Genomic DNA, 288358 nt, shown 5'->3' with positions numbered 1-288358 from the left:
CCCATGCATATAGAGTAAGTAATGTGTTACATTTTGAAATGTTTTCCAACCAGTGATACCCTAGAAAACATACCAAAATGTAAAATAATACATACAATATCACATTATGATTCAACTAAATCCTCTAGGCTACTGATGCTTTCCTGTGTAGTCTCCATTGCATTGACATCTACAGAATATGTTTGCTGCACAACAGTCGATGCTATAGTGAGTGTCTGATCAGTGTTTCCCCTAGTAACAGTTGTTGTACTTGGAACAAATAATGATGCAGTTGTTTGAGCAGATGGAAGACCAAGTGTAGGTGGTACATATTTATGTGTTGGAAGAGGCTGAGTATGTGTGTATGTGAAGTTAGTTGGGTAAGTCTGATGTTGAAAGTACTGTTGTTGTGGAACATTAGAATATTAAGAACATGGTAGGATGTTGGTTGTTGAAACATTTGAGGTAGTCTATGAACATTACTAACAATACTAGGATAGTTAACAGAGGTTTGCATCGGTGTCTGTTGGGGTACTTGTGGGACAAATGATGGCTGTTGAGATGGCCTTTGTGTCATTAATGTACCTGTTTGGTGTGGGACAATTCTTGGCCTAATTTGTACATCACTTCCCATAGAAGAAGATGGACACTGTATATGTGTTTGTTGCACTACAGGATTTAGTTGAAAATTTGAGTAATGTTCATCAGTTTGGGTTTCCACAGTTTGTTGGGTTGTGTTTGTGTGTGGACCACGTGGATTAGCTCTCCATTGCTCTATCACTTCAAAACAATATATGGGTTCTGGCTCACGTTGGGTAGCAGATATTAGTGTTATTAAGGACACCCTCAATCTGTCCTGCCTATCAGGTGCAACCAATGCAAGAGAGGGAGAAAGGGAGCAGCAAAATCTCTCTCCATCACTCTCTGGTATCAGTGAATTCATCATGTGTATTATTCTGGTATCAATGATATCTGGCAGGGAACGTAAATCTTCATAACGCCTATGTCTGCGACCACGGATAGATTGGGCTACTGTGCGCATGGTATTAGTTGTTATTCTTGGCTGTGTGCCTGCATGTTGCTGTGGACTACTCTCTGCAAGAACTGGTGAAGGGCCACTTTGTTGCCCTGTAGACTGGCCTGGAATTACATTAGTGGATTGACTTGTTCCCAAACCCAAATCAGAGGACATTTCTTCTGCGTCTGGCTGGCTGGTGTTGGGGATTGTTGGTGGTTGATATGAGGTAGGCTCTATCTCAGAAGCAGAGGTCGCTGTTAATACTGCTGACTGGGCTTCCTCACTATCTTCCAGGTTATCCTCTGTACTTTGAAGAAAAAAAAAAAAAATTGTGTGCATTAAAAAAAAAAAAAAAAAAAAAAAGCCATGTGATGTAATGGTTTAAACTTACTTTGGTACTTCCATAATGGGCATGAGGAAGCTGAGTCTTTCATAATGGACATATTTTTTCTTTCTGGCTGCGGCAGCTGTGGTTGCCACTGGGTTCTATTCTCTTCTGAACTGGTCACGTGCTGAGCGCCATCGCCGTTTAACAAGATCCACTGTTTAAAATAAAAAATTGTATACTAAGGTCACAAATTATAACAATTGAACAATTAAAGCCTTTCCATCAAGCTTGATGGTTGCTCACTCACCCCAGTCTCACAAGCTCGTTGCCTTGGAGTGACCCTCGACTCTGCTCTATCCTTCAAGCCACACATCCAAGCCCTCTTCAACTCATGCCGATTACAACTCAAAAATATCTCCCGGATCCGTGCTTTCCTTAACCAAGACTCTGCAAAAACATTAGTGCATGCCCTCATCATCTCCCGCCTCGACTACTGCAACCTCCTGCTCTCTGGCCTACCTTCCAACACTCTTGCACCCCTCCAATCTATCCTAAACTCTGCAGCCCGCTTAATCCACCTCTCCCCTCGCTACTCCCCAGCCTTGCCACTCTGCCAATCCCTTCACTGGCTTCCCATCGCCCAACGACTCCAGTTCAAAACATTAACCATGACATACAAAGCCATGCACAACCTGTCTCCTCCCTACATCTGTGACCTAGTCTACCGGTATCTACCTGCACGCAACCTTAGATCCTCACAAGATCTCCTTCTCTGCTCCTCTCTTATCTCCTCTTCCCACAATCGTGTACAAGATTTCTCCCGTGCATCCCCCATACTCTGGAACGCTCTACCTCAGCACATCAGACTCTCCACTACCGTGGAAAGCTTCAAGAGGAACCTCAAGACCCACCTTTTCCAACAAGCCTACAACCTACAATAGCCCTCAGTCCAGTAGACCACTGCACAACCAGCTCTGTCCTCACCTATTGTACCATCACCCATTCCCTGTAGACTGTGAGCCCTCGCGGGCAGGGTCCTCTCTCCTCCTATACCAGTCTGTCTTGTACTGTTAATGATTGTTGTACGTATACCCTCTTTCACTTGTAAAGCGCCATGGAATAAATGGCGCTATAATAATAAATAATAATAATAATTAAAAAAAACAAAAAACATTACTCTTGTATTGCAGCAATTTAAATACATTGGAACACACATCCATGTGTATGGAAACTAAAACCCATAACACTCATATAGTGACATAATAACACAATAAGCATGACAAAGTAAACAAGATCTCCAGTAAAAAGATGAAACCACTGTATAATCATTTATCTCCTTTTTTACTTACAAAAATAATAAAAAAAAACCTTCAGTAAGCCATGAGAAACAAAATGTCTATAAACCCATGAAGTGCCATATGTTCCTCAAAGATTTTCCATTATACACTACACATTACTGTTACCATTCCACACATGGTGACACCAAGGGACATGCATAATAAACCAAACATGAAAATACAACTCAAAATGTATAGACATTTCACAGCACATTTACAATAGAAAAAGCACAAAATTGAACACAAAAATCTAAATCAAACATGTTTAATTGTTGCTTGACCACTCTGAAATGCCTTTTGTACATGCATACAATATTTTGCAGCCCATATATACACATGCTGACATTACTAGAAAACTGCAATGAATAGTTCAAAAGGGCAGAAAACTACACTCTCCTGTTTGTGAGTCTCCAGTGTAGCTCAAAATGAGTCAGGTCCATTAATACATGCCAAACAAACTATACAAATATAGATATAATCTGCCTACAGAATGAGCACATGTAGGTAAAGACAGAAGCAATGCAAATATCTGTACTCACCATATTTATTTTTCTTTCCAGGGGTACATTGAGACCATCCATTCCTAGGGTAGACTATCTCTGCCACAGCCATCCATGCTCGTTCCACCATTAACCTGTCATGGTAGCTATCAACACGTGTGTCCCACAGCTCTGGATGCCTCTCCACTTCTCCAATCAGCCTCTCTGTATCGATTCTGGGCGCCATGCTCAGTACCTGTGTTGTTCTCTGTGCACAAAGTTCCCCTGCAGTGAGAGGACAGGTGCCAGCTGCTGTCTGGCGTGCAAATGAGACAGGAAATGTATGTTTGGCGCCAGAATTAATGGCCTACAATTGACCTAATAGATTGGTAACAAGTGTTTCAGATTTTGTGATAAAAAACGGACATGGACGATACGTGCAGAACACGGAGATATTCCGTGTGCGGTCCGTGCAGGCACGGACCCATAGACTAAAGCGGGTCCGTGCCTGCATGCTGCCGGCAAAAACGGACATGTCGTCCGGGTAGAAAAGCGCACACACGTACTTACCACACGGACACACGCTCCGTGTGATTTTACGTGTGTGTGCCATCTACCATTGAATAACATGGGTCTCCGTGTCTACGTGTCTCCCAATTGAGAGACGCTCATTGTGCATGCGCACAGCGTCTTCCGGGACGCCGGCTGCGGTGGATGACGCGGCTTCCGCCCTGCGACGCGCGCCATGGAGAACATCAGGTGGGCCTTGCACTATATAAGAATGACCATCTGACTGCCCCAGCACCTCCTGATGAAGCGGAAGCGAAACGCGTCGAGGTGCTGGGCAGTGTGGTCTGATCTCTGGGCTTCTCGGACTTTGCTGTAATTATTACCCGCTGGATTATAGGTGGCTGGTTGCAATCATTGATCCCGGTTTTTCTTTGTCGCTCCATTGGGAGACCCAGACAATTGGGTGTATAGCTTCTGCCTCCGGAGGCCACACAAAGTATTACACTTTAAAAAGTGTAACCCCTTCCCTCTGCCTATACACCCTCCCGTGCATCACGGGCCCATCAGTTTTTATGCTTTGTGTTGAAGGAGGCACACATTCAAACAATGCTCCACATTTTAGTCAGCAGCAGCTGCTGATTATATCGGATGGAAGAAAAGAGGGCCCCTAACAGGGCCCCCGGCATGCTCCCTTCTCACCCCACTGAGTCGGCGGTGTTGTTAAGGTTGAGGTACCCATTGCGGGTACAAAGGCAGGAGCCACATGCCGCTTTCCTTCCCCATCCCTTAGGGGCTCTGGGTGAAGTGGGATCCATAACCGGTCATCCAGGCACTGGGACCAGGCTCCCTCCGCAGCCCCTGGGGGAATCTGCTGGACAGGAGACGGAGTATCGTCAGGGACAGGGCCCTGCATCTACAGGTACTCTGTGTCCCCTTTGGGACGGTGCATGAAGCACCTGGGCCTCAGATGCTGCAGCGACTGCGGTGTTGATTTTTCACCGGGACTACCGCGCCGACCGTGCCTGCTTGCCGGCCGCGGTTTTTACTTTAGTCCCCGGCTTTTGCGGCCTAGTGCATTAAACTCCCGCCCCCGGGCCTGCCAGTCAGGGGAAAGGGCGGGACGGTCGGTCTGACGCCAACAGTGAGGGCTGGAGCACACATAGCTGTCCTCCTCCCCCCTCACTAATCCCTATGGGGCACCAGATTCCCGCACTTTTGTAAGTTACGCCCACGGCTCCCTCCTCCCCTGTGAACGCCGACAGCCATGTTTTAATACATTCTGCCGGTGGAGGACTTCTGGCAGCAGCTCTGGGAGACCCGAGGCAGGGAATCTGGTGGCCACACACCGCTGGAGCGGTCGGTAAGCCACAACGGTTACCCGGTGCTGGTCCCCCTAGGGTGCTGAACTGTATATAGATACATTATATTTGTATACATTTTCCGGTTCGGCTGTACCATTAGCTTGTGGCTATATACCCTCAGTGATCACGCTCCTGGGAGACAACAGCATGTCGTTCACAAGGAGCAAGGGTGCCAAGGCACAGGGTTATTTTGCTACCTGTACCTCTTGTGCGGCTATGCTACCTGCAGGTTCCACCTACCCTCACTGTGAGCAATGCTCGGGCACTGGGGCACTCGCTCAGCCGGAGCCTGAGACACTAGGGGGTCCCTCGGCCCAGGTAGAACCGCCGGCTCCCCCTGTCCAGATAGCAGGGACAGAGTTTGCTGTTTTAGCTGACAAACTCTCTGAGTCGCTTTCACATTCCATGACTCAGTCTATGGATAAATGGTCTGCTAAGTTTCTAGAGGCTTTGCAGTCCAGACCGGCCCTTACACAGGCCCCGGGCACTGCGGGATCACCCCCAGGCCCCTCTCGGTCTGCGACGAAGCGTGCTCCTGGTGTGGCCTCTAGTTATTACATGGAGGACTCCGGCACGGACCGCAGTCCCAGACCAGCTAAGCGGGCTCGCTTAGAATCTTCCCCGACTTCATCACGCTGTTCGGGGTCTCAGTTTGAGGATTCCATAGAGGATGAGACGGAGGTCGCAGCCCAGGACTCTGACCCTGACGTTGCCCTCAATCTTGATACACCTGAAGGGGACGCCATAGTAAATGACCTTATAGCGTCCATCAACCAGGTGCTAGATCTTTCTCCTCCAACTCCGCTTGTAGAGGAGTCGGCTTCACAACAGGAGAAACACCAGTTTAGGTTTCCTAAACGTACACAGAGTGCTTTCTTCGATCACTCTAACTTTAGAGATGCTGTCCAGAAGCACAGGGCTTTCCCGGACAAGCGCTTTACTAAACGCCTTAATGACACACGTTACCCCTTCCCCTCTGACGTGGTTAAGGGTTGGGCTCAGTGTCCCAAGGTGGATCCTCCAGTCTCTAGACTGGCGGCTAGATCCGTAGTAGCAGTGGCTGACGGTGCATCGCTCAAGGATGCCACGGACAGGCAGATAGAGCTCCTACTCAAATCCATCTATGAAGCCATAGGCGCGTCTTTTGCCCCAGCCTTTGCAGCAGTGTGGGCACTCCAGGCTATCTCAGCTTGTCTGTCTGAGATTAATGCGGTCACCCGTACCGCTGCGCCACAAGTAGCATCTTTGACTTCTCAGGCGTCAGTATTTGCATCCTACGCTATGAATGCTGTCCTGGACTCGGCTAGCCGCACAGGGGTAGCATCCGCCAATTCTGTGGCAGTCCGCAGGGCCATGTGGCTACGCGAATGGAAGGCAGACTCTGCTTCCAAAAAGTTCTTGACCGGTTTGCCGTTTTCTGGCGACCGACAGGTTTGGCGAGCGATTGGATGAAATTATTAAGCAATCCAAGGGAAAGGACTCGTCCTTACCCCAGCCCAAACCGAACAGACCTCAGCAACGGAAAGTTCAAGCGAGGTTTCGGTCCTTTTGGCCCTCAGCCAGATCCCAATCCTCCTCGTCCAACAGGCCACAGAAGAGCCAGAGAAACTCTTCTGCATGGCGGTCTAAGTCACGTCCTCCAAAGACCGCCAGAGGCACCGTCTCCAAGGCGGCCTCCTCATGACTTTTGGCTGCCCCAAACCGCATTCTCGGTCGGTGGCAGGCTCTCCCGCTTTTGCGACGCCTGGTGGCCACATGTCCAAGACCGATGGGTGAGAGACATTCTGTCTCACGGTTACAGGATAGAGTTCAGCGCTCGTCCTCTGACTCGCTTTTTCAGAACATCTCCGCCCCCGAGCGAACCGTTGCGCTTTTTCAGGCGGTGGACACTCTGAAGTCAGAAGGAGTGGTGATCCCCGTTCCCCTTCAGGAACGCGGTCGCGGTTTTTACTCCAACCTGTTCGTGGTGCCAAAAAAGGACGGCTCATTCCGTCCCGTTTTGGACCTCAAATTGCTCAACAGACATGTGAAAACCAGGCGGTTTCGCATGGAATCCCTCCGATCTGTCATCGCTTCGATGTCCCAAGGAGACTTCCTAGCATCAATCGACATCAAAGATGCCTATCTCCATGTGCCGATTGCTCCAGAGCATCAACGCTTCCTGCGTTTCGCCATTGGGGACGAACACCTTCAGTTTGTGGCACTGCCTTTCGGCCTGGCGACAGCCCCACGGGTCTTCACCAAGGTCATGGCATCCGTTGTAGCGGTCCTACATTCTCAGGGCCACTCGGTGATCCCTTACCTAGACGATCTCCTAGTCAAGGCACCCTCCCGGGTGGCTTGTCAACACAGTCTGACCGTTGCTCTGGAGACTCTCCAGAGGTTCGGGTGGATCATCAATTTTCCAAAGTCAAAGTTGACTCCGACCCAGTCACTGACTTACCTCGGGATGGAGTTTCATACTCTCTCAGCGATAGTCAAGCTGCCGCTGGACAAACAGCGGTCGCTGCAAACAGGGGTGCAATCCCTTCTTCGGGCCCAGTCGCACCCCTTGAGGCGCCTCATGCACTTCCTGGGGAAGATGGTGGCAGCAATGGAGGCAGTTCCATTTGCGCAATTTCATCTGCGTCCACTCCAATGGGACATTCTCCGCAAATGGGACAAGAGATCGGCGTCCTTGGACAGGAACGTCTCTCTTTCTCTGGCAGCCAAGACCTCTCGTCAGTGGTGGCTTCTCCCCACTTCTCTGTCGAAAGGAAAATCCTTTCTGCCCCCATCCTGGGCTGTGGTCACGACGGACGCGAGCCTGTCAGGATGGGGAGCGGTTTTTCTCCACCACAAGGCTCAGGGAACCTGGACTCCGACAGAGTCCTCCCTTCAGATCAATGTTCTGGAGATAAGGGCAGTGTATCTAGCACTCAAGGCGTTCCATCGGCGGCTGGAGGGCAGGCAGATACGCGTACAGTCGGACAACGCCACGGCGGTTGCGTACATCAACCACCAGGGCGGCACTCGCAGTCGTCAAGCCTTCCAAGAAGTCCGGCGGATTCTGCTGTGGGCGGAGGCCACAGCCTCCACCATCTCCGCGGTTCACATCCCGGGCGTAGAAAACTGGGAAGCAGACTTTCTCAGTCGCCAGGGCATGGACGCGGGGGAATGGTCTCTCCACCCGGACGTGTTTCAAGAGATCTGTTGCCGCTGGGGAACGCCGGACGTCGATCTCATGGCGTCTCGGCACAACAACAAGGTCCCGGCCTTCATGGCACGGTCTCAGGATCACAGAGCTCTGGCGGCGGACGCCTTAGTTCAGGATTGGTCGCAGTTTCAACTGCCTTATGTATTCCCTCCTCTGGCAATGCTGCCCAGAGTGTTGCGCAAGATCAGGTCCGACTGCCGCCGCGCCATCCTCGTCGCTCCGGATTGGCCGAGGCGGTCGTGGTACCCGGATCTGTGGCACCTCACGGTGGGTCAACCGTGGGCGCTCCCAGACCGACCAGACTTGCTGTCTCAAGGGCCATTTTTCCATCTGAATTCTGCGGCCCTCAACCTGACTGTGTGGCCATTGAGTCCTGGCTCCTAGCATCTTCAGGGTTATCTCAAGATGTCATTGCCACTATGAGACAGGCCAGGAAACCAACGTCAGCCAAGATCTATCACAGAACTTGGAGGATCTTCTTAGCCTGGTGTTCTGAGAAGGGGTTTACCCCCTGGCCGTTTGCATTACCCAGGTTTCTTTCCTTCCTTCAAGCTGGATTGGACAAGGGTTTGTCTCTCGGCTCTCTCAAGGGACAAGTATCGGCGCTTTCCGTATTTTTTCAAAAGCGTCTAGCCAGGCTTCCGCAGGTCCGCACGTTCCTGCAGGGAGTTTGCCACATAGTCCCACCTTACAAGCGTCCGCTGGAACCCTGGGATCTCAACACGGTTCTACGGGCTCTTCAAAAACCACCTTTTGAGCCGCTGCGGGATGTCTCTCTATCACGTCTTTCGCAGAAGGTGGCATTTCTAGTGGCGGTTACATCACTCCGAAGAGTGTCAGAGCTTGCAGCGCTGTCATGCAAAGCCCCTTTCCTGGTATTTCACCAGGATAAGGTGGTTCTGCGTCCGGTCCCGGACTTTCTCCCTAAGGTGGTGTCCACTTTTCATCTCAATCAGGATATCTCCTTACCTTCATTTTGCCCTCATCCAATTCACCAATGTGAAAAGGATTTGCATTTGTTAGATCTAGTGAGAGCTCTCCGGATTTACGTGTCTCGCACGGCGCCACTGCGCCGTTCTGATGCGCTTTTTGTCCTTGTCGCTGGCCAGCGTAAGGGGTCGCAGGCTTCCAAGTCAACCTTGGCTCGGTGGATCAAGGAACCGATTTTTGAAGCCTACCGTTCTTCTGGGCTTCCGATTCCTTCAGGGCTGAAAGCCCATTTTACCAGAGCCGTGGGTGCATCCTGGGCATTGCGGCACCAGGCTACGGCTCAGCAGGTGTGTCAGGCGGCTACCTGGTCGAGTCTGCACACTTTCACAAAACACTATCAGGTGCATGCCTATGCTTCGGCAGATGCCAGCCTAGGTAGGCGAGTCCTTCAGGCGGCGGTTGCCCACCTGTAAGAGGGGGCCGTTGTTTCGGCTCTTTTTATCGAGGTATTCTTTTACCCACCCAGGGACTGCTTTTGGACGTCCCAATTGTCTGGGTCTCCCAATGGAGCGACAAAGAAGAAGGGAATTTTGTTTACTTACCGTAAATTCCTTTTCTTCTAGCTCCTATTGGGAGACCCAGCACCCGCCCCTGTTCCCTTCGGGCTGTTTGTTCTTTTGTGTACACATGTTGTTCATGTTGAATTGTTCTTTTGGTTCATGGTTTCAGTTCTCCGAACATCCTTCGGATTGAATTTACCTTAGACCAATTTATAAGTTTCCTCCTTCCTGCTTTGGCACCAAAACTGATGGGCCCGTGATGCACGGGAGGGTGTATAGGCAGAGGGGAAGGGTTACACTTTTTAAAGTGTAATACTTTGTGTGGCCTCCGGAGGCAGAAGCTATACACCCAATTGTCTGGGTCTCCCAATAGGAGCTAGAAGAAAAGGAATTTACGGTAAGTAAACAAAATTCCCTTCTTTTCCTTATAAATTTCACTGAAGAGGTATATATGCATACATTGTGTGTTTAGGACAGGTGATGATACTGTTCTTCTTGTGCCCTTAATTATGCCGGGTCAGCCACCCTATACCTTCTTTGCACTATGCACTTTATACCATTAATGGAGTGATCTGGACCAGCAGAAATGATATATGGTTGATTATGTATATAGCCAGAGTTTTAAAATGTGCAATATCTTTCTTTCTTTTTTTGAATAATTATAATCATTGTACCACACTGCACCAGTTTTTGTCTTATGGATGTTTTTATGGGGTAGGGAATTTTAAAATCTGTGGGTACCAGCACTTTATTTTGTATTTATGATATAATAAAGATATATAATATATGCAGAATTTCTGTTGATGATTTATACGGTGTTTGTGCAAACTCAATAATTTTGGCTCTTAGGTTTTGATATGGTGAGGTTGCCATAATTTATGGTGGTTTGATATGGAGTTCTATTTCCTGTTTTGGCTCAATAAAGCGGGTCCGTGCCTGCATGCTGCCGGCCAAAAACGGACATGTCGTCCGGGTAGAAAAGCGCACACACGTACTTACCACATGGACACACGCTCCGTGTGATTTTATGTGTGTGTGCCATCTACCATTGAATAACATGGGTCTCCGTGTCTACGTGTCTCCGGTACGTGCAAATACGTACCGCACGCGTACAAAAAAAAGGATGTGTGTTGCGGGTCTAATTCTGTATGCTGACTCCCATAGAGTGCTCTATCACTGTCACTTTAGAGCAGGGCCGACGTCAGTGTGACGCCCTGGGCAAGCCAGGGGTCACAGGTAATGACATCACCACACCCTACACCCCGGATAGGTACACCAAAGCTAAACCTTAAATCCTTGTTGCCTTCCTCCAGGAGCTGATGTCCACACCAGGGGGTGGGCCAGGTGGTTGGCTCCGCCCACCGAGGGGTTCACAGTCCTGGAGGCGGGAAAACCAGGCAGATTAGTTGGAGCTGAAGTTGAAGTGAGAGTGAAGTGGTAGAGGAGCAAGTGAGAGGAGTTGAGGTGAAGAAGAAAGTGACAGTTTGAAAGCCTGAAGTTGGTCCGAGTGTGTGCCCCGACTGAGACAGCAAGGTTAGCAGACGGTGGTGACCGTCTGCAGGAGAGGCTGATCGGAGGTTGCCGAAAGGACCATGGACGGGTGGTGGCCCGGCGGTACCGGAACGGTATACAAGGAGAAGCCAGCACCATTGGCAGGGGCCTTTCGGATCCCGGCAAGGCTAGGAGTCGCCGTGAATTTGCCAAATCCGTCAGTGAAGGGGACCTCCGGGTCTCCCAACAACTAAGTCCCGATTAAAGGCAACAGTCCAACCGTAGGAGAGAGACACCGCCACCGCCAAGGCACCAGTTTCTCAGGGCCAGCGCCTGCGGGCAAAGAGGGGCTCCTCCGGCCCATATCCAAGTCAGGGAGCGGGTTACCGGTGGGAACCCATCGCTACCAACATTACACTAGGTGCAGGGACAGAGACCGTCACCGCCAACTACCGGGGAAAAGCAACAGCAGCCGTCCGTGGGAACCGTCTTTCCAGCCGTGTGTTTTACCGAGAACTGTGTCAACGTCTCAGGCTGAGTGAGTACCACCGTGCCGTACTGCACAGCGCTGCCCCCGCGACCCTGCACCTGACCAAGCCCTACACCGGCCCTGCCATCCCTCATCCTCCACCTCATCACTGGGCCCCGGAACAACCACCCCCTACCCACGGAGGGGAGAATTAACAACTCTGCTGCTCCCTGTCACCGCTCCCGGGATCCCCATACAGAGCAGCGGTGGTGTTACCAAAAATCACCACAACCGTGGGTGGCGTCACGGACAATAAACAATCCCCAAAACCAATCCCCCTTTTCACTCACGGGCGAGGAGCGCCGCTCGAGTCCCCGGGATCTGGCCCATCGTGCGAGCCACCGAGCAGCAGAGGCCGCAGCAGCAGCCGGACCCGAGCAGTGGGAGAGCGCAGCGTCCCCTCCTCCGCCCACGACAACTTGGCGTCACGAACAGGATCTTACCGCTCTGCCGTCTGGTAGAGGTGCGCCTTGTTACCGCCGGAGGTGTCCGGCCGGAAAATTTCAGAAGCCGCCATCTTTGGCGCAAAGAGTTCCCGCTCGAGCGTCTCCTCGAGTAGTGGAGGCGCGAAGGCCAAAACCCCGCCCCGATAGAGGAGGGGCCGGAAAGAGGCTAAGGGGGACGCGGATGGAGAAATGGCGGCGTCCTCGAATTGGAGCGCGGGAGTGCCCGCTACCGGAGCGTCCAAACTCTGGGGGAGCCGAGGGGGAGTAGCCTTTGAAGACTGCGGCCCGGGTGAGCTCCCCGCCGGGACCGCTGCGTGGCTGGAGCGGGAGCTGGGCCGGTTCTGCTTGAAGGTGAGGGCGCAGAGCCTGCAGCAGCTGTTGGACTGGAAGGCGGAGATGCGCAGGATGGTTGCCGTAGTGGGGGCCCGTGAGCAAGGGGCCGCTGCGGCCATGCCGCGTCGCGACCAGTCCACCCAAACCCCAGAACCAGCCCTGATTGCATGGGAGCCGGGGGCCGGTACCGCAGCCGGAGGCCCAGAGAGAATGTCGCTGATGGAAGAGGGGGTTCCGACCACGCTGCCCCCGCCACCATTCTTAACGGCCGTCAGTGGTTCTGGGCTGAACTGCCTGTGGAAGGAGAACCCGATGTACCGACCGGTCCCCGAGTGGGCCGACCCTCTGCGGTGGTAGCCACTCCAGAGTCAGCGGAGCTCCGCTGCAAGTTGTCCCCGTTGGGACCATCAGAGTGCTGTTTACAGTTATGAGAAAATGAAAATGATCACCGAAGTCTCATCTGATTGTCTGCACCTGATTGAAACCGGTCGTTGCCGGCACCGTTGTCCCCGTGGGGACCATCCACAGTTTATGCATAGGGAACTCTCTATGAACAGGCCCGAGAACTTGCAGGGCAACCACAAACGTTAAGTGGCATGTAAATAAAAATGTTTTGTTGCAGCTAACCGTTACCGCCTCCAGAGAGGCAGGTTGGAGGGAGGGCCTGCAGTGGAGCAGGCTGGGGCCCAGCCACCACAGGAACCGGTGGCTACCCTCTGGAGGGGAAGGACAGATTCCGCTCGGGTGACTTGGTTCAGGGCTGGGGTCAAGGGGTGCTGCCTGTTTCTTAGGGGCAGCATCAGGGCCAGGTTACTTGGGTGGGAGAGAGCGGCAGCCGCAACCGTTACCGTAACGTTTAAGAAAAGTGCCTCCCGTTGTGGGATGATGTTCTTTTACTTGTATGTATGTTTTTATCTTTTTTCATAAAAATAAAACCGGTGTTGGACGGGCAGCCCGCGGACGGTCTGCATTTTGCTAAGGGGGAATGTGACGCCCTGGGCAAGCCAGGGGTCACAGGTAATGACATCACCACACCCTACACCCCGGATAGGTACACCAAAGCTAAACCTTAAATCCTTGTTGCCTTCCTCCAGGGGCTGATGTCCACACCAGGGGGTGGGCCAGGCGGTTGGCTCCGCCCACCGAGGAGTTCACAGTCCTGGAGGCGGGAAAACCAGGCAGATTAGTTGGAGCTGAAGTTGAAGTGAGTGTGAAGTGGTAGAGGAGCAAGTGAGAGGAGTTGAGGTGAAGGAGAAAGTGACAGTTTGAAAACCTGAAGTTGGTCCGGGTGTGTGCCCCGGACTGAGACAGCAAGGTTAGCAGACGGTGGTGACCGTCTGCAGGAGAGGCTGATCGGAGGTTGCCGAAAGGACCGTGGACGGGTGGTGGCCCGGCGGTACTGGACCGGTATACAAGGAGAAGCCAGCACCATTGGCAGGGGCCTTTCGGATCCCGGCAAGGCTAGGAGTCGCCGTGAATTTGCCAAATCCGTCAGTGAAGGGGACCTCCGGGTCTCCCAACAACTAAGTCCCGATTGAAGGCAACAGTCCAACCGTAGGAGAGAGACACCGCCACCGCCAAGGCACCAGTTTCTCAGGGCCAGCGCCTGTGGGCAAAGAGGGGCTCCTCCGGCCTATATCCAAGTCGGGGAGCGGGTTACCGGTGGGAACCCATCGCTACCAACATTACACTAGGTGCAGGGACAGAGACCGTCACCGCCAACTACCGGGGAAAATGAACAGCAGCCGTCCGTGGGAACCGTCTTTCCAGCCGTGTGTTTTACCGAGAACTGTGTTAATGTCTCAGGCTGAGTGAGTACCACCGTGCCGTACGGCACAGCGCTGCCCCCGCGACCCTGCACCTGACCAAGCCCTGCACCGGCCCTGCCATCCCTCATCCTCCCCCTCATCACTGGGCCCCGGGACAACCACCCCCTACCCACGGAGGGGAGAATTAACAACTCTGCTGCTCCCTGTCACCGCTCCCGGGATCCCCATACAGAGCAGCGGTGGTGTTACCAAAAATCACCACAACCGTGGGTGGCGTCACGGACAATAAACAATCCCCAAAACCAATCCCCCTTTTCACTCACGGGCGAGGAGCGCCGCTCGAGTCCCCAGGATCCGGCCCATCGCTCGAGCCACCAAGCAGCAGAGGCCGCAGCAGCAGCGGCAGCCGGACCCGAGCAGTGGGAGAGCGCAGCGTCCCCTCCTCCACCCGCGACATCAGTACCCGGCATACCCGGGCAAATGCCGGGGCCCTGGAGAGCCGGGGGGGCCCACTCGGCCTCGTCAGTTCTGATGTCCCTTGGCGGGGGCCCACTCACCTTAGTTCTGCTGCCCCCGGGCCGAGTTCCGGGGACCACAGTCCTCGGCAGGAATCTGCGGCGCCGTCCCTTTAAGGCGCGCAGACTTCCTGGTTTGAACTTCATCTGTGGGCGGAGCTACCGACTGGCGTCCTGCTCAGTCCCACAGCTGAAGGAGGCGCAGTGCCAGCCAGCGACCCCTAGCACAGCACTTCTTTCCGGCGCTGTGTGGGCCCCCTCTCCACCGTGATCGAGCAGTATGTGCCCTCCCTGCCCCCCCCCCCGATTTATGGGCCACGGTGAGCTGTATGGGCTTCTCCCCCCCTAGGTGTATGCCCTGCCCCCCGGTGCCGTATGTGCTGGCCCCCGGAGCTGTGTGTTTGGGCCCCGCAGAGCCACGTGTGTGGGGCCCCCCAGAGCCGCGTGTGTGTCTCTGTATGTATGCAGCAGAGCTATGTGTGTATGTATGTATGTAGCAGAGCTATGTGTGTATGTATGTAGCAGAGCTATGTGTGTATGTAGCAGAGCTATGTGTGTATGTATGTAGAAGAGCTATGTGTGTATGTATGTAGAAGAGCTATGTGTGTGTGTATGTATGTATGTATGCAGCAGAGCTATGAATGTACAGTTAGGTCCAGAAATATTTGGACAGTGACACAAGTTTTGTTATTTTAGCTGTTTACAAAAACATGTTCAGAAATACAATTATATATATAATATGGGCTGAAAGTGCACACTCCCAGCTGCAATATGAGAGTTTTCACATCCAAATCGGAGAAAGGGTTTAGGAATCATTGCTCTGTAATGCATAGCCTCCTCTTTTTCAAGGGACCAAAAGTAATTGGACAAGGGACTCTAAGGGCTGCAATTAACTCTGAAGGCGTCTCCCTCGTTAACCTGTAATCAATGAAGTAGTTAAAAGGTCTGGGGTTGATTACAGGTGTGTGGTTTTGCATTTGGAAGCTGTTGCTGTGACCAGACAACATGCGGTCTAAGGAACTCTCAATTGAGGTGAAGCAGAACATCCTGAGGCTGAAAAAAAAGAAAAAATCTATCAGAGAGATAGCAGACATGCTTGGATTAGCAAAATCAACAGTCGGGTACATTCTGAGAAAAAATGAATTGACTGGTGAGCTTGGGAACTCAAAAAGGCCTGGGCGTCCACGGATGACAACAGTGGTGGATGATCGCCGCATACTTTCTTTGGTGAAGAAGAACCCGTTCACAACATCAACTGAAGTCCAGAACACTCTCAGTGAAGTAGGTGTATCTGTCTCTAAGTCAACAGTAAAGAGAAGACTCCATGAAAGTAAATACAAAGGGTTCACATCTAGATGCAAACCATTCATCAATTCCAAAAATAGACAGGCCAGAGTTAAATTTGCTGAAAAACACCTCATGAAGCCAGCTCAGTTCTGGAAAGAAGGGAATTTTGTTTACTTACCGTAAATTCCTTTTCTTCTAGCTCCAATTGGGAGACCCAGACAATTGGGTGTATAGCTATTGCCTCCGGAGGCCACACAAAGTATTACACTCAAAAGTGTAAGGCCCCTCCCCTTCTGGCTATACACCCCCAGTGGGATCACTGGCTCATCAGTTTTAGTGCCAAAGCAAGAAGGAGGAAAGCCAATAACAGGTTTAAGGACCAATTCAATCCGAGGAACATCGGAGAACTGAAACCATTCCACATTAACAACATGTGTACCCGAAAAAACCGAAAAAACCCCCGAGAAAACAGGGCGGGTGCTGGGTCTCCCAATTGGAGCTAGAAGAAAAGGAATTTACGGTAAGTAAACAAAATTCCCTTCTTCTTTGTCGCTCCATTGGGAGACCCAGACAATTGGGATGTCCAAAAGCAATCCCTGGGTGAGTAAAAGAATACCTCATGATAGGGCCGTCAAACGGCCCTCTCCTACAGGTGGCCAACCGCCGCCTGAATGACTTATCTACCTAGGCTGGCGTCTGCCGAAGCGTAGGTATGCATCTGATAATGCCTGGTAAAAGTAAGTAGACTCGACCAGGTGGGTGCCTGACACACCTGCTGAGCCGTAGCCTGGTGCCGTAATGCCCAGGACGCACCCACGGCTCTGGTAGAATGGGCCTTCAGCCCTGAAGGAACCGGAAGCCCAGTAGAACTGTAGGTTTCAAGAATTGGTTCCTCGATCCTCCGAGCCAGGGTGGATCTGGAAGCTTGCGACTCTTTACGCCGACCAGCGACAAGGACAAGAGTGCATCCGTGTAGAACCTGAGTGCTCTCACCAGATCCAACAGCTGCAAATCTTTCTGAAGTTGGTGGACTGGATGAGGACACAAAGAAGGTGAGGTGATATCTTGATTGAGATGAGAGTGGGATACCACCTTATGGAGAAATCCCGGAATCGGGCGCAGAACTACCTTGTCCTGGTAAAGGACCAGGAAGTAAGATTTGTATGAGAGCGTTACTAGCTCGAAAACTTCTCCTAAGAGCCGTGACCGTACTAGAGAGGCCACTTCCCGTGAAAGGTGGGAAAGGGAAAATCTTTCCTAGGCTCGAAAGGCGGCTTCTTAAGAGCAATTAGAACCTTGTTCAGATCCCAGGGCTCTAACGGCCGCTTGTACGGAGTGCTGAGAAGACAAACTCCCTGCAGGAACGTGCGTACCTGCGGAAGTCGTGCTAGGCGTTTCTGAAAAAATACAGATAGCGCTGAGACTTGTCCCGAGAGGGAGCTGAGCGACAACCCATTTTCCAACCTAGATTGCAGGAAGGAAGGAAACATAGACGATGGAACCGGCTTGGGAGAAACCCCTTGAGCCGAGTACCCAGATAAGAATATCTTCCACATCCTGTGGTCAATCTTGGCGGACGTTGGTATCCTAGTCTGTCCCATGGTGGCAACCACGTCCTGAGATAATCCTGAAGACGCAAGGCTCCAGGACTCAATGCCACACCGTCAGGTTGAGGGTCGCAGAATTCAACTGGAAAAATGGAAAAATGGCCCTTGAGACAGCAAGTCTGATCGGTCTGGTAGTGCCTCCGGTTGGCCCACCGTGAGGTACCACCGATTCGAGTACCACGTCATCCTCGGCCAATGGAGCGACGAGGATGGCGCGGCGGCAGTCGGGCCTGAACTTGCGCAGCACTCTGGGCAACAATGCCAGCGGCGTGACCCATAAGGTAGCTAGAACTGCGACCAATGCTGAACTAAGGCGTTCGCCGCCAGAGATCGAAGATTGTGAGACCGTGCCATGAAGCCGGGACGATGTTGTTGTGCCGTGACGCCATTAGGTCGACGTCCGGCATCTGTCAGCGGCGACAGATCTTGAGGAGACCATACGCCTGCGTCCATACCCTGGCGACTGAGGAAGTCTGCTTCCCAGTCTTCCCCTGGGATGTGAACTGAGGATACGGTGAATGCCGTGCCTTCCACCTACGTCAGAATCTGCCGGATTTCCTGGAAGGCTTGCCGGCTGCGTGTTCTTCCTTGGTGGTAAATGTATGCCACCGCTGTGGAGTTGTCCGATTGAATTCGGATTTGCTTGCTTTCCAGCCACTGCTGGAAGGCTAGTCGAGCAAGATACACTGCTCTGTTTTCCAGAACATTGATCTGAAGGTTGGATTATTTCTGAGTCCAAGTACCTTGAGCCCTGTGGTGGAGAAAAACTGCTCCCCATCCTGATAGACTCACGTCTGTCGTAACTACCACCCAGGATGGGAGTAGGAAGGACCTTGGGAAGTACATGAGGCGTCTCAATGTGTGCGACTGGTCCTTAAAGGAGAGATTGTAGCCTTGTCTGTAGTGAACGCTGTTGATTTAGCGTAAGCTTCACTATCGCTGAGAGAGTATGAAACTCCATGCCTAGATATGGTAGCGATTGGGTCAGGGTCGGATCTGACATTGAAAGTCGATGATCCACCCAAAACTCTGGAGAGTCTCCAGCGCAACATACGGGCAGTGTTCCCTAAGAGGGTGCCTTGACCAGGAAATCGTCCAAATACGGGATCACAGAGTGACCTTGAGAGTGCAGAACTGTCACTACTGCTGCCATGAACTTGGCGAAGACCCGTGGGGCTGTCGCCAGCAGGAAGGAAGAGTTACGAACAGAAGGTGTTCGTTTCCTATAACGAAGCGCAGAAACGCTGGTGCTCTGGATCAATCTGCACGTGGAGATAAGCATCCTGTCTATTGATGCTAGGAAACCTCCTTGGGACATTGAGGCGATGACGGAGCGGAGTATTCCATCCAGAACCGCCTGGTGCTCACGAGCTTGTTGAGCCGTTTTAGATCCAGAACGGGACGGAACGACCCGTCCTATTTTGGCACCCGAAATAAATTGGGGCAAAAACCGTGACCTTGGTCCTGAAGAGAAACGTAGTCACCACTCCTTCTGCCTATAAAGTGCCTATCGTTTGCAGAAGCGCAACGGCTCGGCCGGGAGGTGGAGAAGTTCTGAAGAATCGAGTTGGAGGACGAACTAAACTCTATCCTGTACCCGTGAGACAGAATGTCTCTCCCCCAACGGCCATTGACCTATGGCAGTTAAATATCGCCAAGGCGGGAGAGCCTGCTACCGAGCGCGGATGCGAAGAGAGGAGGCTGCAAGTCCTGAGGAAGCCGCCTTGGAAGCGGGTTTTCAGACTGTCTGTTTTGGGCGTGACTGAGCCCGCCACGAATCTGAGCTCCTCTGATCTTTTTGAGTCCTTTTGGACGAGGGGACCCCTGCTCTGTTGGGGTTTGTTTGTCTGGGCTGAGGTAAGGATGAATCTTTACCCTTGGAGTGTTTAATGATTTCATCCAAACGCCCACCAAACAGTCGTTCCGCAGAAAAAAACAAACTGGTTAAGTACTTTTTTGGAAGCAAAATCTGCCTTCCATTCACTTAACGACCAGGGTCTGCGTAAAAACACGGAGTGAGCAGACGCCTCTGTCGTACGGCTCGTAGAGTGTAGGACAGGCGTGATCGCGTAAGACGCAAATGCAAACATTTGAGAGGTTAAGGATGCCACCTGCGGTACAGATGTACGTGTGACTGTGTCCATCTGTGTAAGACAAGCTGAAATGGCTTGGAGTGCCTCTATGGCTGCGAATGCTGGAGCCAACGGCGCGCCTACAGCCTCATAGGTGGATTTCGACCAGAGATCCATCTGTCTGTCAGCGGCATCTGTAAGTGGAACCCCATCTTCCACTGCAATTATGGATCTAGCCACAAGCCTGGAGAGTGGAGGATGTCCCTTGGGACACTGGGTCCAGCCCTTGACCACGTCAGGGGCAGGGATAACGTGTATCTTAAGCCGCTTGGAGAAGCGCTTATCTGGATAAGCGTGGTGTTTTTGGACTATCTCTCTGAAGGCAGAGTGGTCCAGAAAAATACCTAATTTACGCTTGGGATACCTGAAATAGAATTTCTCCTGCCGTACAGCTGGCTCCTTCACAGGAGGAGCTGAGGGAGAAATGACCAACATTCTATTGATGGACGCTATAAGATAATACACTATGGCGTCCCCATCAGGTGTACCGAGATTGAGAGCGGTCTCAGGATAAGACTCCTGAGCAGCTATCTCCGCTTCAGCACCCAGAGAGTCCACCTGCGGGACCCTGACCAGTGCGATGAAACTGAGGGCCGCTCAGCGAGCCCGCTTAGGCTGTCTGGGACTGTCGTCCGTGTCAGAGCCGTGACTCTGGGATGCACGTGACCCCCCCGGAGCTGTAATTGTTCACACTGAGGGGGACCATGGATCAATGATTCAACAGTGCTCATGGTGTGAGAGACTTGTCTGGACTGCAAGGCTTCTAGTATCACAGCCATAGTCTCAGAAAATCTGTCAGTAAACACTGCAGACTTCATCCCCAGCCTCTGGATCATTAGCAGAGACTCCGGCTGAGTTGCATACAATGGGGGTGTATGTAACCTGCCGGCCATATAGCCGTACCTGCTGTACCGGCTGCATGGAAAACATGTGCTTCTGCACCTCTGTTTTCCACAGACAGTATGCTGTAATCTCCTCCGCACAATAAGGAGGATATATACAAAAGTACGACCAAAACAGTGCAATGCATAGCGTAGAAGCATATATCTCAATGCACTTCGGCACTAGTGGGGTTAGCACCACAAGTGCTGATTAACGCCTGCTCACAGCGATTGTGTGAACCTCAGAATCCCTGTCAGGGTGTTCCCACACTTGTCTGTTTTATCGCTATAGAAAGAACTGACAATAATGGCTGCCGGCGTCCTGTGTTAGAGAAGGAAGCCGTGGGCGTGCTTGAGAAAGTGCGGGAATCCGGTTTCACAGTGCACACAGTGAGAGGGGTGGAGTATGCAAAACATACTCCAGCTCTCCGGGCTGCCGTGATGTGCAGCGTCACGCCCCTACCCTGACTGGCAGGCCTGTGGGCGTTAACGAACGAACTAGGCCGCAAAAGCCGGGGACTCGATTTATAAGCGCGGCCGCCGTAAAAGCGCGGCCAGCGCGGAAGTCCCCGGCGCACCACAAGTCCCAGCCGCGTCGCAGTCCCAGCGGCCGGCGCGACGGTTCTACATAAGTCTGCCCACTCAGCTAAGCTGAAGTGAGACAATGGCACAAGCGCAGCAGCGCTGATGTCCCCGGCGCACTAACACACCCAGCAATGCTGCGGTGTGCGTGCGAAATGCACGGGGACACAGAGTACCTTGAGGAAGCAGGGCCATGTCCCTGATGTACTCCGCTCCATATCCAGCGTCTTCTCCAGGGGCTGCAGATGGAGCACGGTCTCAGTGCCTGGAGACCGTTAAAATCCCACTTCGCCCAGAGCCCTGTAACAGGGATGGGGAAGGAATCAGCATGTGGGCTCCAGCCTCCGTACCCGCAATGGGTACCTCAACCTTAACAAACACCTCCGACATAAAGTGGGGTGAGAAGGGAGCATGCTGGGAGCCCTGTATGGGCCCTCTTTTCTTCCATCCGACATAGTCAGCAGCTGCTGCTGACTAAACAGTGGAGCTATGCGTGGATGTCTGACCTCCTTGCACAAAGCATGAAAACTGATGAGCCAGTGATCCCACTGGGGGTGTATAGCCAGAAGGGGAGGGGCCTTACACTTTTGAGTGTAATACTTTGTGTGGCCTCCGGAGGCAATAGCTATACACCCAATTGTCTGGGTCTCCCAATGGAGCGACAAAGAAAGTATTCTATGGACAGATGAGACCAAGATCAACCTGTACCAGAATGATGGGAAGAAAAAAGTTTGGAGAAGAAAGGGAACGGCACATGATCCAAGGCACACCACATCCTCTGTAAAACATGGTGGAGGCAACGTGATGGCATGGGCATGCATGGCTTTCAATGGCACTGGGTCACTTGTGTTTATTGATGACATAACAGCAGACAAGAGTAGCCGGATGAATTCTGAAGTGTACCGGGATATACTTTCAGCCCAGATTCAGCCAAATGCCGCAAAGTTGATCGGATGGCGCTTCATAGTACAGATGGACAATGACCCCAAGCATACAGCCAAAGCTACCCAGGAGTTCATGAGTGCAAAAAAGTGGAACATTCTGCAATGGCCAAGTCAATCACCAGATCTTAACCCAATTGAGCATGCATTTCACTTGCTCAAATCCAGACTTAAGACGGAAAGACCCACAAACAAGCAAGACCTGAAGGCTGCGGCTGTAAAGGCCTGGCAAAGCATTAAGAAGGAGGAAACCCAGCGTTTGGTGATGTCCATGGGTTCCAGACTTAAGGCAGTGATTGCCTCCAAAGGATTCGCAACAAAATATTGAAAATAAAAAAAAAATTTTTGGGTTTGATTTATTTGTCCAATTACTTTTGACCTCCTAAAATGTGGAGTGTTTGTAAAGAAATGTGTACAATTCCTACAATTTCTATCAGATATTTTTGTTCAAACCTTCAAATTAAACGTTACAATCTGCACTTGAATTCTGTTGTAGAGGTTTCATTTCAAATCCAATGTGGTGGCATGCAGAGCCCAACTCGCGAAAATTGTGTCACTGTCCAAATATTTCTGGACCTAACTGTATGTTGCAGAGATATGTATATCTGTATGTATGTAGCAGAGCTATGTGTGTCTGTATGTATGTATGTAGCAGAGCTATGTGTGTCTGCATGTATGTATGTATGCAGCAGAGTATCTGTGTGTGTCTGTCTGTATGCAGCAGAGCTGTGTCTGTATGTATGTATGTATGTATGTATATAGCATAGCTATGTGTGTCTGTCTATATGTATCCAGCAGAGCTGTGTGTGTCTGTATGCATGAATGATGTGCATCTATGTATGTCAGTGTATATGACTGTACAGATGTGTCAGTTCTATATGTATTTTTGTGAGTTTGTCTTTAAATATGTATATGTATGTGTACGTATGTGTGTGTCTATGTGTGGATGGGTAACCAGTCCAGTTAGCCCAGGCCAACACATCTAATGCACAAACAGGATGCAGACAAGCCTCTCAACATGATGGACACTTCACAGGTGCAAGATAAATTGCACACCAGTGGCGCGCATAGGGCACTGTTCACACTTGTATGCGCATGGTGTCCAGCCAGCAACCTATTACCACGCCCTTACTATTAGATTAGGCGGGTTACCCGGACACTACACACTGCAGCACGCAAGGGACAGAAATTCCACTATGCACGGCCGTATTAAGAGGCCCGGCTGCACCCCGCATAGTCAAAGTGCAAAAAATACACATAAAATATATGTGAGGTATTAGTTTGTAAATTGGCCAATGTACGTAAGCCCACAATCCTCATCACGGATCCTCACGCTTGCGGGTCCCTACACTGATAAATATCAAAAATAGCAACAAAAAGAGGAGCTAAAAACTCCCCCAAAAATGTATTATAAAATGTACTCACAGCAAAAAAGGGCAACCAGTCCAGTTAGCCCAGGCCAACACATCTAATGCACAAACAGGATGCAGACAAGCCTCTCAACATGATGGACACTTCACAGGTGCAAGATAAATTGCACACCAGTGGCGCGCATAGGGCACTGTTCACACTTGTATGCGCATGGTGTCCAGCCAGCAACCTATTACCACGCCCTTACTATTAGATTAGGCGGGTTACCCGGACACTACACACTGCAGCACGCAAGGGACAGAAATTCCACTATGCACGGCCGTATTAAGAGGCCCGGCTGCACCCCGCATAGTCAAAGTGCAAAAAATACACATAAAATATATGTGAGGTATTAGTTTGTAAATTGGCCAATGTACGTAAGCCCACAATCCTCATCACGGATCCTCACGCTTGCGGGTCCCTACACTGATAAATATCAAAAATAGCAACAAAAAGAGGAGCTAAAAACTCCCCCAAAAATGTATTATAAAATGTACTCACAGCAAAAAAGGGCAACCAGTCCAGTTAGCCCAGGCCAACACATCTAATGCACAAACAGGATGCAGACAAGCCTCTCAACATGATGGACACTTCACAGGTGCAAGATAAATTGCACACCAGTGGCGCGCATAGGGCACTGTTCACACTTGTATGCGCATGGTGTCCAGCCAGCAACCTATTACCACGCCCTTACTATTAGATTAGGCGGGTTACCCGGACACTACACACTGCAGCACGCAAGGGACAGAAATTCCACTATGCACGGCCGTATTAAGAGGCCCGGCTGCACCCCGCATAGTCAAAGTGCAAAAAATACACATAAAATATATGTGAGGTATTAGTTTGTAAATTGGCCAATGTACGTAAGCCCACAATCCTCATCACGGATCCTCACGCTTGCGGGTCCCTACACTGATAAATATCAAAAATAGCAACAAAAAGAGGAGCTAAAAACTCCCCCAAAAATGTATTATAAAATGTACTCACAGCAAAAAAGGGCAACCAGTCCAGTTAGCCCAGGCCAACACATCTAATGCACAAACAGGATGCAGACAAGCCTCTCAACATGATGGACACTTCACAGGTGCAAGATAAATTGCACACCAGTGGCGCGCATAGGGCACTGTTCACACTTGTATGCGCATGGTGTCCAGCCAGCAACCTATTACCACGCCCTTACTATTAGATTAGGCGGGTTACCCGGACACTACACACTGCAGCACGCAAGGGACAGAAATTCCACTATGCACGGCCGTATTAAGAGGCCCGGCTGCACCCCGCATAGTCAAAGTGCAAAAAATACACATAAAATATATGTGAGGTATTAGTTTGTAAATTGGCCAATGTACGTAAGCCCACAATCCTCATCACGGATCCTCACGCTTGCGGGTCCCTACACTGATAAATATCAAAAATAGCAACAAAAAGAGGAGCTAAAAACTCCCCCAAAAATGTATTATAAAATGTACTCACAGCAAAAAAGGGCAACCAGTCCAGTTAGCCCAGGCCAACACATCTAATGCACAAACAGGATGCAGACAAGCCTCTCAACATGATGGACACTTCACAGGTGCAAGATAAATTGCACACCAGTGGCGCGCATAGGGCACTGTTCACACTTGTATGCGCATGGTGTCCAGCCAGCAACCTATTACCACGCCCTTACTATTAGATTAGGCGGGTTACCCGGACACTACACACTGCAGCACGCAAGGGACAGAAATTCCACTATGCACGGCCGTATTAAGAGGCCCGGCTGCACCCCGCATAGTCAAAGTGCAAAAAATACACATAAAATATATGTGAGGTATTAGTTTGTAAATTGGCCAATGTACGTAAGCCCACAATCCTCATCACGGATCCTCACGCTTGCGGGTCCCTACACTGATAAATATCAAAAATAGCAACAAAAAGAGGAGCTAAAAACTCCCCCAAAAATGTATTATAAAATGTACTCACAGCAAAAAAGGGCAACCAGTCCAGTTAGCCCAGGCCAACACATCTAATGCACAAACAGGATGCAGACAAGCCTCTCAACATGATGGACACTTCACAGGTGCAAGATAAATTGCACACCAGTGGCGCGCATAGGGCACTGTTCACACCTGTATGCGCATGGTGTCCAGCCAGCAACCTATTACCACGCCCTTACTATTAGATTAGGCGGGTTACCCGGACACTACTCACTGCAGCACGCAAGGGACAGAAATTCCACTATGCACGGCCGTATTAAGAGGCCCGGCTGCACCCCGCATAGTCAAAGTGCAAAAAATACACATAAAATATATGTGAGGTATTAGTTTGTAAATTGGCCAATGTACGTAAGCCCACAATCCTCATCACGGATCCTCACGCTTGCGGGTCCCTACACTGATAAATATCAAAAATAGCAACAAAAAGAGGAGCTAAAAACTCCCCCAAAAATGTATTATAAAATGTACTCACAGCAAAAAAGGGCAACCAGTCCAGTTAGCCCAGGCCAACACATCTAATGCACAAACAGGATGCAGACAAGCCTCTCAACATGATGGACACTTCACAGGTGCAAGATAAATTGCACACCAGTGGCGCGCATAGGGCACTGTTCACACTTGTATGCGCATGGTGTCCAGCCAGCAACCTATTACCACGCCCTTACTATTAGATTAGGCGGGTTACCCGGACACTACACACTGCAGCACGCAAGGGACAGAAATTCCACTATGCACGGCCGTATTAAGAGGCCCGGCTGCACCCCGCATAGTCAAAGTGCAAAAAATACACATAAAATATATGTGAGGTATTAGTTTGTAAATTGGCCAATGTACGTAAGCCCACAATCCTCATCACGGATCCTCACGCTTGCGGGTCCCTACACTGATAAATATCAAAAATAGCAACAAAAAGAGGAGCTAAAAACTCCCCCAAAAATGTATTATAAAATGTACTCACAGCAAAAAAGGGCAACCAGTCCAGTTAGCCCAGGCCAACACATCTAATGCACAAACAGGATGCAGACAAGCCTCTCAACATGATGGACACTTCACAGGTGCAAGATAAATTGCACACCAGTGGCGCGCATAGGGCACTGTTCACACTTGTATGCGCATGGTGTCCAGCCAGCAACCTATTACCACGCCCTTACTATTAGATTAGGCGGGTTACCCGGACACTACACACTGCAGCACGCAAGGGACAGAAATTCCACTATGCACGGCCGTATTAAGAGGCCATCATGTTGAGAGGCTTGTCTGCATCCTGTTTGTGCATTAGATGTGTTGGCCTGGGCTAACTGGACTGGTTGCCCTTTTTTGCTGTGAGTACATTTTATAATACATTTTTGGGGGAGTTTTTAGCTCCTCTTTTTGTTGCTATTTTTGATATTTATCAGTGTAGGGACCCGCAAGCGTGAGGATCCGTGATGAGGATTGTGGGCTTACGTACATTGGCCAATTTACAAACTAATACCTCACATATATTTTATGTGTATTTTTTGCACTTTGACTATGCGGGGTGCAGCCGGGCCTCTTAATACGGCCGTGCATAGTGGAATTTCTGTCCCTTGCGTGCTGCAGTGTGTAGTGTCCGGGTAACCCGCCTAATCTAATAGTAAGGGCGTGGTAATAGGTTGCTGGCTGGACACCATGCGCATACAAGTGTGAACAGTGCCCTATGCGCGCCACTGGTGTGCAATTTATCTTGCACCTGTGAAGTGTCCATCATGTTGAGAGGCTTGTCTGCATCCTGTTTGTGCATTAGATGTGTTGGCCTGGGCTAACTGGACTGGTTGCCCTTTTTTGCTGTGAGTACATTTTATAATACATTTTTGGGGGAGTTTTTAGCTCCTCTTTTTGTTGCTATTTTTGATATGTGTGGATGGGGCCCACTGGGACTCTTCCGCCCGGGGCCCACAAAAATCTGGAGCCGGCCCTGCTTTAGAGAGCATGAAAATAAGCAAGTTTGCAATTCATATGCATTTTTCTATTTACTTTAATTCTCCTGCAATGAGAGTTTTTATCTTAAATAGTGTACAGCTTATTTCCAGGGAGATCACCATCAGAGCCTGGCCAAGTTTGTACAATAGTTGCATTCCAGGAGGGGAGTTAACTCTTAAGGCACCTTTACACACTGAGACTTTCTAGCGATTCCACCAGCGATTCTATCCTGGCCGGGATCGCTACAAAGTCTCTGGTGAGTCGCTGGTGAGCTGTCAAACAGTCAAACCTGGAAAACGACGCAACAGCGATACGGACCTGCACAACGACCTAGCTAGTCATTGGGGACGTTGTAAAGCAGCTTTTTGAAAGGGAAGTCGCTAACGAAGTCGCTGTAAAAGCCCCTTTACACACTGAGACTTTCTAGCGATCATGCTGCACAGCGGGAAACAAAGGACCAAAGAATGGTCCTGAGAGATGTGTAGTGATGAGCAACCTCACAGCAGGGGCCAGGTCGCTGATGTGTTTCACACACTGCAATGTCGCTGGGGAGGTCGCTATTACGTCACAAAACCGGTGACGTTACAGCGATGTCGTTTGCGATGTTGCAGTGTGTAAAGGGGCCTTTATTTTCCCAGGCACGTCTCTCCAGCCCACTGATTTCTAGACAGTAGCTAGCTGCTTAACCCCCTTTCACCTTCTGACAAGCTGCAGTTATATATCCTGCAAACTTTCCAGCCCCATCATCAGCAGTTTCATAAGCAGTTCTCCAAATTACAATTCTCACTTTCCTTATCTCTGTGCTTGTTCAAATACCCTGTTATCTCTGTATGCAAATATACTGTAATAACAATGTACACTATAGAACAAACCAGTGATAGCTGGATGTGTTAAGCTGGGTTCACACTAAACGACAGCGACAACGACGTCGCTGTTACGTCACCATTTTCGGTGACGTAACAGCGACTTTGTAAGTCGCTGTTATGATCGCTGCTTAGCTGTCAAACACAGCAGAAGCAGCGATCATAACGTCGCTGTGTTACATGTTCAGAGAGCAGGGAGCCGCGCTTAGCGCTGGCTCCTTGCTCTCCTAGGTACAGTACACATCGGGTTAATTAACCCGATGTGTGCTGCAGCTACATGTCACAGTGCAGAGAGCAGGGAGCCGCGCGAACTGCTTAGCGCTGGCTCCTTGCTCTCTTTGCTACAGTATACATCGGGTTAATTACCCGATGCATACTGCAGCCACATGTCACAGTGCAGGAGCCGGCGCTGGCAGCAAGAGCGGAGGCTGGTAACCAGCGTAAACATCGGGTAACCAGGGAAAGGACTTCCCTTGGTTACCCGATGTTTACGCTGGTTACAGCTTACCGCAGCTGCCAGTGCCGGCTCCTGCTCGCTTCATTTCGTCGCTCTCTCGCTGTCACACACAGCGATGTGTGTGTCACAGCGGGAGAGTGACGACGAAAAAATGAAGCTGGACATTCAGCAACGACCGGCGACCTCACAGCAGGGGCCAGGTCGTTGCTGGATGTCACACACAGCGACAGCGACGGGACGTCGCTGCAACGTCACCGAAAATGGTGACGTAGCAGCGACGTCGTTGTCGTTGTCGCTGTGTGTGACACCAGCTTTAAGGCCCCGTCACACTAAGCAACATCGCTAGCAACATCGCTGCTAACGAACAACTTTTGTGACGTTGCTAGCGATGTTGCTGTGTGTGACATCCAGCAACAACCTGGCCCCTGCTGTGAGGTCGTTGGTTGTTGCTGAATGTCCTGGGCCATTTTTTAGTTGTTGCTGTCCCGCTGTGAAGCACAGATCGCTGTGTGTAACAGCGAGACAGCAACAACTAAATGTGCAGGCAGCAGGAGCCGGCTTCTGCGGAGGCTGGTAACCACAGTAAACATCGGGTAACCAAGAAGCCCTGTCCTTGGTTACCCGATATTTACTTTTGTTACCAGCCTCCGCCGCTCTCACTGTCAGTGCCGACTCCTGCTCTGTGCACATGTAGCTGCAGGACACATCGGGTTAATTAACCCGATGTGTGCTGTAGCTAGGAGAGCAGGGAGCCAGCGCTAAGCATTGTGCACTTCTCCCTGCTCTGTGCACATTTAGCTGCAGCACACATCGGGTAATTAACCCGATGTGTGCTGTAACTAGGAGAGCAGGGAGCCAGCGCTCAGTGTGCGCTGCTCCCTGTTCTCTGCACGTGTAGCTCCGTGCGCTGGTAACCAAGGTAAATATCGGGTTGGTTACCCGATATTTACCTTAGTTACCAAGCGCAGCATCTTCCACGCGGCGCTGGGGGCTGGTCACTGGTTGCTGGTGAGCTCACCAGCAACTCGTGTCGCCACGCTCCAGCGATCCCTGCCAGGTCAGGTTGCTGGTGGGATCGCTGGAGCGTCGCAGTGTGACATCTCACCAGCAACCTCCTAGCAACTTACCAGCGATCCCTATCGTTGTTGGGATCGCTGGTAAGTTGCTTAGTGTGACTGGACCTTAACACAACTTGTGATGAGGTTTATAGGTTTATAGTTCTACTAATACTATAGATCTGCTACTCACCAGAACTGTTATTCAAGGAGCATTGCCTGCCCATGTCATGCCAGGATGGGATGAAACCTAGCATGTGGTGCAAATTAAAGGGAAACATGTACAAGGGGGCCCTGGCGATAGTGAGAGAGGGTATGAGTGACACCCAAAAACTCACGGCTGAACCTTACACTGCCTATCGTCTCTAGATGGATTTTTCCCCAGCGCACAATCACATAGCTAAGCTCTGGCTCACCCAGGACTAGCCCTGGCTAGATGGCTGGGCAGCAAGACATTAGTCTTACTACTGCAATAAGACAACACGGGGGGAAAGACAAAAAAATAGGAATAAAACAAGAAACAGATCTCCATAGCTTCCACAAGGACAACTTCCTTCTGAGAGGTTAGCATAGAAGAACTAGCATTGGCATATCGGAGAGCCAGGAGTGAGTTTAAAGCAATCGTTCACCCATATTCATTATTAGCCACATTGATATTATGTTGAGAAACAATGTTTCTCTCAAATACCTTGTGTTGACAATTGTGCTCCACTCACCACCTTCGCGTGACCCCCAGGCTCGTGGCTTCTGGCATCCAGTTATGTCACGTCAAGTGAGGCAGGACCCAGTCTCCCTGAGTAACTTGCCTGTGGGCGGTGTTTCACAGCTCATCACAGCCCAGCATCACAGCCCATTATCTCCCTTCCTCCACCTTCACTGCAGAGCGCGCAAGCAGGAGACACGCTGGGCTGTGACGAGCGGTGAAACTCCGCCCACAGCCCAGTGACTCACGGAGATTGGGGACGGCCGAGGTGATGTTAGGTGAACAGGAAGTTGACGTGAAATCACCGGATCCCCAAGGTCACGGAGCCCAGCGGTTCAGGCGATGGGGAAGAGCGGTCCGCAATAGCGCCGCTAACAGGCACTACTGGCAACATAAGGTATTTGAGAGAAACCTTGTTTTTCAACATAATAGTGATGTGGCGAAGAATATGGGTGAACCACTTCTTTAAATAATGAAGGGGAGTGGCATTAAGGTGCAGCAGCTATATGGAATCTCGCAGGATCAAAAAAGAACTCAATCCTTTCAACACCAAATGAAGTTAAGTCTGCTCTACTCATGTTAAATAGAACCTTCAATCTGCTAATCACTGTGACCTTCTAATCCTTACCTTCTAATTGCGGTAATCCCAAATACCGCAAAAGTCTCAGCCGAATGGACACACTTGTGACCGTACCCCCATTCTACAAGGGGCCTCTGGACCAGGTTTATTCAAATGAGATGCATTTATTTCAGATCCTGGTAGCCACATTGTTTCGTCAAGATCATAACCCTTCCAGTGCACCAGATACTGAAGAGAGCGGTGGACAAAACAAGAACCAACGATTCTTGCCACCTGAAACTCCAAGTTACCATCAACAATGACTGGAGGAGGTGGGAAAGGTGATGTTGAGTAGACCCTCTTTCAAAATAGGAACAGTGTCATCAGAACTTGATCCCCCAGTAGACTCTGGGGAGACAACCCTTGTGATACAGCACGGACCTTATAAGGGTCCATTCAAAAACCTGAAAACGACACCAAGTACTCCAAAAATTCCACCTCCTGTACAGAAAAAATGCATTTTTCAACTCTAGCATATTGTTTATTAGTTCATAATATCTGTAATTCCTGGCTGATTTGTACCCGATGCATCTCAAAATCAGATGAGTAAATGAAAATATCATCAAGGTAAACCACTACAAATCTGTCCAACAGATGACGAAAAATGTAATTGATGAAATGTTAAAAAATGGCGGAAGCATTAGTCAGACCAAATTTGCATGACCAGGTTTTCATAATGCCCTTCAGGTGTATTAAAGAACGTTTTCCACTCATATTATCACTGATTCTAATCAGATTAAAAGCTCACTTTAAGGTCCAACTTGGAGAACTATTTAGCACCAACAAAGAAATAATTCAGGAATGAGCGGAATCGGATAAGAGTCCTGAATGGTAATCAGATTTAATTTATGAAAGTCTAAACAAAGATGTAGGCCCCATTTTTCTCCTTAACAAAGAAGAACCCTGCAGCCAAGTTATAAGAGGAGGGTCTAATATGTCTCTTAGCAAGGTTTTCTGTGATATAATCTTTCTCGGCCTGCCCTTCAGGACCAGAAAGATTGCAAAAATCTGGTTTTGGGTAGTTTTGCAGGCAGCAAGTTAACAGGGCAATCATAAGCATGATGGAGGGGCAAATCTTGACATGCATTTTCTGAAAACATCTCCTGAAAACTGGACAGAGGGTAGGGTTCCGATGGAGATGGCAGAGAGAAAAGTATGCAGATAGTTACAGAAATCACCCCACCTAATAATCTCTCTGGATTGCCAATCAACCATCGGATTATGTCTAACCAGCCAGGGGAGGCCCAGTATGATAGGGGTAGGAAGGCCTTCGAGAACATGACAAGAAACAAGCTCATTGTGAAGGGCCCCTATATGGAGGTTTATGTACAATTTATCTATAACACCCCTGTCCAAGAGGTACAGAGTTTTTGTTTTTTATCAATTAATTTTTATTAAAGTTTTATGTATATATACACAGCAGCAATAATAAAGAGAATTTTGTTTACTTACCGTAAATTCTTTTTCTTGTAGTTCCGACATGGGAGACCCAAACCATGGGTGTATAGCTAGCGCCTCCGGAGGACACACAAAGTACTACACTCAAACGTGTAGCTCCTCCCTCCGGGCTATATACACTCCCTGGATGACAATCTACCCAGTTCAGTGCAAAAGCTGAAGGAGGACATCCACCCATAAGTAGAGATAGAGTAAAACTCGGCAAAACCAGAACTCTGTCTACTAACAACAGCCGGTGAAACACACGGAACAAAAAACTGCCAGCAGGCAACAGGGAGGGTGCTGGGTCTCCCATGTCGGAACTACAAGAAAAAGAATTTACGGTAAGTAAACAAAATTCTCTTTTTCTTTATCGTTCCTTCCATGGGAGACCCAAACCATGGGACGTTCCAAAGCAGTCCATGGGTGGGAAATAAACCAAACTGAGAAGTAGGCAAAACCTAACTTCACAAATGGGCGACAGCCGCCTGAAGGATGCGTCTGCCCAAGCTCGCATCTGCCGAAGCATGAGCATGCACTTGGTAGTGCTTCGAAAAAGTGTGCAGACTGGACCAAGTGGCAGCCTGACACACCTGCTGAGCCGTAGCCTGGTGCCTGAAAGCCCAGGAGGCACCGACAGCTCTGGTCGAGTGCGCCTTAATCCCCGGCGGGGGAGGCACCTTAGAACACTGGTAGGCATCGGCGATAGCCGACCTAACCCAACGAGCCAGGGTCGGTTTAGAAGCAGAGAGACCCTTGCGCTGACCCGTGGTTAGCACAAAAAGTGAGGTGCACCTTCGGCGGTGCGTGACACATAGATTCGGAGCGCCCGCACCAAATCCAAGGTGTGCAACGCCTTCTCAAAGCGATGCACAGGGGCCGGACAAAGAGAGGGCAATGAAATGTCCTGGTTAAGGTGGAAGGAAGACACCACCTTAGGCAGAAAGTCCGGAGTCGGACGAAGAACCACCTTGTCTTGGTGAAACACCAAAAAGGGGGATTCCGAAGAAAGCGCAGCCAAATCAGAAACTCTCCTGAGAGAGGTTATGGCTACTAGAAAGACAACTTTCTGTGAAAGTCTAGACAAAGGAACCTCCCTGAGAGGCTCAAAGGGGGGTTTCTGTAAGGCCGTGAGAACCAGATTAAGGTCCCAGGGATCCAAGGGCCGCCGGTAAGGAGGGATGATGTGAGATGCACCCTGCATGAAGGTGCGCACCTGAGCCAGTCGGGCGATACGCCGCTGGAACAATACCGACAAAGCCGACACCTGTCTCTTGAGGGAATTGAGGGACAGACCTAACTGTAGACCTGACTGTAGAAAAGACAGGATGGTCGGCAAGGAGAACGGCCAAGGAGCATGGCCGGAAGAGCGACACCAGGACAGGAAAATTCTCCAAGTCCTGTGGTAAATCTTGGCCGAGGAAGACTTCCGAGCCTGAGTCATGGTGGAGATGACCTCAGAGGGAATGCCTGAAGCCGTCAGGATCCAGGACTCAAGAGCCACGCCGTCAATCTGAGAGCCGCAGAATTCTGGCGGAAGAACGGACCTTGAGAGAGAAGGTCTGGGCGGTCCGGGAGATGCCACGGCACCTCTACGGACAGGCGTAGCAGGTCTGGGTACCAAGCTCGCCTGGGTCAGTCCGGAGCAATGAGTATGACTCGACGGCCCTCCGTTCCGATCTTGCGCAGAACCCTGGGCAAGAGCGCTAGAGGGGGAAACACATAGGCCAGACGGAACTGAGACCAATCTTGAACCAGTGCGTCTGCTGCGAAGGCTTGAGGATCGTGGGAGCGAGCCACGTAAACCGGAACCTTGTTGTTGTGCCGGGAAGCCATTAGATCCACTTCTGGAGTGCCCCACTTGCGGCAGATCGATCTGAACACTGACGGATGCAGGGCCCACTCGCCGCCGTCCACGGTTTGACGGCTGAGATAATCGGCCTCCCAGTTTTCCACGCCTGGGATGTGGACTGCAGATATGGTGGACTTGAAGTCCTCCGTCCACTGGAGGATTCGTTGAACCTCCAACATCGCCAGACGGCTGTGAGTTCCGCCCTGGTGATTGATGTAGGCAACCGCTGTCGCGTTGTCCGACTGAAAACCGAATGTGCTTGCCCGCCAACAGGTGGTGAAAGTCTAGGAGAGCTAGAAACACAGCTCTGATTTCCAGCACATTGATCGGGAGGGCTGATTCGGACGGAGTCCAAGTGCCCTGTGCTCGGTGATGGAGTAATACCGCTCCCCAACCGGAGAGGCTGGCATCCGTGGTGAGGATCACCCAGGACGGAGTCAGGAAGGAGCGTCCCTGTGACAGGGAGAGGGGCTGAAGCCACCACTGAAGGGAGTTCCTGGCCTGTGATGACAGAGCCACCAGCCTGTCCAAAGAAGAGATCCGCTTGTCCCAACAGCAGAGAATGTCCAGCTGCAAGGGACGCAGATGGAACTGGGCAAAGGGAACCGCTTCCATTGACGCCACCATCTGACCCAGCACCTGCATGAGGTGTCTGATGGAATGACGGCGGTGCCTCAGCAGAGAGCGCACCGCCAGACGAAGGGACTGCTGTTTGACTAAGGGCAACTTGACAAGTGCCGGCAGAGTCTCGAATTGCATCCCTAGGTACATAAGTACCTGGGTCGGGATCAGAGTGGACTTGGGCAGGTTGACAAGCCACCCGAACTGAACTAGCGTGGCGACAGTGAGAGAGACACTCCGCTGGCAGTCTACACTGGATGAGGCCTTGACTAGAAGGTCGTCCAGGTAAGGAATCACTGCCAATCCCTGGAGGTGCAGGACCACAACCACTGCTGCCATGACCTTGGTGAACACTCGAGGGGCCGTGGCTAAGCCAAAGGGAAGAGCCACGAACTGGAAATGTTCCTCTCTGATTGCAAAGCGTAGCCAACGCTGGTGTGAGACCGCAATAGGCACATGCAGATAGGCATCTCTGATGTCGATGGATGCCAGAAAATCTCCTTGGGTCATTGAGGCAATGACCGATCTCAGAGATTCCATGCGAAAGTGCCACACCTGAACATGCTTGTTGAGAAGCTTGAGATCCAGGATGGGCCGGGAGGAACCGTCCTTCTTGGGGACTAGAAAGAGGTTTGAGTAGAAACCGCTGAACCGTTCCCGGGCGGGAACCGGAACAATTACCCCGTTGGCCTGCAGGGATGCCACGGCCTGAGAGAAGGCGGCGGCCTTGGAGCAAGGGGGTGTGGACAGAAAAAATCTGTTTGGCGGGCTGGAAGAAAATTCTATCCTGTAGCCGTGGGAGATGATATCCCGCACCCACTAGTCGGCGACGTGTTGGAACCACACGTCTCCAAAGTGGGAGAGCCTGCCACCGACCAAGGACGTTGCTGGCGCAGCCAGATAGTCAAGAGGAGGCTGCCTTAATGGCAGCGGCTCCTCCAGTCTTTTGAGGACGCGGCTTTGCGCGCCAGTTCGATTTACGATCCTTGGCTGCGGTAGTGGACGCGGTCGAGGGCTTCGAGGATGACCAGTTAGAGGAACCAAAGGAACGAAACCTCGATTGGATCCTGCCCTGGACAGGTTTCCTGGCCTTAGTTTGAGGCAAGGAAGTACTCTTCCCGCCAGTAGCCTCCTTGATTATGTCATCCAGCTTTTCCCCAAACAGCCGGGACCCAGCAAAAGGGAGACTTGCAAGGTACTTTTTTGAGGAAGCGTCTGCTTTCCACTCTCGAAGCCACAAGATCCTGCGGATCGCGAGGGAGTTAGCGGAAGCCACCGCCGTGCGGTGAGAAGCCTCCAGGATGGCAGACATGGCGTAGGATGCAAAAGCCGAAGCTTGAGAAGTTAAGGCCTCCAGCTCAGGCATAGAGTCCCTGGTGAGGGAATGCATCTCCTCCAGAGAGGCAGAGACTGCCTTGAGAGCCCACACTGCCGCAAAAGACGGGGAGAACGAGGCTCCAGCCGCCTCATATACAGACTTGGCCAAAAGGTCAACCTGGCGGTCAGTGGGATCCTTAAGAGAAGTGCCATCAGCCACAGCTACGACTGTGCGGGCTGAGATTCTGGACACCGGAGGGTCTACCTTTGGGGACTGAGCCCATTCCTTAACCACCTCTGGTGGAAAAGGAAAACGGTCATCTGAACTACGCTTCGGAAAACGTTTGTCAGGACAGGCCCTGGGTTTGGTAACAGTGGTCTGAAAGCTGGAGTGGTTAAAAAACATACTTTTAGCTTTCTTAGGTGAGGTAAACTGGTGTATCTCTACCAGAGAGGCTTGTTCCTCAGACTCTGGTGGGTTGAGGTTCAGCACGGAGTTAATGGACGCAATCAAGTCACTAACATCCGCATCACCCTCAGACAAGTCAATGGGGTACATAGAGGTAGCGTCTGAGCCCACAGTAAACGAGTCCTCCTCGCCCTGTACCTCGGCACGTGAATCAGAGCTGTGGGAAGAGGAAGGAGAAGGGTCCCTGCGTCTCCGTTTAGGGGGACGGGGTCCTGGGACATGCTCTGGGAGCTCTGCAGAGCTAGGAGCAGCCGAAGAACCCTGAGAAGGGGGCTGATGCATGGATAGCAGTGTCCGGGACAGCTGCCCCATAGAGTCGGCAAAAGACTTGGAAATAGCTTGTGAAAAGGATGCTACCCAAGCCGGGGGTTCAGCCACCGGGGCCAAAGCAGCCGGAGGGACCCCTGCGGAGGCTCCAGGCTGAGACACAACCATGTTAGCACAGGCATCACAATGTGGGTATGTGCTTGGCTCTGGCAGAATGAGCTTACATGCAGTGCATATAGCGTACATGTTTGCAGCCTTGCTCCTAGTGACAGACATGCTGCTGAGGTGGAGGCTCTGCAGCCAGAATATACTCCTGTAGAATGCCTGAGAGTGTAATAAAAGTCCACAACCAGAGGTTGTGGCTTACCAGCCCGTGCTCTCTGTGTGCCCTCCGGATTCCACCGCTCCCCTGTGAAGCGTCAGCCTTCCTGATAGTATGCAGCTGCAGCATCCAGCGCCCTCCAGTGAGAACGCTGAGAAAATGGCGCTGGGAGAAAGAGGGGGGGGCGTGTATAAGCCCAAGAGCGGGAAAAACGGAGGGCAGAGAGAAACAGGGAGATATACAGGGGAGGGAACATCTCCCCAGAGAGGAGTGCCCTCCCCTCTGCTGGTCGGGCGGTGGGCGGCGCTGTATGCAAAACATGCAGAGAAGCCAAAACCGAAACTAGGCCCAAACAGAAGCCGGGGCCTAGATTTAAAAATGCGGCCGACGAGCAGGCACCTTCGGCGCGGTTCTCAGGGGAAATCCCCAGAATCGGCCGGAATTTACAGTAACGCTAAAACACATACTGTCCCCCTAATAAAAGTACCCGGGACCCCTGAAAAACGTCTCTATACTTAGCTTTGAGACGCAGGGCCATGTCCCTGGAGAGGGGGGTAAATGCTCCTTCCAGCAGGGACCAGACAGGGCTGCGGATGGAGACCGGTCTTCTGCAAGCAGAGAGGACCGTGGAGGCTCCCACTTCAACCCAGAGCCTCTTAGAGGATGTGAAGGAGCGCGGCATGTGAAGGCTCCAGCCTTATAAAGTCAACCTTAACAGCACCGCCGACAGAGTGGGGTGTGAAGGGACATGCCGGGAGTCCAGACTGGACCCGCTTTTCTTCCAAATCTTTAAAATTAAAATAAAAATGAGAAAAAAAAATATCAGAGAATGCAAGTGTGTGTATCCTCCTGAAACACAAAGCATTGAACTGGGTAGATTGTCATCCAGGGAGTGTATATAGCCCGGAGGGAGGAGCTACACGTTTGAGTGTAGTACTTTGTGTGTCCTCCGGAGGCGCTAGCTATACACCCATGGTTTGGGTCTCCCATGGAAGGAACGATAAAGAAAATAATAATAATAATATATTCACATAACAAAGAACACCACTATACAGATAACAACAACATATAGAAAGGGGGGGCTAGACTATCCCACTCAAGAGGTACAGAGTTGATAGCAAATATGGGTATAGGTTTCACCAGAATACTACAGGTGATACCATGAATCTGGGCAAACCAAGCGTTCACCATATTAGTCCCCCACTATCCAAAAGAACAGAAATTATTTCAGTTTTCATAGCTATAACAACCTCTGTAGATATGACAAACTGAGATGCACATGAGAAGGAGATACAAACTCCCAGGTTACAACCTTCCACACAACCTGAGGTGAGACGGTTTTGCAACGTTTTCAATTTAAAACCTAGGGAGTTCTACTGGAAAAGGGATGAACACATGGCTAAAGCCATATTGGCTTCTAAAGACTCCTGAGCTTTGTTACAGAGCCAGGGCATTTTTTTGCCTTTCAGACAGGCCCTGACAAAAATGGTTTATAAGGGCGGGGTCATTCCAGCTGGTGTCAGTGGCCCATCAGCAGAACTCTAACCGAAAATCTGTTGACCCCTCCCGTCAAAGCCTATGTAGCAATGGACTCAGCAAAGGAGACTTGGTCTGGATTATCAGAAATGAGGCTCAGGGCCACAAAAGACTCGTCTACCAACCAAAGGGACTGACAATCGGTCAGAAGGGAGAAGGTCCAGGACTGAGGATCCTCTTCAAGGAGTGAGACAACAATCTCCACCCGCTGTTCCTCACTCTCTGAGGAACGAGGACGAAGCCTGAAACAGACTTTACAAGCTTCTCTGAACACCACAAATTTACCCCTTCCTTCAAAAAGCCTCTCCGGGAGGATTACCTTGGGTTCAAGTTGAGTCTGACTGCAAGCCCAGACCACTAGACCTGCAGTCTGGAGCAAAACTTGTGAGCGCATATCCGTCACTTCCAGAGATAAACTGCATCTGTTTTGCAAGAGCAATGTCTGGATCCATATTTGAATCCTGGAAAACAATGGCCAGTGATAAGGTCATGCCAGGGCGGGATGACACCCAGAATGTAGCGTGAAGGAAAGGGAAAGTTACAAGGGTGCCCTTGTGATAGTTAGAGATGTTATGGATGTCTCGTAAAGACTCATCTGAGGCTAAACTGTTGAGGAGAGCCATTAGATCAAATACTTAATTAATCTCTGTATGCAGAGGATTGTGAGAAGTGTGTTCAATGAAATCGATTCTCTATACATAAGCCAGGTTTTCAGATATAACTAAGATGGCCACCGATGACATCACAGACCCTACCATCAGCATGGTTTCACCAGATGACGACAGACCCTCCCATCAGCATCACCATGGCTCCATCCAATGACGTCATAGACCCGCCTACAATGACGCCCACCAATCAGCTCATGGACTAACACATTGTTCAACCCACTGACCAATGAACACATCTGGACATGCCCTTTCCAAGGTTATATCAGAGCATGCTTCAGTTGAAATAAAGCAGAGTCTGGGCCGACTTTTGTCGAGGAAAGATGAATATCTCATTTTTCAAGCATGTACTCTATCCACACCAATTAGAATCAGGCAGTAGGCAACTTGTGGAATTTTGTAAGATTTCACCCTAACAGAACCTTGCACACCCTATCGTCGTCGCTAGACGGATCCTTCCTCTCGTGCATGATCAAGTGCCTAAACTCTGCCTGACAACACGGAGAGCGCGACAATAACACGGGAATAAAACAACAAATGGATCTCCACCGTTTCCACAAGGACAACTTCTCCTGAGAGGTCAGCATGGGAGAACTATCACTGGCATATGGGAGAGCCACGAGTCAGCTTAAATAATGAGAGGGAATGGTATTAAGTTACAGCAGCTCAGATTAGAGCTTACGGAATCTCAGTAGGATCAAAAATTAATAGCCCTACTACCCAGAACAGCTGTAGCATAGCTCTACTACCCAGACACAGCTCTTGTGCAGCCCTACTACCCAGGGACAGCTCTCATACTGTAATACTATCCAGGGACAGCTGTCGCATAGCTCTACTACCCAGACACAGCTCTTGTGCAGCCCTACTACCCAGGGACAGCTCTCATACTGTAATACTATCCAGGGACAGCTGTCGCATAGCTCTACTACCCAAGGACAGCTGTCGTATAGCCCTACTACCCAGGGACAGCTCTCATACTGTAATACTATCCAGGGACAGCTGTCGCATAGCTCTACTACCCAAGGACAGCTGTCGTATAGCCCTACTACCCAGGGACAGCTCTCATACTGTAATACTATCCAGGGACAGCTGTCACATAGCTCTACTACCCAAGGACAGCTGTCGTATAGCCCTACTACCCAAGGACAGCTCTCATACTGTAATACTACCCAAGGACAGCTGTCGTATAGCCCTACTACCCAGGGACAGCGCTCTTCTAGCCCCTGGCCAATTTATGAACTGCAGTCCATGCTTGTAACATAAGCACTTACAATTAGAAGCAGCTTTTTGAATGCAACCATAATGCTGATGTGGTCCTCTGTGATGTAGTGACTGGACTAGCACATGAGGACATTTACTACATCCACTGTAGGCACCTCTACAGACAGTGCTCATTAAACAACTTGTTTGCTCCTGGGAGCTCACACTATACTGCCTTTCTCATAGGTATTTCCCCTGTTGCCATGGCGGCTTTAGAACAAAAAAAAGAGCCTCTGTTCGGCTACTTTCACACTTGCGTTGGACGGCTTCCGTAGCATTGCGTTGTGTGACGGATGCGTTGCATATAGTGGCACAATGCAATGCTACGGATCGTACAAAACAACGGAAAGCTTTTTTTTTTTCTTCTTTACAGTTTTACCGGCAGCAGACTATTGTGAACGATCAGCTGATCTCTCTCAATAGCCGGCGGCCGGGCGCTCAGCTGATCGCTCTCAATAGCCGGCGGCCGGGCGCTCAGCTGATCGCTCTCAATAGCCGGCGGCCGGGCGCTCAGCTGATCTCTCTCAATAGCCGGCGGCCGGGCGCTCAGCTGATCGCTCTCAATAGCCGGCGGCCGGGCGCTCAGCTGATCGCTCTCAATAGCCGGCGGCCGGGCGCTCAGCTGATCTCTCTCAATAGCCGGCGGCCGGGCGCTCAGCTGATCGCTCTCAATAGCCGGCGGCCGGGCGCTCAGCTGATCGCTCTCAATAGCCGGCGGCCGGGCGCTCAGCTGATCTCTCTCAATAGCCGGCAGCCGGGCGCTCAGCTGATCGCTCTCAATAGCCGGCGGCCGGGCGCTCAGCTGATCGCTCACAATAGCCGGCGGCCGGGCGCTCAGCTGATCGCTCTCAATAGCCGGCGGCCGGGCGCTCAGCTGATCGCTCTCAATAGCCGGCGGCCGGGCGCTCAGCTGATCTCTCTCAATAGCCGGCGGCCGGGCGCTCAGCTGATCGCTCTCAATAGCCGGCGGCCGGGCGCTCAGCTGATCGCTCTCAATAGCCGGCGGCCGGGCGCTCAGCTGATCTCTCTCAATAGCCGGCGGCCGGGCGCTCAGCTGATCGCTCTCAATAGCCGGCGGCCGGGCGCTCAGCTGATCGCTCTCAATAGCCGGCGGCCGGGCGCTCAGCTGATCGCTCTCAATAGCCAGCGGCTGGGCGCTCAGCTGAGCACTCTCACATGCCGGCGGCCGGGCGCTCAGCTGATCTCTCTCAATAGCCAGCGGCTGGGCGCTCAGCTGTACGTTCGGCCACCGAGAAATAAAATAAAGTTTCTGTGATTTAAAAAAAAAAAAAAAAAAAAAAAAGCATGCGCAGTGAAAAATAAAGGTTTCCGCCGCTCAAAAAAACGTTACATGCAGCGTTCCCTCCGCCCGACGCTGCGTCAAAATAACGAAGCTGCGTCGTCCAGCGGATGCAACGCTGACACTTGCGTTACAGTGCGTTGTCCATACAAGTCTATGGAGAATAGCGCAGTGCGTTAACGGACTGCGCTATTCTCCATAGTGACGGACTGCGCTGAACGCAAGTGTGAAAGTACCCTATACATAGGAATCATCAGGTATAGTGCTCCCTCCGCTCCACAAGTCTCCGTACGGCTACTAATCGTCACGTGATGAAACGTATGAGAGCTATAAGACTACATTTCCCAGGCCGCCCAGCGGATGACACTCCCCTTTGCGCCTGCGCATTTCGTGGAGTCCTTGATCCTAGGAAGCTCAGACAGGGAGCGGAGTGGGTCACATTTACGAAAGTAAAATGCACAGTTGGAGCCGCGTGTATTGCACCTTAAGCAAGGTAAAGTCAGCGCGGAAAGAGGCGCTGCAGGGCGACCACCTCCGGACCGCAGGGCTGTGACAGCGCTCCCTGCAGCTGCGGCCAGTGTGTGACAGCTGGGCCTACAGCACCCGAGCTGCCTGTGCCCGGGCATTGGGCTCTGCTGACCTTCAATGCAGAGTCCCCCATACAGTCACCACAGACTAGCACTCGCCATTCACTGATGGATTTCTAGTAGGTGACATGTAGCGGTGGTGTCGGTGTGCTGCCCCGTGTGTGTGTGTGTGTGTGTGTGTGTGTGTATGTATATGTGTGTCTGTGTCTGTGTGTGTGTGTGTGTGTGTGTTCTAGTAGGTGACATGTAGCGGTGGTGTCGGTGTGCTGCCCCTCTGTGTTCTAGTAGGTGACATGTAGCGGTGGTGTCGGTGTGTGTGTGTGTGTGTGTGTATGTATGTATATGTGTGTGTGTGTGTATGTATATGTGTGTCTGTGTGTGTGTGTTCTAGTAGGTGACATGTAGCGGTGGTGCCGGTGTGCTGCCCCTCTGTGTTCTAGTAGGTGACATGTAGCGGTGGTGCCGGTGTGCTGCCCCTCTGTGTATGTGTTCTAGTAGGTGACATGTAGGTGTGGTGTCGGTGTGCTGCCCCTCTGTGTTCTAGTAGGTGACATGTAGCGGTGGTGTCGGTGTGCTGCCCCGGGTGTGTATGTGTTCTAGTAGGTGACATGTAGGTGTGGTGTCGGTGTGCTGCCCCGGGTGTGTATGTGTTCTAGTAGGTGACATGTAGCGGTGGTGTCGGTGTGCTGCCCCGGGTGTGTATGTGTTCTAGTAGGTGACATGTAGCGGTGGTGTCGGTGTGCTGCCCCGGGTGTGTATGTGTTCTAGTAGGTGACATGTAGCGGTGGTGTCGGTATGCTGCCCCGGGTGTGTGTGTTCTAGTAGGTGACATGTAGCGGTGGTGTCGGTGTGCTGCCCCGGGTGTGTGTGTTCTTGTAGGTGACATGTAGCGGTGGTGTCGGTGTGCTGCCTCGGGTGTGTATGTGTTCTAGTAGGTGACATGTAGCGGTGGTGTCGGTGTGCTGCCCCGGGTGTGTATGTGTTCTAGTAGGTGACATGTAGCGGTGGTGTCGGTGTGCTGCCCCGGGTGTGTATGTTCTAGTAGGTGACATGTAGCGGTGGTGTCGGTGTGCTGCCCCGGGTGTGTGTGTTCTAGTAGGTGACATGTAGCGGTGGTGTCGGTGTGCTGCCCCGGGTGTGTGTGTTCTTGTAGGTGACATGTAGCGGTGGTGTCGGTGTGCTGCCTCGGGTGTGTATGTGTTCTAGTAGGTGACATGTAGCGGTGGTGTCGGTGTGCTGCCCCGGCTGTGTGTGTTCTAGTAGGTGACATGTAGCGGTGGTGTTGGTGTGCTGCCCCGGGTGTGTATGTTCTAGTAGGTGACATGTAGCGGTGGTGTCGGTGTGCTGCCCCTCTGTGTGTGTGTTCTAGTAGGTGACATGTAGCGGTGGTATCGGTGTGCTGCCCCCTGTGTGTATGTGTTCTAGTAGGTGACATGTAGCGGTGGTATCGGTGTGCTGCCCCTCTGTGTGTGTGTTCTAGTAGGTGACATGTAGCGGTGGTGTCGGTGTGCTGCCCCGGGTGTGTGTGTTCTAGTAGGTGACATGTAGCGGTGGTGTCGGTGTGCTGCCCCGGGTGTGTGTGTGTTCTAGTAGGTGACATGTAGCGGTGGTGTCGGTGTGCTGCCCCGGGTGTGTGTGTTCTAGTAGGTGACATGTAGCGGTGGTATCGGTGTGCTGCCCCGGGTGTGTGTGTTCTAGTAGGTGACATGTAGCGGTGGTGTCGGTGTGCTGCCCCGGGTGTGTGTGTTCTAGTAGGTGACATGTAGCGGTGGTGTCGGTGTGCTGCCCCGGGTGTGTGTGTGTTCTAGTAGGTGACATGTAGCGGTGGTGTCGGTGTGCTTCCCCGGGTGTGTGTGTTCTAGTAGGTGACATGGAGCGGTGGTGTCGGTGTGCTGCCCCGGGTGTGTGTGTTCTAGTAGGTGACATGTAGCGGTGGTGTCGGTGTGCTGCCCCGGGTGTGTGTGTTCTTGTAGGTGACATGTAGCGGTGGTGTCGGTGTGCTGCCCCGGGTGTGTGTGTTCTAGTAGGTGACATGTAGCGGAGTCATGCGAGGACTCGCACTAATCCCAGTCTTGCCTCGGCCTAAAAAGAACCTCAGTGGCTGTTGTAAAATCTGCAAGATTATTATTCCAATAGATTGTGGTATGGGGAAAAATAACTTTGCCAACAATACTGGACCAGCAGCGGCTCTGAAGGAGTGTGTTTTTATTTTAATGGGGGGCAAGCAGTCTGAAACCCCACCCAGACATCCCACTTAACATCCTGGCACAGAGTTATGTGCCCCAGCACTGGCAGTTTATGGGGGATGCAAGTATGTAGTAAACAGGGCAGGGCTCGTGTATTAATGATGCATTGACATTCTTGTGTTTTTGTGTTTAGAAGACCCCCCTAAGTCACATCACCCCTGGGCTGAAGAGAATATGTGCAGTGCCCCTCCGAACATACTCCGACCAGCCACGTGAGTCCTGAATGGTGGAGCGTCCTGTAATCTATTAGTTTCTAGTGCACCGGCTTGTGAGAAATAATACGCTGCAGCTTCTGTCTTGAGTCAGTCCTTTTCCTTGGCTGGCAGATGTTAGTGGATATCTAGCTATATATTCATTGCCGTGCCTGTTTTATAGCTATAAAAGAGCTTCACTCCTCCTCCCCAGGTCCAGCGCTGTCTTCACTGCGGAGTCTTTGGTGTAAAGCACCACTCCAGCTTTTTTCACCTCTGGAATGGTATCATTAATGTATCATTAATAATATACGGTACTTCCAGGGCTGCAGTAGTGACATCATGAATACAGCGCTCCTGACCACTGCAGCTCGTGCGGTTTACATTGTCCGAGCCTCTGACCGCAGATAGGCTGAATCTGTGAAGCCATTGTTCCAGTCTGACAGCAGAGACTCATCGCTGGACCTGGGGAGGGTGATTTAGAAAGGCATATATTTAGAACACTTGAAAGCCAAAAAGTAAGGGGGGGTGTCAATAAAAACTGTCTATCGCCAATATCACTGCAGGGAAGCTCTTGTGTAGTTCACATAATGAATTGCTCGGGTATAAATGCCATTTCTGATTGGGGAATTAGCGCATTCACTTGCTGCACAGTGGGCGCTCAGAAGAGCTGCTTCTAGATAAATGGAGTACAGAGACTGCAGTTTCGGTGTCCTCGCTAGTGAAACAGCAAGTTTTCTAGTCCTCTAGTGATGTTATGTAGTCCTCCATATTGCTGAGTGCTGTATAATCCTGCTGTCACCCCTGATTAGCAGCTTTCTGCCTATTCACAGTGCACAATCAGTGATGCGGATGGGGTTATACAGAGCTCTGCATTTGGAGAACTGGTAGATCTGCAGCAGAGGACAGGAATTTTATTAAAATTGCAGCAAACAGCCCAATAAGCGATAGTCTGGATCACTGTCCTACATCCTGCTGCTCTCAGTTGGCGTATCAAAAACCTGCTGACAGATTCTTTTTAATGTATTATGATATTTATACCTAGTTCAGTAAAGATTAAAGGGGAATCTGACATCAAATATTTTGATCCCCATCTGAAAGCAACATAATGTAGAGAGAGAGACCCTGATTCCAGCGATGTGTCACTTACTGAGCTGTTTGCTGACATTTTGATAAAATCAATGTTTTCTCTGCTGCAGATCTAGCAGTTATACAGAGCTCATGAATATGCTGGACTAGCTGCAACACGCCAAGTAGTCCTGTAATGATGGTAAAATCACTGCTAACCCAGCAGATTATCAAAACTACACAAACCAACCCAGTAAGTGACACATCGCTGGAATCAGGATCTCTGCCCCTACGTTATGCTGCTCTCAGATTAGGTGACAAAACCTTGCTGACAGATTCCCTTTAATGAACTGTGGACTTGCCGCAATCTTAATATCGCTCAGTTTTCTCTTAGGTTTTATCTGACAATTTAAACCAATGTTTACACTGTGGAGGCTTTTAGTTGGATCCATCAGCAGTTCTGTAATGGTTGACAGTAGGAATAGCAGGAATACAGTGATATCCATACTGACTAAGTAAAAGTACTTGGCACTCCAAAGGAAAGTGCAGAATTTTATTGTAGGTATTCTAGAGGTTTCAATCCAAACAATCTGGCCCTTCATCTGATATGGATTGCTTTCAGGGTCCGTAAAGGCAGAGGTGTGCGTGCAGCTGCAATATTGGAGGCGCTGCTAGGACCCAAATGTAACAGACGTTCTTGATTGCCTACATTAGAAGTATCAATGTAAAGTGTATGGCCGTCGTTGTGTTATCCTGTAGGCTTACCCTTTCCTAGTGAGTATCCAAACCATAAATGATCTGTCATGCAAGTGAATATACGCTGCAGACATTCTCTGCAGCACCAAAATGATTGCAGAAAATGTCATCTACAATGCTGCAATATGTTGTGGCTTTTTTATTGGCAATTTCTGGGCTTTCCCTAAAAATTCCTGTAGGTTCAATTGAATTGTAGGCTTTAACAAATATATTCCCCCAAAAATACTTTTTTTTTTTTCTTTTTTTTCGTCTTCTTCTTAGGCTGCTTTCACACATCAGTTTTTTCCGTCAGGCACAATCCGGCAAAAAAACTGATGCAACGAATCTGGCGGAAAAAAGGATCCATCGCATCAGTTTTTTCCATGTGTTCCTTCCATTTTTTTGACGGATCCGTTGTGATACTGAGCATGCTCCGTTCAAAAACCCGGATCTGTTGTTGGATTCCGTCATATGCCAGATGACGACGGATCCGGCGCCCATAGGCTTCCATTATATAACACGCCGGACGGTTACGGATCCGGCGTGGTCTATTTTTTTTGCCGGAGACAAAAAAAAAACGCTGTATGCTCATGCTGCGTCCTTTCCGGCAGCCGGACGAAGACATTTCACCGGATCCCGAGGACGCTGCATGCAACGCAAGGCCATCCGGCACAGTCCGGTGCTAATACGAGTGACTGGGGAATAAAGTGTATCCAGCGCCGGATCAGTTTTATCCGCATTTCTCCGGATTGTGCCTGACGGATGTGTGAAAGCAGCCTTAGAAAATGACAAACTAACAGGTGTGTTACTATAGATGATATTAAATCAATGCTGCCAGTATTATCCATTTAGGGCTCACGCCAAGGAGAATAGTAATGCCAAGTTCACTACATTCTTTTCTTAGAGGAATATTATGCCTTTAAAATTGACTTATATTGTGCTCTGAACTAAATCCTTTGGTATAAATTTTTGTCTTGAAGTGGATGCAGATATCACAGTCATCGGCTCCGGTCCAGGAGGTTATGTTGCCGCAATCAAAGCTGCCCAACTGGGCTTCCAGGTGAGTGTTGGGCACCGACACACTTTCCATGGTACACAAGCTTATTCTGGGATGTGCATTCTGTCGAACCATGCTAAAATGTGGAAAACCACTTTATCAGCAAGATACCAGCTAGCAAATTAATAGGTGCTAATTGCTGCGGCTTCCAATCACAATGGGACTCTGAAGTGCTTCATTGGAATGAAGCAAGGGCCAACATTTCATTCCTGGTCCATGGGACTGATAGGCAGCCAAACACGTAGAGAATGATTACAGCAATAATGCGTAGCTTTTGGTACTGTATATTCAGGTTTGGCACCTATGAGCCCCATTTTCAGGATCTGTGGGAATTGCAGCAAAGAAAAAAAATAATAATAATTTGCTGTTAATATACAAAGTAATTTAGAGGTCTGACTTTCATGCAATGAAGGTTATTTTCTAAGCATCATTTCAGAGTATTTATTAAATGGGGTATTCTGCCCTTCTTCCAAACTTGCCAAAGGGAAGAGTTTTAGAAAGGTCAGTCATGCCCATGCCTCTGCCAGGAGTGATGTTGGCCCGTCACCGGTGGTTAGCATAAACAGTACTTTGTGGTGACTGCCATTGTAGCCTCAGGGGTGCGACAGGTGAGTACGTTGGTTCTTTATATTCAGTGATCACTTTCCTGTTGCAACTTTTAAAAAGGAGTTGGGAAACCTTGTCATTCAGTTCTGATAGTCATATAAGGATCAGGTGTAATAGAGATCAGTGATCATTTTCTGGCTCATCAGCCTGGCACATCATTGACTGGTATTTAATGCATCTATTCAATTTCTTTTTAGACTGTCTGTGTGGAGAAGAATGAAACTCTTGGCGGAACCTGTCTGAACGTTGGGTGCATTCCCTCTAAGGTATGTCTGAATGGCTCTGCTGGTTGTGCGATCGAACAAGTAACTCATACGGATTTTGGTGTAGACCTTGCAGTATTTAATTATCTGTCTATCCGGCAGTGTCCAAAGCTGCTCACTTCTGTATTGTACGTGAGTAGTGCCGATGCTGTTACAATCCCCACTGCTGCACATCACAATAGCAGGTGTGTGGGGTCAGTCACTGGCGCTGTTCACTTAGTGCAGAAGAGCGTCTCTGGTCAACGATGGATAATCCTTCAGATTCATGATACACTGAATACTTTGTCTTTTACTTGTGTTTGTACACAAAATATGAAAATTTATATACTCAAAAAAAAAAACCCCACCTATGCAACAGATGTAATGCTATGGATCTTTCTCATTGTCTGCCCCACATATTGCATATACTTCTACACTGGAAAAGGGCACTTACAAATTTTAATCAGGTGTAAAATATTAATGCAAAGTAATTTAAATACCGTATTTTTCGGACCATAAGACGCACTTTTTTCCCCCCAAATGTTGGGGGAAAGTGTGGGGTGCGTCTTATGGTCTGACTATAAGGCTGCGGGGAATGAGGGTGCCGCGGTGCAGCGGGTCATCGGCGGCACGAGCAGGCTGTAACAGCCTGCCGTGACCACGTGGGCCCGCTCATTACATATGCACGCCCATCCTCCCGCCCATCATCTCTCAGCGAAACCGGCGCTGACAGGTGGGCGGGGTGATAGGCGGGGGGTGGGGTGCGTGCATGATTAGCAGCCGGCCGTCATCACCCCTGGCAATTACAGCCTGGAGTGATCATGTGCGGCTGTATTCACTGCCCCCCGTGCATCATTATCAGTGTACTCACCCGTCACCGTGTGTGGAGCCGCCCCCCTGCAGCATCGCGTCTTCCTGTCTGTGCCGGCGGTCCGCTGATCTGGACACTAGCGGCGTGCACCGCGATGACGTCATCGCTGTGCGCGCCGCTAGTATCCACCAGAATCTATCAGCTTACCGCCGGCACAGACAGGAAGACGCGATGCTGCAGACACCGGTGACTGCTCCACACAGCGGCGCTGCAGCTGAGACAGAGATCGGTGCTTCAGGGAGTGAGGAAGGGTAAGTATAAACGTTTATTTTTTTTTCCTCTGCCACAGGATACACGCCATTTACCAGGATAGATGGGGGCATTTCATGAGCAGGATGGATGGGGGCATATCATGAGCAGGATGGATGGGGGCATTTCATGAGCAGGATGGATGGGGGCATTTCATGAGCAGGATGGATGGGGGCATTTCATGAGCAGGATGGATGGGGGCATTTCATGAGCAGGATGGATGGGGGCATTTCATGAGCAGGATGGATGGGGGCATTTCATGAGCCGGATGGATGGGGGCATTTCATGAGCAGGATGGATGGGGGCATTTCATGAGCAGGATGGATGGGGGCATTTCATGAGCAGGATGGATGGGGGCATTTCATGAGCAGGATGGATGGGGGCATTTCATGAGCAGGATGGATGGGGGCATTTCATGAGCCGGATGGATGGGGGCATTTCATGAGCAGGATGGATGGGGGCATTTCATGAGCAGGATGGATGGGGGCATTTCATGAGCAGGATGGATGGGGGCATTTCATGAGCAGGATGGATGGGGGCATTTCATGAGCAGGATGGATGGGGGCATTTCATGAGCAGGATGGATGGGGGCATTTCATGAGCAGGATGGATGGGGGCATTTCATGAGCAGGATGGATGGGGGCATTTCATGAGCAGGATGGATGGGGGCATTTCATGAGCAGGATGGATGGGGGCATTTCATGAGCAGGATGGATGGGGGCATTTCATGAGCAGGATGGATGGGGGCATTTCATGAGCAGGATGGATGGGGGCATTTCATGAGCAGGATGGATGGGGGCATATCATGAGCAGGATGGATGGGGGCATATCATGAGCAGGATGGATGGGGGCATATCATGAGCAGGATGGATGGGGGCATATCATGAGCAGGATGGATGGGGGCATATCATGAGCAGGATGGATGGGGGCATATCATGAGCAGGATGGATGGGGGGTATATTATTAGCAGGATGGGGGGTATATGAGCAGGATCATATACAAGGCAGGAGGATCCTTATCAGAATGGGGTACCTTAGTAGAGAATTTGGGGACATTACCCCCATAACAGTGTCAGCAGCAGATCCTTGCCCCATAACAGTGTGTCATGACCATATTTTTTGGTTAAAATTTTATTTTCCTATTTTCCTCCTCTAAAACCAGGGTGCGTCTTATGGTCAGGTGCGTCTTATAGTCCGAAAAATACGGTACACTATGACATTTTCTTGCCACAATATTAGAGTGATATTCATAACTTGGATAAATTATACACATGAACAAAGGGAATATCCACAACAGGAATGATCATGAGTATGATTTTATAGACATGCAGTTATAAAAGGTATATTGAATCTTTTTTTTTTTTTCTTTTTTTTTTTTCATAAAACATAAACACCCTATTTGTGTGTGTGTGTGTATCAATTAAATCATATTTCTGTTTTGGTTATTCACTTTCTTCATATGTCCATATTAATTAAAGAGGACCAGTCAGGTGCAATATGCACCCAGGACCACGAGCAGTTCTGGGTGAATATTTATAGTCCCTGCCTAATCATCCCTGTATCGAATGGCATACATAGAGATCTTTAGAAAATGTATTTTCCCGTCGCCACGACAGCGCCACCAGAGAGATAGGTCCGCCCCTCATTCTGGACAAGAAACCCACTAAAATAAAAGGGCAGCACCTCTCTCATGCATCAGTTCGGTTTCCTGTCCCAGGATGGGAGACCCAGAAGTGCTGTGGCGCTGCCATAGTGAAGGACTGCTGTTGGTTGGGGTCCTTGGTGTTCAAATCAGGGGCCTCAGCTTCCTTTTTTCTTTTACCATTATTTTGTTTTTTTTGGGACTGGGTCTGTGTCCTGCCGGGGTGTATAGCCCTGGTGGTTGTATATGCCGGTCATAAGCCAGGTCTGTATCCTGCTCGGGCTATGCCTCGGCGGTTGTATACGCTGGCCTCCGGGTCTGTGTCCTGCTGGGGTGGAGGTCTCGGCAGTTGCATACGCCGGTACTTTATGCCGGGTTTGTGTCCTGTGGGGCTGAGCAACCCTACAGTAGTATATGCCGGTCACATGCCAGGTCTGTTTCCTGCTCGGGCGTATGCCCCTGCAGTTTTATACGCTGGCCTCCGAGTGTGAGATCGCGGCAGTTGCATACACCGGTACTGTGTGGTCTACATCGGTACTGTATGGTACAGTCCAATGCCAGGTCTGTGTCCTGCTTGGGCATATGTCCCTGCAGTTGAATACGCTGGCCTCAGGGTCTGTGTCCTGCCAAGGTGGAGATCCCGGCAGCTGTATACGCCGGTACTGTGTGGTATACACTGGTTTGGTATTCAGTGACATGCTAGGCTGTGTCCTGCTTAAGGCGTATGCCCCTGCAGTTGTATTCACTGGCCTCCGGGTCTGTGTCCTGTTTGGGCCATCAGACTTCCGGCAGTTGACACGCCGGTTTTGCTTTTTTGACTGTGTCCCGTAGACCGGAGCGGCTGCGGTTGTTTCACTAGGGCCTATGACGCCAGTGGCTTACCAAGTCAGGGGTTCCAAGTTTGGAAGCGGCGATCTCTGGCCGTGCCGCGGACTTCCGGGTCCTGACGGGAGGTGTCGTTGGACCGGAAGCAGTCTCTGCACATGCGCAGGAACGGGCAAGATGGCGCTGCCCAGTGCCCACCGCTTCTGCATGGTGGTAGCGTTTTTTTTTTTCCCTGTACAAACTCTGGCCTTACCTGGTGGACAAACTCAAAGCAGTGCCTTTTCGCAGGTGCTCTCTGCCATTCCTCCCGCCTCAACTCGATGCGGTTTACTTCCCGGCTTCCTCTCGGTTTCTGGGCGGACTCGGCCTGCACGCCCTTCTACTGACCGGGGGCTTACTGGCTGTCTGGTTTCAGTTCTGGAAGCCAGCCCTTGTAAAGTTACGGGTGAATTTTGCCGCAAACGATGGCTCCTCCAGCTTCGATTAATGGCGGCATCCCAGACTCAGGCTGTCTACCTCCTTCTGGGGTGGGACAGGTGTTCGGGATATTACCATTCTTTGAAAATAGAAGCTACCCTTCAGTAGAGCCTCCTTAGGGGCCTTTTCTGACTTTCAGTAGTGGATTCTTCAGAGCCCACGGTTGCATGGCTACCATTGGCAGTCTGAGGCTTCTTCACTCCTCCAGCCTCATGGCCCTCACAATAGGGCTCAGACTGCTCGCCTCCCGGCTCTGTCCACTTGGCTCAGCTCTCCTGCACCGCTTGCCTCTGGTGGTTCAGTTAAGCCATACCATAAGAGGAATATAGACTCCTTTTTTTGCCTTTGGGACTGTGGGGCTTCCTATTCAGGGTGGATTGGTCTCATTGCTTCTTGGCTTTGCCCTCCCTACTCTCCCCCGGCTTCAAAACCTCCGGACCGCCTGGTGATTCTCAGCTTGGGCCTAGTGCTGCAGTTCGGTACCTGGTGCCTAGGCTGTGCCTAACGCACATGAGGTGACTAGTACCTATGATGGGCCTGGTGGATATGGTGGGCCTAGTACCGATAAGGGGCCTGGTGCTTCTGTTAGGGCTAGTGCCTCTGCTGTGCCTTGGTGCCTAGGTTCCTCTGCTGTGCATGGTGCCTATGTTGTGCCTAGAGTCTATGGTCTGCCTAGTGCCTGTGATGCACCTTGTGCCTCTAATGTGCCTATCGCCTATCTTGTGCTGTGACTAGCCTCGGTGTTGCGAGCTGTGTTGTGCTTGGTACCTTTTTACCAGTGCCTAGTTCTTCTGAGCTGGTGCCTCGTACTTCAGGCCGCTGTGCCTGGCGCCTAGGGCCGCTGTGCCTGTGGCCTCTGAGCCGGTGTCAAGCGCCCCTGAGCTGGGGCCTCAAGCCTCTGGACTTGGGCTAGCGCCTTTAGGAGGCCTGATTTCTTGAGCTGAGCCTGCCGCCTTGGGCTGCGGCCTAGGCGACTGAGTTTGTGCTTGACGGATCTCCGCTGGTGCTTGGTGACTGCGATACACCTGGCGCGTTTTGAGGTTTAATCCTGGCGCCTCCTGTGCTTGTTGCCTGGCGCCTCCTGGGCGTGTTGTCAGGCGCGTCCTGGCCTTGTGCCTGGCACCTTTGTGCTTGTATTCAGCGCCTCTGTGTTGTGGCCTAGTGTCGCTATTCTTGCTTGACGCCTCCCAGCCAGTGCCTTTTGGCATTCCTTGCATCGTTGGTAACGTTATACCTTAGCCATTGGTGGCTTCACGCGTCCAGGCAAAACAGTCTTAAAAAAAAAAAAAAAAAAAAAAAAATTTTGGACAGTTTCGGTTGGAATTCCTGTGGCACTCAGTTTTGGCTCTTATTGCAACCATTGCCAGCACACTCGGCAGCAGGATTCGTCTGTGGGCCATGTAGCCTGGGGGACTGGAGTCCCTTGTATCCGGGGTTCTTTCACATTCGTGGTACTGTGCCCAAGAGGATTAGCTCTTTTCGCTTTTCCTTGGTTAGCAGGCACCATGTTGGTTGAATCCTGTTAGGTGCCGGAGTAGGTGTTCCCCTTCTTTTACCAGGGGGGTATGTGGTCATTCACCCGAATGAAGATCATGGCCCTACACATAGGGGGCACGTCCAAGGGAAGGATTCATGCTATCCTGGTCGCAAACACCCCACCCCCCTCCCCTTGGCCCAGGCAACCTTGCTCCCCTTCTCGGGGTCTGTCGGGGCAGCTTCGGGAACAGTCTCTTTTCTCCCGGGGGCTCTCCTCCTCTGGGTTCAGGCCTCCATCTGACGGCCGGGATTTGGGGATTTGGTGGAGGGACGATTCGACATCATTGTTTTTCCTCACCCTGTTCCACTCTTTCGGTGGTGAACATCCTTCTACCCCTGGGTTCTCGGAGTATGGGGATCCTTCTGTCCTCTACGGGTAGAGCCTGTTTCAGGCAGTTCTGGCCTACCTCAGCACAGTCTGCCCTCGGGGTTGTCGGCAGTTCAAGGGGGCAAGTCATTATTGATGGCACTATACAGTGGCTGGTTGGTAGTATTGGATGGCTTCACAGTATCCTTCCTGCGGTCACCAGCTTCCCCTTCCCCTTCCTCTTCCCCCACCCCCCCACCCCTTTTGGCGGTTGGTTTGTGCATTGACTGCTCTTCATGCTCCTTCTGCCCTCTCCTCCATTCCCTACCCCTCAAGGTGGCTACTGCTTGCGCTGTCCTGGGGCCGGGGTGTTAGTGTCCTTCGGCTCTCTCACCACCAGGCTCTCGGATTGGGTTGATGGCACCAGCCTCATACAGCCATTGTCCCTTGCCGCATGTAGCATGTGACTTCCATGTTGGAGGAATTGTCCTTCTGTCCCTATCCTCCAGTCCCTGCGGAAGACTCATTCTTCCTTGGGTTTTAGGAGGGCTCTTCTCTGTATCTCCGGCTCCAGATTCTGGGAGATCGTATGTGGCCTTGTTGTCTCCACAATCCACGGTTGGGCTTTCGGCGTCCAGAGTGTCTTTCTAGTTGGTTCCGGGTGCCTCTTGGGGAGGCCTGTGTGACCCATGGTACATTGGTGTCTCGGGCTATTACGGAACGCTCTACTGGTTCTGTCGCCCTCCTGGGCTGCCCTTGCAGATATGCTTCGGCTCACTTGCGTGGGACCTGGTCTCTTTGACAGCCTTGTTTTTCTTTCTACCGGCTGGCTCTTCTGCCACGTCTCCTATGTTCGCTGGCAGGGTTCTGCAGGCTCTGGTCCCTCCCTAAAGGTGTTTTCTTTCGAATCTCTGCAGGGACTTCTGATCATCAGACACAGGTACGCGTGTCATTGCTAGGGATACTGAATTGAATAGCATATTAGCACACCCTTGTGGGCATGCTTAGGAGGTCGGAATGAGCTCAGGAACTAACGCCCTTACGACTAGTCCCTGCACTCATTAACATCTCCATAAAAGATCTTTAGAAACTTTTTTTTCTAAATTTTGTTTGCTACTAGATGCTGGGATTAGAAATCTGCACCTAGAGCTGCTCTTGGTTCTGGGTGCATATTGGACCTGACAGGTTTACTTTAATGTAAAGTAAGACAAACTAGATGCAACTAAAGAGAAGTGCCTGAAATGTCACTCACTATGCTTCAGATGTCTTGTACAACATGCACCATATATTTTGTGCGTCTTGTCTAAACATGACAATAACTGATCTTCTGTAATGGCTTCTCACAGGCTTTGCTGAATAACTCCTACCTGTATCATTTGGCTCATGGAAAAGATTTTGCGAGCAGAGGAATTGAAGGTAGTTTAAAATTGTATTATCAGTCATGGTATTAGCATGGTTTTTCTCCTAAACTCGTGTGTTGTCACCGGTACTTGTCTATGTTCTTTTAAATGGTAAGATTTTCTTTTTATAATTTATTTAGTTACTGGCATCAATTTAAATCTGGAGAAGATGATGGAACAGAAAAGTGGAGCGGTAAAGGCACTTACAGGGGGCATCGCTCATCTGTTCAAACAGAATAAGGTTTGCTTATTATACTTCTGTAGTGCCATAATACATACATTTAGGCTACTTTTACATTGCGCTTTTACTTACATTCAGTGGTCCCGTCGGGGCATCCGTCTGAACTGCCCCTCTCCCACCCCGCAAAATGTGTTTTGGACGCATGCACCGCCAGGGCCATTGACTATAATGGAGTAGGCTCCGTTAGCGTGTGCTCGGTCTTGCAAATATACGTTTTCTGCAGGCGGATATGCAGACGTAGACTACGTTCGGGTGTCCGCCTGCAGAAAACATATATGCCCGAAAATGGTGCAAGACAGCACACGCTAACTGAGTCTGCACCATTATAGTCAATGGCCTTGTCTGCACATGCATCCAAAACACGCTTTGCAGGATGGGGGAGGGGAGGATCGGACTGATGCCCCAATGGGACCACTGAACGTAAGTAAAAGCGCAATGTGAAAGGGGCCTTAGCCTTTGAAAATAGATTTAATATTGTCAACACACATTAAAGGGATTGTCCTGGCAGTTGATACTGCTGACCTATTGTTAGGCTAGGACATTAGTATTAGATCAGTGGGGGCCTGGTACCTCGCCAATCAGCTGTTTTCTGACAGATATAAACTCATTGACTGGAGGTTCGCTACACAGCTATGTCCCTTATGTAGCATACACCCAGAATGGTGCATATTCAATAGTCGTAACAGCTGATCGGTGGGCTGGCCCAGGTGTTGGACCCCCACCAATCTGATTTTTTTTTTTTTTTTGATAACCTAATAAGAGGATAAGTCATCAATACCACTCGACTGGAGATCTTTTAAAGGTGATGTCCACTACTTGTATTCTTCTTCTTTTTTTTTTTTTTTTTTTTTGTTATACTGCCCTTGGGTGTGGGAAAAAAAAAAAGCAAACCAACAAAATCTTAGTCTCTGTGCCATTCCTGGCCTTCTAGGGCTTGCGTGATGCTATGTGAGCTCTGCAGCCAATTAGCAGCCGCTTCAAGTTCACCGCATTTGGACATAACAGGCATCCAAAGGGGATGAGAGCGGCAGAGTGCCCTGTCGCCGCATATTTCCGAAACCTGCTTTTTTGCGGGGAGCTCGGACGGAAGCCCCGATGGGACCTCTGACGGTGATAAGAGCGCAGTGTTCAAGCTGCGTGTGAGTATGTGTGTTGTCGTGTCAGAATATAGAAGATTACCAATACTGGCTGACCTTTACCAGGCCAGTGCCCCACGTGGAATTCAGATGATCCAAGCGACTATACGAATTATGTGAAGACTAGAATCTCCATCAGTGGGGTGTTGGAGTTGTAATTGTATCGTGATTTTTTATTGATATATTTATTTTTTTATTTATTTTTTGATAACTGCTAATGAGAGGGAAAAGCTGCCCGATGAGTTGTCCAATGCTGGGTCAAAGGTTACATTTTAGGTCTCCACATAGCAGCACTATGCCCTTAAATTAATTAATTCTACATTTAAAACTAGGTACGGATCATTGTGGATTGGTCTCGACTTGGTGCCTAAGCATAGATTGTAAAACCTTTTTCACCATCAATAATTAATGGCTCATATTAACAGGATAGTTAGTGTATGTAGCCTGGGATAATGGTATAGTCGACAACTTGATATGTCAATTTATGGATCACAATGTTTACTTAAGGTCCCATCACACACAGATAAATCTTTGGCAGATCTGTGGTTGCAGTGAAATCATGGACATATTGTTCCATTTGTACACAGCCACAAACCTGGCACTGATTGTCCACAATTTCACTGCAACCACAGATCTGCCGCAGATTTATCTCTGTGTGTGACAGGGCCTATAGAGTGTGAGGTTGGGTTGTTGGCAAAGTGGAAGTTACGTAATGTTTAATTATTGGTTACTTTTTTCTTTATTTTTTTGCCTGCTGCTTGGAGAGTGAATTTATTGATTACAAAGAAATGAATACAGCCTGTTTGTTGGACATAGTTCATTACTGTCAGACGGGTGCAGGGGTTTGTGTGCTCGATCAGGGATCCTGGTTGGTGGCCAAAGAGCTATTAAAATAGACAGAAGAACAAAAGAGAGATCTGCTATGGTGGTTGACTCGGGGTCCAACCTGATGGTTCTTCCTCCTATCAATTTTTGTTCTCCAGAACATCTGTATATTGATGGAGTATGAATACATAGTCTGACATTGTACAGAATGTTTTTTGAGATTTCAAAGTGGCACTGGTAGTCTCCTGGGCCTGAGATGGCATGTCCACCCTAGTCATAACTGAAAAGTTCAATATGAAAATGGTCAATTTTTATTTATTTTTTTTTCTTTGTCGCTCCATTGGGAGACCCAGACAATTGGGTGTATAGCTATGCCTCCGCAGGCCACACAAAGTATTACACTAAAAGTGTAAAGCCCCTCCCCTTCTGCCTATACACCCCCCGTGCTCACGGGCTCCTCAGTTTTTATGCTTTGTGCGAAGGAGGCAGACATCCACGCATAGCTCCACAGCTTGGTCAGCAGCAGCTGCTGACTAGGTCGGATGGAAGAAAAGAGGGCCCATAACAGGGCCCACAGCATTCTCCCTTCTCACCCCACTTTGTCGGCGGTGTTGTTAAGGTTGAGGTACCCATTGCGGGTACACAGGCAGGAGCCACATGCTGTTTTCCTTCCCCATCCCTTAATGGGCTCTGGGTGAAGTGGGACCCGGATCGGTCTCCAGGCACTGGGACCGTGCTCCCTCCGCAGCCCCTGGGAATCTGCAAGATAGGAGCTGGGTATCGTCAGGGACAAGGCCCTGCTACTATGAGGTACTCTGTGTCCCCGTGGGGACCGCGCATGGAGCGCTGGTGCCATACACATTGCAGCTCCGCTGGGTGTGTTAGTGCGCCGGGGACTACCGCGCATGGAGCGCTTGTGCCATACACACTGCAGCACTGCTGGGTGTGTTAGTGCGCCGGGGACTACCGCGCGGCCGCGCTTATGGCCGGCCGCGCTTATAACTTTAGTCCCCGGCTTCTGCGGCCTAGTGTCGTATATTCCCGCCCACAGGCCTGCCAGTCAGGGGAAGGGCGGGACGCTGCACGGATCGTCAGCGGAGGGCTGGAGCATACATTAGTATCCTCCTCCCTCCTCACTCAGTACAGTGGGGCACTGGATTCCCGCACTTTTCTTGGGCACGCCCACGGTCTCCTCCTCCCCACAGAATGCCGGCAGCCATTCCGGTCAGCGATTCAGACGCTGGAGAGGAGAGACAACACAGGGAGACCCAGGCAGGGAATCTGGTGACCACACAACCGCTCTGAGCGGTCGGTAAGCAGCACCTGTGGTGCTGGCCCCACTGAGTACCGAAGTGTGTATATATATATATATATATATATATATATATATATATATATATATATATATATATATATATATATATATATATATATATATATATATATATATATATATATATATATATATATATATATATATATATATATATATATATATATATATATATATATATATATATATATATATATATATATATATATATATATATATATATATATATATATATATATATATATATATATATATATATATATATATATATATATATATATATCTATCTCTGTTGATTTTTGGCTATATACCCTCCTGGTTGTTCTCAGAGGAGACAACATGTCATCCGCAAAAAGCAAGGGTGCCAAAGCACAGGCGTACTTTGCAACCTGTACCTCATGTACAGCTGTATTACCGGCAGGTTCCACTGACCCTCATTGTGTGCAATGCTCAGCCCCTGTGGCACTTACTCAGCCGGAGCCTCTGCTACAGGTGGCCCAGGTGGAATCACCTGCTACCACTGTCCAGGTGACAGGGACGGAGTTTGCAGCCTTTGCTGACAAACTGTCGGAGACTATGGATAAATGGTCTGCTAAGATACTGGAAGCATTGCAGTCCAGACCGGTGATTCAGGCCCCGGGCTCTATCCAATCCTTGACCCCTGGTCCCCCTCAATTGGAACAGCAAAGTGCCCCGGGGGTAACCCATAGGTCCCAGGGTGAGGTCTCTGACACGGACCGCAGTCCCAGGCTGCCCAAGCGGGGTCGCTGGGAAATTCCCTCCACTTCATCACACTGTTCAGGGTCCCAGCAGGGGGACTCTCTGGAGGATGAAGCGGAGGTATCAGATCAGGATTCTGATCCTGAAGCCGCTCTCAACCTAGATACACCTGAAGGTGACGCAGTAGTGAATGACCTTATAGCGACCATCAATCAGGTGTTGGATATTTCTCCCCCAGCTCCTCCAATTGAGGAGTCTGCTTCTCAAGAGAAATTCCGTTTCAGGTTTCCAAAGAGTACATTAAATATGTTTCTGGATCACTCTGACTTCAGAGAGGCAATCCAGAAAAACCGAGACTGTCCAGACAAGCGTTTTTCCAAGCGCCTTAAGGACACACGTTATCCCTTCCCCCCCGAGGTTGTCAAGGGCTGGACTCAGTGTCCTAAGGTGGATCCTCCAATCTCCAGACTGGCGGCTAGATCCATAGTTGCAGTGGAAGATGGGGCTTCACTCAAAGATGCCACTGACAGACAGATGGAACTATGGTTGAAATCCATCTATGAAGCTATAGGCGCGTCTTTTGCTCCAGCATTCGCAGCCGTATGGGCGCTCCAAGCTATCTCAGCTTGTCAGGCGCAGATTCATGCAGTAACACGTACATCTGCCCCGCAAGTGGTGTCCTTAACCAATCAGGCGTCGGCGTTTGCGTCCTACGCCATTAATGCTATCCTGGACTCTGCGAGCCGTACGGCGGTGGCTTCCGCCAATTCGGTGGTACTCCGCAGGGCCATGTGGCTACGTGAATGGAAGGCAGACTCTGCTTCCAAAAAGTTCTTAACCGGTTTGCCATTGTCTGGCGACCGCTTGTTTGGTGAGCGATTGGATGAAATCATTAAACAATCCAAGGGAAAGGATTCATCCTTACCCCAGTCCAAACCAAACAGACCTCAACCACGGAGGTACAATCGAGGTTTCGGTCATTTCGGACCGCGGGCAGATCTCAATTTTCCTCGTCCAAAAGGCCTCAGAAAGATCAGAGGAACTCCGATGCATGGCGGTCTAAGTCACGTCCTAAAAAGACCGCCGGAGGAACCGCTCCCAAAGCGGCCTCCTCATGACTTTCGGCCTCCTCAAACCGCATCCTCGGTCGGTGGCAGGCTCTCCCGCTTTTGCGACGCCTGGCTGCCACAAGTAAAAGACCGATGGGTGAGAGACATTCTATCTCACGGTTACAGGATAGAGTTCAACTCTCGTCCTCCGACTCGTTTCTTCAGAACATCTCCACCCCCCGACAGAGCCGAGGCTCTTATGCAGGCGGTGGGCACCCTGAAGGCGGAAGGAGTGGTGATCCCGGTTCCTCTTCAGCAACGGGGTCACGGTTTTTACTCCAACTTGTTCGTGGTGCCAAAAAAGGACGGATCCTTCCGTCCCGTTCTGGACCTAAAGCTGCTCAACAAGCATGTGAAAACCAGGTGGTTCCGGATGGAATCGCTCCGCTCCGTCATCGCCTCAATGTCCCAAGGAGATTTCCTGGCATCAATAGACATCAAAGATGCTTATCTCCACGTACCGATTGCGCCAGAGCATCAGCGCTTCCTGCGCTTCGCCATAGGGGACGAACACCTTCAGTTCGTGGCACTACCTTTTGGCCTGGCAACAGCCCCACGGGTCTTCACCAAGGTCATGGCAGCAGTGGTGGCAATCCTACACTCTCAGGGACACTCGGTGATCCCTTACTTAGACGATCTACTTGTCAAGGCACCCTCTCAAGGGGCATGCCAACACAGCCTGAACATTGCTCTGGAAACTCTCCAGAGTTTCGGGTGTATCATCAATTTTCCAAAGTCAAATCTGACACCGGCCCAATCACTGACATATCTTGGCATGGAGTTTCATACTCTCTCAGCGATAGTGAAGCTTCCGCTGAACAAACAGCGTTCACTACAGACAGGGGTGCAATCTCTCCTTCATGGTCAGTCACACCCCCTGAGGCGCCTCATGCACTTCCTAGGGAAGATGGTGGCAGCAATGAAGGCAGTTCCTTTTGCGCAGTTTCATCTGCGCCCACTTCAATGGGACATTCTCCGCAAATGGGACAGGAAGTCGACGTCCCTCGACAGGAACGTCTCCCTTTCTCGGGCAGCCAAAGCTTCCTTTCAGTGGTGGCTTCTTCCCACTTCTCTGTCGAAGGGGAAATCCTTCCTGCCCCCATCCTGGGCTGTGGTCACGACGGACGCGAGCCTGTCAGGGTGGGGAGCGGGCTTTCTCCACCACAGGACTCAAGGGACTTGGACTCAGACAGAGTCCTCCCTTCAGATCAATGTTCTGGAGATAAGGGCAGTGTATCTTGCCCTAAAGGCGTTCCAGCCGTGGCTGGAAGGCAAACAGATCCGAATTCAGTCGGACAACTCCACAGCGGTGGCATACATCAACCACCAAGGCGGGACACGCAGTCGGCAAGCCTTCCAGGAAGTTCGGCGGATTCTGCTGTGGGTGGAAGCCACAGCCTCCACCATATCCGCAGTTCACATCCCGGGCGTAGAAAACTGGGAAGCAGACTTTCTCAGTCACCAGGGCATGGACGCAGGGGAATGGTCCCTTCACCCGGACGTGTTTCAGGAGATCTGTTGCCGCTGGGGCATGCCGGACGTCAACCTAATGGCGTCCCGGCACAACAACAAGGTCCCGACGTTCATGGCACGGTCTCAAGATCACAGAGCTCTGGCGGCAGACGCCTTAGTTCAGGATTGGTCGCAGTTTCAACTCCCTTATGTGTTTCCTCCTCTGGCACTGTTGCCCAGAGTGTTACGCAAGATCAGGGCCGACTGCCGCCGCGCCATCCTCGTCGCTCCAGACTGGCCGAGGAGGTCGTGGTACCCGGATCTGTGGCATCTCACGGTCGGCCAACCGTGGGCACTACCAGACCGACCAGACTTGCTGTCTCAAGGGCCGTTTTTCCATCTGAATTCTGCGGCCCTCAACCTGACTGTGTGGCCATTGAGTCCTGGATCCTAGCGTCTTCAGGATTATCTCAAGAGGTCATTGCCACCATGAGACAGGCTAGGAAACCAACGTCCGCCAAGATCTACCACAGGACGTGGAAAATATTCCTGTCGTGGTGCTCTGCTCAGGGTGTTTCTCCCTGGCCGTTTACTTTGCCCACTTTTCTGTCCTTCCTTCAATCCGGATTAGAAAAGGGTTTGTCACTAGGCTCCCTTAAGGGACAAGTCTCTGCGCTCTGTCTTTTTTCAGAAGCGCCTAGCCAGACTTCCACAGGTACGCACGTTCCTGCAGGGGGTTTGTCACATCGTCCCTCCTTACAAGCGTCCGTTAGAACCCTGGGATCTGAACAGGGTGCTGATGGTTCTTCAGAAACCACCGTTCGAGCCAATGAGGGATATCTCTCTCTCACGCCTTTCGCAGAAGGTGGTTTTCCTAGTAGCAGTCACTTCACTTCGGAGAGTGTCTGAGCTAGCAGCGCTGTCATGCAAAGCCCCCTTCCTGGTGTTTCACCAGGACAAGGTGGTTCTGCGTCCGGTTCCGGACTTTCTCCCTAAGGTGGTATCCCCCTTTCATCTCAATCAGGATATCTCCTTACCCTCTTTTTGTCCTCATCCAGTTCACCAATGTGAAAAGGATTTGCACTTGTTAGATCTGGTGAGAGCACTCAGATTCTACATTTCTCGTACGGCGCCCCTGCGCCGCTCGGATGCACTCTTTGTCCTTGTCGCTGGCCAGCGTAAAGGGACACAAGCTTCCAAATCAACCCTGGCTCGGTGGATCAAGGAACCAATTCTCGAGGCTTATCGTTCCTCCGGGCTTCCGGTTCCCTCAGGGCTGAAGGCCCATTCTACCAGGGCTGTGGGAGCGTCCTGGGCTTTGCGGCACCAGGCTACGGCTCAGCAGGTGTGTCAGGCCGCTACCTGGTCGAGCCTGCACACTTTCACGAAACACTATCAGGTGCATACCTATGCTTCGGCAGATGCCAGCCTAGGTAGGCGAGTCCTTCAGGCGGCGGTTGCCCACCTGTAGGACGGAGCCGGTTGCGGCTCTATTATGAGGTATTATTTACCCACCCAGGGACTGCTTTTGGACGTCCCAATTGTCTGGGTCTCCCAATGGAGCGACAAAGAAGGGAATTTTGTTTACTTACCGTAAATTCCTTTTCTTCTAGCTCCAATTGGGAGACCCAGCACCCGCCCCTGTTTTTTGTGTACACATGTTGTTCATGTTGAATGGTTTCAGTTCTCCGATATTCCTTCGGATTGAATTTACTTTAAACCAATTATAATTTTTTCCTCCTTCTTGCTTTTGCACCAAAACTGAGGAGCCCGTGAGCACGGGGGGTGTATAGGCAGAAGGGGAGGGGCTTTACACTTTTAGTGTAATACTTTGTGTGGCCTCCGGAGGCATAGCTATACACCCAATTGTCTGGGTCTCCCAATTGGAGCTAGAAGAAAAGGAATTTACGGTAAGTAAACAAAATTCCCTTCTTTATTTATTTTTTTTTATTCATTCAACCACTACCAGATTGGCTAGGACAGATATCAACTCTAGTGGGTTTAGATAGGCCATGTTAGTGGATCTAATGATTCTTATCAGGTAGAGGAGCACAGGGAAAACATGTCGTTGCACTGTCATGGCTAGCCACGACGCCACCCTCCCAGTTGTCCGTTTTTGTCCAAAGGAAATGAATGAAGCGGCCCAATTAGCAACTGCTGATTGGCTGCAGGGCTCGAGTGGCATAACATCATGCGAGACCAGGTGCCGATGTTGCAAGAACCACACCGGAGGGGAGTATAGCCTTTATAAAGGGAACTTACAGCCGCTGCTCACAGCTCCCTATGTCACGTAAATTGGGGAAGGGGTGCTCTGGTGGTCAGTCTTACATGACAGTTGAATATACATGCGTATTTTCATAATTCAATTCAAGCATGTCTTGCATAGGTTTCACATGTTCAAGGATTTGGAAAAATCACAGGGAAAAACCAAGTAACTGCAACAAAAGCAGACGGCAGCACACAGGTTATCAACACGAAGAACATCCTTGTAGCGACTGGATCCGAAGTCACTCCTTTTCCAGGAATTGAGGTATTGTATTAGTATAATGCAAATTAGATAAACAATTATTTACTGATGTATAAAACTTCTTAATCTAGTTCGGTTATGTTACAGATTGATGAAGAAACTGTAGTATCATCCACTGGTGCATTATCCCTGAAGAAAGTGCCTGAGAAGATGGTTGTTATTGGTGGTGGAGTAATTGGTGTTGAATTGGTAAGTTGCCATGCACATTTTATTTATTTTTATTTTTTTACATATTGACAAGAAGTCTTTTTAAAGGACACCCGTCACCAGGATTCTCCTATATAACCTAAAGCCAGTGCTATAATGGCACTATCAGGCTGATTCTATACATACCTGTAGTGGTCAGCTCGGATGTTTAGGTTTTGAAATCCAAGAAAGTAAAGTTAATAAAATCAGCTTCTTGAGTGACCGCAGCTGAGGATCAGATAATATCTGGGGGGTATTCATAGTTATCCCCCTGTTAGAATTAGCATAAGTATTATACCATCGATTACATTTTTTACTAGCAGGACCTGTGAGGTCATACCCATGTGACCAGAAGGGGCGGGGCCTCAGTCAACAAAGCTGATACCAGGAAGCAACATTTTTGTTTACTGAGGCCCCGCCCCTTTTGGTCACATGGGTATGACCTCACAGATCCTGCTAGTGAAAAGTTAAATCAATTGTATAATACTTATGCTAATTCTTACAGGGAGAGGAAATAAGTAATATTCACCCCAGATGTTCTCTGATCCTCAGCTGCTGTCACTTAAGAAGCTGATGATTTTATAAACTTTACTTTCTTGGATTTCAAAACCTATATATCTGAGCTGACCATTACAGGTATGTATAGAATCAGCCTGATAGTGCCAGTATAGCACTGGCTTCAGGTTATACGTGAAAATCCTGGTGATTGGTTCCCTTTCAAGCTTAGCACAGAATGGATTTTGAAAAGCTTTATTGAAACGGTTAGGCCACTCCGGTTTTGACTTGGGTAGCAAACTCGCCAAATACTAAACATGTACATGTGGTCTTACTGGTGTGCCAGGTCAACTTCATCCTATCTTGCAGTGCTGCAGAATAATGTAATGTAATAATGTAATTACTCTGCCTAATATTACTTCTACATGATATCTATTTTTTTGCTGCTTATCTTTTTCAAGGGATCTGTATGGCAACGATTGGGAGCAGATGTTACAGCAGTTGAATTTTTGGGACATGTTGGTGGAATAGGAATTGACATGGAGATCTCCAAAAACTTCCAGAGGATCCTTCAAAAGCAGGGTCTGAAATTTAAGCTGAACACAAAGGTCACTGGTGCGACGAGAAGAGCAGATGGGAAAATCGATGTTTCGTAAGTTTGGCTTTTTCCTGTAACACGCCATACCTACCTCAATAAAATGGGAACATTTATAATATGGGATCTGTGGTGTGATCCACAGCATGAAGGAGGGTGTCTGTATATTCAATGAAATGCAGAGAGAAAGCTTAACCTTATTTTTGCTCTATAACAAACTACATTCTTGTGTTGACAGCGTTGAAGCAGCAGCTGGTGGCAAGGCAGAAGTAATAACCTGCGATGTACTGCTTGTGTGCATTGGTCGACGTCCCTTCACGCAAAACCTTGGATTGCAGGAGCTTGGAATTGATCTGGATAACAGGGGGAGGATCCCAATCAACACAAGATTCCAGACCAAAATCCCAAAGTAAACCTTATCTCTATTTCTGGGTTCTATTACTTCCATGTAGTGGACACTGTGCACAGTAAATGATGATCATAGACTTGTGCTACATCCATCTGTACTTTGGCTATATATACACAAATCAGTGCTTCATTATTTGCTTTGATTATTACCTTTTTTAGTTTGCACCCAGTAAATAATTGAAAATTAAAAATGTTGGGTCAACAGTAGTGATTAGGGCCAGGGTGCTGCACATTGTCATATCAATGCGGTGTAGAATTAAAGCCAACAAGAATAGTAAGTGTGATTGATACTATGTTTAGTCTGCTCGTTTCCAATCTTCAGCTTCTACCAAATGGTACCAGAGATATAGTTTGTACTATTTACTGCTAGTTTTTCTGGCCTTTTAAAAAGGGGGTTGCTTTTTAAGTAAATCTTTTATAATTTTTACTTTTAGCCTCAGAAAACACCATTGTGAGCTTAGTTTTTACAGATTTTTAACCCGAAGCACAGGTTGTATTGAGCGATCTTACATTTCTGTGCCTCTGAAGTTTTCTTATTCTATTTTGCACAGTATTTATGCGATCGGGGATGTAGTAGCCGGACCAATGTTGGCCCATAAAGCTGAAGATGAAGGTATAATCTGTGTGGAAGGCATGGCCGGTGGAGCAGTCCACATTGACTACAACTGTGTGCCATCCGTGATCTATACTCACCCTGAGGTGGCTTGGGTTGGAAAATCAGAAGAGCAGTTAAAAGAAGAGGTATGGCTGTATAGTGTTGTTGGTGGGGGTTGTTTTTTTTGTTTGTTTGTTCAGGAGTGGCACTTTAACCCCTTCAGCCCCAGGGCACTTTCCGTTTTTGTTTTTTGCTCCCCTTTTTCCGAGAGCCGTAACTTTTTTTATTTTTCTGTCAATCTTGCCATATGAGGGCTTGTTTTTTGCGGGACAAGTTGTAATTTTAAATGAAACCATACGTTTTACCATATGGTGTACTGAAGGAATTTATATGCAAGCCAGTATGTATAATACAAAATGACGTCTTTATTAAGCATAAAAATACATATTACATATTAAAATGGATATGCCCAAGAGGACGGATGGAATAGAGGGATAACACTAGGCACTTGTCATAACTACTAATGGACACTGTTTTAGCAAAAAAAATATATGTATAACTATTTATCAAAAGTAACAAGGGTTAAATTTGTATCCACATTCCCACTCTCTGATATAGAGTATAATATACAATTATAATAACAGGGGAATGAATCTAGAAAATCGCCAGACAGATACAAAACATTATATTACCAAAGGTCCTAATCTGTAATGGTGCCACGGCCTCCCAAAACACACTGTGAATGTTTTATTCACTATATGATAAAACTGATGTGTGGGTATGATGCCTGAGGTCCGGTGCGAGTTTGTAGACACCAAACATGTATAGGTTTACTTGTATCTAAGGGGTTAAAAAAATTCACAAGTTTGTCCAATAAAAGTGGCGCACGTTTTGCGCCATTTTCCGAAACACGTAGCATTCTCATTTTTTGGGATCTATGGCTCAGTGACGGCTTATTTTTTGCGTCTCGCGCTAACATTTTTAATGGTACCATTTTTGCGCAGATGCTACGTTTTGATTGCCTGTTATTGCATTTTGCGTAAAACTTGTGGCGACCAAAAAACGTAATTTTGGCGTTTAGAATTTTTTTGCCACTACGCCGTTTACCAATCAGATTAATTGATTTTATATTTTGATCGGGCATTTCTGAACGCGGCGATACCAAATGTGTATATTTATTTATTTCTTTATCGTTCCTATGGGAGACCCAGACATTGGGTGTATAGCTTCTGCCTCCGGAAGACACACAAAGTACTACACTCAAAAGTGTAGCTCCTCCCTCTGAGCTTATACACCCCCTGGATAACCAGATCTAGCCAGTTTATCGCTTTGTGTTCAGGAGGCATACATTCACACATGCATTCTCATCTGATTTTTCATTTTTGGAAAGAGTTTGAAGAAAAGCGGGTCCAAGCTTGGACCCCCGGCATGTCCCTTCTCACCCCACTGTGTCGGCGGTGCTGTTAAGGTTGATTCCAAGGCTGGAGCCTTACATGCCGTGCTCCTTCACCATCCCTTTGGGCTCTGGCTTGAAGTGGGAGCCAGCACGGTTCTCCATGCTTGGCAGGAGACCGGTCTCCATCCACAGCCCTTCAGGATCCTGCTGGACCGGAGCACTCGCCCCCAGGGACTTGGAACCCTGCGTCTCAGCAAGCTAAGTACCTGAGACGTTTATATATGGGGGTCCCTTGTACTTTATTGTTGTGGGAGAGTGTGCTGAGTGATTTTTGTGACATTTCCGGCGGGTTCTCTGGCTGTCGCCTGAGAACCGCGCCGATGGTGCCTGCACGTCGGCCGCACCGCTCAAATTTAGGCCCCGGCTTCGCCGGAGACCTTACTTTCGGTTTCACTGCCCTCGCATGTCATTAATGCAGAGGGACAGTGCGGCTCCGCCCAGTGGCCGTTCTGCACAGGGGAGGGACACTCCTCACTGAGTATATGTCTCCTCCCCTGTAGGTCTCTATGGCCCTCCAGATCCCGCTCTCAGAGTGAGTCCCGCCCCCTCTCTTCGCTCCGGCGCCATTTTCTCAGCGTTCTTCCCTGCGATCAGCGCTGGCTGCAGCATCCCTGCTGAGGTGCTTGGGGGTCCGGGCTTTGGGATCTGGAGGGCACACAAACCGCTCCAGCGGTCTGGTAAGCCACAACCTCCGGTTGTGGACCTTCTGTATATACTCTCTGGGGGTCATTCTGGCAGAGCCCCCACTTCAGCAGCATGTCTCACACGAGGAGCAAGGCTCCAAAGCTGTATTCAGTATGCACTGCATGTAAGCTCCCACTGTCTGAACCGAGCACCTATCCACATTGTGATGCCTGCTCTAACCTGACGATGCCTCAGCCTGGAATTGCCCCCCCAGTGGTCTCTCAGGCTGCTCCGGTCCCTGTGGCTGAACCCCCGGCTTGGGTAGAATCCTTTTCTAGGTCTATCTCCCAGTCTTTTGCCGATTCCATGGGACAGCTGTCCAGGACTTTGCTGAGCATGCATCAGCCCCCTTCACAGGGTGCCTCTGCTGCTAGGGCTCTCTCAGCGGAGCTCACAGAGGATTCATCATCTGGTCCCAGACCCCGTCCTCCTAAAAGGAGACGCAGGGCTCCCTCTCCTTCCTCGTCCCGCGGCTCTGTTTCAGACGCTGACTCGCGGGACGAGGAGGATGCCTTTACAGGGGGCTCGGAGGCTAACTCCATGTGCCCCATTGATCTGTCCGAAAGTGACTCAGATGTTAGTGATTTGATTGCGTCCATTAATTCTGTACTGGATCTCAATCCGCCAGTATCAGAGGAGCAACCCTATCTGGAAGAAAAGCACCAGTTTACCTCGCCTAAAAAGACAGAGTGTGTTCTTTAACCACTCCAGTTTTCAGGCCGCTGTGTCCAAGCCTAGGGCCTGTCCTGACAAACGCTTCCCAAAGCGTGGTTCTGATGACCGGTTTCCATTTCCACCTGAGGTGGTCAAGGAGTGGGCTCATTCACCAAAGGTAGACCCTCCGGTGTCTAGGCTATCAGCCCGGACCGTTGTGTCAGTGGCTGATGGCACCTCTCTGAAGGATTCCACTGACCGCCAGGTCGACCTTCTGGCCAAATCTGTATATGAGGCGGCAGGGGCCTCGTTCTCCCCAACTTTTGCAGCAGTGTGGGCTCTCAAAGCCATCTCTGCTTCTCTAGAGGAGATGCATTCCCTCGCCAGGGAATCTATGCCTGAAATGGTTACCTTAACTTCCCAAGCTTCAGCTTTTTCATCCTATGCCATGTCTGCCATGCTGGAAGCTTCTCACCGCACTGCGGTGGCTTCGGCTAATTCCCTCGCTATCCGCAGGATCCTGTGGCTTCGAGAGTGGAAGGCAGATGCTTCCTCGAAGAAGTTCCTTGCTGGACTCCCTTTTGCTGGGTCCAGGCTGTTCGGTGAACAGCTGGATGAAATTATTAAGGAAGCTACTGGCGGGAAGAGTACTTCCATGCCACAAACCAAACCCAGGAAACCTGTCCAGGGTAGGAATCAGTCGAGGTTTTGTTCCTTTCGTTCCTCCAACTGGTCGTCCTCTAAGCCCTCGGCCTCGTCCACTAGCTCAGCCAAGGACCAAAAATCCAGCTGGCGCACAAAAGCGCGTCCACAGAAGACCGCAGGAGCTGCTGCCACTAAGGCAGCCTCCTCTTGACTGTCTGTCCGCGCCAGCAACGTCCTTAGTCGGTGGCAGGCTCTCCCACTGTGGCGACGTGTGGTTTCAACACGTCTCCGATCAGTGGGTGCGTGATATCATCTCCCACGGCTACAGGATAGAATTCTCTTCCAGCCCGCCAAACAGATTTTTTCTGTCAACTCCCCCCTGCTCCAAGGCCGCCGCCTTCTCACAGGCCGTGGCATCCTTGCAGGCCAACGGAGTAATTGTACCGGTTCCCGCCCGGGAACGGTTCAGAGGTTTCTACTCAAATCTCTTCCTAGTCCCCAAAAAGGACGGTTTCTTCCGGCCCATCCTGGATCTCAAGCTTCTCAACAAGCATGTTCAGGTGCGGCATTTTCGCATGGAGTCTCTGCGGTCAGTCATTGCCTCAATGACCCAAGGGAATTTCCTGGCATCCATCGACATCAGAGATGCCTATCTACATGTGCCAATTTCAGTTTCACACCAGCGTTGGCTACGTTTTGCAATCGGAGAGGAACATTTCCAATTTGTGGCTCTCCCCTTCGGGTTAGCCACGGCCTCTCGGGTATTCACCAAGGTCATGGCAGCAGTGGTTGCGGTTCTGCACCTCCAGGGGTTGGCAGTGATTCCTTACTTGGACGACCTTCTAGTCAAGGCTTCATCCAGCGCAGACTGTCAGCGGAGTGTCTCGCTCACTCTCGCCACTCTAGCCCAATTCGGGTGTCTTGTCAATCTGCCCAAATCCACTCTGACTCCGACCCAGAGGCTCACGTACCTAGGGATGCAGTTCGAGACTCTGCCGGCACTTGTGAAGCTGCCCTTAGTCAAACAGCAGTCCCTCCAACTGGCGGTGCGCTCTCTGCTGAGGTCCCACCGTTATTCCATCAGGCACCTGATGCAGGTGCTGGGTCAGATGGTGGCGTCAATGGAGGCTGTTCCCTTTGCCCAGTTCCATCTGCGTCCTCTGCAGCTGGACATTCTCCGCTGTTGGGACAAGCGGCCTTCCTCCTTGCACAGGCTAGTGGCTCTGTCGCCACAGACCAGGAGCTCTCTTCAGTGGTGGCTTCGGCCCCTCTCTCTGTCTCAGGGGCGCTCCTTCCTGGCCCCGTCCTGGGTGATCCTCACCACGGATGCCAGTCTATCCGACTGGGGAGCGGTATGTCTCCACCACCGAGCGCAGGGCACTTGGACTCCGTCCGAGTCAGCCCTCTCGATCAATGTGCTGGAAACCAAAGCTGTGTTTCTTTGTCGCTCCATTGGGAGACCCAGACAATTGGGTGTATAGGCTATGCCTCCGGAGGCCGCACAAAGTATTACACAAAAAGTGTAACGCCCCTCCCCTTCTGCCTATACACCCCCCGTGCTCCCACGGGCTCCTCAGTTTTTTGCTTTGTGCGAAGGAGGCAGACATGCACAGCACAGCTCCACAGATTAGTCAGCAGCAGCTGCTGACTATGTCGGATGGAAGAAAAGTGGGCCCATATAGGGCCCCCAGCATGCTCCCTTCTCACCCCACTCTTGTCGGCGGTGTTGTTAAGGTTGAGGTATCCATTGCGGGTACAGAGGCTGGAGCCCACATGCTGTTTTTCCTTCCCCATCCCCCTTAGGGCTCTGGGTGAAGTGGGATCCTATCGGTCTCCAGGCACTGAGACCGTGCTTCATCCACAACTCATGCGGAGCCTGCTGGATAGGAGCCGGGTATCGTTCAGGGACATGGCCCTGCTACTTGGAGGTACTCTTGTGTCCCCGTGGGGACCGTGCACAGCAACACTCCAGCATTGCTGGGTGTGCTAGTGCACCGGGGACCGCGGCGCTGACCGGGTTAAATGTGCCATTACACACTCAGCGTTGCTGAGTGTGTTTGTGTTTGGGGACGACCGCGCTGACCACCGCTGCCATGTTTAACACTGAGGCGCGGCTGGGACTTGTAGTGCGCCGGGGACTTCCGCGCGGCCGCGCTTTTACGGCGGCCGCGTTTATTACTCGAGTCCCCGGCTTCTGCGGCCTAGTCCCTTTTCCTCCCACCCCCAGCCCTGACAGGCAGGGAAAGGGCGGGACGCTGTTCGGGACGAGCAGCAATGAGGGCTGGAGCATGCTTTGCATACTCCACCCTCCTCACTGTGCACAGTGGGGCTCCAGTTCCCGCACTTTCTGGGTCACGCCCACGGCTCCCTCCTCTCCTCAGGACGCCGGCAGCCATTCCTGTCAGCTCCTCGGACGCTGCAGAGGGGGACATATTCTGGGAGACCCAGGCAGGGATTCTGGTGGCCTCACAACCGCTTTAAGCGGGTGGTAAGCAGCACCTGTGGTGCTAGCCCCATTGTGCAGAAGTGTAATTATAAATTATATGTTTATTTACACTGTATGGTGCACAGTTGATTTCTGGCTATATACCCTATTGTGTGCTCAGGGAAGACAATAGCATGGCGCCCACAAAAGACAGGGGTGCCAAAACACAGGCTTACTATGCTGCCTGCGCCGCATGTACGACGCCGCTACCGGCAGGTTCCACTGACCCTCACTGTGGGCACTGCTCGGCCCCTGCTGCACTTACTCAGCCAGAGCCTCTGCTAGGGGGGGCCCAGGGGGAACCACCTGCTAACACTATCCAGGTGACAGGGACGGAGTTTGCAGTCTTTACGGATAAACTCTCTGAGACTATGGCTAAGATACTAGAAGCCTTGCAGTCCAGACCGGTATCTCAGCACAGGGACACTGTTGAATCATTGTTCCCTGGCCCCCCTCAGTTGGACCAACAATGTCCCCCCGGGGATCCTCATAGATACCTGGCTGAGGGCTCTGACACAGACCCCAGCCCCAGACCGACTAAGCGACCTCGCTTGGCAATTCCCTCGGCATCTTCATATTGTTCAGGGTCTCTGCGGGGGGAATCTCTGGTGGATGATGCGGAGACAGCTGATCAGGATTCTGATCGTGAGGCCGCTCTCAACCTTGATACTCCTGATGGTGACGCCATAGTGAACTCTTATTGCGTCCATCAATCAAATGTTGGATATTCTCAGCAGGAGAAATTCCGTTTCAGGTTTCCCAAGCGTACACCGAGTATGTTTCTGGACCACTCTGATTTCAGAGAGGCAGTCCAGAATCACCATGATTGTCCAGATAAGCGTTTTTCTAAGCGCCTTAAGGATACACGTTATCCCTTTCCCCCTGACGTGGTCAAAGGTTAGACTCAGTGTCCCAAAGTGGATCCTCCAATCTCCAGACTGGCGGCTAGATCCATACTTGCAGTGGAAGATGGGGCTTCACTCAAAGATGCCACTGACAGGCAGATGGAGCTCTGGTTGAAATCCATCTATGAAGCTATCGGCGCTTCTTTTGCCCCAGCATTCGCAGCCGTATGGGCGCTACAAGCTATCACAGCAGGTCAAGCGAAAATTGACGCAGCCACGCGCACGTCCGCGCCGCAGGTGACGTCCATAACCACTCAGACGTCGGCATTTGCGGCTTACGCTATTAATGCTGTCCTGGACTCTGCGAGCCGTACGGCGGTTGCATCCGCCAATTCGGTGGTACTCCGCAGGGCCTTGTGGCTACGGGAATGGAAGGCAGATTCTGCTTCCAAAAAGCGCTTAACCAGTTTGCCAATTTCTGGCGACCGATTGTTTGGCGAGCGTTTGGATGAAATCATCAAACAATCCAAGGGGAAGGATACATCCTTACCCCAGCCCAAACCGAACATACCCCAACAGAGGAGGGGGCAGTCGAGGTTTCGGTCCTTTCGGGGCGCGGGCAGGTCCCAATTCTCCTCGTCCAAAAGGCCTCAGAAAGATCAAAGGAACTCTGATTCATGGCGGTCTAAGTCACGTCCTAAAAAGACCACCGGGGGTGCCGCTACCAAAGCGGCTTCCTCATGACTTTCGGCTTCCTCAATCCGCATCCTCGGTCGGTGGCAGGCTTTCCCGCTTTTGCGACACCTGGCTGCCACGGGTAAAAGACCGTTGGGTGAGAGACATTCTGTCTCACGGGTACAAGATAGAGTTCCCCTCTCGTCCCCCGACTCGATTCTTCAGGTCATCCCCGCCTCCCGAGCGAGCCGAGGCTCTTCTGCAGGCGCTGGGCACTCTGAAGGCAGAAGGAGTGGTGGTCCCTGTTCCTCTTCAGCAACAGGGTCACGGTTTTTACTCCAACCTGTTTGTGGTCCCAAAGAAGGACGGGTCTTTCCGTCCTGTCCTGGACCTGAAACTGCTCAACAAACACGTAAAGACCAGGCGGTTCCGGATGGAATTCCTCCGCTCCGTCATCGCCTCAATGTCCCAAGGAGATTTCCTTGCATCAATCGATATCAGAGATGCTTATCTCCACGTACCGATTGCGCCAGAGCACCAGCGCTTCTTGCGCTTCGCCATAGGAAGCGAACACCTGCAGTTCGTGGCACTGCCGTTCGGCCTGGCAACAGCCCCACGGGTTTTCACCACGGTTATAGCTACTGTAGTAGCGGTCCTCCACGCTCAGGGTCACTCGGTGATCCCTTACTTGGACGATCTGCTGATCAAGGCACCCTCTCAAGAGGCATGCCAACACAGCCTCGACGCTACTCTGGAGACTCTCCAGAGTTTCGGGTGGATCATCAATTTTCCAAAGTCAAATCTGACACCGGCCCAATCGCTGACATATCTTGGCATGGAGTTTCATACCCTCTCAGCGATAGTGAAGCTTCCGCTGATCAAGCAGCGTTCACTACAGAAAGGGGTGCAATCTCTCCTTCAAGGTCACGCACACCCCTTGAGGCGCCTCATGCACTTCCTGGGGAAGATGGTGGCAGCAATGGAGGCAGTCCCTTTCGCGCAGTTTCACCTGCGTCCTCTTCAATGGGACATCCTACGCAAATGGGACAGGAAGCCGACGTCCCTCGACAGGAACGTCTCCCTCTCTCAGGCGACCAAAGCTTCCCTTTGGTGGTGGCTTCTTCCCACTTCATTATCGAAGGGGAAATCCTTCCTACCCCCATCCTGGGAGGTGGTCACGACGGACGCGAGTCTGTCAGGGTGGGGAGCGGTTTTTCTCCACCACAGGGCTCAGGGTACGTGGACCCAGCAAGAGTCCTCACTTCAGATCAATGTTCTGGAAATACGGGCAGTGTATCTTGCCCTGAAAGCGTTCCAGCAGTGGCTGGAAGGCAAACAGATCCGAATTCAGTCGGACAATTCCACAGCGGTGGCATACATCAACCACCAAGGCGGCACACGCAGTCGGCAAGCCTTCCAGGAAGTCCGGCGGATTTTGATGTGGGTGGAAGCCACGGCCTCCACCATCTCTGCAGTTCACATCCCAGGCGTGGAAAACTGGGAAGCAGATTATCTCAGTCGCCAGGGCATGGACGCAGGGGAATGGTCCCTTCACCCGGACGTGTTTCAGGAGATCTGTTGCCGCTGGGGGGTGCCGGACGTCGACCTCATGGCGTCCTGGCACAACAACAAGGTACCGACGTTCATGGCACGGTCTCAAGATCCCAGAGCTATGGCGGCAGACGCCTTAGTTCAGGATTGGTCGCAGTTTCAGCTCCCTTATGTGTTTCCTCCGCTGGCACTGTTGCCCAGGGTGTTACGCAAGATCAGGGCCGACTGCCGCCGCGTCATCCTCGTCGCTCCAGACTGGCCGAGGAGATCGTGGTACCCGGATCTGTGGCATCTCACGGTCGGCCAACCGTGGGCACTACCAGACCGACCAGACTTGCTGTCTCAAGGGCCGTTTTTCCATCTGAATTCTGCGGCCCTCAACCTGACTGTGTGGCCATTGAGTCCTGGATCCTAGCGTCTTCAGGATTATCTCAAGAGGTCATTGCCACTATGAGACAGGCTAGGAAACCAACGTCCGCCAAGATCTACCACAGGACGTGGAAAATTTTCCTGTCGTGGTGCTCTGCTCAGGGTTTTTCTCCCTGGCCTTTTGCCTTGCCCACTTTTCTGTCCTTCCTTCAATCTGGACTGGGAAAGGGGTTTGTCGCTCGGCTCCCTTAAGGGACAAGTCTCAGCGCTCTCTGTGTTTTTCCAGAAGCGCCGAGCTAGACTTCCACAGGTACGCACGTTCCTGCAGGGGGTTTGTCACATCGTTCCTCCTTACAAGCGGCCGTTAGAACCCTGGGATCTGAACAGGGTGCTGATGGTTCTTCAGAAACCACCATTCGAGCCAATGAGGGATATTTTTCTCTCACGCCTTTCACAGAAAGTGGTTTTCCTAGTGGCAGTCACCTCTCTTCGGAGAGTGTCTGAGCTAGCAGCGTTGTCGTGCAAAGCCCCTTTCCTGGTGTTTCACCAGGACAAGGTGGTTCTGCGTCCGGTTCCGGAATTTCTCCCTAAGGTGGTATCCCCCTTTCATCTCAATCAGGATATCTCCTTACCTTCTTTTTGTCCTCATCCAGTTCACCAATGTGAAAAGGATTTGCACTTGTTAGATCTGGTGAGAGCACTCAGACTCTACATTTCTCGTACGGCGCCCCTGCGCCGCTCGGATGCACTCTTTGTCCTTGTCGCTGGCCAGCGTAAAGGGTCACAGGCTTCCAAATCAACCCTGGCTCGGTGGATCAAGGAGCCAATTCTCGAAGCTTACCGTTCTGCTGGGCTTCCGGTTCCCTCAGGGCTGAAAGCCCATTCTACCAGAGCCGTGGGCGCGTCCTGGGCTTTGAGGCACCAGGCTACGGCTCAGCAGGTGTGTCAGGCGGCTACCTGGTCGAGCCTGCACACTTTCACGAAACACTATCAGGTGCATACCTATGCTTCGGCGGATGCCAGCCTAGGTAGATGAGTCCTTCAGGCGGCGGTTGCCCACCTGTAGGAAGGGGCCGTTTGACGGCTCTATTACGAGGTATTATTTTACCCACCCAGGGACTGCTTTTGGACGTCCCAATTGTCTGGGTCTCCCAATGGAGCGACAAAGAAGAAGGGAATTTTGTTTACTTACCGTAAATTCCTTTTCTTCTAGCTCCAATTGGGAGACCCAGCACCCGCCCCTGTTTTTTTGTGTACACATGTTGTTCATGTTGAATGGTTTCAGTTCTCCGATATTCCTTCGGATTGAAGTTACTTTAAACCAGTTTATAATTTTTTTCCTCCTTCTTGCTTTTGCACCAAAACTGAGGAGCCCGTGGGAGCACGGGGGGTGTATAGGCAGAAGGGGAGGGGCGTTACACTTTTTGTGTAATACTTAGTGCGGCCTCCGGAGGCATAGCCTATACACCCAATTGTCTGGGTCTCCCAATTGGAGCTAGAAGAAAAGGAATTTACGGTAAGTAAACAAAATTCCCTTCTTCTAGCTCTCCTAGCCTTTCAGCACCTGTTGGCGGGCAAGCACATCAGAGTCCAGTCAGACAACGCGACAGCGGTTGCCTACATCAATCACCAAGGCGGGACACGCAGCCGCCTGGCAATGTTGGAGGTTCAACGCATCCTTCAATGGACGGAGGACTCCAAGTCCACCATATCTGCAGTCCACATCCCAGGCGTGAAAAACTGGGAAGCAGATTATCTCAGCCGTCAAACCGTGGACAGTGGCGAGTGGTCCCTGCATCCGGCAGTGTTGCAGTCAATCTGCCGCAAGTGGGGCACTCCGGAAGTGGACCTAATGGCATCCCGTCACAACAACAAGGTTCCGTTTTACGTGGCTCGCTCCCACGATCCTCAGGCCTTTGCAGCGGACGCTCTGGTTCAAGACTGGTCCCAGTTTCATCTGTCCTACGTGTTTCCCCCTCTAGCTCTCTTGCCCAGAGTCCTGCGCAAGATCAGAATGGAGGGCCGTCGAGTCATCCTCATTGCCCCGGACTGGCCCAGGCGAGCTTGGTATCCAGACCTGCTCCATCTGTCCGTAGAGGTGCCGTGGCATCTTCCGGACCGTCCAGACCTTCTCTCACAAGGTCCGTTTTTCCGCCAGAATTCTGCGGCTCTCAGATTGACGGCGTGGCTCTTGAGTCCTGGATCTTGACGACTTCTGGTATTCCCCCTGAAGTCATCTCCACTATGACTCTGGCCCGTAAGTCTTCCTCTGCCAAGATCTATCACAGGACTTGGAAGATTTTCCTGTCCTGGTGTCGCTCTTCCAGGAATTCTACTTGGCCTTTTTCCTTGCCGACCCTTCTGTCTTTTCTACAGTCCGGTCTGCAACTTGGACTGTCCCTCAACTCTCTGAAGGGACAAGTCTCAGCTTTGTCAGTTCTGTTCCAGCGGCGTATCGCCCGGCTGGCTCAGGTCCGCACCTTCATGCAAGGTGCGTCTCACATCATCCCGCCTTACCGGCGGCCCTTGGATCCCTGGGACCTCAATTTGGTTCTCACGGTTTTGCAGAAACCCCCCTTTGAGCCTCTTAGGGAGGTTTCTTTGTTTCGTCTTTCACAGAAGGTGGTCTTTCTAGTGGCCATAACTTCCCTCAGGAGAGTCTCTGATTTAGCTGCGCTCTCTTCGGAGTCACCTTTTTTTGGTTTTTCATCAAGACAAGGTGGTTCTCCGTCCGACTCCGGACTTTCTCCCTAAGGTGGTTTCTTTTTTCCACCTTAACCAGGACATTACCTTACCTTCCTTTTGTCCGGCTCCTGTTCATCGCTTTGAAAAAGCGTTGCATACTCTGGATCTGGTGCGGGCGCTCCGGATCTATGTGTCTCGCACCGCTGCTCTTAGGTGGTGCACCTCTCTTTTTGTGCTAACCACAGGTCGGCGTAAGGGCCTCTCTGCTTCTAAGCCGACCTTAGCCCGTTGGATTAGGTCAACCATTTCGGATGTCTACCAGTGTTCTCAAGTGCCTCTCCCGCCGGGGATCAAGGCACACTTGACCAGAGCTGTCGGTGCCTCTTGGGCTTTCAGGCACCAGGCTACGGCTCAGCAAGTCTGTCGGGCTGCCACTTGGACTAGCCTGCATACCTTTTCAAAGCACTACCAAGTGCATGCTCATGCTTCGGCAGATGCGAGCTTGGGCAGACGCATCCTTCAGGTGGCTGTCGCCCAATTGTGACGTTAGGCTCCGCCTACTTCTCAGTTTTTCTGTTTATTCCCACCCATGGACTGCTTTGAGACGTCCCAATGTCTGGGTCTCCCATAGGAACGATAAAGAAAAAGAGAATTTTGTTTACTTACCGTAAATTCTTTTTCTTATAGTTCCGTATTGGGAGACCCAGCACCCTCCCTGTTGCCTGTTGGCAGTTTCTTGTTCCGCGTGTTATCACCGGCTGTTGTCGTAGACAGAGGCTCCGGTTGTTCCGGTTCTTGCTCTGTTTTTACTTGTGGGTGGCTATTCTCCTTCAGCTTTTGCACTAAACTGGCTAGATCTGGTTCTCCAGGGGGTGTATAAGCTCAGAGGGAGGAGCTACACTTTTGAGTGTAGTACTTTGTGTGTCCTCCGGAGGCAGAAGCTATACACCCAATGTCTGGGTCTCCCAATACGGAACTATAAGAAAAATAATTTACAGTAAGTAAACAAAATTCTTTTTTATTAACCCTTTAATTTTCAATGAGGGGAAAGAGAGGTGATTTGAACTTTTAGGGGGTTTTTTTTTTTTTTTAAAACTTTTTTTTTTTTTTTTTTTTTTTATTTTACTAGTCCCCCTAGGGGGCTATAGCGATCAGCAATCCGATCGCTCTTATCTATCTGCTGATCACAGCTATACAGCTGTAAACAGCAGATTGTCACTTTCTGTTTCTCTCTGCTCGCGGCCGAGGGAAAACGAAAGTGAAACTTCATAGCTGCAGGCGTCATCACATGACCCTGTGCTATGATGGCAACCACCGAAAGTCACGTGATCACGCACGTGACTTCCAGTGGCGGCGGCGGTAAGTAAAAAAAAACATGGCCGCGCACATCTAGATCTTGCTGCCAGACTTTGGCAGCGAGATTCAAGGGGTTAATGGCCGCGGGTGGAAGCGATTCCACCCGCGGCTAGCAGGCACACATGTCAGCTGTTGAAAACAGATGATATGTTTGCCGACCGCTGCCGCCTGCCCGCGGCAGGGGGCGGGGCTTAACGGGACACTCTCCATGACGGATATATCCGTCCATGGTTGTGAAGGGGTTAAATGTAAGTCTCCTGTATTATACTAGCCCTCTGGTGACTTTAATTTTTTGGCTCTGGTCCCGCTGCGCCATCTTGTGCCCGTAACGTCTGACTGACCAGAAGTTAAAAGTTGCGTCACGAGTACTCAATTCAATCTGAGAGCCAGAACCAGACTCTCAGAGATGCATTGATTCTGACTTCCTGGCTCTCTCAATGGAAAACCTGGAGCTGCTGGCAGGTCACAAATCACTGGAGACACAGGAGTGAGGCTGGAAAAAGAACAAGACTGCCAGGTGAGTATAAAACGGGGGACTTGAATGTACTGCACCGCTGCAGCACTAAAAATAAAATGTAAAAAAATGCTGGAGTGGTGTTTTAATGTAGCCAATTAGAAATTCTTACTTGGAGGAGATGGTCACAGTATATGTTTTTGTAGCCTATCAAAAGAGCCTAAAGTGAACCTGCCATATGTAGAAATGCTATAGTATTTCCCTCCCTCTTCCCCCAAAAAAATCCATATCCTGGAAAATAAGCCCTAGCAGGATTTTCTGCTTTGTTGGAGTAGGCTTGAAATATAAGCCCTATTTGCGTACTCAAAATAAGTGTCCTGAAATAGGGCTTGTGCATTGTGCAGCGCTATTTCAGGATTCGTAACTTTTTATTGTCTGCTTCTGTTGCTCTAAGCCTTGCCTAATTAAGTGAATGAATAATCCCGCCCATCGCGCTGATCACACTATGCCTGTTGTACTGTATCACTGTACCAAGTTTGCAACACAATCCTTGTACAGTGACACAGTACAGCAGGCATAGAGTGTGAGTGCGGGTTTCAAGGTGGTGGGCGTCATTCTGGGTAGGGAAGAGGGTGAATGTGCATTCACTTAATTAGCCGTTGCCTGCTCACCGCAATAGTCCTGATCTCAGAGTGACGACTTGTATTTCTATGCAGCTGTCACTTTCAGCTCAGGAGAGATAACAAGGATTGTGGGGCAATCCTCGGGCCCTAATACAGCAAGTAATTAGAAGACACCCCCTGAAAAATGAGCCCTAGTGCATTTCTCAAAGCAAAAAAGAATATATACCCATCTTTTATTTTCAGAGAAACAATGTATTTACCTTCAGATATTGGGTTAATTTGCAGGTAAAGGTCTTTGAAATAATTTTAGGCAGCGGCTAAAGGGAGACCAACTTGTATACTCCCTGCAGCCGCTTGCTTTCAGTCTTCAGGTGTGCTGTAATCACTCTACATTGATTTGTGCAGCTTGTGTATGCATAGCAGGCTGTCAATCAATTATTACACTGTTAACTACACTTAGTGCACTTACTTTAACTACTCCCTTCACTACCACTATCATTGGAAGCCAGTAGCTGCAGTGATGATAGAAGTTGATTTTTCTCTCTGTAGCTGCTGTTCCAATAAAGCAGACTAGGATTTTAAAGATAACCAACCAGTAGGATTTTCATATATAAAGTAAAGCCAGTGCTGTACTGGCGCTAGGATACTGAATGGAAGCATAGCTTTTGTGCAAGTAAAGTTCCAGCAATACTCTATTTGATTGACAGGTGCAACAGGGGCGCGAATGTGGGTCAGGTCTTACTATCTATTCCCACCCCTGTCTCTCTGCCTGCGCCGGACTAAACATTGTGACTTGGAGGAAGGCCAGGCAGACCTACAGGGGCATTAATAGCAATACCTGACCCACATATTCCTTTCCTGTTGCACCTGTCAAATAGAAATGCATTGCTGGAACTTTACTTGCACATATTTCTGAAATAAAACCTCCAATCTCTGAAAAAAAGCTATGCTTACATTCAGCATGTTAGCGCCAGTATAGTACTGGCTTTACTTTATGTACAAATATCCTGACGGTTGGTTCTCTTTAATGCTATTTACCAATGTTTGCGGGTAAATGCCCTTTCTGGGCAGGGCTGGTTCCGAGTAATTTCCCTCTATTAAAGCTGCTGGTAAAGTCTCACAATATTGTCCCCCGCAAATCACATTTTATTAAACCAGAAGCTCGAACATCTTGTGATCCGCTTTTTATTTGGTACCCTTATCACATGAAGTCGGGGACCCCTTTAGAGTCTACCTGTATTTTCATTCAAAACGCAACAGTGTCTGACTAAACTTCTTCACTACAAAATAATGAATTGTTTTTTCATGTGAATTAAAACTATAGGGAGTACATTTGGCAAAAAATGATTGCAGGGTGTTTCATTGTCTAATAAAAGAAACCTCTTGTTGACTAAAGCGTTTCTCCACAGGGTGTGGAATACAGAGTTGGGAAGTTTCCATTTGCTGCCAACAGCCGGGCAAAAACAAACGCAGACACAGACGGTTTGGTGAAAATACTAAGTAACAAGACAACTGACAGAATGCTGGGAGCACATATTCTAGGATCCGTAAGTGTCCTGTAATCCGATCAGATTGGCTATGTTCACACTACCATATTTTCAGTAGAAGTGCTGGTCATAGGGTTGGTGTGGGAGGGGAGGGGGGATGAAAAAGGAAACCTATGGACAGCACTGGGACCAATGTTATTCAATCATGATGATCGGATTTATTTATTTTTTTTATACTTAAGACCAAATTTGCTTTTGTGTGTGTGTGTGTGTGTGTGTGTGTGTGTGTGTGTGTGTGTGTAGGGGGGGGGGTTGTAGCATACACTAGTTTCTTCTATATGTCAGATGAGACTTGTCTATTTCCCCCCAAAAAAATAAAAATCTTATCCCTTATGAAGACATTGCCATCAGTCTTGCAGCGCTGGGGTCCTGGGTACTAGTCCCACTAAGGACACAATCTGCAAGGAGTTTGTATGTTCTCCCTGTGTTTGCGTTTGTTTCCTCCGGGTACTCCGATTTCCTCTCACATATTGATAGGGACTTTAGATTGTGAGCCCCAATGGGGACAGTGTTGCCTTTGTATGTAAAGCGCTGTGGAAGTAATAGCGCTATATAAATAAAATTATTATTATTAAATTATTAACAAAGATCTATCACACAGACCTGAAAAGCACACAGATAATAGCATAGAGATGATAATATGGATAACAAAAATCCCCTTTTCTCTGACGCCTCATTGGGGGACACAGGACCATGGGTGTTATGCTGCCTATCCATAGGAGGACACTAAGTAGATGCAAAAGCATAGCTCCTCCTCTGCAGTATACACCCCCTGGCCGGGCCAGGCAAGCTCAGTTTTATCTTAGTGTCTGTAGGAGGCACTTCCTTTCAAGGTTTGTTATTTTTTGAGGGCGACGGTTTCCTTTTGGGACCGATCTCCCACTACCATCAACGGGCGGGAACGTGAAGCGTTGCCTACACGTACCCCCTCCCGCGACGCTGGATCCTGGGCTGGACGACTGGTTCCACGGACACCGATTTTCCAAAGCCCAGGTTAGAGGCCTGTGCCCTATAGCCCAATTCCTCAGCCCCTCTCTGCAGGCTCTGAGTTGAATATGACACCGACACAGCAAGCTGGCTCTGCTATTTTCACTGCCTGGAAAGCAGTGTTTTAAGGTGAGATCCCCCCTGACTGGTTTCCCAGACAAAGGGAGAAAAGACGCTGCAGGGAAGGCTTCCAGGCCATTTACAGTATTTATTATGTGCAAGGAGCAAGGATCCTGCACACAGTGTTAACTTTCTCTAGCTTGCTGGCTGGAGGAGGGGGAAGTTCTGCTGTTTGCAGAAAGTCTTGCAGATAATTTCCAGGTGGCAGGGGGAGGACCCATGGCTCAGGGACTCACGCTGTGTATTATCTGCTCTGTTTATTTGCTCCTTGCAAAAGCCGGCTGATAACCACGCTGACAAGCTGTGTGCTGACTGTAGGGAGAGGGAGAAAAACTCAGAAGCTCCCTTCCTGCCGTTTTTTACTACCCACAGCAGGGGGGCACACTGACTCATCTTCCCGCTCTTTTAGCGCTAAGCCCCGCCCCCCGCGGCTGCGATAAGCCCCCCCCCTTCCCCAGGGAAGCGTGCGAGATCTTCATAGAGCTTAAGCCTTCCTGAGGACAGGGCCATCTGCTGATTCTGGTGAGGTGCTTGCTATCAATTGTAGCTCTGCTGAGCATTGCTCCCCCTCCTGGCATACTCCTATTAGGAACATGCAGAAATCTACGGGCACTATAAGAGTACTAAGGCCCACATAGTCTATTATTCAGCCTGCACTGCCTGCCACGCTGAGCTACCACGTAAACACACCTCTTCTCTCTGTGAGTCCTGTGCCCCTATAGCCCCCCAAGACCCCCCTGCCACCACCACTGCCGCTACCGGCAGCCCAGAGCCTAGGGCTCACAGCGCACCGGAATGGGCACAGTTTCTGTCCCAATTCATGGAAAAACTGTCACAGAACCTGGTTCTGGCTATGCAATGTCATCCTCCACACCCTTCTGGGTCCCTGGACGGAACGCAGCCTGAGGATACCCCTATGGAGGATCCTTCTGAGGTAATCCGGGCACATGCTTCACCGGTTGCAGGGATCAGGAAAAGAGCACGGCCGGGTGTCTCCAGCGGGCTCTCCCTCGGGAGCACACAGGGCAGGCTCTCCCACACGCTCCACGGCTTCTGAAGAGCTGGAGGAGGGAGAATGCTGTTTGTGCCAGGAGGATTCCTTGGTTTCATCACCCCCAGATGATCAAACTGCAAAAGACTCCCTTACAGCAGCAATCAACCAAACTCTGCATGTGGAGGATCCCCCCATCCACTACCACTGACCATGCGGTCTCCTTTAAGAGGGCAAGGAAACCTCAAAAGGTTTTCACTGATCACCCAGAGTTTCAGAATATCCTCACAAAGCAAAGGGAGAAGCCTGACAGGCGCTTCGGTAACCGAAAACTCATGGAGTCCCAGTACCCTTTTGCCTCACCTGCCCCTAAGGGCTGGGCCGATCCGCCCTCGGTCAACCCCCCGGTCTCCCGCCTTACCACAAAGACGCTCCTGTCTTTACCCGATGTTTCTTCCATCAAGGACCCGACAGACAGGTGGAGCACCTCGCCCGCTCTGCTTTTGAGGCTGCGGGTTCCTCCCTCTCGCCCTCCTTTGCCTCTGTGTGGGTCGCAAAGGTGATCTCGGTCTGGGCAGAATCCCTTAACACTTCGCTTGAGGAATCCCAGTTTACTCAGACCTTCACAGAGGTAACAGCTCAAATTGCCGCTGCGGCGGAGTACCTCATCCAGGCCTCCATGGACGCTGCTACCTGCGCAGCGTTTGCCGCCTCAAATACCATAGCCATCCGTAGAGCTCTCTGGCTCCGACAATGGCGAGTGGACTCTGCCTCCAAAAAGTCTCTCACGGGCCTTCCTTTTTTTCCAGACCGATTGTTTGGCGAACGTCTGGACAAGCTCGTTTCTGACGCCACAGGAGGAAAGAGTACCTCCCCTCCCCCAGCTGAAGTCCAGGACGTCCTTCACCAGACGTCCACAGTCCTCGTTCCGATCCTTTCGGAACTCATTTGGTTGGTCGACATCCCGTGCTGTCCCCCGCCACCAGCTGCGGATTACGCAGGGACCGACCTTCTCAGCTCTCCCTGAAACCCACTTCGTCATGGCAGCCTAAACCGAAGCAGTCCAGGACTAGGGAGACTCGGCCACGACGTTTTCCCCCCTCATGACTCCTTCGGCGCCCCGGAAGACACACTCATTGTAGGAGGTCGACTGCTGCTCTTCCAACACATCTGGGCTGCCGCCTCAGATGACAAATGGGTGCGAGACCTTGTGTCTTCCGATTACCACATAAAATTTCGGACCCGACCCCCGAGTCGGTTCTTTCTCTCAAACCCCCCAAAGACTCGAAAACGACGCAAAGCTTTTTTCTCAGCAATCCACTCGCTCCAAACAGCAGGAGTGATAATACCTGTCCCAGACGTCGAGACGTTCGGGGGTTTTTATTCCAACCCCTTTGTGGTCCCCAAAAAGGATGGGTCAGTTCGACCCATCCTGGACCTCAAACACCTAAACAAACATGTGCACGTACGGAGATTCAGAATGGAGCCCCTAAGGTCCATTATTGCATCCATGGTCGAAGGGGAATTCATCGCCTCCATAGACATCAAGGACACGTACCTGCACATACCCATCGCCCCAGATCACCAAAGTTCCTCCGCTTCGCAATTCAGGACTCCCACTTTCAATTCGTAGCTCTACCCTTCGGCCTTGCCACTGCACCAAGGATCTTCACCAAAGTCATGTCGGCCGCCATGAGCGTCCTTCACGCCAGGGGAGTAGTCGTTCTCCCTTACTTGGATGACCTCCTCAAGGCCCCCTCCTTCAGCGACTGCTCAACCAGCATACAGATCACTGTGGACACCCTATCCCGCTTAGGGTGGCTAGTAAATCTGGACAAATCCTCCCCGATCCCATCACGATCCATCACCTACCTGGGCATGTCCCTGGACACCCGTCGGGGCTTGATCCTTCTCCCTCAGGACAAGGCGTTCGCTCTTCAACGAGCGGTACGCTGCCTTCTATGCCCTCCGTCTCGCTCCATTCGATTCAGCATGAAAGTGCTCGGCAGGATGGTGGCGGCTATGGAAGCAGTACCCTTTGCTCAACTGCAACTCCGCCCACTACAGCTAGTCCTTCTAGCGACCTGGGACAAGAGCCCCTTCTCCCTGGACAGACATCTTCACCTGACTCCTTCAGTCAGGTACGCACTCCGCTGGTGGCTTCGGTCCTCATCCCTATCGAAGGGGAGATCTTTTCTCCCAGTGAACTGGCTGGTCCTGACCACAGACGCCAGCCTCCTAGGCTGGGGAGCAGTGTACCGGCACCACACTGCTCAAGGACATTGAACGCCCCAGGAGTCTTTCCTTCCCATCAACATCCTGGAACTCCGCGCGATCTTCCTCGCGCTCAGAGCGTTCAGCCCTCTGCTAGCGGGTCGTCAGATTCGAGTCCAATCGGACAATGCGACAGCTGTAGCCTATATCAATCGGCAGGGGGGCACCCGCAGCAAAGCGGCTTATCTTGAGACCGACAAGATCCTCAGCTGGGCCGAATCGACGGGATCAGTGATATCAGCGGTACACATACTGGGGGTAGAGAACTGGGCAGCAGACTTTGAGTCGCCAAGGCCTGGCTGCCGGAGAATGGTCCCTCCACCCAGATGTGTTTCTACACATCTGCACTCGCTGGGGCACACCAGACGTGGACCTAATGGCCTCAAGGTTGAATGCAAAGGTAACCGCGTTCATAGCCAGGTCACGCGACCCGCAGTCCATCGGCGCGGATGCTCTAGTCTGCTCCTGGCACCACTTCCGCCTGCCTTACATATTTCCACCTCTACCCCTGCTGTTGCGGGTAATCAGGGAGATCAAGGCAGAGGGAGTCCCAGTGATACTGATAGCACCAGACTGGCCCAGGCACGCCTGGTACGCCGAATTAGTGCAAATGCTCACAGACGCACCGTGGCACCTTCCAGACATCCCAGACTTGCTGACCCAAGGGCCCATTTCCCATCAGAACTCCAGAGCCCTGAAGCTGATGGCATGGCCATTGAGACCTGGGTTTTAACAAGAGCGGGTTTCTCCCCCGCGGTTATTTCCACCATGATCAGCGCCCGAAAGCCTGCTTCATCCCGCATTTACCACCGTACGTGGAAAATCTTCCTTTCATGGTGCAGGGAAACTAACGTCCAGCCTATGCCTCTGGCCATCCCCAGAATTCTCGATTTTCTACAGTCTGGCTTGCAAGCGGGGTTGGCTCTCAGTTCCCTTAAAGGGCAGGGCTCAGCGCTCTCAATCTTCTACCAATGCCGCCTGGCTCAAAAACCGCAAGTCAAGACCTTCCTCCAGGGCGTTTCCCATCTAGTTCCCCCGTACAAACGGCCGCGGGACCTCAACCTCGTTCTGGACGGTCTCCAGAGGTCTCCCTTTGAACCTCTCAAGGAATCCTCCCTTGCTCTTCTGTCCTGGAAGGTAACATTCTTAGTGGCAATTACGTCCATCAGACTGGTTTCGGAGCTGGCAGCACTCTTGCTGCGAGCCTTTTCTGATCTTTCACCAGGACAAGGTGGTTCTGCGCCCTCTCCCGGATTTCCTTCCAAAGGTTGTTACCCCGTTTCATTTGAACGAGGACATTGTCCTGCCTTCCTTTTGTCCACACCCAGTTCATAGGGTGGAAAGGTCTCTGCATTCATTAGACCTCGTCAGAGCTCTCAGATATTACATATCCAGGACAGCCCCCTTTAGGAAAACGGACTCTTTGTTCGTCATTCCTGAGGGGCCTAAGAAGGGACAGGCAGCTTCAAAGGCGACGCTGGCTCGCTGGATTCGCTTTGCGATCCAGGAAGTCTACCGCTTGCAACTCAAGCCCATTCCTAGTGGGCTGCGGGCTCATTCCACGCGAGCAGTTGGCGCTTCGTGGGCCATTCGGCCTCAGGCTTCAGTGGAACAGGTGTGTAAGGCTGCGACCTGGTCTAGCCTACACACGTTTTCAAAGCATTACAGAGTCGATACCCAGGCTTCAACTGAGGCAAATCTGGGTAGGAAAATTCTGCAAACTGCAGTAGAGCACCTCTCTCAGTAGGCGCTCCAGGCTGTCCGGGACTGGTTCCTAGTCCTTGGGTTGTGTTGTCTTCTTTTATGTTTCCCACCCATGGACTGCTTTAGGACATCCCATGGTCCTGTGTCCCCCAATGAGGCGTCAGAGAAAAACGGATTTTTGTGTACTCACCGTAAAATCGTTTTCTCTTAGCCATCATTGGGGGACACAGCACCCACCCTGTTGCCCTGTTGGGTCTTGGTTCTCTCAGTACCTTATTTGGTTAAGACTCCTTTTTTTTCTCATGTTCCTCTGTTGACTAAAACTGAGCTTGCCTGGCCCGGCCAGGGGGTGTATACTGTAGAGGAGGAGCTATGCTTTTGCATCTACTTATTGTCCTCCTATGGATAGGCAGAATAACACCCATGGTCCTGTGTCCCCCAATGATGGCTAAGAGAAAACAATTTTACAGTGAGTACACAAAAATCCGTTTATTCTGGATAAAACACTCACACTAAGTTTACACAAGTGTATAAAACGAAGACTGTTCATATAATATTTGGCCTCCGTTTAACTCAGGGGTCTCAAACTCGGCTGGGTGTATGGGCCGCACAGAGAAAAAAAATTTGGGGAGGACGCATTCTTTGCAGGACAAAGTGACATTTTTATTGATACCATATTTAGTTTCTTGTTTTTTTTTTAACACACCTTTGCACCACTATTTTTAAACATTTTTCACTTGTTATAACAAACATGCAGTTTTTGTTTAAATATAATAAAAACATTTTTGATAAAGTTTCATGCCTTAATTTTTATTTTTTTTTCTATTGTGTGTGTGTGTGTGTGTGTGTGTGTGTGTGTGTATTTTTTTTTTACGTTTTATCCCTTTGTTGTAACTTGTAGTTTACATTTGGCACCATATAGTAATTTTGGCCAACTTCTTTTAGTAATGGTCCCCATCCTGTAGTGATGTCCTCAGCCTTAGGTTATGTGTGCATGTTGCGTAATTTCATGCGTTTACACAGCATATTGCACTGCAACATAAATGCATGCATCCTGCGTCCCCAGCACAATCTATGAATGTGCATAATCCATCCGCACGCAGAGATTTTCATGCTAAAATTTTGATCCAAATCGCTACGTTCAAAAAAGTAACGTCATTTATTTTGTGCGCTTTGGATGCAGCTCCCGCTCTGTCTATGGGAGAGGCTGCATCCAAAGCGCATGAAATCGCCATCTTTTCTGCAGACACACTGCATTCATTACGAAGTGTTCCTGCAGCGATTTGAAGCGCACATGCACTGCCAAATCACTGCAGATTTTTAAGCATGGACACGACGCAACGTGCGCACATAGCCTTATGCCCATCTTGTAGTAATCCGCCCGACCTTGTCCCATCCTGTAGTAATGTCCCTATCCTTGCCCTCATCCTGTAGTAATTGTGCCCCATCCTTGTCCCCTTTTACTAATCTGCCCATGCAGGTCCTCTCCTTGTAGCAATGTCCTCTTTCCTGATCCTCTTCTTGTAGTAATGTACCATCTTGGTTTCCTATTGTGCTGTTTTTCACATACTCAAAAAAAAAACATTCTTCTCATCTGTCTCCTATTCCCTTGCTGTCTCTTCTCTGCTTCTTGCTGCCCGCAGGCCCGTGCCTCTGTTGACTACCGACTATCGCAACCGTCGTGGGGGCCGCAGGCACTGTCGGCACTTTATTTTAGATGAACGTTTTGCCGGTGTTGTGCGCGCAGAGTCCAGCTCTCTCTGAACAACTTTTCCAATGCAGCTGTTCGACAATCAGAGTCAAGCAGCTGAGGTCATACACGATAGTCAATGGGGGCACGGGCCTGCGGGCAGCAAGAAGCAGCCTGAGGGGCCGCATGTTTGAAACCTCTGATTTACCCTATGTTCTGGATCATACACATCCATTCAGTGCCATTTGCCTCCATGTGTATAATGTAGGGTATATATATTATGCTGGCTAGTAACGTTCTGTACAATTAGTCTGGTCACATTCACAACACAACTATCTCTATTTCCCACTGGTTGCAGGGTGCCGGTGAAATGATTAATGAAGCCACACTTGCTATGGAATATGGTGCCTCCTGTGAAGATGTAGCCAGAGTATGCCATGCCCATCCAGTAAGTGTTCAGCTCTTGGGTTTTCTTCTTAAGTCTCATTAACTTCCCAAATAATACATAAATTGTCTCTTCCTTGCAGACTGTATCAGAAGCTTTCCGAGAAGCAAACCTAGCTGCATCGTTTGGAAAAGCCATTAATTTTTAAACGTCTGGAGAAAGTTGTGTGTACATAGTTTTCTTGTAAGGGTCAAAGGCAGGTGATGAGAGATCAGTCAATGTTTGATACTCGGTCCAACGGGCCCTTGTAAAATCCAAGTATTTAACGATGTTTGGAATTGGAAATGTACATGACTAAGGCCCGTGTATAAAGCACTTAATATAAATGTTGGTTTATACTGAAAACCTGAAACACTATTGTGGAAGCCATGTCTAAATTGAATGCTTGATGCGAAAGATCTGTGAATTAGTTCTCATCTGTCTAATGGAGATATATTCAAAATTCACGCTGCGTCTGTGTCTTTTATTCTTTTTAAAAGCATGATTTTTATTCTGTTCATTGAGGTTGAAACATACTCCACAGGACAGAGTGGGTGCAGAGAAGAAACACAAATTTGAAGGGGTTTTTTTTGGTTGTTTTTTCCCTAATATACAAATATTTGAGTGGGCAATACAGTGATCTTTCTAATGAGGTTTTTATACCTATGCCAGCATCAATGACACTGGATCATCATCTATGATTAGTGGAAAGTTTTTAATCATAAAATGGTGATTCTTTACGGTCTGTCATATGGAGTCGGGAAGACATTTTTTTCCCTTAACACCACGTTCAGTATTTGATCAGTATTTTACATCAGTTTTTGTAGGCCAAAATCTGAGAAACAATCAGGAAAAGTATAATCAAAATTTGGGCACCACTTCTGCATTATTTACCCAATCATAGTTTTGGTTTACAAATACTGAATGTGTTCTTGCCTTCCTTTGGATCCACATGTTAGTGTTATTCATTGAACTCCAATAGTTTTAAGGTTGAAATATTCAAGTCTGATGCAATCTGCATAATCATTACATAAACATTCTGTGCTGTGTAATATCACTTATCATATGCTAGATACAGGAGACAGCCTTGTCCTGCCCTTATAGTGACCACTCCTGCTTCTCTTGAGGCTGTGTGCATATTTCGCTGCGTTTTTGCGCGTTTATCGGGTGCGTTTTTGTCCTCAAAACTGCATGACTTTGCTTCCCCAGCAAAGTCTGAGTTTTCATTTTTGCTGTCCACACACAACTTTTTTTTGTAAGCTGCGTTTTTGAGCTTAAAAAAAAAGACATGTCAATTCTTTCCTGCGTTTTTCTGCGTTTCCCCCCATGCAATGTATTGGAAAAACGCAGAGATCAAAAACGCATGCGGGTTTTTTTTTTTTTTTTTTTTTTTTTTTTTTTTTTTTTTTTTGCTGCTTTTTTTGTTGCGGGTGCGTTCTGTGAGGTTTTTAGCGGTCAAAAAAATGCAGCGTGTGCACATAGCCTTATTCCAGTTGAGATGTGTGCAGAACGGTCACTGACCGCTGGCTGCTTATCTGCAGGGCCTTGTGGTGCCACTTTTTTTTTTTTTTTTTTTTTTTTTAAAGCCTGTGCTACCACTGCTGCTGTTCCTGACCGACAAAAGAATATCCTTTTTCGGTTCCTGTCCCCTACTTTTTTTTTTTTTTGTTTTTCTCTGAACTTCAATCACTCGCTCATTCTGGTTATTTAACCCACACACTAAAAATTAAAAATGTCCCGCTTGTCCGAAAGACTGTATTCAGCTGAGGAGGCATACACTGGTCCTTTCCTCTAACACTGATGGTGAGCGGTTAAACTCTATGATCAAGTTTCCAAGCCCTACAGTGCCATGAGAAAAGCTAAGGTGTGGCACAAGAAGCTAGTCATGAATATTGTACAGATGTCAATATATAACTGTTTTTATGTGCTAATGTGGCGCCCCAGGGTATTGCATCCAGTAACAGTTGCGGTGCTAAGCCCGGGGTCCTGGAAAACCAGTGCCGGTAAATACCATTCAAACACACACAATTCGGTCCTTTTTCCTAGACTGGGTAACAGGCTAGAGACGGATCTGATGGATGGCCACCTATTAGTCGGGACTTATCCAATCCTCTAGTCAGAAACCTGGGAGAAGGAGAGGCTAGTCAGTGCAGTTGACAGTAGACAGACATCTTGACAGAGTGTGAAGTGACTTGTTGGGCTAAAGGAGTACGGTTGCCAGGGAGAGTATGGTACGAGTACTCACTGGACCAGGCACCGGAGGGGTGCAGAGCCGTAGTTCAGGACACTTCAAGCTCACCTTATAAATCTGCCCGGTGAGGGAATCCTCAGGGTTCCTCACCAACGTTAGTGTCTGGGGCACAGTAGCAAAGAGGAAACCCGGGAACTGGGACAGAGGTCCAACCCAAGAGGGGTTCAAGCTGCATGCCATACGGGCCAGGACTGTGACAGCAGGAGGTGGTCCCAGAACTCTTTAGGCCATGGGGACCCACCAATTACAGGCGTGTGCATGAAAGTAAAGCTCGCCAAGTCACCACACCGGCATTGGAATCAAGGGAATACCGGATTACCAGAGGCCCAGATTGGTAGAGACCAGCACCAGCCGAGTTGCAGCTTCACAGAACCAGTGAGTAAAGAACAAGTTAAACTGCAGCCCCTGTGTTGTCTGAATTCTTCCTGCACATCTGCATCACCAACTTTCACCATACTACAACCACCATCATTCTCCCCTGGGGCTTAGCACTATTTGCGGAGGGCCATAATATCCAAGCTACTCAATACCACCAGCCCCAGACTTTGGAGCGGAGGCTTTCGCCACTTAGCCGCATACTGCAAGTGGCGTCATGAAAAACATTTTATTTTCTTTTTATTTCCTCCTTTTTTTTTTAATTTTTTTTTTTTTTAGGGCCCCCCCCCCCCCTTTACTCAGGGTCACGGAACCAGGCACCGGCCATCCGTGACACGTCCCCGTGATTCAAAGCCTGCGGCTATCACTATCATGATATGTTGCCTTCCTTCAGTTCCATGATTTAGTGATCAAGGCCCTTGTATTTGGAAGTTGGGAAGGAGTGGGCCACAGTACCTCTGAAGCTGAAGATGCTTGTGTTATAGCAGGTCAACATTTCCCAGGTAAGGTCCCTTGAACAACAAAGAAATGAAGGTTGCAAAAAAGTGCAGACTGTTTACAGAAGGAGTAAGGAACGAGAACATTTGGCAATGAGACACCTGTCCCAACAAACCTTGCCTGTGTATAACTCAATGCTTGAGTCTACCACAGACTACTAAATTCACATACGCCAACCTTATTTACTCTACACAACTTGCATATACCACCACATTTTTTTTTCTTTATTTAAAACTGTTTATTTCTTAAAGCATTTTTCATATAAACTTAAAACTGCAAAATTACATCATTTTAGTAAGCATAGACGACGCATCAGGTGGGGGAAAGATATTAGAAAAGATTGGGTAAGGGAAAACAGGGTGGTGGTGACAGACATGTAATGTGTCATTTGTCTGAGCGAGAGCTCAAGGCATACAAACTCCCGGCTATTGACTGTCCACAAAAAGGTTGCAGGGTGACCACATATGCTGAAATTTGTCCAGTCGATTGTTGATGTATGTTGTGATGTACGCCGTCAGCCTCGTTTCTCTGATCCTTGATTCTAGCTCCTGGAGATTAGGGGAAGGATTCGTTTCCAAAATCAGACATTTCGCTGAGGTCTATATGTGGAGAAGACGCCTGGCTGAGTCTTTTGTGATTCCTGGGGAGGGACATTAAGATGATTTAATGGGTCTAATGGGACCCTATATCCCAAAACTCTGGATTAGCTCACCCACTGCCCTCCAAAAGGGAGCAGGGGTTTCACAATCTCAGAAAATATGGGTCAGAGATCCCTTATTTTTCTCACATTACCAACATCGATCTGATGTGCCTGGGAAGAGCTTACCAAGGACCTCTGGAGTATGGTACCAATGCGTTATACTGGTTTTACTTTTGCGTAGTGCATAAAAAGGTCTTTGCTGTTCGTTCCCATATGGTCCGTCTCATCAGTTTCAGAAACTCCCCAAATATGTCTCCCACTTTGTCATGTACGAATGCTGTATTTCTGCATGAGATGTGAGTATGTCATATATATGTCAAATTAGCCCTCTCATTGAAGGCCCCTGCCGGCAGAGACTCTCAAACAAGATGAGTTTGGGGATGAAGTAGATCTAGTCAAAGACAAGACCAGGTGGCAAATTCGCATGGATGTGTAGAAAGCCTCCCCAGGATTGTTGAACTTTTCATGTAGAGAGCGAACGAGAGGATCATATTTGAGCATGGGTCGCCTATATATACGAAACTGAAAAGGCGAGCAGCAATCCATGGGGCAGCTACACGTTTAATGGAACGATCTTGTAGTGCAGGAGTATATAGAAATTATATCAATGGGGACTTAGCTAAGTGGCAATATTTTTAAGGCCATCCGCCAGCCATGCCTGGTGAACGCCATGGGTCCCAGGAGGGCCGTGTCTGGGGGGCCCCAGGGCATCCATCCATAACAGCAGCAGGGTGAGTGGGAGCCAACCAGGCTCTTGCCACTTCCATCCACTTACTCGTTGAGTCCAAACTGGTCCAAGCCAGGATACGCCTTAAATGAGTGGCTAGATAATACTTCCACATATCTGGAAAAGCTAGATGTCCATCCTCCTAGAGGCCAGCAGCATCAATTGGGCAATTCGGTGGTATTTGTAGGCCCAAACAAAGCTGTTCAGCCATTTCTGAAATTGCTGTATTACCAGTCTAGCGATCGGTATGGGGAGCGTCTCCCAACAAGTATAAATACCTTGTGAGAATCGTTATCTTAATGGAGGCCATCCTCCCAAAGGATAGGCGGAGTTTGTCCCATTTAGCCAGTGTCTTTTTGAGATCCTCAAAGAAAGATGGAAAGTTCTGTATAAAGTGATTTGTAATCTCTCTTTAAATGTATCCGCAGGTATTTTAGACAGTCTTTTTTCCACACTTATGCAAATGCCAATTGTAGTGAAGAGAGAACAGAAGGCATTAAATTTAAAGGTAGAGCTTCAGTTTTTGTGGAGTTTACTTTATAACCCGAAAGGCTTCTGTATTCAGCCAGGATGGTATGGAGATTAGCCAGAGATATCGGGATTTTGTATTGTTAATAGGACATCAGATGGGAAAAGTGACAATTTATATTCATGTCCTTTAACCTGGAACCCTTGCACATCTGGACTTTCCTGAATTTTCGCTGCCAGAGGTTCAATATATAGTACAAATAATAAGGGAGATGGTGTTACCCCTGTCAAGAGCCATTATAAATGGGGAAAAGTTGACGATGATGCGTGGGGATGGGTAAGTTTTACCAATGCCTCTGGACCTGTATATAAAGCACGTATAGCCTGCAGAAAACGCCCATCAATGCAAAATCTCTTAAGGGTGGTGAACAAAAGGGCCAACCCAGCCTATCAAGGGCCTTTTCTGTATCGAGGCTGAGGAGTAGTCCTTCCTCTTACTTATGGTTCAATACGTCAATAAGAGTTCTAGTTCTTCTGATATTGTACCCTGCTTGTCTATCTAAAACGAAAGCCACCTGGTCCCCGTGGATTAACTGTGGGAGAAGCACGGATAATCTGGTGACCAGTATTCTCACAAATATTTTTAAAACTGCATTAAGCAGGGATATTGGTCCTTAACTTGTGCAATCAGCAGGGTCCTTTCCTGGTTTAGGAATCACTATTATATAGGATCGCAACATCGAGGGAGGAATTGAGGCGCCATTTAGGAACGAGTTAAAGTTTGTATATGAGGGACAAGTATATTTTGAAATGTTTTGTAGTAAAGGTAAGAAAAAACATGGCCCATGTACTTTGCCTTGTGGCAGTTCTTTAATAGTGGAAACTAGCTCTTCAATAGTAATAGGGGCATTGAGTGTATTCAGGGCCTCCATACGTAGTTTTGGCAGAGATCGGGTAGTGAGAAAATCATTAAGCATGCGATTCCTTGCTTCTACATCCGGAAGAGCAGGGGGAAGTGAAAATAGTCTGGCATGGTAGTCCCTGAAGGCATTTGCATGTTTCTGGGGGTCATCATACATCAGCATCAGGTGCCCTTTTACATCTCTTATAGTCTCTTTAGTCTCATCTCTAGAGTTGAGCGCGGTTCTAGGTTCGAGGTTCTCCAGTTCTAGGCTCGAGTGATTTTGGGGCCTGTTCTAGATCGAACTAGAACTCGAGCTTTTTGCAAAAGCTCGATAGTTCTAGAAACGTTCGATAATGGTTCTAGCAGCAAAAAAACAGCTAATTCCTAGCTGGCTTTCCGCTGTAATAGTGTAAGTCAAATTTCAGTGTATAGTGTGCATGAACAGCGCCTTCAGATCACTGCTGTTTGTATAATGGCGATCGCCATTTTTTTTCTTTTCCTTGTCTTCCTTCCCTAAAGCGCGCGCGTCTTGTGGGGCGGGCCAGCATGTCAGCCAATCCCAGACACACACACAGCTAAGTGGACTTTTAGCCAGAGAAGCAACGGCATGTGTGATAGGATGTCCATGTCACATGTCCCTGCATTATAAAACCGGACATTTTCCTCCAGCACGCCATTATCTGCCTTCTGCGTCATTGGTGTCAGACATCACTGGCGCAGCTCCGTCCTTTGTCCTATCGCCGATACTGCTGTATGCGCTCCATCCACAGCGCTGGACAGCTTATGGATAGCACTTTCTATAAGTCCTTTTAAGAGCTCGTACGGGCAGGGTCAGAGCCATAGGTGACAGGTCCTGAAAACAGAGACAGCGTCTGTGTAGCTAAGGTCAGGGATTTCGTCGCTGCATTTCCCCATTAGGAGGGAATAGAAAGGCAGGCTTCCTTTCCTCTACCCAGAGCCCCACAACCCTGGCACTGTACCCTCCTGTCCTCTGCACACTCCAACTCATTATAACTAAGCCATTATACTAGCAAACACTCAGTGTACCTAGTGGCATCCTAAACGTGGCTATTGGACTTTTGTCTAGTCCCACTAGTGCAAAGACATTTGCAGCACGTCTGCCTGCATTGCACACTCCAACTCATTATAACTAAGCCATTATACTAGCAAATACTCAGTGTACGTAGTGGCCTCCTAAACGTGGCTATTGGACTTTTGTCTAGTCCCACTAGTGCAAAGACATTTGCAGCACGTCTGCCTGCATTGCACACTCCAACTCATTATAACTAAGCCATTATACTAGCAAACACTCAGTGTACCTAGTGGCATCCTAAACGTGGCTATTGGACTTTTGTCTAGTCCCACTAGTGCAAAGACATTTGCAGCACGTCTGCCTGCATTGCACACTCCAACTCATTATAACTAAACCATTATACTAGCAAACACTCAGTGTACCTAGTGGCATCCTAAACGTGGCTATTGGACTTTCTTCATCGTTCCTTATGGGAGACCCAGACCATGGGTGTATAGCTTCTGCCTCTGGAGGACACACAAAGTACTACACTAAAAAGTGTAGCTCCTCCCTCCGAGCATATACACCCCCTGGATGACCACATCTAGCCAGTTCAAAGCTTTGTGTTCAGGAGGTCACACACACATGCATTCTCATCTGATTTTTGATTTCAAAGAGTTGGACGAGCTGAATTGCAGGGCGAGGAGGATGCCTTTACTGTGGGCTCGGACGCTACCTCTATGTACCCCATTGATTTATCTGAGGGGGATGCGGATGTTAGTGACTTGATTGCGTCCATTAATTCCGTACTGGACCTCAATCCACCAGTGTCAGAGGAACAAGCCTCTCTGGTAGAAAAACACCAGTTTACCTCACCTAAGAGAGCAAGGAGTATGTTTTTTAACCACTCCAGTTTTCAGGCCACTGTGACCAAGGCCAGGGCCTGTCCTGACAAACGCTTCCCAAAGCGTAGTTCTGATGAACGTTTTCCCTTTCCACCAGAGGTGGTCAAGGAGTGGGCTCATTCACCAAAGGTAGATCCTCCGGTGTCTAGAATCTCAGCCCGGACAGTTGTATCTGTGGCCGATGGCACCTCACTTAAGGATCCCACTGACTGCCAGGTTGACCTTCTGGCCAAATCTGTATATGAGGCGGCAGGGGCCTCGTTCTCCCCGTCTTTTGCAGCGGTGTGGGCTCTTAAGGCCGTCTCTGCTTCTCTGGAGGCGATGCATTCCCTCACCAGGGACTCTATGCCCGAAATGGTTGCCTTAACTTCCCAGGCTTCGGCTTTTTCATCCTATGCCATGTCTGCCATTCTGGAGGCTTCTCACCGCACGGCGGTGGCTTCCGCTAATTCCCTCGCGATCCGCAGGATCTTGTGGCTTCGAGAGTGGAAAGCAGACGCTTCTTCTAAGAAGTATCTTGCTGGGCTCCCCTTTGCTGGGTCCCGGCTGTTAGGTGAACAACTAGATGAAATTATTAAGGAAGCTACTGGCGGGAAGAGTACTTCCTTGCCACAAACTAAAACCAGGAAACCTGTCCAGGGCAGGAACCAGTCGAGGTTTCGTTCCTTTCGTTCCTCTAACTGGTCATCCTCTAAGCCCTCAGCCTCGTCCACTAACTCTGCCAAGGATCGAAAACCCAGCTGCCGCACGAAGCCGCGTCCTCAGAAGAGCGGAGGAGCCGCTGCCACTAAGGCAGCCTCCTCTTGACTATCTGGCTGCGCCAGCAACGTCCTTGGTCGGTGGCAGGCTCTCCCACTTTGGAGACGTGTGGTTCCAACACGTCTCCGATCAGTGGGTGCGGGATATCATCTCCCACGGCTACAGGATAGAATTTTCTTCCAGCCCGCCAAACAGATTTTTTCTGTCCACTCCTCCCTGCTCCAAAGCCGCCGCCTTCTCTCAGGCCGTGGCTTCCTTGCAGGCCAACGGAGTAATTGTATCGGTTCCCGCCCGGGAACGGTTCATAGGTTTCTACTCAAACCTCTTCCTAGTCTCCAAGAAGGACGGTTCCTTCCGGCCCATCCTGGATCTCAAGCTTCTCAACAAGCATGTTCAGGTGCGGCACTTTCGCATGGAATCTCTGCGATCGGTCATTGCCTCAATGACCCAAGGAGATTTTCTAGCATCCATCGACATCAGAGATGCCTATCTGCATGTGCCAATTGCAGTTTCACACCAGCGTTGGCTACGTTTTGCAATCGGAGAGGATCATTTCCAATTCGTGGCTCTCCCCTTCGGGTTAGCCACGGCCCCTCGTGTATTCACCAAGGTCATGGCAACAGTGGTTGCGGTTCTGCACCTCCAGGGGTTGGCAGTGATTCCTTACCTGGACGACCTTCTAGTCAAGGCTTCATCCAGTGCAGACTGTCAGCGGAGTGTCTCGCTCACTCTCGCCACGCTTGTTCAATTCGGGTGGCTTGTCAATCTGCCCAAGTCCACTCTGACCCCGACCCAGGAACTTACGTACCTAGGGATGCAATTCGAGACTCTGCCGGCACTTGTGAAGCTGCCCTTAGTCAAACAGCAGTCCCTTCATCTGGCGGTACGCTCTCTGCTGAGGCTCCGCCGTCTTTCCATCAGGCACCTCATGCAGGTGCTGGGTCAGATAGTGGCGTCAATGGAAGCGGTTCCCTTTGCCCAGTTCCATCTGCGTCCCCTGCAGCTAGACATTCTCCGCTGTTGGGACAAGCGGACCTCTTCCTTGCACAGGCTAGTGGCTCTGTCGCCACAGACCAGGAGCTCTCTTCACTGGTGGCTTCGGCCCCTCTCTCTGTCACCACGGACGCCAGTCTATCCGGCTGGGGAGCAGTGTTTCTCCACCACCGAGCACAGGGCACTTGGACTCCGTCCGAATCAGCCCTCTCGATCAATGTGCTGGAAATCAGAGCTGTGCTCCTAGCTCTCGTAGCCTTTCACCACCTGTTGGCGGGCAAGCACATTCGAGTCCAGTCAGACAACGCGACAGCAGTTGCCTACATCAATCACCAGGGCGGGAGTCGCAGCCGCCTAGCAATGTTGGAAGTTCAACGTATCCTTCAGTGGACGGAGGACTCCAAGTCCACCATATCCGCAGTCCACATCCCAGGCGTAGAAAACTGGGAGGCCGATTATCTCAGCCGTCAAATCGTGGACAGCGGCGAGTGGGCCCTGCATCCGGCAGTGTTCCGGTCAATCTGCCGCAAGTGGGGCACTCCGGAAGTGGATCTAATGGCATCCCGGCACAACAACAAGGTCCCGGTTTACGTGGCTCGCTCCCACGATCCTCAGGCCTTGGCGGCGGACGCGCTGGTTCAGGATTGGTCCCAGTTCCGTCTGGCCTTTGTGTTTCCCCCTCTAGCTCTCTTGCCCAGAGTCCTGCGCAAGATCAGAATGGAGGGCCGTCGGGTCATAATCATTGCTCCAGACTGGCCCAGGCGAGCTTGGTACCCAGACCTGCTCCGTCTGTCCGTAGAGGTGCCGTGGCATCTCCCGGACCGCCCAGACCTTATCTCACAAGGTCCGTTTTTCCGCCAGAATTCTGCGGCTCTCAGATTGACGGCGTGGCTCTTGAGTCCTGGATCCTGACGGCTTCAGGCATTCCTTCCGAGGTCATCTCCACTATGACTCAGGCTCGGAAGTCTTCCTCGGCCAGGATTTACCACAGGACTTGGAGAATTTTCCTGTCCTGGTGTCGCTCTTCCGGCCATGCTCCCTGGCCGTTTTCCTTGCCGACCATCCTGTCCTTTCTACAGTCCGGTCTGCAGCTAGGACTATCCCTCAATTCCCTCAAGGGACAGGTCTCGGCTCTGTCAGTGTTGTTCCAGCGGCGTATCGCCCGACTGGCCCAGGTGCGCACCTTCATACAGGGCGCATCTCACATCATTCCGCCTTACCGGCGGCCTCTGGATCCCTGGGACCTCAATCTGGTCCTCACGGCCTTACAGAAACCCCCCTTTGAGCCTCTTAGGGAGGTTTCTTTGTTTCGTCTTTCACAGAAAGTGGTCTTTCTGGTGGCCATAACTTCTCTCAGGAGAGTCTCTGATTTGGCTGCGCTCTCTTCGGAGTCACCCTTTTTGGTTTTTCGACAAGGTGGTTCTCCGTCCGACTCCGGACTTTCTCCCTAAGGTGGTGTCTCCTTTCCACCTTAACCAGGTCATTTCATTGCCTTCCCTTTGTCCGGCCCCTGTGCATCGCTTTGAGAAAGCGTTGCATACTTTAGATTTGGTGCGGGCGCTCCGGATCTATGTGTCACGCACCGCTGCCCTTAGGCGGTGCACCTCTCTTTTTGTGCTGACCACAGGTCAGCGCAAGGGTCTCTCGGCTTCTAAACCGACCCTAGCTCGTTGGATTAGGTCGGCCATATCCGATGCCTACCAATGTTCTCAGGTGCCCCCCCCGCCGGGGATTAGGGCGCACTCGACCAGAGCTGTCGGTGCCTTTTGGGCTTTCAGGCACCAGGCTACGGCTCAGCAGGTCTGTCAGGCTGCCACTTGGTCTAGTCTGCACACCTTTTCGAAGCACTACCAAGTGCATGCTCATGCTTCGGCAGATGCGAGCTTGGGCAGACGCATCCTTCAGGCGGCTGTCGCCCATTTGTGAAGTTAGGTTTTGCCTACTTCTCAGTTTTCTGTTTATTTCCCACCCATGGACTGCTTTGAGATGTCCCATGGTCTGGGTCTCCCATAAGGAACGATGAAGAAAGAGAATTTTGTTTACTTACCGTAAATTCTTTTTCTTATAGTTCCGACATGGGAGACCCAGCACCCTCCCTGTTGCCTGTTGGCAGTTCTTGTTCCGTGTGTTTTCACCGGCTGTTGTTGTAGACAGAGGTTCCGGTTATTCCGGGTTTTACTCTATCTCTACTTGTGGGTGGATGTCCTCCTTCAGCTTTTGCACTAAACTGGCTAGATGTGGTCATCAAGGGGGTGTATATGCTCGGAGGGAGGAGCTACACTTTTTAGTGTAGTACTTTGTGTGTCCTCCGGAGGCAGAAGCTATACACCCATGGTCTGGGTCTCCCATGTCGGAACTATAAGAAAAAGAATTTATGGTAAGTAACAAAATTCTCTTTTTTGTCTAGTCCCACTAGTGCAAAGACATTTGCAGCACGTCTGCCTGCATTGCACACTCCAACTCATTATAACTAAGCCATTATACTAGCAAACACTCAGTGTACCTAGTGGCATCCTAAATGTGGCTATTGGACTTTTGTCTAGTCACACTAGTGCAAAGACATTTGCAGCACGTCTGTCTGCATTGCACACTCCAACTCATTATAACTAAGCCATTATACTAGCAAACACTCAGTGTACCCAGTGGCATCCTAAACGTGGCTATTGGACTTTTGTCTAGTCCCACTAGTGCAAAGACAGTTGCAGCACGTCTGCCTGCATTGCACACTCCAACTCATAGTTACTAATCCATTATACTAGCAATTTATGCTGCCAGTTTAAGGGCCGTAGTTGCATTGTCAGGGATATTTATTCTTTATTATTCTGCTGTTAATAAAGCTAGACCACCGCTGCAATCTACACCACCTCTCAATTTTTACTACCACATTTTCAGTGCACAATCTTGTCGCAATCAACATGAGTGGCAAAATGACAGATGCTGGTGGAAAGGGGAAGAGGCGTGGTGGAAAAGGCAAAAAAGGTTTCTTCAGCGCTCTATTGGGAGACCCAGACGATTGGGGTATAGCTACTGCCCTCCGGAGGCCACACAAAGCACTACACTAAAAAGTGCAAGGCCCCTCCCCTTCTGGCTATACCCCCCCGTGGTATCACGGGTTCTCCAGTTTTCAAGCTTTGTGCGAAGGAGGTCAGACATCCACGCATAGCTCCACAGATTTTAGTCAGCAGTAGCTGCTGACTATTTCGGATGGAAGAAAAGAGGGCCCATATAGGGCCCCCAGCATGCTCCCTTCTCACCCATTGATGGTGTTGTAAGGTTGAGGTACCTATTGCTGGTACGGAGGCTGGAGCCCACATGCTGCTTTCCTTCCACATCCCCCTGAGGGGCTCTGTGGAAGTGGGACCCTGCCGGCCTCAAAGCTCTGACGCCGGGCTCCATCCACAGACCCATTTGAACCTGCTGGATACGGAGCTGGAGTACCGTTCAGGGACATGGCCCTGCACCATTACAGGTACTCTGTGTCCCCGTACACACAGGCACAGCACACTCCAGACTTGCTGGGTGTGCTAGTGCGCCGGGGACAGTAATGGGTTACAGTCACTGCAGCTTTGCTGAGTGACTTTGTGTTTTGGGAACTACCGCGCCGGACGCTCCGGGAGCGGCGGCGCGGCTGGGACTTGTAGTTCGCCGGGGACTGGGCGCCGACCGCGCTTTTACGGCGGCGGCGCTTATAAATCCAGTCCCCGGCTTCTGCGGCCTAGTGCCGCTTCGTTCCCGCCCCCTCCCTGTCACTCAGGGAAGGGGACAGGCGCTGAGCAATCAGCAGCGCCGAGGGCTGGAGCCTTTTTACATGCTCCAGCCCTCTCACTGCACACTGTCGGACGCCGGATTCCCGCTCTGCCTTGGGGGCACGCCCACGGCCCGCCCCTCCTCACATGAGCTGGGGAAGAAGCCGGCAGCCATTACTGCAGTCCGAGCTCGGACTTTCGGCACCAAGGCAGGACGGTGGCGATCATACACCCGCTTATAGGCGGGCGGTAAGCGGCACACATAGTGCTGACCACGATATAACTGCAGTGTGTACATGTGTTGTTTTTAACTGCATAGGTCGCTATATGCCCGCTGGGGGAGCGACACATCAGCAGCAGGAAAGCAGGTGTGCTAAGGCACAGGCTTTCTAGGCTGCTTGGATTGCACGACTGAGGTGTTCATTTGTGTTTATGCTTGTATGCTATACACTGCACTGTACAGTCGCTAGTCTTAGCTATATTCTCATGAAATGGCTAGACTACAGCAGCAGAAAACCAAGGGTGCTGGGGCACATGTTTTTTTCTATGCTGCTTGTATTGCATGGGCTGCAGTGTGCATTTGTACTTGTGCTTGTATGCTATACATTGCACTGTATGGTCACTCTTCTGGGCCATATTCCCCGAGATGACTAGTCTACAGCAGCAGAAGAGCTGGGGTGCCAGGGCACAGGCTTCTATGCTGCTGGTATTGCATGTGCTGCAGTGTTCATTTGTACTTGTGCTTGTATGCTATACATTGCACTGTAGGGTCACTCTTCTGGGCTATATTCCCCTAGATGACTAGTATACAGCAGCAGAAGAGCAGGGGTGCCAGGGCACAGGCTTCTATGCTGCTTGTATTGCTTGTGCTGCAGTGGTCATTTGTACTTTATGCCTGTATGCTATACATTGCACTGTACGGTCACCAATCTTGGCTATATACTTCTAGATAGCTAGTCGGCAGCGGCAAAAAAGCAACACAGATTTCAGTGCTGTTTTTACTACATGGGATGCTGTTCATGACACCGTCCCATTGTGTGCATGCTCCCCTGTAGCACGTCGTCTGCCGGGGTCTCTAGCACTTCGTCTGCCGGGGCTCTACTAGTTGTGGCCAAAGAAACCTCCTGTCAACCCTGTCCATGGACAGGGACGGAGTAGTCATAATATAGAGACTTGCACCCATGGGCAATCTACTTGACCAAAAGGCAGCTCTTCAGGGCTTTGATACTCAGCCGTATTGGCAACCTAACCTTTTCAGCTGTTCTTGCGCAGCTGACCTTGAGCAGGGACATCTGTACCGCAGAGGCGTCCGTAACCCCGCAATGTCTGCACTGCGACTTACCCTGTTAATACTGTCCTAAAAGTACAGTCGAGGTTTCGGTCCTTCTCAAGCTCCGGCAGGTCCCAATTGTCCTCGTGCAAAAGGGCTACAAAACCTCAGACGGGCTCAGATTCCGGCCGGGCTCAATCTCGCCCAAGGAAGGCAGTCGGAGGAACCGCTACCAAGGCGGTCTCCTCAGGACTCTCAGCTCTCTCTCTCTCTCTCCGCATCCGCGGTTGATGGCAGACTCCCCCGCCTTTGGCGACATTTAGCTGCCACAGGTCACAGACCGGTGGGTGACGGACATTGTGCTCACGTGCACAGGACAGTGTTCTGTTCTCGTCCTCCGACTCCATTCTTCAGAACGGCCCCACCTCTCCACCGAGCAGATGCCCTGCTGCAGGCGGTGGACGCTCTAAGAGCAGAAGGAGTGGTGATCCCTGTCCCCCCTCAGGAACGAGGGCGAGGGTTTGTACTCCAATCTCTTTGTGGCTCCAAAAATGGACGGTTCCTTCCGTCCTGTTCTAGTCCTGAAACTGCTCAACGAGCATGCGAACGCCAGGCAGTTCCGGATGGGATCCCTCCGATCCGTCATTGCCTCAATGTCTCGAGGAGACTTCCTTGCCTCAACAGACATCAAAGATGCCTATCTCCACGTACCAATTGCTACGGAGCACCAACGTTGTCTACGTTTTGTGATAGGAGACGAACATCTTCAGTTCGTAGCTCTGCCATTCAGTCTGGCGACAGCCCCACGGGTGTTCACCAAGGTCATGGTAGCAGTGGTAGCAGTCTTGCACTCTCAGGGACACCCGGTGATCCCGTACTTGGACGATCTACTCGTCAAAGCACCCTCCCTCGAGGCATGCCAACGCAGCCTGAATGTTACGCTGGAGACTCTCCAGACTTTCGGGTGGATCATCAATTTGGCAAGGTCAAATCTGTCTCCGACTCAATCACTAACGTATCTCGGCATGGAGTTTCATACTCTATCAGCAATAGTGAAGCTTCCGCTGAACCAGCAGCGTTCACTGCAGACAGAGGTGCAGTCTCTCCGTCAAGGCCAGTCGCACCCCTTAAGGCGCCTCATGCACTTCCTAAGGAAGATGGTGGCAGCCATCGAGGCAGTTCTCTTTGCGCAGTTTCATCTGCGCCAACGGCAATGGGACATTCTCCGCCAAAGGGACGGGCAGTCAACCTCCCTGGACAGGGAAGTCTCCCTGTCCCTGACGGCCGAGGACTCTCTGCAATAGTGGCTTATTCCCACCTCATTGTCATAGCCCCCATCCTGGGCAGTGGTCACGACAGATACGAGTCTGTCAGGGTGGGGAGCAGCTTGTCTCCGCCACAGGGCTCAGGGGACGTGGACTCAGCAGGAGTCCACCCTTCAGATCAATGTTCTGGAAATCAGGGCAGGGTATCTTGCCTTACTAGCTTTCCAGCAGTGGCTAGAAAGAGAGCAGATCCGAATCCAGTCGGACAACTCCACAGCGGTGGCATACATCAACCACCAAGGAGGGACACGCAGTCGGCAAGCCTTCCAGGAAGTCCGGCGAATCCTCATGTGGGTGGAGGACACAGCATCCACCATATCCGCAGTTCACATCCCGGGCGTAGAAAACTGGGAAGCAGACTTCCTCAGTCGCCAGGGCATGGACGCGGGGGAATGGTCCCTTCACCCGGACGTGTTTCAGGAAATCTGTTGCCGCTGGAGGGTGCCGGACGTCGACCTAATGGCGTCTCGGCACACCAACAAGGTCCCGGCATTTATGGCACGATCGCGCGATCACAGAGCTCTGGCGGCAGACGCCTTAGTGCAAGATTGGTCGCAGTTCCGGCTCACATATGTGTTTCCACCTCTGGCACTCTTGCCCAGAGTACTGCGCAAAAATCAGATCCGATTGCAGCCGCGTCATACTCGTCGCACCAGACTGGCCGAGGAGATCGTGGTACCCGGATCTGTGGCATCTCACGGTCGGCCGACCGGGGTCACTACCAGACCGACCAGACTTACTGTCCCAAGGGCCGTTTTCTCCATCGGAATTCTGCGGCCCTGAACCTGACTGTGTGGCCTTTGTGTCCTGGATCCTAGCGTCTTCAGGATTATCCCAAGGGGTCGTTGCCACCATGAGACAGGCTAGGAAGCCCACGTCTGCTAAGATCTACCACAGAACGTGGAAGATTTTCTTAATCTGGTGCTCTACTCAGGGAGTGTCTCCCTGGCCATTTGCATTGCCTACTTTTCTTTCCTTCCTACAATAGGAGTTAGAAAAGGGCTTGTCGCTAGACTCCCTCAAAGGGCAAGTCTCAGCACTATCCGTGTTTTTTCAGAAGCGTCTAGCACGTCTTTCTAAGGTGCGCACGTTCCCGCAGGGGGTTTGTCATTTCGTACCCCCGTACAAGCGGCCGTTAGATCCATGGGATCTGAACAGGGTTCTAGTTGCTCTCCAGAAGCCGCCTTTCGAGCCTCTGAAGGAAGTTTCCTTTTCTCGCCTGTCACAGAAGGTGGCGTTTTCTCGTTGCGATCACATCGCTTCGGCGAGTGTCTGAGCTGGCAGCTCTGTCATCCAAGGCTCCCTTCCTGGTGTTTCACCAGGACAAGGTAGTGCTGCGCCTCATTCCGGAGTTTCTCCCTAAGGTCGTATCCTCGTTTCATCTTGATCAGGATATCTCCTTACCGTCCTTTTGCACTCATCCGGTTCACCGGTATGAGAATGATTTACGTTTGCTAGATCTGGTGAGAGCACTCAGTATCTACATTTCCCGCACGGCGCCCATACGCCGTTCCGATGCCCTTGTCGCTGGTACGCGCAAGAGGTTGCAGGCTTCTAAAGCCACCCTGGCTCGATGGTTCAAAGAACCAATTCTTGAAGCCTACCGTTCTGCAGGGCTTCCGGTTCTTTCAGGGCTGAAAGCCCATTCAACCAGAGCCGTGGGTGCGTCCTGGGCGCTACGACACCAGGCTTCGGCTCAACAGGTGTGCCAGGCAGCTACCTGGTCGAGTCTGCACACTTTCACCAAACATTATCAGGTGCATACCTATGCTTCGGCGGATGCCAGCTTAGGTAGAAGAGTCCTGCAGGCGGCAGTGACATCCCCGTAGGGGAGGGCTGTTTTGCAGCTCTAACATGAGGTATCTCTTTACCCACCCAGGGACAGCTTTTGGACGTCCCAATCGTCTGGGTCTCCCAATAGAGCGCTGAAGAAGAAGGGAATTTTGTTACTTACCGTAAATTCCTTTTCTTCTAGCTCTTATTGGGAGACCCAGCACCCGCCCTGTTGTCCTTCGGGATTTCTTGGGTGTTTGCGGGTACACATGTTGTTCATGTTGAACGGTTTTTCAGTTCTCCGACGTTATTCGGAGTTAATTTGTTTAAACCAGTTATTGGCTTCCTCCTTCTTGCTTTGGCACTAAAACTGGAGAACCCGTGATACCACGGGGGGGTATAGCCAGAAGGGGAGGGGCCTTGCACTTTTTAGTGTAGTGCTTTGTGTGGCCTCCGGAGGGCAGTAGCTATACCCCAATCGTCTGGGTCTCCCAATAAGAGCTAGAAGAAAAGGAATTTACGGTAAGTAACAAAATTCCCTTCTTTGTCCGTGGGGAAGGTGGCAAAGCTCCATTATCATCTGCTGAAGGTAGACCATCTACCAGCAAAAGTAAGATGTCTACTACTTACCGTGGACAATCCGATGTGCTCCCTTTTTTACGGACACGAACAACAGGAACAAAGGTAGATGATGGCCAAAAAAGGAAAATGCTTGAATGGATCTCAAGTGGTCCAACAAGTGCCCTCTCAGCCACTTCAAGTACCGCATCCAAAAAACACCAGTCCTCTGAGTTGTCATCCCAATCAAACTTGCTTTCTCCCAGCTCTGAAGTCTCCATCAGCCCTGCACAGTATGGTGGAACTGAGATGGCTGAGTCTGCAGAGCTGTTCAGTCACACTATAGCCTGGGAATCAGAGGTCTGCTCCCAAGCTACAGTGAGTACAGAACATGAAATGGTCTGCAGTGATGCCCAGAACCTTTGTGACTCTGATTCAGGCCGTGAGGACCAAGTTTCTGAGCATAATGTTGACCCTTTGTCACAAACTGTAACACCTGTGGTTATAGACAATGAGGAACATACTGATGAAGATGAGACGCAGATACCCGATTGGGATGACAACTTAAATATTCGGTCAGGGCAAGAAGAGGCTCGGTCTGAGGGGGAGGGGAGTGCAAACATAACAATTGATGATGAAGTTCTAGATCCCACCTACTGTCAACCCACAGTCAGGCACTCGAGGAGGTCAACAGAGGTGGTGGTGGAGGATGCAACTGATGACGAAGTTACCTTGCGCCTTCCTGGACAGAGTCGGAGTACTGGTAGCACGTCTACAACTGCATCCTCAGCCACCACTCTGCCTCTGAGCACTAGTCGGGGTGGATCAACAGGTCGCATGCCCTCTAAGCCTTGCCTAGCCTGGTCCTTTTTTGACATAGCTAAAGATCGCCCAAATTATGTGATCTGTAAAATTTGTCATGGTTCTATTAGTAGAGGTCAAAACCTCAGCAGTTTGACAACTTCTTCCATGAATCGTCACATGAATAAATATCATATGTCCCGGTGGGAAGCTCACCTTGCTGCAATGCGGCCTAGCGGAGCGAACCATCCACCGCCTGCCCCTTCCAGTGCATCCGCGCGCTCTTCATCTTCTAGGACTGTGGGGACAGCTGTCACACCTGTTTTTCCACGCACAACTTCCACCACTGTAACCGCAACAGGCACTTTGCTTGGTAGGTCGTCAGTTGGTTTGGAAGGGGAAACAAATGAGTGTGTACAGCTCTCTCAGACATCGATAGCACCAACGTTGGATGAAGGCAACATCAGGTCTCCGCCTGCACTTTCCTCACAAACCTGCATTTTTCCAGGGACACCCTACTAAACACCGTCTACACACAGCAGCCAGATCTCTGTCCCTCAGATGTGGTCAAATAAAAGGCCACTTCCTGCGACCCATGACAAAGCTAAGAGGTTGACTCTATCCCTCTGTAAGCTCTTGGCTACCGAAATGCTGCCTTTCCGCCTGGTGGACACACAGGATTTTAGAGACCTTATGTCTGTCGCTGTGCCCCAGTACCAGATGCCTAGTCGCCACTACTTCTCTAAGAAAGGTGTGCCCGCGCTACACCAGCATGTCGCACACAACATCACCGCTTCCTTGAGAAACTCTGTGTGTGAACGGGTGCATTTCACCACCGATACTTGGACCAGTAAGCATGGACAGGGACGTTACATGTCGCTGACTGGGCACTGGGTAACTATGGTGATCGATGGTGAAGGGTCTGCTGCACAAGTCTTGCCGTCCCCACGACTTGTGTGTCAATCCTCTTTCTGTCCAAGTTCCGCCACTGCTTCTGCCTCCTCCACCTCATCTGGGTCCTCCACCTCCACCCCAAGCCTGCCTGGTCAGGCCACCAGCGTTCTCACTGCGCAGAAGGAATCACGCACGCCTCATTACTATGCTGGCAGCAGAGCGCAACGGCATCAGGCGGTCTTTAGCTTGACATGTCTTGGGAATAAGAATCACACAGCTGAGGAGTTGTGGTCAGCTCTGCGGTCCGAGTTTAATAAATGGTTGTCTCCGCTCAACCTGCAGCCTGGTAAGGCCGTGTGCGACAATGCTGCAAACCTGGGTGCGGCCCTTCCCCTGGGCAAGGTGACACACGTGCCTTGTATGGCTCACGTGTTGAACCTTGTTGTCCAGCAATTTTTAACACACTATCCCGGCCTAGATGGCCTTCTGAACAGGGCACGAAAACTGTCTGCTCACTTCCGCCGTTCAAGCACCGCAGCTGAGCGACTTGCATCACTCCAGAAGTCTTTCAGCCTGCCAGTTCATCGCCTGAAATGCGATGTGGCGACACGCTGGAATTCGACTCTCCACATGTTACAGCGACTGTGGCAGCACCGCCGAGCCCTGGTGCAATACGTCATGACGTATAGCCTGGGCCAACGAGATGCAGAGGTGGGGCAGATCACCCTGATGGAGTGGTCTCAGATCAAGGACCTATGCACCCTTCTGCACAGTTTCGACATGGCGACGAATATGTTTAGCGCTGACAATGCCATTATCAGCATGACAATTCCAGTCATTTACATGCTGGAGCACACGCTAAACACTATTCGGAGTCAGGTGGTGGGACAACAGGAAGGGGAGGAACTACAGGAGGATTCATATGCGCAAGGGACAACAACATTACCAAGGTCCAGACGTTCATCATCACCAACGTGGCAGGCATGGGACCATGGGGGACAGGGCTCAACAAGGGCACATGGTAGCAGGCTAAATGTTGAGGAAGGTGCAGGACAACATGAAGAAATGGAGGACGAACTGTCCATGGACATGGAAGACTCAGCGGATGAGGGAGACCTTGGTCAAATTTCTGTTGAAAGAGGTTGGGGAGAGATGTCAGAGGAAGAAAGAACGGTTACCACCTCTATGCCACAAACACAGCGTGGACTTGGTCCGCATGGCTGCGCAAGACACATGAGTGCCTTCTTGTTGCACTACCTCCAACATGACCCTCGTATTGTCAAAATTAGAAGTGATGATGACTACTGGATTGCCACACTATTAGATCCCCGGTACAAGTCCAAATTTTGTGACATAATTCCAGCCATAGAAAGGGACGCACGTATGCAGGAGTATCAGCAGAAGCTGTTACTCGATCTTAGCTCGGCTTTTCCACCAAACAACCGTGCAGGTGCAGGGAGTGATTCTCCCAGTTGTAACTTGCCAAACATGGGATGGTCTCGTCATCTTCAACAGTCTACCCGTACCAGTAGGACCGTATCTGGTGCTGGTAACAGCAATTTTATGGAATCTTTTCATAATTTTTTTAGACCCTCCTTTGCAAGGCAACCAGAGACAACAAGTCTGACACATAGTCAACGGCTGGAGAGGATGATACAGGAGTATCTCCAAATGAACATCGATGCCATGACTTTGCAAATGGAGCCTTGCTCATTTTGGGCTTCAAATCTAGAAAAATGGCCAGAGCTATCCAGTTACGCCTTGGAGATTTTGTCGTGTCCAGCTGCCAGCGTTGTCTCTGAACGTGTCTTCAGTGCTGCTGGGTGTGTGCTGACAGATAAGCGCACGCGTCTGTCCAGTGACAATGTGGACAGACTGACGTTCATCAAAATGAACAAGTCATGGATCCAGAAGGAATTTACTACCCCTGTATCATCCTGGGGAGAGTAAATGCTTGTGGATTTGGAATGTGCTTGATGCAAATCAAAACATCCTGTTTGCAACTAGGGCACAAGTGCTGCCACTGAAAGGGGTGGGTGTGTGTGGGGCCCAATTTTTGGAAAAAAGGGAGACTCCGCTTGGAGTAACCCTTGCTTGCTGTGTTTTTTAAAAGGAGCCAAGATGAACAAGTCATGGTTCAGCAAAGACTTTTACCTACCCCGGTGTCATCCTGGGGACGGTTAATTATGGCGTATTTTTGAATGTGCTTGATGCAAATCTAGCTGTGAAGTGTACAACTGCTGCCACTGAAGGGGTGGGTGTGTGTGGGGCCCAATTTTTGGAAAAAAGGGAGACTCCGCTTGGAGTAACCCTTGCTTGCTGTGTTTTTTAAAAGGAGCCAAGATGAACAGAGCTGGGATCAGGAAAGACTTTGCTACCTACCCCGGTGTCATCCTGGGGACGGTTAATTATGGCGTATTTTTGAATGTGCTCGATGCAAATCTAGCTGTGAAGTGTACAACTGGGGCACAACTGCTGCCACTGAAGGGGTGGGTGTGTGTGGGGCCCAATTTTTTTGAAAAAAGGGAGACTCCGCTTGGAGTAACCCTTGCTTGCTGTGTTTTTTAAAAGGAGACAAGATGAACAAGTCATGGTTCAGCAAAGACTTTTACCTACCCCGGTGTCATCCTGGGGACGGTTAATTATGGCGTATTTTTGAATGTGCTCGATGCAAATCTAGCTGTGAAGTGTACAACTGGGGCACAACTGCTGCCACTGAAGGGGTGGGTGTGTGTGGGGCCCAATTTTTGGAAAAAAGGGAGACTCCGCTTGGAGTAACCCTTGCTTGCTGTGTTTTTAAAAATGATCCTAGATGAACAGATCTGGGATCAGAAAAGACTTTGCTACCTAACCTGGGGTCATCCTGGAAACGGTTAAGTATGGCGTATTTTTGAATGTGCTTGATGCATATCTACCTGTGAAGTGTACAGCTGGGGCACAAGTGCTGCCACTGAAGGGGTGAGTGTCTGTGTGGCCCAATTTTTGGAAAAAAGGGAGACTCCGCTGGGAGTCACCTTGCGGTGTTTTACATGATTTTAGAAGGGCGTGCCATGCCTATATCTGTGTCTCCTCTTTTTCCTTGTCCTGCTCTTTTGTTTTCGCATGAGTATATGTCCTTGTCACTTTCCCATGTGTTTGTGTTGTGTTGTGAGTTGTTTGTCACCTTTTTGACACCTTTGAGGGTGTTTTCTAGGTGTTTTTTATGTGTTTGTGAATGCCTGCCATTGTTTCCTATGCGGTTCGAGTTCGGTTCGTCGAACGTTCGACGAACCAAACTCGAACGGGGCCTCCGTTCGGCGAACCGACCTCGAGCCGAACCGGGACCGGTTCGCTCATCTCTACTCATCTCTTACAGAGGTATAGACTGTGCAGTCCGGTCCCTAAGTTGTGTTGAAAGTATGGAGTGAGCTTTATTGTCTTTCTCATAGTACCGCTGCCTGGTGAACATCAACAACTTCTCTATCTTTTTGACAGATAGAGCCTTCAGCTTATTCCTCACATCCACTATGCGTTTCAGCCTAGCAGTAGAGGGATACGTGAGCATTTGTCACTCCTAAGCGCGTAAGTGAGGAGTCAGCTCCTGCTGCTGCTCATTAGCATCTGTCTTCAGGTAAGATGCCAGGGATCTACAATTCCCCCTCATAACTGAGTTATGTGCTTCCCATAGGGTCGACAGTGAAGAAACAGAGCCACTGTTTAACTGGAAAAAAATCTTCCAGCTGGCCCCCAAGCTTAGTTTGATGCATGGGGGCCTTTAAGACTGGAGTCACATTTGCAATTAACTCGCACGAGTGCAATGCGAGAAAATCTCGCATTGCACTCGGACCAATGTTAATCAATGAGGCAGCTCCGATCTGCTATTTTTTTTTCTCCGCTCAAATCGAACTGAGAAAAAAAATCGCAGCATGCTGCGATTTTTAGAGTTTCTCGCGCGAGTCTCTCCAATGCAAGTCTATGCGTGCGAGAAAAAAAACGGATGTCACACGACGGCACACAGACCATCCTAGTGACATGCGTTTTTCTAAATACAGTTATCGCATGTTGCAGAGAACACTGGAAATGAATGAGGTCTGGCGATGTCTGTTAATATCTCTCTCTCTCTCTCGGTCTCTCTCGGTCTCTCTCTCGGTCTCTCTCTCTCTCTCTCTGTCTCTCTCTCTCTCGGTCTCTCTCTCTCTCTCTGTCTCTCTCTCTCTCGGTCTCTCTCTCTCTCTCGGTCTCTCTCTCTCTCTCGGTCTCTCTCTCTCTCTCGGTCTCTCTCTCTCTCTCGGTCTCTCTCGGTCTCTCTCTCTCTCTCGGTCTCTCTCTCTCTCTCGGTCTCTCTCTCTCGGTCTCTCTCTCTCGGTCTCTCTGTCTCTCTCTCTCGGTCTCTCTGTCTCTCTCTCTCGGTCTCTCTGTCTCTCTCTCTCGGTCTCTCTGTCTCTCTCTCTCGGTCTCTCTGTCTCTCTCTCTCGGTCTCTCTCTCTCTCGGTCTCTCTGTCTCTCTCTCTCGGTCTCTCTCTCTCTCGGTCTCTCTCTCTCTCGGTCTCTCTCTCTCTCTCTCGGTCTCTCCCACCCCTTCTCTCATACTCACCGACGCCTATGATTGGTTGCAGTCAGACACGCCCACATGTTGAGTGACAGCTGTCTCACTGAAAACAAACACAGCCGCCGGTAGAAGGATCTATATCGTGCAGTAAAATAAATAATTTAAAAAAACGGCGTGCTGTCCCCCCCCTCCCCCAATTTTCATACCTGCCAGGGTAAAGCCATACGGCTGGAGGCTGGTATTGTCAGGATGGGGAGCCCCACGTTATGGGGAGCCCCCCACCCTAAAAATATCAGCCAGCAGCCGCCCGTAATTGCTGCATCCATTAGATGCAACAGTCCTGGGACTGTACCCGGCTCATCCCGAATTGCCCTGATGCGGTGGCAATCGAGGTAATATGGAGTTAATGGAAGCCCATAGCTGCCACTAAGTCCTAGGTTAATCATGGCAGGCATTTACCCGAGATACCTTCCATCATTAACATGTAAGTTAAAGGATTTTTGGGTGTATGTGTTTATTTTCTTTATTTGGAATAAATGACAAAAACAACCCCCACCCTCTTTCACCACTTTATTAAAGTCCCCAAATACCCTGCCGCGTCTGACGTAATCCACAGAGGTCCCAAGACGCTTTCAGCTCTGCTACATCGGAAGCTGACAGAGCGGCCACAGACCACGACCGCTCTCTGTGAGCTCCCCGCAGAAACTGAAGTGAGTCGCGCTATCAGCGATAACGTCAGGTTACCCGCGGCCACAGATCTCAGATGGAGGACTTTAGCTGTGGCCGCGGGTAACCTCAGTGACTGCACTGCTGAGCGCGCAGATCACTTCAGTCACTCAGGGGGATTTGCGGTCACCGGTGAGACCTTCACCGATGACCGAAAATCTGGCCGCGACACACAGACAGAGCCGCAGGATGACAATGAAGTTGGGTCAAGTTCATCCGAGTTCATTCTGATCATGTGGTTCTGTCTGTGTCTGCTGTCAGCGGGCATGTAGCAGAGCTGAATGGCAGATGACATAGCGGCTGAGAATAAAAACTGATTACAGATGGATTGCATACGGACTACAATCTAGAGAAAAATCACAGAATAGCATTTCAGTTGCATTGCACACGGATCAACACTCGGACAATGCTCATGCTACTTTCTAGCATGAGAATCTGTCCGATTTTCCAATCGCAAGTGTGACTCCAGCCTAAGAGGTAGTCGTTCAATCTCCAGTGGCACACCTTCCTAGAGGTAGCAATGCAAAACCGGGGTATGATCCGACCATGTAATATGGCCAATTTGAGTCTTTAGTAAGGTGCAAGGCTAGAAGATTGTTCAAAAAGGTGTCAATTCGTGTATGTGTACATTGAGGCTAAGAGTACAATGTGTACTGTTAAGAGGTAGGGTAAGGGGTGCTTCACACACAGCGAGCTCGCTGCCGAGATCGCTGCTGAGTCACGCTTTTTGTGACGCAGCAGTGACCTCATTAGCGATCTCGCTGTGTGTGACAATGAGCAGCGATCTGGCCCCTGCTGCGAGATCGCTGCTCGTTACACACAGCCCTGGTTCGTTTTCTTCAAAGCCGCTCTCCCGCTGTGACACACAGATCGCTGTGTGTGACAGCGAGAGAGCGACAAATGAAGCGAGCAGGAGCCGGCATCTGACAGCTGAGGTAAGCTGTATCCAAGATAAACATCGGGTAACCAAGGTGGTTACCCGATATTTACCTTAGTTACGAGCCTCTGCAGCTCTCACGCTGCCTGTGCTGCCGGCTCCGGCTCTCTGCACATGTAGCTGCTGTACACATCGGGTTAATTAACCCGATGTGTACAGCAGCTAGGAGAGCAAGGAGCCAGCGCTAAGCAGTGTGCGCGGCTCCCTGCTCTCTGAACATGTAGCTGCATTACACATCGGGTTAATTAACCCGATGTGTACTGTAGCTATGGTAGGAGAGCAAGGAGCCAGCGCTCAGTGTGCGCGGCTCCCTGCTCCCTGCACACACAGCTGTGCGCTGGTAACTAATGTAAACATCGGGTAACCATACCCGATGTTTACCTTAGTTACCAGTCTCCGCAGCTTCCAGACGGCAGCTCCGTGCAAGCGCAGCGTCGCTTGCACGTCGCTGCTGGCTGGGGGCTGTTCACTGGTCGCTGGTGAGATCTGCCTGTTTGACAGCTCACCAGCGACCATGTAGCGATGCAGCAGCGATCCTGACCAGGTCAGATCGCTGGTCGGATCGCTGCTGCATCGCTAAGTGTGAAGGTACCCTTAGTCACCCGCCACATATCAAAGAGCGCATACTTGTGGATCAGGGCCCGAAAAGCTTTTGATGTCTGATCAGGTTCACTCCTGGCTGTGCGTTACGCAGTGAACTCCTGTCTCTTATCTCCAAAAGTAGCATATTAAAATCGCCCCCTATAAACAATGTAGAGGGGAGCTCTTGCGCTACTTTAGATAAGACTTGCTCTACGAAAGGGATTTGTCCTGTGTTTGGTGCATATATATAACAGAGGATAATTGGAGTTCCCTTTAGCAGTCCCGCCAGGATAATATACTTGCCTTTTGAGTCTTTGATAAATTTAGTCATTTGAATTTGACAGCTACTAGCAATGAGAATGGCCACTCCACTCTCTTTTTATCGCAAGGCATATGCCGTGGCAAATTCTCCTCTTGTAAACTGGAATGAACCAGAGTCGTCATGGTGGGTCTCTTGCATGAAAGCTAGCCTCAATTTGATATTAGAGTTTAACCCCTTAATGTTTATGGATACTATACGAATGTTGATTTGGAGTGTAAAATAGTCGGACTCGCATAATCCCCAGAATTCTGGGCCTTGCCCAGTTTCAGCTGCTGCAGCACCTTCAGTCCCGACAGACGAAATTCAGCCAGATTACTCCAAAGCACTTTAAATGAGTCTGTACACATCATGACAATCAAACAGACACAGTACAGGGTAGGAAAACACAAAAGGGAAAGAGGGCCTCGAGGAACAGCCAACACTCATGCCGGCGTCACACAGGACGTTCTAGCGTGCGATCGCACGAGCGATCGTACCCGCCCCCGTCGTTTGTGCATCACGGGCAATTAGTTGCCCGTGGTGCACAAAGTCGTTAACCCCCCATCACACGTACTTACCTCCTGGATGATGTCGCTGTGGGTGGCGAACATCCTCTTCCTGAAGGGGGATGGACGTTTGGCGTCACAGCGACGTCACACAGCGGCAGTCCAATAGAGGTGGAGGGGCGGAGATGAGCGGGACGTAACATCCCGCCCACCTCCTTCCTTTTGCATTGCCGGCGGGATGCAGGTAAGCTGCAGTTCATCGTTCCTGGGGTGTCACACGGAGCGATGTGTGCTGCCTCGGGAACGATGAACAACCGGAGCACAGAAGGAGAACTGACATTTTGAAAATGAACGATGTGTCAATGATTAACGATGAGGTAAATATTTGTGCTCGTTCACATTCGTTCTGAGGTGTCACACGGTACGATATGTCAAACGATGACGGATGTGCATCACTAACGACGTGACCCTGACGACATATCGCCCAATATATCGTACCGTGTGACGCCGGCATTAGACTCAGTATGCACAAATATATCAACAATAACATCATAGGATTGTTTTTTCAAAACATTTTAAGAAGAGAAAGGAAAAACCTTGCTCGAGCATCTTCATGTAACTTCAAGGGGGAGATAGTTTTATCCATCTCTATAGCTGAGTCTACGCTAGGAATTGGAAGTACTCTAAGGGATTTACAATCCCAGGGGTGACACACACCTGAATCGTAGTGTAAAAAGAACCAGGAAAAATCACTCAACAGAAGAAAGAAAACTGTATTGGTATCTTAAACAAAAAAAAAAAAGTCTAATTCCTTGCACGTCTGCTCCCCGCAGCCATTTCTTACAATCATTGTTAAATGTGGTCATACTAGGTTATTCCGTAAGCTTGAGATGGCCAGGTATTCTGCATCTTATCTTTTATGCGCAGATCCTCCTTCTGATCTGGTGGATTTTGGAGATGGAGGGGATCTGTGTCTCTTGGAGGTGACTCGACGCCAGGTTGCTGGAGGTCGCGGTTGTGGGGGTGTTAATTTCTAATTTGGTATTTTTGGGATAGGAATCCCCAAGGTTTCGTAGACCTGAGGCACGTCAGATGCCACCTTGATTGTAGCTGTGTGACTATTTTTTTTCTGGCCGAAAGGCTAAAGGTGAATCCCCACCTGTATAGGATGTTTTTCTCTCAAAATGTCCAAGAGAGGTCTGAGTAGCCTCCTTTTTTGCAAAGTGACCCATGAGAGATCCGGGAGGAGTTGGATGGGATGATTCTCATATTTCATAGTGCGTAATCTTCTGGCTTGTGACATGAACTCATCTTTAAGTTTATTATCAGTGACACAGCATATAATGTCTCTGGGCATCTGGGAGGCACCTTTTGGTCTGAGGGCTCTGTGTGCTCTGTCTAGGCTTATCCTGTGGGAAGGAGAGCTCTTGGGATGTTGTTGAATATGCACTGCACGACCTTAAATAGATTTTCTTCTCCATATTGTTCCAGGAGGCCTCTGACCCTCACATTATGGCCTCGTCTGCTATTATCTAGGTTTTCCAGGTGTCTTTGAAACTTGCATAGGGCCTCATGCTGTGCTGTTACTGTAGATTGAAGATGGGCCACATAGTTCCTTGTTTCGTCATGGTCATCCTCTAAAGTTTCCACTCTTTGTGCGATATGCTGAATACTTGCCGGACGTTTGCGATTTCTGACCTGCACACTTCCTTAATTTCCAATACCAAGGACTGCAGATCATCTCTTGTAGGAAGCCTGGCCATATATGATTTCCAATCCTCTGCTGGCATGTCCTTTGTGTTATCTTCTGGTGGGTGGTGTGTCTTCAGGGAGGAATAAATGGTTACTGGTTGCGCATATCTGGACATTGATGGGGTGGCTGATATACGGAGGTCTTCCATGAGATCTAGGGTTTGTGATGAAACCTCAGCTCCTGCCTTTGCCCTAGGGGTCTGTCCCCTTGGTTCTCTGCAGTGCTTCTGATCTCTTCCCCTGTGCTTGTAAGCTATCTTCCTGTCCGGTGTCATCTCCCTCTCTCTCCCCTGCTGTGCTGCATGAGGGGTTCATAGCTCCCAGGCCCTCTTCCTCAATGCCTCCATCCAGCACCCTCTGTCTCCCTGAGCTTGTGGTGCGACCATGCTGCGTAGGTACCCCATCCCGCTCCAGCGCTCCAGCGCGATGTTCTGGGGCCTTCCTCCACACCGCCGCCATGTTACCTGAGCATGTCTGCACCGCGGTGGAGTGCAGGAATGCGTCCAGGGGTCCTGGTGTTGAGGTAAATGGCGGAGTGGGCACTGTTTCGGTTAGGGACTTCTGCTGTATCTTCCTGACCATCGCTGGATCGTCGGCGGTGAGTATAGTGGGCGCAAATGTAGCTATGGCCACGGGGAGTTCTCTGTTCTGCGTCTCACACTATGGACTTCTGGGACCGCCCCCCATATGCCACCACATTTAATAAAAACTCGCATATCAGGAAAACCCTAGATACATTCCAAAATAGGCTCACTTGTGGGAGGTTTCTACTATTTTTGCACCTAAAGGGTTCTCAAAACAAAACATCACTGCCCTAGACCATTCCATCAAAATCTGTGTTCCAAAATGTCACTTCTTCCTTTCAGAGCTTGACAGTGTATCCAAATAGTAGTTTCCCCACCACATATGGAGTATCGATGTACTTGGGAGAAATTGCACAACAAGATTTGGAGTCCATTTTCTGCTATCCTTGTGAAAGTGAGAAAATGTGCCGCTAAAGGAACATTTTTGTGGGAAAAATCACATTTTTTCAGTTTCACAGTTCTATATTGTAAAATTTTGGGAAGCACCTGGTTAATCAAGGTGCTCACCACGCATCTAGATAAATTCCTTGGGAAATCTAGTTTGCAGAATGGGGTCACTTTGGGGGGGTTTCCAATGTTTAGGCACATCAGGGGCTCTCCAAAAGTGACGTGAAGTCTGCTATCTATTCCAGCCAATTTTGTGTTCAAAAAGTCAAGTGGCGCTCCTTCACTGCCAAGACCTGCCATGCAGACAAATGGCAGTTTTCCACCCAATATTGGGAGGAGTATCTGTGTACTCAGGAGAAATTGCACAACAAATTGTACTGTGCAATTTCTCCTGTTATGCTTGTATAAATACAAAATTTTGGGCTAAAGAAAAAAAAAAGTTTCCTTCCAGATTGCTTTAGTTTCTGTGAAGGGTTAATAATACTTGTTGGAATTGATTTTCAGCAGCTTGAGGGGGTGCAGTGTTTTGGGGTATTTTCTGTCATATAGGCTTCTCAAAATCACTTCAAATATGATGTGGTCTGGAAAAATATGGTTTTGTGATTTTTTTTTTTTTAGCAAAGTTAGAAGGGTTTTTAAAGTTTGTTTCAACAATGGTGCTGATGTAAAGTGGACATTCACCCGGAGCCTGGTCTTCACCTAACAACTAGGCCATTTTTTTTAAATTCTGACCATTATCAAACACTAGAACACTTCAATGGATCCTGGTGATTCTGAGAGGTTTTTTTGGGGGGTGAAATATTGTACTTTTCCTATCGCCATGACAGCACCCACTGAGAGAGGGATCCGCCCTTCAGGACAGGAAACCAACAGATAAAAAGGGCAGTCCCTCTCCCTCATCAGTTGGTTTCCTGTTCTGTTGGATCGCAACCTATAGAGTACCTGGGCTTCAGTAGTGTCCGTGCGGTGTCTGTGGGAACGGCAGAGCTCTGGGTCTGGAAGTGCGGTCGGTGGAGCTCCCTTGTGGACGCCATCCTCCAGTGTCCTGTGTGGTTTGCTCTGGTCCGGGTGAGGCAGCCAGGGAAACCGCGTCTGCGGGAGGCTAAGTATTACGCCCGTCATGACTGCTCTGGCTGTGCCCCGGGGTCGGTGTGCGGTCGGGTGGATGTTATCCCTGCTGCGCTGCACAATGTGGTGGGCACTTCCAGGTCGTGGCTCGTGGCTGTGCATGCGCGGGGAGAGTGTTCAGGCATACCTGACCACGCATGCGCAGTGACCAGTCACCACAGCAATGCCCCGGAAATGCACAGGAGCACGTCCGGGTTCACGGATCCAGAGGAGGCGACGCTGGAGGGGGCTGTGGTGGTCCTCCACCGTTTAAAAAGTGGAGTTAACCCTGAGAGAGTGGTGCTTGCTCTGGCCCTCTCCAGTTATGCCAAACAAGAATGCCGCGGAGACACCATCACATGTTTCTCAACGCTGGCAAGAAACTAGCCAGGTCTTTCACCGGGAAGGAACAACCACGGGAAGGGCAGTCTCCAGTCAAGGAAACCGCCTATACCAAAAGCCAGTTTCCTACTCCACACTGATGAGGGGCAAATACCCCTAAACAGCTGTCTGTGGATGGATACCATGTTTTGGTATAGGCGGTTTCCTTGACTGGAGACTGCCCTTCCAGTGGTTGTTCCTTCCCGGTGAAAGCCCTGGCTAGTTTCCTGCCAGCGTTGAGAAACATGTGATGGTGTCTCTGCGGCATTCTTGTTTTGAATATTTTCCCAGGGGGCCTTGTTCTAGTGTCACTGCGTTGAGAAACATGTGATGGTGTGTCCGTGGTGTTGGATGTTGATCTCCCCGAGGTCAACCATCTTTACCTATGTCCTCTCCAGTTATGGACAACCCGCAGTCACCCCAATCCCGGGAGTCTTCTCAGAAGCCATCCCAGGATCTTTCCCAGGATCCCAAATGCAGAAAGAGCAGCAGTGCAGATAGTCGGTCGAGGAGTGACACTGCCGTTCGGAAGAGAAAGGAGGATCATGTCGGATCCAAACCCTATAAAGTCCGCCAGACGACCACCTCGTCTCCGCCTAAAGCTCCTGTATCCATCTTTTTCCCTTCCCCCATGACAGCACCACCAGAGAGAGAGAGAGAGGTCCAGTCATCTTAGGACAGGAATCCCACTGAACTTAAAGGGCAGTACCTCTCCACCGCATCAATTTGGTTTCCTGTCCCAAGATGGGAGAGCCAGTAGCAGGCTGTGTTCTCAGCAGCTGAAGATGGCGGTAGTATCTCAGGGTGAACTGGCGCTGGAAGTACGGCTTACCTGCCGTGGCGCCGGAACTCATCCTTGGAAGCATCCCCTCAGGTCTGGCTCCCCCTGTGGTGATGAGTGCGGGCATGGTAGGCTCCAGGAGATCCCTCTGCCAGTCGCTGTCTGGGTCTGCGCACCCGTTGGTGGCCTGCGGGCTTAGCTACGGTTCAAGCGCGCCGGACGAAGATCTGAGGATATTGTCCGGGTCTGCGCACCTGCCGCACTTCCATGTGACCGGCGGTTCGAGCGCGCCGGAGGAATTCCGGCTGCCTGTGCTGACGTCGGCAGTCGCGGCCATATGTAGTCATGCACAGGTGACCAGTATCAGCGTCTGCACATGCGCGGGGCCCGCAAGATGACGGCGCCTGTGCATAGAAACTGAAGGCAGGATTGCGGCTTAGATAAGCGGCGTATTTAATTTAAATTGAACATGGACAAAACATAATTCATAGTCTTTCCTACTCATCACTCAACTCCTCCACCTGACATATCAATCAATGTCAATGGCTGCTCACTTTCCCCAGTGCCACGTGCTCGCTGCCTGGGAGTAATCCTAGACTTTGATCTCTCTTTCAAGCCACACATCCAAGCCTTCTTCACCTCCTGCCGCCTCCAACTCAAAAATATTTCCCGGATCCATACATTCCTTTCCCAAGAAGCTGCAAAAACCCTAGTACTTGCTCTTATTATCTCCCACCTGGATTATTGCAACCTCCTGCTCTGTGGCCTCCCTTCTAACAGTCAGCACCCCTACAATCTATTCTAAACTATTCTGCCTGGCTAATCCACCTGTCCCCCCGCTACTCCCCGGCCTATCCTCTCTGCCAATCCCTTCACTGGCTTCCCAGTGCCCAACGACTCCAGTTTAAAACCCTAACCATGACCTACAAAGCCATGCACAACCTGTCTCCTCCCTACATCTCTGACCTGGTCTCCCGTTACTTACCTGCATGTAATTTTTGATCCTCACAAGATCTCCTTCTCTACTCCCCTCTCATCTCCTCTTCCCACCATCGCATCAAAGATTTCTCCCGTGCCTCCCCCATACTCTGGAATGCTCTGCCTCAACACATAAGACTCTCGCCTACCTTGATAAGCTTCAAAAGTAACCTGAAGATCCATCTCTTCAAGCAAGCGTACAACCTGCCCGTAACCCTCAGTCTGACACAGCACAGCACAATCAGCTGTACCCTAACCTACTGTATCCTCACCTATCCCTTGTAGACTGTGAGCCTTCGCAGGCAGGGACCTCTATCCTTCCTTACCTGTCTGTGTCTTGTATTGTTTATGATTATTGTACTTGTCCCTATTATGCATACCTCTTTCACATGTAAAGCGCCATGGAATTGATGGCGCTATAATAATAAATAATAATAATAACAATTTCCCCTCCTCCACCAATGGAGGACCAGCAGCAGAAGCAGGCAGCAAGTCGCCACCACCGCAGCTAAAACAGAAGAACCACAAGCAGCCGGGTAACCACTTTTCCAGTAGCCGGGCCAGGCAAGAACTCCAGAGATTCCAAAATGGAGGAATCCTGTGACTTGGTGCAGCCTCCGGATCCGATACCTTCCCTTTGTTTCTGCGGATGGTAAGTGGCGTTCGGTTCATCCTGCTAATGGGGATTTTCCTTATTGTCTTGTCTCCCCATATTTCGTAGGAGGTATCTCGGAATAGGTTGCCTAAGACAACAAATGGAATGTTTCTTCTGTGTAAGTCCTCGTTTCCACCTGGGGCACAGAAGAAGTTGTGCAGGACTTGTATTTGGAGACCCCGAACTTCGCCTCTAGTCATACAACTATAATAAAGGGCATTGGAAGGATCGTCCAGGCAGCATCTCTTTCTGAGGTAAGGAGTCCCTTAAGGCCTTGTCCCACTCTAAACCCAAGGGGTCAAAGAGGGTTGTGTCCCAGGATATAGTCTCGGGGGAATCTTCTGAGTCAGAGGGAGACTTGGCTTCTACCTGCTCTTCACTCCCATTGTCATCTTCTTCAGAGGGGCCCGAAGGAAGACCTTGTTTTCCAAACACGGAGGTTAACCGATTGATTAAAATGGTTAGATCCACAATAGGTCTAGTGGACACTAGTGAGTCTCAGTCCCTAGAGGACCTTATGTTTGAGGGACTAAAGCGTAAGAAGAGACGCTCCTTACCAGTCAATCACAGATTTAAACAGGTGGTAGAGGAACAGTGGAAAAAGCCCGATAGGAGGGCCGCGTTGTCCTCTGCCTTCAAGAGGAAGTACCCCTTTGAAGAATCAGAAGCACTGGCTGGGACAGAAGCCCAAGAATTAACGTGGCAGTAGCTAAGAAGGCAAAAATATCTTCCTTTCCATTTGAGGATCTCGGCTCCTTAAAAGATCATTTGGACAAGAAAGCAGATAGCTTTCTAAAAAGGCTCCTGGGAGGCATCCGCAGGCTCCCTGAGACCAGCGATTGCTGGAACCTGCGTGGCCAGATGTCTCATGGTGTGGCTGCAGCAGTCAGAGACCCAGGTGGAGAACAACACCCCCAAGGATAAAATTCTTCCTCCCTTCCTCTCATGCAGCGAGCAGCAGCCTTCCTGGCAGATGCGTCCGCCGACTCCATTAGACTAGCAGCGAAATCGGCAGCACTGTCCAATTCCACCAGGAGAGCGCTCTGCCTTAAGGGCTGGCCGGGAAATGCCAGTTTAAGACCAAACTCTATACCATTCCCTGTGGAGGACACTTCCCCTTGGGGACGCCTTGGATGAGAATTTGAAAAAGGCTGCTGATAGTAATCAAGGGTTTCCCAGGTTTTTTTCATGGCAATTCCAGCGTCATTCCTTTTGTAATAGAAGATACCCCAAGAGCTGGGCGGAGGAGAGATGCCTTGCACTACAGAAAGAGATGGCACTTACAGGTCAATAATAAATCTGAAGGGGTTAAACAAACACCTTGTTCATCATAGTTTCAAGATGGAGTCAATTATATCGGCTATAAAGATGCTTTTTCTGCATTGCTACATGGGAATATCAGATCTTAAGGACACATACTACCATGTCCCCATTCACACAGCACAATCAGCAGTTCCTGAAAGTGGCCCTCCCTTGGCAAGGAGGGATAGGTCATTTTTCAATTCAGGGCTCTTCACTTCGGACTAACCATGGCTCCGAAAATATTCACCAAGGTAATAGCAGAGGCGATGGCCTATTAAAAAAAAAAAAAAAAAAAGATTCTGGCAGATCTGGGGTAATGAATAGACCTGAAAGAATACAGACTGCAATCTTTTGCAGGTCCAACCCCTCTTGGGACTGATTCTAGATTCTCAGAACCAGTTGTGCTGTCTTCCTGTAGAAAAGATCTTTCATATCCAAGCCTTGGGATTCTCCAGGATACAGTAGCCACTCATGACCCTCAGGAAACTCATGTCTCTCCTAGGCACTTTCATATCCTGCATCCCAGCAGTATTGTAGGAACAGTTTGACACTTGGCCCCTACAGTGGGAGGTATTCAAAACTCAAAGGAGATTAGGGGGTCCTTAGAAGGGAAGGTAGAGCTCCCCCTCCCTGTCATAGATTCCCTTCAGTGGTGGTTGGATGCAGAGAATCTCTCAGCAGCAGTTCCTTGGGTGGTTCAGGTATTAGACACCATCACTACAGATGCAAGTGCCTTTGGTTAGGGGGCACACCTGAGAATGCAAAGAGCCTGGATGTCACATGTCCAGGCAGGGTGCCGTGTTCAACAGTAAAACTAAGCAGCAGTCCCAGCAGCTGAGACTGAATGGGAGACCACTGGAACCAAAGCCACCCTGGGCTCAGCTTCAGAACCAGAACCAACCCGACACCTAACAACAAGGTTGCAGCTCTAAAAAGAAAACCTTGCCCAAGGGAGGTGGAATCATCAGGAGAGTCGGAATTCCTCCTATCTAAGTGAGCTATGGGCAGTCGGATGAGCCTTAAAACAGTTTCTCCCTTACTTACAGGGCCGCCATGTCCGTCTTATGTTCAACAACAGGGTTGCAGTATCTTATGTGAACCACCAGGGGGGCACTCTGTCTCTCCCCTAATGGAACAGCTCAGGTGATTTTATCTTAGCAGAAGAATCTTTCCATCTCGCTTTCAGCTCTGCACATAAGATGAGTGGCGAACATAAATGCAGTTTTCTTGAGCCGACCTTCAATGCAATAGTGGGAGTTGTCTCTCAACCAGGAAATCTTCAATCAGACAGTGGCACTTGGGGGGATTCCAATAATAGACTTATCACCACCAGGGCCAACAAAAAAGTACACCAGTTCTGCTCCCTGAATCCTCGCGGGAGGGCCTGGGCAGTATATCCATTTCAGATTAATTGGGGCTCAGGCCTCTTGTACGCCTTCCCTCCACTCATTTTCATCCCCAAAAATGACTGTCTTTCAGACCCATGGGTTCTTCTAGAAATCCTGGACTCTCTCTCTCAGGGGTCGGTTGTTCTTCCTCATGTCCAGGTCTACATTTGACGGCCTTGAAATTGAAAGGGACCTGTCAGTGAGCCATAGATTTTCCGATAATCTGGTCTCTACGCTTTTAGATTACAGCCTATAACCACTTAAATTTACGGTAGGGTCTGAAACATGTTCCCCTCCTCCTTTGGAGAGCTTCCAGTGGAGGAGGTTCCTCTAGGTTCCATCCTCGAATTCTTACAGAAAGGGCTGGAGTTGGGCTTAGCAGTTAACACTCTTCAAGTTTCAGCTTTAGCGTTCCCTTACAACTGTGATTAGCAGGGAATAGTTGGGTCAGGAAATTTAGGAAGTTGGGTTAGGAAATTTACCTTAGGGTATGTGTGCACGTTGCATTCTGCCTTGACAAATATTCTGCAGCGTTTTGTCACTGCATGCTGCGTTTTGGATGCATTTTGAATGCAGAATGGATGCGTTCTGGATGCTTGCTCTACCATAGACAGAGGGAAAAGCATCCAAAACGCACAAAAGAAGTGACATGTTGCTTTTTAGAACACATCGATTTTGTAAAAAATTAGGCATCCAAAACGCTGCATTTCAAAATGCAAAGTGCGCATGGAATTTACTTAATTGTCATAGACTTTGCTGAGTAAGCAGAATGCATACGTTTACGCTGCAGTTTAAAACGCTGTGCAAACGCATGAAAATACGCAACGTGTGCACACAGCCTTGCAGTGCCTCCCTTTGAGCCCCTAGGTCAGGCTTCAATAAGAATACTCACTCTAAAAACAATTTTTAGTCGCAGTCACATCAGCCAGGAGGATAAGTTACCTACAAGCTCTAGCTTCCATCCCTCCTTAGACACTCATTTCAGATCACAGAATAACCTGGAAAACAGACCCAGCGTATTTAGGTAGCCGGATCATTTCATAAATCCCAGGAGATAGTCTTACCTTTCTTCTTTTACCTTCCCCAAAAATCAAAGGAAAAACTTCATACTCTGAATGTAGGAAATACGCTGATTCGGTGCTTAGAATCTACTAGGGGGTGGAGGAGGTGTCAGTCAGTTGTTTGCTTCCAGGGGGTCAGGAAAGGTTTAGCGGCCTCTAAAGGTATTTTAACTGGGTAGGTCAAGGAAGCGATTAGTCCAGCCTATATAGGCCGAGATGTTCCGGTTCCTAAGGGCATTGCAGCTCATACCACCACCAAAGTGGTATCAAGTTCCTGGGCTGAAAAGGCGTTGGTACCTATTAATCATGTATTGTAAAGCAAGAATTTGGTCGTCTCCTGGCACCTTTTATAAACTGTATAGACTGGATTGTCTTGCACGGTGGATTTATTGTTTGTTAGAAGGGTTCTACAGGTGGTTATCTCTCCCTAAGCTTTTTGGATCTATCATAATCTCTCTGGTGGTGCTGTCATGGGGGAAGGGAAAAATCAAAATTACTTACTGGTAATGTTTTTTTTCCAGAGCCCATGACAGCACCACTGCTTTCCTTCCTGCATACACTTGAGGTCCTAGTCCTAGTATTTGCTGTGTTGGTTTTTATTAATATTACTAGCTGTAGTACCCGGGCATTGCCCGGGATAGTAACTGTTTCTCTGTCTCTCTCCCAGTCTCTCTGTCTGTCTCTTTCCCTGTCTGCTTCTGTTTCTCTCTGTCTGTCCCTGTATGTCTTTTTGTCTGTCTCTCTGCCTGTCTCTTTCCCTGTCTGTTTCTCTTTGTCTGTCTGTCTGTGTCTTTCTCTGTCTGTCTCTATCAGTGTCTGTCTCTGCAGCAGTCTCTTTGTCTCTCTATCACTGTGTGTCTGTCTCTGTGTTTCTGTGTCTCTTTCCTTGTCTGTTTATTTCTCTATCTATCTGCCTGTTTGTCTCTTTCTGTCTGTCTCTTTCCATGTCTGCTTGTCTGTCTCTTTCCGTCTTTTTTCCTTTCTGCCTTTGTCTGTCTCTTTCTCTGTCTCTTTTTTCCCTGTCTGCCTCTGTCTGTCTTTTTCCCCGTGTGTCTTTCTGTATGTTTGGATTTTTTTCCTATCTTTCTCTGTTTGTCTCTGTCTCTTTCCCTGTGTGCCTCTTTCTCTGTCTGTGCCTGTCTGTCTCTGTCTCCCCACTGACATCTTATTACCTCACACATAAGCTTCTTATACTATCAATTTCCTTTGTTCCTATAGTAACTAATCACAGCGCTATCAATAGCCTGTAGCTCGCAGCTCCATACACTTTAATAGAGGCAGGTTTTTTGGAGAGTAACTGTAAAGTGCGGGGTTAAATTTTCCTGTCAAAACATAGTCTATGATGTTCCCTGAGTCACATGAGGCGTCTGTGCAAAATTTTGTGATTGTACATGCGACGGTGCAGATTTCTTTAGCGGACATACACACACACATACTGTACATACACACATACACTCAGCTTTATATATTAGATTGTTTTGTCTGGTATTCCTCTCTTGCTCTGTAACCGAACTGATGCGGTGGAGAGCTACTGCTTTTATTTCGAAACGCGTAGAACTATGGAATAAAAAGAAAGTTAATCATCATCAACATCTCTACATCTTCATTTTGCTGATGCATGGCGTTTAACCCCTTCTCTACTCCATTTTGTATACCCCTCAGAGCCAGGTATATCTAAACTATAAGACATCCCCGACTTTCCTCTAAAATGTTTGGGGGGGGGGGAAGTGTGTCTAATAGTACGCAAAATACAGTAATCCCCACCGATACCACTGAGCAATTTTGGTGTAATCATATTAGAAGTTATGGAGGATTTTTCTCCTTCCTTATAGACAGACAAATTAGTACTGTTTTTACAACACCTTTTTATGTTCTGGATCAACATTGCCAAAGACTAATTGGTTAGCCCTTTCACGACATCCGCCGCACATGTACGGTTCATGTCAGAAGAGGGTGTAGGGAGAGGGCTCATGGCGTGAGCTTTTCCCACGCGCCAACATGGGAGTGCACCATTGTAAGCGAACATCCGTGACTTGAACGCAAGTCACTGATGGGTCGCGCTCCTTTGAGACCCTTCCTGTAGCCTGGCTTCAATGGGGACTATGATTTTTGCTATATAAAGAAATGGTATGGCAATGCCATAGAGATGAAAAAAAACTAATTATTTTTTTTTTGGGTCGTTTCAATACCACAACAAAAATGCTGTAACAAGTAATCAAAACGTCATATGTATCCCAAAATGGTATCGATAACAATGGCTTATTTATTCTGGAACGAGACAGCATCACACAGCTCCATCAACCTCAAAATGGAAAGGTTATAGGTTTTGGAAAATGGCAACACAACCCATCCATTTTTTCCCGACTTAAATAAACTGGACGTGTTTGGTATCGCCGTAATCGTGCTGATGAGGATAATCATATTGCAAGGTACTTTTTATCACAAAATGTACACAGTAGCAACAATTCCCAAAAATAACCCCATCAATTGTATTTTTGCCACAATGTCTCCAAATTTGGAACCCTCCCTGTTTTTGCAGCACACGATGTGGAAAATGAATTGTGTCTTTCAAAAGTACAACTCGTGCGGCAAAAAAAACAAGCCTCATATGGCAATCAATGTGGACAGGGGAATAAAGTTTCTGGCTCCGAGAAGAAAGGGAGGAAAAAAGGAAAACACAAAACAAAAATTGTTCCCGTCATGGGGGGGCTAAAGTATTTCCTAATTTCTGTGTGATCGCATGATCAAGAATTGTATCTTTTTATACCATTAATATGATCTATATGGTATTGTGTAGCTGAATGTTCCTGACATTTTGATAAGGTTTCCATTTGAAGTGAACAGAGCCATTGTCATAGTTGTAATTGCTTTTGCTTTATTTAGGAGTGTATAAATGTGTACAGAACTTTGCCATCAGGATTGCGTACCAGTGCTCCTTGTACACAGAAGTGGTACAGTCACTCAGGGAACAGACTTACAGTGTTTGGATCCTTAAATATATGTTTCCTAAATGAATATAATGTTTCAGTGCAGATAATACACAATGGCGGACGTCAGCCAAAGACTTCACAGAGAACATGCGATATCAATGGGGCAAAATTAATTGTGTGAATCATTTTATGTAGGATATTGGTATCATTTACTTTCATAGTTAGACAATAAGAATTTGCTAATATAATTTCAGCGTGCACAAAGATTATATGTAGTGAAAACAACAATAGTAATAAAATACTAAATAGAAAATGTGAAAAATACTGCATTGGTTTCCAAATCATTACTTTATTCTCTATTTTATTGAATAAAAAAAAGATTCATGGGTATTTTCGTTGGTTCCGCTAAAATTCCAATAACTTAGAGAACCTGTGGTCCCAATTATGTGGTTTGTTTTGCCAAAATTTGGTTTACAAGCAGGTGCTGTATACTGCTGCTTTCTGGCTGATGCTTTGTAAGAGTTCCCTGACTTGTTCTTCCAAAGCCACAAGCGTTTTGGCTTTATCTTCCAATATTTTTTGGTTATCTTCGTAAGATTTTTCTAAATCTGGCAAAAACAAAATTCAGAACATTTAGATTTACGTAAATTATAATATAGACTAATGGTTGGCATACATATCTTATGACTATTTTATCATAAATAGAATGTACATCAGTCACCAGGATTTTCCTATATAACCTAAAGTCAGTGCTATACTGGCGCTATCATGCTGATTCTATATGTACCTTTAGTTGTCAGCTAGGGTGTATAGGTTTTGAAACACAAGCAAGTAAAGTTTGTAAAATGAAAAGCTTTTTGAATGAAAGCAGCTACTGAGCAGCTGATACCTGGGGTGGGTATTTATAGTGATTCCCACCCCTTGCCTGTCCATCCTCCCCATTATTTATGCTAATTCTATTATAGAATTCTTTTACTAAGTGTTAGCAGGACCTATGCTGATGTCAGAGCCATGTGACCAGAAGGGGGCGGGGCCTCAGCCAACATAGCTGATACCAGGAAGCAACATTTTTCTGTTTGTGATATACTGTACTATACCATGACGAATGCTGAAATCTGTGCAGCTATAAAGTAAATGTTAGGAAAGAATTACCTTTCAGTAAGTTAAGTTTTTTGTTTGCTTTTGATAACAATGCTTTTGCTTCGTTCTGAAGTTGCTCTGCTTTTCTTCTGGCTTCTGATGAATCTTCAGCTTTTTTCGTTATTAAGACTTCCACTTCCTTATATTTATTACTAAGTTCATCATCCAGAACCTGCAATATGAGAAATTACTGTTAAGTGTTGTGTGGTGTAAACAGGCAGGTGCCATGAATGGGCTATGCATTTTACTAGCTCTGAATATGCTCCACGACCTGATCTTATTGATTGAGCGGTTTGCTTGGAAAATAAGAGTTAAAAATTCCAAACCCTGAGAGCTGCTATTGGGATTTGTGCAGTATTGCAGCTAAACCCAATTCACATCAATGGAGCAAAGCTGAAATATCAGGAAATTCATGGACACTTGTGAATGAATGGTGAAAAAAAATTTCTAAACCTATACAGCCTCTTTCACATCAGGCATACATTTTCCGCAGATCTGTGCACTTATTGTATAGAGTAGGCTCAGGAGCTGCACTGCACAGCTACTACTGCTGTGGAGTCAGGCCTGATTGCAAGTGTTGAACCTCTCAAATGCCACTGACAACTATCACAATTGCATTTGTAGAGGTTAGGAACAGGGTTCCCCCTCCACCCCACATTGTTTTCCTGTATACAATGTTTGGGCACTACTGATTCAGTGAGGATACTACAGTGGTAATGGAAGTCCACCGAAACGTAGTAGAAAATAACTACGGCACTGCAGAAAAAGCTCCTTGGGACAGAAGGTTGGTGACCGAGGTCCATAGATGACCGAAACGCTGGCCATTATAACTATTGGAGCTTTATGTTGACATTTCATTGCATCTGTTGGAGTGCCCTGGTTGTGTAATCACTGATCTATGAAGTTCAGCCACAGCAAAACACAATGGACTGCATTGCTACAATATTGTAGGGTATTGTAACAGCAATCAAGTGATCACAAGTTCAGATCCCTTAAAATAAAAAAAAAAGTAATTTTTTTGTTATATTTGTATAATCACCCCCTTTTCCTGAAACTTAAATGGCAAAATATTTTGAACGGTCATGTGTATAATTGTCCAAAGTAGTAATGTACCAAACTATTTTCTCCATAAGGCTGGTTTCACATCAGCGTTTTTCTGCTGGTCGGTTAAAAAATAAAACAAGAAAAAAAAAACGCATGTTACCGGATCCTGTTGATTTTGACTTGAACGCATGCAAACGCAAGTGTTATTTACTGGATCCTGTGGGGTGGGGGGGTAAAGAGAGAGAGAGAGGGGGTGAGAGAGAGGGGGAGGGAGAGAGAGGGGGGGAGAGGGAGATAGAGAGAGAGAGAGAGAGAGAGAGGGAGAGAAAGAGAGAGAGGGGGATAGAGAGGGAGAGAGAGAGAGAGGGGGATAGAGAGGGGATAGAGAGGGGGAGAGAGGGAGGGAGAGGGAGAAATTGAACTGTACTGCACTTCGCTTGTGCCGCATCTGGCAGTACGGCAGGAAAACGCTGATGTAAAACCAGCGTTAAATGAGTGCTGAACACGGGAAACAAAATGGCAGAAGTCTGAGGTTTTTTTTGACATGTTACCTGTATATTTTTAAAAAAGAATTTGAATAAAAAAAGATCAGAAAATCATATGGACCCTAAAATGTTAATCATTAAAACTACAGCTTTGCCACACAAATAGAGCCCCCATTCTTTGTTGGCTGAAAATTAAAAGTTTTAACTCATGGCAAGCATAGAGGAAAACTAATTTGAAATAATGAAACCTGGTTGCATCACCAAGGGGTTAGGCCTCTGTCACACACCCGTGAAAATCACGCACGTGTTTCACGGGCGTGTCAAAGATGCGGATTGTCCTCTGTGTGCTGTGTGTATGACACACGTGTGTTCTCCGTGTGTTATCCATGATAACACACGGAGAACGGGAAATTTCTGCTCACCTGTCCCTGGCGTCGCTGTCCGTGGTGCTGATCTTCGGTCTCCGGTCCTGCCGACTCTCCGCTGCTGCTTCTTCTGGCCGCAGTGAAGTGCATATTAAATGAGCATAATGAGCGGCAGTTGGCAGCAAGTGATAGCAGCGGCAGGGACAGGAGGGCTGGAGAAGGTGAGTAAAGTTTTTTTTTTTTTTTTAAAAGACACGTCTTTTCTCCGGTGCGTGTCACACGGAACATGTCCGTGTGGTCTGTGTGTGTTACATGTGACACGTTTGCGTTCTGTGTGACACCCGTGATGCCGGAGAAAAACGGACATGTCGGCGTATGGAGCACACGGGCACACGTAAGTACGGAACGGACACACGTTCCGTACAAAAATACTTACGTGTGCCCGAAACTATAGGAAAACATATGTCAACGTGTGCCTGTGTCTCCAGTATGTGAGAAAACTGTCCATACACGTACCGGAGGCACGAACGTGTGACAGAGGCTTTAAAGAAATTCTCTGCCCCACAAACTGTAACCATTTTTTAATCTCCTCTAACCTTCTTTACACCATTAGCATTCGCTTTTGCATCCTCTGATGATTTCTCGATTGAATTTAAAGTTGCAGAATTGGCGGCTGACTTCTTCAATAGTTCTCCAAGACTTTTCTCAAGATTAAATATACGCTGGGTTGCATTGTTTAATGTTTCCTCTGATACCGCAGCTTCTGACTCAATCTGTGAACACAAAGTCATTATATTATAGAATATATACTATATATGTGAATTTTTGAAAACTATTAGATATCTAAAATCAGATCTCAAATATTAAATATGATGATTTATTGGTTTGAAACTTCATTAGTTGTGAAAACAAGTGATACGTCTGGTCAGTGCATTCTATTCATGTATTTTTAACTTACGGAAGTGAGTAGGTTATTTGTTCCTTTGATGTCGTCATCGGCCTGTTTAATGGCTTTCTCAGCTGCAGTTTGGGCTTTGCCTGCTTCCTCCAGAGCTTCTTTCACCATGTCCGCTGTAGCCTTAACATCTGATGCAGATTTGCTGTGATCAAAAAGTGGAGTAAAGTAAATTCAATGTTTTCATATGTTGGAAAACTCAGAAGAAAGACAAAACAGGAATCTACCAGACAATAGTTTGTTCACCCTTCAAAATGTCATTCACTTCTGATTCTACAATAGAAATTGGCAGGGTCTTTCTGGCGATGCTTAGGCTTCAATTAACTAAATAAGAGAAGGGATACTGGACCTCATACACTTCCTTCTGCCTACTGGAGTTTGTCCCTGACAAGCTTAGGCTATGTGCGCACGTTGCGTTCTGCCGTGACAAATATTCTGCAGTGTTTGGTCACAGCATATGCGTTTCAAAACGCAGCCGAAAAGCTGCGTTTTGGATGTATTTTGAATGCATTGTGCATGCAGAATTCATGTCTTCTGGATGCTTGCTCTGCCATAGACAGAGTGAGAAAAGCATCCAAAACGCACAGAAGAAGTGACATGTTGCTTTTTTGAACGTAGGGATTCGGCCACAAATTTCAGCATGAAAATCGCTGCATTCTAAAACGCAACGTACATGTGGAATTTGCACAAGTCACATAGACCATGCTGGGGACACAGAACGCATGCATTTACACTGCAGTCCAAAGCGCTGCGTAAACACATGCAAAATGCACATGTGCACACATGGCCTCATAGCTATACATCTTTATATGAGATAAACATTTTTTTTTTTTGTTCCCATGTCTGCTACTTTAGAAAACAAGTAATGAACAAGTTGAGTTGATTCCCCCCCCCCCCACTCAACAAATGGTACCATATTATTACCATATTATCTGACATCCCGGCATTTCCCTCTTTTTATTTGGCTATGATGAATACATGTTTATAGAAGAAGCTGAAGGCCAAATCATCTTTTAAAGTACATTTATCTCATGTTAAATCAAAGGGGTTTTCGTAGACAGGCAGCAATTTCAACAGTGACTGTACTATGCTGAATAGAAATGGTGTGCAGTATACACACTGTTAGGATTTTGGTTCCACCAGTTAGGATGAAATGGCCACTCATGGGATTTGCATATGTAACGTCCCTGCAACCGGGTCGTTACAGGGTATTAAATGTTACCCCATTTTTCCCGGGCAGGAGGCGAAGAGTCCACACACACACACTGGCAGGAAGGAGTTAAAAATTCTTCAGCATGTAGTCTGAGACTGCATGACTCATCCTGTCTCCTTAATGAGCAGGTGTACAGGTCCCCATGACAACCCAAGGGGAGGGGGCCCTGAATGAGTGAGTTCAGAGCAGACAGACGTTTTAGGCAGAAGGTCAGAGGCTGCCAAAGAGTGCAGACCTCCACAGAGCAGCTCCTGCTGAGCTGATGCCATGAGACCAGGGCTGATAGCATCTGAGGAAGGGAATGGAGCCGAAGACTGGGGATCTTCGAGAACGTTGTACCTGGTGGCGGTTAAGGTGTACGTTACCGGGCAAGAGAGAGAGAGACAGAATGGTGGCGGGTCCTCAAGATGCTCCATGCCACGGGGATAGCATTAACGCACCGAATGAGAGGGACCCCCAGATCACCTCATCGGACCCCTTCCTCCTACCTGCCGGGGACCGAGCAGAGGCTACAGGCGGCGAGGACCAGCACCCGGGTGTGATGTGGAATGGACTTTAAATAAAGAGAAACTGGAACCCGCACTCCGTGACTGGTGTGAGTAATGTTACCGCCCCGTGCCCCCGGTGTCCCTGAGGACTGTTGCCCTGGGTCTCATTAACCTCCCGGGGCTCCCGTGGGGAGCGATTCCATCTGGCTGCTTATAACACTTGCCCCGGAGAGAGACTGTGCAGCGGCGGCTGAACACCTGGCCGCATGCCACGGGTGGCGCTGCTAGCATCCCCCGTTCCCATCCCGTTTCCTGGGGGAGAGCTGCGGCAGAGGAGGCCAAGACCTCAATGGCCGCTGTGAGCGATGGCAAGCTCCCCAGGAACCCCTTCACCCTCCTTCCATCCCCCTTGTCACACCGGACTGACTGTCGGACTTTCCCTTTTATTGAAACCCGCTGGGGTCACGGAAGCCGGGTCGGGCCACTCACAGCCTGACCCAGAATACCACCGGCCCGATGTCCATGCGAGCCCTGCAAGCCCCCGCGTGGGCGTTTCACATACTAATGGTCACAAGTTGACTAGCTTCTGTTCCTGCTTTTCTCAATGTCCGATTAAGAGAATCAAGCACATGACTGCAAATATGCAATTCATCTGTGAGCGGTCACATGAGAACCACATGAATTGACAAACAGAGCAGATTCCTAATACTATATAAAATTTAGTGCTCTGCAGTCAATGCTGAACTTTCTGTCAGGCTTGGAAACTCATTTTAATTTAGAGGTGCACATTTTATAACTGTCCTTTTAAATTATTATTTGTACTACAGGTATTTCTTCCTTAAATGTGTGTTCATCAGCCCGAATAAATAGAGGGAAATAAACGGATGTCAAACAATTTGGCCCAACTTGTTTTGGGAGGGAAAACAGGATGCTGCCTGGCCCAGGTGGATATTTCAAACACTATCTGCAATAGTGTATTATATTGTTAAAATTGTGCTTAATAATTTACTAAAATGTCAAAAAACAAACAAAACAAAAACCTTTGCCATTGGTTTCAAAAAGACATACTGTTCCTACACTGGGGCAAAATGTTGGGTTTTTTTTATCGTTGGACATGCTACTTGCATATATATGAGGGGCGGACAAATCCTGTGAGGTGGAATTGTGCATTATGAGGAGTTGGTGGACTACAAAGAGCCCATATATATTCACGTATTTTAGTACGTGAATATATACACTCCCTGACAGAAGTTCTGTCGCTTATCCATGTTATGTAAATAAAAGCTTATAACCTGACTTTAAATTCATCCATTGGTTTTATAAATTACTCTTTTGAGCGCTGAAACCCTCCCAAATTTGGTTTAGGTTATGAAAATAAAGTTGCTGCAAAGCTGAAATATTGATCATTTAATGAACACAGAAAGGTCGGATTTTGACAAGACAAAAGTTTTGTCGCCTTGTCATAATGCACCCAATCCTAGTTTACATCTTTACCTGTGCTCACTAAATGATCGTTTAATTAGTGGGTGTGTATAAAAAGAAACCCAGCAGCCAAGACCTTCACTTGAACTGCAACTTGACTTTTGACAACATGCCAAAAATCCACCCTGCGACCAAAGCCTTGATTATCAAGAGTCTGAAGAAAAGATCCACTGCAGAGGTGGCTGGCACCTTTAATGTGTCTCAGTGTCAAGTGCAAAGATTAAAAAAAGATTTGAAGAGACTGGAGATATTTTAGACAAGCCCAGGTCCGGCAGACCCCTCAAGACAACTGCTCATTGGTTAGAAAGTCCAAAGCCAGACCCTCTTCCACTAGCAGAGCTCCAACAGGCCTTGTCACCTAAAGTCCCTGTGTCAACTAGAACAGTTTGTAGGATTCTGTCTCAGAATGGCCTCAATGGGTCGAATCAGTGCTCAGAAGCCAGCACTAAACAAAAGGCAATTAAAAAACAGTGTAGCATTTGCCAAGTCCCACAGCCTGCTAAACAGATGGACGCTGGAAAAGTGGCAGAAGGTGGATTTCTCAAATGAATCTTAAATTGAATTACACCACAGCCGCCGCAAATACTGCAGGAGACCTACTGGAGCCCGTCTAAATCCAAAATGCACCCAGAAAACAGTTAAGTTTGGTGGTGGAAAGATCATGGTCTGGGGTTACATTCAGTATGGGGGTGTGCAAAACATTTGCAAGGTGGAAGGCAATATCAATAGCCTAAAATATCAAGAAGTATTAGCTACCTCTTACATTCCCAATCATAAAAGGGAACAAATTCTGCAGCAGGATGATGCTCCATCTCATACATTAATCTCTACAACAAAGTTCCTCCTGGCAAAGAAGATCAAGGTGCTCATGGACTGGCGAGCCCAGTCACCAGACATGAACATCATTGAGCATGTTTGGGGAGGATGAAAGAGGGAGCTTGGAAGACAAAACCAATGAATCTAGATGAACTCTGGGCAGCATGTAACACTGCATTCTTTGCTATTCCTGATGACTTAAGCCTGCACATTGCAATTTTGCATACGATATCGTATGCGATTTGCAACGCCCCCATCGTATGTGTGGCACGTTCAATTTGTTGAACGTGCCGCACATACGAGTAATCCCCCGTCACACGTACTTACCTTCCATACGGCCTCGATGTGGGCGGCGAACGTCCACTTCCTGGAGTGGGAGGGACGTTCGGCGTCACATCGACGTCACGCGGCAGCCGGCCAATAGAAGCGGAGGGGCAGAGCTGAGCGGGATGTAAACATCCCGCCCACCTCCTTCCTTCCGCATTGTGGGCCGGGAGCCGCAGGACGTAGGTAAGATCTGTTCATCGTTCCCGGGGTGTCACACACTACGATGTGTGCTACCCCGGGAACGTTGAACAATCTGATGTGCAATTCTAGAGAAAGGTACGATGTGTATGCGATGAACGTTTTAACTTCACTTTTTCTCAGGTTTTCAAGGCAAGACCTTTAAATGTGGGTTATGCCAGGGGACCATGGGGACCAGTTGCCTGAGGCTGGAAGCAGATTAGCATTCAGAACAAACAATATGTTACTCTTGTATTGCAATGCACAAGGAGAAATTCTGAATCTATGAATGTTTGCATGTGTCCACCTGTATATTGAGTTTTCATACTTTTGGGGGAAAAACCGAGCATTTAGTGCACACCAATCATTTTGATGTTTTTAGGAAAGCCTCTTCTTTCCAGTGCCGCAAATAATTACAATTGATGTGAAATTTGGTAAACAAGATATTAGGTTAAACTCCCACCCATACACTTTAGATAGCTGTCTGCTGACCGCAATCGCACGCAACTCTCCAATACTGAGGAGCGCTCACTTGTGTCCTCTGAGAGCTGCTGCCACACTAACACTAGCAGAGGCTTATCTCAGAACAAATATTTTGGTGGTCTGAAGTTTGACACACCGGATCCTTATTTCCCATGACAATCATCTTTCAGGGGCTCCAATACACATTAGACTGTCCCCCGTACCCATTAATATCTGTGATGAAGTAGGCATAGCTTCCTAAAAAACCTAGTACAATAGATCCCTATTAATTATATTACCTGGACTGTTTGGCTTCTTCTAAGAGCGACTCTGCTCTGGCTATATCTCCAGCACTTTGTTGAAGAATAGTCTCCACTCCAGAAAGACTTTCCACACGTTCTCTTATATCATCAGTTAAAGCCTGTAATTGCTCAGGTGTGGTTGGCATCTCCATTTTCAAAACTTCATTGGCAACAGCTTCTATACTGTCTAAATCAGCTCCATCCTCTGTCAGTAAGAAAAAGACAAAAAAAAAATCCCATTCTTTAAGGTCAGCTACCGTGTTTCCCCGAAAGTAGGACCCCCCCGAAAGTAAGGCAGGGTGGGGGTTTCGGGGGGTCCGCCAATGTAGGGCACCCCCCGATTGTAAGGCAGGGTAGCGGGGGTGCCCGGGGAATGTAAGGCCGCCTATGGGTGGTGGTCGCGGCGTAATGTATACCTCCTCCGGTGAATGGCCCCCGCAATCTCGCCGGCCTGCGGCGCGTCCCGGGTCAACGCTCTTCCTGCTTGATGCTGATTGGCCGATCAGCCTGTTCGTCACAGGCTCCCTGCTGGCCATCAGCTCGAGCTGTGATTGGCCAGTCAGCCGGCTCGCAGCTGATTGGCCGAATCAGCCGCGACGTCACCGCCTGCAGGCTCGCTCCCATTGGTCCAGCGTCCCCGGCGTCCCCGGCAGAAGGAAAGTAACGGTAAGTTACTCTCTCTCTGTGTGTGTACGGTATGTGTATGGGGGCTGTATGTGTCAGAGTGTGTGTGTGTGTGTGTGTGTGTGTGTGTGTTTTACCGGTACGATATGTGTGTGTGTGCCGTGTGGGTCTGTACCGGTACCGTATGTGTCAGTGTGTGTGGTGGCAGAGTGGGGGGCAGAACCACTGTATGGGGAGGCTGCAGGGGGGAGGATGGGGTGGGTGGATTCCGGACTCTCAAACAATGGGGAGGCTGCAGGGGGGAGGATGGGGTGCATGCCGGACTCTCAAACAATGGGGAGGCTGCAGGGGGGAGGATGGGGTGGGTGGATTCCGGACTCTCAAACAATGGGGAGGCTGCAGGGGGGAGGATGGGGTGCATGCCGGACTCTCAAACAATGGGGAGGCTGCAGGGGGGAGGGGGAAATTGTTATTTTTTTTTTCCAATGTAAGGCCTCCCCCGAAAGTAAGGCAGGGTGGGACTTTTGGGGGTAAAATTAATGTAAGACAGGGCCTTACTTTCGGGGAAACACGGTAGCTTCTTCTGATGTTTTCATTGGGAACCCTACATGAAGCCCCCAAGAACAGATCTTTATGGTATCTATAAAGCTTTTCTGCAATTTGGCATTTTAGAATGACTGAATCAGCTGATGCAAGACCAACACCCTTGAAAGGTGAATGAGCCCTGGTCTCATGGTTAAGTTTGAAATCATAAAGACGACAACATATCATATATAACACATCTGTATCTTGGAGAAGGAATTCCAACCGCTTTAGAGATACATAAAATTAATCATCCCAGATTGGTTCAAGAGTGGACATGGCAAGCAAGCAATGCATCTAATAAGGAATTATACTTACGCATCAAGAAGTCTCTTATTTGTTTGATGAGATTCCTTAGATCTTCATTGCTTTTGTCTACTTTCTCCTTTGTTGCATTTGCCTTGATGAGAACATTTTGTGCACTTTGTTTTGCTTCTTCTGCTTTCAGCTTTGACTCAGCAACCTTAAAAAGGGAAAAATGCAGAAAGTTTTATTGCTCTTTTATACGTCAGATTTTTGGGGGGTAAATTTTACAAAGAAATTATGGACTGTTTCAATACAATCAATGTGCCATCAGACTCGGTAGTAAAAGTCAATGTTGCCAAGAAAAAATAAGAATAAAGGATAGTACACAAATGTCATCCAGATGCTTTCAGTATTTTTACTCTTTTACTTGGTAGGAGAAGCTAAGATTTTTTTTTTTCTTCTTCATACAAGAAAAACGGATGCAACAAGGATTGTAAAAACTAACACACAAGCCTGAAATGGGACCAGCACACTGAATAAAGACGGAGAGTTTTTCATGTCTAAGAAATAAAAAAAACTAAATTGTTAAATCGTCTTAACTTAATTTAAGATACACCGGCCTAAGGGCGGCTTTGCACACTACGAAATCGCAGGTGAGATGTCGGTGGGGTCAAATCGAAAGTGACGCACATCCGGCGTCACTTGCGATGTCGTAGTGTAAATCCTAGATGATACGATGAACGAGCGCAAAAGCGTCATTATCGTATCATCGGTGCAGGCTCCGACATTTCCATAATGCCGGTGCCACGACAGGTACGATGTAGTTCCTCGTTCCTGCGGCAGCACACATCGCTGTGTGTGAAGCCGCAGGAACGAGGAACATCTCCTTACCTGCTGCCAGCGGCTATACGGAAGGAAGGAGGTGGGCGGGATGTTTACATCCGGCTCATCTCCACCCTCTCCGCCGCCATTGGCCGCCAGCCCTGTGATGTCGCTGTGACGCCGCACGACCCGCCCCCTTAGGAAGGAGGCGGGTCGCCGGCCAGAGCGACGGTCGCAGGGCAGGTGAGTGCATGTGAAGCTGGCGTAGCGATAATTATCGCTACGCCAGCTATCACAAGATATCGTACCTGTGACAGGGGCAGGGACTATCGCGTGCGACATCGCAGCATCGGCTTGCGATGTCACAACGTGCAAAGCCCGCCTAACTTTGGAAAGGTTGATACAGTGTCAAGAGGGGTCGATATTAGCTACAGTCCAATTACACTGCTTGACGTGTTTCACAAAGAATACTTAGCCGGCCTCACATGGCTGTGACGGGATTTGGTCATCTCACGTACCAGTTTAGACAGTTCCTCCACTTCTGCCATAGCACTCAAAATCTCACTGTCTGAATTCATAGCCGTTTTCCATGCATTATGGGCCACGGTTACCAAGCCATCACAGCCTTCACCACCACATTTCCTCTTGCCATCTTTTGTTGTGCAACCAAGGCCTCCACATTGTGAATCTTCACATGATGCACCAACTGAGCTTCCGCAGGTCTAGAATACAAAAAAATAAAAATCAATACATTAATTAGAGCATGAGTTCTAGCAATGACTAATTAAAAAATGTCTCTACAAATACCATACATTATTACAAAATTTGCAACTTGGCAATATGAATTTCCCCTGTGTGCTTGGGAGCTAAAATAAAAACTGCATGGAAAGCGAACGATGCAGTATATCATATGCAACACTTCTGGGTTACAGTATGCATGATTTACAGTAGCCCAGGGCGGGCAAAAAATAGATTTCGGAAGAGCAACTCAAATTCTGCAGGAAGGTAGTGCTGTCAATTTGCTGAATACAGACTGCCACAAACTGCTGTCAAACTATTTCTGGAAGTTTTAGTTCAACTTTGCAGCTCTGTTGAATGTTTGGATCAATCTTGCTGACTTGATCTATTACATTAGTATGCTATCAAAATGTAAATAATTCCATATGATATTAACCCCTTCACGACCGCGGGGAGTAAAGATACGTCCTAGCGGTCATAGTGTTAATCCCCACCTGCTGCTGCAGGCGGGGATCTGCACACATCTCAGCTGATTTATACAGCCGACGTGTGCCTGCACGAGCAGAATCGCTATCTACCCATGCCTTTTAACCCCTTAAATGACGCTGTCAAGATGTGACAGTGCCATATTAACGGCGATGGCGGTAGATGCGTACTAACTGTCCGATACCGGAAGTCACGTGGATCTGGTGGTTGTCATCACAACTCAGGTCCTGTAAGAAACAGCCGAGTACTGCTTGTTACAAGAGATGATAATTTCTCCCAATCTGAGCGCTGTTGCTCTGATCGAGATAAACGATTGAGCGATTAGACTGCTGATCGTTATAGTCCCCTAGGGGACCTAGTAAAATTAAAAAAAAAAACCTAAAAGTTCAAATCACCTTCCTTTCACCCCATTGAAAATTAAAGCGTTAAAAAAAAATAAAAAAAATTACACATATATGGTATCACTGCACTCAGAAATGCCCGATCTATAAAAATATAAAATCAATTAGTCTATTGGTAAATGGCGTAGTGGCAACAAAATTCCAAACGCCAAAATAACATTTTTTGGTCGCCACATATTTTGCGCTAAATGCAATAACAGGCGATCAAAAGGTAGTATCTGCGCAAAAATGGTAGTTAAAAACGTCAGCTCGTAACACAAAAAATAAGTCATCACAGAGCCATAGATCCTGAAAAATGAGAACACTACGGGTCGCAGAAAATGGTGCAAATTATACACCACTTTTTTCGTACAAAATTCTGAATTTTTTTAATCCCTATATATGTATATATATATATAGAAACCTATACATATTTGGTGTCTACGATCTCGCACCGATCTCAGGCATTGCACTGACACATCAGTTTTACCATATAGGGAACAGTGAATAAAATATCTTAAAAACAATAGTGCACTTGCACTTTTTTTTGCAATTTTTCCACATTTTGATTTTTTTTGCCAATTTCCAGTACACTAATTTAAAAGTACAGCTCGTTTCACAAAAAAACGAGCCCTCACATGACCAGATTGACTGAAAAATAAAAAAGTTATGTCTCTAGGAAGAAGAATGGCGAAAAAAAACACCGAAAGCGTAAAATCGACTGATCATGAAGAGGTTAACCCGCTCATGACTGAACAATTTTTTTTAGTCTTTTCTTCCAAGAGCCATCATTTTTTTTCCACCAACATAGCCACATGAGGGCTTTTTTGCAGGACAGGGTTGTAGTTTTGAATTCTGCCATAATTTTTTGGGTTTGTTTGTACATTGTCCATTGTGTGATAAAAATGATTATCCATATCGATATGATTATGGCAATACCAAACATATACTGTAGGTGTTTTTTTAAATGAGACATTACAGTAAGCAGTTCTGTACCTTTGTGTTACCAATCAGTGGTCTCATCACTCATCATGCCCGCCTATAAAACTGCTGACCTGACTATGATGTGTGAGAAGTTCAAGATGATGATTATCTTTTAAATGGAATCTATCACCACGTTTTTGCCACCTAATCTGATGGCAGTATCATGTAGGGGCAGAGATACTGATACAAGCAATATATCACTTACTGGATTGCATGTTGTAGATGGTTAATTATCACTGTATTATCAGCAGGAGCTTATCACTAGAGGAACTAGTAAACCTGCTGCCATGTAGTCCTCCATATTCAGCAGCTCCATATAATCCTGCCCAAACCACTGATTGTCAGCTTTCTGCCTGTGCACAGTGCACACAGAAAGATGCCAATCAATCAGTGGTATGGATGGGGTTATACAGGCCTCAGCAGACAAGGAACTGGTAGATTTGCAGCAAAGAACAGGAATTTTGTCAAAACTGCAACAAGTAGCCCAGTAAGTGACATCCCTGGAATCAGGGTTACTGCCCCTACTTTATGCTACTCTCAGATGGTGTAGCAAAAATGTGATGACAGACTCCATTTTAAGGCCTCCATTGATCTACAGAGGAACACTCAATTCTAATCATTAGGTAATATAACATACCTTTTCGGATACAGACGATAGGTCCAAATTCTGGATCTCACCAGCAAGTTCATCTAAAATCCGCGACTGCTCATCTTGAATTTGCTTAAAAACGGTGTCCTTATCATCTATAAGATCTTCCACTTCCCTCCGTGTAGCCGCCGAGTGCTCCAGAATGCTATCTAGATTGACTGCCGAAGCATTGACCTTTTCTTCAGCTTCAAGAGACATCTGGAAATATTTATTGATGCTGTCCATGGCTCCTGTAAAACAGTATAGTATATGTGTGAGCTCTGCACTGACAACGCACACTGCAAACAATATGGCAGTGTTATCTATTAGCTGCTTCTTTGATATACAGTGGATGTACGCTCTGCTAAACTGAGTATGCATAGTCAGAAATATTCCATTGGAACAGCTATTTTATGTAATTGGCAAGCTTTAAGCTGGGTTCACACATAGCGACAACGACGTCGCTGTTACGTCACCATTTTTTGTGACGTAACAGCGACCTTGTAAGTCGCTGTTATGATCGCTGCTTAGCTGTCAAACACAGCAGAAGCAGCAGCGATCATAATGACACGCGTCGCTGTGCTACATGTGCAGAGAGCAGGGAGCCGCGCACACTGCTTAGCGCTGGCTCCCTGCATTCCTAGCTACAGTACACATCGGGTTAGTTACCCGATGTGTACTGCAGCTACATGTGCAGAGAGCAGGGAGCCGGCACTGGCAGCAAGAGCGGATGCTGGTAACGAAGGTAAATATCGGGTAACCAGGGAAAGGTCTTTCCTTGGTTACCTGATGTTTACCCTGGTTACAGCTTACCGCAGCTGCCAGACGCCGGCTCCTGCTCCCTGCTCGCTTCATTTCGTCGCTCTCTCGCTGTCACACACAGCGATGTGTGCGTCACAGCGGGAGAGCAACGACCAAAAAATGAAACTGGACATTCAGCAACGGCCGGCGACCTCACAGCAGGGGCCAGGTCGTTGCTGCATGTCACACACAGCGACAGCGACGGGACGTCGCTGCAACGTCACAGAAAATGGTGACGTAGCAGCGACGTCGTTGTCGTTGTCGCTGTGTGTGACACCACCCTAAGGCTTTGTTCACAACTGATGATGATAAAGAATACAATCAATAAGAATCTAAAAATCATATGACTGTCTCTACTACGCATAGTAAATATAAGGGTATGTGCGCACGTTGCTTTTTACCTGCTTTTTACCTGCTTTTTTGCTGCTTTTTCTTCTGCGCTGTTTAATGCCAAAATGGATGTGTTCTTCTATTCAAGCAAAGTCTATGGGAATTTGGGTTTCTTGTTCACACTATGTTGTTCAAAATGCTGCCTTTTTGTGGCAGAACTTTGGTCAAAAACTCAGCTTTTCAAAGAAGCAACATGTCAATTGTTTTTGCCATTTGGGTTTTGCACTGCAAAGCTGAGTTTTTGACCAAAGTTCTGCCACAAAAAGGCAGCATTTTGAACAACATAGTGTGAACAAGAAACCCAAATTCCCATAGACTTTGCTTGAATAGAAGAACACATCCATTTTGGCATTAAACAGCGCAGAAGAAAAAGCAGCAAAAAAGCAGGTAAAAAGCAGGTAAAAAGCAACGTGCGCACATACCCTAAGTATTCCCATAAATCTAACACAGCCAGGAATTATCTGTTTGTCTAGGAAATGAAATATCATGTTTTTGATTGAACTTTTTAGCTGTTTTGATATTCCAGCAAATTATTAAAAAGCAATTGAAGAAACCAACCTCGAACATTAGAAATCTTCATGTACTCCAGCTGTTCCCCAAGCTCTTTCAGTGCCTTATGGACACGATCGGCATCTGCCTGCAGCTCCGCTACCTCGTCTGAAGCATTGAGGTTGATCTTTGCAAGGTTTTTCTCTAATTCTGTAACTTTTTCCGAAAGCTCAGATTTCAGTTTCCTTATAAGATAACAGAAAATATAACTAGAAGTCAGCACAATTTAAGCAAATCAATGAAAGAACATGACAAATTAAGTATAAATGCTTTGATCAAATGAAACACTATAGAGAAAAGTTAAACTAGCCATATACATTACCTATGTAGACTCAAATTACTAATCAAAATATTATATATTTTTTAGCAGTTTGCAGGTGATATGGACATGATTATATGAAGAGATCCAAAATACTGAGACATTTAAAAGACATTTGTTCCTATGTTTTAGACTCTAGAGGAGGGGCAGTGTTTGCAAATGCCAATTCTAGCACATTTCTGGTTAAAGAGAACCCGTCATATGCAGACTGCATAATAACTCAGAGCAGGTGATTCCGAACAGATTTATACTTAGGCTGAATCTTTTCACGCAAATATAACTAGTGTTTTATTCATTCCTCCAATCCAAACTCATTGTGTTTTCAGTCCATGGAGCAGTCCTAATCATTGATGTACATACTTCCCTATATGAGTGTGCACACAGATAGTTATCACTCATGAATTAAAGGGTGCTTTACACGCTGCGACATCGCTAACGATATATCATCGGGGTCACGTCGTTAGTGACGCACATCCGGCGCCGTTAGCGACATCGCAGCGTGTGACACCAAGGAGCGACGATCAACGAGCGCAAAAACGTGAAAAATTGTTGCTCGTTGACACGTCGCTCCTTTTCAAAATATCGTTGCTGCTGCAGGTACAATGTTGTTCGTCGTTCCTGCGGCAGCACACATCACTATGTGTGACACCGCAGGAACGACAATCATCTCCTTACCTGCGTCCACCGGCAATGAGGAAGGAAGGAGGTGGGCGGCATGTTCCGGCCGCTCATCTCCGCCCCTCCTCTGCTATTGGACGGCTGCCATGTGACGTCACTGTGATGCCGCACAAACCACCCCCTTAGAAAGGAGGCGGTTCGCCGGCCAGAGCGACGTCGCAGGGAAGGCAAGTCCATGTGACAGGTGTTAGCGATGTTGTGCGCCACGGGCAACGATTTGTCCGTGATGCACAACCGACGGGGGCGGGTACGCTCGCTAGCGATATCGGTACTGATATCGCAGCGTGTAAAGTACCCTTAAGCGTGCCCCCATGACTCCTAAGCCTATTGTAAGCACAGTGCATAAAATACAAGTTATACTGAATCTTTTCCTAAAAACATATATCATTCTGCTTGGCTCCAACCCTTCTTTCAAGCTGACAAATTTTAATAGGTGTGCTTGCTTTTCTATAAATGTGTCTAATTATTTTAAATGTTTTGCTCTCATGACCCTTTTGTAACCCTGGGATTCATCAATCCTGTTCCTATTATCTCTATAATTCTGCTATATCTGTCAAATACTTACTCTGCCTCTTCGAAAAGATGGTCAATGTTTTTCAATGGCTGAGTAGCAGGATTATGAGAAATAATAGTTTGAATTTCCTCCAATTTTTCCTGAACTTTACTGATGGTTTTCTGGTATGGTCCAATAACACCAGTAACTTTCATATCATTGGCACGGTTTAAAAGTTTGTTTGTCCTGTTGGAGAGGTCGCTGATGATTATGTCCCAGAGGGCAAAGCATTTGTGACAGGGAACACAATTTGGGAAAATGCCCGAGTAACCACGAGCACACTTATCACAACGCACTCCTTCTATGCCTTCATTGCAAACGCAGTGACCACTGGATCGGTCACACTGTGGGGTCTGTATACCTCTGGAGTCACAGTCACAAGCTGCAAAAACAAAAACCCCAAAAATGTAAGGTTATGGAAAAAACTTGGGATATGTTTTGACATAAAGAACTGTACATCAAGGATAATCCTGTTTCTCATTTTTTCAATCATCAGAAATATGTCAGAATATTAACATTTCTTGTCGTTTTATTTGGGGAGATATTTAAGGACATAAAAGACACCATTTACAAAACTGATGCAAATGTATTGGAAAAACTTTGAAAATGTTACAGAGATGTGAGACAAGTCAATTCAGGAAAAAAAAAGTGGACAGTAAACATCCCATTCACTAAGTTTTTTTTTAAAAAAAACAATGTAAAAATATAATTTTTCTATTAAAAGGGGTTGTCCACTACTTGGACAACCCATTTTCAACCCCCATATGTTTATCCTTATTAAAATAGAAAAGCTTACATTCACCTCCCGTATCGTTGCCATTCTATCTGTGTCGCCTTCGCTCTAACGGAGCTCACGTGAGGTTGTTACGTCACGCTAGGTGCCATGCCTAATTATCACTAGCTCCTATGTCCCCACCTTCAGATGTGTGAGTATCAACAGGAAGGGAGTGGCCAGCCGCAGATCTCACTTCCTGTTTATTACTTAGATGTATGAAGGCGGGGAGAGAGAATCCGGAGGGGATCGGGTGCAGGGCTCAGATGACATAACAACCTCACGTGAGTTCCAGGAGAGTGAGGGCTGACACCACTGGAACCGCTCCAGCTCAGGAGGGGAGTATAAGCTTTTTTATTTTATGAAGAATGATAAATTGTTGTCCAAGTAGCGGACAACCCCTTTAATAAACATGTGTGTTAAATATCACAAATACACACTAAGGGCGGCTTTGCACACTACAACATCGCAGGTGCGATGTCGGTGGGGTCAAATCGAAAGTGACGCACATCCAGCGTCACTTGCGATGTCGTAGTGTGTAAATCCTAGATGATACGATGAACGAGCGCAAAAGCGTCGTTATCGTATCATCGGTGCAGGCTCCGACATTTCCATAATGCCGGTGCAGCGACAGGTACGATGTAGTTCCTCGTTCCTGCAGCAGCACACATCGCTGTGTATGAAGCCGCAGAAGCGAGGAACATCTCCTTACCTGCCGCCGGCGGCTATGCGGAAGGAGGTGGGCGGGATGTTTACATCCTGCTCATCTCCGCCCCTCCGCCGCCATTGGCCGCCTGCCGTGTGACGTCGCTGTGACGCCGCACGATCCGCCCCCTTAGGAAGGAGGCAGGTCGCTGGCCAGAGCGACGGTCGGAGGGCAAGTGAGTGCATGCGAAGCTGGCGTAGCGATTATCGCTACGCCAGCTATCACAAGATATTGTACCTGTGACAGGGGCGGGGACTATCGCGTGCAACATCGCAGCATCGGCTTGCGATGTCGCAACGTGCAAAGCCCGTCTAAATGAATGCATAATTAAAGTTTAATATCTCCCATTTATGTTTTATTTTTGTTTCTTTTTCATAAAAATGACAATTTTTAGAGACATCGGTCTCTAACACTTTTGACAGAAAATGAATAAAAGTATAATGTGAATTTAGTGAAGTTGCTCAAGCATAATAAAACTTTGAATATGTTAAAAAAAAAAAAAACAACTCATGGATACTGACATACTGGCATCCATGTGGATTTAGCTGCACCACAGTGTTCTCTATGGTCTGCAGTTACACAGGAAGGAGAAACATCACTTTATTAAATAAAACATCTGTGGTCATGTTACCTAACCGCTGCAGCCAATCAGCACTGCAGTAGGTTAGTGACTATTTAAATGGTGATGTCTCCATTTTCTGTGTTGACCCATTCATGAAGCAGCCTGTGCTGAAACCAGGTGGGTGCCAATATGTATTAAAGGAGTTGTCCTTTACTATAACAGCCCCTGCTCAATTCTTAGGTTTCCCCCCCTTGTAAAAAACTAAGACTTCTACTCCCCTCCAGTTCCATTCCAGCGATGCTGGCACTGCCTCTCCCAGGGCTCGTGTGACATTGCTGCAGGAATCACGTGACATAACAATCATCGGACACTTTGCTCTCTCGACTTCAGATGTATCATATACATCTGGAGAAAGCTGCAGCTCTCACTTCATTCGGATGTATGCGGTCTATCCAAAGTTAGGGAAAGCAAAGTGGCCGCTGATTGGCTATCGGGATCATGAGACATTATGTCACATGAGCCCTGGGAGAGGTAGTGCCAGGGGGAGTATAATTATTATTGTTTTACAAGGGGGAAACAGAGTAATTGAGATGGGGGTGTCCGAGTAGTGGAAAGCTAGTTTAATAAGTTTGGAATTTTTGTACACATCTAGTCCGCTTTGAATATAATGGGAATATTATGAAAAAGGTATACTTTACTAGGTAAGCATTTCCTTAAATGAAAATTAAGCAAGGAGCACGTATAATTTAGGTTTCTCTCTTGGACGAACAAAATCCTTCACTCTCAACATTAGATGGTTGAATAGACCTGCGTAAATTGGGAACCATTAAATTTGATATGTATAAAACCCTTAAGGCTCTGTTCACACCGTGTTTCCTTCAAAGGTATAAGTTGGAAGTAGACAAAATCTCAGCGCAACCACTTTGAATAGTTTTAAAAATAAAAAGTTCATTACAACATGTTAAAAATGCCCATGGTAAGCCTTACACATTTCTGGCGTACTTGGATGCTCTTAGTTATAGGCTATGACTAGGGGCATCCAAGTACGGCAGAAACGCGCAAGGTTTGCCATGGGCATTTTTAATATTATTCGAAATGGTTGTGCCAAGATTTTGTCTACTTTTTTCTGTTCTCTCTGCTTCACAGCAGCATCTTCGGCACCCATCTGCTTTGATATTGACATGAACAATGGATATGCAGCATGTCAGTTTTCTTTCTACATTCTCCATACAATGGAAGTATTCCTTTCTGTATTGGCTTACAGTGTGTGGTATACATTTTTTACTTTATCCATCGGAATAAGAAAATGTCACAGATTACTCAGATTATTCACTATACAGTAAAAAGAAATCTAACAATACATAGCGGCCCAGCACATCAGACACCAGGCATGCTCTGGGTGTATGGGGCACATATAAGTATTTTTGCTATCTGATCATATAAAAATGTTAGCAGTGCCTAAAGGCCCCTTTACACACTGAGACTTTCAGCGATCCCACCAGCGATCCCAACCTGGCCGGGATCGCTACAAAGTCTCTGGTGAGTCTCTGGTGAGCTGTCAAACAGGCAAACCTGGCCAACGACGCAACAGCGATCCGGACCTGCAGAACGACCTAGCTAGTCAAACACTGGAAACGAATGATGTGTCACAATATCTGTCAATCACTATTCTCTGTCAGTCGGTCTCTCCCTCTCGGTCTCTATTCTCTCTCTGTTGGTCCGTCACTATCTCTGTCCCTCTCTCACAGTCTGTCGGTCATTTTCCCCTCCTCTCTCATACTCACCGATCCCCGATGTGGCGCTGCACGGCATTCACACTGCTGCGGCGGCTTTTACTATTTTGAAAAAGCCGGCCGCTCATTAAACAATTTTGTATTCCCTACTTTCCCTGCCCACAGGCGCCTATGATTGGTTGCAGTGAGACACGCTCCCACGCTGAGTGACAGGTGTCTCACTGCACCCAATCACAGCAGCCGGTGGGCGGGTCTATACTGTGCAGTGAAATAAATAATTAAATAATTTAAAAAACCGGCGTGCGGTCCCCCCCAATTTTAATACCAGCCAGATAAAGCCATACGGCTGAAGGCTGGTATTCTCAGGATGGGGAGCCCCATGTTATGGGGAGCCCCCCAGCCTAACAATATCAGTCAGCAGCCGCCCAGAATTGCCGCATACATTATATGCGACAGTTCTGGGACTGTACCCGGCTCTTCCCGATTTGCCCTGGTGCGTTGGCAAATCGGGGTAATAAGGAGTTATTGGCAGCCCATAGCTGCCAATAAGTCCTAGATTAATCATGGCTGGCGTCTCCCCGAGAAACCTTCCATGATTAATCTGTAAATTACAGTAAATAAACACACACAACTGAAAAAATCATTTATTAGAAATAAAAAACACAAACACATTCCCTCATCACCAATTTAATCAGCCCCAAAAAGCCCTCCTTGTCCGGCGTAATCCACGGACCTCCTGCGTCGCTTCCAGCTCAGCTGCATGCAGGTGACAGGAGCTGCAGAAGACACCGCCGCTCCTGTCACCTCCACGCAGCTAATGAAGACAGCCGCGTGATCGGCTGAGCTGTCACTGTGGTTACCCGCTGTCACTGGATCCAGCGCCCACTGTGTGCTGGGAGCATTTATAAGTCTGCAGACTGGAAAATCCCTGTAATGATCGTTCTGTGTACATGGAGGTGTGGTCCGCACATTTATACAGGATTTTAACACTACATATATACATTCGGCGATCAGTTCACAGCAGCGACGACATAGCGTAAATGCACCTTTGGTTATTTCTCTGTACTTCACTGCAAATGCCAACACCATTAGATACAGGTTTGCTCATCTTGTGTCAAAAACTTTTGTAATAAAACTTTCTGATAAAGGTCTTAGTACCGCATATACAATGTGGTTTATATGCAAATATAATGAACAGTAAAATCAATTATTTTGGCCCCACAGATTTGACAATAAGCATCTTTTTGGTTCACAATAAAACCCCAAAGATCTATGCAGGATGCCCATAGTGATTAGGATCTCCTGCTGGGCCTTTCAAAGAGGCTAATTCCTCCAGTACACAACAAAGATCTGTGCAGTGAGAGTCACTTAAACCCTTTTTACATTGAGAGGAAAACTGGGAGGGAGACACCAAATACAAGAGCCATTAAGAGTCTGAATGAAAGGAATGTCAAACATAAGTGATCTTTTGATCTTCAGAAGACCCTAGAGTTATGTTCTGTTATTTACAATCTGACATCTGTTTGATAATCTCAGAAGAAAAGGACTTTTATTTAAAGAAAGAAAAATGTGATTTATTTTTAATAAATGGGAATATTATGTATATTCATAGAAAATTGTAGTTACAGTTTCCCTTTAGTGGCTATCAAGTACTGAGGTACATTATACATTTGGAGATAATCTCATATATATACACACACACATATATATATTTATTTTTACTATAGGGTTTCATTAAAAATATGGCATCATTTAGGTTTTACATGCAGTTTTGCGAAAGGAACTCAGAATAGAGAGATAAAAGAGCTACAAACTCTCCTGTCAGATCATTAGAGCAAATTCTTTGACGGATGCTCAGTTAACCCATTCTACAACCAGTAATAGGCTGCATGGAGGCTGTACGAGGTATTCTGTGCAACATTTTTAATAAAACTCATTAGCATAAATAGATTAACATTAATAACATTAAAAAGTAAAAAAAAATGGGAAATATTCAACTGCAAAGAGTACTATTCTTTTTTTATTCATCGATTATTAAAAGAACAGCTCTAAAGTCTTCTTTTTATTAAACTAAGCCAAGCATGTAAACATGATCTTTGGCATCCGACCTGGAAACAAGTCATCTTTGTAATACACGGTAAGTCATGATGAAATTAACTACTTTCCTAGGGAATGGTAATAGCAGAAGCAGAAATAAATGTAATAAGTTGCATAGAAAACATTCAATTGTGAAGAATTCACTTTCTATTTAACTGATATTGCAATTATTGCTTTTTTGGAAGCCCATGTAGCACCTTAAAGAAACGATTCTTATGAAATTGTTTCACTATTTTTTAACATGTCGTCAATGTATCCACCCACGCGTCACTTACTAAAATAAAATGACCCTATTTCTAAGTGAACAGTTAGGACTTTGTTCAGATTTGGCATGTCTTCATTGCTGAATAGATAATGCTTTGTAGCGAACAGCAATGTGTAGGCTATAAACAATACACAATGACTCCAATTATCAGCACTGCCTAAATTACTATAATTAATGAACATCAGATGAATATTATACTTTCACATCAGTGCCAAACATGAGAAAGCATACTCCAAGAATTAGATCAAATAGATGGGTGGATTAAAAATACTAATCAGTTGAGTGACATTTTCTTCCTGTTAAAAAAACTCATCACTCATGGGTTGTTTTAAAACACTGTGCACTTAGATGCATTTCTATGGAAGGGATTAATGATTTGTTTAGTTAGTGATTTTAGAAGACTTCTGTAGCTCGGGGCAAAGGGCTGAAACTTAAAGACTAATGAGCTTTTTCAGCTAAATAATGCAGCTTTGCATAAATAAAATTCAGTTTTCTGTTCTTCTAGTTAATCCTTAGTAACAATGACTTAATGTCCAACTAAATAACAATGTGATAAAAGCCTTTGATCTTATATCACTATTCCGATTCCCAAGATATGTGCATTACGCATGAACTCTGGCTACGTGTCTACAGCAGATTGTGATGATGGACTAAAAAATGGCAAAACAAAGTTCATTGGATTTCTTTTTTTTAAACTTTGAATTTTTATTGAGATTTTCAATTTACGTTTTTCATACATAAAATAAAACATAAAATTCACAATTCTTATCGAACCTAGACAAACAATGACAGGACAGGTGAGGAGGGTTAGGAGGGGAGAGGAGAAATAGGAAGGAAGAGGGAAGGGTTTCAAGAGTCCATGCTCCTTCCATAGGACCCATAGGCCTCAGTCTCACAGATCCTCCTGTCCCGCAAAGTAGTCCCATGGTGCCCACACGGCCTGGAAACGGTCAACTGTGTCATGCAATAGTGCCGTGAGATGTTCCATGCGTCTAACGTCCAGTAATCTATACTTGAGGCTCTGGAGTGAGGGTGTCCCTGGCTGCCTCCAATTCTTTGCAATTAAGCATCTGGCCGCCGTAAGGATGTGGGACAAAAGCTTAGAGGCCGTTTTTCCCAATCCCCCATTCCCAAGACCCAGAACATAGATCAGGGGATCAAGATCAACCTCTATATATAGTACTTTATGGATCAACCCTCTAACCCGCTCCCAGAAGGGGACTATCCCTGGACAGGACCAGAATATGTGCAGAATGGTGCCCCTGCCTCCCCCGCATCTCCAGCAACAAGCCGGTATGGAGGGGTCTATGCCATGAAGGAAATCTGGAGTGTGGTACCAAAATAGCAAAATTTTATAGATATTTTCCTTATATAGTGTGCATATTGACGTCTTGGCGGCGTTTCCCCAGATTGCTGCCCATTCCTGAGGAAGTATCCGCCTTCCCAATAGAGACTCCCATTTCCGCATGTATGGAAAAGACCCCTCGGGCCCCTCCCGTGACTCAGAAAGCAAAATGTAAATTTCCGAAATTAGTCCCTTAGTATCAGTGCCCCTTCTGCAAATTTTCTCAAAATCTGTGGGAATCGAGGCCCCTGCCCTGCCAAACAAGGAGCCAGCCAAGTCTCTGATCTGCAGATATTGGAAAAACTCTCGATTAGAGAGAGAGAATTTATCTCTAAGGTACTCAAAGGAATGGATCTGCATTGTACTTCCATCTATAATGTCTGCAAATCTGAATAGACCTGCCTTGAGCCAGGGGTGCACCATGTCCGACTCCAGACTGCTTGGGAGCAAGGGTTGGTATATGAAGGACACCAGAGGGGAGCAGGGGGATGCCAAAGGAAATCTTCTAATGCAAAATGCCCAGAGGTCCCTAGTGAACTGCATCGGTCCAAGAAGAGGGGGGGGCGAATCACACCGGGCCGGGGGCCACAGGAGCGTGTTTGGATGTATAGGCGCCAGCCAAAGTTTTTCAATCTCAGTCCACCTGTTGTATGCCCAAAGGGACACCCAACAGGGGATCCTCCTAAGATGGGCCGCCCAATAGTATTTTAGGATGTCCGGGACAGAAAGCCCCCCCCTGTTTCTCCGAGCCATCAACACCTCCCTGGCCACCCTATGACGTTTGTTACACCAAATAAATCTAAGGATAGCCGCCTGAAGGGACTTCAGCTCCTTTATTGGTACCTTAACTGGGAGGGTTTCAAAAAAATATAATAATTTTGGGAGCAAGCTCATTTTAACCGCAGCAATGCGCCCCATCCACGAAAGAGGGAGGGGCAACCACTTGCTCAAAAGATTTCTCAGCTCTCGGAAAAGGGGGGGGAAGTTAAGGTTATAGAGGGAATCATAAGTAGATGTGAGGTTAACCCCCAGGTACTTGACCGCATCTGTCTTCCAACGAAACTTAAAATTCAAACGCAGGTAATCCAGGGCCACCGGGTCGAGATTCAAGGGCATTGCCTCCGTTTTGCTAGAGTTGATCTTATACCCCGAAAGGCTCCCGTACCTACCCAAGGTGCACATTAAAATTGGAAGGGACACATGGATGTTAGTAAGTGTAATGAGCACATCGTCGGCAAAAAGCGAGATTTTAAACGGTTTATTCCTGACCAGGACCCCCGAGATGTCTGGGTTGCTCCTGACCGAGGCCGCGAGGGGCTCTATGCATAGCACAAAAAGGAGGGGGGACAGGGGGCACCCCTGCCTGGTGCCATTGGAGATGAGAAAAGGCTTAGAGATGTGGAGGGGGAGTTTGATAGAGGCCGTAGGAGCGCTATACAGGGACTTCAAGGCCCGCATAAAGCCACCCGAGATCCCAAAGACCTCCAGTGTCTTGAAGAGAAAAGGCCACGCAAGGCGGTCAAAAGCCTTCTCTGCATCTAGACTCAACACCAACGCCTGTTGCTTCGTCCGATTTGCCACATCCACCAGGTCTATGACCTTCCTGGTGTTGTCACCCCCCTGACGGCAAGGGACAAAACCCACCTGGTCTTTATACACGAGTTGGGGCAACCATCGATTAAGCCTGGCCGCCAAGAGCTTGGTGAACATCTTCAAATCGGAGTTCAAAAGGGCTATTGGTCTATAATTAGCACAGTCCAATGGGTCCCTGGGTGGCTTGGGCAGGAGGATTAAATGGGAGTGTAGCATGGATGGAGGGATAGGGTCACCCTGAAGGAAAGAGTTAAACAAGGCGGCCATGTGTGGGAGGAGCTCCGCCGCAAACACCTTGTAATAAAAATAAGTAAAGCCGTCCGGGCCCGGTGACTTCCCGCCAGGCAGGGCTTCCAGAACTTGCTCCAGTTCCTCTGTAGTAATCTCTTCATTCAAAGCCGCGGCTGCTCCGCAAGGCAGTGAAGGGAGCTCAAGGGCCGAAAAATAGTCCCCAAGTGCCCCAGCCCCGCGCGAAGCCATGCCCGGGGGAACCGGAAGGTTATAAAGCTTGTTGTAGTAATTGAAAAAAATGTCAGCTATTGAAGCGGGGTGATAGTGGATAGTGCCCTTTTCGTCGCGCAGAGCCTGAGGGCATGAGGATGTAGTGCGCTCCTTAAGCTGCCTGGCGAGTAAGGTATGAGCCTTATTACTCCTTTCATAGTATCTTTGTTTGGAAAAGGTTAGCAATTTTTCTGCTCTGCCAATTGCCAAGTCTCTCAACTTTTCCCTAAGGCTGATGACTCTCCTAAGAATAGTCAGTGATGGGGCAGCCGCCAGTCTCCCCTCCTGTAGCTTAAGATGGGCCGTTATAGAGTCCCGCTGACTTGTGGCATTCTTTTTAGCCCTGGCGCCCTCTCTAATGCATAGTCCCCTCATCACTGCCTTGTGAGCTTCCCAGAGTGTTGCCGGCGACGTGACCGTGCCCGTGTTCAACTGAAAGAATTCGACCAGTTGCTTATTTAAAAAGGCCCTAGTGTCGGGATTTTTGATCAGAGATTCATTAAGGCGCCAATGCTGAGGCCTAGGTCGAGGACCATCTTTCTTGAAGTCCATTATGAGTGGGGAATGGTCTGACCACGTAATGGATCCCATCTCCACCCGCTCAAGACGCCCCAGCAGCTGTGAGTCAATGAAAAAATAGTCTATTCTGGTGTGCGTCTGATGCGGATGCGAGTAGAAGGAAAAGGCCTTCTCTCCCGGGTGGTCCACCCTCCAAGCGTCGTATAAAGCGCCTGATCTAATGAGCCTACGAAAGTCCCGGGACAAATTTTTCAAAGCACCCGATGGAGGGTGTCCACCCACAGAGAGTCTGTCGGCCACCTCCGAAAAGGGGATGTTAAAGTCTCCCCCCATCACCGTAGAGGCCGGTGCCAGTCCGCCTATCAGATCGAGTATTTTCTTAAGAAAGCGTATCTGCCCTTCATTAGGTGCATAAATGTTGGCCAGTATGTGCGGGGATCCCCCCAGTTGGCCCTCCAGAATCACATATCTACCCTCTGGATCGCAGTGAGAACCCGTAATTTGTAGAGGACAACTGGAGGATATTAAAATAGCAACTCCCCCCCTCTTGGAGCCCGAGTAAGCCGAGTAATGGATGGGAAAGCGGTGGGACGCAAATTTGAAAGTGTTGGATTCCACAAAATGTGTTTCTTGGATAAAGGCTATGTCTGCACCTGATGTTTTCAGTTCCTGTAGCAGCAATTTCCTCTTACGGGGTGAATTCAGACCTTTTACGTTAAGAGAGATAATGCGGGTCATATCTAAAACTTAGAAGTAAGAAAAAGCTAATGGCACACCTATACCGTCGGGGGCATGACTTCCCCTGTGAAGCCGGCCAGAGGAGACGGTCCATACGACAAAGGGCCGCAGCTCCCAGGGACTCTAGAAGGGGTGGTACCTGAAAGGACACATAAGGAAAAAACATCGGGGAGGGGGGAAGACAAGGACAAACATAGAAATGAACATGAATTAAGAACATTAACCGAAATGCATAAACCTTAGGCATAGATTCCCGGGGGGTAAACCCGGAAGGGAGAGACCTAGAGGGAGGTTCCCCAACCCGTCTGGGCTGAGAGAGCCACCCACCTCACTCCCCAGTAGCCCTCCTACGGGGGTCAGTCCAGTGGGCACGGGCCCGTGCCTAAAGGAAACAAGGGAGAAAAAAAAACAAAAACCTCAACCACTAACTCCAAGTAAGGGGACCGGGCTCCCGCCAACCCCCCTACCCCCCACGGCATCATTGTGGCTACAGCCCCCCCCCCCTTATGCAGCTCAACAGACCCAGAGGGCCGCAGATGACACAATGGACAGTCAGAGGCTTGCTGTAGAGAGAGTCACAGTATCACAAAGCATGCTCAGCCACTGGAACTCAGAGGGTATAAGAAATAGGCACCAACCAGGTTAAGGAGTGTCTTCAACGGCGAGCCGGGGAGGGGAGCGACCCGCGGCCCCTACCTCCTCTCCCCCCCAAAGCCCCACGCCCTCCACCCCTCACCTTGGACCACACGGGAGGGGGCGGACCTTCCAACCTTTGCAAGTCCCAATCTGGGATACAGACCGCTGGAATGGCCAATGCTTCACAGAACAGAGTAGTATCTGCTGGAGTGCGAAGGGTCGCCGATTTACCCCCTCTGCGCGCTGTTAGTGCAAACGGGTAACCCCAGCGGTATGGAACCTGGTGCTCCTTCAGGCTCGTGAGGAGGGGTTTGAGGTGCCGCCTTTTCTGGAGTGTGATGCGAGAAAGATCCGGGAAAAGCTGGATTTCCTTGCCATTGAACACAGATGCCGTGCGCCTCATTCTAGCCTTAGCCATGATCAGTTCTTTGGTGGAGAAGTCGTGAATGCAACAAATGATGTCCCGGGGTTGGGTGGATAAATTCTTCGGCTGTAAAGCCCTGTGTGCCCTGTCCAGCTTGATGATGTTAGAAGGGGGAGCGTCCAACACTTCATTAAAGATGGATTGTAGTATGGAGTTTGTGTCCTCGGGCCCATCCGACTCTGGGACCCCCCTCACACGGACATTGCAACGGCGTCCTCTGTTGTCGAGATCCTCTATGTGAGACTGCATATCCTCCATAATTTTTTGTTGCGATGTTGCCAGTTTGTGTAATTCTGATACATGGGATCTGGTGATGTCATGCTCTTCCTCCAGGGATTCAATTCTGCCAGACAATTGCTGCAAATCTCTCCTCACTTCAGCTATTTCTGACCTGCAAGTTGCTTTAACCTCATGTATGAGGCATTGAAAGTCCTCTTTAGAAGGAAGTTTACTTATGAAATCAAGCATGTCCTTATAGAAGGTGTCTGGCCCTTTAAGGTGAGCACCTGCAGTAATAGACACTGGAGTTTTAGTCTGGTGCTGGGAAAGCTGGGGAAGTTGATCTCCACACCGAGGCCCAGAGGGGGGAAGCAGGCTGCTCTGTTCCCTGATATTACCAGCTGTGGCTGCAGTCCCTTCTCCCGGCAGTGGGGAGGGCTGCCCCCCGACCTCCACCTTATCTCCCACAGCCACTAAGTGCTCCTGGGCCTGCTGCTGCTGTGCCTGAGGATCTGATGCAGTGCAGGGCTGCTGAGCCAAGGCATCCCCTGTTGGATCTGCTGCAGAGACTCCTCCACTCCCCCCTGTGTCCCCGCTCACCCACTCCTCCTTCTCTTGCTGCTTAGCAGGCCGGGCCAGTGCCTCCATTTCCCCTCCATGCTCCTGTAAAGATGGCGTCCGGGCCTCCCCTGGACCCTGTTCCAGGCCCAAGAAAGTATCCAGCGCCGTGGTGTGCAGCGGGGGGGGCACCGATGCCTGCTGCGATGGTTTAATCCTCCGTGGTCCCATCCTGAGAGCCGGTGAGTAGGTTTATGCTTATGATAAGTGCTGATTTAGCTGAGGGTCAACAGGAGCTCCTCTTCCCCACGTCCACTCAGCTCAGCATCCTGGACACGCCCCCCATTGGATTTCTTGGCCTAAACAATAACTGTCAGACTTCTACTAGACATGTAAACTTTCAACATTTAGCAGCCAGGCCAAACAACAAGACCTAACAAGGTAACATTAAAGGGAATTTTTCATCAGATTCTTGCAACTTCATCTGAAAGCAGCATGATGTAATGGCAGAGACCCCGATTCCAGCGATGTATCACTTACTGGGCTGTTAGCTGCAGCTTTGATATATTCCGCATTTTATCTGCTGCAAATCTACCAAGTCCCTGAATGCTAAGCTCTGTATAACAATGATTGGTAACTTTCTATGTTCACTTTGCATAAGTCAAAAGGTACCTATCAGTGGTGAGGGCAGGGTTATATAGAGCTCATGTAAATGGATGAATACATGGCAGCAGGTTTACTTGCTCTTGTGAATCGATAATCTGCTGATAAATCAGTGATTTTATCAAAACTACAGTAATAAATCCAGAAATTGATTCGCCACTGGTATCAAGGTCTTTGCCTCAACGTTATGTTGCTCTCAGATTAGGTAGCCAAAACCTGGTGACAAAGTCTCTTTAAATTCACCAGAGAGGTGATTAGCTGCAGTGGTCACATGACATTGTTTATGTCAAGTGACTTAGAAGACATAGTGCTGATTTTATTGGATGCTGAGTGTATTGACAAAACATTATTCAGTAGTGTACAACTCCTTTAACCCCTTCAGCCCCCGGGCACTTTCCGTTTTTGCGTTTTTGTTTTTTGCTCCCCTTCTTCCGAGAGCCGTAACTTTTTTATTTTTCCATCAATCTTGCCATATGAGGGCTTGTTTTTTGCGGGACGAGTTGTACTTTTAAATGAAACCATAAGTTTTACCATATAGTGTACTGGAAAACGGCAAAAAAATTCCAAGTGCGGAAAAATTGCAAAAAAAGTGTGATCATACAATAGTTTTTGGGATATTTTATTCACTGTATTCACTATATGGTAAAACTGAGGTATCTATGTGATGCCTCAGGTCGGTGCAAGTTTGTAGACACCAAACATGTATAGGTTTACTTGTATCTAAGGGGTTAAAAAAAATTCACAAGCTTGTCCAAAAAACGTTTTGCACCATTTTTCAAAACCCGTAGCGTTGTCATTTTTCAGGATCTGAGGCTCAGCGATGGCTTATTTTTTGCGTCTTGACCTGACGTTTTTAACGGTAGCATTTTTTGCGCAGATGCTACCTTTTGATCGCCTGTTATTGCATTTTGCACAAAATTTGCGGCGACCAAAAAACGTAATTTTGGCGTTTGGAACTTTTTTACCGCTACGCCGTTTACTGATCAGATTCATTGATTTTATATTTTGATAGATCGGGCATTTCTGAACGTGGCGATACCAAATATGTGTGTATTTTTTATTTTTTTAACCCTTTAATTTTCAATGGGGTGAAAGGGGGGTGATTTGAACTTTTAGGTATTTTTATTTTTTTTTAATTTTTTAAAACTTTTTTTTTTACTTTTATTTTTTATTATTTTACTAGTCCCCCTAGGGGGCTATTGCGATCAGCAATCCGATCGCTCTGCACTATCTGCAGATCTCAGCTACAGAGCTGAGAACTGCAGATTTGCTGCTTCACTTTCAATGCCGGCTGTATTCCGGCATTGAGAGGAAGTGAGTCATGTTAGCTACAGGCGTCATCACATGACCCTATGCTACCATGGCAACCGCCGAAAGTCACGTGATCATGTCATGTGACTTCCGGTGGGGGCGGGTTAAGTCACTGTCATGGCGGCGCCCATATACATATCGCTGCCAAAATTTTGGCAGCAAAATGTAAGGGGTTAATGGCCGCGGGTGGAAGCGATTCCACCCGCGGCTAGCAGGCACACATGTCAGCTGTTGATAACAGCTGATATGTGCGCCGATCGTCGTCGCCGCCTGCCGGCAGCAGGGGGCGGGGCTTACCGGCACACGATCCATGACGTACTCAGTACATCATGGGTCGTTAAGGGGTTAACGGCATTTTTTTTTTTCAATTTCAGAAAATATAAAATTCATCAATTGTATTTACAGCTTTTATGCAGAACTGTGCATTTCTATGGTAACAGTCAACAAAACACGCTTCCTTCTAAGGCTATGTGCGCACGTTGCGTCGGAGTACCTGCAGTTTATTCTGCACGTTTTCCTTCCCTTGGTTTTTGACCAAATGGCTTTTGACCATTTTTTAGCGCTAAAAACGCATGCGTTTTTACCGCGTTTTTAGTGCGTTTTTAGCGCTTTTTACCTGCGTTTTCACCTGCGTTTCTGCAGATGCGTTTTTTAGATCAAGACACTGAGAAATAAAGTTGAATTAGTCAAAAAGAATGAAAAAAGAGAAAAAAAGTATAAAATTAACTTTTAATAAAACTATATGGGAAATTATCAATTTTAATGAAAAAATAGTGGTTATGCACATTTTATCAGAAAAATAGGTGAAGTTTATAATTTTTTAACATTTAAATTTTCGGTTATTGTGTGTGTGTGTAAAGGAACATTAGAAACCATTAATTTTTGTCCAGAAAAGCATGCGTTTTTGGAGCCAAAAACGCAGTGGAAAAGCAGGTAAAAAGCATGAAAAACGCAGAAATTGTGATTTTGGTTGCATTTTGCCATTTCTCATTGACTCCAATGTTAAGGAAATGCTGCAGAAATGTCAAAAACAACTGACATGCTGCTTCTTTTTCAGCATGGTTTTTGACCACAAATATGCAAATTAAACGCTGCTGAAAAAAAAGCAAAGTGCAGACAGGATTTTTGCTTTTCCCATAGACTTTGCTGGCAATCAAAAACGCATGCGTTTTAGCGCAAAAACGCTGCTGCTAAAAACGCGGCAGAAACGCGGAAAAAAACGCAACGTGCGAACATAGCCTAACTGTAGAAAATAGAATACTGATTGAGTATAATTGCTGGATCCCACTATACAGGGTTTGTTTGTTGGTGGTTACTATAAAAATATAACGATTTGGAGTTTTTAAAACGCAAAATGGTACGGAATAATAAAGACTATTTGCAAAGTTGCCTTCTTTTTCACATAAAGGGTACTTTACACGCTGCGATATCGGTAACGATATATCGTCAGGGTCACGTTGGTGGTGACGCACATCCGGTGCCGTTACCAACATCGCAGCGTGTAACACCAATGAGCGACGATCAACGAGCACAAAAACGTGAAAAATCGTTGCTCATTGACACGTCGCTCATTTCCTTAATGTTGTTGCTGCTACCGGTACGATGTTGTTCGTCGCTCCTGCGGCATCACACATCGCTGTGGAAGGAAGGAGGTGGGCGGGATGTTACGTCCCGCTCATCTCTGCCCCTCCGCTTCTATTGGACGCCTGCCATGTGACGTCGCTATGACGCCGCACGAACCGCCCCCTTAGAAGTGAGGCGGATCGCCGGCCAGAGCGACGTCGCAGGGCAGGTAAGTGCGTGTGATAGGGGTAAGCAAGGTTGTGCGGCACAAGCAGCGATTTGCCCGTGTCGCACAACCAACGGGGGAGGGTACGATCGCTTGCGATCTCGCTAGCGAGATCGCAGCGTGTAAAGTACCCTTAAGAGTAGGGGAGAAATATTTAGTTGCTAATATTTGACATTTTTTTAAATTCACAATGGTAGGAAAAATTTGACTTTATTTTTACCTTGGCACTCAATATCCGGGTTACCCCAGAATAGTTCCTGGCATTCACTGCAGTTTCTGCCACCAAAACCAGCCATGCAATGACACTGCCCAGTAAACTGTGAAGAAAGTCATAAATCTGTGAGATTTAAAAAACTCCATATAAATATACTATTGAAAAAAAAATTATATATATATATATATATATATATATATATATATATATATACACACACACACACAGTACAGACCAAAAGTTTGGACACACCTCATTCAGAGTTTTCTTTATTTTCAGAACTCTGAAAATTGCAGATTCACATTGAAGGCATCAAAACTATTAATTAAAACATGTGGAATGAAATACTTAAAAAAGTGTGAAACAACTGAAAATATGTATTATATTCTAGGTTCTTCAAAGTAGCCACCTTTTGCTTTCATTACTACTTTGCACACTCTTGGCATTCTCTTCATGAGCTTCAAGAGGTAGTCACCGGAAATGGTTTTCCAACAGTCTTGAAGGAGTTCTCAGAGATGCTTAGCACTTGTTGGCCCTTTTGCCTTCACTCTGCAGTCCAGCTCACAACAGACCATCTTGATTGGGTTCAGGTCTGGTGACTGTGGAGACCAGGTCATCTTACGCAGCACCCCATCACTCTCCTTCTTGGTCAAATAGCCCTTACACAGCCTGGAGGTGTGTTTGGGGTCATTGTCCTGTTGAAAAATAAATGGTGGTCCAACTAAATGCAAACCGGATGCAATAGCATGCCGCTGCAAGATGCTGTGGTAGGCATGCTGGTTCTGTATGCCTTCAATTTTGAATAAATCCCCAACAGTGTCACCAGCAAAGCATCCCCACACCATCACACCTCCTCCTCCATGCTTCACGGTGGGAACTAGCCATGTAGACTCTATCTGTTCACCTTTTCTACAAAGACACTGTGGTTGGATCCACAGATCTCAAATTTGGACTCATCAGACCAAAGCACAGATTTCCACTGGTCTAATGTCCATTCCTTGTGTTCTTTAGCCCAAACAAGTCTCTTCTGCTTGTTGCCTGTCCTTAGCAGTGGTTTCCTAGCAGCTATTTTACCATGAAGGCTTCCTGCACAAAGTCTCCTCTCAACAGTTGTTTTAGAGATGAGAAGGTGTGTCCAAACTTTTGCTCTGTGCTGTGTATATATTCTATATATATATACATATATATATATATATATATATTTATATATATATATATATTTATATTATATATACACACACACACACATATATATATATATATATATATATATATTATATATGCTATCCACACATATATATGCTATACACACACACTTTATATACTGTATATCCAAAAACATCAATCACTTACCTGATTGCAAGTGGGGCCCAGAGAGCGGCCAGGATCACAGCCACATGACTCACATCCATTTCCGCTGGCAAGATTCCAGGTATTTGGCGCACAATGGTCACAGCTCTGTCCAATCACATTGCTCAGACATGGGCACTGGCCTGTGGCTATATTACAGTGGCAGCTGGCGTCTCCCTGGCAGTAATCCTGATCAGTACCCAGGTAGTTACAGACACATTCTGAAAAGCGAACAAATGGTATAAAAGTTATCTGAAACCTTACCAAACATGTCACAAGTGTAGTATTATTCCTAATTCAGGCTGTGTGCTCACAATAAGTTTTTGGTGAGGTTTTGCTGCTGTGTATTTTTGCTGTGTCAAAAACGCAGCGTCTTACAGTTTCAGCAAAGTGAATAGGATGTATACAAATCTCACGCCCACGTCGGATGTTTTTTATTCAGCGTAAAATGACCTGCGGTGCAGGTTTAAACAAAAATAAAAATAAAAATTAACTACTCTGCACATCAAGGTCCGTGGCATAAAACCATACTGCTTGTATGAAAACCTAAACTGTTCTAACGAGATCATTAGTGGAAGTTTTGTGATGATTGAATGAACATAAAGCCTCAAACCCACTGTCCCAACAGCCGACTACTTATAGTATTTCCTACAAGTGCCGGAAGACAGGAGGAGCAGAAAATTGGAAAAAACACCACACTCAAAAAACTGCTTGTGGTGCAGTTAATATTTTCCCAACGACTTAAAGCTAACAAATCGCCTCTGGATTTTGCACCCCCCAAAAACAGCAAAAAGTGCAGCAAAGAATGCAACAAATAACACATAGTAATAAAAACTGTATGTGTATCAGCCATAAGAGGAGGTGAGTGACATCCAAGAGGGTGTAAGGGGCTCAGACTATTTTTTTTTAGATGGAATGCGATAAACTATTTTAAAGGAAGCCATCATCAGAAATGTACCTATTCTTGCAATCAGATTTTTGTGCTTCATGAATTTAGAAAAAAAATGCCATTTTATTGTCTACATAATAGAATTTTTATTAAAAAAAATTAAAAAGAGTAATTTTGCAGTTTTCACACTGGCCATAGGAGATTTTTTAAGACTTTCAGGAGTAGTTTTTCCAGCAGACAAAATGATTAAAATGACAGGTAACACTTCTATACAATCTGATAACATAGGACCCACCAATCACAATAGGTGATTTCACATCTGGCCCCGCCCCCTCCCTTCACAATGAGCTTTGCACATGCTCATAAAATGTTTCAATACAAAAGATAGGGTCAGGGGCGGAGCATTGTGGCTAATGTGCATGTGATACTTCCTGAAACAAATTTTATAAAAGCCCTAATGGCCAATGTGAAAATTGCACAATTTTTATTTTTTATTTTCAATATAGATTTATTTTATATTGTGATATGAGAAAAAAACATTGACAAAATAAAAATAATAGAGTTAAAACCAAAAATCTGATTTAAAAAATGTAATTTTGTGATGAAGATCAGGTGCATATCTTTTGGAAAAAAAATGAAACCAACTCACTTTTGCAGTCTTGCTGGAAGGCATTCCCATAGTACCCCAGTTGGCACTGCTGGCAGTTCTCGCCCTCTGTGTGATGGAGACACTTCAGACATACTCCTGTGCGTTTGTCACAAGAAAGTGGGTCCGACATGTCGATGTTATTGTTGCAGTTACAGGGCTGACATATTCCTCCAATCTCTTCTGGATTTCCATAATACCCCGAGGCACATTCATCACATCTAATGCCTGAATGGGGACACAGAACCGTCACGTCACAAGGTCTAAAGACCTCCGAATATTAGTAGGTTTTCAGGGCAGCACCTCTGTTGGTTAGGTATGGGGCAATAAAAAAATACAATACTGTAGGGATGTCTGTGGGATCCCTGACAAAGAATGGGATAAGCAAATGGGAATATATATGGCAAAAGAGAGAAGTTGTGACTCCAGAGACGAGCATCAATATGTCAGCCTAAGAAAAGGCTGTGGACAGATGGGCATCATTATAGAGAAAAGACTATTAGGGTCTAATGAATGTGACCGGATCGTGTACACACTCTACAACCTGCTTTTGTGTCGTGATCGATATGTGACTTCTACTTACAGATATCATTGCAGTTTGCCGAAATGGCAGGTTGTTTAAGGGAAGGAGGTAAGTAAAGCTTATATTTTATTTTTGCAGTGATAAGCTGGTGCTTGATGGGTCTTACATGGTGTAAAGCATTACCTGTGTAGCCTTTGTTGCATGAACATATCACATACTCTGATGAAGGATCTTTGTAACATCCACTGGCGAACTGTCGCCCACTGCCAGGTCCATCAGGGCACGGGCAAGGCCTGCAATGGTCACCTGAGCCTAACCTGGGATCACCATAATAGCCAGCGAGACACCTAGAAATCAGCATATAAGACATTAAAGTTCATTATTTTGCGATATGCATGCTGAATACAACGACTATAAATGGTTATGTTATTTTCCAGCAGGACAGATCTAAAGGCCACTTTACACACACAGATAAATCTGTGGCAGATCTGTGGTAGATCTGTGGTTGCAGTGAAATTGTGGACAATCAGTGCCAGGTTTGTGGCCGTGTACAAATGGAACAATATGTCCATGATTTCACTGCAACCACAGATCTGCCAAAGATTTATCTCTGTGTGTAAAGTGGCCTTAAGAGTTCGCTCATAGCAAAGTATAAAACAACAACAACAACTGGCCCAATTTTCACCCAGAAAAGTTGGAGGAGAAGTGAAATCCGTTTGGTATTCCGTATGTCATGCCAGTGCTATGCGAGTGTGTGATTATTTTCTCGCCTAACATCAGTATGACCTACGTTTTTTTCTCAGCAGCTATTATTCTACAATCATTTGCAGGATCATTTACAGGGTTCTACGCTGCAAAACGGAAATGTATAAGTAAAAAACGTGTGTTGATCGTTCTTTTTCTAGCACTTGACTTCTAGCATTGACTTGCATTGGTGAGTCTCGGCTGTTTGCATAAGCAGCATCATGCAATTTTTTTCCTCAGGCCGAAAACAGCTGAGAAAACAATTGTGATCAGCACTGACATTATTTAACTTTGGTGCGAGTGCAGTCTGATTTTTTATCGGATTGCACTCTTTGTATTTATACGCGGAGGTGAGTGAGCCCTAAATTCCATTCACAGTCATCCTAAATCACACCAAGGACAGCTGCACTGTGGGCAGATTTCTAACAGATGAAACTTTTTCAGACATCAAATTTTCCATACTCCTTGTACATCAGGATAATTCATAGACTAAAGGGTGTTTTACACGTTGCGACATCGCATCGTTTGTGCGACATTTGGTGATCGCTGCCATAGTGAACATTATCGCAACGGCAGCCTCACACGCACATACCTTTTCAGCGACGTCGCTGTGACCGCCGAAGAATCCCTCCTTCAAGGGGGAGGTGCGTTCGGCGTCATAGTGACGTCACTGCGGCATCACTAAGCGCCCGCCCAATAGCAGAGGAGGGGCGGAGATGAGCGGGCGAAATATCCCGCCCACCTCCTTCCTTCCGCATTGCCGGTGGACGCAGGTAAGGAGATGTTCGTCATTCCTGCGGTGTCACACATAGTGATGTGTGATGTTGCAGGAATGATGAACAACATCGTACCTGCAGCAGCAACGATATTATGAAAAGGAGCGACGTGTCAACGATCAACGATTTTTGACGCTTTTGCGATCGTTGATCGGCGCTCCTTGGTGTCACACGCTGCGATGTCGCTAACGGCGCCGGATGTGTGTCACTAACGATGTGACCCCGACGATATATCGTTAGCAATGTCGCAGCGTGTAAAGCACCCTTTACATTTGTGGCAAGACTGGCATTGAATTTAGCTTAGGATTTTGAAAGGGGCGTTCTAGGTTATATAAAAATATACTTAAAGAAGGGTATGTTGTAAATTCTCCCAACATTACTGCTGCTCATGTGGTCTCCCGCCCGTCTTTTGCTTGTCCTGCAGTAATGTACCAAACTGTGCACAGGACCACTGCAGCCAATCACTGAGGCTAGTCTTATAATGTCCATGCATGTAAATCACTGCTGAAGACACTGAGTGGCTGCAGATGCCATGTGTGTGTGGTTGACATGTCATCACTGCAGGACAAGTTGAAGACCAAACAAGGAGCACAGAGGTGTGAGGGACAAGGAGCACAGAGGTGTGAGGGATTAGTATGAGTATTTTTAAATATACAAATTGTCTCTCCAGTAAAGGAGACAAACTCTAGCACAGCGCTACCTATTGGAAGTAGCGATCCTAAAAGTCACAAGTGGATTTTTAACAATCCTTTGCAATATGACTCAGGATATATAAGCGAGATCAGAATCCAAATTTGCAGACACGGTGTTTCGGGGTGCTTGCCCCTCATCAGTGCAAAGTATGGGGGTGTCTGATCTGGCTCATGAGAAAGCTATGTGGGGACCACGGGGGAACACTATTCTCCTTAAGGAGACTTTGCAAGCCAGTCTGGCTGCCAAGTAAGGGGACTTATAGCTGCCACGCCCCTCTAAATATACATACATATATTATTCATTGTGCATAGTTTTATATAACAGGAAACTCCTTTAGCATAAACATACCAATCCATCTACATTTGTGTCCCATTAAGGGCCGTTTCAGATCAGCGTTTTTCTGCCGCACTCCCAGAATCGGCACAAGGGCAGTACAGTACTTTACAGTTCACAGACAGTGCGGCAAGCCCCGGACACATGCTGGCACATGCTCCGGTCACATGACCCTATGTGCCCGGAGATTGCCAGTGAACTGTAAAGTACTGTACTGCCCTTGTGCCGGATCTGGGAGTGCGGCAGGAAAACGCTGATCTGAAATGGCCCTTACTTGATTGCAACATATCGAATACATAAATAAAAATAACTAGCTTTAAAAAACAGTTCTACCTTTCGCAGCTGTACCCTTCCGTGTGATTTCTACAGCTGGTGCACTCTCCAGTGAGTGGGTTGCATTCTTCAGCATGTCCATTACATTGGCATTGTTGACAATTAGGAAATCCCCAGTAACCGGGCAAACACCTATCACACTGACGTCCAAAGGCACCGGGAAAACATGGGCACTGACCAGTCTCCTTATGGCAAAAAGCGTCATAAGATCCTTTAAGGTTACATTCACAGGCTGCAAAAATAAAAGTAAATTAATGGAGTGTCTAAAGCAAAGGTTCCAGAATAAATAATGATAGACAACTGTCTGAGGATGCTGCCAGCAGAATCCACAGACAATCATGATAGGATGATGATTATTCCTTGACGAAAGAAACAATTGTCCTTACTTTTTCTGGTCTAACAATACCGGAGAAGTAAATCAAGTAATAATAATACATTACTATACATACGTTTACATCCATTAGGTCCAAATCCATAAGTTCCTGCAGCACATTTATCACAGTTTCTGCCAGCAACATTTGGACGACACTGGCATTGTCCTCCATTTGGGTCACATAAAGCACTCAAGGAGCCTTGTGGGTCACACTGGCATTCTGGATAACATGAAAATAGTAAAAATTGTAAATGTCCTTGGTTACTCCTTACATAGACTTCTTCCAATACCATTGATAGTCTCCTCTTTCTGTAGATCGTCATATTACCTCGCTTCTGCAAGCTATAACTACTCAAATAAGTATCTAAATACAGAACTGTATTTCCACAAATATTCAAACAGTATTTTACATGACTCTCACAATATTATACGTTTGTTTGCAAATTACTCCTTATTAAATATCTCCTTCATTCTTAAGAACAAGAGGGATTTTTAATTTTTTACTTTATTGCTCATTGTCTAGGTGGCCTGTTTCCTAGCCAAGGAGCACAAGCCTAAAAACTGGGCTGTAGAGCTCCTGCATTTTGGGCTTCGAGCTGTCAATCATTAAAAAGAGAATTTTGTTTACTTACCGTAAATTCTTTTTCTTATAGTTCCGACATGGGAGACCCAGACCATGGGTGTATAGCTAGCGACCTCCGGAGGACACACAAAGCACTACACTCAAACGTGTAGCTCCTTACTCCGGGCTATATACACCCCCTGGATGACAATCTACCCAGTTCAGTGCAAAAGCTGAAGGAGGACATCCACCCATAAGTAGAGATAGAGTAAAACTCGGCAAAACCAGCACTCTGTCTACTAACAACAGCCGTGAAGCACACGGAACAAAAAAACTGCCAACAGGCAACAGGGAGGGAGCTGGGTCTCCCATGTCGGAACTATAAGAAAAAGAATTTACGGTAAGTAAACAAAATTCTCTTTTTCTTCATCGTTCCTTATGGGAGACCCAGACCATGGGACGTTCCAAAGCAGTCCATGGGTGGGAAATAAACGAAACGGAGAAGTAGGCAAAACCTAACTTCACAAATGGGCGACAGCCGCCTGAAGGATGCGTCTGCCCAAGCTCGCATCTGCCGAAGCATGAGCATGCACTTGGTAGTGCTTAGAAAAAGTGTGCAGACTGGACCAAGTGGCAGCCTGACACACTTGCTGAGCCGTAGCCTGGTGCCTGAAAGCCCAGGAGGCACCGACAGCTCTGGTCGAGTGCGCCTTAATCCCCGACGGGGGAGGCACCTGAGAAGATTGGTAGGCATCGGCGATAGCCGACCTAACCCAACGAGCCAAGGTCGGTTTAGACGCCGAAAGGCCCTTGCGCTGACCCGTGGTTAGCACAAAAAGTGAGGTGCACCGCCGAAAAACGGCGGTGCGAGACACATAGATTCGGAGCGCCCGCACCAAATCTAAGGTGTGCAACGCCTTCTCAAAGCGATGCACAGGGGCCGGACAAAAAGAGGGCAATGAAATGTCCTGGTTAAGGTGGAAGGAAGACACCACCTTAGGGAGAAAGTCCGGAGTCGGACGAAGAACCACCTTGTCTTGGTGAAACACCAAAAAGGGGGATTCCGAAGAGAGCGCAGCCAAATCAGAAACTCTCCTGAGAGAAGTTATGGCTACTAGAAAGACAACTTTCTGTGAAAGTCTAGACAAAGGAACCTCCCTGAGAGGCTCAAAAGGGGGTTTCTGTAAGGCCGTGAGGACCAAATTAAGGTCCCAGGGATCCAAGGGTCGTCGGTAAGGAGGAATGATGTGAGATGCGCCCTGCATGAAGGTGCGCACCTGAGCCAGTCGGGCGATACGCCGCTGGAACAATACCGACAAAGCCGACACCTGTCCCTTAAGTGAATTGAGGGACAGACCCAACTGTAGACCCGACTGTAGAAAAGACAGGATGGTCGGCAAGGCGAACGGCCAAGGAGCATGGCCGGAAGAGCGACACCAGGACAGGAAAATTTTCCAAGTCCTGTGGTAAATCTTAGCCGAGGAAGACTTCCGAGCCTGAGTCATGGTGGAGATGACCTCAGAGGGAATGCCTGAAGCCGTCAGGATCCAGGACTCAAGAGCCACGCCGTCAATCTGAGAGCCGCAGAATTCTGGCGGAAGAACGGACCTTGAGAGAGAAGGTCTGGGCGGTCCGGAAGATGCCACGGCACCCCTACGGACAGGCGGAGCAGGTCTGGGTACCAGGCTCGCCTGGGCCAGTCCGGAGCAATGAGTATTACTCGACGGCCCTCCATTCGGATCTTGCGCAGAACCCTGGGCAATAGCGCCAGAGGGGGAAACACATAGGCCAGACTGAACTGAGACCAATCCTGAACCAGTGCGTCTGCTGCGAAGGCTTGAGGATCGTGGGAGCGAGCCACGTAAACCGGAACCTTCTTGTTGTGCCGGGAAGCCATTAGATCTACTTCCGGAGTGCCCCACTTGCGGCAAATTGACCTGAACACTGACGGATGCAGTGCCCACTCGCCGCCGTCCACGGTTTGACGGCTGAGATAATCGGCCTCCCAGTTTTCCACGCCTGGGATGTGGACTGCGGATATGGTGGACTTTGAGTCCTCCGTCCACTGGAGGATTCGTTGAACCTCCAACATCGCCAGACGGCTGTGAGTCCCGCCCTGGTGATTGATGTAGGCAACCGCTGTCGCGTTGTCCGACTGAACCCGAATGTGCTTGCCCGCCAATAGGTGGTGAAAGTCTAGGAGAGCTAGAAACACGGCTCTGATCTCCAGCACATTGATCGGGAGGGCCGATTCGGACGGAGTCCAAGTGCCCTGTGCTCGGTGATGGAGAAACACCGCTCCCCAGCCGGAGAGACTGGCATCCGTGGTGAGGATCACCCAGGACGGAGTCAGGAAGGACCGTCCCTGTGAAAGGGAGAGGGGCTGAAGCCACCACTGAAGGGAGTTCCTGGCCTGTGATGACAGAGCCACCAGCCTGTCCAAAGAAGAGATCCGCTTGTCCCAACAGCGGAGAATGTCCAGCTGCAAGGGACGCAGATGGAACTGGGCAAAGGGAACCGCTTCTATGGACGCCACCATCTGACCCAGCACCTGCATGAGGTGTCTGATGGAATGACGGCGGTGCCTCAGCAGAGAGCGCACTGCCAGACGAAGGGACTGCTGTTTGACTAAGGACAACTTGACAAGTGCCGGCAGCATCTCGAATTGCATCCCTAGGTACAAAAGTACCTGGGTCGGGGTCAGAGTCGACTTGGGGAGGTTGACAAGACACCCGAATTGGACTAGAGTGGCGAGAGTGAGCGAGACACTCCGCTGACAGTCTACACTGGATGAGGCCTTGACTAGAAGGTCGTCCAGGTAAGGAATCACTGCCAACCCCTGGAGGTGCAGGACCGCAACCACTGCTGCCATGACCTTGGTGAACACTCGGGGGGCCGTGGCTAAGCCAAAGGGAAGAGCCACGAACTGGAAATGTTCCTCTCCGATCGCAAAGCGTAGCCAGCGCTGGTGTGAAACCGCAATAGGCACATGCAGATAGGCATCTCTGATGTCGATGGATGCCAGAAAATCTCCCTGGGTCATTGAGGCAATGACCGATCTTAGAGATTCCATGCGAAAGTGCCGCACCTGAACATGCTTGTTGAGAAGCTTGAGATCCAGGATGGGCCGGGAGGAACCGTCCTTTTTGGGAACTAGAAAGAGGTTTGAGTAGAAACCTCTGAACCGTTCCCGGGCGGGGACCGGAACAATTACACCGTTGGTCTGCAGGGATGCCACGGCCTGAGAGAAGGCGGCGGCTTTGGAGCAGGGGGGGGTGGACAGAAAAAATCTGTTTGGCGGGCTGGAGGAAAAAGGTATCCTGTAGCCGTGGGTGATGATATCCCGCACCCACTGATCGGCGACGTGTTGCAACCACACGTCGCCAAAGTGGGAGAGCCTGCCCCCGACCAAGGACGTTGCTGGCGCGGCCAGATAGTCACGAGGAGGCTGCCTTGGTGGCAGCGGCTCCTCCGGTCTTTTGAGGACGCGGCTTTGCGCGCCAGTTGGATTTGCGATCCTTGGCGGTAGTGGACGAGACTGTGGGCTTAGAGGATGACCAGTTAGAGGAACGAAAGGAACGAAACCTCGATTGGTTCCTGCCCTGGGTAGGTTTCTTGGCTTTAGCTTGTGGCAAGGAAGTACTCTTCCCGCCAGTAGCTTCCTTAATTATGTCATCCAGCTGTTCCCCAAACAGCCGTGACCCAGTAAAGGGGAGACTCGCAAGGTACTTCTTAGAGGAAGCGTCCGCTTTCCACTCTCGAAGCCACAAGATCCTGCGGATCGCGAGGGAGTTAGCGGAAGCCACTGCCGTGCGGTGAGAAGCCTCCAGGATGACAGACATGGCGTAGGACGCAAAAGCCGAAGCTCGGGAAGTTAAGGCATCCATCTCAGGAATAGAGTCCCTGGAAAGGGAATGAATCTCCGCCAGAGAGGCAGAGATAGCCTTAAGAGCCCACACCGCCGCAAAAGACGGAGAGAAGGAGGCTCCTGCCGCCTCAAATACAGACTTGGCCAGAAGGTCAACCTGGCGGTCAGTGGGATCCTTAAGAGAAGTGCCGTCGGCCACCGCAACTACTGTGCGGGCTGAGATTCTGGACACTGGAGGGTCCACCTTTGGGGACTGGGCCCAGTCCTTAACTACCTCCGGTGGAAACGGGAAACGGTCATCTGAACTACGTTTCGGAAAACGTTTGTCAGGACAGGCCCTAGGCTTGTTAACAGTGGTCTGAAAGCTGGAGTGGTTAAAAAACATACTCCTAGGTTTCTTAGGAGAGGTAAACTGGTGTACCTCTACCAGAGAGGGTTGATCCTCTGACTCCTGTGGGTTGAGGTTCAGTACGGAGTTAATGGACGCAATCAAGTCACTAACGTCCGCATCACCCTCAGACAAATCAATGGGGTACATAGAGGCAGCGTCTGAGCCCACAGTAAAGGAATCTTCCTCGCCCTGCACCTCGGCTTGTGAATCAGAGCCGTGGGACGAGGAAGGAGAAGGGTCCGTGCGTCTCCGTTTAGGGGGACGGGGTCCTAGGACCTGCTCTGAGGGCTCTGCAGAGCTCGGAGCCGCAGAGACACCCTGAGAGGGAGGCTGATGCATAGACAGCAGCGTCTGGGACAGCTGCCCCATGGAATCGGCAAACGACTTGGAAAGAGCCTGTGAAAAGGATGCTACCCAAGCCGGGGGTTCAGCCACCAGGACCGAAGCAGCCTGAGGGACCCCTGAGGAGGCTCCAGGCTGAGACACAACCATATTAGCACAGTTATCACAATGTGGGTACGTGCTAGGCTCTGGCAGAATTAGCTTGCAAGCAGTGCATATAGCATACATGTTTGCAGCTTTGCTCCTAGTGACAGACATGCTGCTGTGGAGGAAGCTCTGCAGCCAAAACACACTCCTGTAGAAAGCCTGAGTGTATAAAAATCCACAACCATAGGTTGTGGCTTACCAGCCCTGCTCTCTGTGTCCTCCGGATTTCACCGCTCCCCTGTAAAGTGACAGCTTTCCAAAAAGTATGCAGCTGCAACATCCAGCGCTTCTCAGTGATAAAAACGCTGATAAAATGGCGCTGGGAGAAGGAGGGGGGGGCGTGTATAAGCCCAGGAGCGGGAAAACAGAAGCACAGAGATACAGGGGGGTAGACAGGGGAGGGGACATCTCCTTAGAGAGAAGTGCCCTCCCCTCTGCTGGCCGGGCGGTGGGCGGCGCTGTATGCAAAACATACAGCAGAAGCCAAAAACGAAACTAGGCCCAAACTGAAGCCGGGGCCTAGATTTCAAAGTGCGGCCGACGAGCAGGCACCGTCGGCGCGGTTCTCATGGGAAATTCCCAGAACCGGCCGAAATTAACAGTAACGCTAAAGCACATACTGCCCCCATAATAAAAGCACCCGGGACCCCTGAAAAAACGTCTCAATACTTAGCTTGGAGACGCAGGGCCATGTCCCTGAGTGGGGTTAACGCTCCTTCCAGCAGGGACCAGACAGGGCTGTGGATGGAGCCGGCCTCCTGCAAGCAGAGAGGACCGTGGAGGCTCCCACTTCAAACAGAGCCTCGACAGAGGATGCGAAGGAGCTCGGCATGTGAAGGCTCCAGCCTTATGAAGATCAACCTTAACAGCACCCCGCAGAGTGGAGCGTGAAGGGACATGCCGGGAGTCCAGATTGGACCCGCTTTTCTTCCAAAACTTTAAAAAATTAAAATAAAATTGAAAAAAATATGAGGAAATAAAAGTGTGTGTATCCTCCTGAAACACAAAGCGTTGAACTGGGTAGATTGTCATCCAGGGGGTGTATATAGCCCGGAGGGAGGAGCTACACGTTTGAGTGTAGTGCTTTGTGTGTCCTCCGGAGGTCGCTAGCTATACACCCATGGTCTGGGTCTCCCATAAGGAACGATGAAGAAAAGCATAAATTAGAAGAAAGAAAAAAAAAAGAAAAAAAGATCCAGCACTCATTTCTGTGGTCCAAAGGTAATATGTGTGATGTTTCGGTCCTATTTGATCTTTTATCAGGCTTAGAACAGGGTACATATAGGATGTATTTTTTGACAGGTAGCCTCATGTTATGAGTCTTCGCATATGACTATCAATACTGTAATTTGATGATATTAATAGATCCATTGGATCAGTGACTTGTCCATTGTTTGCCTACTCAAACTGCCTGTTACTGTTATTCCATCTATCTGGATCTCCTGTATATGATTTACTGTTTTTAGCTTATGTGCTACATTATTTTTGTCTTTTTTAGGCTATGTGCGCACTGGGAAATGGATTTTTTTCAAGAAAATTCCGCAGGCATTCAAAGATTACCACACACGCGGTAAAAAACCGCGGCAAACCGCACCCGAAAACCGCATGCGGTTTGCTGCGGTTTTACCGCGGTATTGTTCGTGGTATTGCCGCGGTTCTGCCGCTTGCGGGTTGGTACATGTGCTTTATTGCATTCAATGCAATAAAGCACATTAAAAAAAAAAAAAAAATCAATTCCTTCTGAGATAGATAGTAGATAAAGAGAATTTTGTTTACTTACCGTAAATTCTTTTTCTTATAGTTCCGACATGGGAGACCCAAACCATGGGTGTATAGCTTCTGCCTCCGGAGGACACACAAAGTACTACACTCAAACGTGTAGCTCCTCCCTCCGGGCTATATACACCCCCTGGATGACAATCTAACCAGTTCAGTGCAAAAGCTGAAGGAGGACATCCACCCATAAGTAGAGATAGAGTAAAACTCGGAATAACCGGAACTCTGTCTACTAACAACAGCCGGTGAAACACACGGAACAAAAAACTGCCAACAGGCAACAGGGAGGGTGCTGGGTCTCCCATGTCGGAACTATAAGAAAAAGAATTTACGGTAAGTAAACAAAATTCTCTTTTTCTTTATCGTTCCTTATGGGAGACCCAAACCATGGGACGTTCCAAAGCAGTCCATGGGTGGGAAATAAACCAAACTGAGAAGTAGGCAAAACCTAACTTCACAAATGGGCGACAGCCGCCTGAAGAATGCGTCTGCCCAAGCTCGCATCTGCCGAAGCATGAGCATGCACTTGGTAGTGCTTCGAAAAAGTGTGCAGACTGGACCACGTGGCAGCCTGACAAACCTGCTGAGCCGTAGCCTGGTGCCTGAAAGCCCAGGAGGCACCGACAGCTCTGGTCGAGTGCGCCTTAATCCCTGGCGGAGGAGGCACCTGAGAACACTGGTAGGCATCGGTGATAGCCGACCTGATCCAACGAGCTAGGGTCGGTTTAGAAGCAGCGAGACCCTTGCGCTGACCAGTGGTTAGCACAAAAAGTGAGGTGCACCGCCTAAAAACGGCGGTGCGTGACACATAGATTCGGAGCGCCCGCACCAAATCTAAGGAGTGCAACGCCTTCACAAAGCGATGCACAGGAGCCGGACAAAGAGAAGGCAATGAAATGTCCTGGTTAAGGTGGAAAGGGGACACCACCTTAGGGAGAAAGTCCGGAGTCGGACGAAGAACCACCTTGTCTTGGTGAAACACCAAAAAGGGGGATTCCGAAGAGAGCGCAGCCAAATCAGAAACTCTCCTGAGAGAAGTTATGGCTACTAGAAAAACAACTTTCTGTGAAAGTCTAAACAAAGGAACCTCCCTGAGAGGCTCAAAGGGGGGTTTCTGTAAGGCCGTGAGGACCAGATTAAGGTCCCAGGGATCCAGGGGCCGCCGGTAAGGAGGAATGATGTGAGATGCGCCCTGCATGAAGGTGCGCACCTGGGCCAGTCGGGCCATACGCCGCTGGAACAATACCGACAGAGCCGACACCTGTCCCTTGAGGGAATTGAGGGACAGTCCTAGCTGTAGACCGGACTGTAGAAAGGACAGGATGGTCGGCAAGGAGAACGGCCAAGGAGCATGGTCGGAAGAGCGACACCAGGACAGGAAAATCCTCCAAGTCCTGTGGTAAATCTTGGCCGAGGAAGACTTCCGAGCCTGAGTCATGGTGGAGATGACCTCAGAGGGAATGCCTGAAGCCGTCAGGATCCAGGACTCAAGAGCCACGCCGTCAATCTGAGAGCCGCAGAATTCTGGTGGAAGAACGGACCTTGAGAGAGAAGGTCTGGGCGGTCCGGGAGATGCCACGGCACCTCTACGGACAGACGGAGCAGGTCTGGGTACCAAGCTCGCCTGGGCCAGTCCGGAGCAATGAGTATGACTCGACGGCCCTCCATTCTGATCTTGCGCAGAACCCTGGGCAAGAGCGCTAGAGGGGGAAACACATAGGCCAGACGGAACTGAGACCAATCTTGAACCAGTGCGTCTGCTGCGAAGGCTTGAGGATCGTGGGAGCGAGCCACGTAAACCGGAACCTTCTTGTTGTGCCGGGATGCCATTAGATCCACTTCCGGAGTGCCCCACTTGCGGCAGATTGATCTGAACACTGACGGATGCAGGGCCCACTCGCCGCTGTCCACGGTTTGACGGCTGAGATAATCGGCCTCCCAGTTTTCCACGCCTGGGATGTGGACTGCAGATATGGTGGACTTGGAGTCCTCCGTCCACTGGAGGATTCGTTGAACCTCCAACATCGCCAGACGGCTGTGAGTCCCGCCCTGGTGATTGATGTAGGCAACCGCTGTCGCATTGTCCGACTGAACTCGAATGTGCCTGCCCGCCAACAGGTGGTGAAAGGCTAGGAGAGCTAGAAACACAGCTCTGATCTCCAGCACATTGATCGAGAGGGCTGATTCGGACGGAGTCCAAGTGCCCTGTGCTCGGTGATGGAGAAATACTGCTCCCCAACCGGAGAGGCTGGCATCCGTGGTGAGGATCACCCAGGACGGAGTCAGGAAGGAGCGTCCCTGTGACAGAGAGAGGGGCCGAAGCCACCACTGAAGGGAGCTCCTGGTCTGTGACGACAGAGCCACCAGCCTGTGCAAGGAAGAGATCCGCTTGTCCCAACAGCGGAGAATGTCCAGCTGCAGGGGACGCAGATGGAACTGGGCAAAGGGAACCGCTTCCATTGACGCCACCATCTGACCCAGCACCTGCATGAGGTGTCTGATGGAATGACGGCGGTGCCTCAGCAGAGAGCGCACCGCCAGACGAAGGGACTGCTGTTTGACTAAGGGCAACTTGACAAGTGCCGGCAGAGTCTCGAATTGCATCCCTAGGTACATAAGCACCTGGGTCGGGGTCAGAGTGGACTTGGGCAGGTTGACAAGCCACCCGAACTGAACTAGCGTGGCGAGAGTGAGAGAGACACTCCGCTGGCAGTCTGCACTGGATGAGGCCTTGACTAGAAGGTCGTCCAGGTAGGGAATCACTGCCAACCCCTGGAGGTGCAGGACTGCAACCACTGCTGCCATGACCTTGGTGAATACTCGAGGGGCCGTGGCTAAGCCGAAGGGGAGAGCCACGAATTGGAAATGTTCCTCTCCGATTGCAAAGCGTAGCCAACGCTGGTGTGGAACCGCAATAGGCACATGCAGATAGGCATCTCTGATGTCGATGGATGCCAGAAAATCTCCTTGGGTCATTGAGGCAATGACCGATCTCAGAGATTCCATGCGAAAGTGCCGCACCTGAACATGCTTGTTGAGAAGCTTGAGATCCAGGATGGGCCGGAAGGAACCGTCCTTTTTGGGGACTAGAAAGAGGTTTGAGTAGAAACCGCTGAACCGTTCCCGGGCGGGAACCGGAACAATTACACCGTTGGCCTGCAGGGATGCCACGGCCTGAGAGAAGGCGGCGGCTTTGGAGCAGGGGGGGGTGGACAGAAAAAATCTGTTTGGCGGGCTGGAAGAAAATTCTATCCTGTAGCCGTGGGAGATGATATCCCGCACCCACTGATCGGAGACGTGTTGAAACCACACGTCGCCAAAGTGGGAGAGCCTGCCACCGACCAAGGACGTTGCTGGCGCAGCCAGATAGTCAAGAGGAGGCTGCCTTAGTGGCAGCGGCTCCTCCGGTCTTTTGAGGACGCGGCTTTGCGCGCCAGTTGGATTTACGATCCTTGGCTGCGGTAGTGGACGAGGTCGAGGGCTTAGAGGATGACCAGTTAGAGGAACGAAAGGAACGAAACCTCGATTGGTTCCTGCCCTGGACAGGTTTCCTGGCTTTAGTTTGTGGCAAGGAAGTACTCTTCCCGCCAGTAGCTTCCTTAATTATGTCATCCAGCTGTTCCCCAAACAGCCGGGACCCAGCAAAAGGGAGACTCGCAAGGTACTTCTTAGAGGAAGCGTCTGCTTTCCACTCTCGAAGCCACAAGATCCTGCGGATCGCGAGGGAGTTAGCGGAGGCCACCGCCGTGCGGTGAGAAGCCTCCAGGATGTCAGACATGGCGTAGGATGCAAAAGCCGAAGCTTGAGAAGTTAAGGCATCCGTCTCAGGAATAGAGTCCCTGGAAAGGGAATGTATCTCCGCCAGAGAGGCAGAGACTGCCTTAAGAGCCCACACTGCCGCAAAAGACGGGGAGAACGAGGATCCTGCCGCCTCATATACAGACTTGGCCAGAAGGTCAACCTGGCGGTCAGTGGGATCCTTAAGAGAAGTGCCATCAGCCACAGCTACGACTGTGCGGGCTGAGATTCTGGACACCGGAGGGTCTACCTTTGGGGACTGGGCCCATTCCTTAACCACCTCTGGTGGAAAAGGAAAACGGTCATCTGAACTACGCTTTGGAAAACGTTTGTCAGGACAGGCCCTGGGCTTGGTAACAGTGGTGTGAAAGCTGGAGTGGTTAAAAAACATACTCCTAGCTTTCTTAGGTGAGGTAAACTGGTGTATCTCTACCAGAGAGGCTTGTTCCTCTGACTCTGGTGGGTTGAGGTTCAGTACGGAGTTAATGGACGCAATCAAGTCACTAACATCCGCATCACCCTCAGACAAGTCAATGGGGTACATAGAGGTAGCGTCTGAGCCCACAGTAAACGAATCCTCCTCGCCCTGCACCTCGGCACGTGAATCAGAGCCGTGGGAAGAGGAAGGAGAAGGGTCCCTGCGTCTCCGTTTAGGGGGACGGGGTCCTAGGACATGCTCTGAGAGCTCTGCAGAGCTCGGAGCAGCATAGGCACCCTGAGAAGGGGGCTGATGCATGGTCAGCAGTGTCCGGGACAGCTGCCCCATGGAGTCGGCAAAGGACTGGGAAATAGCTTGTGAAAAAGATGCTACCCAAGCCAGGGGTTCAGCCACCGGGGCCGGAGCAGCCGGAGGGACCCCTGAGGAGGCTCCAGGCTGAGACACAACCATATTAGCACAGGCATCACAATGTGGGTATGTGCTTGGCTCTGGCAGAATGAGCTTACAAGCAGTGCATATAGCGTACATGTTTGCAGCCTTGCTTCGGGTGACAGACATGCTGCTGAGGTGGAAGCTCTGCAGCAAGAATACACTCCTGTAGAATGCCCTGAGAGTGTAATAAAAAGCCCACAACCAGAGGTTGTGGCTTACCAAACCGCTCTCTGTGTGCCCTCCGGATTCCACAGCTCAAAGCCCCAGTGAAGCGTCAGCCTTCCTAAACAGCAGCAGCTGCAGCATCCAGCGCCGTCCAGTGTAAGAACGCTGAGAAAATGGCGCTGGAAGGAGGAGGGGGGGCGGGTATTAGCCCAAGAGCGGGAAAAACGGAGGGCCAGGGAGAGATACAGGGGAGGGAACATCTCCCCAGAGAGGTGTGTCCTCCCCTCTGCTGGCCGGGCGGTGGGCGGCGCCACGCTATGCATCCTGTATGCATGACATGCAGAGAAGCCGAAACCGAAACTAGGCCCAAACTGAAGCCGGGGCCTAGATTTTAAAATGCGGCCGACGAGCAGGCACCTTCGGCGCGGTTCTCAGGGGAAACCCCCAGAACCGGCCGGAATTTACAGTAACGATAAAACACATACTGTCCCCCTAATAAAAGTACCCGGGACCCCTGAAAAACGTCTCAATACTTAGCTTTTGAGACGCAGGGCCAGTCCCTGAGGGGGGGGTAAACGCTCCTTCCAGCAGGAACCAGACAGGGCTGCGGATGGAGACCGGTCTTCTGCAAGCAGAGAGGACCGTGACGGCTCCCACTTCAACCCAGAGCCTCTCAGAGGATGTGAAGGAGCGCGGCATGTGAAGGCTCCAGCCTTGTAAAGTCAACCTTAACAGCACCGCCGACAGTGTGGGGTGTGAAGGGACATGCCGGGAGTCCAGACTGGACCCGCTTTTCTTCCAAATCTTTAAAATTAAAAAAAAAAAAAAAAAATATCAGAGAATGCAAGTGTGTGTGACCTCCTGAAACACAAAGCATTGAACTGGTTAGATTGTCATCCAGGGGGTGTATATAGCCCGGAGGGAGGAGCTACACGTTTGAGTGTAGTACTTTGTGTGTCCTCCGGAGGCAGAAGCTATACACCCATGGTTTGGGTCTCCCATAAGGAACGATAAAGAAAGATAGATAAATAGATAGAAGAATAGATAGAGGGATAGATAGATAGAGGGATAGATATATAGGTCGCTGCATTTCTCACGGTCGGCAGTGAGTTCACATTACCAGCCGTGGGAAATGCCCTGTGGTTACCTCTGCTGTCTTGCTGCGAGGCTGCATTCATTCAGCGCTGTGTGTCAGTCGCGGCTGGATGTAAGCAGCGCAGGACCTGTGGATTACGCCGGACCTCTGGATTACGTCAGAGCTTTGTTTCGGGAGAGGTTAATAAAAGGGTGAACGAGGCTTATTTGTGTTTTATTTAAAATAAAGGATTTTTCGGTGTCTGTGATTTTTCACTTTACTTACGGGTTGATCATGTCAGCTGTCACATAGACGCTGCCATGATCAAGCCTGGACTTAGTGGCGGCGATCCGCCGCCATTAACTCCTTGTATTACCCTGACTGCCACTGCATCACGGCAGCAGGAAGAGCTGGGGACACTCCGGTACTGCCGCATAATGGATGCGACAGTCCCGGGGCAGCTGCGGCTGATATTCTCGGCTGTGGGAGGTGGGAGGGAGGTGGGGGACATTAACCCTGCCCCTCACCCTCCCCAGCCTGAGAATACCGGGCCACCGCTGTGTGCTTACCTCGGCTGGATGGTAAATATACAGCGGAGCCCACGTGTTTTGTTTTCTATATTTCTGTTTGCTATGTGTGTTCTATGTGTCTGTGTCTGTGTTCTATGTCTGTGATGTCTGTGTGTGTCTGAGATCTGTGTGTGTTTACTCTGCTCCGCTTCCTCTTCCTGTCATAATGACATCACTTCCCTGCAAAACCGCTGGCAAGCGATGTACATTACCGCAGGTAAACCGCGAAATACCGCAGGGAATAAAGCAGGAAAACGCAGTTAACCGCACAGAATTTGCTGCCTGCGTTATTCCCTGCGGGATTTCATGATTACATGGCAGTCAATGGAGTGAAATCCCACAGCGACGTGCGGAAAAGAATTGACATGCAATTGTTTTTGCTGCGGGAATCCCGCAGCAAGACATGCAGCTGTCAAATTCCGCCTAGTGCGCACAGGATTTTTTTTTCCCATAGGTTTTGCTGGTTATGATGTTATGAAAATTTTCTGCAGCGAAACATGCAGCAAATCCGCAGAACAACCGCGGCAAAATCCGGTAAGTGCGCACAGGGCCTTAGTGTATGTTTGAAAAAGTCAATCAGGACTGAAACGTCACGTATATTACAGAATAAGCCTTGGACCACAGAAATAAAAGTTCTTTTGGTTCACTGCATTCAACTTTGAGTGCCAGATCTTTTTCCACTAATTTAAGGCTATGTGCCCACGCTGCGGAAAATGCACGGATTTTGCCGCGGATTTCTCACGGAAAAGCCGCGGATTTCCCGAAAATCTGCAGCTCAGGCACTTCCCAGCCATTTTTATGGCATTTTGGAAATGCTGTGCCCACGCTGCGGATTTTTCCGCAGCGGATTTCGTGCGGATTTTGATCCGGAAAAATCTGCAACATGTCAATTATTGTTGCGGATTTTCATCCGGATTTTGGCTTTAAAATTGGGGAAAAAAAATCCGCACCAAAATCCGCATCAAATCCGCGGCAATTCCGCGGTAAATCAACGGCAAATCCGAACCTTTCAAAAGGTGCGGATTTTGCGGGAAAGCTGCGGATTTTGATGCAGAAAAATCCGCAGCTACATTCTCCTGTGGACACATAGCCTAAGGGTATAAGGATTGTGATCCTACCCTCTTTAAAGCATACCATATTTCTCTTCATCCTTGATAATCATTTAATGCACATTACCCTAGTACATATCTTCAGAAATGAGGTTGCAACACCATTGACTGCATGCATAGAAAAGCATGCGGAGGTATTGTTGCCACCTAAAAATTGAAAGCCTTATCAGAACCCAGGAGGAACTTTTTAGAAGTCAACAGGGTCCATCAGTTGCCATATGGATCCATAATACGACTATTCCAACACAATGTGCTTTTAAATGGTAGAAAATAAGTGGTTCACCATGATCATAAAGAGATACAAAGTCTGGAAGTAAGGCGCGTGTAATTACATACCCAGGGCACCTTCATGTAGGACTGCGGATATACTGAAGAGGAAGTCTTTGCAGACATCGGTCAGTGGCGTTTTCACTACACTTTGGCTATTTTCTGTACATCTGTACCTCTGAAACGTCTGCCAGGTATTGCTGGGATCTTCTCCTGCGCCTCCCATGCTGAATAAGTCAAGTGACTTCACATGAGGCAGCAGAACAATCTGTGGAAATTGTTTTACAGACATGAATCAAGATTTTCAGTATTTTGGCATTACACATTACAGAAACTTATCCCAAACTCAATTTAAAACTAAAGCCACTAAATGACAGTAAAATATATGATGCAGCACAAAGTAAACTTAGATGACTTGATTGCTATTCACAGCAAGTTGAAGCAAGGAAATACCATGTTTCCCCAAAGGAAAGAGAAGCTGTGGAAAGATTAGGCGCAAATAGGGTCTTATCCGGTAAACAGGTAGGGGGTGAATGTCAGAAAAAACACTCACCTGGTCAGGTTGTGCCAGTCACAACCCCTTATTGAGCATGGAAATAGCGTGGAAGGTAGCAGTCCCGCAGCGGTAAGACAATTATAAAGGCAGGAGAAAAGCGGGTTTAAATACCGCGCCAAAACCACAGGAGTCCGGAGGATGTTGGTAAATCCCTTTTTATTTTCTCAGGTCTACGCGTTTCAGGGACATATCCGTATTATTCTCTGCATATTGTCCTGATGAAGGGGACGGATATTTACCAACATCCTCCGGACTCCTGTGGTTTTGGCGCGGTATTTAAACCTGCTTTTCTCCTGCCTTTATAATTATGTTTCCCCAAAGACAACCCCAAAAATAAGCCCTAGCAGGATTTTTCAGCCTTCTGGGAGTATGCTTAAAATATAAGCCCTACTCTAAAAATAAGCCCTGGTTGCAGATCATCATACTTACAATATCCTGAAATAGGGCTTGGGCAGCCCATTCAGGATACGTAACGCTTATTGGTGAACGTTACCCAGATGTTTTGCTCTAAGCCCCAAAGTTTATAGTCACATGCTGGCTAGTTAAAGGGATGAATATTCACCCCTTCCCCCAACCAAAATCCCACCCACCCCTTTGCTAATGTCAGTGATTGGAATTTGTGTTAATGAAAAAAAAATGAATATTCACCACTTTTCCACTCCTCTATACCAGCATCAATGATTTAGTCAGATTTACTACTACCCAAGGAACACATCGTAATCCTTGGACTGGTCTGAGTGAGACAGTTGCATAGAAATACTTTCTGACACACTCTGGTCAGAAGAACCGCCGGCCAACACAAGCGATGCACTGCGATCCTCGTGCATTACTACGGCAGTCTTAGTGAATCAATGACACAGGGCAGAGCACTGGGAGAAAGTGAGTATTCATTTTCTCATTAGCACAAGTTCAAATCACTGAAACCAGAGGTAGGGGAGGGGGGGGGAATCCATTTGCAATTAACTAAAGGCCCCGTCACACTAAGCAACATCGCTAGCAACATCGCTGCTAACGAACAACTTTTGTGACGTTGCTAGCGATGTTGCTGTGTGTGACATCCAGCAACAACCTGGCCCCTGCTGTGAGGTCGTTGGTTGTTGCTGAATGTCCTGGGCCATTTTTTAGTTGTTGCTGTCCCGCTGTGAAGCACAGATCGCTGTGTGTGACAGCGAGACAGCAACAACTAAATGTGCAGGCAGCAGGAGCCGGCTTCTGCGGAGGCTGGTAACCAATGTAAACATCGGGTAACCAAGAAGCCCTGTCCTTGGTTACCCGATATTTACCTTTGTTACCAGCCTCCGCCGCTCTCACTGTCAGTGCCGGCTCCTGCTCTGTGCACATGTAGCTGCAGCACACATCGGGTTAATTAACCCGATGTGTGCTGTAACTAGGAGAGCAAGGAGCCAGCGCTAAGCATTGTGCGCTGCTCCCTGCTCTGTGCACATGTAGCTGCAGGACACATCGAGTAATTAACCCGATGTGTGCTGTAACTAGGAGAGCAAGGAGCCAGCGCTCAGTGTGCGCTGCTCCCTGCTCTGTGCACGTGTAGCTGCAGCACACATCGGGTAATTAACCCGATGTGTGCTGTAACTAGGAGAGCAGGGAGCCAGCGCTAAGAGGTGTGCGCTGCTCCCTGCTCTCTGCACGTGTAGCTCCGTGCGGTGGTAACCAAGGTAAATATCGGGTTGGTTACCCGATATTTACCTTAGTTACCAAGCGCAGCATCTTCCACGCGGCGCTGGGGGCTGGTCACTGGTTGCTGGTGAGCTCACCAGCAACTTGTGTAGCGACGCTCCAGCGATCCCTGCCAGGTCAGGTTGCTGGTGGGATCGCTGGAGCGTCGCAGTGTGACATCTCACCAGCAACCTCCTAGCAACTTACCAGAGATCCCTATCGTTGTTGGGATCGCTGGTAAGTTGCTTAGTGTGACTGGACCTTAAGTTCAATCACTGATACTGGCACAGGTGGGAGAGCAGGCGACCCAATTACTGACACCAATATAAAATATAAGACATCACCTGAAAATAAGTCCTAGGGCATAATTTAAAGCCAAAATAATATATGGCCCGGTATTCTTTTCAGGGAAACACGGTATCAGATAAACACTAATGTTACATAGGGGCAGCCAGAGGCAATGTCTGCAGTCACTCTGTGACTGCAGACTGCTGAATTGTTAAGAGTGATTCTCTTGTATTCCCTCTGTGCGAGGGGTGGTAACGTGACCAAAAGCATGTGATTTGCATCCTTATGGTCAAGTCTCACCCGACTTCTAGAAGAGAATTGAGAGAAGTCTAGTTGTCACTGCCCACTCACACTGGGCTTAAAAAGAATCACAGCAGTGTCATGATTTGGCAGTATGTAGTCAGAGTGATTACAGATATGTTTCTCTTGCCAGAAAACTCCTTTAAGATGTGTAAAATCAATTGTAGCTCAAATGTAATATCAATGATTCATTCTATGAAGACAGTTTAACATATTTTTCAAAAAATGTAACCAAAAGGAAACCCTTAAAGAGAACCTTTCAGCACGATTTTGTAATTTAGAGCACATACGTAGCTGTAATGGTGCTATGATACAGATTAAAGAGATGAGAAACTGTGGAAAGAAAAGCGCAATAGGGTCTTACCCCAAAAAGGGAGGAAGATATGTAATAAAAACACACTCACCTATAATGGTTGTGCCAGTCACAACCACTATACAGGCATATATAAGATCCAGGTCCAGGCAGCAGTCCCAAAGTTGGCTGATAACAGAGAGTGATAGAAGAAGGGTCTTAATTCCGCGCCAAGGACTCAATGGATCCAGGAAGAGATTAATGCTTCTTTAATAACATGCACAAGTCTACGCGTTTCTGGAGACACAGCTCCCTTCATCAGGACATTGGCAAGAGAACATCAAAATGACATTTTGATGTGCTCTTGCCAATGTCCTGATGAAGGGAGCTGTGTCTCCAGAAACGCGTAGACTTGTGCATGTTATTAAAGAAGCATTAGGCTATGTGCCCACGCTAGAATGTCCCTGCGGATTTTTTTGCCTGAAAATCCGCGACTTTCGCGGCAAATCCGCACTCGCGGATTTGCCGCGGATTTGCCGCGGATTTACCGCGGATTTGCCGCGGATTTTGATGCGGATTTTTTTTTTTTTTTCCCCATTCAAAGCCAAAAATCCGCACCAAATCTGCACCAAACAATTGACATGCTGCAGATTTTTCCGGATCAAAATCCGCGGCAAATCCGCAGCGGAAAAATCCGCAGCATGGGCACAGCATTTCCAAAATGCCATTGAAATGGCTTGGAAGTGCTGCTGCTGCAGATTTTCGGCAAATCCGCTGTAAATCCGCGGCAAAATCCGCGGTAAATCCGCGGTAAATCCTGTAGCGTGGGCACATAGCCTTAATCTCTTCCTGGATCCATTGAGTCCTTGGCGCGGAATTAAGACCCTTCTTCTATCACTCTCTGTTAACAGATTAAAGAGATACAGGGGCTGGACAGTAAACTGTGTGTTCTCCTCCCTGTCTATGATTTCATGGCCCCTCAGTCTGCCTCTGGTCTTTGAGTGGCAGGTTACTATATTTTTTTCTTCAGTGACCAACCTCCTGTCTTTGAAATCTTTAATAATGGGACCATCACTGCCGAAACAGCACACACGCAAATTGAGTTCTTAGCTCAATTACGTCTTTTAGACGTTTAGAGACTATTGGTCCAGGCAATTATGATGCAATGATGGTGTCATTTTATTGAAGACCAGCCAGAAACAAATCTATGAAAGTGCCGGCCATGGCAAAGACAGAATGAGAGTTCATAAACTGGTAGCAGGTTAATGAAAAAGCAGTTATCTGCCATTCAAAGACCAGAGGCAGGCAGAGGAGCTGGGAAATCACAGACAGGGAGGAGAAGACCCAATGTACAATCCATCCAAAGTATAATTAATAAAAAATTCAAATACAGATTAAAGAAGAACATCAAATTGGATTTCTTTACCAAAGATATCAATTTAATCAATATTACAGCATCATTACAGCCATTTATTTACTTTATATAAAAGAAAAAAAAATGTGCCAACAGGTTCTGTTTGATGTGCAAAATATCTAAATATTCATTAAAAAATGCACTTACAGAGTCAATTAATGTGTATGGATTCTCCACATTAGAGTTAACGGAATACCGAGGCAGGTCTAGTCGTATTGTGTAATTCAGGCCTTTTTCAAAGCATATGGGACGAGGGAGGACAATATACCTGGAATTAGATAACAAAATACAATTTTCTCAAATATCGCGTTTGAGGAACTTCATGCTGAAAGACTGTTTCTATAGATTTCTAGAATATAACAGTACTGTACTCCATGATGAGTGGGTGTCAGATCTTATAGGTGAACAAAGGAATGATCCAGCTTCATGTTTCCATAAAAAACACAGCTTTAATGAAAAACTTTTTTAAAATACAAAGAATATTTTTCTTGTAATAAAGATAAGCCACAAAAGTATACCATCTCTGAGTCAGGAAAAATCCAAAGGTTCTTTAAACTGAACACCACACACGTTTTGAACCGCCATGAGTTATAAAGCGATGGCAATCCCTAGCAATATGTTATCACTTTATCAGTAGGAAAGCTCTTACCAATTCAGCCACACTCCTGTGGTTTGTGCTTATTTCCATTCAATTTAACTAAATACTAAATGGTCAGATTAGGTTATGTGACTAGATGCATGTAACATAATTGGAAAGAGTTATGAAGAAGAGTCAAATGCAATAATATTTATAGCAAGTCCTTAATATATACAATTTCTTAACATTTTCTACAAATTAAACTACAATCTAAGTTTGGTGTTACCCAATTGCTGAGGCCTCTCGTGTGATGTGACAGCAGTATCTGTAAGCACTATCAGTAGACTGCAGCTCTGGCTATGCTGCTGAAAGTAAAGTACGATCGCTATACACTGTCAGATATGCTCTACTTTACATGCTGAATTTCTGCTCACCGGGATCCTGGAGGTAATGCCACATTCTGGTTGTCATCACTAGGCACTGTGTTACCACATCTGCTGCTTGTGGATATTCTTCCTGGGCGTATAACCGTAATCACTGCTTCTTCCCATTGTTCTGGAAGCTAATACACAAAAAACAACAGCAAAACAGATGAGAGTGCTATAAGATTATCATAAATGTGAAATGATCTACCTGATTGTCATCTGAAGACAAAAGCGAAACAAACACATTAAATAACTATTGGGTGTACATTCATTTGTGTGACAACTATTCCTCCTGTGCTGTCTTCCACCATACACAAGCACATTGACCACCTGATGAGCAAGTAAAATGCTACATTTTTGCTAATACAATGATATATGGCAGTAAACTACCCCATGTAGACTGTGATTGTGCTGTTCCTAATTGTTTTAGTTAAAACTGTTATTTAATGTTTTTCATGCTTGTCTCTGCTGCCATCTACTGGTCAGACCTTTCGGCTCCTCTGTTTCTTTTGTCCAGCCCATGGGAGTGTCTGCTGATCCTCTTACATCATTTCCTGGCATATTCAGTTCCAGCCAGAGTTTTTGTGAGAATCACATCCCTTATTGGAGCTGCTAGAAGCAAAGTCTTCTGACCTTAGTGACTCCAGAAACAAGCATCACAAGAGAACCACAATGCCAGGTACTTGGACTACTGTACTCTGCATGTCCTAACCTTTGGAGAAAATAAACCACCATTGTTTCATCTCAGCATGTGCATGTTTAACTCTGGAGCGCTCTGGTCATGTCTGCCTCACCTATAGGAAAAACGAAGGTAAGATTCTCACACCATCCCACAACTACGCGCCGTCAATCGCCTTTAAGTGGGGACAGAACAGTGATTGCAGTATATACATCATATTGGAGGCTGAGGTTGCGGTATATAGACTGGTGACTGTGATTGATGTATATACTGTACATTATATAAGAAACTGCAACTATGGCATTTAAATCATACAAGATGCATCCCAAAAGGAATACTAATGATGCTGACAAATCCATAAAAATTAAATTTTATTAACCACTCAATAAAAACATTGTGACAACAATGGGCATAGTAGGGATACTATGCCCATTGTTGTCACTATGTTTTTATTGAGTGGTTAACAAAATGGAATTTTTATGGATTTGTCAGCATCATTAGTATTCCTTTTGGGATGCAAGTGGTTTAACTGATATGTAGGATGCTATCCTGATATTTTGATTACAAGATGTGGACCGTGTGGTTCTTCATCATACAAGAGCCTGAGACTGTGGTATATACGTAGGGGACTGAGACTATGGCCTTTACATCATACAGGGGACGTTGACTGGGTCATATACATAATATAGGGGACTGCCGCTGTAGCATATGCATTCTATAGGGGACCGTGACTGGGACATATACATCAATTAGAGGGCTGTGACTGGGGAATATTCAACACTAATAAAGGTTCCATGTGTCCAGGACTCATCCAGATGATTGGCGGCAGCAGGTGCAGAGCTGGGCACGCAGAGAAGATTCGCGGTTGACACCAAGGATAGAGCGGAGCGTGGATTTCACCCATAAACGTCCTGATGTGGGTAGTGTCAGACTTGCTGTCATCCCTGCAGGCACAGTGAGTGACACTAAGTGAGGGTGCGTGCGTGCTGGCACGAGTGCTACCCGCCAGCAGAGGTCTTAAAGGTTTAAAAGAGCCTGTGCCTGAAAAACAGGGCTGGCAGCCCACTTTGCAGTGCAGTGCTGTGGCCCATCAGGTATTTGCTTATTTGGGCAGGTGGCCAGTCCGGGCCTGGTGTTACCCGTCATTGTAATCCTTTCTCTGTTGATAAGGAAACTGCTGTAAACTTTTCCTGAATGGACAGGATTTCCAAGTCTAAAAAAGTCCTGGTGGCCAGTGTAAAAATTGCAATATTACAATTTTTTTTTCTTTCAATAAAAGATCATGAAATGGAAAAAAAAAAACATTGCCAATTTTTTAAAACAAATATCTGTAATCAAAAAGGTGATTTAAACAACAGGTAATTTTCTGAAGATAGCTTCCCTTTAAGTCGACCATTATATTTCTTGTTTACTTGAATGACTCATTTCTACATGTAGGTTCCTTTGATATAGTGCTAGTGTGGCGCCCCAGGACCTGGTCGCCACAACAGCATTGCCCTCCCAAAAGGGTTAATGCTGAGCCTGGAGGTAATTGGGAGATCTGTTGGCCAGTAAGTTAACACTCAACACAGTTCTCCCTCCGGCCAGCAGGGGGAGCTCTGAACCTGGAACTTCAGGGAGCATTCCTTAAGTCTGGCTGGAAGGAGGAAGTGTTAGTTAGTCTGGACACAGGAGTGAAAGAGTGCAGACGCAGAGTAGTGCTGCCTTGTAAACTGGGGCCTAGAGCTGGGATAGCTTGGCCCAGTGAAGCAAGGGGAGCAGAGAGGCACAGAGGAGACTCGGACATCGGAGTCTGTAGTTGCCAGGGCATAAAATCCATCCCTGGTAGCTGAATCCGGAGGGCAGGAGAGCTGTAAGCCCCCTGCCCCAGAAGCAATCTGAAGGTACAGCTGCATCCCAAGGGCCTGGTGTGGGCTCCAGCAGAGAAGCACCAGAGAGGGCCTGCGCAGTCTACCACACAGAAGAGGGGACGAACAACAAGTCCCAGCAGCAAGAGGGCAATTGCGAACCCAAAGTGCAGTGTCCTAAAACAGCAGAGAAAGATTAAGGAGTAGGCCTCATACTCAACTGGCCAAAGATCACCCCAGGCACTTCCAGGCCGGCCGGATCATCTATACCATCTGTGACGGTCTCCCTGGACTAAGTTTCTGCCGAGTAAAAGAGGAGAAGGTAAAGAGACTACTGTTTGTGCCTGTTTCTTTCATTGCTTGTCGGCCCTGCACCGTGTTAGTCACGCAGCACCATAGACTTCCACCAGCACCAACTGTGCCCCGGGCATTGCTCCACCTGTGGGGAGCAGTACTAACATTGCTGCCATAACATCATCCCGGTGGCCTCACACAGCAGCGGCGGCTTAATAGCCGCATACCACAGGTGGCGTCACGAACACAAACATTAAAGTCATCAGCCACATATTCAACTGACACCCACCAGGGCCACGGAGCCGGGCCCAGCCACCACTGACTACCACCGGCCCGGCACCGGGTGTCCCATAGCCCTGGGGTGGGCGAGTCAACTTTTGGCGTCACGAACAGGATTTCGTGCCCGGTCACACCGGGTACTGTGCGCCTGAAGAACTGTGTAAAAGACTGTGTACTGGTTGTAAATTGCCGCCGCCATTAGCCGCGCCGAGCGCAGGAAGAAGGGGGGCGTGCCTGACAAAGAGCGCGAAGGGAGCGCGCCATCAGAGCAGAGCGCTGTTAACCCCGCGCGACCCGGAAGAAAATTTGAAAAGTGAACGGAGCCTGGTAAGGTTCACTAAGGGGGAGGAAGATGTCCGACTCCGAGGGAGAGCAGGTGGCTGCCATCGCCCAGGGCGCCGCAGCACCGGCCGAAGTAGTCCCAGTCGCCGTCGCCCCAGCCCCCACTATAGCGCCGGTAATGCCGATCACCATGCCGTACATACCAGGAGCAGAATGGCTGCCGCAGTACTCCGGGGAGTCCCATACCTTGAGTGACTTCAGAGAAAGCCTGCACAGCTTGTTCCGGGTGTATCCTCTGACTGAGAGCCAGAAGGTGGGCATATTAATGGGGCAGCTAGCCGGCGCAGCCCAGCGTGAAGCGAAGTCCTGGCCTGATACAGATAAAGGGACAGCAGCCCAGATACTGGCCAAACTAAAGAGCACTTTTGACACCCGCACCGCAGCAGAGATAAAGATGAGATTCTTTGGGTGCAAGCAACGGGCCACAGACAGCATAAGGGACTATGCCTTAAACTTGCAGGAGGCCCTGAAAGCAGTTAAACAGGTGGACCCAGAGAGTGTACGTGAAGAAGACAAACTCCTAACTGAGCAGTTCATAGAAGGGCTCCTGTCAGACGCCCACAGGACACAGCTGCGTATCATGGTCCTGCAGAACCCTGCTCTGGACTTTGCAAAGTTTAAGGACCAGGCCATCAGGGTACTGAGAGAATCTACACCGAATGACCCAGTACCCCTCCGGCCTCTTGCTATCACGTACCCCGGGGTGGTGCCTGCAACACGAGCCACTGCAGGGGCTGAGGCGCAGTCCCTGGATAAGGATCCCACGGCAGAGCTCAGACAGCAGTTCCAGGAGCTGACCAAGACTGTGGCTGCCCTTGCCAAGACCGTGCAGTCTCTACAAATGACCCCCTCGCCTGCAAAAATCGAGTTGGCCTCCAGCCCAGAAGACGTCCCATGGATGCGACAGAGGAGGATTCCGCCGACCCGAGGCAGAGACACAGACCGGTATGATTCAACAGGACAACCGATCTGCCGCCACTGCAACCAGGCGGGCCACATTGCACGACGCTGTCCTTTAAACGGGCTGAGCCTGGGGCCAGGAGCCAACCCCCAGGTGTGAGGAAGCCCGGCTCAAACCCCAGCCGCAGCAAGTATGTGGGAGGACGACCGGTCCTTCCCATTGTGCTGGATGGGATCCCTTTGAATGCCCTCCTGGATACGGGGTCCCAGGTAACAACCATCCCCCACAAACTGTACAAAAGATATTGGGCTGATTCAGACATTGACCATGGCCCAGATGATGATTTAACGATTGTGGCCAGTAATGGTCAGCCCTTACCTCAAATTGGGTACAAAGAAGTAACCATTAAAGTGGGGCGGGTGGAATTGCCATGTCAGGGGATGATAATTGTAGATATTGATCGCAAAGAATCTGACCCACTGCTAACCCTTGGTACAAATGTGATAGAAAATTGTATTGCCGAAGTGATAATTTTGTTGCAACAGGCGTCTGAAACTGCCAGCTCCGGGCAGCAGTGTGTCCTACAGAGGGAGATCAGAGCCCTGATGAGGAGGCAGCAAGTAGAGCTAGCCGGAGGAGAAATTGGCAGTGTGAGGGTAAGTGATCCCCTCCCCATTGTAATACCCCCAAGAAGTGAAATGTTGATATGGTGTCGGGCAGCAATAGGCCTCAAGGGTCAGGATTACCATGCCTTGGTAGAACCAGTGTATTCAGACAGTAGGCCTGGAGTCCTGATAGCCAGAGGGGTAGCGGACGTCCGCAAGGGGAGAGTGCCCGTCCGTGTCCTGAATTGTGGGGAGGAGGAGGCCAAATTGCCCCGGTACGCCACTGTAGCAAAACTGTACACTGTCAGTAACAATACCATTAAAGCAGTGGAACCCTTGATCCCGTCCGACCAGGCGGAAGACAATGGCTCCAAGGGGCAGCCGGAAGACTGGTGCCAAAAATTACATGTAGGCACCGACTCCACCCCCTCGCACCAAAAGCATGGGGTTTACCGGGTGGTACAGGAGTACGAGCGGGTCTTCAGCAAACACCCCCTAGATTTTGGGCAGGTGAAAGGGGTTAAACATCAAATCCCCACGGGTGATCATCATCCCATTAAAGAGAGATACCGCCCTGTACCCCCCGCACAGTATCAGTGTGCCAAGGAAATGTTACGGGAAATGAAGGAGGCTGGGGTTATCAGAGATAGTTGTAGCCCCTGGGCAGCTCCACTAGTGCTCGTAAAGAAAAAAGATGGTACAATGAGAATGTGTGTAGATTACAGGCAAATTAACCGCATTACACATAAAGATGCTTATCCACTGCCCAGAATAGAGGAGTCACTAACAGCCTTAAAGTCAGCTAACTATTTCTCCACCTTGGATCTCACCAGTGGGTATTGGCAGGTTCCCGTGGCAGAGGCGGACAAAGAGAAGACTGCATTCACGACACCAATGGGTCTCTGTGAGTTCAACTGTATGCCATTCGGGCTCTGCAACGCCCCAGGGACATTCCAAAGGTTGATGGAGTGCTGCTTGGGCCATCACAACTTTGAAACCGTGCTGTTGTACCTGGATGACGTAATAGTCTACTCCAAGACTTATGAGGACCACCTGAAGCACTTAGCAGAAGTGTTTGAATCCTTGTCGAAATATGGCCTGAAGATCAAGCCGTCCAAATGTCACCTCTTGAAGCCAAAGGTACAGTACCTGGGTCATGTGGTCAGCGCAGAAGGTGTGGCACCTGATCCGGAGAAAGTCACCGTAATCAAGGACTGGCCAAGACCCACCACAGTGAAGGAGGTGCGGCAGTTCCTTGGACTGGTGGGCTACTACCGAAGGTTCATTGATGGTTTCACCAAGATAGCAGCGCCCCTTCAAGATCTCCTGGTGGGCCAGCCGAAGCAGGCTAAGAAGCAGAGCCCTCCATTTGAATGGAGCAGCCAACTGGAAACATCCTTTGTCCGGCTGAAAGGGGCTCTCACGGGAGAAGAAATTCTGGCCTACCCTGACTACAGCCAACCGTTTGTACTGTATACAGACGCCAGCAACGTGGGACTGGGAGCAGTTCTGTCCCAGGTACAGGGAGGCCGAGAGAGGGTGATAGCGTACGCCAGTAGGAAGCTTCGGCCCACAGAAAGGAATCCAGAAAACTACAGTTCCTTCAAGCTGGAGTTCCTCGCTATTGTTTGGGCAGTGACTGAACGCTTCAAGCACTATCTGGCATCGGCCAAGTTCACCATCTTCACGGACAACAATCCGTTGACACACCTGGCAACAGCCAAGTTAGGTGCGATGGAACAGCGATGGATGGCCCGGCTGTCTAACTTTGACTTTACCATCAAGTATCGGGCTGGCAAGAAGAATAACAATGCTGATGCGCTGTCCAGAATGCCTCACTTGCCCGAGTCTGGAGAAGACATGGATGAACTCGAAGAGATAGAGTTACCGGCTTTCCATCACCAAGGTGTGTCCCAGTGTGAGCATGCTGTAGGAGTGAAGCGCTCAAGCCAGCACGGGGTCTCGGTCAACCCCTTACTCCACCATAATTGGGAAGAAACACAGAACGGTGACCCGGCCGTGCGATTGGTCAAAGAGAAGCTAGCGCAAGCTGAGACCCATCTTGGCCCAGACGCTCCAGAGGAAGCCCAGCAGCTGTGGAAGGAGAGGGGACGACTGTTCAGCTACCAAGGCAAGCTCTGCAAGAGATATGTCAACTATCGAACAAATGAACTTGTCTGGCAGATAGTGGTTCCGCAGAGAGATGCTCCAATGGTCCTAGCAGCGTATCATGACAACGCAGGACACTTCGGGTGGAAGAAGTTGGAAGCCCTACTCCGTGATCGGTTCTATTGGGTGCACATGAGAAAGATGATCGAGAAGTGGTGCCGAGACTGTGGCCCGTGTAACCTGAGGCGGAAAGACGATGCCAGCCAGAGGTCTCCCCTACAGCCAATTGTCACAAAGCAGCCCCTGGAGTTGGTGGCCCTGGACCACGTGAAGTTAACACCAAGCCGGTCAGGCTATGTGTACGCCCTCACCATTGTGGACCATTACTCTCGTTTCCTGGTAGTAGTGCCTGTGAAGGACCAGACAGCCAGGACAGCAGCTAGAGCGTTCCAGGCATCCTTTTGTCGACCTCACGGCTATCCGGAAAGGGTACTGACTGATCAGGGTCCTGCATTCGAGGCTGAAGTGTTCCAAGAGTTCTGTAACATGTACGGTTGTAAGAAAATCCGAACCACACCGTACCACCCCCAAACCAATGGACTGTGCGAGAAAATGAACCATGTGGTTATTGATATGCTGAAGACCCTGCCGCTGGAGGAAAGGAACCAATGGCCAGAAAAGTTGCCAGATCTGGTAGACCTGTACAACCACATCCCAGTGAATTCGACCAACTGCAGCCCCGCTTACCTGATGCGAGCCAGACCAGGCAAGTTGCCTGTAGACTTTGAGATGGGGACTGTGTCGCCTGAGGCGGTTCAAGAAATAGAGGATTGGGATACAGAACGGCAGCAGCGGTACCGTAAGGTCCAGGAGTGCGTAGAGAGGAGCCTGTCTCAAGCAAGAACGAGGCAAGAACAGCATTACAATCAAACAGCCCCAGCAACTCCCTTAGCACCTGGAGAACAAGTCCTCAAGAAGAAGCGGAAGACGCATAAATTGGATGATCAGTGGGAAAACGAGCCCTACACCATTATCCCCTCCAACTTTGACAATAGTAAGGTATGCCTCATAAGCAAAGATGAAGGCAAGACCTATCAAGCAATTTCCCGAGACCGCCTGAAAGCGTGCCCTGAACGGTGCAGAATCCAAAGAGAAATGGAAGGAGTACAAGGAAGTCCCCAAAGTCAAGAGAAAGGAGGGGAGATGATTCAAACCATCCTTGGAAAGTTCCCCAAAACTTGGACCCGAATAAACAATGCCATAGTGGTACCAGTTTTGACGTTTCCGCAGTTGGTCGAGCCAGAAACAGAAAAGGTTCCGGATCCACCTAAAGAATCGTCCGCTCCGGCACGAGATGACACGCCAGCAGTGGAGCAGGAGGATCAACCCCCTGTCAGTGGTGAACCTGTCATACCCTTGGCGACTCCTAGATCACAAAGGCAACCATCACGCTTACCTATGGGGGTTAGGCCCACCTGTAGTGCTGAGATAGAAGACGCACCACGTAGTCAGGGGCAAACACCAGAGCTACGTAGGTCCCAGCGCAGCACTCGGGGACAACCCCCTCTAAGGTATAGGGAGTCAACTGTATAAGGGAAAGAGTACTTATTAGGATGTAAATAGTTATGCAAAATGTCTGCCATGTTGTGTACAAAATGTTTTCTTTTTCTTTGATTGCGAAAATGGACAATTGGGCCACTGGACTATGGGTGGCCAACACCTAAATTGTTCATAGTTAGCACCAGTGTGCTCAACACCCCTGAAAAAAAACCCGTCCGGCGTGCATAGAGTGGGGTCATCAATGCTCTGACGCACGCCCAGAGCCTACGTTGGGGGTTTGAACGCGGCGGGTCCCCCATGGAGCAGTGTAATGGACACCCGGCAGGGAGCCACACTGGACTCTTATAGTAATGTTTAAGGTTGTAACGTTAAAGTAATTGCGCCTCCCATAATGGGATGAAATGTTCTAACATGTCATGTTTGTCTCTACAGTCCGGGAGTACTGAATTTAACTAAGGGGGAGTGTGGCGCCCCAGGACCTGGTCGCCACAACAGCATTGCCCTCCCAAAAGGGTTAATGCTGAGCCTGGAGGTAATTGGGAGATCTGTTGGCCAGTAAGTTAACACTCAACACAGTTCTCCCTCCGGCCAGCAGGGGGAGCTCTGAACCTGGAACTTCAGGGAGCATTCCTTAAGTCTGGCTGGAAGGAGGAAGTGTTAGTTAGTCTGGACACAGGAGTGAAAGAGTGCAGACGCAGAGTAGTGCTGCCTTGTAAACTGGGGCCTAGAGCTGGGATAGCTTGGCCCAGTGAAGCAAGGGGAGCAGAGAGGCACAGAGGAGACTCGGACATCGGAGTCTGTAGTTGCCAGGGCATAAAATCCATCCCTGGTAGCTGAATCCGGAGGGCAGGAGAGCTGTAAGCCCCCTGCCCCAGAAGCAATCTGAAGGTACAGCTGCATCCCAAGGGCCTGGTGTGGGCTCCAGCAGAGAAGCACCAGAGAGGGCCTGCGCAGTCTACCACACAGAAGAGGGGACGAACAACAAGTCCCAGCAGCAAGAGGGCAATTGCGAACCCAAAGTGCAGTGTCCTAAAACAGCAGAGAAAGATTAAGGAGTAGGCCTCATACTCAACTGGCCAAAGATCACCCCAGGCACTTCCAGGCCGGCCGGATCATCTATACCATCTGTGACGGTCTCCCTGGACTAAGTTTCTGCCGAGTAAAAGAGGAGAAGGTAAAGAGACTACTGTTTGTGCCTGTTTCTTTCATTGCTTGTCGGCCCTGCACCGTGTTAGTCACGCAGCACCATAGACTTCCACCAGCACCAACTGTGCCCCGGGCATTGCTCCACCTGTGGGGAGCAGTACTAACATTGCTGCCATAACATCATCCCGGTGGCCTCACACAGCAGCGGCGGCTTAATAGCCGCATACCACAGGTGGCGTCACGAACACAAACATTAAAGTCATCAGCCACATATTCAACTGACACCCACCAGGGCCACGGAGCCGGGCCCAGCCACCACTGACTACCACCGGCCCGGCACCGGGTGTCCCATAGCCCTGGGGTGGGCGAGTCACTAGCATTGCTCACCTGTGGCTCATAACGAATTAAAAGATCATACTCCATAGATGTTGGGATATTGTTTATATGAAATTCCAAGTATGCCCCTTCTGGAACGTTGGCAAATCCAGGTCCTGTCCAGGAAGGTGTGCGATCTTGAGGGAGCAGCCTCTCCACAGTTCTCACGCCCTATTGGGAAACAGCAATAGCTAAGCATTGCTAATATATAAAAACTAGAGCCACTCACATAGTGTCAAATACTTACAGGTCCAAAATCTGCATGCTCCGCTTCATAGATGTAATGGTCTAAAGAGATGAAATAGAAGCCGGACTCCACTTCATTGCACTGCCGGCCGATCATGTGTGGTCTACAGCGACACTGGCCAGATTCAGGAGAACAGCTGTAGACAGCATAAAACAAGCCTAAGAAATTTCATTTACAGCAGAGGTGTGACACAAATAAGATGTACCAGGAAACAATCCAAAATACACAGCTGGAATTTGGAACTGGACTTTAGTTACGTTTGGCTAATGCTTGAGCAATATTTCTATTCTGCTCCAAGATGGTGTCCACTACCTATCCTAAGGGGCCCTTTGCACACTACGACATCGCAAGCCGATGCTTCGATGCCGAGCGCGATAGTCTCCGCCCCCGTCGCAGCTGCGATATGGTGATAGCTGCCGTAGCGAACATTATCGCTACGGCAGCTTCACATGCACTCACCTGCCCTGCGACATTGCTCTGGCCGGCGAACCACCTCCTTCCTAAGGGGGCGAGTCGTGCGGCATCATAGCGACGTCACACAGCAGGTGGCCAATAGAAGCGGAGGGGCGGAGATGAGTGGGACGTAAACATCCCGCCCACCTCCTTCCTTACGCATAGCTGGCCGGGACGCAGGTAAGGAGATGTTCCTCGCTCCTGCGGCTTCATATACAGCGATGTGTGCTACTGCAGGAACGAGGAACAACATCGTAACATTGGTCTTTCCAAATTCATGGAAATGACCGACGCTACACCGATGATACGATTACGACGCTTTTGAGCTTGTTAATCGTATCAAAAATGCTTTACACACTACGATGTCGAGAGCGACGCCGGAAGTGCGTCACTTGTGATTTGACCCCACCGACATCGCACCTGCGATGTCGTAATGTGCAAAGGGCCCCTTGGGATTGATTATCAACATCAGATTGATGGTGGTCTAACACCTATATCCCTGGTGGTCACCTGCAGCGTCAGGTGAAAATAGTGTACAGAGCCCATTACAACACGGATCCCATATATGATGCCCATTTTGAGGTATCCGCTCCTACTAGGGTGAGCTGTAGCACCAGATAATGGCCACTGAGCAATGAACAGAGTCATGCTGTTCCAGCTAATACACTAGTTACAGATGGATCTTCAAACAGTTAATTGGTGGGGCTGCCTAGGTATTGGCCTATAACCAATCAATATTCATGAGTTATACTAAAGGGTGCTTTACACGCTGTGACATCGCTAACGATATACCGTCGGGGTCACGCAGTTAGTGCCACACATCCGGCGCCGTTAGCGACATCGCAGCGTGTGACACCAAGGAGCGACGATCAACGATCACAAAAGCGTCAAAAATCGTTGACCGTTGACACATCGCTCCTTTTTATAATAAAAAGGAGGTACGATGTTGTTCGTCATTCCTGCGGCATCACACATCGCTATGTGTGACACCGCAGGAACGACAAACATCTCCTTACCTGTGGCCACCGGCAATGAGGAAGCAAGGAGGTGGGCAGCATGTTCCGGCTGCTCATCTCCGCCCCTCCTCTGCTATTGGGCGGCCGCTTAGTGACACCGCAGTGACGTCGCTATGACCCCGAACGCCCCTCCCCCTTGAAGGAGGGATTGTTTGGCTGTCACAGCGACGTCGCTGAAAAGGTATGTGCGTGTGACGCTGCCGTAGCGATAATGTTTGCTACAGCAGCGATCACCAAATGTCGCACGAACGACGGGGGCGGTTGCTATCGCTAGCGATGTCGCAGCGTGTAAAGCACCCTTAAGGCTAGGCCATCAATGTCTGACGAATAGACAATCACTTTAAGAATTGTTCTATTTTCATTTACATATTGTATCATTTCATAAATACTAGTTTCCGAATTGATTTTAGAATCTCTTGGTCCATGTATAACCTATTCTGTGATGCCAAATTATTCCGCTATTGCACCTTATTCTTTCTCTAAAGTCATAGCAATAGATCTGATTTCTGATTTGCATAGTGTTGTTTCAACCACTTGTTCCAGTTGGCAAGTTTTACAACCCATTGGTCACCTGATTTAAAGCATGTATATAAAATGCACTGCTCCATTAACTCGTTGGCATGTTACAACTCACAAGTGAAGGATTACAAGAGAAGAAATTAAAATTTGGCTTACTTATTGTCGAATGATCCACCACGGTCACAATCACAAGGCCGACAGCCATCTAAATCATTGCTCAAACCCCAGAATTCAGTCTGTACAGGAAGAAGGCACAATGTTGCATTTCACTACATATCACTAGTAATTGATTGCTTAGATCATTGCTTTATACAGGTCAGCCATGCCTCCGTTACTTGATACACAGGAATTCCATGCCAATATTATATTATTTCTATGTCTTGTAGAAGAACTAGTATGTACATAGCGGAGCATGGTAAAAAAAAAAAAAAAGTATAATTTCACAATTAATCTTAATATAAAAACATTTCGTATTATTCTATGCAGTAAACATTAGAGGTTTAGCTAGTTTATTAGCTAGTGTGTTCATTGTTTACAATGAGAACATGCAGATTCACTTTAAAGTGAACCAACCAGCAGGATTTTCCCATGTAAAGTACAGGCAGTGCCATACTGACGCTAGCATGGTGAATCTAAGCATACCTTCAGTTTAGAGATTGGATGTTTGATTGCAAGAAAAAAACATTATCAAAAGGTCCAGAAATGAGGGCATTGGTTGAGTGGCATGTGCATTGGGGCGGGACTTTGTGGGTCATGCCTTCATTAATGCGTCCTTCCCTGGCTACCTTCCCTCTGTTTAAATTTCTCCCCTCTGCCGCCGCAATTAACACTATGGTCGGCGCATGCGCAGTATCATTTTCAAGTTTTTCCCCAACTCTTCAATAAAATGGCACCAGAATCACCGCATGTGCATACCGTGACCTCCGGCGCTATTTTACTGAGAAAACTATGGGGATGACTATGAATAGCGGAGGCACATGCGCTGATTAAAAAAAAAAAGAAATTCAATCTGCGCATGCGCTGCCGCCACTTATATTCATATTTACAGTGTCTTCAATAAAATGGTGCCAATCTCTAAAGGGATGGTATGATTTGATTCACCATCCTAGCGCCAGTATGGCACTGCCTTTACTTTATATGGGAAAATCCTGCTGGTTGGGAATCAGTCAGCAGGTTATTACTACCTCATCTGAGAGTAGCATGATGTAGGCAAAGAGACCCTGAGTTCAACGATGAATCACTTAAATTTCTATGTGCAGCCATTCTGACACAGTGAAAGATTTTAAATTTTGTATGTAGCAGAGCTTTAGGAGCGCTGTTTCCGCTCACACCAGGCTATTGGTGTACATTTCCATAGACAGAAGCTGCAGAAGGGTGCAGAGTTGTACTAGGACTAGAACCTCACACTGCTGAGACCCACTAATGATAAAGATAACAGGTTTAAGCTAACATTAAAGGTAAACAAAAAACAGATAACAGATGCAGGGCTGAAGTCTGTTTTAACTATTTCAGCATGCTGTCTTCAGGTTACATTGCAGAAACCTGCTGACATATTCCCTTTGAGTGTATAACATCGAAACAAGGTAGTGTAGGAAAATGTTAATGAAAATTAATTTTACCATGCACTGGTCACACTGCTTTCCGGTCACAAAACGCTTGCAATAACAGCTGCCATCTTGAGAGTCACATGAATTCCCACCAGGTATAGTTCCCATAGGATTGCACCCACAAGCTGCAAGAGACGGAAAACCATTTCATAAATGGAACTAAATGGTCGATAAGTAACAAAAAAAAAAATGCATATATCACTGTGAAAGGACTGAATTCTTACGTTGACATCCATCTGGATCTTCAGCGCTTAGCTCATAGTGGCCTTCTTTGCACCGATCGCATCGCTCTCCTTCAATATTCGCTTTACAACGACACTGCCCAGCGATGAGGCCAACGGAGAAGTCAGTATAGCGGTCACATACGCCTTCATTTTGGGAACCAGCTGGGTCACAGTTACAAACTGAAAAAGATTTTGTACTTTGAAATGATTCTCTATTGACATAGCACCAATGTATTCTGCAGCTTACATCCAAGTGACAATATCATTCTTCAGGGAGGGGGCTCACATCAATTGAAAGAATTTGAGGCAGGCAGGACTATTGTGTGAATAGATCCTTATAAAGTCATATAACATCTCTCTTGAGGCATCACGAATAAAAAAAGAAACAATAGCTGCTATGAGCTAGAAATGATGGAGCGCTGCCAAAATCTAAGGCAGCAAAGTAAAAAAATTTCTCTTAAGTATAATACTTACGTTGACATATATTTGGGTCCCGGATGTCTTTGTCCGGGTGCTGATAGAAGAATGGCTTGCACTGCTCACAGTTCCGACCCATTGTATTGTGCTGGCAGTCATCACATACCCCACCACTGGTATTTCCAGTTGACATGTATACGGCCATGTCAAAATGACAATGAGTAGAGTGTTCATTACAATTACATTCTGCGAAAAAAGCCAAAAAAGCTCAGACAATTGTATAGGAAATAAGTTACTAAAATGTCGGAAATCATGCTCCGAGACCTGGCCTGGTATGTGTCAATCATTCTGTGGCTGACAACGCAAGCTTTTAACATATGATTTACTATTATGGCGTAGGCTTTTGACAGCTTTAAACCAGTAGCCAAAAACTGGCTATGAATGATGTTCTTCATTATGTGGTCACTTACTTTTACAAGCATTGCTACTACGACCTTCCGCTGGTCTCCAAGGCAAATCATGGTAAAAGTCCATACACTGCTCACAATTTAAACCTTTTGTGTGATGTCTGCAAACACAACGACCATGGACCTTAAATCCGAGAAAAGAGTTTTATTAGGGGGAAATGTTTATCTGAATTTATGTTGTGTTTTATTGTGGGAACACAATGCAATGAAAGGTATTCAGTTTAGCTATGTCAATGGGAATAAATGCTGGAAATCTGTGGATGAACCTATGCCATGTAACAGCTCTAGATGTTATTCTTCTTTTCTACTTATCTATAGATGTAAAATATATCTACATTTTTAGAATCCACAGGGGTATAACTGACTAGATCCCTGCAATTCTCAGAAAAATCAGAAGATTTTCCACCCCCAATTTATTTGGCAATTTCAGTCACAATGGGTGGTCGGGATTTCTGCTCTGCAGGAGAAATGGTAGAGTCAAAGTGGCCACTTAATTTTCTAGATTAGCAGGTGCCCAATGGCTAGACCCCCAATGATCAGAATGTTACGACATATTCTAGCAACCTGCCTGAACCTACTGAGAAGGCATAACTTCCTGATAGCTGGAGGTGTGACCGCTGAGACTCCCTAGGACTGAGGCTAAATAGAGTGTGGTCAACCATGCTCGCTGCTATTCTATTCATTCTTATAGGAGAGCTGAAGACCACCCAAGTGCAGAGCACAGTAATATCTGGTAGCTCCAAATGGAATGGATGGAGCAGTAGGGCGCATGATCGACCACCAATCCATTTACACTTGGCTCTTCAGTTCCCCAGATCTTGCGGTCTTGGGATTGGTGAGGGTCCAGTGGTTGATAGGATAGGTAACAACTGCCAAACTTGAGAATACCCCTTTAAACTGCACCTGTCAGGTGCAATATGCACCCATAACCACCAGCAGTTCTGGGTGCATATTGCTATTCCCTGCCTAACTGTCCCACCATCTGGTAGCATAGATAACAAGATCTTTAGAAAAAAGTATTTCTAAAGCTCCTTTATGATATGCTAATGAGTGGAGATCCCTTTACCTATGCTACTAGATACAGGGACAGTTAGGCAGGGATTAGAAATATACAGCCAGAACTGCTCGTGGTTCTGGGTGCATATTGCACCTGACAAGTTCCCTTTAAAAGGGAACCAATCACCAGGATTTTCGTATATAACCTATAGCCAGTGCTATACTGTCACCATCAGGCTGATTCTATACATACCTATAGTTGTCAGCTCGGATGTTTAGGTTTTGAAATCCAAGAAGGAAAGTTTATAAAATCATCAGCTTCTTGAGTGACAGCAGCTGAGGATTAGATAATAGCTGGGGGGTATTCATAGTTATCCCCTCCCCCTGTTAGAATTAGCATAAGTATTATACAATCGATTTAATGTTTGAATTCCAAGACCTGTGTGAGGTCATACCCATGTGACAAGAGGCGGGGCCTCAGGCAACAGAAAAATGTTCCTTTCTGATATCAGCTTTGTTGGCTGATGCCCCACTCCTTCTGGTCACATGGGTATGACCTTACACAGATCCTTCCTAGTAAAAAGTTAAATCAATTGTATAATACTTATGCTAATTCTAACAGGAGGAGGGGATAACTATGAATTCCCCCCAGCTATTATCTGATCCTCAGCTGCTGTCACTCAAGAAGGTGCTGATTTTATAAACTTTACTTTCTTGGATTTCAAAACAAACATCCGAGCTGATCAATAATGGTATGTAGAGAATCAGCCTGATAGTGCCAGTATGGCACTGGGTTTAGGTTATATATTAAAATGTTAGTGATTGGTTCCCCATCACTGAAGATAAATAACAGAGCCATAAGAGACCATTAAAATTTAAGTTAAATTGTGTATCACATGAAGTAAATGATGCAGAAAACAGATGAATGTACCATTCCTTCAACATTGTCAGCGTAGCCTTTAACCGGGGCACATTCACTGGCGTGTCCGTAGCAGAAACAATTACCGCGCACGACCATATCATAAATAGCAAAGTAATATTTCTCTTTAATTTCAACTCTTGAATCCAACAGGTTGTCGCCCAAAGTGTGAAGCTTCAAGAATTTAATTCTCAAATTTGTAATTCTCAGCATACCTTAAAACAAAACATAAAGAACAATAAAATATGATGGAAATGGAAACCGAACATTAAAATTATGCAAAAATATAAATTGTACAATTTAGAACTGTATTTTATTTTCGTGTAATGGGACATTAACCAGCACATCAAAAAGCATATATATATATATATATATATATATACACATATATATATGCACATATATATACATACACATATACACACACACACACAACAAACACACACATACACGCACACATATACACACAGTGCCTTGTGAAAGTATTCGGCCCCTTTGAATTTTTCAACCTTTTCCACATTTCAGGCTTCAAACATAAAGATAAAAAATGTTAATGTTATGGTGAAGAATCAACAAAAAGTGAAGTTGAACGAAATTTATTGCTTATTTTAGACTTTTTTAAAAAATAAATAACTGAAAAGTGGGGTGTGCAATATTATTCTTCCCCTTTAAGTTAATACTTTGCAGCGCCACCTTTTGCTGAGATTACAGCTGCAAGTCGCTTGGGGTATGTCACTATCAGTTTTGCACATCGAGAGACTGAAATTCTTGCCCATTCTTTCTTTGTAAACAGCTGGAGCTGAGTGAGGTTGGATGGAGAGCGTCTGTGAACAGCAGTTTTCAGCTCTTTCCACAGATTCTCGATTGGATTCAGGTCTGGACTTTGATTTGGCCATTCTAACACCTGGATACGTTTATTTGTAAACCATTCCATTGTAGATTTTGCTTTATGTTTTGGATCCTTGACTTGTTGGAAGACAAATCTCCGTCCCAGTCTCCGGTCTTTTGCAGACTCCAACAGGTTTTCTTCAAGAGTGGTCCTGTATTTGGCTCCATCCTTCTTACCAACAATTTTAACCATCTTCCCTGTCCCTGCTGAAGCAAAGCAGGCCCAAACCATGATGCTGCCACCAGCATGTTTGACAGTGGGGATGGTGTGTTCAGGGTGATGAGCTGTGTTGCTTTTACGCCAAACATATTGTTTGGCATTGTGCCCAAAAAGTTTGATTTTGATTTCATCTGACCAGAGCACCTTCTTCTACATGTTTGGTGTGTCTCCCAGGTGGCTTGTGGCACTTTAAACAACACTTTTTATGGATATCTTTGAGAAATGGCTTTCTTCTTGCCACTCTTCCTTAAAGGCCAGATTTGTACAGTGTACGACTGATTGTTATCCTATGGATAGACTCTCCCACCTCAGTTGTAGATCTCTGCAGTTCATACACAGTGATCATGGGCCTCTTGGCTGCATCTCTGATCAGTCTTCTCCTTGTTTGAGATTAAATTTTTAAGGGACGGCTGGGTCTTTGTAGATTTGCAGTGGTATGATACTTCTTCCATTTCAATGATCACTTGCACAGTGCTTCTTGGGATGTTTAAAGTTTTGGAAATCTTTTTGTAACCAAATCCAGCTGTAATCTTCTCCACAACAGTATCACGGACCTGCCTGTTGTGTTCCTTGGTCTTCATGATGCTCTCTGTGCTTTAAACAGAACACTGAGACTATCACAGAGCATGTGCATTTATACGGAGACTAGATACACACAGGTGGCTTATATTTATCATCATCAGTCATTTAGGACAACTTTGGATCATTCAGGGATCTTCAATGAACTTCTGGAGTGAGTTTGCTGCACTGAAAGTAAAGGGGACGAATAATATTTCACACCCAAATTTTCAGTTTATTCTTTCTTACAAAAGTTTAAAATAAGCAATAAATTTCGTTCAACTTCACAATTGTGTCCCACTTGTTGTTGATTCTTCACCATAACATTAAAATTTCTATCTGTATGCTTGAAGCCTGAAATGTGGGAAAAGGTTGAAAAATTAAAGGGGGCCCGAATACTTTTGCAAGACACTGTATATATATATATATACTGATATATATATATATATATATATATATATATATATATATTAGTTTAGCGCCAATATCGCAACTTACTTTTAATTCTGGTACTGTATGGATCATCAATGCGGAAAGCTGGGTCTAGGACACGGTAAATAACCTAGATTGTGAGATAAAAATAATATAATTAAGAAATTTAGCGCTCTATCACATACATTTGTTTATATTAACATGCAGTAAAATGGAAAAAGAAACACAAAAAAAAAAAATGTGAATGAAAAAAACCCAACCTCTCCCTCGGTAGAAGGCTCGATATCAGAGTATCGCGAGTCGCAGATGATATCATCTACTTTTTTCATTGGACCAACTGAGATTCCAGGGAAGGAAGACTCGCAGTCATAAGCAAAATATCTATATACATTCCATGTTTTCCCAAAATCCGATGATCTTTCAATTAACATTGCAGCTGGGCGGAAAGTCTGGAAAGAAAAAGAGAACTTCTTGTAACATAGACATCCGCTTGTAGAACTTAACTATTAAAATGTGTAGTTAGGGCTACAGTAAAGCTCTTGGCAAGATACCTTCAGATAGGAAAGCCTGCCAAGAACAGAAGAGCATGTCTAACATGCACTATGTATATCAATGGAGCACAGTATGTCCATTACTAAGTATGTCACTTCCTGACATCTGTTTGGATCCCAGACAAAGGCATTGCATGCAGATGTTGTCCCTCAGTATGCACACAGCAAGGGATTACATTAATATACTTCCTTTACTAAATGTACAGATATTATTTAACTACACAGATAAACAATGAAGCACAAATCACAATAATTCTGCTCTGATGGCAGAACAACCCCCTTCAATGGTTGCAATGTGCCGCACATGCTTGCCTTAACAATAGGCCCTTATACTGTAATGTAGGAGCTATTGTATCCAAAAGCAGAAGGCATGGATTCCTAACCTTAAAGGTCATGATGAGATGAGTGAAATGGAATTCTGCTTCAAGATCCAGCTGAATGGTGACATTTTCCAGACCTTTATAAAGAAAAAAAGAAATATATTTCAAGGGTTGTTCCCATCTCCAAGATCCTATCCCAATAAGTAGTAGATGTAATATTAGCAAATACCTCCAATTAGAAATGTAATATAGTTCTCATGATTAGCTATTGTCTATTACCTCATGTGCAGGGCATTGCAGCTTAAGTATCCATGGTTATTTCCAATCATGTAGTGAATTAGTTAGTTGCTCATGGTTGTAACCATGGATATCTTAGCTGCAATGCCCTGCACATGAGGTAAGACACATGGCTATACTACATTTCTAATTGGAGGTATTTGCTAACATTATCATTTTTAACCCTACTACATTTTAGGATAGTATCTTGTAGATGAGAATACCCCTTTAACCTCTCAGAATGGAACGATTAGACATTATTATTATTATTACTATTATTTTGTTAAGAGTTGAAGTCTAAGGAATAGCAGCTTTTATGTCCAAAGTAAGTTTGTGATAATACATATTGAAGAACTTTCCCATTAAACACATATCTTTTTTAACCATATTGTAGATAATAAATATTTAATATCTGGATCTGCGCTGCTACGACCGGCATTGATCATTTCAATGGGGGCCTTTAATTGTCCTGTTCTAGCATAAATATGGTGAGAAGCAGCATGGTGACTTGAGTGGTTAGCACTGTGGCCTTGTAACTTTAGGACAAGGACATCATCTGCAAGGAACTGGTATGTTCTCCTAGTTTTTACGTGGGTTTCCTTCCACACTCCAAAGAGAGTGATAGGAAATGTAGATTGTGAGACCCATAGGGGACAGTGATAATGATGTATGTAAAGCACTGTGGGATCAAAGACACTACCAGATCTCTAGGAAAGGCAATCCAAGAATTTACCATTTTCTGACTGCCACCAAAGATCAAAGCGATTTGGGTCGAACGTAGTGACTACATTTTCTATCCGATGGCTCTCTGCGTTAGTCTCAGCATCATAAGGTGTTCTTGAATCACATATGAAGCATTTCTTTTCATCCTAGAAAGGAAATATATTTTGAATTATGTAAGCAACCAGCAAATGAATGGCCAAGAGCAAATACCACAAACAATAAGGTACACAAAAAAAAACCCCTCGAGTAGTTGTAAAAGGAGTAACCATTGTATTTGCTTTACATGGGTTTTCGCATAAATCTGATCAAGATCTGTAAGATCAGTTTGTTGTAGCTGTTTACACACTCATAAGATAACCAACCTTTGTCGTCCAGGTCTTGAATGATCTCCCTATTTAATGTAATGATAGTTAACATTCAAATGTTGCTTCTATGATCCAGGGTTTGACATACGAGGAGTGCAACAACAATGGCCCAAGAGGTTAGGGGGCACTGCCACCTTCAAAGTAGGTGGGATTGTGCATTATGATGAGCTATTGGGCTGCAAAGGGCTCATATACTGTTCTTGACCGGGGCGATCTTCTGTCTATGACCGTTTCTAGCATAGTCACTATTACGATTTGTCAATAAGTTTAACCATGGTAGAAAAGTTTTCTAGAAGATTAAGCAAATTTCAATCAGTTTAAATAGCCATGTCCACACACCAGTATAGGTTGATATCAGCTTAATTGGGTAATCACTGAATGGAAATCCTAAAATAGTTCAAAATAAGGATGCAATCATGTTCTCTTGACATTATTCTCTTATTGAATATGTAACTTTTTTAATACGTAGAATAACATTTAATTACAATCTCATCTATTGTCTCTAGTTGAAAAACCTTTTTTGGAACACTATAGACTAATTGCAGTGTTTCCAGGAGATTGCAGACTTATTGACTGAGCAAAGTGTTCAGAAAACACAAAGGGCATGTTTAAGGCTAGTTTCACACTTGCCCTATTTTGACGCAAACGGAATTCGTCACTAATGTAGTACAGTTCATTTATTTACAGTGGAAGCGCGTTACTATGGCGCGTGGGTGTGTCATGCAGTACCCGCTTGTGTCCACATGATGTCGCGCTTCCACTGTAAATAAATGAACTGTACTACATTAGTGACGGATTCCGTTTGCGTCAAAATAGCGCAAGTGTGAGTGAGCCCTAAAAAAGTCTGTGCACGATGTGCACGGAGCGATCTAAACTAGTTATTGCTCAGTACCCATAGGCTTAAGCTGGGTTCACACATAGCGACAACGACAACGACATCGCTGTTACGTCACCATTTTCTGTGACGTAACAGCGACCTTGTAAGTCGCTGTTATGATCGCTGCTTAGCTGTCAAAAACAGCGACGCAGCAGCGATCATAACGTCGCTACATGTGCAGAGAGCAGGGACCGCGCACACTGCTTAGCGCTGGCTCCTTGCTCTCCTAGCTACAGTACACATCGGGTTAATTAACCCGATGTGTACTGCAGCTACATGTCACAGTGCAGAGAGCAGGGAGCCGCGCACACTGCTTAGCGCTGGCTCCTTGCTCTCCTAGCTACAGTACACATAGGGTTAATTACCCGATGTGTACTGCAGCTACATGTGCACAGAGCAGGAGCCGGCACTAGCAGCAAGAGCGGCGGAGGCTGGTAACGAAGGTAAATATCGGGTAACCAGGGAAAGGTCTTCCCTTGGTTACCCGATGTTTACCCTGGTTACAGCTTTCCGCAGCTGCCAGACGCCGGCTCCTGCTCCCTGCTCGCTTCATTTCGTCGCTCTCTCGCTGTCACACACAGCGATGTGTGCTTCACAGCGGGAGAGCGACGACGAAAAATTGAAGCAGGACATTCAGCAACGAGCAACGACCTCACAGCAGGGGCCAGCTCGTTGCTGAATGTCACACACAGCAAAAGCAACGGGACGTCGCTGCAACGTCACAGAAAATGGTGACGTAGCAGCGACGTCGTTGTCGTCGTCGCTGTGTGTGACACCACCTTTATTCTCAGGACTGCAAGCCTTGTTTACATACACCGCCAAGAACCAGGATCTTTTAAGCTGAACAAAAGATCATTTCACAAGGGTCTTGCTCGTTGACAGGATGATTGGCAGACAATTTACAAGGAAAGATAATTGTGACATGAGCATTTTAAGGCTATGTGCGCACGTGTGTGCGTTCTGCACTGCAGCGTAAAGTCACTGCATGTGCGTTTCAGAACGTAGCTGTAAAGCTGCGTTCTGAAAGTTTGCTGACTGCACAATTTGTGCGTTCTGGATGCTGCCTATTCCATAGACAGAGTGGAGAAAGCATCCAGAACGCACAAAATAAGTGACATGTTGCTTTTTAGAACGCAGCATTTTGTCAGCATGCAAAACGCTGCGTTCTAAAACGCAACATGCGGATGGAAATTGCACAATCTTCATAGAATGTAATGGGGACGCAGGACGCATGCATTTACGCTGCAGTGCAGAACACAGCGTAAAAGCATGATAACACGCAACGTGCGCACATGCCCTTACAATGCCAAAGGCCCTGTTACACGCTACGATATATCAGGCGATATGTCGTTGGGATCACGGATTCCGTGACGCACATCCGGCATCGTTTGACATATCGTAGCGAGTGACAGCTACGAGCGACTGTTAACGAGCAAAAATACTCACCTTATCGTTGCTCATTGACACGTCGTTCATTTTCAAAATATCGGTCACATGCCAGGATGCAGGTTGTTCATCGATCCTGAGGCAGCACACATCGCTTCGTGTGACACCCCAGGAACGTCGAACACTGCTTACCTGCGGAGGTGGGCGGGATGTAACATCCCGCTCATCTCCGCCCCTCCGCTTCTATTGGGCGGCCGCTGTGTGACGTCGCTGTGACGCCGAACATCCCTCCCCCTTCAGGAAGAGGATGGTCGCTGCCCACAGCGAGGTCGTTCGGGAGTTAAGTACGTGTGACAGGGGTGACCGACTTTGTGCGACACGGGCAACAAATTGCCCGTGACGCACAAACGATGGGGGCGGGTGCGATGGCACATGCGATCGCACGATAAATTGACACATGTAACGGGGCCTTTAGTCACGATTATCTTGCAGTGTAAATGATCATTCAGACTAAACAGTGCTAAAATACCCCAGATTTATCAAAAAGGTTCATGCTGTTTGATAAATTTGTCCAATTTTAAGAATGTCTTGTTTAAGTTAATTCCATCTATTTTTTTGGCTTAATTTGTGCTACTAATGTGTACCACAATTGGGGTGCATTTTTTTCACATTTTTGAACGTTAGGCTACTCCCTTTTCCAGTAAACCACGACAATTTTCAAAGAAATCATGTCTTTTTTCAGCAAGTTGTAAAAAGTATCTAAAACACATAAATATGGCGCAAGATTTGAAAGGCACTTTTTTTGGCACAAATTAAGCTAGAATTCTGGCACAATTAGCTTAATATAGTAAAAATTCCCTGATATGCTTTAGATTCTATCTACAATGACCACTGACTCATAGGACAGCTTACAGAAAACTTATTTACACCCCCTATGGATGCTGTAAACAGCAGAACATTGTGGCTTAATGAGGTTGTCCACTACTTTTACATTGAAGCCTATCCTTAGGATCAGCTGTTCTTGGTGTTGTCGACAGCAACAGGCAGCCGGAAATGCTCAGTTCTGGAGCTGCCCCATCAACTGATAGCAGCTGCTTGCCGGGTACTGCACATCTGCTTTCTGTTCAAATCCATAGCATGCGGATGTGCAGTACCCGGCTGCAGCCGGTATCCGAAGACTGGGCAGTTCCGGAACTGAGCATTTCCGGCTGCTGGCACCAAGAACAGGTGATTGGTGGGGGTGTCAGATGTCGGATCCCGGCCGATCAGACATTCATGACCTATTCTAAGGATAGGGCAGCAATGTAAAAGTAGTGGACAATCCCTTTAATTTTATGTCAGTTAAACATGGTTCCAGATTTCAAGGGAATGTGTTATCAAAAAAATGATCAATTGTTTAAAGTCAGGTTTTGTGTTCAGTGTATTTGTTTTAAAAATGTTGCAAATTATTTTTTGTTTTTCTTACATCACAATTTTTATTTAAAACAGGAAATTAAAATCTTGCCATTTATACAATGCAGCTTTTTAGACTCGATTTTCCTGCTGTTTTAGAAAATTCACATGTACATTAGATACAGTGAACAGGCTGCAACCCTATCTTTTTTACTGAAGTATCTAATAAGCATGTGCAAAGCATGCAAAGGTCATTGTGATGGGTGGAAGAGCAGGATCAGCTGTAATACCATCTATTGTGATTACTTGATCCTAAGTTGGCGGTATGTACAGGCGTTACCTATCTTTGTAATCCAGCCTCTGATGATAATAAGGAGCCTACTGAAAACTATTGCTGAAAGTTACAAGTTCAAAATAGTCACTGGAGTCAGTGTAAAAATTGCAAGGTTACCAAATTATTTTTTGACTAAAGATTGAGATATATATCTATATATAAATAAAAATTTGGCAAAATTAAAAATAAAAAAGTACATATAACCCAAAAGTCTAGCTTAGACAATAGGTAATTTTATGATGACACATTCATTTTAAGAAATAATATAGGGCACTTTTGGTTCTTAAGTCTGAAAATAATAGAGCAGAATAATATTTTAGGTCTTGTATGCTATCCTTTTAGTCACCATCTGGACCCCTGTTATAAAGCCCAAAAATGTCTGCTTCCTTCGCTATACTCTGGAGTGCTCCTATGTTCTAGCAGATAGTAGCTGGCATAATCCTCTGGCAGTGGCTTATCTCAGTGTGAAGAAAAGGATCTGCACTCAGAAGTCGGAAATCTAGAGACCCCCATACACAGACTATCAGGCCATCCAGTCGATATGGGTGAGTTCGATCAATGTTATTCTAATCTGTATGAGGACCTGAACTCTCTCGGTAAGTTTTTATCTTTCATTGTATTAGTTAAGAACTCCAATAATTTTAAGAAGTCGATATAGCATAAAGCTAAGTCTAGAAAGTCTATAAAGTATGTCTCTTGACAAGTTCATACCTCACAAGTGAATCATATTCTGCTCGCTTTGTATCTGTTCCTGCCATGAGAAAAAAGTTTTTCCCGGTATAATCATGGGTCAATAGGTCATGAATAATCTACTTCAACTGAGTCTATACTGTGCTGCGCCTCCTCCTTTCCTGCTCACTACACCATGACGGGCTTTATCATCGCAGCCTGTCTCTAACCAGACAGTCTGTACCATAGAAACTAGACGAAAGGGTTTATTTTATCAGAAAACTATTCATACGAAAAAACAATGTGTTTATATAAATATAAGAACGTAAACTAAGGAAAGAGGTATTGAAGCACAAGAAAAAACATTTTCTGGCAATTATCTGCTGCGCAAGAGTTGCTAATCAGAGAAGATCAGACCTACCAAAACAAAGCTAAAAACTATCACTTCTGGCCTAATGTTGAAAAAAAAATTGAAAAAACAGTTGAAATCATAAAAAGTCTAATTACTCTAATTTATAATCTGAATATGTGAGTGTGCCGCACCCACGTCAGTAGCAGCCGGGTTGCTTGGATCCAGACCCGAAGTGTGGCTCGAGGGATCCTCCGGATCCGGGGGTCATGAGGACACCCAAAATAAAAGCGGACGTATTTGTACGGACTTTGCCATAGTCAGTCTGTGACGCCACCCACGGTGTGTGGTGAAGTATGGCACCACCGCTGCTGCTGTGGGACACTCAGGGCGATGGGATGGCAGCTGGTTGTTAACCCCTCCGTGGGTAAGGATGGTTGCCCCGGGACTCGGTGACAGGGACGGTGATGGCAGGGGCCAGCACACCTGGTCAGATCAGGGAGTCTCAGCTTACTCACGGTTAAAGAAATCAGACAAGTCCAGTGATTAACCAAGGTGCTGGTGGCCAGCCGCCGCAGCCAGGTGTACTCTGGTCCCCCACCTGGGCTGGTGGTCTGTGTCACTTTCCTCTGCACTGTGTTGTGATGTGGTGGACTTCCCGGTGTGGAACGCGGGAGTTTCCTCCCGGTACTATTGTTGGGAGCCGTGCCCGTTGATGCTGACCCGTGGGATCTACCGGGCCCTGTCAGATGCCCTATCCCTCTCTGTGGGTGGTTGTCTCTTTTCGAGACTTAGGTTGGGACAGTACCTATAATCCAGCCCTCAATTGGTTAATTAGTTAGGCCGTTGGTTCCGGTCCTGGCTTCAGGGTCCAAGTACTCCCGGTCCACCTCGGATCTCGGGCTGCCGTCTTCCCGTCTCCTGCTAGACACGGGCCACCGTCTGCCACCTAGCCAATGCACCAGGGCTCCAACCTCGGCGCCTGTCAGCTTCAACCTCCTGCTACTCCACTGCACTCCACACTCCACTCAACTCGACTCAGCTTCACTTAACTGACTGTTTTCCCGCCCCGGGCTCTCCAGACCCCTAGGTGGGCGTTCTCCATCCGCCTGGTCCCGCCCATTGGTGTGCCTGTCTTTCCTTGGGGGAGGTGACTAGGGTTTCAGGTCGGCTGTGTGTAACCCTGTGAGGGAAGGTTTTATGCGGGGGCCTATGTGTGACTACCTGGTTTTGCCAGGGCGTCACATGAGCACAGTTATGACTAGTCCTAGCACAACCATGATATATGAGGGTAGATTTCACAGATGTTTAGAAAATGACTTCTCAAAAAGATGGTTCTGGAGTCCCAATGTTCACAACCTCTCTGGGACAGAAGGGAGACATGAACTATTTCCAGTTATTTTCCCCTTACTATTGATATTACCAAAGTGGGATGAGATTACCCGGAGTTGGGCCTTTTATCAAAGGCCCCCATGAGAGCCTCAATATGTACACCCTTGCCTTTAAAATCCATTAGGTCAATAAAAAGGAAGTTACAGTTATTAGGAAATGGTCTAGACACTGCTTATTTGTAGGGTGGAAAACTCATTCTAAGTACTGTATTCCGGAATCCAAACAAAGATATCAAGCCACAAAGCTTTGCTACAAGAAGCTGTTTTGATGTGACCCCTTGTTAGTTGTTACAAAACATTTGGAAAAACAAAATTCAAACTACTATATGGAAAAACTCCTACACTGATAACACCGAAGTGCTTCATCAAAAGCTGAAAGTGTAGATGAAATTATATCCTGTAAGACGCTGAAGAATATGATGGCGCTACATAAGAAATGCATAATAAATACATGAATATACACCAATTTAAACAACAAAATTAATTGTTTTATTAAGATACTAAATTAGTTTACTTTTCATCTTTATTCTGAGGTTAATGTCTTAAAAGGGGTTGACTTGGAAATAATGATGAGTGAGCACTATTAGATTATTATTATATTATCACTACCATTCTCAGGTGCTCAGTATTCGTAAAGAGCAATTAGATGCTTGAATGGGCGTGACCCGAGTACCTGAGCATAATGGATGTTAATAGGGGATTTGAGTATTTTTCCGAGAAATATTGTTAATAGGGGATTTAAGTATTTTTCCAAGAAATCTCTGGAAAAATGTTCTAGTTCCCCATTGACTTCTATTATACTCAAGTACTCGAGTCGCAACCATTCGAGCATCCAACTGCTCTTAACGAGTACGGAGAAACAGAGCATGGTAGTGGTCACTCATCACTACTAGGGACATAAAAAGGTATTTGGATTGTTGTTAATTATGGAACTTACTAACATATTACAAGTATGAAATCGGCAAGATATTCATTTGGGACCCTCCCTCCAGGTTTCTGGAGCTTTCTGGCACAGGCAGAGAGGTGCAATGCCTCTTAAGCTGGGGTCACACTAAACGACAGCGACAACGACGTCGCTGTTACGTCACCATTTTCTGTGACGTAGCAGCGACCTTGTAAGTCGCTGTTATGATCGCTGCTTAGCTGTCAAACACAGCAGCCGAAGCAGCGATCATAACGACATGCGTCACTGTGCTGCAACATGTGCAGAGAGCAGGGAGCCGCGCACACTGAGCGCAGGCTCCCTGCTCTCCTAGCTACAGTACACATCAGGTTAATTACACGATGTGTACTGCAGCTACATGTGCAGAGAGCAGGGAGCCGCGCACACTGCTTAGTGCTGGCTCCTTGCTCTCCTAGGTACAGTACACATCGGGTTAATTACACGATGCGTACTGCAGCTACATGTGCAGAGAGCAGGAGCCGGCGCTGGCAGCGTGAGAGCGGCGGAGGCTGGTAACGAAGGTAAATATCGGGTAACCACCTTGGTTACCCGATGTTTACCTTGGTTACAGCTTACCGCAGCTGCCTGATGCCGGCTCCTGCTCCCTGCTCGCTTCATTTCGTCGCTCTCTCGCTGTCACACACAGCGGTCTGTGCGTCACAGCGGGAGAGCGACGGCCAAAAAATGAAGCTGGACATTCAGCAACGAGCGGCGACCTCACAGCAGGGGCCAGCTCGTTGCTGGATGTCACACACAGCGACAGCAACGGGACGTCGCTGCAACGTCACAGAAAATGGTGACGTAGCAGCGACGTCGTTGTTGTTGTCGCTGTGTGTGACACCACCTTTAGTTTGGGTTTGCACATAATGGAGGGGGCTGATATTCAGGCTTAGTTCATTAGCTACACCAGCCCCCTTCTCAAGTGTTGGCACAGAGAGGTGGTCACGGTCTCTGATTGTGTTGTTAAACTGCAGAAATGGAGCTTCAGGGATCAACAAAAGGGTCTTACATAAAAAACATTGTTGCTAATTTCACAATTGTATTATGAAATGTTAATTCAATTTACTTTTATATGAAAACAATCAAAATAACTTCTTATGCAGATGGACCCTTTTTTTAAAAGAAATCTGTTAGCAGGATTTTACCTCCCCCAAATTATTCATATGCACATGTAGCTCTTTCAAACCAAGCAACACCTTTACCTAGACAGTTCATTCCTTCTTTACGGGGCTGTGGAGTTGGAGTTGGAGTCGTGGAGTCGGAGTCGGAGCTCATTTGGTGGAGTCGGAGTCGGTATAAAATGCACCGACTCTGACTCCTAAAATATATAATAAATTGAAGACAGTAGTGCAATGCAGAATGTGCTGAATATTTTACTAAATAATAACATTTAGTATAATGCTTATATTTAAGTGAAAAATGTATTGTAGTACAATGTGAACATTAGACATTTAATTAATTTTATGATACAATAATCAAGATATTTAGATAGAACATAAAATATATTTATTGGAATACAACTTTAGAACACAAAAAACTAATAAATTGTAAATATGTAATACAATATGTAATATTTTTTTATATATATATATATATATATATATATATATATATACACACACACACACACACACAAGATATATATGTAATCAACTGTATATTACATAGTGTATTACATGTTTACAATTTATTACAGTTTGTGTTCTAAAGTTGTATTCCAATAAATATATTTTATGTTCTATCCAAATATCTTGATTATTGTATCATAAAAGTTATTAAATGTCTGATGTTCACATACACATGTTCATGTACTACAATCAATTTTTCACCTAACTATAAGCAATATATGTAGGAGTCGGAGTCGGTGCAAGAGAAATTGAGGCGTCGGAGTCGGAGTCGAAGGTTTGGCTTACCGACTCCACAGCCCTGCTTCTTTACTGAGAAAATCAGAGTTTGAATGACTATGTAAATGTGGTTTAAGTGCTTTAGGCTCATGGAAGCACTTCTGAAGCCTCTGTCACTCCAGCTCTGTTCCCTGCCCAATGCTGCTGCCTCCTTCAAGCAAGAGAGCTCTCAGGCTAGCAGGAGTTCCAGAGACTTGTGAAGAGCTTTCACTCGCCAAAAGCACTTCAGCTTCATTTGCATATCTATTCAGACATTTGGCTAAGTAAAGCTGGGTTCACACTAAAGGTCCAGTCACACTAAGCAACTTACCAGCGATCCCAACAACGATAGGGATCGCTGGTAAGTTGCTAGGAGGTTGCTGGTGAGATGTCACACTGCGACGCTCCAGCGATCCCACCAGCAACCTGACCTGGCAGGGATCGCTGGAGCGTCGCTACACGAGTTGCTGGTGAGCTCACCAGCAACCAGTGACCAGCCACACGTGCAGAGAGCAGGGAGCAGCGCACACTGAGCGCTGGCTCCCTGCTCTCCTAGTACAGCACACATCGGGTTAATTACCCGATGTGTGCTGCAGCTACATGTGCACAGAGCAGGGAGCCGCGCACACTGCTTAGCGCTGGCTCCCTGCTCTCCTGGCTACAGCACACATTGGGTTAATTAACCCGATTTTTCCTGCAGCTACATGTGCACAGAGCAGGAGCCAGCACTGACAGTGAGAGCGGCTGAGGCTGGTATCAAAGGTAAATATCAGGTAACCAAGGACAGGGCTTCTTGGTTACCCGATGTTTACATTGGTTACCAGCTCCTGCTGCCTGCACATTTAGTTGTTGCTGTCTCGCTGTCACACACAGCGATGTGTGCTTCACAGCGGGACAGCAACAACTAAAAAATGGCCCATGACATTCAGCAACAACCAACGACCTCACAGCAGGGGCCAGGTTGTTGCTGGATGTCACACACAGCAACATCGCTAGCAACGTCACAAAAGTTGTTCGTTAGCAGCGATGTTGCTAGCGATGTTGCTTAGGGGTGCTTCACACACAGCGAGCTCACTGCCGAGATCGCTGCTGAGTCACGCTTTTTGTGACGCAGCAGTGACCTCATTAGCGATCTCGCTGTGTGTGACAATGAGCAGCGATCTGGCCCCTGCTGCGAGATCGCTGCTCGTTACACACAGCCCTGGTTCGTTTTCTTCAAAGGCGCTCTCCCGCTGTGACACAAAGATCGCTGTGTGTGACAGCGAGAGAGCGACAAATGAAGCGAGCAGGGAGCAGGAGCCGGCGTCTGACAGCTGAGGTAAGCTTGTAACCAAGATAAACATCGGGTAACCAAGGTGGTTACCCGATATTTACCTTAGTTAACAACCTCTGCAGCTCTCACGCTGCCTGTGCTGCCGGCTCCGGCTCTCTGCACATGTAGCTGCTGTACACATCGGGTTAATTAACCCGATGTGTACTGTAGCTAGGAGAGCAAGGAGCCAGCGCTCAGTGTGCGCGGCTCCCTGCTCCCTGCACACACAGCTAAGCGGTGTGCGCTGGTACTAATGTAAACATCGGGTAACCATACCCGATGTTTACCTTAGTTACCAGTCTCCGCAGCTTCCAGACGGCGGATCCGTGCAAGCGCAGCGTCGCTTGCACATCGCTGCTGGCTGGGGGCTGTTCACTGGTCGCTGGTGAGATCTGCCTGTTTGACAGCTCACCAGCGACCATGTAGCGATGCAGCAGCGATCCTGACCAGGTCAGATCGCTGGTCGGATCGCTGCTGCATCGCTAAGTGTGAAGGTACCCTTAGTGTGACGGGGCCTTAAGCGACAGCGACAACGACGTCGCTGTTACGTCACCATTTTCTGTGACGTAACAGCGACCTTGTAAGTCGCTGTTATGATCGCTGCTTAGCTGTCAAACACAGCAGAAGCAGCGATCATAACGTCGCTGTGCTACATGTGCAGAGAGCAGGGAGCCGCGCTTAGCGCTGGCTCCTTGCTCTCCTAGGTACAGTACACATCGGGTTAATTAACCCGATGTGTACTGCAGCTACATGTCACAGTGCAGAGAGCAGGGAGCCGCGCACACTGCTTAGCGCTGGCTCCTTGCTCTCCTTGCTACAGTACACATCGGGTTAATTACCCGATGTGTACTGCAGCCACATGTGCACAGAGCAGGAGCCGGCACTGGCAGCGAGAGCGGCGGACGCTAGTAACGAAGGTGAATATCGGGTAACCAGGGAAAAGTCTTCCCTTGGTTACCCGATGTTTACGCTGGTTACAGCTTACCGCAGCTGCGGGACGCCGGCTCCTGCTCCCTGCTCGCTTCATTTCGTCGCTCTCTCGCTGTCACACACAGCGATCTGTGTGTCACAGCGGGAGAGTGACGACCAAAAAATGAAGCTGGACATTCAGCAACGACCGGCGACCTCACAGCAGGGGCCAGGCCGTTGCTGGATGTCACACACAGCAACAGCGACGGGACGTCGCTGCAACGTCACAGAAAATGGTGACGTAGCAGCGACGTCGTTGCCGCTGTGTGTGACACCAGCTTAAAGGTATTGCTAGATTTGTCTTTGAAAGAGCTACATGGGGATATACATAGCTGGGGGTGGGCGGTGTGAAATCCTGCTGAGAGATTTCTTTCAGTGAAACCTGGGGTCCGTATGACCACTGTTCGGTACACTTTTAAATCGATCGATAGTTGTTTGAATGCCTGTTTACACACGCAGAGCAAAGTAAGTGATGCCCACTGAATGATCAGTGCGCATACACTGCCATTGATCTTGGCAGTACGAGTGCTGTTTACACCGTAAGGATGCACCGCCGAGAATAATGCTGCATAAAAGATCATTTCACCCGATGCATGGGTGTTTTGCTCGTTTATCAGGTGATCGGCAGCTTGATTACCCTGCAAGATAATCATGCACTGTAAATACCTCTTATGACAGAGAGCATTTTCAATTGTAGCTAATCAATGTAGCCTTTATTGTGGTTATATAAAAAGGTATTTAAGGGTTAACACAGGAAAGAAAAAAAGGATCTTGTCGTCAGAAAGCAGAGTAAACAAGGGCAGGAAACACTATACAGATGCAACTGTTGAAACAATGCGTCTGTGTGTGAATATTCACATTACAGCCAGTCTACAGCCAGATGTTTTGTGTTTGGAGGGGAATGTTGAGGGGGAGAGCTGCATCTGTGCCTGGGAAGATCGACATATCCCCCATAGGACGCATAGCATTCATTCTGTACCGCTCAAATTTCATGGGAAAAAAATTCTACTAACAAGCGCGTTGGCAGGGACAGGGTTAAAATTTAAGAGGTATTACCTGGAGATGGCTGACAATACAGAAAGATTCGGGTTTCTGGATCCCACATGTGGAGGATGCAACAAGTTGCTCTGCCCGTCCTATTAACAAGTCACCGGTGGCTGGATAGCAGCTGCCCTCTCCACAACCATGGCTGAAGTCTGGCTCTTGAGATTGGGCAACTCCAAAAATGATCGCTGTAAGAAAATAAAGAATCATTCAATAAATAAGTGTATGAAGCCATAATGGAATAGCTGAGCTTCACTGTGAACTTGAGCTACTTAAGCTGATACATAAAAGAATGGACCAAATACTTTAAACAGTTTTTATAGTCACTTAAATGCATTTTACTGCTAACAAAACGTCTTGGTGGCTTCTCTATTCACATGGTAAATTTGCTGGGAGCGGCCTCGTATACATAAAGAACTAACTACCTATAATAAAAATGAAAAAAAAAACAACAAAAACACTATTTGGATGTCTACAGGGGAAACAATAAAAATGGTTCTAACATGGTTGTCTATATACTGTCCTCATGTAGAAGATGTGACATCATGTGAAAAATCAAAAACTCGAGCCAGAAAATAGGACATTGCATTATTAGTTTTATGTACTTGTGGGTTTTCCTATAAACTACAAATATTAGTGTTAATTATTGTTCTTAGTATTTATTAATTTAGACAGTGGTTCATCTGGGAATAATGTCCCTATGATGGGTTATGGTTCTATGTAACAACTGTTTTAGTAATTGCTCGGTCCAAAAAGATTTCTTTCATTTTTCTGTCCTCCAAACACATGCAAACTTGGTTTGGCCAAGCGTGAGTTTTCAGTAGGGAGAAGGGGGTATGCCGCTGTGGGATTTCTCCCTCTGGAACAAAATGAGCAGGTGTTGAAATTTAACATGCCTGACCCTTGCTTTTCCCACGACATGATCTATTAGGGAAGAGTTGCGATATTGGTGACTAGTCCTATCGAAGTCATCAGGTTTGGTCATCTTTCCTCTAATGGGCGCCAAAAACAGGCCCCATTATGTGTATGAGAAAGGAAGTCTAAATTGCACAATTTCTGAGCAGCATTTAGGAATATCTTGGCAGCTACAAGTCTACATTTATAGATAGCGTCCAATGACAGAACATGACCAGTGCCATGTGCTAGCTGCTCATTTTAATAAGACAGCCTCCTTCTGTAGACAGCCTCCTTCTGTAGACAGCCTCCTTCTGTAGACAGCCTCCTTCTGTGCCTTGGCTGATTCATAGACCAATTGCATCTGTTTTATGTATTGAAACAAGCCACATAACCAGCCTCCTTTCTACGCCACCCTGGTCCAGTGTTGATGTGAGAAATTCTTCGCAGGAACTGAGTCTCGAGAATAAGACAATGGCTTTGACAGTGTGACACGTGGTCACATTTGAGAAGTAAATCTACTCGTAAGCTGCATTTCAAACACAATGAAATGTTTTTGTTTTGCTGTAGAATCCCTTTAATAAATCAAAAATTGATTATTGATACTGAAATGTTCCATCAAAAGCACAGCAGGACCCCCTGTAATCCACTGCCATGTAATGTATCAATAAATAATACCCAACCTGCCTAATGACCATCTGCACAGAAATAAATCTAATAGGTTACAGGTATGTGCTTCCAAGTCAGGTTAGTGGTGTTTGGCATGTGGCGGGATAGTCAGTCATTACTAGAGATGGGCGGACTCGCAGATAACCAAGACTGGCGGGTCCCTGTTCTCTTTTTTTAAAAATCTGGATCCGGTCCAGAATCCGGCCCTCATATAAGTCTATGGGGATCAGAATCCGGAGATTAAAAATAGTGGTAGGGATAGGGGAATGGGAGCAAGAGCGTTGAACTTAACAAGGCTCCGGCATGGCTGTACACTGGTCCCAGGCCGCGCATTCATTTCCTTGGCCACTAATTACTGCTCATGCACTGCTTTCCTTACAACAGGTGCCTGTGATTGGTTACAGTAAGAGGTGCCCCCACCCTGAGTGTCAGCTGACTGCAACCAATCACAGGCGCCAGGACAGCCGGCGGGCAGGGAAAGCAGCGTAACTGAAACAGCCCATACACTCCAGCATCTACTGTGAGCCTAGAATGTACAGGCTCATTCCAGGTAAGACATAATTTGTCACGTGATGGGGTGGAGGGTGTTTAACATGCAGTCCGAGGCTTTCAAGGCCGAATAAACATTCTTTTCTAAGTCCATGTGGGCATGGAGTTGTTTATAATAGAAGCGGGGTCTGGGCGTGAGACCCCTAGATGGGAGGATGGATGAGCAGAACTGTGTGCCCGTGATGTTTCCTCCTCTGCTCATCTGGCGCCTCCTTTATACTCTTATTGACAAATATACAAGTTTCTCAGACTCGATATTTACAATGTTGACGCTTTATTTTCCAAGACTTCTGCAATTTGCCCTGTGTGAGGTAGCGTCGTCGGCTGCGCTGCAGAAGACACGGGATCCAGGCACCAAGGTTCACAGCACACGGTTTATTATCCAAAGAAAAAGTCCATAACAGTACATATGTGCCTTTCCGGCAGAGAACTCAGGGAGATGTGATCACTCCCTCACACCCGGCCCACCTGCCCTCATTCCTGTTTCCTTTTAACCCTTCCTTCAGCCTGTAGGGAAACAGGATTAACCCTGGAGTGGAGTTGTTTTCTATCATGGAGTGAGCACAACCGGGGCGAGACATACCGGCCGTCATAGATAACCCCGGTCACAGTCTCACATACCCCCCCCCTCAGATCAAGCGTGCGGGGTTGAACTCCTGCCATCATACACGGGCCGCGGGACAAGGCATCGGCGTTGCCCTGCAACCTACCGGCCCGGTGTTCAACCGTAAACCGGAAGTTCTGCAGAGAAAGGAACCACCGGGTAACCCGGGCATTCCGTTCCTTGGCGGACCTCATCCAGACCAGTGGAGAGTGATCCGTCACCAAGCGAAACTGACGTCCCAGCAGGTAATAGCGTAGGGACTCCAAGGCCCACTTAATCGCCAGGCACTCCTTCTCCACTACGCTATAATTCCGCTCGGGAGGGGTGAGCTTCCTACTTAAGAAGGTGACGGGGTGTTCCTCCCCCTGAACCACCTGAGACAGCACTGCCCCCAGGCCGACCTCCGAGGCGTCAGTCTGTACTATGAACTCCTTCCGGAAATCAGGGTTGACCAGAACGGGCTGTCCGCACAGGACCTCCTTCAGGGCCCGGAAGGAGTCCTCGGCCTGCGGAGTCCAGCGCACCATGACGGACTTCTTGCCTTTAAGAAGGTCCGTCAAGGGGGCTGATAGTCCCGCAAAATCCTTTACAAACCTCCTGTAGTACCCCACGATACCCAGGAAGGCCCTAACCTGCTTCGTGGTCAGGGGTCTAGGCCACTTCTGGATCGCCTCAACCTTGTTAATTTGGGGCTTAATCACTCCTTGGCCTATCACGTAGCCCAAGTAGCGGGCTTCCGTGAGTCCCAATGCACATTTCTTGGGATTGGCTGTCAATCTGGCTGTTCGAAGCGCGTCCACCACCGCTTGTACCTGTTCCAAGTGGGTCTGCCAATCGGAGCTGTAAATAATGATGTCATCCAGGTACGCTGATGCACACGCCTGGTGGGGTTCCAGCACTAAGTCCATCAACCTCTGGAACGTGGCCGGAGCGCCATGTAACCCAAAAGGCAAGACAACATAGTGGAAGAGACCCTCCGGCGTAACAAAAGCGGTTTTCTCCTTGGCGGACTCCGTCAGTGGCACCTGCCAGTACCCCTTGGTCAGGTCGAGCGTGGTAAAATATCGCGCCTGTCCCAGCCTATCAATCAGCTCATCCACCCGGGGCATGGGGTAGAGATCGAACTTGGATATTTCGTTCAATCTCCTAAAGTCATTGCAGAACCTTAAGGAGCCATCGGGTTTTGGTATTAGGACAATCGGACTAGCCCATTCACTCCGGGATTTTTCAATGACCCCCAGGCGTAACATTGTCTTTACTTCCTCCGATATGGCTTGTCGTCGAGCCTCCGGTACCCGGTATGACTTCAGGCGTACCTTCAGGTGGGGCTCGGTGACAATATCATGTCGTATCAGACTGGTCCTACCGGGCAGCTCAGGGAAGACATCGGGGTTCTGCTGAACCAACCGTCTGGCCTCTCGCCTCTGTTGCTTGGTGAGGGCTTCTCCAATCCTTACTTCCGGTTCGTCCTCTCCGGAGGTCGCTGGAGCCGGATGTGAACGACCCGAAGAGGAGGGAGGTGGGGAAAAAACAGCCATCAGGCTTTCCCGTTCCTGCCAAGGTTTTAATAGGTTGACATGGTATATTTGTTCAGGTTTCCGCCTACCGGGCTGCAATACTTTATAGTTAACCACCCCGACTCTTTCCTTTATCTCATAGGGGCCTTGCCACTGAGCCAGGAATTTACTCTCCGCCGTGGGGATTAATACCAACACCCGATCCCCGGGTTTAAAGGTCCGCACGGTGGCTTGTCTATTGTAGCGGCCGCTTTGCGCGGCCTGAGCCTCCTGTAAATGCTCCTTCACAATTGGCATGACCGCGCTTATGCGGTTCTGCATACCTAAAATGTGTTCGATCACACTTTTATGGGGGGTGGGCTCTTGTTCCCATGTTTCCTTTGCCAGGTCCAACAATCCCCGGGGATGTCGCCCGTATAACAATTCAAAAGGCGAAAACCCCGTGGATGCCTGTGGCACCTCTCGTATGGCAAACATCAAATAGGGAAGCATCATGTCCCAGTCTTTCCCGTCTTTTGAAATCACCCTTCTTAGCATGGTTTTCAGGGTTTTATTGAAACGCTCGACTAAACCGTCCGTTTGAGGATGATACACAGACGTACGCAACTGCTTGATCTGGAGTAGCCGGCATAGCTCTTTGGTCACTTTAGACATGAATGGGGTCCCCTGATCCGTAAGGATCTCCTTGGGCAACCCCACCCGGCAGAACACAGCAAACAACTCCCGAGCTATAAGCTTTGCTGCAGTATGTCTGAGAGGTATCGCCTCGGGATACGGGGTGGCATAGTCAACGATCACTAGGATATGCTGGTGCCCTCGAGCAGACTTTACGAGGGGCCCCACCAGATCCATCCCTATCCGTTCAAAAGGGACTTCTATAATGGGTAACGGTACCAACGGACTGCGAAAGTGGGTCAGGGGTGCGGTAAGCTGACACTCCGGGCAGGTTTCGCAGAACCGTTTTACCTCCCCAAAGACCCCGGGCCAATAGAACCTTTGCAATATTCGCTCCTGCGTTTTCTTGACCCCTAGGTGACCACTCATCAGGTGTTTATGAGCCAAGTCGAGGACCCGCCGGCGATACGGCTGGGGCACCACCAACTGCTCTACCCCTACGCCCCGTATTTCATCTACCCGGTAGAGTAAATCCTGCTTAAGAGCGAAATGGGGGTATCTTACCTGGGCACCAGGCAGCTGTGCCACCCCGTCAACTACTGTCACCCGACTCCGGGCATGTATTAATGTAGGGTCCTGGAGTTGGGCTGTCCCAAACGTATCCGGGGACGCCTCCAACTCCGGGATGGGCTCGACCGTCTCAGCCTCTCCTGCCAATACCTCTAGGGGCGACCTATCAGGTTCACATCCTGTCCCTATCATGGGGACCCCTACGGCAGGCGTCCCGCATTCAGGATTGTAGGGCTCAGGTCCCGGACTGACCAATATCTGAGGGGACTTAGGAGGTCCCTTCCATAAAGTCCAAAAATAGGGCAGATCCCTTCCTAGGATCACATCATAGGGAAGAGTATTAATAAGTCCCACCTCATGTTGCACCTGACCGCAAGGTGCTGTGATGGTGACTATCCCCGTGGGATAATCTCGGCGGTCCCCATATATGCAAACCACCCCCACGGTACGTCCTGTGGCCTTTACTTTAGCCCTTAGGGTTGATCGCACAAGGGTCACTAAGCTTCCGGAATCCAACAAGCCTGTAACCGGACATCCATTCACCTGTATTTGGCACAAGTGGGGCTCAGTTTCTGGATAGACCAGGTCAGCGGTACACACCACCTGAGCATACATTGAACCCCGTCGGGTAACCCCACAATCCATGGGCTCCGTGGTGAGTGGACACTGGGCTTCCATATGTCCCACCCGCTGGCACCGCCAACATCTAATAGGGAAGGACACCCCCTTGACGAGTTGTCGTTTAGGGTACATAGTTTTCCGGACCTCAGGGACGGAGGGTGCGGCCTCAGACGGGACGGTAGCGGACTCCCGCACTGGTGTCAGCGGTGGGTCCTTGGCCCTAGGCTTGGAGGGGCCGGACCGACGGGCGGTACGCAAAGTCTCAGTGTCCCGTATCAAGTCCTGCGTAGCCACATGCCGCTCTACCAGGCATACTAATTGGTCCAGGGTACTTGGGTCGCCCTGTCCAACCCACCGTTGAATGGTGACGGGTAAAGTGCGTACAAAATGGTCAACAACTACCCTTTCTACCATTTGCGCCGGGCTCAGAGTGTCAGGCTGCAACCACTTTTTTACGAGATGCAATAAGTCATAGGCCTGGGAGCGTACAGGTTTGGCTTCCTCATAGAACCACTGATTTACCCGCTGAGCCCGTACATAGGTATTCACCCCCAACCGAGCCAGTATTTCGGCTTTCAGGGTCACATAGTCAATGGCGTCCTCGGTACAGAGGTCCAGGTACGCTTTTTGGGGTTCCCCCGTCAGATAGGGTGACAATACCTCAGCCCACTGCGGGGTCGGTAGCTTTTCCCGCTCGGCCACCCGCTCAAACACCGCCAGGAACGCTTCCACATCATCCCCCGGGGTCATCTTTTGCAACGCTTGTCTCACCGCTTTCCGGACGCTGCCGTCGTCACCCGGTCCCTGGGTTGTTGCTGCCGGTCCGGCACAGATCGACTTGGCCAGGAGAACCATCTGTTCTTGGTGCCTTTTTTCCTGCAATTGCAAGGCTTGCTGCTGACGTGCATTGGCCTGATCCATCTGTTCTTGGAATTTTTTTTCCTGCACTTGCAAGGATTGGAGCAGGTGTGCATTGGTCTGTTGCTGCTGTGCATTAGCCTGTTGCTGCTGTGCATTAGCCTGTTGCTGCTGTGCATTAGCCTGAGCCAAATGCTTTAGTATGTCCTCCATGGCGTCGCCGGGTTTGGGCTGTAGTATAGCCACTCGAATCCAGGACATGCGCAGCTGGGTCACCAGGGATGGATGCTACACCTCACCGGCTGTCATGCCCGCCGATTCTCCACCATATGTGAGGTAGCGTCGTCGGTTGCGCTGCAGAAGACACGGGATCCAGGCACCAAGGTTCACAGCACACGGTTTATTATCCAAAGAAAAAGTCCATAACAGTACATATGTGCCTTTCCGGCAGAGAACTCAGGGAGATGTGATCACTCCCTCACACCCGGCCCACCTGCCCTCATTCCTGTTTCCTTTTAACCCTTCCTTCAGCCTGTAGGGAAACAGGATTAACCCTGGAGTGGAGTTGTTTTCTATCATGGAGTGAGCACAACCGGGGCGAGACATACCGGCTGTCATAGATAACCCCGGTCACAGTCTCACACCTGGCATGCTGGATATCAGCTTCTGGGCCAAATTCTGAATACCCATTGTTTTGCAACCAGCTTCTGGAATTTATCATTTTTGTGTTTTTGGTTATTCTCTGACTTTTTGAGGGATTGACCACAGGTTCTCAATTGTGATCTGTGGAGTTTCCTGGCCATAGACCTAACATTTCAATTTATGATTCATGTTTTAACTGAATACATCCTTAAAAAAAATATGGAATGTATACTATTGGAAGAAAACTTTTATTTTCTTTATTTCATGAGATCTATTCTTTTTTTGGAGAAAAGTATGCAGTTGCATTATTAAAATCTCTCGAAAAAGGACAGTTACACCCAATACTGTATGACCTCTAGTAACTCATACCAACTTTTGGATGAAAAGACAACTCAAAATGCTGTGAAAATCCTGGTCTTGTCATCAGTAATGAAAAGCCCCCATCCTCTCCATACAAAAAACACTCCACACTGATCAGTTAACCACACAAAATTCCACAGCTCAGTTTAACTTCAAAGGCTAAACAAACATTGGGACTCAATAGTCTTCCTCTTCTCAGATAGATGTTAGGATTCCAGGACTAGTGGCCCTTCCCAGGGAACTTGGAGCACTGCAAAGTTCTTTGTACTCATTTTTGAGTTATTGTTATATATCACATTATACAAGTTCAATGCAATATTTCTATACATTTCTAAAGAAATTAAAATCCAGGTGTAAAAAAAAAAATCTGGTTAAAAATTATGAATTATGGCATAGAGCCTATGTACTAATCTCTTAATGTGCTTTAAAGGGAATCTGTCAGCAAGATCAACCTCCATGAGGGTCAATGGAGTTAGATTTCAAAGATGCTTTTATATCGTCTGTTGCTTCATTCCTGAGAATTACCATTTAAATTAAATATGCAAATAAGACACTAAGTGCTTTGGGCATGACCAAGCACTCAACAAACCACTGCCTGCCCAGGTTGTTTCCCTGCCCGGTACCAGCCTCTTTAGCTTGATTGATAGCTCACCGCCTGTGTGACATAAGGCACCAGGCAAGGAAATCAGACAGTAAGCTATTAATAAAGAGGCTGGTGCTAGGTGGGGAAAGAAGCTTGGGTGCCAGTGGCTCTTTAAGTGCTCTATCACGCCAAGAGCACTTAACAATTCATTTTCATATGAATTCCAAGGCTAATTTCTTCTGCATGCAGTAACAGAGAGTATGAAGGTCTTGATAAATCTACTTTTCAAAGACCTGCCCTATATGAGGTTTGGGGTATGGTGGGGAGAGTGGTTGACCTTGCCAATACATATCTTATGAAGGGAACCTGTCCTGTTTTTTTAATATTGACCTGCTCTGTATTTATAGTAAAAAAACGACTTTATACTCTTTGGTGATTGAAGTAAATACCTTAGATTTCAGTCATAGGGGCGGAGCTTTTGCTGGGATCAATCACTGTCACTCAAGTTCAGGCATGATTTTTTTTTTTAGCTTAGTCACACCCCCAGCATTGTAATTGATTACACCACAGATCCTTCAACATCATTTCTCTGCTGAGCTCCGCCCATTAAGGTCACATGATCATGACATCAGAACAGGTCCTGCAGAACCACTTCTCTTCTGCTAATTACCACAGGTCCTTTACGGTTACTTCTCTGCTTAGCTCCACCTATTACAGTCACATGCTTGCAACATAAGCACAGGTCCTTTAGGATCATCTCTCCCATGCTCTGGAGTTCAGCATTGCAGAAGAGGTGGTGAAGGACCTGTGCTGATGTCACAATCATGTGGCCGTAAAGGGCGGAGCTCAGCAGAGAAGTGATCGTAAAGGACCTGTGACCTTAACGGGCTAGTGAAGGACCTGTGGTGTAATCAATTACAATGCTGGGGGTGTGACTAAGTTCAAAAAAGAATCATGCCTGAACTTGAGTGACAGTGACTGATCCCACCAAAAGTGCCGCCCCTATGACTAAAAACTAAGGTATTTACTGCATTCACCAAAGAATATAAAGTCTTGTTTTAAAAGATAAATATACAGATTTTTTCTTTTTTTTAAACCAATGTTAGTGATGCACATTGCATTATTTAAAAGACATTGTGGGAGGTTTAATATTAAAAAAATTACATGACAGCTGTATTCTGTTCAACCATATCTTAGATCAGTTTCAGGGGAACAGTGGGTGATAACTAGTATGGCTACAAATAAACCCAGCTTTAGGCCTGCGACACACATTCGTGTCGCCGGTATGTATTTGCCATTTTTTGCACGTACCGGCGGCACGGAGACACGTTCAGCAATGCTACCCTATTGTAGCAGGCACACACACGTAAAACCACACGGAACGTGTGTCCGTGTGCGTTTGTACGTGTGTGCATTTTTCTAAACGCTGACATGTCAGTGTTTTCTCCGGCAGCACGGGTGTCACACGGCCCGCACTCGTACCACAGTACCACACGGGTGTAGTGTGGATGCGGTCCCATGTGATACGCGCCGGAGAAAACACACGTGTCAGAGAAAAAAAAAAACCTTAACTCACCTTCTCCAGCCCTCCTGTCTCTGCCGCTGCTGTCACTTTCTGCTGACCGCCGCTCATTATTCTCATTTAATATTCACTTCACTGCGGCCGGAAGCAGCAGCAGCAGCGGGGAGACGGGAGGGCTGGAGACCGAAGATCAGCACCACGGACAGCAGAATGGACCATGTGAGTATTTAAATTACCTGTTCTCCGTATGTTATCACGGATAGCATGCGGAGAACACACGTGGCTCGCACGTACCAGAGACACGTACTTACCTGCACGCAACACGCAGGGGAAATACGTGTCTCTCGGCACGTGCGTGATTTTCACGTGAGTGTGTCGGAGGCTTTACTAGAGTCCAGAATGGCAAATTTTTCATTATGTAGTCGTTCTATCTTGTTCTCCATCTCGCACATCAGTACCACTGAAGTCTGTAATTTCAGCCTGATTTGATGGTCAACCAGGTTTCCCCACATATAGATATAAGAATCTACTAAAATCATTTTTAGCAACTTTAGGTTGCCACAACTTTTGGTGAGTAAAGTATGGAATTAGGTTACTTGTGTTTTTATCGAGTTTTTGACTCTGCATTTTTTGTCTATTTTTGTGATGTCATTTTCAAATAAAGCTGCTTTTTCTTTTTTGACATTTCCTGATATTTGACTCTGACAGAACGTCATGTTCATATTACATGCGTTTTAGTGCACTTACACTGTGAAAATGCATTAAAAACTCGTGGGTTTTCACTGCAGATTTTCTAAGTCTATGGGGAAACATCTGCACATAAATCACAGTGTATCCGCAGGAGAAATTGCCATGATACGAAATGGAAACCCGCATCACAGGTCAGATGATACCAAGTAACAAAGAAGCACAGTGGGCGAGAGATTTCTATCAATCCCATCTACTTTGCGGGAACTGTAAGATGCTGCGTTTTTGAAATAGCGAATATATGCAGAGACAAAAACTCACCAAAAACTCATTGTGGGCACATAGACTAAGGCCACATGCATATGTTCATGTGGCCTTAGTCTATGTGCCCACAATGAGCTTTTTGATGAGGTTTTGACACTGCATATGTGACGCCCTGGCCTATCAGGTCGTCACAGGGTATTGTGCAATCTGCCCTTCTGTGCAATATCCACTTCCTCCTTGGTTACGGGTCCCTAACCATTGGTGTTGCCAAAACCAGCTAATCAAAATCCTAGGAACACTCTGCACCACACCTACCAGACACACCAGTGGACGGCCTGAGTGGAATAGGGTCGCCCACTTGGGGGGTTGGTTAAGGGGAGGTCAGGAGTGTCAGCAGTAGGCGAGTGTAGTGTTGGAAGTGAAGGAGAGAGGAGGTCAGGAGCTGGGCTCCTTGGAGGTACTAGGTATCAGACGTTGGTCTGAACCTGGTACGAGCTGGACCCCCGGTCGCAGGGGATCGTGACAAGGGGCACAGCATTGTCAGGGAGGATAGCCGGCTGCCTTGTACCATCACCAGGCTGGGACCAGGGCACGATGGGGTACGTGGACCCTAGGTCAGGGAGTAGCTTCAGGCAACCTGACAATTTACCCGACAAGAACGGAGCCTTCAAGATCCGCTCACCACCCACTTCAAAATCGGGGTACTAGCGCAACGAGGGGGATAGGACTTTCCACACATACGGTCCAGGAAATCCCAAGCGTGAACCCTGAGAGCAAGCTCCCTCAGTTAGCCACACTGGGGAGCAGGAAAAGACTAGTTTAAAGCTACAGAGGCCAACTAAGAAGAGAACAAGGTGCCAAGGGAAAGGTCACAGATCAACAGGTAACACCAGCAGAAACAGGACCCAAACGTGCTCCCCTCAGCGGCAGCGTTGTCCAGAACTTTGGTTTACTAAGTTGTCGGTGTCAGCATTTTTGGACTGAGTGAGAACCCAAGTGACCCTTACCTCACCAACGGCACATCCCTGTCACCATTACCGAGTCCCGGGGCATCCCCCCTACCCGTGGAGGGGTTAAACACCTTGCTGCCCACTCCATCGCCACCGGGTACTCCCCAGCTGCAGCGGTGGTACTCCACCTTACCACACACCACGGGTGGCGTCACGAACTGTAAATACACCGTCCCCTGTAAATACCCCTTTATTCGAGTGGCCGCACGACCCCCGGGTCCGGACGCCCCTCGAGCCACCGCGGATCCAGAACCGAGCAGCCCAGCTGCTGACACGGGGGAGGACCACATATATTCGCTCTTTCAAAAACGCAGTATCTTACAGTTCACGTACAGTAGATTGGATTTATAGAAATCTCTCGCCAACTGTGCTTATTTGCTACTCAGTGTGAACTGATCTGCGGTGTGTGTTTCAAATCTGCAGCATTTTCTCCTGCAGCTACTCTGAGTTTTTTGTGCAGATTTTCCCCATAGACTTGCATTAGATCCAGAAAATCTGCAGTGAAAAAATGCACGCGTCTTTAGTACATTTCTGCTGCAGAGACGCATCAAAAAAGCATATAATCCACACCTAAGTATATAAATAAGCTTTTAGCAAAGCCAAATACCTGGAAGTATCAAAGCAGCTTTGTTTAAAGCATGACATAGCAAGAAAAGACAAAAACGCAATAAAAGCTATCACAAAAACGCAAGTTACCTAATTCACAACATCAGAAACTCACCAAGAGCTCATCATGGGATTGTACACTCGGAGAGGTGAATATAACATCTATGGGCACTGCTTCCATCATATTTCCATTATGTTATATCTTTAGTTTCTTGATGGAGACCCCCTGACATCTATTCTACAAAAACATAGGACTCTCTTTAATCAAAGTCATAACGAAGCTTTCCCCTTAGCCTTATTTTGGTTTATACCACCCTACACTTCTTTACAGGTATATCAATATTATATTCGATAAGTCCATTTGTATTTACACACGTGTCAATAAACAGATTTTAGAGTAAATTATTTTGTTAGGCTGCATTTTGCTAAAACTCAGTTCATTAGATTAGTGTGAGAAGTAGCTCCACCATACTCCTTCATATATTTGCATATAGGGGGGGGGGGGGGTCCCAGCTTTCAGTTGTAATGCCGTCAGGTGGGAGGCTACAGAAAAGGGCAGCTTTCATTACAGCCCTCATCCACATGCTGTGGCAACCTACAGAGCACTCCCCCGCCTCTCATTACTGTTCCCTTTGTTGGGGGTAATTCATTTTTATGCTGCGATGTGAAGCCCTCTGTGGGGTCCGGTATTAAAACCTTTTCAGTGTTATGTCTAGATTACAAACATTCTTTTTCTAACAGAAAAAATAAATATCTTATAACCCAATTTCTTAGAGTGTATATATATATATATATATATATATATACACACACACGCACACAAATGCTCACACATACACATATACATTATATACATACACATATACATTATACGCACACACATATACATTATACACAAACACACACACACACACACACATATACATTATACACAAACACACACACATATACATTATACACAAACACACACACATATACATTATACACAAACACACACATATACATTATACACACACACACATACACTATGCACAAACACACACATATACATTATACACAAACACACACACATATACATTATACACAAACACACACACATATACATTATACACAAACACACACATATACATTATACACACACACACATACACTATGCACAAACACACACATATACATTATACACAAACACACACATATACATTATACACAAACACACACATATACATTATACACACACATATACATTATACACACACACATATACATTATACACACACATATACATTATACACAAACACACACACATATACATTATATACACACACACACATACACTATACACAAACACACACACATATACATTATACACAAACATACATATACATTATACACACACACATATACATTATACACACACACACATATACATTATACACACACATATACATTATACACAAACACACACACATATACATTATATACACACACATATACACTATACACAAACACACACACATATACATTATACACAAACACACACATATACATTATACACAAACACACACATATATATTATACACAAACACACACATATACATTATACACACACACATATACATTATGCACACACATATACATTATACACAAACACACACACACATGTACATTATATACATACACATATACACTATACACAAACACACACACATATACATTATACACAAACACACACATATACATTATACACAAACACACACATATACATTACACACACACACACACACACATATACATTATACACAAACACACACACACACATATACATTAAACACACACACACATATACACTATACACAAACACACACACATATACATTATACACAAACACACACATATACATTATACACAAACACACACATATACATTATACACACACACACACACACACACACACACACACACACACACACACACACATATATATACAGAAACAAGGCATTCATACAGGGCAATAATACAGTCTTCAAAGTGATGGAATATAAAACAGATGTAGAAGCACAGATTATGATTGATACTGCTGTGTGGCTCCTAAATGGCTTCCATCTGGACTTTCTACTTTGTAGCTTACTATGAAAATAATATGATCTTTAACATGTTTCCTAACTTGGAGTGCACAGACTTTTCCTCTTAACTTTTTTCCTCTTTGGGGAATAAAGTTTAATGTCAGCAAATTCCCAGCGAGTCTCCTGGATAAATTAGGAGAGTTCACCAAAAGGTCCCCCTTATCAGAGAGATAAGTGGTAGAATATAAACTATGGCAGAAGAGGAATTCAGAAAGTGTATTTGCTTCAAACAAGAATAATACTATATAGGGATAGTCCGAATTCTGCTGGTCTGGCCACGCTACCCACCATGCTTATTATAGGATGTAGACATGAGCTTTGGTTTCTCATTGTATCCATCAAGCTCCAGTCTTCATTAGATGTTGTACAAGGTTGGGCTCACTCCCTACAGACACTCTCAGAGCACTGATCCTCTTTTATCAGAGCTGGCCATACACACTGCAGTGCCATGGAGCATGGATTGTATCTACCATCCAAACCATCACAAGACAAGGACTTATCAAGTTATGTTCTGTGTGGTGGGAATGAAAACTAAATAATGAAACAATATGAAGCCAAATTCACTCTGTGTGTAAATAATATGTACAATAAAAACATAATACATAAATTGATCACTTCTGAAGTCATCATGGACTCCATTGTAACCAATGCAGCATGTTTCAGTGTCCAGTCCCTGAAGATGTGAACAGTCCCATCTGCTGGATGAATGATGGGATATGGCTGCATGTTCAGGCACCATTCATCCATAGATCACCAGCCAAGAAGAATCCGATCATGGACTCAATATATACCTATAGTATGCATAGAAATCTAAGCTCAGCAGCAACATCCTTCACAATGTAATGGGGCCATAAAAGTGTCATAGTCTACCAACAGTCCTCAGAGCAGAGGGCTACACTGAAGGTCACATTGCAGCGACTCCACCGATCACATGGAGGGGCTGCACACAGGCACACCGATCACATGGAGGGGCTGCACACAGGCACACCGATCACATGGAGGAGCTGCACACAGGCACACCGATCACATGGAGGGGCTGCACACAGACACACCGATCACATGGAGGGGCTGCACACAGACACACCGATCACATGGAGGGGCTGCACACAGGCACACCGATCACATGGAGGGGCTGCACACAGACACACCGATCACATGGAGGGGCTGCACACAGGCACACCGATCACATGGAGGGGCTGCACACAGACACACCGATCACATGGAGGGGCTGCACACAGACACACCGATCACATGGAGGGGCTGCACACAGGCACACCGATCACATGGAGGGGCTGCACACAGACACACCGATCACATGGAGGGGCTGCACACAGACACACCGATCACATGGAGGGGCTGCACACAGGCACACCGATCACATGGAGGGGCTGCACACAGGCACACCGATCACATGGAGGGGCTGCACACAGGCACACCGATCACATGGAGGGGCTGCACACAGACACACCGATCACATGGAGGGGCTGCACACAGGCACACCGATCACATGGAGGGGCTGCACACAGGCACACCGATCACATGGAGGGGCTGCACACAGGCACACCGATCACATGGAGGGGCTGCACACAGGCACACCGATCACATGGAGGGGCTGCACACAGGCACACCGATCACATGGAGGGGCTGCACACAGGCACACCGATCACATGGAGGGGCTGCACACAGACACACCGATCACATGGAGGGGCTGCACACAGACACACCGATCACATGGAGGGGCTGCACACAGGCACACCGATCACATGGAGGGGCTGCACACAGGCACACCGATCACATGGAGGGGCTGCACACAGGCACACCGATCACATGGAGGGGCTGCACACAGACACACCGATCACATGGAGGGGCTGCACACAGGCACACCGATCACATGGAGGGGCTGCACACAGGCACACCGATCACATGGAGGGGCTGCACACAGGCACACCGATCACATGGAGGGGCTGCACACAGGCACACCGATCACATGGAGGGGATGCACACAGGCACACCGATCACATGGAGGGGCTGCACACAGGCACAAGGTCTGCTCATTACCTAGGAGAAGTGCTGGCACCTGAAGCTGCCCCATTGTCCTCGGCTGGGGGCTCACACAGGATCAGATCCCTCCTGGAAAGGAAGAAGACAATGAGGACACGAGCAGTGCACAGGGAATCACACTCAGCAGATCATCTTACAGGCTGCGCTTCCTCTCCTGCCCCTGGGTGAATGACGGATTTCTCTTTTCAGACCCAAAAAAGTTGAGACTTTAACTTTCTTGAGCATGCTCAGTGCAGATGCCATGTCCCCCCTCCTGTGTGCTCTGTAGTCACACCCTCTATCCTGGGCACTGCTGTGTCCTCAGAGGTGACTCTCAGAGGTGGGAATCAATGAGGTGCTCCTACAATTACACTAACCTCACTATGGAGTGGTGCCCTGCTCATTCCGCACATCTATAGGATCTAATGCTGTACTGCTATACACTGCCTCTCTGTACATATACAGGATCTAATGCTATACTGCTATACACTGTACATATACAGGATCTAATGCTATACTGCTATACACTGCCTCACTGTAGATATACAGGATCTAATGCTATACACTGCCTCACTGTACATATACAGGATCTAATGCTATACTGCTATACACTGCCTCACTGTAGATATACAGGATCTAATGCTATACACTGCCTCACTGTAGATATACAGGATCTAATGCTATACACTGCCTCACTGTACATATACAGGATCTAATGCTATACTGCTATACACTGCCTCACTGTACGTATACAGGATCTAATGCTATACTGCTATACACTGCCTCTCTGTACATATACAGGATCTAATGCTATACTGCTATACACTGTACATATACAGGATCTAATGCTATACTGCTATACACTGTACATATACAGGATCTAATGCTATACTGCTATACACGGCCTCTTCTGTACATATACAGGATCTAATGCTATACTGCTATACACTGCCTCACTGTACATATACAGGATCTAATGCTATACTGCTATACACGGCCTCTCTGTACATATACAGGATCTAATGCTATACTGCTATACACTGCCTCACTGTACATATACAGGATCTAATGCTGTACTGCTATACACTGTACATATACAGGATCTAATGCTGTACTGCTATACACGGCCTCTCTGTACATATACAGGATCTAATGCTATACTGCTATACACTGTACATATACAGGATCCTAATGCTATACTGCTATACACTGCCTCACTGTAGATATACAGGATCTAATGCTATACACTGCCTCACTGTACATATACAGGATCTAATGCTATACTGCTATACACTGCCTCACTGTACGTATACAGGATCTAATGCTATACTGCTATACACTGCCTCACTGTACGTATACAGGATCTAATGCTATACTGCCTATACACTGTACATATACAGGATCTAATGCTATACTGCTATACACTGTACATATACAGGATCTAATGCTATACTGCTATACACGGCCTCTCTGTACATATACAGGATCTAATGCTATACTGCTATACACTCGTACATATACAGGATCTAATGCTGTACTGCTATACACGGCCTCTCTGTACATATACAGGATCTAATGCTATACTGCTATACACTGTACATATACAGGATCTAATGCTATACTGCTATACACTGCCTCACTGTACATATACAGGATCTAATGCTATACTGCTATACACTGCCTCACTGTACATATACAGGATCTAATGCTATACTGCTATATACTGCCTCACTGTACATATACAGGATCTAATGCTATACTGCTATACACTGCCTCACTGTACATATACAGGATCTAATGCTATACTGCTATACACTGCCTCTCTGTACATATACAGGATCTAATGCTATACTGCTATACACTGTACATATACAGGATCTAATGCTATACTGCTATAACACCTGTACATATACAGGATCTAATGCTATAACTGCTATACACTGCCTCTCTGTACATATACAGGATCTAATGCTATACTGCTATACCACTGTACATATACAGGATCTAATGCTGATACTGCTATACACTGCCTCTCTGTACATATACAGGATCTAATGCTATACTGCTATACACTGTACATATACAGGATCTAATGCTATACTGTCTATACACTGCCTCACTGTACATATACAGGATCTAATGCTATACTGCTATACACTGCCTCACTGTACATATACAGGATCTAATGCTATACTGCTATACACTGCCTCACTGTACATATACAGGATCTAATGCTATACTGCTATACACTGCCTCTCTGTACATATACAGGATCTAATGCTATACTGCTATACACTGTACATATACAGGATCTAATGCTATACTGCTATACACTGCCTCACTTGTACATATACAGGATCTAATGCTATACTGCTATACACTGCCTCACTGTACATATACAGGATCTAATGCTATACTGCTATACACTGCCTCTCTGTACATATACAAGATCTAATGCTATACTGCTATACACTGTACATATACAGGATCTAATGCTATACTGCTATACACTGCCTCACTGTACATATACAGGATCTAATGCTATACTGCTATACACTGCCTCACTGTACGTTATACAGGATCTAATGCTATACTGCTATACACTGCCTCTCTGTACATATACAGGATCTAATGCTATACTGCTATACACTGTACATATACAGGATCTAATGCTATACTGCTATACACTGTACATATACAGGATCTAATGCTATACTGCTATACACGGCCTCTCTGTACATATACAGGATCTAATGCTATACTGCTATACACTGCCTCACTGTACATATACAGGATCTAATGCTATACTGCTATACACGGCCTCTCTGTACATATACAGGATCTAATGCTATACTGCTATACACTGTACATATACAGGATCTAATGCTGTACTGCTATACACGGCCTCTCTGTACATATACAGGATCTAATGCTATACTGCTATACACTGTACATATACAGGATCTAATGCTATACTGCTATACACTGCCTCACTGTAGATATACAGGATCTAATGCTATACACTGCCTCACTGTACATATACAGGATCTAATGCTATACTGCTATACACTGCCTCACTGTACGTATACAGGATCTAATGCTATACTGCTATACACTGCCTCACTGTACGTATACAGGATCTAATGCTATACTGCTATACACTGTACATATACAGGATCTAATGCTATACTGCTATACACTGTACATATACAGGATCTAATGCTATACTGCTATACACGGCCTCTCTGTACATATACAGGATCTAATGCTATACTGCTATACACTGTACATATACAGGATCTAATGCTGTACTGCTATACACGGCCTCTCTGTACATATACAGGATCTAATGCTATACTGCTATACACTGTACATATACAGGATCTAATGCTATACTGCTATACACTGCCTCACTGTACATATACAGGATCTAATGCTATACTGCTATACACTGCCTCACTGTACATATACAGGATCTAATGCTATACTGCTATACACTGCCTCACTGTACATATACAGGATCTAATGCTATACTGCTATACACTGCCTCACTGTACATATACAGGATCTAATGCTATACTGCTATACACTGCCTCTCTGTACATATACAGGATCTAATGCTATACTGCTATACACTGTACATATACAGGATCTAATGCTATACTGCTATACACTGTACATATACAGGATCTAATGCTATACTGCTATACACTGCCTCTCTGTACATATACAGGATCTAATGCTATACTGCTATACACTGTACATATACAGGATCTAATGCTGTACTGCTATACACGGCCTCTCTGTACATATACAGGATCTAATGCTATACTGCTATACACTGTACATATACAGGATCTAATGCTATACTGCTATACACTGCCTCACTGTACATATACAGGATCTAATGCTATATTGCTATACACTGCCTCACTGTACATATACAGGATCTAATGCTATACTGCTATACACTGCCTCACTGTACATATACAGGATCTAATGCTATACTGCTATACACTGCCTCTCTGTACATATACAGGATCTAATGCTATACTGCTATACACTGTACATATACAGGATCTAATGCTATACTGCTATACACTGCCTCACTGTACATATACAGGATCTAATGCTATACTGCTATACACTGCCTCACTGTACATATACAGGATCTAATGCTATACTGCTATACACTGCCTCTCTGTACATATACAAGATCTAATGCTATACTGCTATACACTGTACATATACAGGATCTAATGCTATACTGCTATACACTGCCTCACTGTACATATACAGGATCTAATGCTATACTGCTATACACTGCCTCACTGTACATATACAGGATCTAATGCTATACTGCTATACACTGCCTCACTGTACATATACAGGATCTAATGCTATACTGCTATACACTGCCTCACTGTACATATACAGGATCTAATGCTATACTGCTATACACTGCCTCTCTGTACATATACAGGATCTAATGCTATACTGCTATACACTGCCTCTCTGTACATATACAGGATCTAATGCTATACTGCTATACACTGCCTCATTGTACATATACAGGATCTAATGCTATACTGCTATACACTGCCTCTCTGTACATATACAGGATCTAATGCTATACTGCTATACACTGCCTCACTGTACATATACAGGATCTAATGCTATACTGCTATACACTGCCTCTCTGTACATATACAGGATCTAATGCTATACTGCTATACACTGCCTCACTGTACGTATACAGGATCTAATGCTATACTGCTATACACTGTACATATACAGGATCTAATGCTATACTGCTATACACTGTACATATACAGGATCTAATGCTATACTGCTATACACGGCCTCTCTGTACATATACAGGATCTAATGCTATACTGCTATACACTGTACATATACAGGATCTAATGCTGTACTGCTATACACGGCCTCTCTGTACATATACAGGATCTAATGCTATACTGCTATACACTGTACATATACAGGATCTAATGCTATACTGCTATACACTGCCTCACTGTACATATACAGGATCTAATGCTATACTGCTATACACTGCCTCACTGTACATATACAGGATCTAATGCTATACTGCTATACACTGCCTCACTGTACATATACAGGATCTAATGCTATACTGCTATACACTGCCTCACTGTACATATACAGGATCTAATGCTATACTGCTATACACTGCCTCTCTGTACATATACAGGATCTAATGCTATACTGCTATACACTGTACATATACAGGATCTAATGCTATACTGCTATACACTGTACATATACAGGATCTAATGCTATACTGCTATACACTGCCTCTCTGTACATATACAGCATCTAATGCTATACTGCTATACACTGTACATATACAGGATCTAATGCTGTACTGCTATACACGGCCTCTCTGTACATATACAGGATCTAATGCTATACTGCTATACACTGTACATATACAGGATCTAATGCTATACTGCTATACACTGCCTCACTGTACATATACAGGATCTAATGCTATACTGCTATACACTGCCTCACTGTACATATACAGGATCTAATGCTATACTGCTATACTCTGCCTCACTGTACATATACAGGATCTAATGCTATACTGCTATACACTGCCTCTCTGTACATATACAGGATCTAATGCTATACTGCTATACACTGTACATATACAGGATCTAATGCTATACTGCTATACACTGCCTCACTGTACATATACAGGATCTAATGCTATACTGCTATACACTGCCTCACTGTACATATACAGGATCTAATGCTATACTGCTATACACTGCCTCTCTGTACATATACAAGATCTAATGCTATACTGCTATACACTGTACATATACAGGATCTATTGCTATACTGCTATACACTGCCTCACTGTACATATACAGGATCTAATGCTATACTGCTATACACTGCCTCACTGTACATATACAGGATCTAATGCTATACTGCTATACACTGCCTCACTGTACATATACAGGATCTAATGCTATACTGCTATACACTGCCTCACTGTACATATACAGGATCTAATGCTATACTGCTATACACTGCCTCTCTGTACATATACAGGATCTAATGCTATACTGCTATACACTGCCTCTCTGTACATATACAGGATCTAATGCTATACTGCTATACACTGCCTCATTGTACATATACAGGATCTAATGCTATACTGCTATACACTGCCTCTCTGTACATATACAGGATCTAATGCTATACTGCTATACACTGCCTCACTGTACATATACAGGATCTAATGCTATACTGCTATACACTGCCTCTCTGTACATATACAGGATCTAATGCTATACTGCTATACACTGCCTCACTGTACATATACAGGATCTAATGCTATACTGCTATACACTGCCTCTCTGTACATATACAGGATCTAATGCTATACTGCTATACACTGCCTCACTGTACATATACAGGATCTAATGCTATACTGCTATACACTGCCTCTCTGTACATATACAGGATCTAATGCTATACTGCTATACACTGTACATATACAGGATCTAATGCTATACTGCTATACACTGCCTCTCTGTACATATACAGGATCTAATGCTATACTGCTATACACTGTACATATACAGGATCTAATGCTATACTGCTATACACTGCCTCACTGTACATATACAGGATCTAATGCTATACTGCTATACACTGCCTCACTGTACATATACAGGATCTAATGCTATACTGCTATACATTGCCTCTCTGTACATATACAAGATCTAATGCTATACTGCTATACACTGTACATATACAGGATCTAATGCTATACTGCTATACACTGCCTCACTGTACATATACAGGATCTAATGCTATACTGCTATACACTGCCTCACTGTACATATACAGGATCTAATGCTATACTGCTATACACTGCCTCTCTGTACATATACAGGATCTAATGCTATACTGCTATACACTGTACATATACAGGATCTAATGCTATACTGCTATACACTGCCTCACTGTACATATACAAGATCTAATGCTATACTGCTATACACTGTACATATACAGGATCTAATGCTATACTGCTATACACTGCCTCACTGTACATATACAGGATCTAATGCTATACTGCTATACACTGCCTCACTGTACATATACAGGATCTAATGCTATACTGCTATACACTGCCTCTCTGTACATATACAAGATCTAATGCTATACTGCTATACACTGTACATATACAGGATCTAATGCTATACTGCTATACACTGCCTCACTGTACATATACAGGATCTAATGCTATACTGCTATACACTGCCTCACTGTACATATACAGGATCTAATGCTATACTGCTATACACTGTACATATACAGGATCTAATGCTATACTGCTATACACTGCCTCACTGTACATATACAGGATCTAATGCTATACTGCTATACACTGCCTCTCTGTACATATACAGGATCTAATGCTATACTGCTATACACTGCCTCTCTGTACATATACAGGATCTAATGCTATACTGCTATACACTGCCTCACTGTACATATACAGGATCTAATGCTATACTACTATACACTGCCTCTCTGTACATATACAGGATCTAATGCTATACTGCTATACACTGCCTCACTGTACATATACAGGATCTAATGCTATACTGCTATACACTGCCTCTCTGTACATATACAGGATCTAATGCTATACTGCTATACACTGCCTCACTGTACATATACAGGATCTAATGCTATACTGCTATACACTGCCTCTCTGTACATATACAGGATCTAATGCTATACTGCTACACACTGCCTCACTGTACATATACAGGATCTAATGCTATACTGCTATACACTGCCTCTCTGTACATATACAGGATCTAATGCTATACTGCTATACACTGTACATATACAGGATCTAATGCTATACTGCTATATACTGCCTCTCTGTACATATACAGGATCTAATGCTATACTGCTATACACTGTACATATACAGGATCTAATGCTATACTGTTATACACTGCCTCACTGTACATATACAGGATCTAATGCTATACTGCTATACACTGCCTCACTGTACATATACAGGATCTAATGCTATACTGCTATACATTGCCTCTCTGTACATATACAAGATCTAATGCTATACTGCTATACACTGTACATATACAGGATCTAATGCTATACTGCTATACACTGCCTCACTGTACATATACAGGATCTAATGCTATACTGCTATACACTGCCTCACTGTACATATACAGGATCTAATGCTATACTGCTATACACTGTACATATACAGGATCTAATGCTATACTGCTATACACTGCCTCACTGTACATATACAGGATCTAATGCTATACTGCTATACAGCCTCTGTACATATACAGGATCTAATGCTATACTGCTATACACTGCCTCACTGTACATATACAGGATCTAATGCTATACTGCTATACACTGCCTCTCTGTACATATACAGGATCTAATGCTATACTGCTATACACTGCCTCACTGTACATATACAGGATCTAATGCTATACTGCTATACACTGCCTCTCTGTACATATACAGGATCTAATGCTATACTGCTATACACTGCCTCACTGTACATATACAGGATCTAATGCTATACTGCTATACACTGCCTCTCTGTACATATACAGGATCTAATGCTATACTGCTATACACTGTACATATACAGGATCTAATGCTATACTGCTATACACTACCTCTCTGTACATAAACAGGATCTAATGCTATACTGCTATACACTGTACATATACAGGATCTAATGCTATACTGCTATACACTGCCTCACTGTACATATACAGGATCTAATGCTATACTGCTATACACTGCCTCACTGTACATATACAGGATCTAATGCTATACTGCTATACATTGCCTCTCTGTACATATACAAGGATCTAATGCTATACTGCTATACACTGTACATATACAGGATCTAATGCTATACTGCTATACACTGCCTCACTGTACATATACAGGATCTAATGCTATACTGCTATACACTGCCTCACTGTACATATACAGGATCTAATGCTATACTGCTATACACTGTACATATACAGGATCTAATGCTATACTGCTATACACTGCCTCACTGTACATATACAGGATCTAATGCTATACTGCTATACACTGCCTCTCTGTACATATACAGGATCTAATGCTATACTGCTATACACTGCCTCACTGTACATATACAGGATCTAATGCTATACTGCTATACACTGCCTCTCTGTACATATACAGGATCTAATGCTATACTGCTATACACTGCCTCACTGTACATATACAGGATCTAATGCTATACTGCTATACACTGCCTCTCTGTACATATACAGGATCTAATGCTATACTGCTATACACTGCCTCTCTGTACATATACAGGATCTAATGCTATACTGCTATACACTGTACATATACAGGATCTAATGCTATACTGCTATACACTACCTCTCTGTACATAAACAGGATCTAATGCTATACTGCTATACACTGTACATATACAGGATCTAATGCTATACTGCTATACACTGCCTCACTGTACATATACAGGATCTAATGCTATACTGCTATACACTGCCTCACTGTACATATACAGGATCTAATGCTATACTGCTATACATTGCCTCTCTGTACATATACAAGATCTAATGCTATACTGCTATACACTGTACATATACAGGATCTAATGCTATACTGCTATACACTGCCTCACTGTACATATACAGGATCTAATGCTATACTGCTATACACTGCCTCACTGTACATATACAGGATCTAATGCTATACTGCTATACACTGTACATATACAGGATCTAATGCTATACTGCTATACACTGCCTCACTGTACATATACAGGATCTAATGCTATACTGCTATACACTGCCTCTCTGTACATATACAGGATCTAATGCTATACTGCTATACACTGCCTCACTGTACATATACAGGATCTAATGCTATACTGCTATACACTGCCTCTCTGTACATATACAGGATCTAATGCTATACTGCTATACACTGCCTCACTGTACATATACAGGATCTAATGCTATACTGCTATACACTGCCTCTCTGTACATATACAGGATCTAATGCTATACTGCTATACACTGTACATATACAGGATCTAATGCTATACTGCTATACACTGCCTCTCTGTACATATACAGGATCTAATGCTATACTGCTATACACTGTACATATACAGGATCTAATGCTATACTGCTATACACTGCCTCACTGTACATATACAGGATCTAATGCTATACTGCTATACACTGCCTCACTGTACATATACAGGATCTAATGCTATACTGCTATACATTGCCTCTCTGTACATATACAGGATCTAATGCTATACTGCTATACACTGTACATATACAGGATCTAATGCTATACTGCTATACACTGCCTCACTGTACATATACAGGATCTAATGCTATACTGCTATACACTGCCTCACTGTACATATACAGGATCTAATGCTATACTGCTATACACTGTACATATACAGGATCTAATGCTATACTGCTATACACTGCCTCACTGTACATATACAGGATCTAATGCTATACTGCTATACACTGTACATATACAGGATCTAATGCTATACTGCTATACACTGCCTCACTGTACATATACAGGATCTAATGCTATACTGCTATACACTGCCTCTCTGTACATATACAGGATCTAATGCTATACTGCTATACACTGTACATATACAGGATCTAATGCTATACTGCTATACACTGCCTCTCTGTACATATACAGGATCTAATGCTATACTGCTATACACTGTACATATACAGGATCTAATGCTATACTGCTATACACTGCCTCACTGTACATATACAGGATCTAATGCTATACTGCTATACACTGCCTCACTGTACATATACAGGATCTAATGCTATACTGCTATACATTGCCTCTCTGTACATATACAAGATCTAATGCTATACTGCTATACACTGTACATATACAGGATCTAATGCTATACTGCTATACACTGCCTCACTGTACATATACAGGATCTAATGCTATACTGCTATACACTGCCTCACTGTACATATACAGGATCTAATGCTATACTGCTATACACTGTACATATACAGGATCTAATGCTATACTGCTATACACTGCCTCACTGTACATATACAGGATCTAATGCTATACTGCTATACACTGTACATATACAGGATCTAATGCTATACTGCTATACACTGCCTCACTGTACATATACAGGATCTAATGCTATACTGCTATACACTGCCTCTCTGTACATATACAGGATCTAATGCTATACTGCTATACACTGCCTTACTGTACATATACAGGATCTAATGCTATACTGCTATACACTGCCTCTGTACATATACAGGATCTAATGCTATACTGCTATACACTGCCTCACTGTACATATACAGGATCTAATGCTATACTGCTATACACTGCCTCTCTGTACATATACAGGATCTAATGCTATACTGCTATACACTGTACATATACAGGATCTAATGCTATACTGCTATACACTGCCTCTCTGTACATATACAGGATCTAATGCTATACTGCTATACACTGTACATATACAGGATCTAATGCTATACTGCTATACACTGCCTCACTGTACATATACAGGATCTAATGCTATACTGCTATACATTGCCTCTCTGTACATATACAAGATCTAATGCTATACTGCTATACACTGTACATATACAGGATCTAATGCTATACTGCTATACACTGCCTCACTGTACATATACAGGATCTAATGCTATACTGCTATACACTGCCTCTCTGTACATATACAGGATCTAATGCTATACTGCTATACACTGCCTCACTGTACATATACAGGATCTAATGCTATACTGCTATACACTGCCTCTCTGTACATATACAGGATCTAATGCTATACTGCTATACACTGCCTCACTGTACATATACAGGATCTAATGCTATACTGCTATACACTGTACATATACAGGATCTAATGCTATACTGCTATACACTGCCTCTCTGTACATATACAGGATCTAATGCTATACTGCTATACACTGTACATATACAGGATCTAATGCTATACTGCTATACACTGCCTCACTGTACATATACAGGATCTAATGCTATACTGCTATACACTGCCTCACTGTACATATACAGGATCTAATGCTATACTGCTATGCATTGCCTCTCTGTACATATACAAGATCTAATGCTATACTGCTATACACTGTACATATACAGGATCTAATGCTATACTGCTATACACTGCCTCACTGTACATATACAGGATCTAATGCTATACTGCTATACACTGCCTCACTGTACATATACAGGATCTAATGCTATACTGCTATACACTGTACATATACAGGATCTAATGCTATACTGCTATACACTGCCTCACTGTACATATACAGGATCTAATGCTATACTGCTATACACTGTACATATACAGGATCTAATGCTATACTGCTATACACTGCCTCACTGTACATATACAGGATCTAATGCTATACTGCTATACACTGCCTCTCTGTACATATACAGGATCTAATGCTATACTGCTATACACTGCCTCACTGTACATATACAGGATCTAATGCTATACTGTTATACACTGCCTCTCTGTACATATACAGGATCTAATGCTATACTGCTATACACTGCCTCACTGTACATATACAGGATCTAATGCTATACTGCTATACACTGCCTCTCTGTACATATACAGGATCTAATGCTATACTGCTATACACTGTACATATACAGGATCTAATGCTATACTGCTATACACTGCCTCTCTGTACATATACAGGATCTAATGCTATACTGCTATACACTGTACATATACAGGATCTAATGCTATACTGCTATACACTGCCTCACTGTACATATACAGGATCTAATGCTATACTGCTATACACTGCCTCACTGTACATATACAGGATCTAATGCTATCCTGCTATACATTGCCTCTCTGTACATATACAAGATCTAATGCTATACTGCTATACACTGTACATATACAGGATCTAATGCTATACTGCTATACACTGCCTCACTGTACATATACAGGATCTAATGCTATACTGCTATACACTGCCTCACTGTACATATACAGGATCTAATGCTATACTGCTATACACTGTACATATACAGGATCTAATGCTATACTGCTATACACTGCCTCACTGTACATATACAGGATCTAATGCTATACTGCTATACACTGCCTCTCTGTACATATACAGGATCTAATGCTATACTGCTATACACTGCCTCACTGTACATATACAGGATCTAATGCTATACTGCTATACACTGCCTCTCTGTACATATACAGGATCTAATGCTATACTGCTATACACTGTACATATACAGGATCTAATGCTATACTGCTATACACTGCCTCACTGTACATATACAGGATCTAATGCTATACTGCTATACACTGCCTCACTGTACATATACAGGATCTAATGCTATACTGCTATACATTGCCTCTCTGTACATATACAAGATCTAATGCTATACTGCTATACACTGTACATATACAGGATCTAATGCTATACTGCTATACACTGCCTCACTGTACATATACAGGATCTAATGCTATACTGCTATACACTGCCTCACTGTACATATACAGGATCTAATGCTATACTGCTATACACTGTACATATACAGGATCTAATGCTATACTGCTATACACTGCCTCACTGTACATATACAGGATCTAATGCTATACTGCTATACACTGTACATATACAGGATCTAATGCTATACTGCTATACACTGCCTCACTGTACATATACAGGATCTAATGCTATACTGCTATACACTGCCTCTCTGTACATATACAGGATCTAATGCTATACTGCTATACACTGCCTTACTGTACATATACAGGATCTAATGCTATACTGCTATACACTGCCTCTGTACATATACAGGATCTAATGCTATACTGCTATACACTGCCTCACTGTACATATACAGGATCTAATGCTATACTGCTATACACTGCCTCTCTGTACATATACAGGATCTAATGCTATACTGCTATACACTGTACATATACAGGATCTAATGCTATACTGCTATACACTGCCTCTCTGTACATATACAGGATCTAATGCTATACTGCTATACACTGTACATATACAGGATCTAATGCTATACTGCTATACACTGCCTCACTGTACATATACAGGATCTAATGCTATACTGCTATACACTGCCTCACTGTACAAATACAGGATCTAATGCTATACTGCTATACATTGCCTCTCTGTACATATACAAGATCTAATGCTATACTGCTATACACTGTACATATACAGGATCTAATGCTATACTGCTATACACTGCCTCTCTGTACATATACAGGATCTAATGCTATACTGCTATACACTGTACATATACAGGATCTAATGCTATACTGCTATACATTGCCTCTCTGTACATATACAGGATCTAATGCTATACTGCTATACACTGCCTCACTGTACATATACAGGATCTAATGCTATACTGCTATACACTGCCTCTCTGTACATATACAGGATCTAATGCTATACTGCTATACACTGCCTCACTGTACATATACAGGATCTAATGCTATACTGCTATACACTGTACATATACAGGATCTAATGCTATACTGCTATACACTGCCTCTCTGTACATATACAGGATCTAATGCTATACTGCTATACACTGTACATATACAGGATCTAATGCTATACTGCTATACACTGCCTCACTGTACATATACAGGATCTAATGCTATACTGCTATACATTGCCTCTCTGTACATATACAAGATCTAATGCTATACTGCTATACACTGTACATATACAGGATCTAATGCTATACTGCTATACACTGCCTCACTGTACATATACAGGATCTAATGCTATACTGCTATACACTGCCTCACTGTACATATACAGGATCTAATGCTATACTGCTATACACTGTACATATACAGGATCTAATGCTATACTGCTATACACTGCCTCACTGTACATATACAGGATCTAATGCTATACTGCTATACACTGTACATATACAGGATCTAATGCTATACTGCTATACACTGCCTCACTGTACATATACAGGATCTAATGCTATACTGCTATACACTGCCTCTCTGTACATATACAGGATCTAATGCTATACTGCTATACACTGCCTCACTGTACATATACAGGATCTAATGCTATACTGTTATACACTGCCTCTCTGTACATATACAGGATCTAATGCTATACTGTTATACACTGCCTCACTGTACATATACAGGATCTAATGCTATACTGCTATACACTGCCTCTCTGTACATATACAGGATCTAATGCTATACTGCTATACACTGTACATATACAGGATCTAATGCTATACTGCTATACACTGCCTCTCTGTACATATACAGGATCTAATGCTATACTGCTATACACTGTACATATACAGGATCTAATGCTATACTGCTATACACTGCCTCACTGTACATATACAGGATCTAATGCTATACTGCTATACACTGCCTCACTGTACATATACAGGATCTAATGCTATACTGCTATACATTGCCTCTCTGTACATATACAAGATCTAATGCTATACTGCTATACACTGTACATATACAGGATCTAATGCTATACTGCTATACACTGCCTCACTGTACATATACAGGATCTAATGCTATACTGCTATACACTGCCTCACTGTACATATACAGGATCTAATGCTATACTGCTATACACTGTACATATACAGGATCTAATGCTATACTGCTATACACTGCCTCACTGTACATATACAGGATCTAATGCTATACTGCTATACACTGCCTCTCTGTACATATACAAGATCTAATGCTATACTGCTATACACTGTACATATACAGGATCTAATGCTATACTGCTATACACTGCCTCACTGTACATATACAGGATCTAATGCTATACTGCTATACACTGCCTCTCTGTACATATACAAGATCTAATGCTATACTGCTATACACTGTACATATACAGGATCTAATACTATACTGCTATACACTGCCTCACTGTACATATACAGGATCTAATGCTATACTGCTATACACTGCCTCACTGTACATATACAGGATCTAATGCTATACTGCTATACACTGCCTCACTGTACATATACAGGATCTAATGCTATACTGCTATACACTGCCTCACTGTACATATACATGACTGATGGACTAGTGAATTGCGCTCCTGGTAATCTAATAAATAAGACACCACACACTGTGTGACATGGATTAAAATTTTGGCCACAGCAGCCCTTTATTTTTATAAGAAAAAACATCAACAAGAAAAAACAAGATTATCGGCCCAGAGATGTGGTTGTTATAAATCCCAGCCCCATATCCCCCTCCGCCGTGTACACCTAGCTCAAGGGGGAATCTGGGTATACCCCTTGATCATTTTCCTTGTGTCCGCTGAGCTCCTCCCCAGGGACCCATCTATTCCACTGTCCACTGAGCTCCTCCCCAGGGACCCATATTCCACTGTCCGCTGAGCTCTGGCCCAGGGACCCCATTAAAAACATAATTCTCCAACCAACAAAGAGGGGGGTTTAAACAACCACATCCCGCCGCCAAATGCTGCTGTAACATACAATATTAAAATGTTAATACAATATTAATATGTTGATATGACATTGACAATTTGGATACATTACTGATAACAATTGATACAATACTAATAATGTTGATAAAATACCGATGATGTTGAATACCAAAACATTGTTAGAATATTGACAGTGTTGCAAAGTCCTGATATTGATACATTTCCCTTTATTATAGGGAGGGTGGGTGGGACAACTGCTGGTTCAGTCTTTGAGTCCAGGACAAAGGAATGACACCTTAACATGGGACCTATTTCTTATATGGCCCCTGCCCCCATCTCTCCTCCTGCTCGCTGACCACCACCACATTCCTTAGGTAAAAACCCCATCCCTTACTCCTTAACCCTTTCCTGGATCTATCACTGCCTCAGTCATGTACGTTACGGCTATCTGCCTTCACTCTGCTTGACTGATGGACTAGTGAATTGCGCTCCTGGAAACCTAATAAATAAGACACCACACACTGCGTGACATGGATTAAAATTTTGGCCACAGCAGCCCTTTATTTTTATAAGAAAAAACATCAACAAGAAAAAACAAGATTATCGGCCCAGAGATGTGGTTGTTATAAATCCCAGCCCCATATCCCCCTCCGCCGTGTACACCTAGCTCAAGGGGGAATCTGGGTATACCCCTTGATCATTTTCCTTGTGTCCGCTGAGCTCCTCCCCAGGGACCCATCTATTCCACTGTCCGCTGAGCTCCTCCCCAGGGACCCATATTCCACTGTCCGCTGAGCTCTGGCCCAGGGACCCCATTAAAAACATAATTCTCCAACCAACAAAGAGGGGGGTTTAAACAACCACATCCCGCCAAGACTCGCTCTTGTGACACCTTACAAGAGTGAGTTCCTCCACAACTTAATGGCTCGTTCTACTCCTTCTTGTATTCCCAACATCCATATATCAATGCCAATGTCATTAAGATGTACCTTATCATCTCTCCAAAAAAATGTTCCTTTGTATTTTCAAGCATCTGGTGACGTATGGCCACCCCTCCGTTTTCCAACACAAATTTTGTTATTTTTTTATTAACCTTTATCCTTGTATTATTGATGCGAGCCACTGATCGCGCTGTTCTCCACATTTGTCTAGCTACTATATCCGACCAGACCACCACTGTTTCTGGGTAAGACCTCCATAAATTCAACATATCGAGCTTTATGTTCCTAACTAAATGTCTTGATGTTCTTATTGCTAAATCATTACCACCTAAATGGATAAGTAAGACGTCCGGGGGGCGGTAGAACTCCACATGATACTGGATTTCTTTTAACAGCTGATGCCACTGCATTCCCCTCTTTCCTATCCATGTCACCCGTGCCAAGGAACTGGGCAACCCCAACTGTTTACCATTAGGCCTGACTGCCGCACGTAAGGCCCCCCAAAAAACAAATGAATGTCTCATGATCCAAACCAGGCATTGCTGTTCAGCTAAAACAAAACAAAAACACAATTATCACACAATTGTCTAAATGAAGACACAACTACTATAAGATTACCAAAATGTACACATATATATACATGTACGCCATTTATAATAAATGTAATCTAATGTAACTCTTAAATCTGCTCGATTCCCATCTCCCGATTTTTTTAACTATGTCAGGCTCTAAGCCCCATCTACAGCTTCTGTGGCTGCTCCTATCCTAAATGAGTGTGAAGTGAATGCATTTGGAGACTCTCCCAATATTGTCAGGCATTTTTTAAGAACTGCTGTGAATTGAAATTGTGACAATGACTTACAATCCTCATGAATTAGTAATGAACCTTGGATATTTGGCCTTCTTGAGACATAGTTTCTAAAACAGATGACCGGGCCGGCCCTGGAACCGCTTAAAGGAAACAATGTGATCCATTTTCCTCTACCCTGTTGATCAGTTTTTGACTTTGCCAGAAAACATTCCAATCTGTCTGTGTACTGATGCACGTCCTCGTCTTGTAGACCCCCACTTCTGGTGGAGCTACTCGACACTAACTCGCTGATTCTAAAAGCTCCAAAAAGGCCAGTGTGAATGCACAACTAAAGAGTAACACTTCAAACGGACTGCTACAGACTCGGCCTAGTACACTCATTATCTGCTGCAATAACTGGAAAGAAATCGGACGCCGTTTATCTCTGGTCTTCTTACAACTTTTCCTGTAACCCTTTAGGGCCTGCTTAACTAAAAAATGCTTTGTGTAATCAGTGAAGTCGTGCAACTTAAACCAAAAAGCTAATCCAGACATTTTACTATCAATACTGGACAATGAAGTACCATCCACAAAGGCCCTGCTAATGTAAAATAACAACAAGGAAACATTGTCATGTACACTGGCATCATGTGCCACTAGAGCACACAAGTCTTCCCATTCCCTCCATGCTGACTGGTACCTCTGCCATGTGCTTACACCCACAGACCGTTCTATCAGAGCGTATGCGGTGTCACTGGCAGTGACCACAGAAAATCCGGACACTTCTTGCCTTGTACCTCTGCCATCGGGGCTAACGAACGGAATCTGTCCCACTGAAAACGAGACAGAGCATCAGCCACAGAATTGCAAACACCGGGGACATGCACAGCTGTAATCTGACAATTTGACTTTAAACAGCGCAGCACTAGATGACGCAGCAACGTAACAACAGGCAGGGAAGAAGCTGATTGTTTGTTGATGACTTCTACAACTCCCATGTTATCACAATGAAATCTCACTTTTCGGTTTTGGAAAATATTGCACCAAATTTCACAAGCAACCACTATGGGGAACAATTCAAGGAGTACTAAGTTTCGTGTTAACCCATTGTTTCTCCAACTCTCTGGCCACCTATCTGCACACCACTGTCCCGAACAATATGCACCAAAACCAGTTGACCCCGCTGCATCAGTGTGGATGTCTAGATCAAAATTTGAAACCGGTGGTCTGATCCACAATGACCTCCCATTAAACTCCATTAAGAACTGTTCCCATACCGCCAGATCGTCCTTTAATGTTCTAGCCAGCCGCACAAAGTGATGTGGAAAGGTTATGCCTGAGGTAGCTGCAGCTAGGCGCCTACAAAAGACTCTACCCATTGGAATAATGCGACACGCAAAGTTCATTTTTCCTAAAAGCGATTGTAGATCCTTTAATCTGATCTTACGGTGAGATCTAGCTTCTCTGACTGCCTCCAGCAGATCACTGACCTTGTCATCCGGTAATCTGCACTCCATGTCCTCACTGTCAATCAAAATTCCTAAAAACTTGATAAGTGTAGACGGGCCTTCTGTTTTATCTGATGCTAACGGTACTTCGAAACGCTTAAAAACCGACTGAATCGCTGACAATAATGAAGCACAAACAAATGACTTTGGTGGACCAATACATAGGAAATCATCTAGATAATGCAGGACAGAACGCACGCCGGCTTCCTTCTTTACTACCCACTCCAAAAATGTGCTAAATGATTCAAACAAGGAGCATGAGATGGAGCAGCCCATCGGTAAACACAAGTCTACATAAAACATTCCCTGCCACTGACAACCCAAGAGATGGAAGCTTTCTGGATGTACTGGTAGAGTCTAAAGGCAGCTTCAATGTCTGTTTTTGCCATTAAAGCTCCTCTGCCGTACTTCTGAACCCATGCAATCGCTGTATCAAATGAAGTATACGAGACTGTGCAAAGTTCCTGATCGATTCCATCATTAACTGAGCTTCCATGAGGGAAGGACAGATGATGGATCAGCCTAAACTTATTGGGTTCCTTCTTTGGGACCACCCCCAATGGAGAGACCCTTAAGTTTTCTATTGGCATTTTGGGGAATGGGCCTGCCATGCGGCCCAGGTCAATTTCTTTGTTTAGTTTTGTGGAGACAATGTGAGAATATGTATAAGCTGAAGCAAGGTTACGAGAATAGGTTAATGGGCCTGAAGTAGATGGGATCTTAAAACCTTCTGAGAAACCCTCCCCCAGCAATTGTGCTGCTTTTCTATCTGGGTACCTGCTTAGATAGCCCACCATCTCCCCGAGTCTAATTGGGGTTTCCCCCTTTTTGGTTAATCTCTGCTGTTGGGGTTTTATTTCGTTTAAAGCATTTGGATAGGCTATGGTTTCCACTACAGAAGGTGCATTCATGTTTGTACCTGCATGTGTTTCCGAATCTGCACTGGCTATCATTGAACTGCCAGCAGCAACCTTTTCTGTTTGCTGCCGACAATCCGATTGCTGATGATCTGCCGACATAGCCCTGAAAGGGCTGATTAACCCCACGTGGCGCTGTCATGAGACGCATCCATAAACCAATATCTTTGTGATCCCAACGAATCCCTTGGCGACCAGCCTTTCGTTGGCGAAACTGCTCATCATAGCGCAGCCATGCTAAACCTCCATACACACGGTGCGCCTCCCCGATAGAATTCATGTAACAAAATAAAGCAGAGCAATGTTCAGGAGTTTTTTGGCCTATTACACTTGCTAATATGGCAAAAGCCTGGAACCAATTGCTAAATGTTTGGGGGATGAGACAATACCGTCTTTCTTGTTCCTCTCTTTTCCTCTCATCAAACCTGACTCTATCCAAGTTATATTTTTCTAAGGGCAATAATGAAAATATTTCCACATATTCGTCGGCCCAAATCTTCTCCCTAACCTCCTGTTTCAAATGAATTCCTAGAGGACCCTCAAAACATACATATAATTCTCCTTTTGCTGCATCAGATAATGTAACTCCTTGTGAAGTTACTGCGTCCTCCTGTGTCTCTGGATCAGCACACGACTGACTTACCACCTCCGATGTCCGGCGACCATTTCCACACCATGCAGCAATAGGAGAAGAAGTAATGGGTAAGCTAGACTGACTCAAAGCCTCCTTAACCCCTGACACTAATTGCTGTACTACTGAATTAAGATCCCATCCTACATTGCCGGGAACTGTACCCCCAACTGCGCCCACTGGACTCATTACAGGTGTTGTTACACTAGATATAGGACAAGAAAAAGTGTTCTCACCAATACCTGGCTGCGTCCTAGGTTGACCAGCCGTCCCTCACCAATACCTGGCTGCGTCCTAGGCTGACCAGCCGTCCCTCACCAATACCTGGCTGCGTCCTAGGTTGACCAGCCGTCCGTGACGTATTAGTTATAGTCTCTACAGCCCCTTCATTATTGAAGTGCTGCGTGCTGCTGCCCTCTAGTGGGGAGTCGTTATCTGTGTCATAGTCATTGTCTGGAATCTCTGCTGAGTCTTGTAGCTGTAGATTTATTGCCTGACTCAAATCCTGAGCCGGCCGATGAAGTCTTTGTCTGGTTAAAGTACTTTTGCGCAGTTGTCTTTTTGGATTCCTACCACTCCTCGTGTAATGAGAACCCGGATCCGGAAAAGTTGTGTGTCCTAAGCCCATCCCCCCGTGTTGGTTTAGTTCCTGGGGTGAGGCCGTATGATGTCCTCTAGAATGATGCAAAGTTTGTTGAGGAAGTTCTGCGGATTCATGGTGGACTGTGGTCACGTCAGTTGTAGCTTGTGTGGCTGCTTCTCTGGCTGGCACCTCAGTAGAGCTGGACTTTCTCCTTGGCCTTCTTGGTGTCTCTCTGGTTAGATGGTCTGGCTCTTTTCTCTGTACCTTGTTCTTCTGGTACTGTAGTTTCCTTCCTGGTTTGTAAGAAGGATCAGAGGCCGAGCTGCGCTTTGCTCTTTTCCTAGAAGTAACAGAAGGACTTATGATCCTATTGTGAGTCCTATTGGCCATTTCAGAAGTTAGTCTCTCAGGAGGTCTGGATCTTCTTAAAGTTTGATGTTCAGAAAGTTCAGAAGGGACAGATGCTGTACAACTGCTGGTTCAGTCTTTGAGTCCAGGACAAAGGAATGACACCTTAACATGGGACCTATTTCTTATATGGCCCCTGCCCCCATCTCTCCTCCTGCTCGCTGACCACCACCACATTCCTTAGGTAAAAACCCCATCCCTTACTCCTTAACCCTTTCCTGGATCTATCACTGCCTCAGTCATGTACGTTACGGCTATCTGCCTTCACTCTGCTGGATCTAATGCTATACTGCTATACACTGCCTCTCTGTACATATACAGGATCTAATGCTATACTGCTATACACTGTACATATACAGGATCTAATGCTATACTGCTATACACTGCCTCACTGTACATATACAGGATCTAATGCTATACTGCTATACACTGCCTCACTGTACATATACAGGATCTAATGCTATACTGCTATACATTGCCTCTCTGTACATATACAAGATCTAATGCTATACTGCTATACACTGTACATATACAGGATCTAATGCTATACTGCTATACACTGCCTCACTGTACATATACAGGATCTAATGCTATACTGCTATACTCTGCCTCACTGTACATATACAGGATCTAATGCTATACTGCTATACACTGTACATATACAGGATCTAATGCTATACTGCTATACACTGCCTCACTGTACATATACAGGATCTAATGCTATACTGCTATACACTGCCTCTCTGTACATATACAAGATCTAATGCTATACTGCTATACACTGTACATATACAGGATCTAATGCTATACTGCTATACACTGCCTCACTGTACATATACAGGATCTAATGCTATACTGCTATACACTGCCTCTCTGTACATATACAAGATCTAATGCTATACTGCTATACTCTGTACATATACAGGATCTAATGCTATACTGCTATACACTGCCTCACTGTACATATACAGGATCTAATGCTATACTGCTATACACTGCCTCACTGTACATATACAGGATCTAATGCTATACTGCTATACACTGCCTCTCTGTACATATACAAGATCTAATGCTATACTGCTATACACTGTACATATGCAGGATCTAATGCTATACTGCTATACACTGCCTCACTGTACATATACAGGATCTAATGCTATACTGCTATACACTGCCTCACTGTACATATACAGGATCTAATGCTATACTGCTATACACTGCCTCACTGTACATATACAGGATCTAATGATATACTGCTATACACTGCCTCTCTGTACATATACAGGATCTAATGCTATACTGCTATACACTGCCTCTCTGTACATATACAGGATCTAATGCTATACTGCTATACACTGTACATATACAGGATCTAATGCTATACTGCTATACATTGCCTCTCTGTACATATACAAGATCTAATGCTATACTGCTATACACTGTACATATACAGGATCTAATGCTATACTGCTATACACTGCCTCACTGTACATATACAGGATCTAATGCTATACTGCTATACACTGCCTCACTGTACATATACAGGATCTAATGCTATACTGCTATACACTGTACATATACAGGATCTAATGCTATACTGCTATACACTGCCTCACTGTACATATACAGGATCTAATGCTATACTGCTATACACTGCCTCTCTGTACATATACCAGATCTAATGCTATACTGCTATACACTGTACATATACAGGATCTAATGCTATACTGCTATACACTGCCTCACTGTACATATACAGGATCTAATGCTATACTGCTATACACTGCCTCACTGTACATATACAGGATCTAATGCTATACTGCTATACACTGCCTCACTGTACATATACAGGATCTAATGCTATACTGCTATACACTGCCTCTCTGTACATATACAAGATCTAATGCTATACTGCTATACACTGTACATATACAGGATCTAATGCTATACTGCTATACACTGCCTCACTGTACATATACAGGATCTAATGCTATACTGCTATACACTGCTTCACTGTACATATACAGGATCTAATGCTATACTGCTATACACTGCCTCACTGTACATATACAAGATCTAATGCTATACTGCTATACACTGTACATATACAGGATCTAATGCTATACTGCTATACACTGCCTCACTGTACATATACAGGATCTAATGCTATACTGCTATACACTGCCTCTCTGTACATATACAAGATCTAATGCTATACTGCTATACACTGTATATATACAGGATCTAATGCTATACACTGCCTCACTGTACATATACAGGATCTAATGCTATACTGCTATACACTGCCTCACTGTACATATACAGGATCTAATGCTATACTGCTATACACTGCCTCTCTGTACATATACAAAATCTAATGCTATACTGCTATACACTGTACATATACAGGATCTAATGCTATACTGCTATACACTGCCTCACTGTACATATACAGGATCTAATGCTATACTGTTATACACTGCTTCTCTGTACATATACAGGATCTAATGCTATACTGCTATACACTGCCTCACTGTACGTATACAGGATCTAATGCTATACTGCTATACACTGCCTCACTGTAAATATACAGGATCTAATGCTCTACTGCTATTCACTGCCTCTCTGTACATATACAGGATCTAATGCTATACTGCTATACACTGTACATATACAGGATCTAATGCTATAATATTATACACTGCCTCTCTGTACATATACAGGATCTAATGCTCTACTTCTATACACTGCCTCACTGTACATATACAGGATATAATGCTGCTATACTACCATACACTGCCTTCCTGCAAATTTACAGGATCTAATGCTCTACTGCTATTCACTGCCTCTCTGTACATATACAGGAAATAATGCTGCTATACTACACACTGCTTTTCTGTACATATACAGGATAAAATGCTGCTATTCTACAATACACTGCCTCTCTGTACATGTACAGGATATAATGCTGCTATACTACTATATATTGCCTCTCTGTAAATACACAGGATCTAATGCTATGCTACTATACACTGTCTCTCTGTACATATACAGGAAATAATGCTGCTATACTACTATACACTGCTTTTCTGTACATATATAGATAAAATGCTGCTATACTACCGTACACTGCCTCTCGGTACATATACAGTATATAATACTGCTATGCCACTATACCACTATACATTGCCTCTCTTTACATATACAGGAACTAATGCTGCTATACTATTTTACACTGCCTTTCTGTACATATACAGGATATAATGCTGCTATTCTACAATACATTGCATCTCTGTACATATACAGTATATAATATGGCTATGCCACTATACATTGCCTCTCTGTACGTATGCAGGATAAAATGCTGCAGTACTACTATACACTGCCTTTCTGTGTATATACAGGATATAATACTATACTACCATACACTGCCTTTCGGTATATAAAAAGGATATAATACGATACGCTGCCTTTATGTACATATACATGATATACAGTAGTGCCGCTATAGAACAATACACTGCCTCTCTGTACATATACGAATATTTACGTAATCTTGTAGATTGTGATCCCTCACGGGCAGGGTCTTCTCCTTCTGTTCCAGTCTGTGCCTTGTATTGCTCATGGTTATTGTACTTGTCTATGTATGCCCCCCCTTTTTCACATGTAAAGCACCATGGAATGAATGGCGCTATAATAATACTAATAATATAATACTTTACTACTATACGCTTCATTTATGATCTTTGTAGTAATAAGATTGATAAATCATATACATCACATAGAAGAGGCTGGGACTGCTGTATATACATCACACAGGACACGCTGTGGGCACATAGATCACAGCCAGAGCTGGGGGCATATACATCACAGGAGTGGCTGGGGACATATATACATCACAGGAGGGGCTGGGGGCATATACACCACAGGAAACACTGGGGACATATAGATCACAGCAGGGGCTGGGGCATGTATATCACAGTAGATTTTGGGGGATATACATCACAGGAGAAGCAGGGGCATGGCATATACACCACAGGAGACACTGGGGACATATACATCAAAGGAGGGGTTGGGGGCTTATACATCACAGGAGGCGCTGTGGCATATACAGTGGGTACAGAAAGTATTCAGACCCCTTTCAATTTTTTTCACTCTTTGTTTCATTGCAGCCATTTGGTAAATTCAAAAAAGTTCATTTTTTTTCATTAATGTATACTCTGTACCCCATCTTGACAGGAAAAAAAGCAGAAATGTAGAAAGTTTTGAAAATTTATTTAACAAGAAAAACTGAAATATCATATGGTCATAAGTATTCAGACCCTTTACTCAGACACTCATATTTAAGTCACATGCTGTCCATTTCCTTGTGATCCTCCTTGAGATGGTTCTACTCCTTCTTTGGAGTCAAGCTGTATTTAATTAAACTGATAGGACTTGATTGGGAAAGGCTCACACTTGTCTATATAAGACCTCACAGCTCACAGTGCATGTCACACCATATGAGAATCTGAGGTCAAAGGAACTGACCAAGGAGGTCAGAGACAGAATTGTGGCAAGGCACAGATCTGTCCAAGGTTACAAAAGAATTTCTGTAGTACTCAAGGTTCTTAAGAGCATGGTAGCCTCCATAATCCTTAAATGGAAGAAGTTTGGGACCACTAGAAGTCTTCCTAGACCTGGCCTCCAGCCAAACTGAGCAATCGTGGGAGAAGAGCCTTGGTATGAGAGGTAAAGAACAACCCCAAGATCACTGTGGCTGAGCTCCAGAGATGCAGTAAGGAGATGGAAGAAAGTTGCACAAATTGATGAGATGAAGATAGAATTTTTTGGTGATAATTGTAAGCGGTATGTGTGGAGAAAACCAGGCACTGCTTATCAACTGCCCAATACAATCCCAACAGTGAAACATGGTGGTGGCAGCATCATGCTATGGAGGTGTGTTTCAGCTGCAGGGACAGGACGACTGGTTGCAATTGAAGGAAAGATGAATGTGGCCAAGTACAGAGATATCCTGGAAGAAAACCTGTTCTAGAGTGCTCTGGACCTCAGACTTGGCTGAAGGTTCACCTTCCAACAAGACAATGACCCTAAGCACACAGCTAAAATAACAAAGGAGTGGCTTCAGAACAACTCTGTGACCATTCTTGACTGGTCCAGCCAGAGCCCTGGCCTAAACCCAATTGAGCATCTCTGGAGAGACCTGAAAATGGCAGTCCACCAATGTTCGCCATCCAACCTGACGGAACTCAAGAGGATCTGCAAGCAAGAATGGCAGGAGGATCCACAAATCCAGGTGTGAAAAACTTGTATCATTCCCAAGAAGACTGGATGGATAGCGTTTGTGAGCAGCAGTTTTCAGCTCTTTCCACAGATTCTCAATTGGATTCAGGTCTGGACTGTGACTTGGCCATTCTAACACCTGGATACATTTATTTGTGAGCCATTCCATTGTAGATTTTGCTTTATGTTTGGGATCATTGTCTTGTTGAAAGACAAATCTCCATCCCAGTCTCAGGTCTTTTGCAGACTCCAACAGGTTTTCTTCAAGAATGGTCCTGTATTTGGCTCCATCCATCTTCCCATCAATTTTAACCATCTTCCCTGTCCCTGCTGAAGAAAAGCAGGCCAAAACCATGATGCTGCCACTACCATGTTTGACAGTGGGCATGGTGTGTTCAGGGTGATGAGCTGTGTTGCTTTTACGCCAAACATATCGTTTGGCATTATGCCCAAATAGTTTGATTTTGGTTTCATCTGACCAGAGCACCTTCTTCCACATGTTTGGTGTGTCTCCCAGGTGGCTTGTAGCAAACTCTAAATGACAATATTTATGGATATCGTTGAGAAATGGCTTTCTTCTTGCCACTCTTCCATAAAGGCCAGATTTGTGCAGTGTACGACTCATTGTTGTCCTATGGACAGACTGTCTCACCTCAGCTGTAGATCTCTGCAGTTCATCCAGAGTGATCATGGGCCTCTTGGCTGCATCTTTAACCAGTCTTCTCCGTGTTTGAGATTAAATTTTTAAGGGACAATCAGGTCTTGGTAGATTTGCAGTGGTATGATACTCCTTCCATTTCAATATGATCGCTTGCACAGTGTTTCTTGGGTTGTTTAAAGTTGTGGAAATCTTTTTGGAACCAAATCCGGCTTTAAACTTCTCCACAACAGTATCACGGACCTACCTGTTGTGTTCCTTGGTCTTCAGGATGCTCTTTGTGCTTTAAGCAGAACACTGAGACTATCACAGAGCAGATGCATTTATACGGAGACTTGATTACACACAGGTGGATTATATTTATCATCATCAGTCATTTAGGACAACATTGGATCATTCAGGGATCTTCAATGAACTTCTGGAGTGAGTTTGCTTCACTGAAAGTAAAGGGGACGATTAATATTGCACGCCCCAATTTTCAGTTTATTCTTTTTTACAAAAGTTTAAAATAAGCAATACATTTCGTTCAACTTCACAATTGTTTCCCAGATGTTGTTGATTCTTCACCATAACATTAAAATTTCTATCTTTATGTTTGAAGCCTGAAATGTGGGAAAAGGTTGAAAAACTGAAGGGGGTCGAATACTTTCGCAAGGCACTATATATATATATATATATATATATATATATATATATATATACATATATCCATACACACACACACACACACATAGCCATAGAGAGACCTATGTGTAGAGTTTTATGGTACTTTCACATTTGCGTTCTTTCCCTTCCGTCACAATACGCCGCTTTGGAAAACATCGCAATCCGTTAACGGATTGCGCTGTTTCCCATAGACTTGTAAGAGCGGCGGATTGTGACAGATAGCCTAGCGTTGCATCCGCCGCCCGACGCTTCAGTTGTGGAACGATTGACCGCCGACGGGAAAGAACGCAGCATGTAACTTTTTCTAGTGACAAATTGCGTTGTTTCACACTGAGCATGCTCAGTGCTTGTGTGAAATCAATGTCCAGGGAATCTCTCTTTCTCCGGAGGCGACCAATCAGCTGATCGGCCGGAGGCCGGCTTTTATGAAGATCAGCTGATCGGCCGGCGGCCAAACAATCAGCTGATTGCTCACAAAAGCCGGCCGCCGGCTGATCAGCTGATTGCTCACAAAAGCCGGCCGCCGGCTGATCAGCTGATCGCTCACAAAAGCCAGCCGTCGGGCGATCAGCTGATTGCTCACAAAGGCCGGGCGATCAGCTGATCGCTCACAATAGCCGGCTGCCGGGTGATCAGATGACTGCTCACAAAAGTTGGCCGCCGGGGCGATCAGCTGATAGTTCACAAAAGCCAGCCTCCGGGCGATCAGCAAACAGTAAAAAAAAATAATCTTTTTTTGCAGCATCAGTCACATCAGTTGTGCCACTATCTGCAACGCATCCGTTGCATCAGTCACACAACTGATTGTGACGGATGCCAAACAACGAAAGTGTGAAAGGAGCCTTAGATAACCCTTTATTTATATAGATTATAGATACTGTGAAATAGATCAGAAAGAGCAAGAGATAAAAGCTCTATTAGAATGGTTGGGCAGCGCACACAGGAAGGAGGGGAGGGGTGGAGATCTGAGTGGGTGTCAGATACAGACTGCTTGTCACTGCAAAGGATCATGGAAGTTGTAATAATTGAACCCAGGATGTCAGGATAGAGATTAACCCCATCAAAGCTGGAGCCAGCAATGAGGATGTGCTGCTACAGCATGATAAAAGGTAATATTGCTAAAATAACATACTAAATGTGTGGAGAGGCCCATAATAGCAAGATTTATAAGGGGGTAAAAAAAAATCAGTTTTGGTAATTGGACAACTTCTTTAAATGACCATAGATTGGCAACACATTTGCCGATTTTTGGTTATTATTAGGCTGTTTAAACAAACTGACAGGACATCAGATGTGCACATAATGAGCAGTAATAAATTCTTCTGTTCGCTCTGGATTTCATCATTTTTGGCAGCACAGGTCTTATTTATAAAGGACGATGTGCTGCCAAGAATGGTGATCATTTAACTCATTCCCACCCAAGCATATTTTCACCTTCCTGACCAAGCCAAATTATGCAATTCTGTCCAAAGTTAATTTATGAAGTAATAACTCTGGACCGCTTCAACATATCCCAACGATTCTGAGATAGTTTTTTTCATGACATATTGTACATATAAGTGATAACTTTAGGTCACTATGGTTTGTGAATGGAAAATACATAAAAATTTGGAAAAAATTGCAGTTTTTGAACTTTGAATTTTTATGCCCTTAGAGCTGATGATCGTACCACTAAAAATAATTAATAAATAGCATTTGCCACATGTCTACTTAACATCAGCACCATCTTTAAATATTTTTTTTTTGTTTAAGAAGTTAGGAGGGTTAGGTTTGTCAGCAATTTTTCATTTTTCCAACAAAATTTATAAAACCTATTATTTAGGGACATCACATGTGAAGTGACAGGGGCTTATTTGATAAGAAATACTCAAAAGTGACACCAGTTTAAAAACTGAACCCCTCAAAGAGCTCAAAACTATATTCAAGAAGTTTATTAACCCTTTAAGGTGCTTCACAGGAATGAAGGTGATGTGGAAGGAAAAAATATAAATTTTAAATTTGCCAACAAATATGTTGCTTTAGCCCCAAATTTTTCATTTTTACAAGGGTAACAGGAGGAAATGAACCCCAAACTTTGTTGTGTGTTTGTTTCCCTGATTACGGTGATATCCTAAATGTGGTGAAAAACTACTGCTAGGGCTTTGAAGGGAAGGAGCACCATTTGACTTTTAGAACACAAAATCGGCTATAATGACAACATGTCATGTTCAAAAAGCCAAAGACATGCCAAAACAGCAAAAACCTCACACAAGTGATCCCATTATGAAAATTCCACCCCAAAGAAATGTATACATGGGTATTGTAAGCATCTAGGTCCCACAGGTGCTTTACAGAACTTTATAACATAGGGATGTGAAATTGAAAAATTACATTTTTTTCCACAATAATGTTCTTTTTTTTCTCCTTTAGAGAAGGAGAAAAAACAAGACTATAGGTGGTGAACATTGGAACACAAATACGCATTACTGCCAAGAAAACATGAAAAAATGTATTTGAAAAATATGAGTTACTTAGCAAGTAAAGGTGGCCAAATTTACTTGCACCCAGATACCACGTTAAGGTGTAACTCTCATCTGGGTACTTGTGCCCAGTATCATGTTAAGGTGTAACTCACTTGTGCCTAGATATCATGTCAAGGTGTAACTTTTCTAGCCCATATAATAGTTCATTTTGGACAAGAGAGGCATAGCAATAAGAGTAGGACCCAGATGAGAGTTATACCTTGACGTGGTCACTGAGCACAAGTAAATTTGGCTACCTTTCTTTGCTTAATTCATATTTTTCAAATACATTTTTTCATGTTTTCTTTGCAGTAATGAGTATTCGTGTTCCAATGTTCACCATCTGCATTCTTATTATTTCTCCTTCCCTTTACTTGAGTGCAACTACTATTTTGGATATTGTATATCATGTTCAGTTTGTAGTAGTTCAGACTATGAGATTAGGAAGTGCTGGCAATTTTTTTTAGTTTGTATTATGAAGCCATGTCCTTTGTCTCCACACTCCTCACAGTTATTTCAGGAGTTTTTAATTTTCATTTTGCATGTTCTAGTGTAGCCCATATAATAATAGTTCAGTTTGGACAAGAGAGGCATAACAATTAGAGTTGGACTCAGATGAGAGTTACACCTTGATGTGGTATCTGGGCACAAGTATATTTGGCCACCTTTATTTGCTAAGTAACTCATATTTTTCCAAGAAATATTTTCATGTTTTCTTGGCAGTAATGCGTATTCGTGTTCCAATGTTCACCATCTACATTCTTATTTTTTCTCCTTCCCTTTAATTTAGTGCAACTTCTGTTTTGGATATTATATGTCATGTTCAGTATTCACCAGTTCAGATTATGAGATTCTGAAGTGTCGGCAGTTTTTTCTAGTTCTCACTTGTCCAGGCATCCTGTGGTAGTGGTCTCGTCCCCATCCCATGTAGCTGTCCTCCAGAGCATCTGTACTCCTAGTAGGCTCCTGGCCTCTGCCCATAGGGTGCACCCATGGCTGCACCTCTTTTCTTAAAGGGCCAGCATCCTTTTAGCCCGGAAGTGCCTCCCAGGTCAGCTGGGAGGCCGCAGGTTCTTAAGGCACATCTGCGATATTAGTGGTGCCTGGGCAACGAGTCTAACACGTTGCTAGTTGTCAGGTCCCTTAGCATTGTGCTCCTGTCTCTACTACTGCTGTTACTCTGTGCTAGTTGCGCTGCTGAGATCTATTTGTATTCCAGTGTGCTTCTGCCGTATTACGTTGCCTGCTGCTGCAAGCTACCAAGCTAGCTACGATATCTGCTGACGCTAAGTATCCTCAACAGCTGTTGTTGCCGCATCCATCTGTCCATCCATCCATCCCGGACGGAACCTCTACACCTGCTGCTGCAAAGTATCCTCACCAGCTGCTGCATCCATTCGTCCATCCATCCATCCTGGACAGATCCTTTGCATTTGCTGCCGCTGTTCCTACTACCTGTGACTGTCACTCCCGTACCCCTGTGGCCACCAGTCTTCCCAAGTGGCACCCGGACTCATACCTGAAGCATAACACCCTCGCCTATAGGGGCTTTGGAGTAGACCAGGTTCAGGTCCGTAGTCAAGCCCCTCTGGGTTTTCTGGGTTTTGTGGCCTAGTGGGTTTGCTAAACATCTCTTCTCATCCGGCAAGCATAACAGGTGTAGTGAGCATTTTAAACCCTTATGCGATTCATAGAATTGTATAACATTGGGCTGAGTAAATGAGAAATTACAATTCTTTCCATTAAATGTTGCAGTAGAATGCAGACATGTTGCTTTATTTGTACAGAGAAGCCTTTTGGAAGCACATAAACAAGACTATATGTGGAGCAAGCTGCATATGACAGTAAGGACCTAAAAACAGCCAGCAAAAGTGTTAAGAATTCCCCAGAAAGGCACTGTGTTATTAAATCCTATGTAATTACATCTGGTAACCAACTGCAAAATTTCATGTCACTAAAATAAAACAAAATGCTCTAGATATGAGGCAATTGGAATAATCGCATAAGTAGATTGTAAGAACTTTTCATTAACTAACATGAAACGTTTCCTACATCATGTCACTTATTTCAAGCTCTTATGTGATTAAGTGCCTGGAATGCAAACTCTTCTAATCACTGATCTCTAGGAATGTGCTGCATGTCTTACACCACCCCTGACTCCATTTACATGAAAGCACTTAGTACAGTGTATAATATATTGTATCTGATATGTCACTCAAGTCATATAAAATACACAATCATCACAAAGCTAGTCTACAAAACGGATTTCCAAAGTGAAATAAAACACCAAAGGGTGTTTCATCACTAGGTGTTTGCCTCCTAATCTGAGAACAACTCAATGTAGTAGCAGAGACCCTGATACCAGGGATGTGTCACTTACCAAGCTGCTTAGTGTAGTTTTGATAAAATAATTATTTTATCAGCAGGAGATTATCATTAGAGAACTAGTAAACCTGCTGACAGGAAGTCAAGCATATTCATGAGTTCTCTATAACTCCACCTCTACCAGTGATTGGCAGCTTTCTGTATACATTGTTCATGGGCAGAAAGGTGCCAATTAGTGGGTGTGTGAAGGGCAGAGAATGTTTATGGGGGGGTCTTGAATATACAGAATTTGTCATTCAGATAAATGCTAGATCCTCAGTTGATAAAACAGGGATTGTATAAAAATGACAGCAAGGAGCCCAATAAGTGACACATCGCTGGAATCAGGGTCTTTGCTCCTATGTTATGCTGCTCTTAGATGAGGTAGGAAAAACCAGGTGACAGATTCGTTTTAAATTAGAGTGCCCTCACTTATCTAATGCTCAGTTTTCCCTTCTAACATTTTTCGTCAGAATTTGGATTCCACAATCGCCCCCACACTCAACACAGCAACCCTTCCTATCTGGACAGATACAGATACTCCTACAGCATTATACATCTGTGTGCTGTCCATGTACAAAGCTGATAGCGTGCGGACAACAATCTGACCAAGACAAGTCAATGTGGTTATTCACAAGAACATTTTACATATAGAACAGCATGTAAAAAAATTGCAGTATGAACTATTTTTGATCAATTTTTGGATCAAACTCACTTATCATAAGTTAATGGGAGCGTTAGAAATTGATCACGCACTTTCTACCACCCTTATGTCATGTGTTTTTCATGGATACATTGCAATTATAATGATAGGAAACTGTATTTAATGTTAATTGCTTATTGAATTGTTCAAGTAAAAAACAGGCTATTGTGCCGCCTCGCGCCAGCAGCCTACAGGGGGGAGGTGGCTCGAGGTCCTCCGGACCTGGGGGCCTCACGGGCACGCTGAAAATAAATGGAGACGTAGACGTATAGGCTAGGCGTAGTGAGTTCGTGACGGCACCCACGGTGTGTGGTGAAGTGGGACACCACCGCTGCTGTTGTGGGACACCCGGGGGCGATATTGCGCAGCAAATTGTTAACCCCTCCGTGGGTAGGGATGGTGGCCCCGGGACCCATTGGGGATGTTTGGTGCAGGGGGATGGGCGACCGCAGGGTGCTGGTGTACTCACTATGAAGGAAACACATGAGTCTCTGGTAAACCAAGGTGATGGTGGTCGGTGCCCGCAGTCGGCTGCGTTCTGGTCCCCCACCCGGCTGGTGGTCTCTGTCTTTCTCCTGCACCTTTTTGAACGTTGGACTGCCTGTGCCTGAAACTTCAGGAGTCCGCTCCCGGCTGGATGTGGCCTAGGGAGCCCTTGCCCCCAAACGCTGGCCCGTTGGGGCGGGGAAAACACAGAAAGATGTGTGTATACAATGCACAGTACAGGAAGTGAAGGCACGACCCGGAAGCAGTATGCCGCCATGACACCAAGTCTCGGTAAGTATGAAACGCTGTTTTATTTATGGTTTTGTTTATTTTTTAATTATTTTTCCCAGTGTCAGATCCGGATCTTGCACCCGGAATTCTGGTTCCGGATCCGGTACCAGGGAATCTTTGAAACTGTGCGGATCCAGATTTTTACAAATTGGCTCCGCTCAGCCCTAATCTTTAGGGCTTAGACTAGGATATAATTGGTCCGTATGCTGTCCGTGCGCACCTTGTGGCCTATTTTCAACATAGACCAGGATGCACTATTCTGGTCCATTTTCCGGATGATACTGTGGCGCCCAGGACAAGCCAGGGGCCACAAGTAACAACACACACACACCCCCACCCCCAGCAGTTCACAGCAGTCATCCCCAGTGAGACCTGATTTCTTCCCTCGGGTTCAGACAGACACACCAGGTGGGCGGAGTCAAGCAGATAGGCACGCCCACCGAGGAGTCTAGCTGGCCTGAGGCAAAAACCTGTAGCCCGCGGCTATAAAAGCAGGGACGCCAGGACTCTGCAAGTATTTGGTTCCTGGAAAGCACCGCTGCACGAGATGTCCCGTCCGTCCGGCACCGCTGAAACCTCAGTGCCGTGCCGCGGCCAATGCCCCGACCGACCCGTTACCCCTGTCACCGGTAGCGGAGCTCGCAGCGTCTGTGAGGGAGGGCCCAGACCTGGGGTCCCCAGGCCTTACCTTCGTCACCGCCCTGCCACCGGTCCCGGCTTCCATCCCGGCCACACCGCTGATGACGACGGCCCCGGCAGTCCGCCCGGCCGCGACGGAGATGACGACGGCTCCGGCAGTCCACCCGGCCGCAACGGCAGCGAAGTACCTGCTCGGGCAGCCTGGTGATGGACTGGGGCAAGGGGGGCTGCCCATTTGCTTAGGGGCAGTATCAGGGCCAGGTTGTTTGGGTGGGTGACTGAAGGACCCGTTCCGTTGTTATTATTAAAAGTGTATTGTTGTTGCAACGGTTGAGGTGATATGCCTCCCATAAGGGAATTTGTATGAAAAAAATGCATGTGTGAAAATGTTTAAAAAAAAAATATGTTTTATTCTTTTTCAGTTCGTGAAAAATAAAACCGGTGATGGACGGGCAGCCCGCGGACGGTCTGCATTTTACTAAGGGGGAATGTGGTGCCCTGGACAAGCCAGGGGCCACAGGTAGCAACACACACACACCCCCACCCCCAGCAGTTCACAGCAGTCATCCCCAGTGAGACCTGATTTCTTCCCTCGAGTTCAGACAGACACACCAGGTGGGCGGAGTCAAGCAGATAGGCACGCCCACCGAGGAGTCTAGCTGGCCTGAGGCAAAAACCAGCGCAGACAAGTTCAGGCAGAGGAAGAGAGAGGAGGTCTGCAGAGAGGCAGAAGCAGACTGGGGTCTAGGTTGGAGCCTAGGTCCATTGTGTAGCCAGTGAGGCAGACGGTAGTGGCCATCTGTGGGAGCCGGGAAGACAGTCTTGGTTGAACCGTAGGTAGCCGAGGCTGGGCGGTGGCCCACCGGTACCGAACCGGGGAGCCAGCTGGAAACTGGAGCGCAGGAGGAGCGTACACGAAGGGGCAGGAAAGGACTTACACTACCAACCAGGAGTCAGGGGAAAAACACCGCAGCCACCTGTGGGACCCGTCCATCCAGCCGTTTGTTTGACCAGAGACTCTGTGTGAATTACTGGCTGAGTGAGTACCACCGTGCCGTGCGGCACAGCGCTGGCCCCGCGACCCTGCACCTCACCAGGCCCCGTAACCTGCCTGCCATCCATCCCTACCCCATCACCGGGCCCCGGGACAACCAACCCCCTACCCACGGAGGGGAGAACCAACATCCAAGCTGCTCCCTGTCATCGCTCCTGGGATCCCCGTCCAGAGCAGCGGTGGTGTCACAAATCTCACCACAACCGTTGGTGGCGTCACGGACAATAAATCCCCAAAACCAAACCCCTTTTCACTCATGGGCGAGGAACGCCGCTCGAGTCCCCGGGATCCGGCCCACCGCTCGAAGCACCACCGAGCAGCAGCGGCAGCAGCCGGATCCGAGCAGTGGGAGAGCGTAGCGTCCCCTCCTCCGCCTGCGACAATACTAATGCATGCAATGTAGTAGCAACTCCAGTACTTGTCGACCATGAGCACATGGAGCTGCAGAGGGGACCAGTAAGGTCAGCAATTCATGAATGCAACTGCCCGATTACCAAGTGGCCTTAAACGGAATTCACAAGTTTCTTCTCTTTTTGGACCATACTTTTCACCAGTGTTGTGGATTTTTTTTCATCCGGTTTTGTTCGCAATGTCATTACCGTCCATTTGCCATCTATTTCCTCATATGCAAAAAACACCTCATGCAGGTTTCAGCTAGTCAGTGAAATCAGGCAGCACATGGATTACACTCAGATGGCACCAGTGTGCTGTCCATTTTTTGTGGATCCATGTTTACGTCCCGCTCATCTCCGCCCCTCCGCGTCTATTGGCCGGCCGCTGTGTGACGTCGCTGTGACGCCAAACGTCCCTCTCCCTTCAGGAAGAGGATGTTCGCCGCCCACAGCGAGGTCGTCCGGGAGGTAAGTGCCGCACAAACGACGGGGGCGGGTAAGATCGCTCGTGCGATCGCACGATAGATCGTTCCGTGTGACGCCCGCATGAGAGAGTCATACATTTTAAAGCTTTGACGGAGATATGCTCGTTTTTGCATGAATGTTATAGCCTTCACTGGTCTCATTTTTAGGTGTATAAGATTTTTTATTTTATCACTTTGTATAATACTTTTTGGAAGGTGAAAAGAACAAAAAAACAGTACATCAGGAAATGTTATTTTTTAAAACATCACTCACCATTCAGTGTAATTGATATTCTACTTCTGCAGATCAATACAATAATGAGAATTCCAATTTCTATTATTTATTTTTATGCTTTGCTTATTTTGTTAAAAAAAAAAAATCACAGTTTAAAAAAATAAAAAAATTTTGACCACCATTTTCTGAAAATCAATAACTTTCTTTATTCATGTGAATGTGTCGCGGGCGGAGGAGGGGACGCTGCGCTCACCCACTGCTCGGGTCCGGCTGCTGCTGCTACTGCTCGGTGGTGGCTCGAGCGGTGGGCCAGATCCCGGGGACTCGAGCGGCGCTCCTCGCTCGTGAGTGAAAAGGGGAATGGTTTTGGGGATTTATTGTCCGTGACGCCACCCACGGTTGTGGTGAGGTTGTGACACCACCACTGCTCTGCACGGGGATCCCGGGAGCGATGACACGGAGCAGCTTGGATGTTGTTTCTCCCCTCCGTGGGTAGGGGGGTTGATTGTCCCGGGGCCCGGTGAGGGAGGGATGGCAGGTGGGCTGGTGAGGTGCAGGGTCGCAGGGGCAGCGCGGTGCCACATGGCACGGTGGTACTCACTCAGCCAATGATGAATGCAAAGTCTCCGGTAAAACAAACGGCTGGATGGACGGGTCCCACAGACGGCTGCGGTGTTTTTCCCCTGACCCCAGGTTGGTAGTGTAAGTATTGGGGGGTGCTACTGCTATGGACAATAAGAAACAAGCTGCCACTTTAAGAGACAGAAACCTCCCCGTGTTGAGGGGTAATGGAATGTTCTGCTCCCCCTGCAGAAAGTGTGCTAATGGACAGCTCGAGTGTAAGAAGAGAAGTGAGTTTCTGTTTTGCTTTTAGATGCATGTGAAGGAACACACAGCCGGTGTGTCTCGGAGGATTGGAGTTTTTCTTCTGAATGGAGAGAGAGACTTGCAGATAACAGGGAACAAGCGAGGAATCTGAAGCAAGAAGAAGATTTTGATCTCCTTAACCCGCCCCAGGAGAAGTGCGCACCTTCAGATGAGACTGTTGTTGGGGGCCCCCGGGACTGGATCTACGTCCCCAGCATCACTGTGAGTTGAATATTGTGCACATACTAGGGGCTAAAGTAGGCTTCAGTAGGTAGAACACGGCATCCGTGTGGCCCGTTTAGCAGAGGCCAGAGAGGTTACGTGCAGAGTAGCATTGTACATGACTGTTTTTGTGTTTCTTGAACCTGTAATAGTTGGAGCACCGTGCTATTGAGCGGACCAGCTAGAGAATACAAAAGTGTTGTTAAATCACGTTTTGCCACTGTATACCCCGTGCCTGAACCTGCCTTCTCCACATCTTTCCCCGCCTGTTAATAAATACACCCTTGTTGTTCGCACCTCGTCTTGTGTACTGTAACCTACTCTGTACTGCGGTGGTCCTCTCGGCTATCGCTTCATAAGTCCTTTCCTTCACCTTCGTGTACGTTCCTCCTGCACTCCAGTCTCCAGCTGGCTCCCCAGTTCGGTACCGGACGGGCCACTACCATGTCCTGGCTACCTACGGTTCCACAAAGACTGTCTTCCCGGCTCCCACAGACGGCCACTACCGTCTGCCTCACTGGCTACACGAGGGACCTAGGCTCCAACCTAGGCCCCAGTCTGCGTCTGCCTCTCTGCAGACCTCCTGTCTCTTCCTCTGCCTGGACTTGTCTGCGTTGTTTCCTGCCTCAGACCAGCTAGACTCCTGGGTGGGCGTCTCCATCTGCCTAACTCCGCCCACCTGGTGTGTCTGTCTGAACCCGAGGGAGGAAATCAGGTCTCACTGGGGATGTCTGCTGTGAACTGCTGGGGGTGGGGGTGTGTGTGTGTTGTTACCTGTGGCCCCTGGCTTGTCCAGGGCGCCACATTCCCCCTTAGTAAAATGCAGACCGTCCGCGGGCTGCCCGTCCATCACCGGTTTTATTTTCACAAACTGAAAAAGAATAAAACATTTTAAAACATTTTCACACATGCAATTTTTTCATAAAACTTCCCTTACGGGAGGCATATCACCTCAACCGTTGCAACAACAATACACTTTTAATAATAACAACGGAACGGGTCCTTCAGTCACCCACCCAAACAATCTGGCCCTGATGCTGCCCCTAAACAACTGGGCAGCACCCCTTGCCCCAGTCCATCACCAGGCTGCCCGGGCGGGTACTTCGCTGCCATTGCGGCCGGGCAGACTGCCGGAGCCGTCGTCATCTCCGTCGCGGCCGGGCGGACTGCCAGGGCCGTCGTCATCAGCGGTGCGGCCGGGATGGAAGCCGGGACCGGTGGCAGAACGGTGACGAAGGTAAGGCCTGGGGACCCCAGGTCTGGGCCCTCCCTCACAGACGCTGCGAGCTCCGCTACCGGTGACAGGGGTAACGGGTCGGTCGGGGCGTTGGCCGCGAGCACGGGCACTAAGGTTTCAGCGGTGCCGGACAGACGGGACATCTCGTGCAGCGCTGCTCCAGGAACCAAATACTTGCAGAGTCCTGGCGTCCCTGCTTCCACAGCCGCGGTTCACATGCGGCTAGACGCCGTCCGTCCCCCTTAGTCTTTCTCCGGCTCCTCCTCTACAGGGGCGGGGTTTTGGCTTTCACGCCTCCACTACTTGGCAAGACGCTCGAGCGGGGACTTTTCGCGCCCAAAATGGCGGCTTCTCAAGATTTTCGGCCGGACGTCTCCGGCGGTCACAAGGCGCACCTCTACCAGACGGCAGAGCGGTAAGATCCTGTTCGTGACGCAAGTTGTCGCGGGCGGGGGAGGGGACGCTGCGCTCACCCACTGCTCGGGTCTGGCTGCTGCTGCTCGGTGGTGGCTCGAGCGGTGGGCCAGATCCCGGGGACTCGAGCGGCGCTCCTCACCCGTGAGTGAAAAGGGGAATGGTTTTGGGGATTTATTGTCCGTGACGCCACCCACGGTTGTGGTGAGGTTGTAACACCACCGCTGCTCTGGACGGGGATCCCGGGAGCGATGACAGGGAGCAGCTTGGATGTTGTTTCTCCCCTCCGTGGGTAGGGGGGTTGATTGTCCCGGGGCCCGGTGAGGAAGGGATGGCAGGCGGGCTGCGGGGCCTGGTGAGGTGCAGGGTCGCAGGGGCAGCGCGGTGCCACACGGCACGGTGGTACTCACTCAGCCAATGATGAATGCAAAGTCTCCGATAAAACAAATGGCTGGATGGACGGGTCCCACAGACGGCTGCGGTGTTTTTCCCCTGACCCCAGGTTGGTAGTGTAAGTCCTTTCCTTCACCTTCGTGTACGTTCCTCCTGCACTCCGGTTTCCAGCTGACTCCCCGGTTCGGTACCGGACGGGCCACTACCCTGTCCCGGCTACCTACGGTTCCACCAAGACTGTCTTCCCGGCTCCTGCAGACGGCCACTACCGTCTGCCTCACTGGCTACATGAGGGACCTAGGCTCCAACCTAGGCCCCAGTCTGCATCTGCCTCTCTGCAGACCTCCTCTCTCTTCCTCTGCCTGGACTTGTCTGCGTTGTTTCCTGCCTCAGACCAGCTAGGCTCCTGGGTGGGCGTCTCCATGTGCCTAACTCCGCCCACCTGGTTTGTCTGTATGAACCCGAGGGAGGAAATCAGGTCTCACTGGGAATGTCTCCTGTGAACTGCTGGGGGTGGGGGTGTGTGTGTGTTGTTACCTGTGGCCCCTGACTCGTCCAGGGCGCCACAAATGTCATATGCACATACCTACAACACATGGATTGCATATGGATGAAAATAATCAATTTTTACGAGATGAAATTTGGATGATTTTTCATACACTGGTCTGAACCCGACTGCCTGATAGGCATGGTTTTTAGGCTTTGATCTATGGGAGACCCAGATGTTATTGTTAGTTCTCTAGTAGCCATAGCAACTGTTGGCACCATGCAATCGTGCTGTAGAGAGCTGATGAATTGACAGAGGGAGCGATCTCCCTCTGTCACACTATTTAAATGCAGAGAAGTTCAGTTGTATATAAAAACATTTATATCTTCATTTTTGGGGGCATAACGTTGAAATCGAGGGGAATCAAAGAAAAAGTAAACTGTTCCAGAATCAGTGGTGCAGCAACAGTTGTAGGAGGTTTATATTAAACAATCTAGTCAAAGGTCTTGTATAAGTAGGCTATATATTCAGACAGCAATATTATAGTTTGATTAGTGATTTCATTTAAAGAAGCACTCCAGACAGACACATATTATATTCCAAATCTTTCTAAATATGTCTGAAACATAGGGTAGTTGTCTTTCCTGGTTTACAACCTTGCTCTGCTTCTCTTCTGGGTCATACGACTTCCAATCAAACTTGTCAGATCACACAAAGGTTTATGTGTAGACTGGAAGTTGCTTTCACAATGTAAATTTTTGGACCCTCATTCTTAAACTGATGGAAGTAGTGCAGCGCCCATGGGGCAGGTGGGTAACCTACTCATTGCCGGGCCGTTGAGGGTCGGGTCAGGCGATGTCACAGGTGGCCTTGCCCGATTCCGTTGCCCCTATATGTGCAACAAAAGGAAGGGAAAGCGGGGTGATTGGGGAAAGTTTGTCGTAATGCCACCTGTGGTATGCGGCCAAGGAGTAGCCGCCACTGCAGAATTCCTCACCGGCTCGGGTGTTATGGCAGCCGGGAGGGTGTCGCTCCCCACAGGCGGAGTGGTCCCCGGGTGGAATGACGGAGGGAAAGGTTGAGGCCATCGGCACCAAAGCACTGGGCGGCGACTCTGGTAAGGACAC

The 288358-nt window shown here is 47.3% G+C and overlaps 2 protein-coding genes across 3 annotated transcripts; one reads left to right on the top strand and one right to left on the bottom strand.

The window, feature by feature from the left end:
* The first annotated feature begins 42651 nt into the window (after positions 1-42651).
* On the top strand, positions 42652-92624 carry DLD (dihydrolipoamide dehydrogenase). The gene is made up of 14 exons (XM_075345141.1): positions 42652-42771; positions 45245-45323; positions 48086-48165; positions 48966-49034; positions 56263-56332; positions 56457-56557; positions 65519-65662; positions 65747-65848; positions 66802-66992; positions 67174-67344; positions 67895-68084; positions 83830-83967; positions 92092-92181; positions 92261-92624. The coding sequence occupies exons 1-14, from the start codon at positions 42733-42735 to the stop codon at positions 92324-92326; spliced, it is 1530 nt and encodes a 509-aa protein (XP_075201256.1). The 5' UTR covers positions 42652-42732; the 3' UTR covers positions 92327-92624.
* Positions 92625-133331: 40707 nt separating this feature from the next.
* On the bottom strand, positions 133332-245708 carry LAMB1 (laminin subunit beta 1). Of its 2 annotated transcripts, XM_075345139.1 has the most exons (34): positions 245586-245708; positions 245446-245517; positions 228706-228881; positions 215790-215925; positions 214844-214917; positions 214170-214358; positions 213976-214039; positions 211824-212026; positions 209900-210020; positions 209487-209675; positions 209013-209192; positions 208801-208913; positions 207338-207417; positions 205194-205329; positions 204959-205117; positions 194819-194946; positions 193955-194075; positions 189353-189551; positions 174420-174563; positions 173971-174202; positions 171275-171438; positions 170572-170796; positions 169037-169254; positions 167690-167786; positions 151051-151420; positions 149498-149673; positions 147758-147999; positions 145051-145254; positions 143783-143927; positions 142256-142463; positions 136995-137136; positions 136633-136809; positions 134155-134314; positions 133332-133610 (listed from the first exon to the last, which is right to left on the bottom strand). In XM_075345139.1, the coding sequence occupies exons 2-34, from the start codon at positions 245477-245479 to the stop codon at positions 133474-133476; spliced, it is 5343 nt and encodes a 1780-aa protein (XP_075201254.1). In that variant the 5' UTR covers positions 245480-245517; positions 245586-245708; the 3' UTR covers positions 133332-133473. The 2 variants fall into 2 exon arrangements, with proteins under 2 accessions (XP_075201254.1, XP_075201255.1); XM_075345140.1 differs by lacking the exons at positions 228706-228881; positions 245446-245517; positions 245586-245708 and adding an exon at positions 221960-222189.
* Between the last annotated feature and the right edge of the window lie 42650 nt (positions 245709-288358).

The sequence above is a fragment of the Anomaloglossus baeobatrachus genome, chromosome 4 (assembly GCF_048569485.1).
Source record: "Anomaloglossus baeobatrachus isolate aAnoBae1 chromosome 4, aAnoBae1.hap1, whole genome shotgun sequence".
NCBI lineage: Eukaryota > Metazoa > Chordata > Amphibia > Anura > Aromobatidae > Anomaloglossus > Anomaloglossus baeobatrachus.
The sequence above is the reverse complement of the archived record's forward strand: the minus strand, read 5'-3'. Positions and strand labels throughout refer to the sequence as shown.

What these genes read in the sequence shown, in the direction of transcription:
- LAMB1 (XM_075345139.1), bottom strand. Translation starts at nt 245,479, where the DNA reads ATGGGGCAGCTTCAGGTGCCAGCACTTCTCCTAG. An exon ending in TTGGTGGCAGTCAGAAAATG is followed by an intron (nt 214,918 to 215,789) that starts GTAAATTCTTGG and finishes TTCTTTATAAAG; the next exon opens with GTCTGGAAAATGTCACCATT. An exon ending in ATCTCATCATGACCTTTAAG is followed by an intron (nt 214,359 to 214,843) that starts GTTAGGAATCCA and finishes TTTTCTTTCCAG; the next exon opens with ACTTTCCGCCCAGCTGCAAT.
- DLD (XM_075345141.1), top strand. Translation starts at nt 42,733, where the DNA reads ATGCACAGTTGGAGCCGCGTGTATTGCACCTTAAGCAAG. An exon ending in ATCTGTTCAAACAGAATAAG is followed by an intron (nt 56,558 to 65,518) that starts GTTTGCTTATTA and finishes TGTCTTGCATAG; the next exon opens with GTTTCACATGTTCAAGGATT. An exon ending in GAGTAATTGGTGTTGAATTG is followed by an intron (nt 65,849 to 66,801) that starts GTAAGTTGCCAT and finishes ATCTTTTTCAAG; the next exon opens with GGATCTGTATGGCAACGATT.